Source organism: Eutrigla gurnardus (assembly GCF_963514095.1).
Source record: "Eutrigla gurnardus genome assembly, chromosome: 21".
Lineage (NCBI taxonomy): Eukaryota > Metazoa > Chordata > Actinopteri > Perciformes > Triglidae > Eutrigla > Eutrigla gurnardus.
The window spans coordinates 14,264,563-14,536,935 of NC_139932.1; the positions used below are offsets into that span (position 1 = coordinate 14,264,563).

The 272,373-nt window shown below is 42.9% G+C and overlaps 16 protein-coding genes across 34 annotated transcripts; 7 read left to right on the top strand and 9 right to left on the bottom strand.

The window, feature by feature from the left end:
* The first annotated feature begins 19,927 nt into the window (after positions 1 to 19,927).
* cald1a (caldesmon 1a) lies at positions 19,928 to 67,764 on the top strand. 7 transcript variants are annotated; one of them, XR_014599179.1, is made up of 15 exons: positions 19,928 to 20,048; positions 42,203 to 42,288; positions 50,496 to 50,633; positions 52,665 to 53,106; positions 54,653 to 54,759; positions 55,556 to 55,823; positions 57,009 to 57,143; positions 59,755 to 59,798; positions 60,039 to 60,117; positions 60,637 to 60,780; positions 60,935 to 61,030; positions 62,821 to 62,889; positions 63,149 to 63,200; positions 64,303 to 64,336; positions 66,060 to 67,764. XR_014599179.1 is itself a non-coding variant. In XM_084039118.1 (14 exons), exons 2-14 carry the CDS (start codon positions 42,212 to 42,214, stop codon positions 66,071 to 66,073), a joined length of 1,647 nt encoding a protein of 548 aa, XP_083895244.1. In that variant the 5' UTR covers positions 19,930 to 20,048; positions 42,203 to 42,211; the 3' UTR covers positions 66,074 to 67,764. The 7 variants fall into 7 exon arrangements, 6 of the variants coding, with proteins under 6 accessions (XP_083895244.1, XP_083895248.1, XP_083895247.1 ...); XM_084039118.1 differs by lacking the exon at positions 63,149 to 63,200 and having other exon boundaries at positions 19,930 to 20,048; XM_084039122.1 differs by lacking the exon at positions 63,149 to 63,200 and having other exon boundaries at positions 19,930 to 20,048; positions 60,640 to 60,780.
* A 747-nt stretch (positions 67,765 to 68,511) lies between these two features.
* On the top strand, positions 68,512 to 90,837 carry tnnt2e (troponin T2e, cardiac). Of its 3 annotated transcripts, XM_084038798.1 has the most exons (16): positions 68,512 to 68,700; positions 69,259 to 69,317; positions 71,548 to 71,598; positions 72,998 to 73,036; positions 73,798 to 73,830; positions 74,480 to 74,497; positions 74,647 to 74,667; positions 75,061 to 75,082; positions 75,163 to 75,223; positions 75,519 to 75,635; positions 75,752 to 75,829; positions 76,353 to 76,466; positions 76,726 to 76,838; positions 76,994 to 77,084; positions 77,889 to 77,929; positions 90,697 to 90,837. In XM_084038798.1, exons 6-16 carry the CDS (start codon positions 74,488 to 74,490, stop codon positions 90,734 to 90,736), a joined length of 708 nt encoding a protein of 235 aa, XP_083894924.1. In that variant the 5' UTR covers positions 68,512 to 68,700; positions 69,259 to 69,317; positions 71,548 to 71,598; positions 72,998 to 73,036; positions 73,798 to 73,830; positions 74,480 to 74,487; the 3' UTR covers positions 90,737 to 90,837. The 3 variants fall into 3 exon arrangements, with proteins under 3 accessions (XP_083894924.1, XP_083894923.1, XP_083894925.1); XM_084038797.1 differs by lacking the exon at positions 68,512 to 68,700 and having other exon boundaries at positions 69,248 to 69,317; XM_084038799.1 differs by lacking the exons at positions 68,512 to 68,700; positions 69,259 to 69,317; positions 71,548 to 71,598 and adding an exon at positions 71,824 to 71,843.
* A 67-nt stretch (positions 90,838 to 90,904) lies between these two features.
* Positions 90,905 to 100,810, bottom strand: LOC311032149 (dynamin-1-like protein). Of its 2 annotated transcripts, XM_084038795.1 has the most exons (19): positions 100,603 to 100,810; positions 100,141 to 100,282; positions 99,633 to 99,679; positions 99,478 to 99,549; positions 98,835 to 98,921; positions 98,275 to 98,437; positions 98,004 to 98,124; positions 97,774 to 97,905; positions 97,314 to 97,520; positions 96,979 to 97,099; positions 96,698 to 96,853; positions 96,533 to 96,622; positions 96,312 to 96,404; positions 94,883 to 94,936; positions 94,506 to 94,586; positions 93,344 to 93,472; positions 93,137 to 93,246; positions 92,009 to 92,168; positions 90,905 to 91,749 (listed from the first exon to the last, which is right to left on the bottom strand). In XM_084038795.1, exons 1-19 carry the CDS (start codon positions 100,702 to 100,704, stop codon positions 91,693 to 91,695), a joined length of 2,124 nt encoding a protein of 707 aa, XP_083894921.1. In that variant the 5' UTR covers positions 100,705 to 100,810; the 3' UTR covers positions 90,905 to 91,692. The 2 variants fall into 2 exon arrangements, with proteins under 2 accessions (XP_083894921.1, XP_083894922.1); XM_084038796.1 differs by lacking the exon at positions 94,506 to 94,586.
* Positions 100,811 to 100,940: 130 nt separating this feature from the next.
* Positions 100,941 to 102,291, top strand: stmp1 (short transmembrane mitochondrial protein 1). Its single transcript, XM_084038905.1, has 3 exons — positions 100,941 to 101,086; positions 101,359 to 101,412; positions 101,695 to 102,291. The coding sequence occupies exons 1-3, from the start codon at positions 101,072 to 101,074 to the stop codon at positions 101,764 to 101,766; spliced, it is 141 nt and encodes a 46-aa protein (XP_083895031.1). The 5' UTR covers positions 100,941 to 101,071; the 3' UTR covers positions 101,767 to 102,291.
* A 173-nt stretch (positions 102,292 to 102,464) lies between these two features.
* smkr1 (small lysine rich protein 1) lies at positions 102,465 to 103,237 on the bottom strand. Its single transcript, XM_084038904.1, has 3 exons — positions 103,063 to 103,237; positions 102,882 to 102,933; positions 102,465 to 102,784 (listed from the first exon to the last, which is right to left on the bottom strand). The coding sequence occupies exons 2-3, from the start codon at positions 102,882 to 102,884 to the stop codon at positions 102,518 to 102,520; spliced, it is 270 nt and encodes an 89-aa protein (XP_083895030.1). The 5' UTR covers positions 102,885 to 102,933; positions 103,063 to 103,237; the 3' UTR covers positions 102,465 to 102,517.
* Positions 103,238 to 103,374: 137 nt separating this feature from the next.
* dhx57 (DEAH (Asp-Glu-Ala-Asp/His) box polypeptide 57) lies at positions 103,375 to 112,009 on the bottom strand. The gene is made up of 22 exons (XM_084038902.1): positions 111,724 to 112,009; positions 111,378 to 111,593; positions 110,361 to 111,262; positions 110,096 to 110,280; positions 109,870 to 109,991; positions 109,278 to 109,473; positions 108,993 to 109,117; positions 108,597 to 108,730; positions 108,448 to 108,502; positions 108,138 to 108,352; positions 107,925 to 108,041; positions 107,718 to 107,814; positions 107,098 to 107,271; positions 106,708 to 106,908; positions 106,172 to 106,448; positions 105,976 to 106,071; positions 105,794 to 105,877; positions 105,578 to 105,715; positions 105,337 to 105,411; positions 105,093 to 105,227; positions 104,810 to 105,010; positions 103,375 to 104,314 (listed from the first exon to the last, which is right to left on the bottom strand). Exons 1-22 carry the CDS (start codon positions 111,882 to 111,884, stop codon positions 104,171 to 104,173), a joined length of 4,050 nt encoding a protein of 1,349 aa, XP_083895028.1. The 5' UTR covers positions 111,885 to 112,009; the 3' UTR covers positions 103,375 to 104,170.
* A 1,411-nt stretch (positions 112,010 to 113,420) lies between these two features.
* morn2 (MORN repeat containing 2) lies at positions 113,421 to 114,707 on the top strand. The gene is made up of 6 exons (XM_084038903.1): positions 113,421 to 113,622; positions 113,699 to 113,731; positions 113,809 to 113,859; positions 113,940 to 114,046; positions 114,131 to 114,267; positions 114,568 to 114,707. The coding sequence occupies exons 1-6, from the start codon at positions 113,616 to 113,618 to the stop codon at positions 114,668 to 114,670; spliced, it is 438 nt and encodes a 145-aa protein (XP_083895029.1). The 5' UTR covers positions 113,421 to 113,615; the 3' UTR covers positions 114,671 to 114,707.
* A 440-nt stretch (positions 114,708 to 115,147) lies between these two features.
* On the bottom strand, positions 115,148 to 134,745 carry strip2 (striatin interacting protein 2). 3 transcript variants are annotated; one of them, XM_084039050.1, is made up of 22 exons: positions 134,478 to 134,745; positions 131,228 to 131,297; positions 129,892 to 129,966; positions 127,847 to 127,981; positions 127,493 to 127,613; positions 126,731 to 126,799; positions 125,961 to 126,067; positions 125,676 to 125,803; positions 125,399 to 125,587; positions 124,938 to 124,988; positions 122,654 to 122,886; positions 121,921 to 121,986; positions 121,769 to 121,832; positions 121,443 to 121,514; positions 121,192 to 121,266; positions 120,983 to 121,080; positions 120,391 to 120,517; positions 119,217 to 119,317; positions 118,761 to 118,827; positions 118,552 to 118,656; positions 118,218 to 118,422; positions 115,148 to 117,592 (listed from the first exon to the last, which is right to left on the bottom strand). In XM_084039050.1, the coding sequence occupies exons 1-22, from the start codon at positions 134,580 to 134,582 to the stop codon at positions 117,342 to 117,344; spliced, it is 2,514 nt and encodes an 837-aa protein (XP_083895176.1). In that variant the 5' UTR covers positions 134,583 to 134,745; the 3' UTR covers positions 115,148 to 117,341. The 3 variants fall into 3 exon arrangements, with proteins under 3 accessions (XP_083895176.1, XP_083895178.1, XP_083895177.1); XM_084039052.1 differs by having other exon boundaries at positions 134,562 to 134,744; XM_084039051.1 differs by lacking the exon at positions 124,938 to 124,988 and having other exon boundaries at positions 134,478 to 134,744.
* Positions 134,746 to 136,710: 1,965 nt separating this feature from the next.
* On the bottom strand, positions 136,711 to 171,696 carry ahcyl2b (adenosylhomocysteinase like 2b). Of its 3 annotated transcripts, none has more exons than XM_084038325.1 (17): positions 171,283 to 171,696; positions 149,237 to 149,345; positions 145,281 to 145,424; positions 144,967 to 145,067; positions 144,786 to 144,888; positions 144,568 to 144,662; positions 144,120 to 144,226; positions 143,682 to 143,798; positions 143,465 to 143,528; positions 142,952 to 143,040; positions 142,793 to 142,863; positions 142,107 to 142,201; positions 141,437 to 141,535; positions 140,857 to 140,925; positions 140,607 to 140,685; positions 139,903 to 140,023; positions 136,711 to 139,777 (listed from the first exon to the last, which is right to left on the bottom strand). In XM_084038325.1, the coding sequence occupies exons 1-17, from the start codon at positions 171,616 to 171,618 to the stop codon at positions 139,771 to 139,773; spliced, it is 1,806 nt and encodes a 601-aa protein (XP_083894451.1). In that variant the 5' UTR covers positions 171,619 to 171,696; the 3' UTR covers positions 136,711 to 139,770. The 3 variants fall into 3 exon arrangements, with proteins under 3 accessions (XP_083894451.1, XP_083894452.1, XP_083894453.1); XM_084038326.1 differs by lacking the exon at positions 171,283 to 171,696 and adding an exon at positions 151,117 to 151,193 and having other exon boundaries at positions 149,237 to 149,348; XM_084038327.1 differs by lacking the exon at positions 171,283 to 171,696 and adding an exon at positions 151,117 to 151,141.
* Positions 171,697 to 172,455: 759 nt separating this feature from the next.
* On the bottom strand, positions 172,456 to 177,791 carry tmem209 (transmembrane protein 209). 2 transcript variants are annotated; one of them, XM_084038771.1, is made up of 15 exons: positions 177,754 to 177,791; positions 177,203 to 177,364; positions 176,995 to 177,053; positions 176,713 to 176,844; positions 176,340 to 176,569; positions 176,028 to 176,232; positions 175,657 to 175,832; positions 175,480 to 175,551; positions 175,290 to 175,386; positions 174,780 to 174,905; positions 174,588 to 174,685; positions 174,299 to 174,413; positions 174,053 to 174,150; positions 173,408 to 173,481; positions 172,456 to 173,281 (listed from the first exon to the last, which is right to left on the bottom strand). In XM_084038771.1, the coding sequence occupies exons 2-15, from the start codon at positions 177,340 to 177,342 to the stop codon at positions 173,227 to 173,229; spliced, it is 1,677 nt and encodes a 558-aa protein (XP_083894897.1). In that variant the 5' UTR covers positions 177,343 to 177,364; positions 177,754 to 177,791; the 3' UTR covers positions 172,456 to 173,226. The 2 variants fall into 2 exon arrangements, with proteins under 2 accessions (XP_083894897.1, XP_083894896.1); XM_084038770.1 differs by having other exon boundaries at positions 172,457 to 173,281; positions 175,657 to 175,828; positions 176,024 to 176,232.
* Positions 177,792 to 178,313: 522 nt separating this feature from the next.
* On the bottom strand, positions 178,314 to 183,680 carry prdm4 (PR domain containing 4). 3 transcript variants are annotated; one of them, XM_084038869.1, is made up of 12 exons: positions 183,631 to 183,680; positions 183,239 to 183,341; positions 182,919 to 183,051; positions 182,647 to 182,835; positions 181,788 to 182,558; positions 181,516 to 181,665; positions 181,122 to 181,240; positions 180,949 to 181,034; positions 180,700 to 180,827; positions 180,040 to 180,582; positions 179,634 to 179,802; positions 178,314 to 179,433 (listed from the first exon to the last, which is right to left on the bottom strand). In XM_084038869.1, exons 3-12 carry the CDS (start codon positions 183,031 to 183,033, stop codon positions 179,073 to 179,075), a joined length of 2,631 nt encoding a protein of 876 aa, XP_083894995.1. In that variant the 5' UTR covers positions 183,034 to 183,051; positions 183,239 to 183,341; positions 183,631 to 183,680; the 3' UTR covers positions 178,314 to 179,072. The 3 variants fall into 3 exon arrangements, with proteins under 3 accessions (XP_083894995.1, XP_083894997.1, XP_083894996.1); XM_084038871.1 differs by lacking the exon at positions 183,631 to 183,680 and having other exon boundaries at positions 182,919 to 183,034; positions 183,239 to 183,342; XM_084038870.1 differs by lacking the exon at positions 183,631 to 183,680 and having other exon boundaries at positions 182,919 to 183,046; positions 183,239 to 183,338.
* Positions 183,681 to 184,409: 729 nt separating this feature from the next.
* On the top strand, positions 184,410 to 185,298 carry LOC311032211 (achaete-scute homolog 4-like; the record flags this gene model as incomplete). The annotated part of the gene is made up of 2 exons (XM_084038846.1): positions 184,410 to 184,624; positions 184,703 to 185,298. 2 exons carry the CDS (start codon positions 184,410 to 184,412, stop codon positions 185,229 to 185,231), a joined length of 744 nt encoding a protein of 247 aa, XP_083894972.1. The 3' UTR covers positions 185,232 to 185,298.
* A 2,843-nt stretch (positions 185,299 to 188,141) lies between these two features.
* sapcd1 (suppressor APC domain containing 1) lies at positions 188,142 to 191,031 on the bottom strand. Its single transcript, XM_084039055.1, has 4 exons — positions 190,701 to 191,031; positions 188,700 to 188,864; positions 188,465 to 188,620; positions 188,142 to 188,293 (listed from the first exon to the last, which is right to left on the bottom strand). The coding sequence occupies exons 1-4, from the start codon at positions 190,797 to 190,799 to the stop codon at positions 188,204 to 188,206; spliced, it is 510 nt and encodes a 169-aa protein (XP_083895181.1). The 5' UTR covers positions 190,800 to 191,031; the 3' UTR covers positions 188,142 to 188,203.
* Positions 191,032 to 199,152: 8,121 nt separating this feature from the next.
* cdkn1d (cyclin-dependent kinase inhibitor 1D) lies at positions 199,153 to 204,593 on the top strand. Of its 2 annotated transcripts, none has more exons than XM_084039054.1 (3): positions 199,153 to 199,309; positions 201,593 to 202,059; positions 202,172 to 204,593. In XM_084039054.1, exons 2-3 carry the CDS (start codon positions 201,603 to 201,605, stop codon positions 202,228 to 202,230), a joined length of 516 nt encoding a protein of 171 aa, XP_083895180.1. In that variant the 5' UTR covers positions 199,153 to 199,309; positions 201,593 to 201,602; the 3' UTR covers positions 202,231 to 204,593. The 2 variants fall into 2 exon arrangements, with proteins under 2 accessions (XP_083895180.1, XP_083895179.1); XM_084039053.1 differs by lacking the exon at positions 199,153 to 199,309 and adding an exon at positions 199,646 to 199,811.
* Positions 204,594 to 205,289: 696 nt separating this feature from the next.
* On the bottom strand, positions 205,290 to 213,678 carry slc37a3 (solute carrier family 37 member 3). The gene is made up of 14 exons (XM_084039356.1): positions 213,580 to 213,678; positions 211,019 to 211,197; positions 209,972 to 210,086; positions 209,775 to 209,867; positions 209,613 to 209,696; positions 209,373 to 209,518; positions 208,663 to 208,759; positions 208,481 to 208,565; positions 208,105 to 208,307; positions 207,880 to 208,021; positions 207,564 to 207,665; positions 207,249 to 207,448; positions 207,070 to 207,135; positions 205,290 to 206,925 (listed from the first exon to the last, which is right to left on the bottom strand). The coding sequence occupies exons 2-14, from the start codon at positions 211,093 to 211,095 to the stop codon at positions 206,833 to 206,835; spliced, it is 1,503 nt and encodes a 500-aa protein (XP_083895482.1). The 5' UTR covers positions 211,096 to 211,197; positions 213,580 to 213,678; the 3' UTR covers positions 205,290 to 206,832.
* A 1,132-nt stretch (positions 213,679 to 214,810) lies between these two features.
* On the top strand, positions 214,811 to 223,386 carry LOC311032132 (DENN domain-containing protein 2A-like). 2 transcript variants are annotated; one of them, XM_084038774.1, is made up of 20 exons: positions 214,811 to 215,012; positions 215,702 to 215,773; positions 216,342 to 217,412; positions 217,502 to 217,593; positions 218,180 to 218,271; positions 218,359 to 218,568; positions 218,762 to 218,855; positions 218,940 to 218,990; positions 219,074 to 219,276; positions 219,632 to 219,741; positions 219,969 to 220,038; positions 220,431 to 220,508; positions 220,675 to 220,815; positions 220,954 to 221,102; positions 221,677 to 221,854; positions 221,957 to 221,998; positions 222,090 to 222,198; positions 222,283 to 222,552; positions 222,632 to 222,718; positions 222,815 to 223,386. In XM_084038774.1, exons 1-20 carry the CDS (start codon positions 214,996 to 214,998, stop codon positions 222,844 to 222,846), a joined length of 3,168 nt encoding a protein of 1,055 aa, XP_083894900.1. In that variant the 5' UTR covers positions 214,811 to 214,995; the 3' UTR covers positions 222,847 to 223,386. The 2 variants fall into 2 exon arrangements, with proteins under 2 accessions (XP_083894900.1, XP_083894901.1); XM_084038775.1 differs by having other exon boundaries at positions 218,946 to 218,990.
* Positions 223,387 to 272,373: the final 48,987 nt, after the last annotated feature.

Genomic DNA, 272,373 nt, shown 5'->3' on the forward strand with positions numbered 1-272,373 from the left:
GCTAACTACGATCACAAAGAAACACGGGGAGTTTGAGCTGCCACGTTATTGGTATTCCTGATTGTAATGTTCACATCAAGTTCTAATTGTGGTGATAAGAAATGCAGAACATGAGAATGTGTCCTACATTCATCTCTCCTCTGGGATTAGAAAGCTTTTCTTTCTTTCTTTTTGCTACAACCTGGAAACAACTGTTCCTTGTCGAAATCATGATGTTCATCAAAACCGCACACAGGATCTCCGGGGAGTCGGATGGAAAACAAATCACTGGCCGTGAGTAGGTTAGTCCTGCATTAGGTCAGGATAATTGACCACGGTGATTTACCTCAACCCGTTTAGTTCCTGGCAATGCTGAAATCCTCCTCGTTTGCAAAAATTTCACAGAGACATATTTAATGCTGAGAGGCATCCGGCCTCCCTCTCTCTGCTGCTGCTTCACAGCGGCCGCCCAGCTTAGCAGCTGAGTGGAAGTGTAATTATTGCTCAGACGATGTTCCCAATCTTAGACAAACACCAAAAAACAGATAAAAAAACATCCTGCGAGTTCTTAACTGTAGATGCAGAGCGAACATATAGGGCGCAGTAAGACAGTCAAACTCTAATGTGGCAGCAAAATGTGATATTGAGTGTGCTCAGTAATGACTGTCTTAATGATACAGCCTTGCTTGTTTTTTTCTTCTCCGTTTACACAATTTCCTGTATATGAGCAGGGCCAATTTGTGCTGTCGCTTCAGGTGCAATGACTAATGCTCATAAAAATCCCCCTGGGATGTTCACCTCGGTTTATAAGCATTGTCATTTTTTTTGTATCTGCTAATCGCCTTTACAGTCGGCCCCACGTCTCTGCGATGAATCATCGCTTTCACCGCCGTGCCTCGGATTCGTGTTTACGTCGGAGATTGCATCAAAACACAGGAGCCCCTCATCACAAGTTCGAACGCCGCTCGTCTCCGTGAAGAGGCCTGGGGTATCAGATAGTGAATCACGTTTAATTTTTTCCCGCCTGCCGCATCCAAAACATGGCACCTCGCGTTCAGGGAGGTTGCACGTATCCAAATTTGACATTTTCGTCGTTTGTGCACTCGGTTGCCTTTGTGCTTTTTTGCAGATGTGTGATGTCGGGATAACGACGTCACCAGTTTCGAAGACGCAGCTCCGGAGGTGTCGCGCAGTGCAGGCTTCGCATAACAAATGTGGAAATAAAACCAACGGCATCTGCAAAAAGTCTTTGCAGACTTTATTTTAGGGTGGATTGGGACCCTGTATAATAAAGGCAAGTTTAATAGGCTGCTCTGTCAGAGCCGGAGCTGTAGAATGAAAAGGGGTTCCTGACACCAGCTAAATCCTGAGCTCCAAAGGATTGTGGGGCGGGGGAGCCCGCCCGTAGTCCCAATGATTATCCTGTTCGCGGCGAGCTTCGTGGCATGAGGAGCGTGGAGTTGCTACCTCTCAATTATCATCATCACAACCACACTCGAGGGGGTTCACAAGTGCATGGCTTCAGTGTGTGTCGTTGTGTGAGTGTAGGAGATAACGATGGCCAAGGGTTGTCAAACAGATTTTTCTCCCCCCCCACCATAAAGCCATCATGCTGTGCTTGTGGCCGCCATGTCGCCTCAGCCAATTAAAAATCAATTAATCAGCTCAAAGTCTTTGGGCCTGCTAATGGACCGCGTGTGCTTGGAGTGATAAGGCTCATCCTCTGTGTTGACGCTCTTAAACCTCCATCGCCACTATATTACAACAAAAAAGCTGTATTTTGTTTTAATCTGGCAGATCTGCAGCGAACAGCAATTTGTTCAGGGTCGTAAGTTCATTACCGTGCACCTCCTCCTTTGTTTCCAAATGGAAGGTTTTTAGAAAAACAAAAAAAAAACGTGCTTTATATTTGCTGGAGGCATTTTTCTCACTTACAAAAACTGTAGAAACCCGAATTTGCAGTTTTACTTTTTCGTTAATGGTCGAGGTAAAGAAGGACTGGGACCCAGAGTTTCAACGGGTTGCCCAGCAACAGGCCAAAACAGCATTTTTACACTTAAGTTACACAGACAAGATATTGTGTGTTAATAATGAACTTTAGCGGTGCTGGCAGGTGGATTTTTTTCCTTTTACCTCAGAACCAAACGCTCCTGTTTTCCAGCCTTTATGCTAAGCTACGCTAACCAGCTGCTGCCTGCAGCTTCATATTCAGCGTACAGACATGAGAGTGGTATCAATCTTCAATTATTCCTCTTTTTTAACCATAGATTCTAGAATTACTGCTTGTTTGCTAGTTTGCTACAGAATATTTTTCTATATTATTTCCTCCTCATACGTGTGTCCTCTTGCCCTCCAGCCCAGTCTGAGGCTGCAACTAACAATTATTTCCAATTAATCTGACGATCATTTTCTTGATTAATCGGTTGGTTTTTTGGTCTGTACAATGTCAGAAACTGTTGTCTCAAACATACACTGTTCTTTTATAGAGAGAGAGGGGGGGAGTAAAGACACCAGAGGATATTCAAATTTAGGAAACTTGGATGAATCGGTTATCAAAATAGCTGTCGAAGAATTTTTGACAACTAATCAATTCATCTTTGCAGCTCGAATCCAGGCCGTCATCCTCTGTCCGTGAGCGCTGTCTCCTCCTTATCATGTCATATGAAATTATCTTCCATCAGATGCATCCTTCTCTACCCAACAGCCTATTTTTGCCCCCCATCTATCTACCCTATCCATCAGATTTGTCTATTTCTTCCTGCAGCTCCCGAGTCTCAGTTCCTTGTTGCCTCTGGTCCAGGCCTCCCTTCCTAAGGTCAGGGCTGTGATGGACACGCTGACCGACACTGACAGTGACCCTCAGTGCTTCCAGGCAGCCGCCGTCAATTCCCTTGACAGTACACACGATCTTATCAGTGGCAGGAGAGACGGCTCCTTCTTTCCTGTCCCGCCTGCAGACGATGCCGACTTTGTGGGCGACAACGCCGTGTCACCTGTAGAAAAGGCAAATCGCCAACCTGTTGTCACCTCAAGGACACCGTCTCCCCCTCCCCCACCCCCACCCCTCATCACACACGAGTTGATCAAATATGTCACTGCCACTCACACACACATGCCGATACACAGAGGCCGGAGTACTCACACGCACGCTTGGCAGGTGTGAGTGACGGCAGCATACACCGGGACAACACAGCAGACACGATTGAGTGACGGAGATGTCGCTTTCCAAAACAATGCAATTAAAAGCTACAATAATTGTCTACAAGGAGTGACTGAGGCTATTATGCTGTCGGCAGGTTGAAGGATTTAGGAGGGCATTGTAAAGGCTCCTACTTGACAGTGTAAAAAATCAAAATGTTCACCCCTTCAGTGGTTACAAGAACTCCCCCATTATGCATATTGAAAAAATAATTCACCGTGCTGTGCACTCTGGCATCCCTCGTTTTCATTATCGTCCTCGTCTGATGCGTGTTTACAAGGCCGCTTATTTGAAATCATGGCATCCGTTTACTCTCTCCTCCCTGCAATGCATGTGGGCGCAGCAGAGGACCTCTACCCCCTAGTGGTGAGGATGGCTAATGCACCTTAGATAATACTGTAACAGTGTTTCCATGACAAGAAATACAAGAAACTGGTTGTGCATCGCTGGGCACTTTGACTCATTTTCATATGAATGATTTCTGAACTTTTTTTTTTTACAGCTTTATCAAAACATGTGCTGAGTAATCTGAAATAGGAAAATATCCACACGCAAGGGGGGGGGGGGGGGGGGGGGGGGGGAGCACCTTAATTGCGAACAGTATGTGAAATTGGGTTTATGGGGCTTAAGTCACTGGTGTGTAGTGAATCCCTGCATGTGTTAGGGGAGATTACTTATTGTGGTGCCCGATCATACATATGCAAATGCTCTCCCATGATCCCAGTGCATTGAAAGAATTACAGTGAGCATCCATCACACTGAAAGACTCTATACTGGCCCATATAATCACTCAGTTGAATTGAGGGCAAAGGGGGGGGGGGAAAGGAAGTGTTTTTCTTTTTCTCTCCACATCGCCATTCAAACGCCGGAGAGCTCCGATGTACTCCTGCTCACAGATGCTTTCGAATCTTGTTTCAAAGACCTTTTCTCACCAAACACGCTCCCCATCCCTCTGCACAGTGATCAGGTACAGCTTTTTGGTAAATATTTGATAGTGTGGCCCTGTGTCTTTGAGACACAGAAAGTCCACGAGGAGTTGTTTTTAGGTCAGCATCGAGACCGCTCTTCTTCTTCTTCCTCTAGTTCTTCTTCTTCTTCTCCTCATTGCTCACTCCTGGTGTAAACTGCAGAGGACAGGATGTGATAGGCGGAGGAGATTTGTTTGAAATGTGCCCCAGTTCAGTGTGTGTGTGTGTGTGTGTGTGTGTGTGTGTGTGTGTGTGTGTGTGTGTGTGTGTGTGTGTGTGTGTGTGTGTGGGAGATAACCGAGGAGGCCCCCTGCCTCTCACTTTCCTCCTGCAGTGTACACAACCCATTCAGGGCTTTCATCCATGTTAAACAATACACCACCTTCTGTGAGGGAGCAGGGAAGTGGAGATAACCCCGAGATGACTCGAGAAATGGTGTTTGTCGATTTGTTTGGGGGTTTTTTTTGGAGTAAACATAAAATGCTGTCCAATGATGCGGTGTGGCACCCTGCATGGAACCGTGTGTAACTTGCCATCGTCAGATTTAAGTCCTCATTCGAATATTCTAAATGGTTTCCATGTGTGCATCAGGTTGTGTCACATTTAGCCAAATAAATAGCTGATTAAAGGAACAGCCTCACATTTCTAAGAATTATTTGAAGGTGACTTAAAACTTGTTAACAATATTTTTATGGACTAGTTTCTTTGTGTTGATGGTGCACTCCTGGCGTTGCTAAGTAGTCACACCGCCCACAGACTTCAATGTAATCGCAGTGGATGTGTGTGTGTGGAGGGGGGGACCAGTTGGTGCCATCAGTGAAGGGTCATCGGGGACTCAGTTAATAGGAAATCGTTATGTAAATCTAATCTAATTAAAATTAGAAGCGCCACTAGTCAAGTCCAAGGTATGGATAGGGAGACGGGACATTAAATCATATTATAACTGCGCCTCGTTTGCATAACTGAATTCAACGTCATGCAGCATTTCTCCTCGCACTCGTATCTGGTCGCATCTCTGGGTAAATCCAAAGAAATAACCAAGCCGTGTTATCGGGCTGGGATTTGCTGATGAGATGGAGCTCACCTTGGAGTTCAGAGTTTGCAAGGAAAGTTTGTTTCTTTTAATGCAGAGTATATATTACCCTGATAATATGTGCTATTGTCCCGATGTCTTGAAAACCACAGGGGGATTATCAAAGCGGCATCACGTTGACTGTAAATCATTTCAGGCGGAAGCAGAGACGTGATGGAGGCCTTAGCCGCCGCCATCGCACCCGATCACACGTCAAATCTCCCCTCAAGTTTTACCTCGTAGTCAGGATTAGCCTAATAGCTCGTACGCATGAGAGCTGAGATGCGCGCCTTTAGTTTTAATGCAGCGTGATTGTCGAGTCTCTGTCATCTGATTAGGGGGCTTAACTCCTTCTCTTAGATACGTGGCAAAGCCGAGCCGGCGTGGGCGTAACACTCTGTTTGTGTGCAGACGGGAGAGGGGGACTTTTTAATGTAATCTATATCAGGGTCTCCAGCTCAAATGGGATTACCGTACTGTAACTATGAATGTATTTCTGACTATAATCATTTCTCGTTTATGTATTTGGCATTTTCACCTCTCAGACAGAGACAGGGGAGAGAGGGGGGAACAGTTGTTTTAGCTTTTCTACAGTGTGCGACGTATAACAGAAACAGAAATTAATTGGAAACTAATTCAAACGTTGATTGTGAACAATGTAGACAGTTGATAAAAATCCAATCAATTTTACATTTTGAAATCTCTGAAAACCAGAAGGAAATCTGAGGTCTCCTGAAAACATAGTGTCTGTTTGATTTCTCTCTTTTTAAGATTTCCTGAAGTGAAGAAAGTCATATTTCTATCTGATCACTCTCACAGAGTTGACGTCTGCATGACTAAATCCAGGAAGTGGCTCAAACGGCCTTCTGAAGTGTAGGACCATTTCGGTTTGCTTTGAACTCAGGAACACCTGCAGCGTCGGTGATCTGAAGCGATGGTTCCAGGCTATTTGGACACCTGCGGAAGTGCGTACGTGTGGTTTTACACATCTTTGAAGGCTTCCACTTCAGTCGACGCAACGACGTATAAGCAAGCGAGCACACATGCTTTACAAGAGTGTTGCGAGCATCCCCACAGTCAAAGTCACTCCATGTGGCAGGTTTTTGCCGCTCCATCCAGTAGTTTGGTTGGTTGATGGAGGCTGGGTAGCATCTGAGCTGATGTTGGTCCCCTACTTATGTAGACCACTAGAATGTGTCCAAATTTGGAAGTGCAGTTTCCCTTAATCTACTTTGCAAACGCAGTGGAAACATAAAGTATAAAAATAAATAAACCTGTCTGTGTTGGTCTACTTCTTGTTCAGTGCAGGGTTTTGTTATTTGTGTGACTGGAAATAATTACTGTAGCCATTATCAATGTACTGTATTAGGGTAACAATAATCCTTAATGCTTTAGCCTGAAGCCCTGGTCAGGCTCGGGTCAGGCTCAAGTCAGGCTCGGGTCAGGCTCGTGTCAGGCTCGGGTCCGGCTCGAGTCAGGCTTGGGTCAGGCTCGGGTCAGGCTCAAGTCAGGCTCGGGTCAGGCTCAAGTCAGGCTCGGGTCAGGCTCGGATCAGGCTCGGATCAGGCTTTTGTCAGGCTGGGGTCAGGCTCCAGTCAGGCTTGGGTCAGGCTCGAGTCAGGCTTGGGTCCGGCTCGGGTCTGGCTCGGGTCCGGCTCGAGTCCAGCTTGGGTCAGGCACAAGTCAGGCTTGGGTCAGGCTCGAGTCGGGCTCGGGTCAGGCTCGGATCAGGCTCGGGTCGGGCTTGGGTCAGGCTAACTCACTGTTCTCTGTCACGGTTTTTCAGGCAAGGTCGATCTGCAACCGCTTGACCACAAAGTGACCGGGAACACTGACAAAAACACACAGGTTTATATATATATATATATATATATATACACACAGAATTAATCACAATAACAAGACACAACTGGACTAGGCAGGCGCTGGCATGAGACGGGATAGGTTAACGGTGGAGACAACAAAGGGGAGATGGAACTTTATGAAGATAAAACAGGAAACAAGCAAAACCCAGGAACAGGACCCTCTCGGGGCCGGGTTGGTGTGGACATATACTACATTTGGATACCACAGAGTTTCACGTGTGTGTGTGTGTGTGTGTTGTGTGTGTGTGTGTGTGTGTGTGTGTGTGTGTGTGTGTTCATGCATTCTTTAATTTAATTTTTGTGACTGCCTCGGTGTGTCCGTGACGGTGCGTTCAGGGACTGCCTCACGGGGCCCGCTCAGCTCATGCAGAACAGTGCTGTGGGACAGTATCAGGTTACCTTGCATCACTGGGCGCAGACAGCTGGGGAACGGTTATTTTTTATCACGGAACAAAGCATTGCGTAGATTCCCACCTCAGCATTCTATGTATGTAGGACTGTGTGAGGTGTGGGCGTCTTCTCAAGCCCATCTGCAATTGTGTGTTGTATTTGCAGAGGAACAACATATCCCCAATCCGCTCTGGAGAGAGATTTCACAGCGAGGTCGGTCAGACGGCAAAACAAGCTCCGGATGCACCTAATATCTCCTCCAACGTGTACCAACACCCACCTGTGATCAACTTCACGTAGTGAACCCAACGTGTCATCGTCTGAAACTCGGAGCCTTCAGGCTGCACAGACTCACACAGTGCAGCCTCATAAAATGCACCATTAAACAATTATGAGGCTTTATAACCGCGCCACCCGACTATAAGCACATCCACAGCCAGTGTTGGCTTTGGAGGTCAGCAAAATGTGGGGTTTTCGCTGAGGGATGTGGCGCGGGCTGATTACCTTGCCAAAATGATTGACCCATAATCTCCCTGGTTCCCAGACCTGTTTTTAATGTTGTAGCGGTGAGACACTGAAGGAGCTGGATATTCTCCAAATAAGAACAGCTGGCGTGGTTAGTAGTACATGTCATATTGAGAAAGAAAATAGCAGTGTAGCAGTTTAACCTGCATAAAGCCTTACAAACTAGCATGGTATTCACATTATTGTGGAAAATCACCTTTTATACATTTTTGTTTTTTGTTCCCCCCTCCCCAATGATCCCATGATGATGCAGTTATGTTAGCAACGTTAGCATGTAGCCTGTCTTATATGGAACTATTTTACATTTGACAAAAAAAACAGTTAGCAATGAATGGATATTTGCCACTTCTTCTAAAACTGCAAGTTAGTAATACCCAACCTTTACAAAATATTGGCAGTTAACGTAAAATACAGAAAATATTCCGCCTTAAAACGGTTGTTTTTTGGAAATTATGTTAAAGCTGATTTGGACATTACTAAAGTGGCATATTTACAAAGTTGCTAGTTGTTGCTAAGATTTTCAGAGATCCTGTAAACATAAATTTTTTTTATGAAAAGCGGGTGCAATCCAATCCAGATGATTACATGCAATAAAATTAGCAAATAGTTAACAAAGTTCCCAGGTATTTCCCATTTCCCAAATACAGGTCAGCATCTGCCTCTTAATCAAACATGTAATCTTCCTTTTTCTCTGTAGTCAAGCGTTCAGTTTAACACTTTCTCCTAAACAGAACTCTCAAAAGTAAGTTACGGACTGATGGAGTGGTTTTGTAATAATCAAGGCTGAGTCAGAGTTAACTGCATTGCGTGTTTGCACACAAGACGACGAATACAAGGTCACATGCACTTTGTGCTTGTGTGTGTGTTCTTGTATGTGTGCATGTGTTTGGTGGTAGCAGGCAGCACACTCAGTCCTCCTGGAGGTCACAGCTCATATCCTCCTTCATATTTTAAGTGAGAATTTCTCCCACTAAAGCTGCATTTTATTGGTGTCAGATCATTTGCCTGTAAAATGGTGCATTGACTTCATCCCCCTCCTGTCCTTCTAATTCTTATTCATTTGCAACCTGAGATGTCCTGTGTGTGTGTGTGTGTGTGTGTGTGTGTGTGTGTGTGTGTGTGTGTGTGTGTGTGTGTGTGTGTGTGTGAGTGTTTGTGTGAAAAAGAGAAAAATGAGCTCCTGTCGAGAGACTCTGGGGTAATGTATTGTAACCTTCTAACAAGATGGCCACATCCTCAGCCCGTGACATTGTGACATGCGGGTACACAGCGTGTGTGTGTGTGTGTGTTTGCGACTCGGTGCTTTAGCTCTGGGGAGCTAATAAGGCCACTAAAACCAGCAGAACGATGTGTCACAACGAAGGTCACAAGTTCAATCCCCGCGTGTAATGTCACACTGGTGACATTAAGGCGGACGGCCTCTTTACTCAGCCGCCTCGTGCTGCTCTTTGGTACGGAGGACGCCGTGGCTGAAACGCCGTTGTGTTCCCTAAGCCTCAATTACAGCATGAAATCTTATCTTCTACCGGGTAATGTTCTCCTACAAGACGTCTGAAGGGCGAACTTCCACACGAGTCGAGAAGAAGTTGAGGAAATCTTTCTTTCCTTTTCAAACTTATTCATTTTTTTTTTTTTGTATCGTACACATGATTTCATCCCAGGACCCTATTAACCTGCAGGGTGAACTTTCGTCCCCGTCTCATGTGCCCTCATCTCTGCGTGTGATGAGGGAGACGGGGTCAGCTGTTTTTATCCCAAGCCCAGACCGTGTCCGTCTGGTCCCAGGAGAGGGGAGCCGTAATAGCATTTTTCCGTTAGAAATCGCAGGGACAAGATACAGTCGGGGGGGCGGAGGGGGGGTCAGTGTAGCAGGAGAGGAGACCAGCATGGCCACGGGACTCTAACACAATTACATCCTGATAATCAGCGCCGCCTCAGCCCGTCGCTCCCTCAATCAATGTGATGTATGTTAAATCAGAGCTGCTTGTAACCATTTACGGGTCGAACACGTAATGATGTTGGCTCCCAGCATGTGTGAAGATCAATGCAATGTTAAATAGATGTATTAATGGAGGGGGGGGAAGTAACGTTTATTTAACATATTGGGCCGTTTACATTGCATTACAATAACACGAATATCGAGCCTCTGTTGTTCCCGCAATTAGTTTTATTATTAATCAAAATGCAAATGTTGTCCAACACACAATCTAATAACACATAATCAAATCTCTTGTAATACCTGCCATATGGTGCCCGGCGCGACATGCCACAGCTGTGCATGTAGGCCAGCCACTTGCTTATCGTGTTGGTTCCCTCCATCAGGAAATCTAAACAAGGGCAAACCCGTCTGAGGGGGTGATTGTGTGTGTCGCACCGTCCTGCATCTCAATCAGTCATCCCCTTAATAATGTCCTCGTTATTGATCGCAGTTGGGAAATGATTCGCCCGCTCCATGATGTGTTTGTTTTCGACGTCCTCCCGGCTTTGACACGGGGCATGTAAGAACAATTATTGGTCTTGATTTGCTATTTTTCGCTCCAGCAGATGCTTCTTTTGTCGTCAGCCGGGGTTGCCCGGGCCATTTAATCCCCGAGCACCTTGAATTAAAGAGGCCCGTTTTAATGATTTTTGCATGTGTCTGGGGTTTTGCCTTTGTTTTAATTGGCACACTCGCAACACACCGCCGATAACAACATGAATGTGTTTGTCAGGTTTTTTTTTAAATATTATGAACGTTAAGTAGCAGCAATAACAGCACAGTTTGGCAGCAACCAATAATAGTAATAATAGTAACCACACAGTGTTTTCTTTAATTGACTGTATGATAAATAATCTTAGAAATATTAAATTTAACATGAAATTCTTGAAATAGTAATTTTGCAATAATTTCAACTCAATGTTCAATTAGTAGCTTTTTCTAGCTTTTTCTAGTCAATAAGTTGACCTTGAGTTAAAGCTTCTGTGTGAAATTTTAAATTTTGATCACAATACTGAACAGAGGGTGAAACATATACAGTACATACATTTATATGACATATAAAGCAGTAGCTCACCTTCCTGTATTAATATTCATTTGAAAACATTGCTATCAATGAATTGAACATAAATTAGCTGTTGAATGTTGGTTTTGAGAGTCTGTTGACATTTCTTTATGTAAAACAGAGGCAATGACAGCCTGAAAAGACAATGAGGACAGTAACACACACACACACACACACACACACACACCACTCGATAAGCTAGTTTTGTTTTCTCTTGACCCTCTTGAACCATTTGTTTGGTGTACAGTGGCACGTCCGCTTTAAAAAGCTGATGATGGAACTGTGTGTGTGTGTGTGTGTGTGTGTGTGTGTGTGTGTGTGTGTGTGTGTGTGTGTGTGTGTGTGTGTGTGTGTTAGTGTGTGTCCGTCCCTTGGCAGCAGCTCTGACAGTATCCTCTGACACACTGCCTTCTATTTGGAGGTTTAGGGGATAAAAAGGTCCAAACAGCAGCGAACATCCAGGGGGTTTCTTGCTTGCAATTATCTGCAGTGTTGTGACAGTTCCATGCTGTGAGAAAAAAAAAATACTACTGCTCCAATTCAGATGATGCCTGTTTGTAGTGCTTTATCTGTTCATATCCAAATAACCTGTTCTGGGTTACGTCCCCGCAGGCGGAAGGGTAATCCACTCTGCAGCCTCGGGTATCATGAGTGTGATGCAGGCTTGCGCTCTGGAATCAAAGTGCCAAACGCTGTGCGCTGAGCTGAACTGTCTCCACTATGCACTATAAACTTAATACATGGCTAATCGACATGGCAAGCTGCGAGGAAGAAAAAAAAAGGAAGGAAGGCAGAGGCATTACTGGTTGTTGAGGAGGAAGTCACGATTGCGGAGGCAGTGATAATGAATAAAAAAAAGAGAGAAAATAAGTGCTCTCAACTTTCCTGCTCGGGGACGGCACGTACAGAACAGCTGCAAAGACCAGACGTCCTGCATTTGAAGTGTCCGCCTTTATAAACGACACCAAAAATAGCACGAGTGCATGAAATGAAACCCTTTAAACATGCTATATACGAGATTTCAAATGCTTCGCAGCAACTCTCAACCTAGTGACAGCTAAGCCAGTGGCTAGCAGCAAACAGTGCAAACGTACATGCAAAATTAACGGTGTTAAACTGTCAGTTTAGCTGGCATTATCTGCCAGATATCGTCATTTTTAGGGGACAATCTATGTAATGAAGTTCAAGGTAAAGGTAAGACATACAGTATCTGTGTCCTGTTCTGTGGATTCAGATTCTCCTTCCAATCTATCTTGCGTCACCGTTGTGGTTTCTGTAGCCTATTGTTCTCCGTGGAATACTGCATTAGTTTGTGTGATTTGTCATAGCTGTCGCTCAGCTGTCAAATATTATTTCACACTACCAAGAGCTATTGACAGACTGCCAGGCCGGTTAACTCATTGCAGGCCAATGGATGTATTGTTTGCCTAAGAATGGTTCAAAATTGGCTAATATGCAGACACATTTTTTATGCCGCAACCATTCCCAATGTGTTTCTTCCATTCCGCTGTATATTTTCTTTCTAAAAATCCACTTTAAAAGGCATCCTGCCACCTGTCTAGTTTGACGGCCGAATGACTTTTTTTTTAAAGCCGCAGCTTTTACGATGAATCATTCCTTTCTTTCTTTTTTATTTCCACGTTTTCCCGTTTTGCTGCCGCACTCCGCCGCGCTTTAAAGAGATCTGTTCTCCTCACGGGAGCTCTGTAAGGATTCGCAGGCAAAAGATTGACAGCGAGGATGATGAGCACTGCGATATTGAGGTGGAGGTGTCCAAGAATGAGAAAGAGCTGCTTGTCTTTGTAATGGAAATGAACAGAAGTCTAACTCGTACTTGTACTTTTTACCTGAGATAACCTCCAGCCTCCTTTGAAGATCAAATGCTTTACTCTCATCTTAATCCTCCTTCCAAGATTATATCTATTTTACATCTCAAACCGCAGCAAAGTGAAATTATGATCCTATATGCACCGCCTGAACTCACGGGGGAATCGCAGAGATCGGTTTGAAAAGTCATGCTTCGTGTCAGATTGTATTCTGCAGATGGTGTGATCTGCTCCAAGGGTACGAAATAAAAAGACATTCTGTATGCACGCCATATTTGCCTGCACCGCATCCGTGCCAGATTTTTTGGGAGGCTTGCAGAGGGACATGGCAGAAACAGAAAAATGAAACTATTTTCTTTTTCTCCTGTTACTGACCCTCAGATCCAGTTAGTGATTTTGGAAGGTGTTGAAACAGAACATGAAGCGAGTGAAGCCGTCTGGAGACTGAATTGAAACACCATGGAGACAGATAGAGGAAGTAAGGCCAGAGGCAGTGACTTACTCTACTTTCTCTTTTTCACCGAAGCTATTTTTTTTTTTTTTAGTGTATGAGGGGAGGGATTATTGCTTGGCATTTTAAAGATGGATATGTAATCTTAAAAAAAAACGTTAAATCTTCCATCACATTGAGGAATGTGTTTCATCTTCACGCCAGGTCACTGGACAATTTGAAGGGTGTCATGATGGGCAGCATCGATGTCCTTGTGAGCACCTCCTCACTCACTGTCTGCCATTCTGATAGATGCGTTGCTTAAAATGGAAATGATAGGGAAACAAATGTGTCACTCTCGTGCTTGTATCCCATATATATCCAAGCCTATATATATGCAAAGCCTGCAAAACAATGCAATACAGCGTGCTTTTAAAATCACATTATGGTCTTCTGCAAGGCAATGTTTTTGTCTCAGCAACGGCAATAGTTGGAGTATAAAGAACAATTTCGTCGGTGTAACTAAAAAACAGAGCTCGTAAAAACAGCAAAACCGCGTTCACAGGGGATTAATCACCTTGAAAATTACATCTAAAAATGTGTGCATTAGAGGAACGCCGCCTGAGAATCTGAAGACTGTCTCAGTGCAGAATGATAATGTGAAACGAGGTACTTCAGTAAATTACCAATATTGCATATGGGTCAAGGTTAGCACAGGTTTATGCAATTAACAGTTCTCCTTGTCTCCTCAATAACAAACAAATCTTCCCCGCAATGCCGCTTCAGAATATTTTGCAATTAATTAAAGGGTATGTTGAACTCCATCATGATTTTATAAATTGGTATTTAGCATGACAGAGTGTTTTTTTTAAGATACAAACAATTATGAAAGGTTGATGAAAGGACACGTTTAGGACATTTTCTTTCTTTCGACAGATTGCTAAAAGTTAGTGGTTTATGGTGATTACACACATTACATCACACTTTATTTATTACATAGGCACCTATGTGTGTATGCATGAACCTACATGTATTGGCTATGTTTACCCCATGTAAGTTCAGAAACTGCACTTCCTAGAAAGAGAGAGCATAATGTTGCTGTCAGCCACAACATTGTTGTTGTTTTTTTGTTTTTTTGTTGCCTATATTTGTCTATATTTTGTCAACCAGTAAAAGTATGCTGAATTGACCATTAGCAGTGTAGTGTCTGTACGTAGTGAGACCGCAAAGTACCAGAATACTTTGATTTTGAAAAGCTCTATAGTTATAAAGAGCAAATTTTCTAAGTGGGATTATGGCAAGGCAAGGCAACTTTATTTGTATAGCACATTTCATACACAAGGCAGAGTCAAAGTGCTTCACATCATAACATGTCATACAATAAAGTGAAAAAAATAGAAGAATTAGAAGAAAAAGGCAAAATTAAAATGCATTACAGAAAGACGAGGAGAATAAAAACATAATTGCAATAATACAAAATTGGACATTTATTCATGATGAAAACACTAAATAGAAGAAGACCGTAAAAATATGTGTGTATATTTTACACTGACTGCAAGAATGATATTTGAAAATATCAAAAACAATATGTGAAAATAGAAAATCGGGCTACTTTTTTCCCCGTTGAGAAGCTCTGATTGCCTACTTTTTGTCAGAGTAACCCAGGAACACCGTGTTGACGCCACGCTGATTAATTTTAAATTTTGCAGGAAGAACTAGTTCCCAGTTTTTGACTAGCACAACAACACATCATCAATCTAGACATCTTGAAAAACACTCCGTTCCAGGACAGACGTGGGTGCAAACTGCAGGCGAAGGCATACAACCGTGATTCCAGTTCTCCTACGAGATGGGATTTTTTAGATTCAGCCACGTGATGAAAGAATCTATATTTTATAGACGTGCCCTTAAAGATTTTCACAGTTGGCTGTAGTAGAAGAGCTAGAACATTCCTTTTGTGCCGTCTCTGTATGAGTTCAGTGATCCTTCACCTCTGCGCGACCTCCACATGTTCTTAGTAGATCGGACGCACACACAGCTATCACACTGAGAGGGAATCGCACTGTTAAAGAGTCCAAACCTGCTTCCAGTATGTACCGTTACTGACATGCAGCTCGCTCTGTGCAGTGTGGATACAGTGAGCATGATGCACACGAGAGCCCTTGGGCTATCTGCTGCTGCAGAACATTATGAAACATTCATTTGAAATAAATATATAATATATAGATGGACAGATCTTCTTTTAAAACCTATAGAGGCATATAAATCTGCAGATTATATTGTCCCACAGCCATCGTTTTACATAGGATTGTATCTACTTTGCATTCTGAACTGTTGGTGGCAGTATAGGTCAGACTGCTGACTCCACAACCAGTACTTACATACTTCCAACGTTCACTTTATCATAATCTCCACCAGGGGATGTCCAAGCATCACCCTCCATTCATCCATTCATTCCTCACTGATGATTGGAAAAAGGGGCTAGGAGATCACAACATGGTGTTCGTGTGTGATAATAAAGCCTGAACTGGAGGGATCAGTGCTCTGCTGATGCATTATGTTACATCTTACATTTAGTGAGCAAGTTTCGGTGGATTGTTGAGAAATACATGTTGTGATTGCAGCTGACAGAACACGTCTACATGTGCAGCGTATTCAAAATATACATATGACAAAAAGTACACTTTCCTGATCTCCCATCCTCTTCCTCGTGTCATTTCAGGGTTTTTTTTAAACATTTTTTTTTATGGGGAACAGATGGCCGTGTTGTGATTGGACGCAGATGGGGCTTTTTCATAGCAATATCAAACATCCCACACAATGTCATATTTGCCCCAGCGTTGACTCCCGAGCAGAAATGATTTCAAAGCATTATTGTCTTGCTGCTGTCTTATGCGTGTGTCATCGCAGCTTAGACTGAAACAAGCAAGAAGCAGGCGACGGGAACCCTAATCGCTTGTCTTACTGTTGTGTCAAGCGGCTCGACATGAAATGTCTTTCGGTGGGGCTTGAATTACCTCTCGCGGATCAACCGAAGTCTTGGATGCGAGATCCGTCCTGATCCTGATATTTCTCTTTTTTTGGGGGGTGTTTGTTGATGTGGCGGTGCTGGGATTCAGTGGAGCCTCGGCGAGGTGTCATGGGAGGGATTCAGTTAAACATCTGTGATGGGAGGTGGCCACTTAATAACTCCTCTCTCTCTCTGTCTCTCTGTCTCTCTCTCTCTCTCTCTCTCAAAAACAAGGAAATCGTGATAAACAAGTGATTAAATGAAAAATGAAGGGTAATAGTAATAGGGGGTGCCTGTGGTGGGTTTTTGGTCACTGAAAACTACCCAGCTCATCTCTAGGCAAATGTTGCTGTTTTATAGTGTCTTTTTTTGTAAACTTGGTGTGTTTGACAAGCTTTCACAGTGAGTTTAGATTATTGGTGCAGAAAGCTATGCTAGAACTCTCTTTTCCATTGATTTTTCTTCTTTTTTTTTTAAAAAGTGAGTTTTATCTCCTCTAGAGTAATGACCTAGCTTCATAATGTTTAATGTGCACTTCTTTATCTTCGGGGATTCAGTTCAGAACTACTTTCATGTCATGAAAGGCAACATGAAAGAGGTTTCACCTTTACACCACATTCTTCATGCGAAGGATTTTTTTTTTTTTTTTTAACAAACTTTCACATTTTCCTGACTGGATTCAACATTTGGTTAAAGTCAACAAACGACGGATTCTATGTTTGCTTTAGTTAGACTTATAGCTGGTGTGACGGAGGCCCCCAAGGGCCCGGCCTGGGGCCCCTGAACATGTGAAAGAGTTAGAACTTGAGCCAGGTGTGTCACGACGAGGCTTTTAATCCCTGCCTGAGCCCAAAGGCTACGTGTAATTGATCATTCTTAATCTTTTTTTTTTTCTAATTGTATAAAATGGAAATTAGGTGCGGACGGAGGGTCAGAGGGTTTAGTTTAGGGAAAGGGCTCAAAGCTGTGTTCATCGGGCTCATTAACAGCAGAGGCTCAGATTTCATATGTAACAGTAACTCTCAGAGATCCACAATCCACCTTCATCTAATGCACATTACATGCAGGATATACGTCCTTCCTATGGATGATGTCATCTTCATGACGCACAATCTCTGCATCTAAACGGCCTAATCCACACTTTACTATGAGTAACTGGGTTAGTAGTCAGTATTGAGTCGAGCACCATGCACTCGGGGAATAATCCAGATGTTTTCTAGTGCAGGCGGCGCAGATGTCTCTCCTTTGTTGACATTTTTGTATTTGACAGAATACAATAGAGAGATACAGGAAGTCCTGGACTTTACCCAGGATGCTGCGGGTATTTGGTGTGCCGCGCACCAGCGGAGACGTCCTAGATACCAATCATCCTTCAAACATACACGGCGAGAGAAGGCAGGAGTATGTTTTAATCCCTTTTAAGTAGACGCCAGACATTCATGGCATAATTCCATTCTTAAACAGATGTCCTTTTATATTTAAATGTCCCGCTTCTCCACTGTTGTGAAGGGAAACTTGTTTCATTAAGTCATGCTCGAGCCCGTTGCAGAATCACATTTGGGACTTTCATCATTCATTTCGAGACTTTTCTCCAACTGAATACAACTTTGAAGGCAAATCCCATCTTCACCTCTAATGTCAGTTTGGAACAGGACGGCAAACGCGGCCTTTCATCTGATTTAAAGCAAATGATGAAATGGGAAAAATGTCAAAGGTTTTGTTAAAGCCTTTATAATTGGTTCTGAGGTGTTTCATCTGATGTAACATCGCAAAGGTATATATGTCAGGTAGATTTTGGCAGTTGGGATCTTTCTGGCCCGAGGGCTCCAAAGATCTGTGCATCCTTGACAGCAGCTCCGACGCAGCTCGCAGAAAGCAAAACAGCTAAGAGGTATCATGTTTTCCAGTTGATTTGTGGGTAGTTAAACAATCACCCATATTTCCAGTGCGTCTAGTGGCACTTATATGGTTAACTTACACGGTGTCCACTCAGTTGTAGTAACCCACCCCCCCAATCAGAAAACACACGCGAGGCCACAGCCCTGAGGAGGCCGGGCGTAAACTGCAGTGCGTGGCTGAGGTAAACACCTGAGCTCATGATGTAAATATAGCATCGGCCCTGAGTGTAAGAGCATTACACTTAACTATAAACATGCCCCGGCCAGAGCATCGTTTTTGGCAATCAAATTAGGCCACGGAGTGATTTTGCGTCGAGGTAATGCGCATTTCAGAGCCAAGATGTTGTGTGCAAACAGGACGGCGAGTCTGCGAGATGAAGGATGACAGGTTTATCTCCAAAATCCTCATTTTTCAAAGGATGGAAGATAAGGATAGCCCTCTACCACCCCCACCCCCCCCCCCCCTTGTTTCTCATTCTGTCACACACACACACACACACTTACACACAATCAACAGACCGCATTTATTCCACTTTATCTGAAAGAAACACATGCAAAAGAGCAGCGGCGCATATGGTGCTCATTTCTGCACCAGCGGCCTAATGCTCTTACTGTAAGTTCGCTCTTTGTTGTGAGCATCATTGTTTTAAAGGGGAAGACAAAGCGGCCCAGTGTCCCCGTGCTGCTGTTTCATAGTAGAAACTAGAACACTGCAGCCATTGTGTTTGTCACCTCCTAACTCCCTGCATCCTCGCTGGAAATCGCTGACAGACAAAAGGTCACGAATTACAGGGCTGCAGAACCAAACATGACACCACACTTTTATCAATACCCCTTGTGCTTCAGGTCAGCAACCACTGTGTAATTAAAAATCTATAATGCATGTTCTGCAGGCTTATTCCAGCTAATTTGACTATAAATATTACCATTTGCATTATGTTTGACTCACGGAATGAGCATCGGCTCTCCTGCTTGTTTAACAACATCATGCTGTTCTGAAGGTATTTCCAGAATATTGAAACACTCTTTTGGATTGAAATGTTTCCCGTCTGTTCCACAATGAGAGGATTTTTAACCTGTTCTCCTGTCGCAGCTGTATTTGCAATCCAGATGGCTGGAAATGACACATGTCCTTCCTCTTTTTTTAGCCATGCTCGCTTGTGTCTATTGTTGGATGGTTTGAAATTGTCCCATTCGGGGTGAATTTTGACATATATATATATGGGGGTGTTATTGTGTCGTGGGGCCTACACTTCCTGGAACATTTGAAATTATGCATAAAATGATATCCTCAAGTGGAAAGATATTTATCCATCTAGATTGGTTGTTTTGGTCCAGGTTTTGTAGTTTTGCAAGTAAATGTTGAAATGTAATAACGGGACATTGTATGGCCCAGTGAGCCTGTGAGCACACAGCCCTCTTTTTTTTTTCTTCTTTTTTCTTTTTGTCCCAAGATTAACATTTCATATGATCGCTCCTGACAGATGATTTTCTTTTCAGAGGCCCCCTGAAGGATAACCGAGAAGAGCGCTTTCTCTGCCCAAAGTTCACTTTTCGCCATTAGGAGTTGTGCACGAGTTGCTCTCGCGCGGGTCGACGCTTCTCGTTTTTGGGAGACAGACGCTTTTGTGAGAGTTTTTTTTTAAAGAGCGGGACAACTCGGCCCAGCAGAGTAGATGTGCGCTTATGTCTTAAAGGGAGGGGCTTGAACCAGCATTCACTTTGGGTTTTTTTTTTTTTTTTTAATCACGCCGAGTGTTAGTGGAGGACCGACTGCAGACTGGCTCCCTCTCCTCTCCTCACACTCGACTCAAGAGCTCTACTTTGTCCCGTTCAGATCCACAGGTAAGCGCAAACAAAACACTCCGCACCGGCCGCAAAACGCAACTCTTTTTTTCCACACTTTCACAGAAAGAGAAGCGTGTGACGCGCGGACGCTTTAGCGAATAGAAAAGCGTTATTTGACGACGGGGGAAGATGATCACGTTCTGGGGCTCTGCTGCGCGCGTGGGGCTCGCGGCGCTGATACTTTTCAGGATATCTTTGGCCGCGAGCCGCTCCCTCTTTTGTGCGCGCGGAGCTCGCTAAAGGCGACATGTGATTGTGAGCCGTGGTGAACTTTTTTCCCGTAGGGCCCGAGTGGTGACGCTGTCATGTAAATGTTTTGTTAACCGCGGGACAACACAAAGAAAAGCATAATGTGCACCGCTGTAATGCGCGATGAGTCCTCCAGGGGGGTGTCTCCAAAGTTCCTCATCTCCCCAGCAGCATACATGGCACTAAATACGTTTTATTGTTAATAATAATAGCAGCATCCTCCTAATCTTCTTCACCCAAAGCTGGAGAATGTGGACAAAACCTGTTGAATTGTGGATGGAAAGTGTAGAATGTTTGTGGGCAAAGATGGGGCTCTATTTGGCCCTCAAAGTTCAGATTCCTGCAGAAGATCACGAGCTTTAAACACATCCAGCATCTCCTGCAGACAGGCCAGATCAATCCACCTCGCGTTGTATTCAAGGTATCGCATTCTTCGCCATCCCCAAGGCGAAAAAGGGCTCTCCCCGACTCTCATTGTACTCGAGTTTGGCCAGCTAGTCTTTTGATCTCGGCTTTATTACATAGTATCTGTGAAATGGAAGCATGGAAAATGAGAGAGAGAGGGTGGAAGGGAGGGAGCTGCAGAGGGTAGATCTGTAAGTCCTTTTTTTTTTTTTTTAATGCTTTCGGGCCAGAGACGGCGCAGTAATTATCCATGAAACTGTATCTGATAAGTTGAGCAGTGTTTGGAAAACATGTGCCGAGTGCCCTCCGCTCCTTATAAGGTGCAGGCCCAACCTAGTGACAGGTGATTGGAATAGCCTCTGGAATGCAGTGCACAACAGTCCGCTAGTGCATTTTTTCTCTCTAATGTACCCGTCAGATGAACTGAGGTGCTCCTCCATGGACACCACCCATCACGTTTACTTGGATTGATTTCACACGGTATGTTATTTAATGCTAAGTATTATATAAACGTGGCTAACGGCTTCGTCATACAGCTGAATTAATGATTAAGTTGGTTTCGTCGTGGTTCCATTTGTACTACAAAGAAGCTGGATGTTTCAGCCACTTATCCATTACTTTATCTCAACAGTTTATCCAGAACTTTTAGCTCACTATTTCAACTTGTTTATCCATTATGTTAACTATTTACCACTACTTTAGCTGTTTTACCATTTCAGCAAAACTTTCAGCTAATTAAACCATTTATCATTTACTTTAAAGTACCAGTGTGTAGGATTTAGGAGAATTTACTGGTAAAAATGGACTTTCATATTCAGATCTATGTGTTCATTGGTGTATAATAACCTTTATTACCTTAGAATGAGCACATGATATCCAAATGGAGTCCAACACTGGCCACCATAGTTCTTTGACACACTTGGAAAGGGCGGGGGTAAGCAAAGTTGTAATGGTTGCAATCTGCAACCTCATTGCTAAATCCTACACTGTTCCTTTAAGGTCACTATTGCAACTGTTTATCCGGCACTTCTAACTGATTATCTATTTCATCCATTTATCCATTACTTGAGTTAACTATCTCGTTAACTATTTAGGCTTTTCTGCTCGCTCGTTAACTGCTTTTCCTGCAATCTCTTAATGCAGCATATGGTGTTGAAGTTGACTCCAAGAGAAATCCTGATTTCTATTCAAGTAATCAATGAAAACTCCAATAAAAAGTATATCCTGGCATTCAAGCACCCCAGGTGGGAATCACAATACTAGCAGGTTATTCTTTCCATGTTTGCATGCACGCACACACACACACACACACACACACACACACTTTTATATATACTCTCACACAGCTATGTTTGGACTGAATCTCACACACAAAAGCAAGCTGCAGGCTTTACACTAAAATGCGTGTAGGGCTTTGTAGTGTACTTAAAAGGGGATTTTATAATTGGCACAATATGATATGAGTGCAGAAGAATCTGGAGGTAATTGCACAGAGTGATAACAGGGGTTTGGCAGTGTGGGGCGAGAGCCAGGGCCAGGGTTAGGGCTGGGCGGGCAGGATGTAGGGAACACTGCCATGCATTTCCGGAGTCTGGCTCTGGACTGCACAGTGTGGTGAGGGCTTCTAGTTACTGTATGCTGGCTCGCTCTCCTCCCTCCCTCCCCTCGCACACTTGATTCATGTTGAATGTTGGATTCAGGTAATTACTGTTACTCGTTCGCAACATGCGCTAAAGCACGGGGGCTATTCGCGACTCTATCCCTGTGCAGTTATGTGTTAACATGTGTGTGTGTGTGTGTGTGTGTGGGTGCGTTGCCATAGTTTGAGCCTAGATACTCATAATCCACCACAGTATCAAGTTCCAAAGCAAGAGTCCAGAGTTTCCTTGCAAGGCAACAGTTTCTTACCACCACCGAGCTGAGGCAGCCAACCTAGTGGTAAACTGAATTTGAATAGAATGGAAAACTGGCAGAGGTGACTTTTTAACACAAATGATCAGGCCGTGCTGTTCTCTTGTTATAATAGATGTTTACCTATGCTGTGTGTGGTTGGGTTTTCCAGCGATGTCACGCTGACATGTCGGGCCAAACATACATTGTTCCTGCACAGCAGGTGCCAGAGCTATTTTCTGGTTTCTTCTCATAACAGACTCGAAATGATGTCAAGCTTGTTTCCTGCGTTCCAGCTTAATTTTATGCAGATTTGTTTGTTCTTGGACTACGGTTTTTCCGAATGTGCCGCAGAACCGCAAGCAAAAAGCTTTTCTGTTTTATCAATGGTCGTCAGTTTAGGTTTGTGTCTCCTGGACAACAGCAGAAAAAAGGACAGGGTTCAGCTCATTTTGAAGTGATTGTGATTGACGTGCAGTGAACGCTCATGGGACTCTGGTCCTGGACCGGAGCCCTACAGCATACTCGTTCCGTCCCCCCCGTCCCCCTTTTTGCCTTTGAATTCGATAGCATGTAATTTGAATGCGCTGCATCCAGAACCGCACACTAAGTTGTATAATATGTTGCGCTTGGACCGACGGGCAGATCACAAGCTGGAAAAGGAATCCTTAACTCTTTCGCCGGGTATCCATCGTCAACAAGTGGCAAGCAAGAGAAAAAAAACGGTCCTTAATCGCTCGCGGAGTCACACGAGGGCACGAAACCTTCAAGGGTGTTCATTTTGATCATGGAAAATATGCCGTAAGAGTTTTTGCAGATGTTTGTGATATAAAGTTAAAATTCCTGTCATTTGGATTTAAAAAAGAAAGCAAAACCTCGCTCCTCATAATGCTGCCAAGCTGACATGGAACAGTTCTGTAGGAGAATATCCACCATGCTCTTGGTGGTTCGCTGCACAATTAGACTCTTGGGTGATGGAGAATGCTTACAGTCAGTCCCCCCCCCCAATTCTAGTTGACCAACACCCCGGCCTGTAATAGACTGACCACCACCGATCCAATAAATACACATGCATAAAGAATTTCATAACGAGTCTCCCTTCCAGGATCTGTAACTATACTTCCTTTCTTTTCCAGAACGTTGATTCCACTGACTGAAGCAGTCATGTGGGCACGAAAGACCTGTGTTTGAATTCCTCTGGGCTTTAGTCACACTCTGATGAAGAGGGTTTGTTAGATCAGCCTCTAGCTTGTGTCGTTTTTCTGACTTTAAAGTGCTATCACTCAAGGCCAGATTGCCTAATAGGCAGCATGGCATGTCGGTGTTGGTAATTGGCATATTGGCCCGCCATCTGCTTGTTGCCAGATGCCAAGCTCCGCCAGAAGTTTCATAGCTATAAAAAAAAAAAGGACTATTGTATTTTCCCCTCTCACTAAATTTTTAGTTTTTTACTGGGTGATGATTGAATTCATGAGGCAGCCTCGCTTCATATCTTAAAAGGTAAAAAACCTTCTCTCGTACTCACGTGGACTACATTTCATATGGTTTTCGTGGATGATTGATTGTGTGAGAGTGAGGTCAGCGCTCTAAGCAGCGCTTCTGATGTCATCCTACAAAGATGCATGTTCTCCCCTTCGTTCCCCGAAGCGGGTTATTCGTAGAAGTGCACAACGTTGTTAAGGAGGGAGGGGGGGCGGCGTTTAGCCTTTGGGCTTCTTCTCATCTGATAAAACAAGCACAGGAAATGTCTCTGTTAGCTGATTGGCCTTGTGTTTTCCTTCAGCGTCCTCCCACCGGGACCTCAGACATGCACAGCATGTCCCTGTGGCAGAGAAACCACCTTGCTTGTCTCTTTCCCTCCCAGCAGCTATATTAACTTCCCTTTTTGCCTCTCTCCTCTGCTTTAACACCAATCTACCTCCTGGAGATTTTCTCCCCCAAAAAGAAATTATTACTCCTTCCCACTTCCCCTGACTCCTTCTCTCCTCCAGGTTACCATTCTTTCCTCCCTGTCCTCTCTTCACCTCCCCCTTTCTCTCCCCTCAGCCTCTCGTCTTCCCTCCCATAGCGTCCCCAAACTAAACAAACATGGCTAATCAAGAGCCTGTCAAGTCACCTTTTGAAAGTCCCATATTTTAGGGTAATGGGGGAATTAAGGGAACGTGGAGGTAATAAGGTGATGTAAATCCCAGCGGCGTGTGAAAAATACCATTGAGTGTAAACACATGACCGGTGAGGTCATGTGTTTACACAGTCAGCGAGGCTAACCGCTCTATGGGTCGCACGGTTAGGGGGGGGCAGTCCTCAGGTCAGTTATAGGCCTGCTGGATTAATGCGAGTGGCTGTGGAGGCGATGCGCGTGCTGAAGTGTGTACGGCGAGCGTGAAGGACAGGCTCGGAGAGTCCACGTTGGACGGCCGCCATCATGGGAGTGAGAGCTGGCGAAGGGCGAGCTGGTGCTTGTATGTGGTAATGATGGGAGCGAGGACTTACCTCATGCACATAAAAACAATCGCTGTGTCCTTACATGGCTATTCACATGAGTCAGGCTTCTACTGTAGTTCTGCTTCTCTGGAAGACCTTCAACAGTTGAGAACATGTTTTATTCTAGTCGAGTCCTTGGCGTCAAAGGAGAATTCTATAATGTCAGGTGGTCCCACAACTTATTGATATATTTAGGGAGGCGACTAATAATTATTTTCACCATGGAAGCTACCCATTTTTTTCTTGATTCATAACTAACTAACTTGTTAATTTTCTATACAATGTCACAAGTTCCAAACGTTTTAATCATGGTTTGCTTTGTAAGTGGTTTGGATCTTCATAAACTGTTACTAGGGGCAATAGAAACAAGCTGCAAACGCACATGAATGACATATCATCACCATTTTAGTTGATAAGGAAAATGCATTCACAGGCATTTGGAATTTTATTTCTGGTCACCTGACAAACGTAAGTTCAATATTCCCTCTCTTTCAGGCTCTGTGTTTGGTCTCCACACACTCCTGAAGTTAGCTTAATACTCCACTTTGTTCACTAGCTTTGTTAGCCTGCTGTTTGGTGCTGGTCAGAGTGTACGGTGGGTTCATCCAAATGTTTCTTTGTTGGTAAAAGTTACCTGATGCATCAAAAATGAAAACGATGAGAGCTGTGTGCGAGTGAACTAAAACTGCCAAAACAACAAGCCGAAAGGCGCTAACACGCTCTGCTGCACAGCGATCTGCTGAGCAACACCTTTCACAATACACATCCATTGTTAATATAACAACATTGATTCAACAGCTTTAAGCCATTCACTGACAACCGAAGGTGTGGGTGACTAATTTTACTCCGGTCTGGTACACATTTTTTCGACTTGTTTCAACACCAAATAAAAATTCATAACGTTTCTCAAACCTTTTCTCGGTTCTGGTATCTATTCTACACATGTGGTGGTGGTCCGCCACTATCTTTCTCACCTGAATAAGCCAGTCGGGGCACAGTCTGAGGTCTGTGGGGGGTGGGGGGGTGCAGTCGGGAGCGGCGGTAATTGTTTAAGAGTGGATTTATAGAGTGTACTCTTTGTGCCTCCTAATCAGAAGCATACTCGGGCATTTACATACGAGCCTCGGAGGATTGCTCAGGAATGCATTACACGCCGGGCGAAAAAGGACGGGAGAGTAAGTAAGTTGGCTCTGGTGGGCCACAACGACATTTCTTTCCACTTCACATGTCATTGCCCTGTTGGGAAGGGGTGGGTATATGAAAGTGATTAAGGTTAAAGATAAAAAGTGCAAAGCCTTTCCTCCCTTTACACTAGTAATACATGCAGGGTGTGTGTCTATATTTGTGTCTTTTTGAAATGCAGCTATAGCTAAAAAAAATCCAACGCTCTCCTCTATCTACCGACTGTTATAGATTAGATCTGTTTCTGTGGATTCGTTTCAGTATGCATTAGGTAATTTGTCAATTTTTCTCTGTACTCGGAGTCTGGCAAGGCGACAAGGAGAACAAAAATATGGCCCCCAGAAAACCATTTTAATCAGACAGCGCTCCGCAGGGACGGAGGCTGGCATAGGAGAGCTTTTTACCTCATCAGAGCTCTGCCAGTGGTGATTGGGAGAAACACTCAGTCAGGTTTTTATTGAATAACCCCAGCTCTGTACTGGAGGGGTTTTACTGTAATAGAGCAGCACCACGGCCGCCGAGGTGACAGCCAAATGGTACTTATTAAACTAAGGTTTGATTCATGCTATGTGCCCTACTGCAGTTGAACCTTGTCGGAGGCTTATGGCTTCAATGCCAAAGTCCAGTCACATTTTTTACGACTGAGCTACATATGCGTACGATTAGCGATCATATACAACAACTTCCCCGCATTACATAAAAAAAAAATGAATAGAATTATTTGATATGGAGAATAATTAAATTTAAGTTGCAATATCCTCCTGGACTAAGTGCGCGTTTAAATGACATATTTCACGGCGATGCACGTTAGCACCTCGACACGGATAACAGCTGTGTGGCCCGTTGCCGCCGCTTATTTACCCAGTACACAGCTCTCCGCACAAATTGAGCATGACGTCTAATGGTGTGTGAGCGGGGATTAATTTCCCCCGTATTTAGACTAATGGCTCCTTCTCTTCTGATTAATGATGACACGTATCAAACGAAGACGGGCGCCGCTGAAACGTATGAACGGTTAAAATGAGATATCTGTCACCGGCGTGTTGCGGTGTTCTGGATTATGTCAGGTTTGTTTTCCGTGTTAGGGATGTTATGAGAACCGATACTTTGGTTCTAAGTCGACGCTAAAATTCTGTAAAAAAAAAAAAAATAAGGGATGGAACTCTAGATTATCTGATTCCCGTCGTCCGTCAGTAAAAGCTAGTTTTTTAAGGCGAATTATCAGGGAATTATAATAAATCAACATGTGCATGCCCTCTGGTGGACAAACTATTGAATTGCAACACTGTACATTACCGGAAAAAATATATTGGCTTTTCTGTTTTGCAATATCTATTCACAGGCCAACAAACCGTAATAAGCTAAAACTGGCTTAGGCTGTTCATTGGTCGAGCTCTACTTGCTGCTGGGCTGGTTATATTTAGACTATTGGTGTATTAGAATGGTTTTGACTTTATTTATAACGGGTGTACATAAGCTAGAGCAGAGAGCACTATTAAGCCTTGGGGCTGATTTTGGAAGGATTCGGTTTGAGCAATCGGCTTTAGGTGGATTGTTGATGGATTGATGCATCAGATGTTGAAGAAGGTACAGATTTTTTCCATTGCATACGAGAGATGGGGTGCCAATGCTGGCTGGCCTCATTAAGCCTTCCTTAATGAGAAGCTAAACACCCAGACGCACCCCTAGAACAATGGGTTCTTGTTATCAAAGAGTCTGCGTCCCGTGCATGATGGTGTCTGGCTCGCATCCCGGCAGATTTTTCATGAGACCCGTAGCGCCCGAGTCCGAGCCCCGCAGTGCCAGTCAATTCTGTGACAGCCACCTGGGAGACCACCTTGGAAAATGGGCCCCTATTAGTTCAGGTTAGACTTAATGACTAGTAATGGTACACCGGCCAAGCCAAACTGTGTAAAAGGGCTCCGGGCAGGCCGAAATGAAATACCAGTCACTCAAGCTCTGAACATAAACACAAGGTGGGTGGTGGGTGGGGGGTGAATAGGTATGTCTGTAGGTGCGTGTCTGTGTGTGTGAGAGCAGAGGTGATCCAGATGGAGGAGACAATTTTCGAGCGCAAAGGGGATGGTTGCATAGACATATTATAGCTGGGGTGGGGGCTGTCGTGGTTTTGGATTTATTCCCATTTACCTCTGCTTGTAAACCAAATCTCATTTCCAGTTTTTCCATCAACTTAAAAATAAAAAACATCTTGCAGTTACTTCAATTTAGCAACCATAGAAGTCCCCTCAGAGCACCGCTCAATTATTTACAATTTCATGGTTGTCTGAGATATGTGTTATTCTAATAAATTTAAGAATTAGGAGACTTAAGTACAGCACATATATTAACCTCTAAAGCTGACTTTTTTTCATCCTCTATTTAGTGGTTAATGCCACATCATGCTAATGGCATCCAATGGTTGTCTCCCCCATGGTCTAAATAGTCTGCGGTCTGGAATTAGAGCAGGCATTAAAAGTAAGAAAGTCCTCCTCATAAAATGGTTTGATATGAATCAATAAGCCAGTTGCTTTTTTGCTCCCTAGGAGAACGAGCTGCAGAGCTCCCAGGGCCTGCAAAAAGGCAGACAGAGAAACATAGTGTAATCTTCAATGACAGAGACGGAGGAAGAGAGAGAGCTTTGTTATGTCTCATGAAGCTCTAGGGTTTCCTGGAATTTCTGGCAATGGATTCCAAAGTCACAAAACCACAGAAAGAGAAGAAATGGAGACAGACGGGGGGTAACTCTCCTGAAGGACACAGTTCAAGACGCTCTACTCACAATAGCTGCTCTGCCACTGCAGATGTGAAGCCCTCTAGTGTAAGCAACGGTGGTTATTTTTATCCTTCAGACTGAACGAAACAGTGCAGTGCAAACACACCTTCAGACCTAAAGACCCTGGCTCGGGCCTTTTAACACTAATAATAACATCCAGCAGAGCCACGCACAAAAGTGAAGATCTGGTAAAGCTCGTGGCCGTTAGCTTCCTAGAGCCCTGAAAGGATTTTGAGGTATGAGAGTGGAATGTATTTTTTGGAAGGTGAGGTGAGCTCTCTGTCACTTGGAGAATGTGCATCCGCTGATTCAAAAGCAATGCTAATGCTTTAGTGCTGTAAAATTTGATACTACAGACCGCTGAAAGATAGCGGGAGGGAAAAAAGCGACGTTTTCCACGGGGGGAATGATATCTGTTCAGATTTTCATTTTCATCTCCATGAAAGAGCTTCACATTTGTAGTTCCTGGCATCATATCTGTCAACCAGTGTAAGTGGACTGGGATTAGGACTGGTTTTCTCCACTGGATTTTTGTGCTGACTTCTGCAGTCCTTTGTCAGGAGCAATGCTTTACCTTTTTCGATTACAGTACTTCATATAACTGTAGTTTTTTTTTCTTCCCTGTGCTGGTTGTATGCTCAATAAGTACCAGCTCAGACTTGGAGAGAATTATTACTGTAAAATTCGAGAGAGTATTGAGTTGAAGCTCTTTGTATTATTAAAGCTTGTGTTATTAATGCAATGCAAAACCAATTCCTGCTGACTGAAGAGGTGGTAGGTTGATGCAACTGTGTAGTGCACGCTGGTTTTTAGCACTTGGTGGAGACCAAAACTGATCGAAAAGAACAGTGAATACTAAAGTAACATTTGCCAGGTGGCCAAGACACATGACTCCAAATGAATGCTATTGTTGCTCCACGTCTGCTTGGATGTGTAAAAGGCTAGCTGTTTGCTAACATATTGTGGTCAGGTGGCCAAAAACAAAAATAATTAATTTTAAATATGTAAGGATAGTTGTAACACATTTCAGAAAGAAGCAACAAATCGAATTATAGCTGTTTGTTTACTTTCAAGGCAGCCCAGCGATGATAGAAATGGTATCTGCAAATGTTAACACCAAATTCCTTCCCTCGGTGAGAGTCACGGCCACTAAAGCCCGTTTAGCTATACTGATCAGAGATATCTTGTAGTTTCCACAACTGGCTAAGGAGTCCACAGCACAACCACCATCAAAAGGCTCGGTCCCGCATCAACTCTTGGAGAGCATGTCAGGGCCGCATGAATACCCAGAGAGAGAGGCCAAGTCATAGGACTCAAACAAAACCTCCCTGGCTGTCTGCACTGAAGGCCTTTCTACTGTCATTCTTTTTCTCTGACTTGTGTATATTTTACAAGCTTCTTGTCTGTGCGTTCCCTTCAGAAACCCTCAGATTTCCACCCGTAAGACTGAACTGAAAACACTGCGCTCCACCTCTCCACATCCACTGTGAGTAATAGACCCTCTCGGTCAGGTCAGCTTGCTCGCCCCGCCACCCCACCCCACCCCACAACCCTACCCGCTCCTTAATCTCCTCCTATCTCTCTCCAGGAATGCAGCCCCTTATTTTGAAAAATACCTTGTCATGTAATACCCTTGAAAAGCCGAGCAGCGCACTTCAACAGAAAAAAAAATTGGCATTCCGCTGCTGTTATTTACAGACTCGTGTGTTAAAACAAGGCAAAAAAAGATAAAGATTTATGACATTTCGGTGAGATTTAAATAAGTATGTCCTCTGAGAAAGTGATTTTCTTTGTGATGCATGTGGGGAAAAAAAGGCAAACTTGTGGCGTCAGGGTTTGCACTCAGTTGTCATGTTCTCAACAGGCTGTCAGTATGTGGGGTCAGTGCATCATGCTTTTTAGCGCTCTAACCTCATGTATGTTTCCATGTAAGGTATGATGGGAAGACATTCTCTCTCAGCGTGGTTTGACTCAGCCACATAAATCACTCGGCCGTTTATATTCCCTTTTTTTTCTTTTCATCTCTCCAGTTTTCTCTCCTTCTTTCACCAGAGAGTCATTTCTCTCCGGCCACGGAGAGCCACATGTCCACCACGACAAAAACGTGGCTTTTTATAGGAAGCATGTCACAAATGTTCAGCAGATCCATTTACTTTCCATTTTTTGCCTTAGAGAAACACATCAGGAACCTCTCAAGCTTTATGAGAAATACATTTTTATGTTCCACTTAATGTTTCCAGCATGTCATGTTATTGCCGTTATACCAGAGGCTGTGGGCTGCTGTGGATCATGCTAATCACGTATACTTTTATATTTTAGTCATTGAGCTTTGGCGCATATCCCCAGTGACTTACACTTATTAAAAAAGAACAAGTTCGGGATCTTGCCTGGGGGGTCTTATAGCCAGACACGCTGGCTTTTTGCAGTGATTGAAACTGTGATCTTTCAGTTTCTGGATACTAGAGCTGAACTTTTGCTCACGGAACGGAAAGAAAGCACGGATTTTAAGCGTGGCGGAGGTCATTGGTGCTCTATTCCATCCTGTTTTTATCCTTTTCTATTCGACACCGCTTTATTGCCATCAGCTGGATAAACTGTTCTCTAGCTGCAGTGTCGGGCAGTAGCAGTGCTTAGACTAAAGCCCACCATATATCACCACTCTGGTTCCACTAGTCTCCCTGGTCAGCTCACTAGTAGCAGATTAATGTCCTGTTGAGGAGACACAGACTCCTGCCTGGGCCTCATATACTCTGACAGAAGGCAGGTGTCAAAACGGACTGTCCTAAAGGAGCAAGAGGAGGCTGCTTTTCTTTAGGAATGGATTAGGAATGGATTCACAACAAGTCGTGTTCTTGTGTGCATCTAACTATAAATCCAGGAATCTGACCGTCATACCGCATGTATGTGGGTGTATCCTTTTGTATATCTTTTGGAACCGTTCATCTGATTTAATTCACAGTTGGCGGATGTATTGCTAGTGACCCAAGTGAGCGCCTTGTCGAATTTGGTGCAATTTGGACGTGTGACATATTTAATACTAATGAACTGTTAATAAATAAGCAAACAGCTGGATACACAAACATGACAACCAAACTCTTGCAATCGGACCGCTCTGAAAGGGTGCGGCCCGCTTGGGTAAGCCCCGAATGTGAAAGCTTCGAATGGGAAAGCTCCGAATGGGTACGCCCAGGTTGGGTATGCCACAATTGGTTACACCCCAAATGAGTACACCCCCCATTGGGTACGCCCCCATTGGGTATGCCCCAAATGGGTAGGCCCCAAGGGTGCGCCCTGGTACGGTATGCCCCGATTGGGTACCCCCTGATTGGATACGCCCCAAATGCCCCCCCCCCCCCCCCCTGAATGGGTACTGCATTAATTTTTTTAAATGAGTAAAACTAAAATGTTAAACCTACGTTGCAATAGGTTACCAAGACCATTCAATGAGCTGTTAAGGTGTGTTTTTCTATCAGTGCATTGAGTTTACTATCACCTCCTTTGTCATTGGCTTCGTACAGCGTCTGTCTGTCATTATTTATTTACAATCCCATTTAATAGACTCGAGTCACAGTGCGCCCTCAGGTACTGAGACACTTGATGATGTTGTCCTTGTGTGTTCATCATAACTCTGGTATGTTATGACAGGAAAATGATGTGGGAAAATTGCATGTATTTATTCATTAGTCCTGGTTTGTTTGATACTATTATAGTGTGGGTTTTCATAGTTTTGGCCCTTTTACAGCATGCATGATCCGACATGGCATTTTGGTCCTGAGTGGCAAAAAGATGAAGGTTTTGACTGTAATGTCCTTGTGGAGTTACACAACAGATCACATGTCAAGTGCAGTGTTGCATATTTATTGAGGTTATTTGACATTTTGGATATTTGCACCGGAATATCTGATGTATTTTTTCAAGGGCGATGCTTACATAAGAGGACTGCAGCGCTGAAAACTAAAACCGCCTGGGTCCTGAGCAAGCAGGAGAAGAAAGAGCCGGAATTGCTTTATTCATCGCTGGGCAACAGCACAAAAGATGTTCATTTTCATAAAGTTATGTTGTGCTAAAAAGAGATATTTCTTGCTTTGGCAACACCGGTATGAGAGTGGTATAAATTGTGTCATTTAATTCTTAGTCAGAAGTGTATATCTCAATATGGCTAACTTCTCCTTTAAGTTTGTGAAAAGCGGATTTTCTTGAAAAATATTACCTTTTAACAGTATGTTCACCAAGTATAGCTTAAATTGCTAGGCTGCATCTACTTTACTGTGTTTTGTGTGTCATCAGAGTAGCTCTTTTCAACTGTAAGCTAACCATCTTCTAGCTGTAGCTTCGTATTCTTTTACAAGAATGAGAGCAGTATCAATGTTCTCATCAAACCTCAAGAAAGTGAATAAAATATTTCCAAAATGTAGAACCATTCTGTTTAGATGGACTACAACAAGTTAAGACTTCAGCCTATTTTTCCTCCATTGCAACACATTCTCCAAAAAAATGTCCCAGATAATTTGATAAGATTCTTGTGAAATGACATACCCCGTGGCAGAAGAATGTCAGAGCTGCTCCATATAGTGTAGGGAGGAGCGGGGGGAGATAAACAAACCGTTTCTAACTTAAGCAGAGGACAGTGGCGTTTGAGACGGCTGCTTTTTCACCGAGAGGAATGTTGACTTCCAGTGGGCTCCGAGTCGAAGTGCGCCGCCGAGGCTCCAGTAAAGAGCTCGTATGTGAAAAGCGAAGAAGGCTTTTGTGTGTGTTTTTTAAAAATGAAATGTCAGCGTAGTGAAAGGATTGGTGTGCCTCTCTTTTCATGACTCCTGCGTCGTGCAGATGTGTGTGTGGGTGTGTGTGTGTGTGAGTGCGTGCGGCCAACAGTGTTCGCTGAGATGTCACGGCAGGTCCAACATCACCATCAGTCATGCTGTTTTGAGAGCAAGCCAACTCTGTGGCCACTGTGTAGAGAGTGTGAGAGCTCTATCTCGCTGTGCACACAGCATGCAAGAGAACCTTCCCTTTTTTTTTTCTTTCTTTTTTTTTTTCCTTCTTCCCAGTTTGGTTACGGGAAAAGGCAGCATTTTTTCTTTCCATATTTGGTCATATGGAGCACGGCCAGGGAGCAGTAGCCTTTTGATGCCGTACAAACATCCCTATTTTGTGTGGGATTTGTACTTTTTGGAATGCCTTTTTCTCCAATTCTGCCTGATTGTGGGTGTAGCATCTGAAAAGTGCACTTTTAAAAGGGACACAAACCCTTTAAAAGTCAAAAGAATGGAGTGGAATGGTGCTGGCTCTCGCTGCCGAAGTTGCCTTTTTACAGTATTATTTATGATTTGGCCTGCAAGGATCCAACATCTAATGCAAATGCCCCTCTTAAAACCAACATTTAAAAGTAAAACATTGTTTTATGACCCTTCCTTTTTCGGCCAATTGCTGCATCAGCTCGTCTTGGGCAGTTATTTAATTTAGTAAATTGGATCAGCATCTGACAAATAACACATTTTCATCTCATTTTTCAGTGTTTAACTTACAAGGGCTTCAAGTAAGATTTTTAAAAACTGCTGAAAATTAGATTTTGTTAGATTTAAATGAGAATTAAGTTGGTATTTGTGTTCTGCAGTTTAAATGGAGCATCTGTGTGCTAAAACCTGCCATCAGAAAGATTCAGATGAGGCATACGGCATGTTGAAGTAATGTTTTTATTCCAATTTAAATGTGACTCAGCTTCAGGCGTGTGGTTTAAAGACACATAAACATACCCGTCAACCTGAAGGGGAACTCCTGCTGGTAAAGCTCAGGTGTTTTCAGCTGTCTCTCTCCACGAAAAGGGAAAGGTCGTAATACTTTAAGATCGAATGCAGCCTTAAAGTGTGACGAGCGACGTGAAACCCCCACATCTGCGTGTGGGAAAATATTAAAAGATCAGTGAGTCATAGTGTAAATATACACAACAGATGACAATAAGCTCAAAGTTTAGCGAGGTTATCTAGCTGACAGTGGAAAATCAAACACAGGATTGAAGAATGCTACATGGGGAGTGATTTGTTTTAATCAGGGCAACACAAGAGTTGAGAAAGTATCAAACTACAGCGTCCTTTCCAAAAGCGATTTGTCAGTTTGAAAGATAATTGAAGTGAACGCTATTTATTATCACGAGTGTATCGCAACACGCTGAGAAAGAAAGACAGCGTCACGAGGGCGAGAGCTGACTTCCACGGTTCTTCAAGGGATAATTACGGTTTTTAGGGTCTCGCGTTTTGTAGTTTCGGTCATAGCTTTTATTGGCTGTGATAAGTAATTACTGCGATCTGGGAACATGGAGTCATCACTGCAACAATAGGGCAAGAAAGGCGAGCGGTCTGACGATCAGACTGGTTGTAAACATACCGAGAGTCAAAGCCAGATGATCTGAAACCGCTTTATTTCGGGGCACAAAAACCCCGAGAGCACAGCCAATGTGTTGCTAATGATTTCTCTTTGCATACGGAAACTGTGCGTGTGCACAACTGTGGGTCAACGTTGAAAGACGATGTTAAAGTGAGACGATGTGCCTCTTCGAAAGAAGAAGAAACATCTTCCCAGATTTCTGCATTTAAACTCTTGGTGGCCAAAATTATGAAAATCTGAGCCCTGATGACTCCTCAATGTGCCTTTGATTGTTGTGTAATTACTCAATAAATTCAGTGGCTGATTGATTCCAGCAGCCTTTAGTTACCACCCCGTACAACATAATGCATCCAAGGTATTCCATTGAGATTTCCTTGGCTGTGTGCGAGTGAACAGATAACCTCAGTCAGCCTGTCTCGGTGTGTATGATTCACAGGGCACAGAGAGGTGTTATGGAATGTGAACCATTGTCTGGGAATGCAGGAGTCTGCTTTTTCTTCGCCAAGGGGAAACTTTACATCTTTAAACTACACTGATGTGAAATTTCCCCCCCCTCGCCCGGGTCGTCTTCCGTCTGAAAAGCTGTAAAGTCAGCACGGAGGAGATCCGAGGGGTGGATTGTGTCTGAATCGCCGCTAGTCACTGATGACAAATATGTCCGAGGCATTCGGGGATGCCACCCGACCCTCATTTCACTTGCCACAGTGGCACTAGCTTCTCAGGTTTGCCTCTTTTTTTTTTAATACCGTCCGTTCACGCTCAGTGAAATTTTTCCCCATTCGAGCCGACGCCACACTTTTTTAAACAATTTGTTTTGGAGGAGATAGAGTTTTAGTGGAAAGCAGATGGTTTTGAGATTGGGCTGAGGGCTGATGCAAGTTGGCCACTTCATGTGTTGCCTTCGAAATGTATAATCGCAGCAGAAGACCTCGGCTTTGACAACAGAAGTTATTGCGGTTGATATTCACACTGCGGCATGAAATGCAGACGCAGACGAATGCAGAAAGCTGCTTAGCTGCTTGGACAAGGATAAACCAATTACAAAAAACTGAGCAACCCAGAGTCTCCTCGTATTGTTGCTGAACACAGAGGCTGCAGCTGTTGGCCGAAGATGCTGCATCATAGCGCAAAGAGGTGAGAAAACGGAGAAAATGAGACTAAATTGCATGGACAAAGACAGTATAGGTGATGGATTTTTGAGGCTGATATTAATATTATACTGTTAAGGATTCTTTAAATTTGGTTATTGAGATGTGTGCTGAAAGGGACATAAAGTAACACTTCAATGTACATTTGGGACGATCAAATTTCTGATTAAAAGTCACAGCCCGTGTTATATAAAACACCAGCCAACCAATCGTAGAGGTCAGGCTCTAAAGGTCAGGCAGAAAAAGAAACTCTGGATGACGGATGAAGCTGCGAGCAGAGATGGAAATAAAGTTAGAGAAATCCTTGGCCCCGGCGTGCACCAAAAAACCTCCAGTGGATTCATGAATGCTCATCCGCAGCCGCGTTGCATCCTGGGACCGTAAAACGCGTCGATGCTGCCGAGGCCTGGGCGTGCGATCGGAGACGCGTAGCGCAGAGGACCACAACCGCAAGGCCAGCTTTCCAAACACAGCGCCGTAGGTGGTGATGGATATCACACATGTACACACAATCGCCCGTACCATAAACACACGCATGCTGCTCTTGCAGTGTCTGTACATATTTGCAGCATTGCACTTGGCGAAAAACACACACTTACGTTCTCACACTTATTCAAAGTGGACAAACGACTGACTGCTAAGCTTGCGGTTAGGTGTGCACTTTCTCTGTACAAACACACAACCCATTTATAAATGTAAATACAGTTTATCGTGATGCGCACACCCTCGTACACGGGCTGCACATATTTTAACCGCCCTGTCAGTCGGATCCCAGGGGACTCCTTACCCCTGCAGAAACCGTTAGATTTACCCAACTCAAACTGTCCCCAGAGCCTCAGCCAAAACAGCTGTTGGTTTGCACTACCTACAGGCAATGCAGTATCTCTCCCTTTATTCCTCTCCGCCACCCCTGTTTTACTGCAAAAGCTTTATCTGTGCGATAAAACAATCATAAAATGATCATTCTTACTTTGCCAAAATACGTAACGATATATCTTCACTCGGACTGAACCGATAGACCTCTGCCTCTCTCGTTTAAGAGCAAGTGTGTTCAGCTGCTGTCAAGGGAGCATCCAAGAACCGTCAGACAAACAACCATAAATGGACAATTTACATTTTAGCTACATGCAAATGGAGGAGCGTGTCAGCGTTAGCGGTTAAATTCCCACAGTGTCATTTAACTCCCAACGTACTCACACTTGAAAAAAGTCTGTGTTCTCTAATTATGTGTTTTAGTGCAATACTATATCTCTGAGTGGGAGGGGGAATGTGCAGCGTTGCCGTTCTCTGGTGGAACAAATTGTTTCCAGCATTAAATGTTTGACCACTAGGGGGTGATGTGGAGCAATACAGTGACGAAAGACAGGCAAGAAAAATGCTAGCTAGACAATGTGAAGGCAAATGATGCAACGGAACAAAAATCTGCTTCACAAATGTTTTATGAGTCAGGAAATGCGTGAAGTTGGGTAAACAAAACTATTGTTTTTCTCCAAGAAAACAGCATCTTAAAGCGAAGGTGACTATTAGCAGAGAAAGAGACTGTGGACCGAGGATGGTGGTATTTTCGTCTTCTTCAACTTTTGACTAGAAGCTCTACATTTCTTGTCTGGCTCACTAAATGTTGTTTGATTAAGACACTTGATGTCAAAATCCTGAAACCTTGCAGCTCTCCTTTCATAGTCAAGGAGCCTTATCCTCCGATATACCACAATATATCGCATATATTATTATCTCAGTAACATATTGTTAATTATAATAGTCGGAGCATATTTCACTATTGCATTTGAATCTGAGATCTTGTCTCCAAGGTCGTTTGAAAAACCAAATGCCGTGTGGCTGGTAAAAGAGTAGAAGCGATTCATGAGTTCTCCAACATACCGGCCGCTGCAGCAGGTGGGACGAAATATTTTCTTCCATTGATGCAAAGTCTAGAAAGACGGGGCTTTGTGCCAGTCACATTCCAGATTGCTGGAATACCTCTTTTCACCTGGACACCTGCACAGCTGGTGCTCTCTCCCGGGAACAGTGTCGTTCCCTGGAGGTCAAGAGGTGACGGGCAGCACATGTAGCATGACGTGTTTGCTTCAATGCTACTATGTTAACTTGAAGAATGCTCCATTCATTTCTTTTAGAGTATGTCAGCAGATGTGTTAACTGCAGACTGTGGTTTTTGTTGGCCCCGACTTTTTCACTTTTTTAATTTAGATGGAAATGAGAAGGTACGTCAAACAGAATTTCAATTTCCGATACTATTGTTTATGAGAAAATACCCAGGGAAGTTGTGCTAATTAGCAAATGTTAGCATGCTAATGAGGTAAAATAACATTGTTAACATTAAACCTGCCAAACATTAGCATTGGTATTGTGAGCATGTTAGCTTAAAGGTGTTAGCTCACAGGCAAAGCCTTGCACATCTGCTAGCATTGCTGTAGACCCAATTTATTTATTTATTTTAACTGTCATCATTTTTATTTTTTCATACCTAACACTGTACGTGATTTGTGACTAAGCCTCGTAACCGCTAGCTTGCAAAAAGCCTCCATTGTTCCTTTATTTGCCAATCTCACAGCTTGCAGGCACACATTTTTGTTCTTGTTTATCTTCACATTAATGCTCTTTATTCAAGAACCAAAACAGTCACTGCACACACAAGAAAAGATCCAGAGGAGGAGCTGTCTGTAACTGGCATGTGAATGAGTAATTTGAAGGCTCTTTCAAGTCCCCTCTGCTAAAATCGGAGGCCAAATAGGAGCATTCCTTGCATAGCTCCATCGCCATGATGTGGAGATTAATGTGTTTGTCTAAAGTTTTGCGAGGGGGATTGTTGCTCCGAGTATCACAGTAACGAATCTGACCGAAAAGCTGCAGTCTTCTCCTCTCAAAGAATGCTAGGCCAGTGTTAAGAGCTCTTCAACCAAAGCCGAAAATAGACGTGCGGCTGGCCCATACTTATTCTCCAGCCCGACTCTCAGACTGTCGCTTGATCTGCTCCGTGCCTCGCTCGGCCGATAGGGGCCCATTGTTTTGGTGCTTTTAACGCAAGACTTCGTGAGAAGATAGAGGCATTAGAAGGTGGTGTAATCCCAGTGGCTGTCGGGATAATATCAACTTGGCTTTTAAGGCTTTTTAAGAGGCTGGCACTTAGACACTGGATTGTGTGCCAGGGTCTGGCAGTCTCGACAGGTAGTAATTTGACTGGTAAATGTGTCATTACAGCCATTGTGGAAGGCTGGGGCAGACGGAAAGAGAAAGGAGGAGGGGGGAGGGAGGGAGGACAGAAACGGAAGGAGGCCGGGATGTTTGGATGCAGGTTTTTTTTTTAGATAAACGGTCGAATAAATTGACAGATGCAGCGAAGGAAGGAAGGAGAGTGTTAACAGTAGACAGGCTAAGACAGGCTGAACTTGTAAAAAAAAAAAAGTCTGCAAATGTCACAAACTTGTGACTTCAGGTTGTTCAACTTTATGGAATGCTGTCTTGCCTCCGCTGCTTTCGCAAAGTGTGGGTGGTCCTCCCGATGATATACACAACGGTTACATTTTCTACGTCTTACTGAGGGCCTTGTCTGCGAGCCACAGGCTTCCTCTTCTGCCCGACGCCTGGTCTGTTCTCCCATGCAGAGACGAGACAATGCGAATGTGCTGCACTCGGTCTCGCATTTGTTGGACTGGCCCTTTTGTACATCATACATCGGCTTGAAAAACAAAATGACTGCAGGTTAATTATTAATATAAGATCTTGTAACTACAGTCCACTTTGTTGTCATTCAGTTACTTAACTAAAACATATAACTGTGAATTCATATGCTGCCGTGCTTGTGTTACCAATAATAATAATAAGTTTGTTTCCCTTGGCGTCGCTGCTTCTAGGAAGTATGAGATTAGACTGGTTATGTTTGGAAGCCTTGTCAGTTTTCGTTATTGCCCTCATTTTGTCTTAATTACGGTTGTATGAATAACCCCTCATGCCCCCCTTCCTCGCCTCACAAATGACACTAAGAGCGCATCTAAACGCAGAGAGTTGATTCCTGCGGTATTTAAAATATCTCTCTCTCCTCCGAGGCTTTTACAGCGTAATAGCGGGGGGGGAGACGAGGCTGTGTTTCCTGTACAGACTCACGGGGGAGAGGGGGTGAGTGGGGAGGGCGAGGGAGAAAACCCTCGGAGTCATGGTTTTCTTTTAGCACGTCTCTTCCCGTTTCCGTGCGTTTCCTGTCCATGTGTACATCTGTGCATGCTCACGCTCGGGCGTAAACGCATGCACACTCAAACCGCCGTCATGTTGCACCTGCGCGCTTGTGTGCATGAATACTCATATACAGATGTATAAAAGAGGCTCTCTTTGACCCCGTCTGTGTGCAATTGGGGATGAAAGGAGTAAGGACGCCGACACAGGAAGCCCGAGTCGCGTCTTTGAACCGAGTTTAGCCAAGCTCTGACATGTATGTGGGTAAACAACACAGGAAAAGTTAGCAGTAAAGATAGGGAGAGGGGAGGGAGGGAGAGAAGGAAGGAGGTCACTGAGGGATGGAGGGAGGGACAACTAGCGGGGAGGGGAAGGAAACAGGCATTTGCCTTTTTCTGTCAGCTGAGGCCCGGCTGTGAGGAGGCGATTACTAAAAGTTGCACATCTGTTTGGAGGGAGTATTGTGAAAAGCTGGCATGGTGTGAAGGATAACACATTGTTCACAGACTAATTCAAGGTATGGCAGTCAAAGCTCTTCTTTTGTCACTTTTTTTCACTTTTATTTTCTGCCACAGTTCCCTCTCCTCACGTTGTCTCACCACAAAGTGTTAGAATACGACTTTATTCAGTTTCTGTTTATTCTGTGAACACGTCTTTTGTGCTCAACCAGCGTGTTTACTCTGCGCCAGCGTGTAGAAGATGTCGCCGGTGGTTGTGTGATGGGAGGCTCGGCAGCTCCTGGGTGGTCTCGGCCCTCACTGTCACGTATGCTAGTGGGGGTATTTTTAGTGAGATTTGCTCCTCGCTGATTGAGTTAACATCCTGTGCCGGCTTCTCCCTCCTTGTATCTCTGCTCCTTTTTTTTTTTCTCTTTCATTTTCCCAGTTTGTGGGCCAGCCAGGCGGTTGTCACCTGAGGGTTTGAGGATTTCATACATAAATATATGGCTACACGCGTCTTATCGCAAAGTTGGATGCAAAGTTGTGATCCTTATGATTTTAAACCTGGTTGATATGGCGACCACAGTGTTTACAGCGAGTTTAACAGCATTTTTTACACGACAGCGAGTATTCTCGTTCCTTGCACTGCATTGTTTCCTGTGGCTGCTTCACAATAAAAGCCACCCCTCTTAATGCTTTTAGTGTGAAGCAGCAGCAGGAGGATGTTCTGTTTGCGTCAGCAGTAATATAATACAGCTGTGATACAGCTGTAACGGTTATTTCCTGTGAATTCCCCATGCATGTGAAGGCAATTTGAATCCAGGGTTTAATTTCATGAAAATCTCCAGGATTACATAACTTTAAACACAGTACTTGTTTGACTGTTCAACACGTATGTTTTGCCCCCCCCCCAGGTTACTTTAAAGCATGTTTTTGTCTTTTTCTTTTCCTCTCCGGCTTCCTGAAATTGAATAAATGAACACGTCTGTGTTTGATGATGTCATCCTTCAGGGCAAAATCATGGAGGAAATGGACTTTGAGCGGCGCCGGGAGCTGAGGAGGCAGAAGCGGGAGGAGATGCGCCTGGAGGCCGAACGGTAAGAACCCCAATCGTTTGTCTGTCACTCGCGTCTCGCAGATTAGCACTCTGGGATTTTTCTAAACTAATTATCTCACAGGAGCAGAGAGTGTTTTAAAAAGTCAGTTCTCCACAATGGATTAATTTGTAATTGCGGCCACATAACTTGTCACTGACGATCTCACTACTTTGTGCTGTGTGAAGCCCAAAGAGCGGCGTGTTGTGTAATGAGGCTCCGGCTGTCAATGCACAGTGCACGTCCTCTGATGTCCGTGCCAAGTTGGAACAGGAGGGAGCCAGCTTTAATGGCTTAGACCCTCCTCTCGGTCTTTAAAAACATCGCTCAGCAAATATTGGCTTCCCCCGACTGAGGCTAAAAGAAAGAAAGGTTGATAAGAAAGCTGATAAGCAATGAGATGACCTTTTAGCGGGAATGTTCAATCACGCCCCGGCCTCCCAATTTTCAATTTTCTCTCCTATACAGCCTTATGAACTCTCTTTGATTCAGTGGAAGAAATTGATTAAGCGAAAGTTCATTTCAACAAATTGATTGAGCGGTTACACGGCGGGCGCAGTAATCAAAAAAAAGGTTTTATTGTGAGGAATTGATAGTGTGGAAAGGAGGCGTTTTATAGAGCCTTTTCACCAAAGTCTCCCTTCCAATTAAGGGGGAGGCCGATGCGGATGCAGATACCGGCCAAGGTCACTCGCCTCCTTGATGTATCTGTGAGGAGAGTTTTGTCCCGAGCCGGTTACTCCATCACCGATGAAAAACAAGCTGACCACTGCTGAATCCATAGATGCTTCTCCCTGATAATTATGTTTTTTATGACACAAAGAATATGTTTGCAGCCGTTTCCCCTTTAGTGATGAACAAGGCCCTTTGCTCAAGGTAATAGCATTTTTCGTGCACAAAGGAGAAACTGCAAAAACAAGGCATCCACAACACGACGGAGGTTTATTAGGTGATAAAACATGAGGTTAAGTCATCCATCCAGACATTGATAAAATGAAGTGCCAGCTTGTGGTCATGCCTTGTCTTGTTTTAGTTTAGTTTTGGTTTCCAACTAGTCCCGAGGGAAATATCCGTCCCCTCAGCCGCTAAATGCTATTCTACATTCGCCGGCGAGAGACTAACTTTGTCTGTCGGTTATTCCAAAGTAGCGTCGAGTGGGTTTATCGGAGCTGAAAATAGCTGCCTGCTAGAAGACGTTCAAAAGCTTTGCTGAGCTAAAAATAATTTTGCTTAGTGCAGCTTTACAGTAATAATGAAATTTAAGAGGAGCCTTTAAAAATATATGACCAGCTTAATCGTACACACACACTGCTTTGATATAACATGCATCTACAGCCTTTGTAACCTCCACTTTACTGTAAAGATCCTCTACATTCGGATTTTGTGTTTCACTTCTTCTTTTTTTAGCATCTTCTCATATTCACTTCTTTTTTTGGCATTTTCTGCCTCATTTCCCCAGATGCACTCTCAATAGATGATTGAAGTGAAGGTTAATGCCGTTGTTATGTTTCATGGCTTAAAACCCCCCCCTCCAACATAAATCCCCTGCTGCTAGAATTATTTATGCAGTTTTGGAATGTTTATATTACACGGAGAAGATGGAATTTGGCAGGAAACGTAGACTCAGAAGAGCCTACAGAGGTGAGCGTCGGCGGACTGACTGATTGACTGGAAGAGAAATGGACCGTGAGTGAAAAAGAGTCGAGGGTTGTAAGCGCCTTCGACATTTGAATTTTCAGCTCAGCGGGAGTTTGCTCGGGACTGTTTATTTGGTCCGGGCAGCAATAATTTCAACTGGCAGGCGACACGCCGCTCCTGTTATTGATAAAGAGATTACATCGCTACACTGTTTCCATTCCTGCCAATATATTGAAACAATCAATATTTACATGCCCCTCTTGGTCGGACTAGTCAGAACCACATGTTGTCTCATTGGCCTGCCTCCATTCAACCATCACCGAGCGCGCTGCGAGGAGACGGGACGGGGAGAGAGTGCGGGGCCGCGTAATAACGGCTGCAGGAATGCCAAATTCCTGGCTATTATAAGTGTTTACTGGCCGGGGCTCCACGAGCTGTTTCCTACACGCAGGGACAGGGAGATGGTCTGTGTGCGAGAGAGAGAGAGAGCGTGCACGTGTCCCAAAACCCGTGCACGTGGTCTATTCATGCACACGTCTGTGTGTGTGTGTGTGTGTGTGCACGCATTCAGTTAACCGTGCGAGCGTCCGCTTTCGTGTGTTTGGATCAGAATCAGGTGATGACGGTTTGACAAGCTCCATTCACTTTTCTGAACCCCAGCTGTGTGTGTGTGTGTGTGTGTGTGTGTGTGTGTGTGTGTGTGTGTGTGTGTGCATGTGTGTGTGCATGTGAGTGCGTGCACGTGTGGAGGGATAACAGCCAAGGTTTCCCTGTCCTGTCTTACATCAGCCTCAGTTATAGTTGAAAATGATTGTTTACATAGAGGTGCGCGATGGGTTTCTATTCGCATCTAGTTCAGCGAAGCCACACACACACACCCACACACACACACACACACACGGTTTCCTGCCCTGCCGATGTTTCTCACACTCTCTCTCATGCTCTTCAGCTCCCCTGCTCATCGAGTACATTTCTGTTCAATGAAACACACAGGAATGTCTCTTCTTTTTTTCCAAAGAGAACACATGGATGTGGAATTTTCCCAGTCAATCAGTTACCAAACGGTATCTGCTTCCACAAGAAATAGTCCCCTTTTGTGATACACAGTACACACATAGTTTTACTGTTGTTACTCCCTGCAGCTGGAGCAGTTCATCGTCTTTATATTGACACATCGCACAAACCGCAGTGGTGAATCATCTCTGTTGCATGTTGGACAGTTAAAATGAACGGTTTGGCGTTTTTGGGGAAAATGTTTTTTGTTCGCTGTCTTGGATAAGATTAATGCCACTCTGGTCGCCACGCCCACCCAAGTACAACAGTCCCTTTAGCAGTTATGCTAAGCTGAGCTAACCGTCTTTAATGTCATTTATTTAAGACTGATAAATATACAATGTTTATTTTTGAAAGACTTCACACTTGTTCTTTGATGTCCTTATTAGGAAGTGTCTATCGTTGCCACTTCCCTCTGTCTCCTCCTCCTGTCGTACTCACTCTCCTCCTCTCATTCCTTATGCAGCCCCTCTATCCTCCTCTTCTCCCCTGGGTGTCACTGCCTTTCTTCTCCTTCTCCTGCTTCCTCCCTCCCATCCTCCCCCTGCCTCACCCTTCTCCTCATCTTCTTCCACTTTAATGTTTCCTTATTCTTCTCCTCTTTTTTCCTCACTTTCTTCCCTTCCTCTTGTTCATCCACTTTCAAATCCGCATCCTTCTCCACCCTTCCATCACTTGATCTCAGTCTTCCCTTCTTTCCCCCCCTCTTCCCACCATCCTCCTCTTCCTCCTCTTCATTCTCTACATCCGTGCTGTCCCCCCCCCCCCTCCCCACCGAGAGACCAGGAAGGGCCGAGGAAATAACACCCATCCTCCGTGAATGAGCCGTGCCAAACAATCCCCGCCCAAGGGTGAATGGACCGCTCCAGACGTGACCCGGTCCTGCGTCGTAAACCTGTCGGCCCCGTCAGGAAGAGAGAGAGAGAGAGAGGGAGATACAGATACAGCAATAGAGATGAGGGAGAGGTCGGGCCACGTATGTCGATGTCTTACTCACAACGTCAACTTGGCAAGGATTTACGCTATCATGGCCTGTTTTTCCGGGGGGGCCTAATCCGACTCTCTTACTCCCCACGAGGAGTGCAAAATGTTACATTTCTGTTTTTACACGAAGCCTCATTCATCTGTGAGTGCGAATAAATGTAGTGGAGGGGAATTCTCGACATTGTGTGTCCTTGGAGCCGGCCCAGCGGAGCGCAGGGTGGGGAGGAGAGACAGACGGGGTGCGCTGTGGTTCTCTGGGCCGGCAGTAGGAAGGGAAATAGCCCAGAGAGGCCAGCGTGGGAATGGGTCAGCGTTTCTGACAGCGTAAGCAGAGCCCCCACCCTCTCTCCCTCTCCCTCTCTCCATCCCTCACTTCTCTCCCCTCCCCTTTTGTTCACAGCAGCTTTTCTTTTTCGATCTTCCTCTCCGCTTCTCCCCCCTCCGTCCCTCTCCTCTCAAGGAGGAGGAGGAGGGGGGTGAAGAAGTCTTTTCTCATGGGCTTTTCCCAAATTGTTTTCACTGACATTTCTGAGATATTTTGCTGCAAAGAAAATATTTGGACATATTTCTCCCTATTAGACTCGCTGATGGCGATGTTTTGTCCACGCAGACGCTTGCTTTGCAGAATCCTGCTTGAATCGGCGTTCCTGTCCTACGCAGCAAAAAAAAAAAATGTATGCACGTGTGTGACAAAACGTTTAATTTCCTTTTCAGCCGTGACAAAAGCAGCAGCGTGCATATTAGCTGTCAAGACAATGGTGTGCAGTTTGCCTCGCTTACATACTGTACTTGGCCACCCAAGAAAAGGGCATCTGTTGCATACGATACTCTGACACACATACCTGAAGTTGAGAGCTGCGGCTGCACATCATTCGGTGCAGGAAAAGATGTCGTCTATGATTAAATATGTAGATTACCCCTTTTTCCATTATCGTGCACGCCCTTTCCTCTCTCGTTTTTCATTTCCCACTTCTCCTCTTTATCCTCGCTCTCCATTTCACTGGCTCTTTTTTTCTCTCTCCTTTTTCTTTCCCTATCCCCAATTCCACCTCTACCCATATTTCTGTGTCAGTATGCTGATAGAGTTTGGGGCCTAGGTAAGGAAAAGGGGATATTAAATCAGGGCTTTGGTTGTGTACGCGTCTCTAGCCAGGGCTGTGATTGACAGGAATGCTAATTCAGCTTTTAGGAGTTAGTTCTTCTTTTCGTACCGAGGAATCTTTAACCCCGAGTTCGTCGCCGTCGCCCGCCGCCGAGGACTCTTTTGTTCCATTTTTAGCTGTTGTCTTTTCCTCGTTCTCATGACATTTGGTGCTGTGTCTTGGATGGCGCAGTCCTCTGGGAGTTAAGGCACTTTGCTTTCGTAACTTTCCTTTCTCACAGAATCAACATGTCACTCTAATGCGGTTTTCTACTTTCACGGGAATTGAAGTTGGTGGAATATGAATGTAATTAAGTGGGAAAAAGTAAGAAGTAAAGTAAAGAGTATTTAAGTGAGAATATGTAACTTAAAAAAAAATTACAATTTTGAATTCTTAAGAGATAAAACACTCCTCGTGCTGCAGCTTGGTCTCGTATGACTGACCAGTAGCTTAATGTGGCTAATGTTCACTAATTAAGTTCCACAATGGATGTGTGGATGATTATAAGGTTAAAACTAAGATGAATCAGCTTTCTACCCTTCAAGATGCAGAATTATCAAAACCAAGCACATGTCTAAATCACTGGCTGACGTCACCGATGTCCAGCTTTGGGCGTTTACAGATTAATCTCTGTTATGACAACGTCCCTCATCTGAGAGACGGAAGGAACGGCCGAAGGGAAGGAAAGGAATAAAGGAAACCGTTCACAAGCTGTAAAAACCTCACATAAACCAAAGCGGCTTTAGCTCGGCTCACCACACATGTTGCAATTAACATGCGATGGCACGCCTCGCTAGTTGACCTCAAAGGCGGCGCTGTGATGTCAGGTAGCTAAGCATGTGGTTAGCAGTGGGAGTGTAAAGGTCAGCCGGGGCGGCGCAGATCAAGCATGGAGGCGAGTTCATCGAGGTCAGGTGACCAGAAACACAACTTTGGGAACTGATTTGATTCTTTGGAATAAAAGGGAAATTCTGTCTCTAGTATTACAGTTTATGCTGCTTTTATTTATAATACAATATCAAATATATGGAACTTTTTTTGGCTGTAGCACCCTTTAACTTCCATTTCCGTTTGATATTAATTTCCCAGAGTGACTTTGGAAAAGGCCTCGTTGTGGCTTTCAATCAAATTTAAGCACATAAATACACAGTCGCTCGCTAGCCAGCTAGACTGTGAACAATGGAGTCGTGTTGATGATCGTACGCAGCCGCACCCTTCCACTTAAACCACAGCATTTAATAAAGACATGCATGAGCCGCTGCATGTCTGCTTTAGATTTTCTATGAAGGATATGGGTGGTTTGTTTTAACCAGGGTTTATCCCTGTTAACGGCCGAGAGACTAGGAAGGATCAGTTCTCACATGTTGAGCGTCTAATGGAAAACAAACAAGACTTTTGCCCATGATGTTTTAGACGTGACCCGGCGTGACCTTGCTCCATCGACTGTATGCTTGACCAGTAATTTATGGTGTTAAAAACAACCAGAGGGGAAACATAGTGTCATAGTGTCAAATCATAAAAGGGTGACATCTTCTTCTAATTATTGACATGGATGCATTCTTGGGTTGTGACAGAAATTTACTGGGAAAATTATATTTGTGTTGCAAAACTTTGTTTGTTTCTTCTCTTTAAAGGAAAACACCACCGCATTTCCATACTGAACTATGTTCTGCTCTGATCTTAGATGAGGTGATACATACCTCCCTCTCCTCTGTGCGTGCACTCAATGGCTCTTGCGCGCACTCCATGCAGCGCTAATTTGCTAGCATGTAGCTTGGCCCTGTATATTCCTTAGGATCCAAAGGGGGGTGAAGTTAGAAGTGACCAAGCACTTCCACGTTGTCCCTATTTAAATACGGTTACGTGAGTAGTTACACGACCCAAGTTTGGTTACACAAAATGAAACATGCCAATTTTTCTAAGCGGATAACAAGGATAACTATATAGTATGGCGGAATAACAACTGGAAGCACTTCGACGTCGGTGCAGTAATATCATCACTCCGCTCCCCCTCTTACTTCCGTCAATAGAACCTACGTGACCTGCACGCCGTCGCCTGCACTACCTGTAGTAGTTTGTGCACAGTTGAGGAAGCATCAGGTTGTAGTAAGATAGTTTGTGAACAATCAAACATCATGGTTATAACGTGCATCGTACAGGGTTGTGAAAACAAGCAGAAGGTATATAGTCCCGTCATGTTTTGAGTGATGATATTACTGCGCCGACGTCGAAGTGCTTCCAGTTGTTATTCCGCCATACTATATAGTTATCCTTGTTATCCGCTTAGAAAAATTGGCATGTTTCATTTTGTGTAACCAAACTTGGGTCGTGTAACTACTCACGTAACCGTATTTAAATAGGGACAACGTGGAAGTGCTTGGTCGCTTCTAACTTCAGCCCCCTTTGGATCCTAAGGACAAGCTACATGCTAGCAAATTAGCGCTGCGCGGAGTGCACGCAAGAGCCATTGAGTGCACGCACAGAGGAGAGGGAGGTATGTATCACCTCGTCTAAGATCAGAGCAGAACATAGTTCAGTATGGAAATGCGGTGGTGTTTTCCTTTAAGGAAAAAGTCAACATTTTAGTCAACAATTTTGCTCTCTTGCATATCTGTCTGTTAAATACACAGCAACACAGCCAACTTTACAAAATAGATCTGAGGTCTAAACGTTGGGATTTAAGTGAAATTCCTCATTTTAGAGATGCTGGTCGGCAGATTTGATTTTGACTAGGTGTTTCCCCCTTGCTCCCAGTCTCAGTGCTAAGCTAAGCTAAGCTAAGCTAGCTCCCTGTGGCTTCCCATGAAGCGTACGCATATGAGAGTTGTATCAAACTTGTCACAAGTACATTTCCAAAAATGTCAAACTATTCCTTTTAACTGGGAAGGTGCTGAAATGGGTGTCTCAGCAAATACCTCAAATATTAAAACATGTGTCAGTATCGTTAAAACAAAATAAAAATGTGATTTCCAGATACAGTATGAAATTCCTCGTAGAAGTATAAGGCTAGTGGTTGTTTTGCAGTGAAGAACACTGAACACTGACCAGACCGGTACAAGCTGTGGGCCCAGAAGCACTGTTTCTCTGGCTCCGTTTCATCCTCCGCCAAGCCAAGTCTCTACACCGGAGTTTTTATCAGCTTGTGAAAACTGCAGCTGCGATAAGAAGTATTGGTTGTTACACAGCTGACAGGTCAGCTTGATAGGAAGGAAAAAAAAGAAGAAGGAAAGAAAGGTCCTTTAGGTTTGGTCACTGCGATGATTACAGTCCAATTTAAAGAATAGTTGGCTTTGAAGCTTCTCATCGTGTAGCTAAATTGAGGAAAGGGGGTGATGGAGGTGACGGGTTAGGAGTTTGTGTCCTCACAGTTTCTCTCTCTCTCGCCTCCCTCAGGTTGGCGAGGAATGACGATGACGAGGAGGAGGCGGCCCGCGAGAGGAGGCGCAGGGCACGCCAGGAGAGGATGAAGACCAGGGACGGCGAGGAGACCAGCGGACAGCCGGACACCGTGGTCATGACCAACAGCCACAGGTGAGCACATGTATCAAACACAGGCTGAATATAAAGAAAGAGTAAAAACTGTAATGTCATCATTCCCAGTTAAACTATTTCACAACCTCTGTTTTAAAAGCATTACAGTGTGTTGTAGGTTTGGAGAGTATTTGAAGACCTCTGGGACGGGTCAATTATTTTATTCTTTCATAAAACAATTGGATGAGCTCTCTGCTACTGTTATGCATGTCGACATTTCCCTTCTTCCACAGCACATGATGGTAGATTTACCATTCCTAATTAATGCACATTTTATTTGCAACAGTGGGTTCTTGATTTCAGATAAAATTAGATAAAAATTGTCTTATAATTTCTAGCAGGCAGCTGTCAATTCTTCTTTCTGATCCAACAGCTGACTTTTTATCTTGTAGAAGTCAGATTGTTATTTTGTCTTTGAGTTTTCACTTTAAATTTTTCATAAATAGGCTTTTAGGGTGATGACTAACCAATGAGTTTGGCAAATAATATGTCAAGTATCCCAGGTAACCTTAGATGTGGTTGCAGGAGTTTAAACTCTTCTGGTAGCATCCATGAACAACTACAGTGGATGTAGCAGTCGTATTTTTATTTATTTTTTAACCTTAGAAGCATTGGAAGTATCACCTGGTCACTGTAGTAAGCTTATTAGCCATCCATGTTAATAATAATAATACTACTTTACATGTAAATAAATAAAATAACCTAAAAACAACAGTAGATATCCCATTCAAACACAGTTTAACTAACTCTTCCTGCAGCTGCGTGGACGCTGCCACGTCAGCATGTGGACGAATCCACAGATTGACAGGCGTGCTTGTGGAGTTGGCAGTCAACGTATTGTAACATCGCTACGCATTTAATACATTTATGTCAACCGATTGCAAGCATCCTTCTCCACTCTTCTACCCCAGCTGTCAACACAACGCGCAACTCCTGAGCTCACGCCTATCAATCAGAGAGACCGCCACGGGAGCGAAGAGGGGGCTAAATCGTCGTTTCATGCCATTTTTGAGGCGATGAGCTCAATCGTCTTGGCCACGGTGGAAGTGGTGGGCCGCTCCGACGATCCGGCAGCACAGACAGCGCTTTGTGGACATGAATGTTTCCTCTCTATGAGCTCAGAGAGACATCCTGGGCCGGTGGAACAACGCGGGGATTGTGATCTTGAGGCAGGACGTGGTGTGAACTAGCCATTGTCGATTGTGTGGATTCAGGGATAATGTTTGCCAGACTTTTAGGTCACAATATGATGAGTCATGCTGTTTGGAATGAGGTGGATGGACGTACCGTTGGAGATAATAAATACATCGTTTTTAAGCCAAGCTGTCGGTCAGTTCTACAGCTTTGGTCCAGACTCAAATATTGCAACAGCGATATGATGAATTAGCGTGAAACGCAGATTTTCACGATTCCCAGAGGATGCATCACACCGACTTCACTAAATCCTTGACATTTCCTCTCGTGTTTACAAAAGAACTATTGAGGAAGGTTAAACCATTATCTCCGGATCTGGAATCCAGGAACGAAATCACTCATCTTCTGTTTATTTTAAGGACTGACCGATAGTTTATTTGTAAGAACATCTGTGGTGAAGACCTGTCAATGCAGTTAGTCGTCAACATTCTCCACATCTTGGCTAAAGGGCCTGACTGGGGCAGCCTCTCTCTGTAAACTTTGATTTCCTTATACAGGAAGTCTTTTTAGTGGCAAGTCGCGGCCATGGAGTTGATCGAGCAAACGCTTTTGTTTTGGGAATTCTATGTAAGTTGCATTGTTCTGCTCTTGTGCTGTTTGGTTGTGTCATCGTCAAATCATCATTTATGCTCATTCAGCTTCACCTGCACATTAGTTACTCATGTTTAAACCCCACAGCAATCTGTGTTTGGGGGTTCTAGACCTTGATCAAGGGCATCTCAGTGGTAACAGGAGCAAATATTTAGCATTCCATTTAACGGCTGACATTTGCTGCTCTGACCTCAAGGTTTCTTCCTCATTAACACTGAAACGTTTGTCTCCTTTGTCTCCTCCCAGCGTGACAGAGACGGTGTCTGTGAGCAGCTCCTCTGGAGGAGGAGGCGGCGGCGGCGACGACGAGGACCAAGCCCTGCTGGATCGCATGTCCAAACGCGAGGAGCGACGGCAGAGGCGCATGAAGGAGGCGCTGGACAGACAGAAGGAGCTGGACGGCGCCACCGACCCCGACGACGCCGTCGCCACGGAGAAGACCGACGCAGAAGAGGAGAGGCCATCCTCCGGCCGTAGGGGTCGTTACCGCGACAACGAGGAGGACGAGGAGAAGACGGAGGCGTACGGCTCGGTGAGAGGGGAGAGGAAGCGAGAGGAGCCGAGGGAGGAGGAAGAAGAGGCTGCTCCCGAGGGTGGAGAGGATGAAGATGAGGGTGTGGTTGAAGAAGAGGAGCAGAAGGTGGAGGTAGTGGAGGACAAGCCGAGGAGGTCCTACATGAGCGAACAGGTGAGTCACATTAAATTATCCCATAAACTTTATTTTTTTCTTTAAAGTGACTTTAAAGTCCCTGCATATGTTTCTGTAGGAATCAACTGAAGAAGCTAGCATGCAAAACAAGGTATGCTCATCAATAATTCTGAATGCACATCCTCAAGGAAATCACCTTTTAATTTGATCAAAGTACTATAAACCCTTTTAATAGGAGCTCACCGAAGAAGCAACAAATTCAGTAGTCAGTGAGATTTCAAACCAGGCCTCTTCAGAGGCTGAGGAGGATGCAGTAGCATCTGAGGAGGCTGAGGAGGATGCAGTAGCATCAGAGGAGGTACCCGAGGATGATAATGTAGATTACTCCTCAGAGAACAAGTCTATGACTCTCAGACATGACTCTGAAGAGGACAATGAGATATCTAAGATACCACGTTCAGAGGATAATGAGGTATCATTCCCGTGGTAAGCTTTGCACTAGAGGTGTGGTGATGCACGGCACAGAAAAAAAAATCTCCCTCTGGCTAACTTCAGTGTCCATATTGAATATGTAAATAAGAGATGGTTCCAGATTAAACCGCGAGAGGATTCTCTCAACGAGACCGTCCTTGTTGACTTTGTGATTTACGTCGGAGCCAGACGCTGAAATTAACCAGACACCCCGTGTTGTCACAGTGTGGCTTGCACCATTTGCAAACTGCTGGTAACCGAGCCCACGTTTTAGCGGTCACAGTGTGTGTTTTTTTCTGCATGTCTTCCATCTCAGCGTTATGAGAGCAGCAACACTTTATTACACTGACTCCACTCCAGAAAAAACTGAACTGCAGCCGCGGAGCATAATGTAATTTAAAATAATAAAGTGTGTTTACTGGAAGGGGGGACATTATAAGGAGATCATTGAGACACCGTGTGTACACTACCAGTCACATTCTGTAAACCAGGCTATGATTCCCCCACACTTTGATTACCCTTCTCTTACATTGACAAGCAGGGCGCCCGTGTGAATGAAGCATTTTCATTTTGCAGTCAGTCGACGTCGGTCTGACCTCTTTTGATGAGTTTCTAGATGCCTTTGATAATGTAAACAACGATGCTCAAAGACACTTCATGTTCCGTATCACTTAGCCTGCTGAGATACATTCCTCGTGGCATTTCTTATTCCTCCGAGTCATAATAATGGGATTTATCTTTTTTTGAGCTGACATGTGCCGGCTTAATCTCATATTGTCGCAAAGACCTGATTACATATTAATGGTGAAGTGTGTCTTAAAGAGACAGCTCAGCCTAGAACAGCTTTATACTATATGGTACTTTAAAAGCTTGACTGGGAGTGTACATATCGGGCTTGGACACAAAATGATTATATTTCATAAAACATGGTAGATAGATGGAGATCCCGTCTCAGTAGTCATTCTGGAGTGGATGCTCTGTTTTGTGATGTTCTGCGTTGTTTTGTTTGGGGTGTGCTCCAGTTCTCTTTCTCATTGGACGTCCCGAGATGTCACGTGCCGTTTTCATTCCTTCACCTTTGCTCACTGTCCCCGCTGGTTGTTTTCCCGTGCAGGCGAGCGAGCTAGGGGGCGCCAGCGAGGAGCCGAGGAGGCAGAACGGAGGGCTGCACGAGGAGGAGGCGGCTCCCAAACAGCACAGGAAACCCGAGAGGACCTTCAGGTACGCAGACGCAGCAACACACATCCTGGTCTCCGACGAGGCCAGATCGGGGTTAGCCTGATGAATTATTCAACAAAACCCGTGCATTTCCAATTCGGGTCATGTCCCAATTTATTTCCCAGTTAATATGCCTGAAAAAAGGAAAAATAATTACCTGAATGTGATTAGACTTTGCATAATTGCTCTTTTATTTACTGGGGATGAACCAATATGGATGATTTAAGTCAATGTCCCAAATGCATTTTCAATACTTTATATAGATGAAAAACTATTTTTCAGTCCTGCTTAAAATATTTATATTTTTTAGTTTGTTCAAGAGCATCCTGATGGTTTTATTTTGAAATTAACTTATATTGAAACACGGTGGAGAACACTTCAGTATTCTGAACAGGGGTCCAGTTTAATCAGGAGGGAACGTATTGATGATGCAATATTGTGTGACTGCTATGAAAAGCACGGAGGTGTTGCCTGAGGCATCCGAGGAATAATTGAAAAGCGTGACGGAATCAGAATTTCAAGCAAACAAGCGGCTTGTGCTTGAGACGCGGGTCACCTGCAGTTAATCCCCGGGTGAAACTGGAGATGCGCTGTAACGTTATCTCTGCGAAGGTGATTGTTGGTGTGTGTACGTTGTGTGCTTTTGTGTGTGTGTGTGTTTGCTTGTCCATGAAAGAGACTTGAAGAGTGTTTAAATAGTCAGTTTGTGTCACATGTCAAGTGTCAACCAGCTCGGCGTCCCACCTCCACAGGTTTTCCTTCCTGTTTTTGACCCGTGTTTTTTGCGTGTCCGTTCCAGCCGCGGCAGCGTGCGTTCCCCCGAGGCGTCGGCGGGCGACGACCAGGACGACGCCGCTCGCCTGGAGGCCGAGCGCAAGCTGGAGGAGCTGAAGCGCCGCCGCGACGACGCGGAGAGCGAGGAGTTCGAGAGGATGAGGCAGAAGCAGCAGGAGGCCGAGGTGGAGCTGGAGGAGCTGAAGAGGAAGAGGGAGGACAGGAGGAAGGTGCTGGAGGAGGAGGAGAGGCAGAAGAAGCAGGAGGAGGGCGAGAGAAAAGCCAGAGAGGAGGTAGGGAAGAGAGAATCACTTTCATGATGATTTATCCTCCGCACTTTTTGCATTGTGAAATATAAACTGTATTGATGCTGCAGGTATTTTGCACAAGGACTGCGTTCATGTTGATTTAGCATTTCCACCTGTGTGAGCTGAAACCCATGCATCACACTCACACAAGCCCCCCCCCCCCCTCCACGGTGACGTTATCTCGCCATACTTCACCGTTATCATGACTCCAGCTATTCGGGTCCCTAACTCATAACTCATGCATGGCGTTTCTTCCTCCTCTCCTTATGGCGACCTCATCATTATGTATCTCCGACGCGATAACCTCCTCCCCTTTCTTATGTTCTCACATCTGCATTCATCTTCGTCGTCCGTTTTTTTCCCTTCTCCGAGGCTGCGCGTTCTCGCCGCTACCTGACCGGCTCTCCTTTTGTTGATCTCGGTTCTGAATGCGCCGGCTCGTCTCGCTATCTGCCCCCGTTCTTCTCCTCTTGTGTGATGTTAATGAGGCCTTTTGGTTTGTAATTAAAAGATGGCCCAAAGATACAGGGAGACTAATTAACCAAGACAAGGCTGCTGGAGAGGGCTGATACGCTGCCAAGCGCCAGCCCTCTTCTGAATACACTACAAACGGTTCATACATTAATTGTTTTAAAACAAACTGTTGATAGTCTGCATGTGTCAAGCTTTCCAAAATGTTGTTTTTTCCCCCCCCTGAGGCAGGCGATCATTGCAAATAAGAAATTTGCTCAGAGTAATTGAATTTGTTCCTGAGCTGCTTCATTAGATGAAGTAAATCAATAGCACATAGCTGTCGTTGCGTTCCTCGTCGTTAGCCGTCTAGCATGTTGGTGGCTTCGATATAATAACACATAAAACCATGTGAAAGCCATTCCAGCTCATATCCAGCCCCTTGCATGGTTCTGCATCCGCTGCTCTAAACACCCTCGGTCTGTTAGTTCGTTCTCAGGGAAAAATCCACTTGTGCACAGGAAGTGTACTTTGGGTTTCCAGCAGCAACAGCGGTTTGTTTGGAGTAAATACAAGAGAGATGTTCACATGAGCTGCAATATCCTGCACCGCTGTGGCTGGACGGAGCAGAGCGCCACCTACATGTACAACTCCGTCGATGCTGCAAACTTGATTTCTCTCCAATATCGCCGCCGTGACTTTAAATGCATCTGTTCTCAGGAGGAGAAGAGGAAGATGAAGGAGGAGATTGAAAGGAGGAGAGCGGAGGCAGCTGAGAAGAGACAGAAGGAAGACGTTATGGACGGGGAGGGCACACCCTTTAAGTGTGTCAGCCCTCGAGGCTCCTCTCTGAAGGTCAGTCTGTCGTTTTTTACCCCCCCACCAACAGGAGAGTGCTGTTTTATTTGCCAATTGAACGTTAACGAACCCCCCGTGCCTCATCGTTATCGTGATGGATGCATATGTTCTCATGACGTTTATAATGATAACAGTGGCAGAGAGGGTTTTTACCACCTATAATCATTAGTAACTCCCTGATTTGATTGACTCTTCGTGGCTCCTGCATGCTATCATGCTAAAAGGCTAACGCTACATGTTCCAGGCAACAAAAGGTCACCACCCTCACCGTTAGAGATCTATGTAGACTGAAAAAGAGTGATTGATGATCTGATTTTGTTTTGATTTAACCCCTGTTTGACTGCTAAACTTCCCCAAATTAAATAAAGATTAACAGACACTACACTCTTATTAAAGCAGCTTTTATAAAGTAGGGAAATACTGAACAGTGGATGTGAAATATCCTCTGCCTTTTTTATGATAACCCAGAAACTGGAATTGCAATTAGCTTAGTAAAAGCGAATTAATTAACCGATTATATTCGACTTGGCTTTGGAAGTAACATTCCGATATCTTTCCCTTTTTGCAGCCTGTTTTTTCTGTATTTGCTTCCCATCCGGCACAGTTGTCAGCATGATGGAGTCAATGTAATAGTTCTCCAAAACCTGCAAATCCCACTCATCCGGCAGGGCAGCTAAGCTCGAGCTAAACATTCAAAATATTTGGAGAGATTAAGCGGCCAGATGACCCGCATCGGCCCTTCTCACCTCTATTAGCTCGCTGCGTGAAGTGTTATCTGACTCAGATGAAGGTGTTCAGGAAAAAGAAAAGGGCCCTCGGTGAAGTAGGAGTAGAATGTGAAAAGAGATCAGCTGCTTCACTTTGAAATCCTGCTGACATGTGAACCTGCGCTCAAACCCCCCCTCCTCCTCCACGCCACCCGAAGATAAATGTTTGTCACGGCGAAGGAACGTTTAATCAACTCAAATGTGAATAAATGTTTCCAGTGTTGCCAAAAGCCAACTCCCACACGCTGGAAATCGAGGGGGATTTTCAGCCAGTGGAGAAAATCTAATTAGTGACAGTTAGCAGTAATATCCATCTGGCCCGTCCCGGTGAGACTCCAGACTCCGGGCTGAAAACAGGCCAGAGCAACAAAAAAAAACTCTTATGCTGCAGAAGTAACTTTATGAAAAGCTCAACACGGTGGAGAGGTTAAAACGCTGTTTATCTGGATAGCACTCGATGGAGGAGTGGTTTGAAGTGCTTCAACGGAGTTGATTACAAAACGTACCACTCAAGTGTTTAAAGGCTACAGTGTGAACAAAATTTATTTGAAAAAAAAATATCACAAAGGAGGAGTTGGTGAAAACACCAGCATGGAAGACTTGGCTATTTTTAATCACTTTTTATTTAATTTTTTTTGCCAGATTAGATCACTTTAAACGTATTATGGGTGAATTAAGCTCTGATTGTTCTTTTATTTTGTGGTCAAAATAATGTTGAACTGTAATTCCTCACCCTGCTGCACTCGCCTCACAGACACGGCTTTACTTCGTGGTGATGTTCACTGTACGTAGCCAACAATGTGTGTGTGTGTGTGTGTGTGTGTGTGTGTGTGTGTGTGTGTGTGTGTGTGTGTGTGTGTGTGTGTGTGTGTGTGTGTGTGTGTGTGTGTGAATATGTTGCTTTGCAGTGTAAAACCTTTCTGCTTTGTTCACGTGACACTGTACCACCACTGCATAATGCAGCTGCATTGTATATTGTCTTCCAACCCGGCTTCATGCATGCCATTGAAAACGATCATCGTTTGTCGTTGTGTGTTTTATTTTTTTCACCCGACGGCTGCCATACTACGGCTCTCGTTACACTGAAGCGTAGTGAAACGCGTCTCGCTATCAGCAATCGCCTCCCAGTGGAACACACTGTCCCCGGGGGGGCCGGCGTACGCGTTATCAGCAGTGAACGAGCGTAGCCCTGCTCCGTGGATAAAGCTCACTGTTCTCTTTGAGAAGGGCAGAGGCACAGAATGAAGGACAGGCTGCCGGGATGCAGGAAAGCGATTAGGGTTAACAGGATTACTGTAACTGGGTTCGGATGGCCACGGCTCTTTAAAACGCGTCTGAGAATGGGGAATTTCCTGTCGGGGTGTATTTTGGGAACTCCCACATTTGGTAGCAGCAGAGCAATGGGTTTTTTTTTTTTTTTTATGGTGGGGGAAGAGAGCTCTTTCTGCTGCTTCTTTTGTCCATTTAAAGTTTTTCTTTTTAGTGAGCATCTATGGAACGCATGTGTTGCTCCCTCTTTTATTTTCGTATAGCATAAACAATCCTCTGAGATTCCCACAGTGCTACAGTGTGTGTGTGTGTGTGTGTGTGTGTGTGTGTGTGTGTGTGTGTGTGTGTGTGTGTGTGTGTGTGCATGTATTTCAGAGCATTTTGCACATAGTGTGTTGCTGGTGAGGAGAATCCAGCTTATTGAGTGTATAAAGAAAATAAAGAAAACTAAATATCCACCATTAAAACGTTAACCGTGTGTGTTTCTACACATTGACTGAAGTGTTTTGCAACGATGCACGCACGTGTGGAACACCACTGCAATATTTATTCACCTCAAACTTTCTCAACAGATCGGGGAGAGGGCAGAGTTCCTGAACAAGTCAGCACAGAAGAGGTAAAAGCATACGTATCATCCAATAGATTTTTTTTCCCGGACTCTCACAGCTTTTAGTGCTGCATGTAAGCCTCGCATTCTTGTTCTGCTGAATAGGAAAAATAACGGAGCCCAGAGTTTAATTCCCTCTTGGGGTTTGCAAGTGTTTTCTTCTCTAGTCACAGGAGACGGTTGACCACACTGTGTTTCATATCCTAAGTGGTCCCGTGCTGAGTATGCTAACTATTTGCTTCTGCCCAGCAGCACAGTGAAGGCGTCTCATTCTCCTGTGGTGTCCAAGATAGACAACAGGCTGGAGCAGTACACCTCCGCTGCCCAGGTTAGTGTTTCATCGACTGAATAACTGCAAAGATTATATATCATCTATAATATATTATAATGCATATTTATAATAACGCATAAGTGTATTTATAAGTGCTTCTATACCAAATAGAAGATTAAAAACCAAGGCTAAGAGCCTGGTATCCTAATAAAAGACTTTCTCTCCACTCTATATTTTATCCATGTAAGTGGCCAACTTGTGCATCTTCCATGTTTTTTATTACCTCACTAAAGGTATTGCATAGTTTCCGTGCAAATACACAGTATAAAACACAATCCAATAGGGTTAAGGCATCAATATCACATTTAACATAGCAGATAACACACAATATTAATTGAATCTGATATGAGCAACGTTACCGAGTCAAATCTATAGAATCTCAAATTTTATATCCACGTGGGAGCGCCAGAATTCAATTTCCTGAGCCGATTCCGTTCTTGGTATGCAGACGTCTCATTATGGCTGCTATTCCGGGCCCTTAAAGTTGCACACTGTTGCACACTGTTGTTGTCTCAGCAGCGGGAGAACAAGGAGTCTCGATCCCCTCGCTCTGGAGCGGTGGACCTCCCCATGGCAACCGACAGCATTCGAAACATCAAGAGCATGTGGGAGAAAGGCAACGTGTTCGGCTCACCTGGCAGCGGCGGCAGCCCGTTCAAGGTGAGGTGGCGAGGTGGCGGAGGATGTGAGAGGGTGTGTGTGTGTGTGTGTGTGGAGACAGAGAGGAAAGGGCCCGATTTACTGGCACTTCCTGTTCAGCCTTATTGCAGACGACGGAGCAGGCTTTGCTGACCTTTGACCCCTATCCAAACAGGAAGCAGCTGTGATGAAGACAGGCGTGGCAGGTCGCATTAATGACTGGCTGAATAAAACCCCGGAGGGGGGCAAAACGCCAGGAGGAAGGCCAACGGTAAGTCGTTGCTGTAGCAACCCCCCCGTGTCCCTGCTGCTCGGAAGTACAGTGCGATGCTACAGAAATGCTACCTAGCAGATGCAGCTGTGTTGATTGACCTGAATTATGGTTATTTATACATGCATAGATGTGTATCAGTATGTATTCACCTGCAGAAGAGCGTTAAAATGCTTTACTCAGTGTCTTTTTTTGAAGAATGCTCTGATTTTTTTTGTGCCGGGTGGGACTCGTCACCCCTGGCAACCAAGGAAACGGAGGAGAAGCTTGTCCCACAGATCGTGTCGTGCACCCACATCTCTAAAGCTGTCGGATTGAGCGATGACAAGCTCATCCATACGGAGCGTGAGGGCGAGCGTCTGGTTGGTGCTCATGGAGAAAAACAAAACAAACACATCCCCAGATAGATAATAAAAAGCAACGGGGCGATGCTAATCTATCATACAACGGGGGTTAGAGCGGCGATGTGTTGGTCAGAATATTGTTGTCATAGAAACCAAATCCACGTGCAGCAGAGCTGGGGAGCGCTTCGTCCCAGCGCCTCTAGCTTTCCTGCCAGAGAAAAACGCTGTATGGACTCCCACCCTCGCTCTTCTTCTTCTTCTTTTTTTTTTTTCTGTGCTCCTCTCACTGGTTGGAAGTGGGTGGGACTCGGTTTAGACAATGGAATGTCATATGTGGTTAAATCACGACCGCAAAGTTCCAAAGAAGCATATTATCTGAGTCTTACTTAGCAATAATACTTTCAAAAGTATTTTATTTATTATTAGCTTATTTAATCATGGATGTTACATGTTTCAGAGGGAAATACTTGAGGTTTTTCGGGGCTTTTTCGGGGAGTTAAGACAGAACTTGACACTGTAATGCAACATTTACTTTCTTTAAAACTTTTAAAAGCTCACTATTATTATTATAATTTTATAAGAATTCAGTTGTGCATAATAAGATGCAGTAATCTCACTTCTATACCAGCCCTGCAGTGTTATTATTATGTTTATTTAGTCATATTTAAATAAGTGAACTATTAGGTCACAATTACTGTTCTGTCATGCAAAAGATGATTTGTAATCATTTTTCAAATGATACAGGTTGAGCTACTATCTGTCTGCCGCCACCTGGTGGCCACAAAGAAAACTAACTCATGACGTGTGTGTGATCTTGTTAAATTCCCCTCTTACATCTGTCATAACATACATATTCAGTACATGTGGATGTTGTAGACTCGGCGTTAGTTTGATATACAGTGTCACTTAAGCATTTTATCTTCAGCTTATCATAAGCTTTTGCAAGAAGAGTGTTGTTTTTCAGTCCCGCTCTTATGCGTGGCTTCATTATCAACATATCGTGCCTCTCTTCACTCTTACCCATATTTCATCCAAATATTTATGTTGGAGCTTTCCGATGTCGCCGATTATGGCGGGGTAACGCACAGCAGGAGAGACTCCAGGATGTGAAAGGAAACTTTGAATTCAAATATTTCTAGAAGCGAGTGTCCAACAAGTGAATATTTCCAATCCGAATTCAAAGGCTATTTTTTTGCCAAAGCTAATATTTGAATATATATAGTGTCTTCCAGAAGCCTCACGCTCACAGCGAGACGGCTGTATCCCACTTCCTCCAGACGAGCACCTCTCTGCTTGACGGCGTCTGTCAACCTTTCCTCTCATTCCTCAATCTCTGTCCTCCTACATCTCAGATACTATTTTCCAAATTGACCTACAAATGCTCCGAGCGCCAGCTGATACGACGCTCTGTCGTCCGCCTCTTTGTCTTCTGTCTCTCTCCGGCAGGACCTGAAGCCCGTTGACGTCACCAACAAGAGGAGTCTATGGGAAAACAAAGGTGCCTCTCCAACCAAGGTAGTTATCGCTCCAGCTATTCGCCGCGTCACGATGAGGAATTTGTTGGGCCGGCGATCAAAGTTGGGGGTTAATTTCCGAGCGAGCATCCACGATGAAGTTTTAACGATGCCAATTTGGGTTTTGCGGTGCCGAAAGGATTTTCCCCCGTGGTTTTCTCAAAGTTTTCCCAAATGTCAATCAGGAGAAACGTTTTGGTTAAAGAGATGGTGTGGGAATCTTTAAAATAACCTCACGTATGTTTGTTTTTGTTTTAAAGAACTCTCATAGCTAGTTGACCTCACCGTTAAATCTGGAATAAGCCTGGAGAGGTAAAAAAAAAGTGTCATTTTTTTCCCTCAAAGCACTTAATTCTTTCACTCTCCATGATTTGCTCTCTGTTCTGCTGTGCTTAGACGCTGCTGCTTGTTTTTAATCCAAATGATAATATCTAAGAGTTTCAGCCCACAGTTCGATATTTATGATTTGACAAATGTTCCATACGTTCTGGGATACTCTCTCTCTCTCAAGTAACATCTTTTAAAGTTGCTTTTATAGTGTAAAGTGTGTTGTTAAATAAAAGGAACAAGGACAACATATCAATGAAGCCAAATTTAAAGCATTGGCTCCATTATCACCCATAACTTCTTAATAAAGCTGACTCAACAAAAATCAGTTCAGTGTAAAATGCCGCGTCATAAAAAAAAAATAATAATAATAATAATAAACTTTAACAGTGCGGCTGTTGTCCGACTGCGGGCGGAATGCTTTTCACAAATGGCTGCATCACATCACCGCTCCTTCTTCTGGCAACCACAAATCACAAGTCCGACTTCACTCGCCTTCATAAAGCCTTTAATGGAGAAACTGTTTACAGCGAGACGCCGCGCTGAACGGCAGTTTGACATCATTGAATCACTGTTATCACCTCACATAAGGCCGACTGCTCTTGACGTGATTATGTCGCGTTATCCGTAACTAAAGCTGTGTTTTTAGAGCCGCTTAGTGGAAGTTGAAAAAGACAGAGACCTGGTTTGCTTTAGCAGGAGAAACCTTCCTTCCTTCCTACCCCGGTAGTGCCGCTGCAGCCAACAGCTGCAGTGCAGACCGGAGGCTGTGGTCCGCCACAGTGAGCAGTTGGGTTGGAGGGCACCAGGCGGTGGTCTGCGCTGACGTAGAAAGGGCCCTGGACAGGAAAGGTAGCGGTTGGCGACCTTGTCATTAGCTAACCGTGCTATGCTGTGATGTCAGGGGAGGCAAGATGAGCAGGATAACGATCTGGATGGGTTTAACAGTCTGGATAGGTGGAAGGGTTCTCAGCACTCGCCTGCTTTGACTTGGAGGCTTTTGCAGATGTGTTTAGCTCACTTTTTTTGTTTGCATCTGTCTTCACCTCTGCTGCCCTGTTACCTTCCTGTTCTTCATGTGTTGCAGGTGGCAGGCAGAGAGACCAAATCAGTCACCAACGGTGAGTTTTTTTTCTCTCCAGGCACCACAGGTGTCGGCGTGTAACTGCATACTGCAGCTGTAGGGTGAACCGGTGGCCCCAAAATGTCAACTTTTCAGGGCCTCTGAAATACCACATTGTTCTCAGTGAGGCCGCGGTGCATTTTTACAGTTTTCTAATTGCTTTCAGAAACCAAAAGACCACGGATATGATTTTTTTTCTCAAACCTTGTAGAGGGGAGCTTGAATTAAAAACAAGGAAATGACCAAAATGAGTTGCAAGTTTTAACCAGAAAGTAACAATGTGCTTTTATAAGCATGCATGCAACCTATTTGCTGACAATACACAAGTTTAAAGGGACAGTCTGAGAATAAAGAAGACAACAACTTCTCTCTCTTGAAACTGTCCTCGGCCAGCTCTTTCTTGATCCAGCACAAAGCTACACAATGTGCATAGAAATTCAAGGTATTCCTCCAAGAGGCCACTAACATCCATTCAGTCTCAACCCACTAGTATAAAAAAAAACATGCTCCCTCACTGGCTTCCCACCAGCAAACCTTTCCAATTGTGCTCGTAGGGAGAAATGTCCGAGCACTTTTGCCAGATGGTAATTCTTTCGGAGGTGTGACCTTCTCGTTAAGTGTCTAATCTCATCACTGGCTCTTCTGATTTATACATCACCATGTGTTACAGAACCAATAACTGACCTTATAATAGCCGTCCCTGCAGTCTTTTTCAGTTTGGCCCGTTTGGCCTTTCGCACCGCAGCGTTTTAAGGATGCCACTTAAACATCGCTTGCTATTTAAAAAAAAAATTCAGATGCGAGTGCAGCTCCTCCTTTTGTTCCCCTCGGTGGGCAGAAGAGAGGGGGTTGTGGCCTTGGAGGGATTCTGTACATGTCTGCATAACGCCCCCCCCCCTCCCACTCAACGACCATCTTGACACCACTTACAGCTTTTAGCCTTTTTTTTTTTCGCGTGTGCAGCTCAGATCACAGTCCAGCCTCTTGTGTTAGAGGCAGCGTGTTCCTGCCAGTCCGGCTTGTCACATTAGTAGCTGGTGTGTCGGAGATTAGCACACCATCACACTGGGACTCAGAGCACGACACGGGGCTTTGTGTAGGTTTTTGTGTTTCTTGCTCGTGGTCGGCTGCAGAACCTCACGGGCGTTTGGCACCACAAGCTAGTTAGGCCTCGAACTCTCCACATGCTCTAATGGAGTACTTCCAAAATAACATGAACCAGTTTGGAATGCCTCTTCTTCCAAATTCATATTTATTTTAGTTTAGTCTACCAGCACAGATTAAAAAAACATACATATAGTGTTTGACGTCAGCTACAGATTGCAGAAAAAATATTTACACCTCAGATTTTTCCTATTTGTGGGTGAATTTTGAGTGGAGTCTGGTTGAGAGCTGAAGTGGGGCAAGCAAGCAGCAATCAACACGTCTAGTAGATCTGTCAATCACAAACACGCCTAAAAATAGCCCCCTCAAAGCTGTTGTCTTGTTATGAAAATAGCAATGTTAATAAATTCGACCCAGAAACAAAAGCAGTCAAAATGATTATGATTACTTGTTATTCTTGTTATAAAATAAGAGCCGTGGGTTAAGTTTGGTACAATCAAAAGCATCAAGCGGCCTTTAGTCCGCACGCTAACTGCACGCCGTGTTTGCTCGCAAGGTCAGAGTCATCAATCGTCGCCGTAAACCCGCTGATGGACTCGTTTTGTGTCTTTCACCAGGTATGGGACACTAATGTCTTAAAGGAGCCACTGCAGCTGGGGGGACCACGACAATCCAAGACTCTTCCTTTGACTTTGTCTTAAGAACCAAATAATGATCACAAGAGGGGACCCCAAGAAAAAAAAACGGAGGGACAGGAGAGACGCTGTCCAAGCACTGTACTGAAACAGCATCACACTTCTTTTGTACGGTCGCCAACGTATAGTGCCTTTGCACAATGATTTTTTTTTTTTTTTTTTTTTTTTGCTTTCTAAAAGAAACTAAAAATGCTGTGAAATTTGGACATTTTGTAATTATTATAACTAATTACTTTATACAATCCAGCCAGGAAGAGAAAAAAAAAAACGATTTGAATTTAGATTTATAGACGGAGTAGGAGTTAAAAGTGTCCACATCGCAAAGAGATGGGTGAAATCTCCCTCATACAGTACATTTTCCATCTCTTTTTTTTTTTATTTATATTTAAAGCAAAAGCTTCACACATTGCTATTTTATTCAATGTTCACCAGTTCAGGATAGAAATACAAGCACTTCTAGAATTTAGCTGATTTCACTTTTATTATGTCTTACCAATAGTGCAGCGATGGTCTGAGTAATATATGTTAGCACATGTGATGTTTTGAATATGACCTATCATACTGTATCTTATATAACATCTTTATACTCATTACAAAAAGGTATTTTTTTTGCTTTTTTTTTGTATCCAGAACCCATTCACCAATAGGCAGTTAATTTCAGTGGTGACAGGAGTGTTGAATATTCAAAAGGCCATTATGACTTTTATTATCCTCTGTGTCATTTTATTTATGTTTTAATGTGTTTTTTTTTTTTGTCCTTTTTCTATTTCTAGCTGTTTTTGTAGCTTTTGTACCTGTTTGATCACTTTAAAATCTTCAGACATTCCTCTTCGCAAGCAGGTGCACAAAGTGCCTTCGCTGTCGGTTTTACAATTTAGGAAATTGGCGAACCAACTCAAGAAATCTACCTTAATTTCTGCTAACTACTAATTTCTTTATTGCCTCTATGCACACTCTTACGCTCAGCGATCATTTTTCCAATTTGAGGGCATGCAAAGTCAAATCAGGGCGCCGAAGCTTATAGCAAGATACGAGTACAATGCGAGGATATTTACCACTATGTAAGTCTTCTGGCCTTATGATTGCAATGAAAACATTTACGACAGCTGAGGTGGAGTAAAAGCAACTCAGCATGATATTAAAGACTTGTGATTTTCATGTTTATTATTCACCAACATGGACTTAGTAGCACGCTCCCTTTCATAGTTTTGCGCGGCACATGCTTTGATAATATTAACCGTTTGCCGGGGCATTAAATTGATCAGTGTTTCTGCTCAAAAGTCTGACAATCACATTCCATGGTTCCTGATAAAAGAGCGGGGGAGCTTGACCAAAACATTTTGATTGAATGTGACATTTATGTTGTTGTTTTTTTTTTTATGCAAGGGTGTCATAATGCTGTTTTTTTATTACAACCTTGTGTCCATTTTATGTTGTTTTTTTTTAAGTTCTTCCATGTTTAACCTGACACTTGTTTGTGTAGCGCAAAGCCTATGCAAAACACAACTATCTTTAGCCTCTCTAAACACTCCCAATGTCATACAAGTGGGCAGTTACCAACTGGATGAATGTTTTAAACATTGTACGCTTTACTCAACAACAGCAATAAAGACATTGAGGTATTCCACAGTGTAAAGTTTCCTTCTGTAACTCCCGCATTCTGCTATAGACCACATTGTGTAATGTATACCCATTGTAGCATCTACTGTTGAAATGCTTGTCTTATTAAGGAGATGATGTAGACAGAATGTAGTTTTAAAAAGTGTATTAAACAAGCTTTATAGCTTTTATTTAACCGGCAATCAATATATAGACATATAACACTTTTAATCCCACCAAAAATGTGATATATATATATTTTTTTCAATCCTGTTTTCCCCATGCAACATTTATTTTTCCTCTCCAGATTTCTAATTTCCTCAGAAAACGATGGTAACAAAGCGCCAACTAGTGGAAGCAGAAACAAAGTGTTGTAGTTGTACTGAGTTATATAGAAATTAATACAATGCTGGATTAATGCTTCCGTCATGTATCTGTTCTACTATTTCATTCTGTAAAATAGTGCGTGTGATCTACTTGCCACAAGAGGGCGCTGCACGCATGCGCCTTCGAGGCCTCGTTGGCCTGAGGTCGAGCGAACAACACTACGCATGCGCAACGTCTTCGGGGAAGCGGGGAAACAACGCTGCCTGAAATTTGGTTGGCTATTTTTGGCAGGTGGCGTTGTCGCTAGCTGTAATTTTCAGACCACTTCCGGTAGTAACTGCGGTGGTGACGAACAACAATGTGGATTGTCTTCCGCAAATGTCAAACGAAAACTTCGGGACACACTAGCTGTGTTGTAAATATGTTGTATCAACAAAATGACGTGTAAAATAACGTTTACTTGAAGTGTTTTTTCCGGAAAACAAATGGCTAATAACTTGCTAGCTTGTCAAGACAGGTTCTCGCTTCCGGTGTTACAGTGGATGGCATCACGGATGTATTGAGAGACCGATACCTGGCTAAAAACAACAACGTCTCGCTTACAAACGGAGGGGATTTAGCATCAAATGCCACTGAGGTCAGCTAGCTAACCTCACGTTGAACGTATCTGTTTACGTTTCGTGTGTGATGATTTTAGAAAGTATGAGTTACTTAATCAGAAATATAATCAACAAAGTGATCCGTAATAACAACAATAGCCAGTTGCAGACATGTCATATCAAGAAAGATATTTAAAAGGACAAACTGAGGACTCGGGTCATTGTCAAGTCCTCTGCTGCCTTCAAGTGCTGTCGGAAATATTGCAATAATGACTTTTGAATGAAGGATTTTCACATAACTGGGTTACTTGCCTTTTTTTTCTAATCTACATACTCTGAATGGAAACAGCAGTGGAACAGATCTTGACAAGATCTGTTTCATCTCCAGCCAAATAATACTAAATGATAAATCAATTTCTGCTCTTGAATGTTGCAAATTACAAGTGGCACTTGAAGGCAGCATTCCTCCACAGGTGACACTCATCTTCAGCCTCCAACAATAGAACTGACAACCTAACCAATAATAGAAGAGATATGTGGCCACATGATGGACAGGGGCTGTGTTAAGTGTGCTTTTTGATTGGTTGGGGGTCTAGATGTGTATCAGACCTGCATTCGCTGCTAATCCCATTTCTTCCTCTGGGATATACAGGAGGTAAGATCTCATGACCTCTGCATGCATGACATCCAGTTTTGAATAAAACTGCAAACTTGATACAAAAACTGAAGTGAAGTCTGACGACTGAAATGCATAAACCTCCCTCAGCGTGATCTAACATCTAGCTGCTACTCACACAGGGTCGTGAATGCTGAATTAAATTGGCTTAGACGTGGCCTAAGTAGACTGTTAAAGATTTTATGATGACTTCACTTTGATGCGTTGTGATCGAGCGGTGCGTATATGCTGGGGAAGAAGGTGCTAAGCTCGCCCCTGAGACCGCTGTCGGGAGCACGGTCCAGGCTTTGACTAATGCTGTCTAATGCCGAAACCAGCACCCGCAACATTCCTGCCGCTGTCAGACTGTGTGTTATTTCACAGTTCCAGCCAGACTGCGACTGACCGCATGCATTAAAGCAAATACAGGTTTAATACCCCAGCCACGACAACCCCTCATACACCGAATTCTTTCTGGGTTTTTCCCCTCAACCAGATGGTATTCTTCTCCTTCTCCTGTTCTTTGCTCTTTCCTCGTCCCTTTGACGCCAGCTGCTCGGTCTGGTGACACGAGTTAACAGCCACGCAGGGACTCACAATGTTTGAGTTTGAGCTGATATGTAACAGAAGGTAAACGGAGGCGTGACTTTGGACAGTAACCATATAGTGAAGGTGTAAATACGGCACGCAGGGATTGAATGCGCGGCTGATCCTTTGAAACAACTTGGAAAGAAAGGACGGGACTGTAGCCAGACAGGAGGAGGAGGTAGGGAGTGGGGATGTGAAGCAAAAATTCTTTATTCCAACATCACCCACTCAACATTGTGTATCAAATAAGCCACTATTTCTTTAATAATCTAGCATAAACTTGTTTTTAGTATGAGGAATATGTTAAAATTAAATGTTCGCCAACCAGCAGCTGACCAAAACCGCAATGACAAAAATAATGCTTGATTTACTGTGAGGACGGTGAGGTGAGCCAAACCCATTGTCTGGAGGAGTCGCTCCACACCTGTTCAAAAGCATACTTTTATTATTCTTAAAAATAGATCCTCACTCTTCCCCCCCCCCCCGCTGTTCAGCCTGCAGACAACGGTTTTTATGATGTGGAGATTTACAAGCCTGTGGAAAAAAAACAAACGTGGTCCAAACACTGACATGTAACTGATATTTATATTTAATTGGGGACAAAATGTTATTGAATCCATCCCTGTGACCTTGAACCCAAATACACAACTGTTGTTGTTGTTTTGGCTACTTTTTTGGTCTTACATTGTTGATTTTCTTGATTTATGTGTCCTTTTTTTGATATTCAAGGGCTACTCCGGTGATTTAAATAGTTGAATAGTTCACTTATTCTGTTTCTCTCTGAGATTTTGATGAGAAAATAGACGCCACTCTATCTCAGTCTGTTGAATATGAACGTATAGCCAGGAATCAGCAGCTTCCCCGATCTTTCATAAACCTCATCAGGGTTATGTTTTCTCATTTTAAAATAATAAGCCACGAGCATCAGATTAAATCAACTTCAAAGCCTTTTGAGCACCTGGTAAATAGTTTGAGTCAACACATCTGAGCACATATGACATGCGTCCCTTTAGATGCCCGAGTCGGTCCCTGAAGGACTCGTGCAGTCCTGTTAGTTTCAGTGCTGCTCAGACTCTCGTCGACCGCCTGCAGCCTTGATCACTGCCAAGAGGAAATGGCTGAGGATTAGGCCCGGAGCTCTTTAAAGCCCTGCGCCTCTGCTTTCAGTACCCATGGTGGAATCATTTCAAATTCTACATTTGCTCCAATCTCTCAGCATGTAGCCAAGGTTGATTTGGGGCTTTTTTTTTTCTTTTTTTTTTTATAGTAGGTTTTGGTTTAGTCTTTTTGCACAAATAATAGAAGCATTGAAAGGAGAAGAAAAGAATGGAAATACGAACCATCTGTCTGAGGAAAAGAAATCTGGAGGGTTTGTGAAAACATTAGTCGATAAGACAAAGAGGAAAAATATCAAGGGGATGCCCAACAACACAAATCACAGTGAGAAAAACATTAAAATACAAAAACAAATATAACCATCCCTAATTATGTTCAGCCCAAGAGAATTAAGTCTCTCTGTGTGTGAGTTTGACAGCTGCATTGAAACTTCCTTTCTCATCTCAAAAGAGGAAATTCATTAAAAATGAATCTCGTCTTCAAGTGGTGATTCTTGATGTTTTGGCACCGTTCCTCTTTTATGCAGGTAAACAGAATCCAAGATGTCCGGAGAAGAGGAAGTAGTTGAAGAGATGCTGTGAGTACCTTTTTTTCTTCTTCTTTTTTTGAGCATCTCTACTGTTTTAAGTCAAATCAACAGATCTGAGCTGATTTTGAGCGGTCGCTCCAATAGTTCACCACCTTCGCTTCTTTTCATTTTCAGGGAGGAAGGTAAGGAAGGCATTCGCTGTGTTTTTGAAAGCAAAATGTCACTTTTCAAGCTTCTGTTGCGTAGCTGACCTTATTATGTCTGCTCAGAGGAAGAAACCCAACAAGAGCAAGGTAAAGGCTTCTGCATGGCGGCATGTGTGCATCGCCTTGTTTCCTGCTGTTAAGGCTCTGCTGTCGGTGATGAAAACCACAGCGAGCTGGCTGGGTGTGTTTTTTATTTTTTATTGCCACCATATAAAAAAACAAAAAGGGTTAATTGGTTAACGGTGAACAGGATGGAAAAACAATTTGACGATCGATCGTTACAGTGAAGGTTTGGAGGTTTATTGAGTTCATCAGATGTTAGATATATTGTGGTGGTGTCCGTGTGGGGTGATAATTTTATACAGAGCATCAGGACTAAAATACGTTTTTAAGAGTTCTGTGGTTTGATTTTTTTCATGGAAATGGAGTGAATTAGTCGGTTATTTCCAGTGTGCGTGTGTTTTCTGTTTGAATCTTAACACTTAACACACGGTTTGAATCTGGCAACATTGTTAACACCATAAGCACTGTAGATTTAATTCCCCCTCCATCCTATTTTAGCTTGATTTTTGATTTTCTGGTTTTCTGAAGTGACGAAGTTAAGAGTTGACTCATTCTGATCTGTATCCATGTGTTTAAATATGATTTATTTACATGTATTTTTATTTAATTTTTGTTTTTAATGCGTGACATGAAAGTGCATCTCCTCACATGTGTCTTGGGACTTAGCTGATTAAACATCTGGACTTTGACTCAAGTAGGATTTTCAGTTTGACTATACTGATGTGTTGCTACTTATACTTAAGTAAAAGATCTGCATACTTCTTTCACCACTGATTAACATTGGATTAAACAAAGTGAACAGAAATGATGAAACATTGTTGTTCCATTATGTTTCCTTTGATTTCTGACATGGTACCGCTCACCGACTCACTTCGTGATCCCAGATCATGTTAGCTTTGGTCAGAATGTCAGACATCATCTGTGGTTTCAGTTCGTCCCAGGAGACAATATCTCAGAGGTTGACCAAATCCCAGCCTCCAGCTATTTACCAGTCTTATTGATCCTCAAATCCATATTTTGTTCGCTCAGTCATGGAGACACTGAGACTTTCTGTGTGAACTCTTCTTGTCAGTGAATATTTAATGTGTGTGTCATGTCTTCTCTTGTCATGTTTTTTTTTGGGGGGGGCAACACTAACAGAATTTGGCTTTATTCATTCTCGTTATGTTCTTGTTTAGACGTTGAAGTTGAAGTTGAAGCTGCACCTGAAGAAGAAGGTAAATAGTTTTGTGCACCTTTTCTTTTAGTTCCATCTATATTTTTATAAAACATAATTATATGTTGTGAGGTCACGAGAGGTTGTGTCCTGGAGGGGAGCTATATTCCCCACAGATGGCTCCAATCTCTGACTGCTATGGCTCCACCTGGTGGAGGAGTTCGGAACTCCACACCAACACACCTGAGGCTCAGGGACTAATTGACTGCAGGGCTTTTGAGGGTTGGAGACGCAGGGAGTGTGTGTGTGTGTGTGTGTGTGTGTGTGTGTGTGTGTGTGTGTGTGTGTGTGTGTGTGTGTGTGTGTTGGTGGAGACTGGCTCCACGCTGAATGCTCTGGAGGGTACCAGCCAGACCACCAGTGTGACCTGTGGGGAATTTATCGTTTGAATGACTTACCGGGACCTGGAATACCTGCATGAAGACGGTTTATTGAGCGGATCTGTACCTGAGTTTGGATTTTCACAGTAGAGAAGAGACATAATTTGACCACGGGAGAGCAGCCGCAACCTCAGTTATAGTTTGAGTTTCAAAACCATTTCTGTTAATTCCCCAAAAGCATTATTAAATCCTTGATTATACCCTAACTTGTGTCCTTGCACTGCTCGAGTTGTCCCACTGAGAGCCGTGTACCCTCTCATGACATCACAATGTATATAGAAAAAGCTCAGTCATGGAGACACTGAAAGAAGGTTTGTGTGACTTCTTGTCAGTAAATATTTAATGTGCGTGTGTCATTCATGGTTATGTTCTTTTCATTTAGAAGTTGAAGTTGAAGCTGCACCAGAAGAAAAAGGTAAATATTATGCAGTATTATAATTCCATCTATGTTTTTATAGAGAAAGGCTAAGATTGAATGTTTGTAAGTGCTGCTTTTACCATCATAAATATTACATACATACCCATTTTATTTAAATAACACACCGACTCTCTCAAGGCTCTTATGCTTTCCACCTGCACGTTGCACTAGAAAGTAAATCATCTTATTTGTCCTCTCATTTACCTCTGCATCATTAATTTCCCTATATCAATATTAGCTTCTTTTTTTTTTACATTCAATATTCACTAATCACTGTTATGTTTGGCTGCCAAAGAGCCGCCAACTGAGTGGGTATTTGAACTCATTCCAAAAAATGATTTACGAAAATTGTGACATCTACTCAGAGAAAATGACTGTTTGCATTCCAGTAAAACAGAGCGCTGATGATTGTTGAGATCGATTTTTCTCTTATTTACTGACAGAATATTGACATTTTAGTGGTGTGCATTTATTTTAATGCGACATTTAAGTGTCATTCATTTAAAAGAAAAATCATACTGCATGTTGTTTGATTTATGATCGCAAAAAAAAAAACATGTATAATGACCAGCATTTACTTGGACAGTAATGTTGTTTGACAATGTGACATATCTAATCATATTTTAATTATTTCCGGCCACCTTAGACCCTCCTATGGCAGAAGGTAATGACCTATTTTATTATATTGTATTAAAGTCTTTCATATCACAATATTAAATAGTCTATATCTGACCTGAGTGAAAAATAATAAAGTCAATGAATTTGCATTCTGGCAGCTGATGCTCTAACATGTCCTTGTGTCGTTTGCCACAGAGTCTCCAGCTGCGGATGAAGGTAATGTATCTTACTGATTTCTATGTGATCATTACTGTTTAACATGAGTGTCCTCTGGAGAACTGCACTGTGCAACACATGCTCACAGACCGGCTGCCAAAATAAAGAATACGTTGTTTTTCAAATACGGCTTTTGGTTGATGAGTTTCTTGTGCATAAAATGGCAACAGATAGTTCATAATAATATTTTTTTGTAACAGAAATAACTACAGTTTGATAGAATATTGACTTCACAGTATGAACAGAAATCAAGATTTCTTGTGCTTCTCCACTTTTTTCAGTGTGTGTGTTTGAGCACTGTTGTGAATTTTAAACTACAAATATATTGGCATTTTAAGATTCATATTTAGGTCTGGGTTTTATTAACTGTTATTACTCCTTTTATTCTAACAGATGACTCCAAAGCCAAACCAAAGTAAGTATTTTTTCATGTGATTGAATCTGTATACATCAACCAACGAGTGATCATTTAAAGTTGTTGTTGTTGTTTTTTAGGGCATTTGCTCCACCTTTAACCGTGCCGAAGATACCAGAGGGAGACAAAGTCGACTTTGATGTAAGTGATTGATTCCATGTTAAGTGACATAGAAATATAAATGCAATTCAATGTCATAATGTCTTTGTTTTGTTGTTGTTGTCTATATTGTATGTGTATCTGTAAGTTTGTCTGCATGCATGAATGTTAGTCTGTCTAGAATCTCCATCCTCATGATCCTCTATGAGGACCAAATGTCTACTGAGGTAGTTTAGGGTCAATACCTTGTTTGTACGGACACACTTAAAGAGGACATTCAGTGACTTCATTTCCACTGAGCAAAAGTGCAAAATACAATGTCTCTCCGTAACTGCAGGACATCCACAGGAAGCGCCTGGAGAAGGATCTGACCGAGCTGCAGTCGCTGATCGAGGCCCACTTCATTCAGAGGAAGAACGACGAGGAGGAGCTCATCGCTCTCGTTAACAGGATCGTAAGTCTTCCTGGGAAAGCGTGCCAGAGTGCCGTAACAATGCTGCGCCTGGCAAACAATTACAGTGTGTGTCTCTGTTGTGTGTGTGTTTGTGTTGTGCTCGTGTGGATGAGCAGGAGAAGCGCCGCGCTGAGAGGGCTGAACAGCAGAGGGTCCGTGCTGAGCTGGAGAAGGAGAGGCAGGCTCGTGTTGCTGTGAGTGTCTTCTTCAGGACATCATGACCCTATATATCATAAATGAAGTGTCCTATAACAAATAAGCGACCCACTGTAGTTCCACCTTGCTTCCAAAACACAATTACAGTGTCGGGCGTGTGTGTATCTTGCTGGAGAAAGCCAATCATCGTTCCTTAAACTTTCCTCTTAACTTTCCCATTTCTTTGACATATATAAATACTGGCCTATGGTGCTTTTTTACGAGTGTACTCTCATATGTGATTTATGTGTGAAATTAAATTACCGCTTAAATGAAACAGATTTTGATCAACTTGAAATCTTTGCGGGACCGTTTTCTGTGACAAATATTTCAGCATGACATTGTTTTTTGCTATAATCAACATTTTTTATAATAACAATGGATTAAATTACTTTTTGACGTGAAGGGAGTCGCTCACAGTCATGAACAGAGAATTACAACCCAAATCTGCAGCTCTACTTGTCTTCATGGCATATTTTAGCTAATTGTTTTGGTGGTTTATTCTTGTGGCTCTCATGGCAGGAAGAGAAGGAGAGGAAGGAGTTGGAGGACGCACGTAAAAAGCATGATGATGATGCCAAGAAGAAGAAGGCCCTGACAAACATGACTCAGCAGCATGCTGGTTTCCAACAGAGGGTCAGTCAACACACACACACACACACACACACACACACACACACACACACACACACACACACACACACACACACAGGACAACTGTGTTTCTCAGAGTTTACGACATGCAAACCATCATCACAGACATCAATGACAGAAGACAAAGAGTTACTTGAATTGATAAGATGAGAGATTCAGACTTTGTGGCCTCTAAGTTATTTATTCTTTCTTTGTATTTTGTATTTATTCAACATCTACTTGCATCATTCTCCATATCCAGCAAGACGGAAAGAAGGGAGCGAAAAAGCAGACGGAGAGAGAGAAGAAAAAGAAGATCCTGGCCGATAGGAGGAAGCCTCTCAACATTGACCATCTTGGTGAAGACAAAGTCAAGTACGTGCTTTTGCAAGTAGTCAGTTATCTTATTTACAGTCAGATTCGGGTGATTTCTTTGTGAATAAACTTCCCATTCTTTGTACATTAGAGTTTTACAGTTTTGATATGGCCTTTTTTAGTTTTCCGTTACTGAAATCCTCCCTTCTTTATAGAGAGAAGGCCAGTGAGTTGTGGCAGTGGCTGATGACGCTGGAAGATGAGAAGTTTGACCTCAGCGAGAAAATGAAGAGACAGAAATATCAGGTAAGTGCTTTGCCTTGGGGTGTTCATGTGCCAGTTGCTGGAAGAACTTAGCTGCTTTTATGACAGTGTTGGTATCGAAGTGAAATCAATCTGGAGAGGAAAGTAAAGAAATGGTTTTAAAGGATTACTTTTATTACATATGGCGATTGATAGTAGGAAGCTGCAGCCAGCCAAAACTGGAAAGTGGAGCTTTCAGTAGCTGTTTGCCTGTTTCATGTCTTTATGCTGAACTAACAGGCTGGCATCAGCTAAATATTTATTTTCAGACAATTACACATTTTTAGATCTTTTAATAACCAATTTAAATAATGGGTGATTGATATACAACTCTTTTTACCCTGCTTTTTTGCAGTATTGTTCTATATATGTTACTTTAAGTGTGTATCCTTTTCCATCCTTTTAAATGCATTTCTTGTTTTTATTTTGTTCTGATGATTTTTTTGGCACCTCAGCCTGGGACTACATATGAAAAATAGCATTTTGTATAACATATTTGTTCACTTCCACTATCCCTTCTCTTAAAGGAACTTAACCAGCTGACATGAGTGGTGTATATCCTCTTTTCTAACTTTTGTCATTGTGTATTTCAAGGAAAATTAGAGTATTCTATGATGTAGCTTGGTCTAACGCCACAGACTACCTAGGATAAAACGGTAGTGACAAACATTGTACCTTGATATTACACAACCTACACACTTGAAATAGTCACACAATACGAAAGCTGAAACGGTATGTACTGTGCCTTTTTAACTGCAAGGCTGTCCAGAGAGCGCCTATCTAAAATGAATGTGGCTTGACTTCCAGATCAATGTACTCCAGTCCCGAATCACTGAGCAGCAGAAGTTGTGAGTAACTGTTAATGAGCAGTGTGAGCCTCTTGGTTGTTGTATTGTTTTGCTGTGGGGGTATTGAAGGGCCACAAACCGAGCCTCGGACCAAAGCTGGATGACCACCGAGTCACAAACAGGTGAAACTAAAAAGTCAGCTGGTCAGTTTTTCTTAAATGAAGAACCCAATCAGGAAGACTAGAGGTGAGTCCCCGTCTGCAGATAAAAAAATGTGGGGTGTCGGGTGAACATATTTCACCCTGCTGAGCTCTTCTTCAGGACCAAGTGGTCCAGGACCCCACAGATCAATCAGCTCCAGGATCGCATTCAAGACCAGCAGCATAAGCATACACTCAGCTCAAATCGGCGCTGACATTACCTCATGTTTAGCTTAAGAGCTACTGATTGGGGTGGATTTGGTCCTTGTTTAAAGAGCCTTGGGAAATAATGAGATGTTTAATATGTCAAAATATCTCATACAGCCCAAAGCCGTTTAACTGTTATACTACTTGATAAAAAGAGGGAAACATTTGACACAAACCTTTAATTTTCCCAAGCCTGCAAACAAGTAAAATATAGATTGTGAGTTTTACCTGTTTGCTTTACCATAGCATAAGTATAGTATGTTGAAAGAAAGTAATACTATAGTATGTCGATGAAAATCCTGAAACTATAACTAACTCATAAAAGACACCGTATTGTATGTCAAGCAATGTCTGAGAGTGGTAAGTCCAAAACAGTCATAAAAAGCCAGTCATACTATAGCATGACGAAAATTCATGAAAAAGTCAGTCAAAATAATAAAAGCATTATACTCATAATAACATCCTATGAATCCAATATTGCTAATGATTACAGATTTGTTTGACGAAATAAAACCAGGCAGTCAAAATAAATTCATAAAAAATATTAAAAAGTCGTAAAAATCGCTCGTATCGCTTGTCGCGCTAAGTCTGAGTGTAGTGAGTCCAAAACAGGCATAAAAAGCCATGGTCAAAATTTTTTTTTTAGTTAAAAAAAATGTCGAAAAAAAAGTGAAAAATCAACAAAATTCATAAAATCTTGTAAAAATGATTTAAAAGGCATAACACATGCTTGTACATCGCGTGTCAATCAAAGTCTGAGTGTAGTGAGTGCAAAATAGTCATAAAAAGGCTTTGTCATATCCCCCCCCCCCCCCCCCAAAAAAAAGTCATACTATAGCATGTCGAGAAAAAAAAGTGAAAAATCTACAAAATTCATAAAATGTTGTAAAAATGATTTAAAAGGCATAACATATGCTTGTATATCGCGTGTCAATCAAAGTCTGAGTGTGGTGAGTGCAAAATAGTCATAAAAAGGCTTTGTCATATCCCCCCCCCCCCCAAAAAAAGTCATACTATAGCATGTCGAAAAAAAAGGGAAAAATCGACAAATTTCATAAAATGTTGTAAAAATGATTTAAAAGGCATAACATATGCTTGTATATCACGTGTCAATCAAAGTCTGAGTGTGGTGAGTGCAAAATAGTCATAAAAAGGCTTTGTCATATCCCCCCCCCCCCAAAAAAAGTCATACTATAGCATGTCGAAAAAAAAGGGAAAAATCGACAAATTTCATAAAATGTTGTAAAAATGATTTAAAAGGCATAACATATGCTTGTATATCACGTGTCAATCAAAGTCTGAGTGTAGTGAGTGCAAAATAGTCATAAAAATGCTTTGTCATACCCCCCCCCCCCCCAAAAAAAAGTCATACTATAGCATGTCGAAAAAAAAGTGAAAAATCGACAAAATTCATAAAATGTTGTAAAAATGATTTAAAAGGCATAACATATGCTTGTACATTGCGTGTCAATCGAAGTCTGAGTGCAGTGACTGCAAAATAGTCATAAAAAGGCAGTCATACTATAGCATGTCGAAAATTCCCGAAAAAGTCAGTCAAAATAAATTCATAAAAAATATTAAAAAGTCGTAAAAATCCCTCATATCGCTTGTCGCGCTAAGTCTGAGTGTAGTGAGTCCAAAACAGGCATAAAAAGCCATGGTCAAATAAAAATTAAAAAATGTAAAAAAAATCATACTATAGCAAGTAACATATGCTTGTATATCGCATGTCAATCAAAGTCTAAGTGTGGTGAGTGCAAAATAGTCATAAAAAGGCTTTGTCATACCCCCCCCCCCCCCCCCAAAAAAAAGTCATACTATAGCATGTCGAAAAAAAAGTGAAAAATCGTCAAAATTCATAAAATGTTGTAAAAATGATTTAAAAGGCCTAACATATGCTTGTATATCGCGTGTCAATCAAAGTCTGAGTGTGGTGAGTGCAAAATAGTCATAAAAAGGCTTTGTCATATCCCACCCCCCCCCCAAAAAAAAGTCATACTATAGCATGTCGAAAAAAAAGTGAAAAATCTACAAAATTCATAAAATGTTGTAAAAATGATTTAAAAGGCATAACATATGCTTGTATATCGCGTGTCAATCAAAGTCTGAGTGTGGTGAGTGCAAAATAGTCATAAAAAGGCTTTGTCATATCCCCCCCCCCCCCCCAAAAAAAAAGTAATACTATAGCATGTCAAAAAAAAAGTCAAAAATCGACAAAATTCATAAAATGTTGTAAAATGATTTAAAAGGCATAACATATGCTTGTATATCGCGTGTCAATCAAAGTCTGAGTGTAGTGAGTGCAAAATAGTCATAAAAAAGGCTTTGTCATATCCCCCCACCCCCCCCAAAAAAAGTCATACTATAGCATGTCGAAAAAAAAGTGAAAAATCGACAAAATTCATAAAATGTTGTAAAAAATGATTTAAAAGGCATAACATATGCTTGTATATCGCGTGTCAATCAAAGTCTGAGTGTAGTGAGTGCAAAATAGTCATAAAAAGGCTTTGTCATATCCCCCCCCCCCCAAAAAAAGTCATACTATAGCATGTCGAAAAAAAAAGGGAAAAATCGACAAATTCATAAAATGTTGTAAAATGATTTAAAAGGGCATAACATATGCTTGTATATCACGTGTCAATCAAAGTCTGAGTGTAGTGAGTGCAAAATAGTCATAAAAAATGCTTTGTCATACCCCCCCCCCCCCAAAAAAAAAGTCTTACGATAGCATGTCGAAAAAAAAAGTGAAAAATCGACAAAATTCATAAAATGTTGTAAAAATGATTTAAAAGGCATAACATATGCTTGTACATTGCGTGTCAATCGAAGTCTGAGTGCAGTGACTGCAAAATAGTCATAAAAAGGCAGTCATACTATAGCATGTCGAAAATTCACGAAAAAAGTCAGTCAAAATAAATTCATAAAAATATTAAAAAGTCGTAAAAATCCTCTCATATCGCTTGTCGCGCTAAGTCTGAGTGTAGTGAGTCCAAAACAGGCATAAAAAGCATGGTCAAATAAAAATTAAAAATGTAAAAAAAATCATACTATAGCAAGTAACATATGCTTGTATATCGCATGTCAATCAAAGTCTAAGTGTGGTGAGTGCAAAATAGTCATAAAAAGCTTTGTCATACCCCCCCCCCCCCCCCCAAAAAAAAGTCATACTATAGCATGTCGAAAAAAAGTGAAAAATCGTCAAAATTCATAAAATGTTGTAAAAATGATTTAAAAGGCCTAACATATGCTTGTATATCGCGTGTCAATCAAAGTCTGAGTGTGGTGAGTGCAAAATAGTCATAAAAAGGCTTTGTCATATCCCCCCCCCCCCCCCCCCCAAAAAAAAAGTCATACTATAGCATGTCGAAAAAAAAGTGAAAAATCGACAATTCAAAAAAATGTTGTAAAAATGATTTAAAAGGCATAACATATGCTTGTATATCGCGTGTCAATCAAAGTCTAACTGTGGTGACTGCAAAATAGTCATAAAAAGGCTTTGTCATATCCCACCCCCCCCCAAAAAAAAGTCATACTATAGCATGTCGAAAAAAAAGTGAAAAATCTACAAAATTCATAAAATGTTGTAAAAATGATTTAAAAGGCATAAAACATATGCTTGTATATCGCGTGTCAATCAAAGTCTGAGTGTGGTGAGTGCAAAATAGTCATAAAAAGCTTTGTCATATCCCCCCCCCCCCCAAAAAAAAGTAATACTATAGCATGTCAAAAAAAAGTCAAAAATCGACAAATTCATAAAATGTTGTAAAAATGATTTAAAAGGCATAACATATGCTTGTATATCGCGTGTCAATCAAAGTCTGAGTGTAGTGAGTGCAAAATAGTCATAAAAAGGCTTTGTCATATCCCCCCCCCCCCCAAAAAAAAGTCATACTATAGCATGTCGAAAAAAAAGTGAAAAATCGACAAAATTCATAAAATGTTGTTAAAAATGATTTAAAAGCCTAACATATGCTTGTATATCGCGTGTCAATCAAAGTCTAAGTGTGGTGACTGCAAAAATAGTCATAAAAAGCCTTTGTCATATCCCCCCCCCCAAAAAAAAAAGTCATACTATAGCATGTTGAAAAAAAAGTGAAAAATCGACAAAATTCATAAAATGTTGTAAAATGATTTAAAAGGCCTAACATATGCTTGTATATCGCGTGTCAATCAAAGTCTGAGTGTAGTGAGTGCAAAATAGTCATAAAAAGGCTTTGTCATATCCCCCCCCCCCAAAAAAAAAGTCATACTATAGCATGTCGAAAAAAAAGTGAAAAATCGACAAAATTCATAAAATGTTGTTAAAAATGATTTAAAAGGCCTAACATATGCTTGTATATCGCGTGTCAATCAAAGTCTGAGTGTAGTGAGTGCAAAATAGTCATAAAAAGGCTTTGTCATATCCCCCCCCCCCCCCAAAAAAAAGTCATACTATAGCATGTCGAAAAAAAAGTGAAAAATCGACAAAAATTCATAAAATGTTGTAAAAATGATTTTAAAAGGGCGTAACATATGCTTGTATATTCGCATGTCAATCAAAGTTTGAGTGTAGTGAGTGCAAAATAGTCATAAAAAGGCTTGTCATATCCCCCCCCCCAAAAAAAGTCATACTATAGCATGTCGGGAAAACAAAAGTGAAAAATTTACAAAATTCATAAAATGTTGTAAAAATGATTTTAAAAGGCATAACATATGCTTGTATATCGCGTGTCAATCAAAGTCTGAGTGTAGTGAGTGCAAAATAGTCATAAAAAGGCTTTGTCATATCCCCCCCCCCCCCCCCCCAAAAAAAAGTCATACTATAGCATGTCGAAAAAAAAGTGAAAAATCTACAAAAATTCATAAAATGTTGTGTAAAATGATTTAAAAAGCATAACATATGCTTGTATATCGCGTGTCAATCAAAGTCTGAGTGTAGTGAGTGCAAAATAGTCATAAAAAGGCTTTGTCATATCCCCCCCCCCCCCCCCCAAAAAAAAGTCATACTATAGCATGTCGAAAAAAAAAGTGAAAAATTTACAAAATTCATAAAATGTTGTAAAAATTATTTAAAAGGCATAACATATGCTTGTATATCGCGTGTCAATCAAAGTGAGCGCAAAAAAAGTCATAAAAGGGCTTAGTCATATTTTTCAGTCAAAATATATTCTTAAAGTCAGTCAAAATATATTCTTAAAAAAATATTTAAAATGATTAAAACTTCATAAAAATCGCTCATATCGCTTGACGCACCAAGTCTGAGTGTAGTGAGTCCAAAACAGCCATAAAAAGCCATTGTCAATTTTTTCAGGGGAAAGAAAAGTCATACTATAGCATGTCGAAAAAAAAGTGAAAAATGGACAAATTTCATAAAATGTTGTAAAAATGATTTAAAAGTCATAATATATGCTTGTATATCTCGCGTGTCAATCAAAGTCTGAATGAAATTGGTGCAAAAAAGTCATAAAAATAATACTTACTCATATTCCCCCCCACCCCCCAAAAAAGTCATAACTATAGCATGTCGGATAAAAAGGGAAAAATCTACAAATTTCATAAAATGTTGTAAAAAAAATGTATTATTCCCCCTCCCCCCCCCCCCCCCCCAAAAAGTCATACTATAGCATGTCGGAAAAAAGTGAAAAATTTACAAAAATCATAAAATGTTTTAAAATGATTTAAAAAGGCATAAACATATGCTTGTTATCGCGTGTCAATCAAAGTCTGAGTGTAGTGAGTGCAAAATAGTCATAAAAAGGCTTTGTCATATCCCCCCCCCCCCCAAAAAAGTCATACTATAGCATGCTCGAAAAAAAAAGTGAAAAATCGACAAAATTCATAAAATGTTGTAAAAATGATTTAAAAGGCCTAACATATGCTTGTATATCGCGTGTCAATCAAAGTCTGAGTGTAGTGAGTGCAAATAGTCATAAAAAGGCTTGTTCATACCCCCCCCCCCCCCCCAAAAAAAGTCATACTATAGCATGTCGAAAAAAAAGTGAAAAATTTACAAAATTCATAAAATGTTGTAAAAATGATTTAAAAGGCATAACATATGCTTGTATATCGCGTGTCAATCAAAGTGAGCGCAAAAAAGTCATAAAAGGGCTTAGTCATATTTTCAGTCAAAATATATTCTTAAAGTCAGTCAAAAATATATTCTTAAAAAAATATTTAAAATTATTAAAACTTCATAAAAATCGCTCATATCGCTTGACGCACCAAGTCTGAGTGTAGTGAGTCCAAAACAGCCATAAAAAGCCATTGTCAATTTTTTCAGGGGAAAGAAAAGTCATACTATAGCATGTCGAAAAAAAAGTGAAAAATCTACAAAATTCATAAAATGTTGTAAAAATGATTTAAAAGGCATAACATATGCTTGTATATTCGCGTGTCATTCAAAGTCTGAGTGTAGTGAGTGCAAAATAGTCATAAAAAGGCTTTGTCATATCCCCCCCCCCAAAAAAAAGTCATACTATAGCATGTCGAAAAAAAAGTGAAAAATCGACAATTCAAAAAATGTTGTAAAAATGATTTAAAAGGCATAACATATGCTTGTATATCGCGTGTCAATCAAAGTCTAAGTGTGGTGACTGCAAAATAGTCATAAAAAGCCTTTTGTCATATCCCCCCCCCAAAAAAAAAGTCATACTATAGCATGTTGAAAAAAAAGTGAAAAATCTACAAAATTCATAAAATGTTTTAAAATATGATTTAAAAGGCATAACATATGCTTGTATATCGCGTGTCAATCAAAGTCTGAGTGTAGTGAGTGCAAAATAGTCATAAAAAGGCTTTGTCATATCCCCCCCCCCCCCCCCCAAAAAAAGTAATACTATAGCATGTCGAAAAAAAAGTGAAAAATCGACAAAATTCATAAAATGTTGTAAAAATGATTTAAAGGCCTAACATATGCTTGTATATCGCTTGTGTCAATCAAAGTCTGAGTGTAGTGAGTGCAAAATAGTCATAAAAAGGCTTTGTCATATCCCCCCCCCCCCCCCCCAAAAAAAAAGTCATACTATAGCATGTCGAAAAAAAAGTGAAAAATTTACAAATTCATAAAATGTTGTAAAAATGATTTAAAAGGCATAACATATGCTTGTATATCGCGTGTCAATCAAAGTCTGAGTGTAGTGAGTGCAAAATAGTCATAAAAAGGCTTTGTCATATCCCCCCCCCCCCCAAAAAAAGTCATACTATAGCATGTCGAAAAAAAGTGAAAAAATTTACAAAATTCATAAAATGTTGTAAAAATGATTTAAAAGGCATAACATATGCTTGTATATCGCGTGTCAATCAAAGTGAGCGCAAAAAAGTCATAAAAAGGGCTTAGTCATATTTTCAGTCAAAATATATTCTTAAAGTCAGTCAAAATATATCTTAAAAAATATTTAAAATGATTAAAACTTCATAAAAATCGCTCATATCGCTTGACGCACCAAGTCTGAGTGTAGTGAGTCCAAAACAGCCATAAAAAAGCCATTGTCAATTTTTTCAGGGGAAAGAAAAGTCATACTATAGCATGTCGAAAAAAAAGTGAAAAAATGGACAAATTTCATAAAATGTTGTAAAAATGATTTAAAAGTCATAATATATGCTTGTATATCGCGTGTCAATCAAAGTCTGAATGAAATTGGTGCAAAAAAGTCATAAAAATACTTACTCATATTCCCCCCCCCCCCCCAAAAAAGTCATACTATAGCATGTCGGAAAAAAAGGGAAAAATCTACAAATTTCATAAAAATGTTGTAAAAAAAAATGTATTATTCCCCCCCCCCCCCAAAAAGTCATACTATAGCATGTCGAAAAAAAAGTGAAAAAATTGACAAAATTCATAAAATGTTGTAAAAATGATTTAAAAGGCGTAACATATGCTTGTATATCGCATGTCAATCAAAGTTTGAGTGTAGTGAGTGCAAAAATAGTCATAAAAAGGCTTTGTCATATCCCCCCCCCCAAAAAAAGTCATACTATAGACATGTCGGAAAAAAGTGAAAAATTTACAAAATTCATAAAATGTTTTAAAAATGATTTAAAAGGCATAACATATGCTTGTATATCGCGTGTCAATCAAAGTCTGAGTGTAGTGAGTGCAAAATAGTCATAAAAAGGCTTTGTCATATCCCCCCCCCCCCAAAAAAAGTCATACTATAGCATGTCGAAAAAAAAGTGAAAAATTTACAAAATTCATAAAATGTTGTAAAAATGATTTAAAAGGCATAACATATGCTTGTATATCGCGTGTCAATCAAAGTGAGCGCAAAAAAGTCATAAAAGGGCTTAGTCATATTTTCAGTCAAAATATATTCTTAAAGTCAGTCAAAATATATTCTAAAATATTTAAAATTATTAAAACTTCATAAAAATCGCTCATATCGCTTGACGCACCAAGTCTGAGTGTAGTGAGTCCAAAACAGCCATAAAAAGCCATTGTCAATTTTTTCAGGGGAAAGAAAAGTCATACTATATCATGTCGAAAAAAAAGTGAAAAATGGACAAAATTTCATAAAATGTTGTAAAAATGATTTAAAAGTCATAATATATGCTTGTATATCGCGTGTCAATCAAAGTCTGAATGAAATTGGTGCAAAAAAGTCATAAAAATACTTACTCATATTCCCCCCCCCCCCCAAAAAAGTCATACTATAGCATGTCGGAAAAAAAAGGGAAAAATCGACAAATTTCATAAAAATGTTGTAAAATTTTTTATTATTCCCCCCCACCCCCCAAAAAAGTCATACTATAGCATGTCGAAAAAAAAGTGAAAAATCGACAAAATTCATAAATGTTGTAAAAATGATTTAAAAGGCGTAACATATGCTTGTATATCGCATGTCAATCAAAGTCTGAGTGTAGTGAGTGCAAAATAGTCATAAAAAGGCTTTTGTCATATCCCCCCCCCCAAAAAAAAGTCATACTATAGCATGTCGAAAAAAAAGTGAAAAATTTACAAAATTCATAAAATGTTGTAAAAATGATTTAAAAGGCATAACATATGCTTGTATATCGCGTGTCAATCAAAGTCTAAGTGTGGTGAGTCCAAAACAGGCAGAAAAAGCCATCGGCAAATTTTTTGGGAAAAAAAGTCATACTATAGTATGTCGAAAATTCAAGAAAAAGTCTAACGACAAAATTCATCCATTTCTGTAAAAGAATAATTCGAAATTAATTAAAATACCTCATTTATGTCAAACAAAGTCTGTGTAGTGAGTCTAAAACAGTCATCGTATATTATTAGTAATTAAGATTATAAACCAGCTCATAAGATGAAAGGGAGTCAAAATAAAACCACATGTATGTGTTAAATTGTTATTTTATTCACAAGTAATTAATTAAGATAATTAACACAACGAAAACATGAGGCAAACTACATTGGTTGGTGGATGCAGTTCAAAGTAAAGAAATGATATCACAAAAGGACAACTCTCAACTAAGAGCGACACATAACATACTGTGAAAAAAACAAGAATGGATAATTAAACCACACTATCAGACAGTATTAGTTAGCAGAAAACAAAACCACAGTTCAAAACAAAACCCTGAGACATAGTGTCTCTAAACAAAATAATATCTACATGTGTTCTTAATCAGTGATTTAAACTAAGCTTGACACAATTCCCAGGTTGCTAATATTTATCTCAATCATCACAAAATAATTCTCACAGTTATCAAACAGCTCTAACAACTTGTTGGTCTGATGAGATTCAGCCACTTCCTCTGTCAAGTTGGCCAGGCATTTAAACCTTTAGTCCCCAAATTGCAGATCTTTTGGAGAGCTGGACCAGGTGACGGTCCAATCTGGATGCCTGGCTGGTGAAATAGTCCTGTGAGCCACGCCTCAGCTGCATGTAGGGGACAACAAAAATCAAACATGACAAGAAGAATTACCACACATTGGGGATGGTGTCGGCAGTATAATAGGGTGGAAATGTAAATAAAAAGCAACCCAATACCAGACGTATTTGGTAAAAATGTATTTCATCCACAAGGAGATTAGATAATTAACAGAGTCGAAAAAAAGTGAAAGAATTCATGGTATGTCTGTAATAGTATTCATTCATCCATCCGTTTTAGAATCATCAATTTCCCCATCCTGCATGTCTTTGGACTGGGAACCAACCAGGGAATTGAACCCCAGACCCTCTCGCGGTTAGGCGACAGTGCTACCCACTACACCACCATGCAGTTGAAAATAAAAAAAATTTAAATTATTAAAATGTCATAAAAAACACTCGTATCGCTTGTCGCGCCAAGTCTGAGTGTAGTAAGTCCAAAACAAGCATAAAAAGCCATGGTCAAATTTTTCAAAAAAAAAAAAGTCATACTATATCATGTCGAAAAAAAAAGTGAAAAATCGACAAATTTCATAAAATGTTGTAAAAATGATTTAAAAGTCATAACAGAGGCTTGTATATCGCGTGTCAATCAAAGTGAGCGCAAAAAAGTCATAAAAGGGCTTAGTCATATTTTCAGTCAAAATATATTCTTAAAGGAGTCATCACCTGGTTTTATACGTATCCAGCCCCCCTTGGATCGCTTTGGATCAATTCGTAAAACTTATTAGAAAAAAAAAAAAAAAATTTAATCAAACATTGAGCTTGTTCTGACCCTTTTTCGTACCGCGATTTTATCACGCGAGATTACGCGCGAGGTTTTGACTGGTCCGGATGTGCATTGTATAATATGTAATGAGGCGCGCGTTGATTCGCTGCAGGAAGGACAGAGCCGGGGGGGCTTGCCTGCATGCAGACTCCAAAACATAATGGCGGCGCTTCGGCGATTTCAGGTAGCGGACGGGGCGGGGTTGGGTGGTGAAAGAGGGGTGGGCTTATGCAAGTAGCCGCCACGGTGACGTCACCGAAGGCGCAGAATCAAAATCTCGTGCTTTAGGAATGCACACCCTTGTGTGCTATTCCTGTTCGGAAAAAGAGCAGAAGCGAAAAAACGGCGCCACTTTCAAACTCCAGCCTTTCAGGCAAGTTTCAACTGAGGTCAAACACAGATATGCATGTTTTAACAAGAGAAATTGCGATTTCCAGGTGATGACTCCTTTAAAGTCAGTCAAAATATATTCTTAAAAAAATATTTTAAATTATTAAAACTTCATAAAAATCGCTCATATCGCTTGACGCACCAAGTCTGAGTGTAGTGAGTCCAAAACAGCCATAAAAAGCCATTGTCAATTTTTTCAGGGGAAAAAAAAGTCATACTATAGCATGTCGAAAAAAAAGTGAAAAATCGACAAATTTCATAAAATGTTGTAAAAATGATTTAAAAGTCATAATATATGCTTGTATATCGCGTGTCAATCAAAGTCTGAATGAAATGAGTGCAAAAAAGTCATAAAAATACTTACTCATATTCCCCCCCCCCCAAAAAAAGTCATACTATATATAGCATGTCGGAAAAAAAGTGAAAAATGGACAAATTTCATAAAATGTTGTAAAAATGATTTAAAAGTCATAACAGATGATAGCGTGTCAATCGAAATCTGAGTGAAGTGAGCGCAAAAAAGTCATAAAAGGGCTTAGTCATATTTTCAGTCAAAATATATTCTTAAAGTCAGTCAAAATATATTCTTAAAAAAATATTTAAAATTGTTAAAAAGTCATAGTATCATGTAGAAAATTCACAAAAAAGGCAGATGACAAAATTCATAAAATGTTGTAGGTGGCTGGTGGACAATCTGTGACAAATACAATACAATAAATATTGTTAGCTTATCTTTCTCTACTCTCACCCATCTGTCATTTTAACCTCAGTATGACGTATGTTATGTTAGTGACCATTGGGTTGCAGACCGATTACAAGATGAATTGTTGGATGCTTTGAGTCCACTTTGTAGGGTATCATAATTAAAAAAAAAAAAAGTTGAATTACTGTATCGGCAAAAATACAAAAAAAAATGTCATACCTGGTCATTTAAACTATGGATGTATTCGATGTTATGGGCAAAGGTAATCATAAAGAGAACAAGGGTAAAGGTAAGCCTGCTTCTGCTGAGAGGACATAATCATCTGCCGGCTGTGTGAAATTGTGTGGTTTCATGTTTTCTAAGAGCATGATACTTTGTGTTTGAAACTGGATGTAAATGTAAGATCAGTCGATTCCAAATTTAGACAATTTTATCCTCCTTAGTTTCTATCCTGTTAACTTTTAAGGACTTTGGCTACTTTCGTTAGAGGGAAAAAAGGACTGTAGAAAAAAACAAGTACACTTCTTAAAATATTTTTTCCAATGCAATCCTCTTTTCATTTAACAAAACAAGCCAAAGTCCTTAGAGGCCAATTTTTTTTTTAAACCTGCTTTCCAATAATTTTGTCTAAATAAAACATTGTGGAATTAGATATTTAGATTCGAGTAGACCCAAAAGACGATCCTTCAAAATTATGACCATATAAAAAACACTAAAAAATACCACTTTGTTTGATTCCACAGCGCCAAAGGAAGAGGCAAGGCCAAGGGCAGGCTGAAATAGACGGAAACGTCGGCAGGAGCTGTCCAAGGAAGCGTCTGAAAACGAGCAGCATTATTGACTTCAATGACATTAATGTATGCCTAAACTTTAAAAATAATTCTTCAAGTTCTGTAGTGCCGGTTTGTGTAGTTTATGTTTGTGGATATATGAAAAGCAAATGAATCCAAAAACATTTGATTGGCAATAAAATACCTGTCTTTATTCTTGTGGGACCCATACACAGTTATTAATTTAACATGTAGGCAGCGATATGTAAACATAATTAAGCATCTTACGACAATAGTGCATGACATTTTCCACACATTTAAATACCATTAATAAATAAAAATTCTGATGGCAATACAGTGCAAAAAATAATCATACAGGCAAGAGGACTAACATTTGCTGCAACTCGTGTATTTACATTGAGTGAACCAATCCCTGCTCTGTTGTTACACTATGCTTTCTGAAATGTCATGGATTCTGACACATGACAGCTACTCCTAAGTGAAACGGTTACAGATGAGGAGATGCATAATGTTTCGGGGGGTTTCTTTCTAACCTAGCGCCCCAACATTAGGACATTGCTTTGTGGAGCTGCCAAAACGGCATCAAACCTTCACACAAAAGGCCATTTCCATATTGGTTAACCACAGTCAGAAAATGAAAAGTAGCTCGCCTTTGGCTGCACTCTCAATTCCTCCGGGGGCCATGGGTGGCAACTGCAGTCTCTAAACTCTCATCTTAAACATTAGCCAAAAGTGGCAGTGCATTTTCATGTACTCTACACAACACCGAGCATTTTAAATAAACTATTAACTTAACTTCTTTCAGGTGGCTTGTGAGCCAATACGATACCTACTTTGAGAAGGGATCAGAACAGTGCATTTTCATGGTTGCAAATCCAAACGTCACGTTCGGACATGAGTGCATGGAGTGTCCGTACTTTAGGCATGATGAGACGGATCGGGATCTTTTCACCACAGATGCGTTTCCCTGATCTCGGCGATCACCTGGCTCGCCTTTTGCAACGCCTGCGGACAAAACAAAATAAAACTACAATTACCGCTGTGCCATTTTCCATCCATGTCCATCCAAAAATGTCATCAAATCACATTACAACACATTGTTTTAACCTCTTAGACATTTGTGTGACATTAATAATTAGCATTTTAATTATGGCCCAGACAACCCGAACAACATAATGCCTTGTGCCATAGAGGCATCCAAACAATGAAAAGGCCGATAAAGGAACCTCAGTGAATCATGGAGATCGAGGTGGGAGTCGGTTACCTGTAGCATGTCCGCGGCCTCCTGACGCCGCTGGGCCATGTCCTCCGATTCAGTCAGCAGATCGCTGAGGAGACCGGATTTATACAGCTGGCCAACAAGCTCGCTCTGGAGGCTGTCCTTCACATGGTTGACCAGGAAGTGCATCACTGCCTTAGGCACACTGTGAGAGAGAGAGAGAGGAAACAGACCGAGCAGATGGCTGAGAACAAGGAGGCAAGAAGGCCTGGTGAATGTGGCGTCCCCCAGATGGAGGGGCTGGAGTTTGACCCACCAGGTGGCCATGTCGGTCGAGGTATTGAGCTGTTCAAGTACGAGCTATGAATTAAATTAAACTAATTTATCCCTATTAAGGTATCCAGAGGGCAACAATATGGGGGGAAAAAATCCACTTTGGTAGGATGGAATAGAGGATAATTTTATCAAAGCAGGTAATAAACATTGTTTTCAGCTGTGGTTGTTGACAGTAATTGTTGTTGTGGGGCTCGGTTTAGGCTTACAAGCTACAGCCATACTGTTTTCAAGGGAGGCATTTTAAAAGGATATGGATAGTGATGTTCTATATTTTTCTTATTGCATATAAATTAAATTAAAATAAATAAACAACAATGTTTTAGTTCCTCTCTCAATGCGTATTTAGTGGAGGTTTTAGGCGATATTAGCTCAAAATAAACTAAATCACCTACAAAATAAATATAGGTCATGTCACGACGAGGACTCCAGCTGACATCGACTAGCAGACATCCGACCCAGCTAATAATCGCCAGCGTTTGGAAAGCAAACAAAACAGCCAGTTGATAACTGCAATGTTGTTTAATTTATAATAAAGAAAACATGATTTTGAGGTTTTGCTAACTCATGAATTCAATGAGTACGTGTCAGAGTAAGGATGGTGTTTTTCTTCTTCTAGAGACATGTGTGTTACTGCCATCTGGTGGTTGGAAGTGGTCCTTTTCAAACGCTAGTGGCATTTATTAGCCAGGTTGCCTGCTTTTTAATAATTTTTTATCAACAGAGCTCTATGGTATAGAGGAATAAGCTGCATGAGGGTTTGGCTACATTTATTAGACAATTAATTGTTGGGTTTCATGCAATTTGTTGACAATACCAAACATAGAAAATCGGTCCTACCTGTCCTGGATATTCTTGCGGACGATGAGGAAGTAAGACTTGATGAGGCGCTCGATGACCTCACAGTCCCGCTGCTCACGAGATGACAACTTCCTGGCAACCGGCACGGGCTTGAGGGGAAAAGAGATGTTTTTTATTACCAAACGTTCACTGCAAAATACTGTGCTCTCCATAATGGGGCATGCTGAAAGGCTTATACTTCATTACCACATCGAGCAGGTTGACAACTCCTTTCAGGGGGCTTCCAGGTCCAGAGCCGGGGGCTTCCTCTTTCTTCAGCATCCCCCTCCAGTTTCCTGTGCCATCCTGCTCCCCCCGGGGCCCTTCTGATGGGGCCTGAGGAGCCAGAATATGAGAATAGACAGTTATCATGCCACCCAGGCCACAAAATGATTCAAACAGTACCCTTCTCTTGTCATTAGGGTTCACAGGGAAAAAGGGTGGTTAGGGTTTGTAGCAAAATAACCACGCCAGTTCATATGCAACAGCACAAACACAAGTCAAACAAGCAGGTACAAAAATTTTTTATTGATTATGGAAAATTGGAGCTCAACATTCAAACAGAAATTACACGATTGAATCGTAACATCATCACACAAGCAGGTATTATGTCTATGAACAATCTTAGTTTAGCATGTTCACCTGCTTACATTAGCAATAAACACAAAGTATCAGAATGCTGATGGGAATGTCATTAGTTTTACAGGTATTTGGTTAAAATATTGACGGTAGACGAAGATTATGGGGTTTCAAAGTTATTACAATTCATCCAGAAGGGAACATGAATGGCTGAACGGGAAACCATTCAACTGTTAGGCCATTTCACAAAAAACACACATTTCAGAAGGTGGGGCAGGAGAACAAGGCAGGGGAAGCAGGTAGGTTTTGTCCTCTGGGGACCATGAATGTCTGTACAACATTTCATGGCCAGCCAATCATGTCGAGCTATTTCGGTCCGGACGAAAGAAAATGACCGACCGCTCAGCCGAGCTGCTAGCAGGGCTTAAAAAAAACCATTTGATATTTGTGGGTAGATGATGCACAGGGGAAGAACTTCACTCAACTTCAACAAACATCACGTAAATCCTACGAACTAAGTATAAAGAATAAACAACCAAAGTGTTAAGAGACTGGAAAAGTAAACAGAGGGAGAGGAAAAGCGTTTTCTGCCAGACAGGTGGACACAGACTCTGCAGTAAACACAATGGTTGTTAGTGAAAATCCACACAGGCTGAGGCAGAGCAAAACAAGAGCATGGCATCAACAGACAAAAAAAAATCAGAGTGCATGCCAGCAGCCCATGCTCATCCATCCATCCATGCCCCAGCGGCAGCCCCACACAGAGCCAGCGAGCTGCGTACGTGCCCACCTTGGCACCGTCCATGTCTGCTCCAGACGCAGACGGCTCGCCAGAAGCCCCAGTTGGGCCAGCCGGGCCTTTGCCAACAGACTAGCAGGAATATGAGAGCAGGAATGGGGAGAGAGAAAAAAAAAAAGCACTGAGAAGAAATATGGAAAGACAGGAGAGGAGCCACCGAAAGTCATTCGAGGGGAGGAGAGGAGACGCTGTGAGAGGAGATGGGGGATAAAATTCCTCAATGGAAACTATCCGAGGCATTCACAGATCCTCATCCTGCTATGAGTGATTAACACGGCACAAGTCCCCTTTATTAGACTCAGGATGCTGCAACCAAACATGACAATGAGCTATTGTCTTGTATTATAAGATAAGGCTGTTTATTTTACCTTGTCTCTGGGCACAGCAGAGGGCAGCTCCCTCATCCGGTTTCTCCGTTGCTCCTACAAATACACAAGAACACATATGGGTGTAAAAAAAAGAAGAAGAAGAAGAAAAACACATCCTAGGAAAGAAGGTTAGATCATTCACAGAACAACTCATATTAAAAGAAGTCATCCTACTTCTTAAAGAAGTGTTTTGATTTCTGCTCATTAAAAGTTAACTTTATCATGTCATGTCAAGTATTTTCCATGTGTAATATAAACAAAACCCACCAGCAATTTTGCAACAGATTTTGATAACGGACACACGATTTCCAAAATAACAAAAAAATGCAAACCAAAACAAAGATGACATTAATATGGAAGCAAAGAAAGACCATAATTATTTAAATCTTATGAGAAACTGAATACCCAAAAGAGAATGTTTAATCATCAGGGCGTCATTTCTAGCATTAAAATATTAAATAGTTGAATTAATGTGGTTTAAAATCACCCTTTTAAAAATTTAAGAAGGTAAATTAAATTCAAGTCAACTATTTAAAAAAACTGGAAGTATCATTGCTCAAATTAACTTGCTAATATAATATTAGATATCTAAGTATTATAATTTGAACAATCAGGCTATGATGAACAATAATTTAATCAAACCTCTACCAAGTTATATTTGTCACCTGCTTTAAATTCAAGATGATGAAGTAACTTTGAAGGTACCAGGAGGAGATTGGGAGCATTCTGATGGAGGCTGGTATCTAACAGTACAAACCATGTTGCTGACAGTGTTTACCTGAGGAGGGGGACCCGAGGGTGGGCGCCACGCTTCCGCGAAGAAGCTGTCAGTCGTGACGGGGCATTATCAGCTGAAACCGCCATGAGAGCGGCGGCCATGAGCTAACCAGTGGAGCACGCTCACATGCACGGCCATGCACTAAAAGCCCGGCCAGCCGGCTATGTCAACAGAGCAGGGAGAAGCTTGGAAAACAACACACCGCCACATTACGCCGCTCCATCTTTACACAGCAAACCGTTGTTTGCTGCTATATTAATGCTCTGGATGTCATATATTGCTCTTTTAATAACATGGATGTTCAATTAATCTAAGTAAGTTTTGTTGACTTGAAAGATTATCAGTTCAAGAATAACAAAAATAATTTAAAAGGAGGGAAATGTACCGACATTAATTGAAATAGATGCTTGACAAAGTTTAATAATTTGTTGCAATATTTCAGCTGGGTTTAAAATTCAATATAACTAGGAATTCACTTGATTTTTAGATTAAAAATATTGCAGCTTCTTTTTTAATTAAATAGCGTTCATTACTTTTTACATGCCTAAAAAATATGAATAAATATCATCTTAGGCGCCAGGCTTGCACCTCTTCTCTCTTAATTCTACCAGAATATTATGTATTTTATGGTATTGTATTATGAGTACAGACCTCTATATTGTTGTTCATGACCCCGCAGGCATCTGCAAAGTCTGGATGTTTGGTGTTGATGTAGGCCAGCTCTATTGCAACCAAGTTGTGCACCTGTGACAAGAAGAGAGAACAGCTCCAGTTAGATTCATTTATGGTTCAGATTCAGCTTTTCACGTTAAATATAATGACTGCAGGTGATGAAATGCAAAATGCAATAAAAAAGCTGAATGTGAAGGTACCATATCATTGGTAACGGGCAGCCTCTTCCTCAGGAGGGAGGTGACTACTTCCACAATGGCCTCGTGCAGCTTAGGGAATCTCTGCAGCTCCTGCAGGACAAAACATTATGAATATGAATGCGTGTGAGGGAAAGATCAATACACGTGACGATGCGAGCCGTCTACCTGTGTGCTGTAGTTGCTGCAGTGCTGGATGATCCGCTGCATCTCCTCGTGGACCAGTTCCACGCAGCGCAGGCTGGGCTCCTCCAGGCGTTTCACCTGCTTCTTCACCAACAGCTCGAAGGAAACCTCAGGCACAAACAGGGACGGACGCGGGCCCTGGCATGAGGGATAGAGGGCGCTTCAGGTTAGCAGAATCACCCAGAGGACCTTCCTTTAAGCGAGCAATAAAAGCAACAGAATAGACTGCATCTAAAGCTGTCGAATAATGCAGCAGCACTCACGGTTGCGTTCCTTATGGCCGTTAGGATATCTATGGTGCTGAGTCCTCCCAGAGGATCCACAGACTCCAATGTTCTGCCAAAAGTCTCATGGAATATGTAACAAATTCTGGCTCCACCACACCTGAAAAACAGCAGCGGAGGGATATTAGCTGTGATGTGAACCCCGTGGCCTACGCTCCTGTCAGCTCTTCCTCCACACAGGCTGTGCGTGCCTCAACTTACAAGTCGCATCATATTAAATGATGAAACCAATGCAGTTGTTTTGCTCATTTTCGCCGCACTGGATCAACAGCATCACCTTGTGGGTGAGCGGAGGAGAGGCGGCTGGCACTCACAGTTCTGCCGTCTCGATGTATTTGGCCGTGCCCTCTATCGTGTTGCAGTACTCTTTGGCAAACTTGGTGATGAGCTGGAGCAAGGTGGCACTTTGGTCTTCCACGGGTTCGCCGTAGCTGCTGAGCAGGGACTGATACTGGGCGGCCAGGACGTTGATCCGTGTCTTCAGCTCAGGGAGGCAGTCTCTGATGTGATGCATCAGCAACCTGCCATTATAAAAAGGGCAGAGGGTTCTGTTTGTATGCAGATACGCATAATAGTATGTTGTGGGCAGTGACGTGCAAAATTACACATCTATTGTCTAAATGAAAGACAAATTCTCTGACATGCTGGAATAACCTGTAAATAATAAATTTACAGAAGCAAAATAATGGTGAAAATGCTTTCGTTTACTTTTCTGTTTTGTCCGCAACCCTCCTGCAAAACTCCATGGAGCTTCGCTGTCTGGTTCAGGTTTACCTGTTCAGGGTTCTGGCCAGGTATTTGGTTCCGTTTCTGTTGGCGAGAGACGGATATTTCTTCTGCAGGAACGCATGTTCGTCTCGAATGGCATCAGCGACAGACTTCTTATTATTGATGTCCAGCTGGCTCCTAAATATTTAAATATAATACACCGACAATTGGCACTGGGTAATAAAGAGCATTCAAAATAAATGGGAGGGAGGGAGGGATGGATGGATTTTGCAGACCTGTTGACGACTCCAATGAGGCCTAGTTTGACAGGAATGACTCGGCCCATCAGTACGTCCATAGCATCAGTGCCGGCGTCCATCAGGTCCAGCTTGGTCACCACAGCCAGTGTCCTCCTGCCTGGCGAGTTACAGTCATTCAAAAAGGTCATTATCAATAAAATACATACGAAAACACACCTTCTTTACGTCATCTTCTTATCACTTAGTGTTTTAATCAATTAATTTTAAAACATGTTTTTGGATAACGTCTGCGTTTAGTTGTTTTTACCGTCATGGTCGACCTCCCGAGCCACCTTGAGCGCCTCCGAGGTGGCCATGTCTGTGTTCGCCGCAGAGACAGCCAGGATGATGCAGTTGGGGTTAGAGATGTGCTTCAGGATTAGATCCTTTATCTGAACCTCAATGTCCTGAGGCTGATCCCCCACGGGCACCTAAAGGGAGCAATACCAATTAAAAAAATGTGATTCATTAGAAACTACAGCTGGGGGAATTCTCAAATTAACATGTGTTCAACCAGAGGGGAGGAACTAACAAGGCTGGAATCAAAGCCTGCACGCACTTGGGCTTTGACAGTATGTGGTTTAGAAGATCAAAAACAAATTACAAATTCCCTGCAGTCTACAAATATCAAATACACGAAAACATCGACCAGACGGGCAAATTAACACCAGTGGTCACAGGCATATCTGGTAAATTAGGGGGGTTTTTCCAGGCATTTCTTGCTTAACTTTTGTATCTTTTAAAAAATGATGTATAACACATTTCCCGAGGGGATGGAGCTCATCAAAGCCTTCGGAAGTAGGAAACAGGAAGTACAGCATCCGTTACCTTAGTGATTCCAGGCAGGTCCACCAGAGTGAGGTTGACAACGTTTGGAGAAAATATCTTCAGATGAATGGGGTCATCGCTGATCCCCTGCAGGGGCACGAGAAAAGGATAGACGTGGACGGTGTGTTTAACAGCTCAGCAACGTTTCACAGAACAGGTTAAAAGGGCTGTCGATTCGGATGAATTTTAACCTAATTGGCTGAAGAAAGAAGGAATACATTTACCATGTACCAAACTCCCATCGTTTGCTGCTACATCAGTTAGTAATAACTCGTCGTTAACATGATGTTTATTTATATATGTAGTTTTGAATATGTTCTTATCTTTTGAGATCTTATTACTTCCACCCCCCTTTAAATACACAACATTTACAAATAAAATTCTTCCATCTATCAGGGCAGAACTAGTACTACAACTACTACTACTAAGACTGTTTAATATCACCTGGAACTTTGTATATTTGTTATAGTTTTTTGGAAAATGGGTCGGACTTTGCATAACATATCTTAATGAGCTTTATAATCAAGGTGAATTAACTACTGGACATGTTTATCATGATAACATGCATCATAGTACTTTCCCCCCCCCATCAACAGCTCCTTATTTCACAATACAGAGGTAAGCAACTCCATCCATGTCTCACCTTATTATTTCCCGATATTCTTTCCGTTTCGTTTTCAATTTCTTGCCTGATTTCTTCAAAATCTGTGAAGATCTGCAAAAAAAAAAAAAAGAGAACATAAATAAAAGCAAGGATCAAGAGTATTAATTAAATATTTTCTATCATAACATCCATACCTGATTCTTTGTGTGCAGAAACTTGCCCCACTCTTCAGATTCTCTGCCTGAGAGACATAATAAAATAGTATGGGGGTTAAAGTTATACATACATACATCACTGCGAGCTCAAACACGACTACCATACAGTCACTGGTCTTTTGACTAAAGCTGCTGGAATTACAGATGTGGCTTCGAGGAGGAGGAGGGAGCAGAACTAAGAGGCTAGCCCAGGTTATTCAAAGTGAAGTGACACCTGTACAATGCACCTTTGTGAAGGCTGAATACTTTTTCACTCCCTGGAATCTGTAAATGATTAGCAAAACAGTGACACAACTTTAAAACTGGTATTTCTGTTCACACATTGTTGTTTTTGACACACACAAAAATGGGCCTGCTTCCTACATACGTCTATTATCTTAAATAATTATGATTCATATGGAAGAATCAAGACATCATATGCAAATTATTGATGTAAAATCCAAAGATTTTGTTTAATTATTGTTTGTAAAGGGATTTCGGTCCTTACCGGTGTCTTCATTCTTCCGAGCATCTGCAGGATCTACATGGACCAGCTGGAGGATGAGAGGTCGCCTGGTTACGATGCCGGTCCCCCGGGGCAGCAGGTCCCTGCCCACCAGGCTCTCCAGCACCGAGCTCTTACCACTGCTCTATAGACACAACACAGACACACATTATCACACAGCTAACTGCATCTGTATTATCCTAGAAACCCTGACCTGGTTCTGGCTAACAGCTGGGCGAGGCTCTTAAAATAGTACTGATTGAAGACGATCTAAATAGAAGTCACTCCCACTGCAGGCACTGGGTTTGCAGCACAATATGCATGGTTTGTTTAGCAGCCTGTGTCTACAAAGGCCTACTAGCCTCGAGTCATCCGGTCTCTGCGTTATGTATTATTGCTCAACATGTTAATAACCTTATCACAGGTGCATTGAACAGGGCACGGCTATCAAGCTAGCTAGCTTACCTGAGTCCCCACCACTGCTATCTGCGGCAGCTGTATGATATCCGCGCCCACCGTGTTGAACACATCCTGGAGCTTGTTGATGACGGGGATAAGCGCCTCCATGGTTCACGAACGAAATTAGTACACCGCAACGTTGGCTATTTTCGCGATGGAGCCAAAGTCATTCAATGTCCCACCGATAGCGCCATTGCTTCAACACACACCGGAGTGGACGACGGTTTGGGGTTGGGCGCTGGGAGTTGTAGTTCTCAAACTGGCAACAGCTACGGCCCGGGTGGGGTAAAGGACTACATATATGTGTTCGGAAGATGACGCGAGATTTCCTTGCGCATGCGTATTGCGTATTATTGGAGACTGGCTAGCTTCGGCAGTCAAGTATTGGACGATTTCCTCCCGCTAACCTTTATTTGTCTGACTTTAAGTCAGTAACTAAGATATTCTACTGTCGCCAACCCTTCGTTATTCCACTATGCTCCAGTTCCTGGTGAGTTTAACTGACGTCATCACGCATGACATCTACTAGGACGCTAAAGATGCGAAACTAGCATGGCTAACGTTAACCTGCTAGCATAACTTGCTGTCAAAACTCTTGACGGTGTTGATGGAAAATCTCCACTTTAACGTTTGTAAACAAAGCTGGAAAGTGGGCGTCAGCCCTCGCACGGCTAGCAGTTAAACGTGTAACCTTATAAAAGTCACTCACATTAACATTTACACGAAACCGAGGAGATCTGAAGTTTGTTGTTTTTCTTTCAGGCTGGCTTCACCTTGGGGAACGTAGTCGGGATGTACCTAGCTCAAAACTACGAGGCAAGTATAAAGTATATATCTACAAAGGTTCAGGCTTTTAATTCAATTAATTGTGAAATTAACTGCTTTCCATTCGCTGATCCATCTCTCACTGAGCGTGTCTAGGCCACCCAAAGGTGCTATATTCGCCCTAATGACGTAGTTGCCATTTAATTTGGTACCAAACTATACAGTTGCAACTTATAACCTTCATGTAGGTATACTGTAGGACTGTTGTGTATCCAATAATGTGACAACTGTAAACATCAGATTGTATTGACAGCTTTTATTTTTCCTGTCAAGGTTCCCAACATTGCCAAGAAAATTGACGCCTTTAAGAAAGACGTGGAGGCCAAGAAGAAGCCCCCAGAGTGAGCAAAGCAGGACCATGTCGGAAGCAAGAGCAGATGCTCTCCTGGAGAGAAACTATTTCTTTTACAGGGTGATGCTATACAATGTGTACATTTGATATAAAACATATTAATAATGTAAAATATGTATGAGAAGATTTAACAGTGCCTGGAACCTTATGTTTCTTCCCTTTGTTTAATAGGCGCGCTGCTTTGTAGCCTATCTTTTTATAAGACACATTGTGCAGACTGGATATAAAGAATATTACAAGTTACTGGAGAGATCACTTTAAGTCCAGTATGTCGGCGATGTTGGCTTGCCTTTTCTCGGATGCGCTGTGGTGTTTTAACTTGCACATTATGTTCATCATCTCCACATTAGGTGTATATTAAGTCAATATTAATAGAGCATGCAATTGCTCTCCACAAATACATTGAATTGAATATTTTTTTCCTTAAGTTTCCAGTGTATCGATAACTGCCAAAATTTGACATTGGTACAGACACAACTCTGAATCGTTCAGCTTATAATAAAGGTGTCATTTATGAATTTTGTTTGAGTTTTTCCTCTTAAAAGATTTACTGGCACAATTTTGTATTACTGTAGGATTTTGTGGAAGAATAAAAAAAAACATACCCATTTTGCTGCATTGCATTGGTTCCAGCAGTCGACATTCAGTTGTCACTATGTGTCCACCAGATGGTGCTATTCCCTACTTTTAATGCATCTATCATTTTAACCAAAAGGAGGAAACATTCACTTAAGTTGGCAAAGATTATAATTTATTTTTTTTCTTCCGTTTTCTTCCCTTCTTACTTTTCTTCTTTGTTTTTGAATTTGACGACCCAAAGCCTCTGAACTGCAGACAGTCCACTGCATTGTGTGAAATATAGTAGATATTCTCCATGGCTGCCTGGCTGAGGATGTCCACCTCTGTCTTGGTGGATTTGGCACTCGAGGACCTCTTTTTGGTTGTTTTTGGACTTTCGGTCTTCTTGGCGGGCCTAGAACTGTGGGACCTTGATTTCCTTGATTTGGTCGGCTTTGGAAGAAAATGGAAGTGGTTCACTACATTTGTTTGATTCCTTTACTTACTATATTGAATAGCTTGGATAGCCTATTATGTTCTGTTTACTTACCATGTTAAAAGATGTCCAGGTCACTTCCAATATGATGAGATTATTTTTCCATCTGTAAAATGAGATGAATACACAGAAAAATACTATAACTGATCTGTTTTTTTCCCCAGATACACAAGATAGTTTAATAACCGGATAGTACATATTTACTACAAATTATAAATATATATGTATATCTTACCAGTTCTGGACTTGGCACTGTTGTAAGTGGCAACTGCTTCCACTGGGACTGCGATACCTCATTTGTTTACGTCCTGTTGTCTTAGAGACAGATCAGACTCGCTCATGAATGAAAGGGGTTGTCCTCTCCAAGACCCTAAATTCTTTTGTTGCATGAGAGTCGCAGCTAGGCTTCAGAAACATCACCAAGCTTAACAAGAGACAGAGTACAAAAGACGAGCGCTAAATGGAAAGAGCTGAATTCAAATTAAACCAAACAACCAGCTGTCTTCGCTTCTTTTTTTTTATTTTGAGTGCAGTGGAAATTCATCACTTAAGACAGTAAGCTTTCAAATTCTTTGGCAATTCTCACCAAATGCTCCCGATTTAAAAAGCCCTTGCATTCACAATGTGACAGTACAGTTTTGACATCGCTGTGACATTTGAATACATTCAGTGAATGTAAAACAGCCGAATACCATGCAGAAGCTCTTGGATCTCTCATTCATGCAATACAAATAAATATTCACAACCACAACACGTGTGCAGTCAGAGAGTAGAAGAAGTCCAATATGGACCCAAAACATTTCTCGGTTGTGAACGAGATGCACAACCCCAAAATAAAAACCCACTGTGTATAAATTATCAAATTAACAATTTCAAACTATAATCAGGAACCAACTGTGTGCCAGTTTACTGCATATACAGTAGTAGGATGGCATCAAAAAACAAGCTCGTTTCTGTTGTTGCAAGTTTTTCAAAATAAGACTTGTGGATCACCTGCACAGAGCCGAACATTTTACTTTGAAGGCAGAATCTGGTTTTAAAAGCCTCCAGTGCAGCAACAGAATAATCGCTTTGTTTTCATGTAAACTGATACTTATGATAAAGTATCAGGTGGCGGCAGCAGAACAACCAGACAACCTCACTTCAAGTATAGCATCTGCCCTGCTGATCTGTCTTTGATAGACATAGTTTAACCAGTTTCAGGGTCGTTGACCCCGACGTCCCTAATTAATGTCCCTAATAACATTTTCAAAATGATGCAGGAGCAGACATTTTTACTGAGAGCTGCATGCATTTAAGCCCTTGAGAGTGATAAAAAAAGAGAGTGGCATTAAGTAGCAGAGCTACTGTGTGGAGACGAGGTGGACTATCATGTGGATGATGCGGGAGCCGCGGGGGCAGGTGCACAGGTCCATGCTGGGGCTCCTGATTTTGTCCTCCAGCAGCTGGTCCAACTCCCAGCGCAGCTCCTTCACCAGCTCAGCCACCTGGGTAACATACATGCATATTAAGCCAAACAGTGCGAATATCTGAACCATCAGTGGGGGGGTTCAGCAGCAGCATCGGCAAGTGGAACAGGACTTACAGGCAGACATGATTTTAGACGGAGCCTCATAATGGTAATAGCAAATCACATAAAGGGGCAGAGCACATAAAATAGAGGTTATAGAGCCAAAGAATAGACGTACATACCGGCTACATTTTCTTTTATTGCTCATGAAAGGGTGATTTTTTTCCACCAGCATTAATAATAATTTTGCATAATGTAACTCAACACGCTTGTTAAATATTTTAAGCATATTAAAACAGCTTGTAAACCTGAGGTTTGGGCCACGCTAGTTTTTTTAAAAAGCAGGAAGAAATCAAAATAGTGTTGCGTTTCTAAATTTCAAACTAAAAAAAGCTTTTAGTGTGAAGATATTCCAAACAGCTTTGTGAAGGGATTCTAAACTATTAAACATCTGTTAAATCTCATCTCTGACCTGATGAGAAGCAGCAGCAAATCGGATCCATCCGTCGTCGAGGGAGATGACAAACTCTCCCTTCTGCAGCTCTACGTTGACCTGTCCGCCTCCAAACAGTACCAGCGGGTAGACGGACACCATGCTGCAGTCCCTGATGAAGACGCGGCTCGTCTTCACCTTCTCGTGGTAAACCAGGTAGGGGCTGTTGTAGTGGCGAACCTGGAGCACAAAGAAGATTCTCAGAAGGGGCTTGTCACTCCTAACTAGCCGTATAACACAAGGCCCCCATCTCTTCTCTCACCGTGTAGTTGACAGAAGACGGGTGCACGTGGACGCAGCCGTCGTTCTTGGTCATGAAACGGAGCTCGTTGGCTTTGGGCTGCATCTTCATCGCTCCTTTGCTGGTCATCTTGTAATTCCCCTGAGGAGCTCGCACCTGGAACAGAGGATCAAACACAGGAGTGTGAAGCCAACGGGAGGCAGTTTTATACTTTACACACTGGCTTCAGTTTCTTATTGTGTTGACGGAGAGAAGTAATAGTCACCTGGACCACATTGGGATAGAGGGCAGCACAGAGCATGGCGGACATCAGCCGGATGTTTTCAGAATTCAAGTTAGCCTGGAAAGGAATGAGATTTATTGCAGGATTCTCAATTTGAAAATGTCACATGTGCAGCTTATATAGTTGAAATACATTCTCTATGCCGTCTAAGCTAGATAGATGCTATTTTATACAACTGATAAAAACACTTCCAGCCCTACAATGAGTTGTCTGTGTGCGTTACCTCGGGGCCGGTGGACTCCAGAACACCATCGGTGCCTTTAGAGGACATGCGCTCTATAACCCTGGCCCTCAGTCCCTCCTTGATGAAGCCAATGTCAGACAGCAGTTCGGCAAACTGCCTCTTCAGGCTGGCGATCTCCTGCACAGGAACAGACATTTTTTGAAGAAATGTACGACTGGCGGAGGAATGTTGTTACTTCATACGGCCCTATCTCACCTGTAAGCCTCGCCAAGACAGGAAGTTCTCCCTGCAGTACAGGAAGCCAGCCTGGTGGCCATTCTTTGCAGCACAGCACCATCCCTAGAAGAGGGGGAGAATCCATCACATCTATCTTTTGGAATGCTGTTTGTACGTATAAATTTGCGTAATTGTTCCACAAAGATAAGTCCAGTCTTTACCTTATATGCCTGTAACAAAGCCAGATGGTCACTGCTGGCAATGGCAAAGGCCAGCTTCTTCTCATTGGCTTCGTCCCGCTTATCCCACGGAGATACCTGGAAAACAGACAGAGGATCAAATATAGATTTAGTATTTCTATCGTCATACCAAGGAGTGACACATATGGTCTCTCAAGAGTGGGAAGCGATGACTTACAAATGGTGATTTGAAGGCCAGACTGGCAGCGATGGTGAGTGCTGGATCGAGGCAGCGAAAGATGGCGCCGAACAGCATGAGTTTCCCGATGCGCACGTCGACGGGCAGGCAGGCCAAGTGGTAGCCCAGCGGGGTCAATTTCTCATCCGCAGTCAGAGCTCCGAGGTCCTGCAAGCGCTGCCTGGCTGCATCCAAGCTTTCCATAGCTGGGGGCTCGATGAGTCGAGAGTAGACAGACTCCAGCGTCCGCTCAGCAAACACATCCAGGATCTTAATTCTGTTGGAGAGAAGGGGGGGAAATGGTAAATACTAGCTTTGGGAGGTATTGTTTTGCATATCCTCAAATTCAACATGATGCTACAGGCCCGCCTGGAGAGAAGACACTCTCTCCATTGTCACAGCAATTTTTCTCAGTAATCCATTTCCAAGCATAAATCCCAACTGTCGTGTCATTCATAAACCTCTATTGTTTGCATTTACAGGCAAAAAAAAAAAAACAGGTTGACACTGTGCCAAGAGCAAACAGATGGATCTACCGGAGGCAGAGCTGCTCTAGAGGTACTCGCTGGATCTCAGGCAGTTGTTGCTCAGCCAGCTGGTGTTCGAAGCAGTGGCTGGTGAAGAGGTGGAAGCAGACCCCTGAAGCCACGCGACCCGCTCGACCCCTCCTCTGCAGAGCGTTGGCCCGAGAAACCCAAGAGTCCTCCAGGCTCTCCATGCTTTTAGTTGCATCGTAGCTGAAAACGTCACCAACAAGAAATGTAGATTTTAAAATAAGTTCTCTATCCACGTCAAACCAGATAAATACCCAGATTATTATTAATTGAAATGATAAAACTACTGTATGTTTGACTGTGTATGACATCAAAAATCTGATCGAAAGAATCAACATAAAATCTGTTAACTTTAGCTAAACTTCAGGTTACCGTTTCTCCTTCATCTTGCCGGAGTCGATGACATATACCACGTCGTCAATGGTTACCGACGTCTCTGCGATGTTGGTGGAGATGATAATCTTTGTGACGCCCTCTGGGGGTCTGCTGAAAACCGCCTGCTGCTCCTCATTGGACAAGGTTGAATGGAGTGGGTACACGGCACACCTAACCAGGAGAAAGTAGGTCCACATTAGTGAGCATTTGACCAGTAGAGTGTTTACCCACTTAACTATGACCCTTTGATTCATACTTTTCATACCAATACATTTTGTACAACACTAAAATGATTTCCCACATGCATTTTTTTTTCTTTTTATTAATTTCTAAAAAGTAATAAAAGATTCAATGGAGTCAAAAATCTCCAGTGAATGCGACATGTTTTGTTTTCACATGTCTCAATATTGTATGTGCCAATTAGTAAACAAGTATTTGGAAGAAATCATGTAGTCAGGGTTCGTATGTCTAACAATTTTTGGTTGAAAGGCATCAAGAAATGGAGGTTTGCCCCAGAATGGAGAAAAGATAAACTACCACAGTGCATTCATTTTATACCCTCATAAGCACCAACAATAGCAGGAAGTGAAGTTGCAGCACAAACTTCATACACAAACCTGCTGGCGCCTCTGTTGTTGAACATTCTGTTGGACATGAGCTGCTCGTAGAGCATCTTGATCTCAGCCAAGCCCGGCATAAACACAAGCACTGCACCTGGATACGAAAAAACAAAAGGTTACACCAATATAATCAAAGTTCACACTGAAACTTCCAAAGTCTTGAATTCACTTCGACTACAGTGATTATGCGTTGGTGATTCTGACCTGTAGGGTAGTCGTGTTTTCCATCTACAATCCACTCCAGCAGGCTCTCCACCAGGTCCATGTTGATCTTGTCCAGGTCCATGGCAGAAATAGTCTTGAGTACAGACTTCTTAGTGTCTGCAGCAACAGATTATTTGGATGAGACCAAGGAGGCACAGTATAAGAACCCATTAAACAGAACGGCTGAGTTTATGATACTTGTTCCTAACTCACCTTTGAATCTGACCGTGAGATCCTGCAGGCTGAGTTGCTGGTCTGGGATGGAGTCTTTGACAAAGTCTTTCTTAGCGAAAGACATGAAGTTCCACATGTCGTCACCCAAGTCATCCACCATGTCCCTTGGCTCTTGTTTGCTTCCTCGTCCACTTGTGGAAGACGAATTCTGTTTCCCTGAGCGCATATAAGGACTGCCATCCTCGATGACATAGCTGGGAAAATGCAAGAAACAAAAAATAAACTACACACAATAACTGATATATATATGTGCTTAAATATTTGTTGGAGTGAAGGATGATTGACTTACCGGGTTTTAGCGATGGCATCTTCAAGGAAAAACTGGTCGACAGGAAAAGTACGACCTGAAATGAGAGAAATTTGCTGAGTGGGGAAAAAAAAAAAAAACATGTAATATGCATGCCGTGTGTAAAGCAGATAACACAAGTTGCTCATTACCTGGTATGTGGACAGTGGGACAGTTGTAATAATATTCAGAGAAGAGGTTAGCGTTGAGTGTGGCACTCATTAGAATGATCTTCAGGTCTGGCCTCTGCATAATCAGGTCTTTCAATACCAACAGCAGGAAGTCACTGACAAAGAGAAGATGAAATAGAGACAGACGGTGACTAAGAAACCAGTTACATAGAAGAAAATAGTGACAGCTCAAAACACATGAAGAAGAGAGCACACAGACATTTTTGCATTGTTTTCTTGATTTTATTATTTTTTTCCCCCTTTTTCTTTTTACTGGCAATATTGTCTTTGGTAAACTCATTCCAATAAAGCGTGATTAATTCAAAATGTAATGCACATTTTCTGTAACGCATTGAGTGATATAATCCATAATCTCACCTCTCCTCCGTTCGCTCGTGCACCTCATCCACAATGACATGGGTGACGCCTTTGAGGTCCGCCTCGCTCTCCAGTCTCCTCAGCAACACGCCTGTGGTGACGTACAGCAGTCTGGTGGCGGACGTCTGACAGAACACAGGAGTCGGTGATAAGAGGCAGAAGTCATTATTTATATATTACATTTATAAAGCTTGGCGAAAATACAGTGCATATGATTCAGGTCCTTTGGATCCAGCGACTAAATCCTGCATACTACACACATGTACACGTCAAATGTGGCCGTACCCGAACGCTCTCAAGGCGGATCTGGTAGCCCACGGAGTTGCCGAGGCTCTCTGCCCGCTCCTGTGCCACTCTCTGGGCCACAGAGATGGCAGAGATGCGGCGCGGCTGAGTACAGATGATGTTGACCACCTCCTCTGCCGGACCGTTCAACGAGGCGTCCAGAATGAACTGAGGGATCTGAGTGGTTTTACCACACCTGCAAAGACGTAACAGAAAATAAACATTAAGCAGAAGCCTATCTGTTACAGAGAGGTATGAATAGGGTGAGCTTCTTTATGTCGGACAGATATTTGTTTTGTGCTTTTAATAATATATTTTACCCATTTTTACATGTACTTTATTGATGTGAGAAGAATGCAAGAATAGAATGACTTTGCAACATGGAAGGAAAGTGTTAAATATATGAAAAGAGTCATATTTTAAGACTCTTCATCGCAATTAACTTATTTTTCTTCAGTAACATAAAGGGACTACAACTGCATATTTATTGCAACTCTGTGTTGTACAATAGATGAAACTTATTTTTTAAAAGGACCAGAATGTAGCACAGTCAAGATTTTTCCTGAAACTCTTGTCTATAAGTGTGACTCACCCAGTCATCCCGCTGACAACCAGCACTTGGCACTCGTCTAACAGATCGAGAATGTTTTCTTTTTCTTTCCAAGCCGGTAGTTTCCTTCTCTGCTCCAACATGGACCTGAAACGGCCGGATTGCTAGTAAACAAAAGGACGGGAGAGCAAAACATCTATTAAAATACAAACATCGTGTTGGAGGGGATGTGACGTGAGATCAAATGTAAAGATGAGTCTTCCTTCACCTGTTTCTTCCTAAACTCTCTGCACAGCTTGCCATTTTCTTTCAGTAGGTTGTCTGTCTTCAGGTTATGCTTATTCACCATCTTCTTCCTCAGATTGACATAACTCTCAGTCTCAACCGGCACAGCCTCATCCTCGTCGTTCTCATCCTTCTCATCCAGCTCCTCTGGCTCGTCCCTCTCTTTCACTTCAAACACAGAAAAGTGGGATTTCAACGCATATACTCATAAAACAGATAATAAAAAGTAATTCATCTTGTCCACTCACGATCCATGGGTCTCTGGTTGGTAGGTGGAGCAGTCCTTCTGCTGTTGGTAAGATTACTACTATTGGTACTGCTACTCCTGCTCTCCTCAGAAGCAGTGCTCCTCACACTCTTACTCTTTGTCACGGCAAGAGGGGGTGGAGGAAGCACTACAACAGGCGGTGGTGTGCTATATTTGTGATGACTGACAGCCAGCAGTTCCTGCATGGCAGTTTCATCCTCACATAAGGTGATCAGAGTGTAAACAACGGGCTCGTTGCTCTTTGCAGCGGCTAACGCTTCCCCGAACAATCTCTCCGTCACGCTGAGCCTCCCGGCGGCTCCGAAAGACTCGTCGGTGGTGCTGAAGGCAACTATTGGTGCCTGAAATGGGTAGCGGTTTCCTTTGGGGAATCGGATCTCTAGTTCATACTCGGGAGGAGAATAGCTGCTGAAGCCGGGCTGACTCGGGCCATCCATGTCTGGGGAACCGGCCCCAGATCTCACTTTAGTGGGAAGTTGGTGCTTAAACTTGCATTTGTTCCCAAACCGGCAGCCTTGCCCTTTCAAGTAGAATCGGCAGACATCTCGGATGTGAACGACTTCACTACCGTGACTCGCACCTTGCCTTCCATTCCTGGCGGCGTTGTCGGAGACGAAGGAGATGTCCAGGGTTATTGACCAAACTGTATTGGCAATGCGTTCACTGAAGCGCTCACCATAGATGGCAGTTAGAGCCAGAGCTTCCTCCTGCCTCTGGCTCAAACACTCATCCATAGGCACCCCTTCAAGACCGTGAGGGGAAACTGCTTTCTGGCCGTAGCGCTCACTGAAAACCTGGTGGAGGAGCTGTTCTAAAGTGGCTCCAAATTCCCCTCCACCAGACTCCAATGCTTTCTTGCCACGCTCCCTGTCAAACCCATACCTATACAAAGAAAAATGAGAAAAAAAAATCAAAGGGAAACATTCACCAACCTTGATTTGATATCTGACAGCAAAGGATGCATGTCAACTCCAAAACAAACAAATCTGTACATCACCTGCAGAGTTTTCCTATGGCAAATAAGGAGACGATAGGTTCAGGAGTCTGACGTTCATCTTCATCTTCATAATCGGACTCTCCCTCATAAACGTGGCTCTCTGCCTTCTCCACAGGCTCATCATTAGTGGCCCAAAACTGGCCTTCGCCACGGTGGTCCAACTCATCAAATTCTTCCTCGCCTTCTTCTCCCCCTGAATAATCCGAACCAGATTCACTGATGCAGAGAGGATGATATGAGCTCATGTGGACTTGCAGTGGAAAAACATTACTCCTGGCATTTCATCTTTTTAATCGTGATAAAGGGATGTAGCATACTTGGTGCATATTTAGTAGAATGTACTTACTCATATGCCTCATCAAAGTCCTGGGTCTGTAGATTCCGCAGAAGCTCCTTGAGTTGTTCTTGGTTCTCATTAGTCATGAAGATCCTCTGCATGGGCATGGTGCTCATCTCCGGTCTGATGGCGTCACCACCTGGCTTTGGGCACGTTCGTGTCCTCGCCATGGAAATTGGGAGAGCCCTGCCTCTACTTTTCCCATTGTCTCTGCCATCCCTGTCTCGATCTCTACCTCCCCTTCCTCGACCTCCATCCCTGCCACCACCACCGCCACCGCCACCACCACCACCACCACGACTGCCACGACTACCACGACTGCCGCCGCCTCGTCCTCTGCTAGGTCTGGAGGCAAAGTCAGGTAAACAAAGAGAGAGGGAGGGGGGAGATGAGGGTAAAATAAGAAATCCGCAGGAAACGAGCACACAGTGATGAGTTCAAATCTGATAATTATTTCCTTCACAATAAATGTATACCTGCTGGGACGTGGGGGTCCAAACTCAAGGCTGAAATCGTCACCATCATCCCAGCAACCAGCTCCTGCTTTCCGGCTTCCACCTCCGCCGCCGCCGCCAACTCCTCCTCCACCTCCACCACCACCACCTCTACCTCTACCTCCACCTCCTCTGGGCTTGTTAAACTTCCCCCCTCCTCTGTTGGGCTTCCCACCTTTTCTCTGCGAATTCATGTCTCTGTTAAAACAATACAAGATTTTTAAACACTAGCTTCAATAGTATCAACACCAACACAGCATGTATTGCTTTAAAACACTGGTGTTAAGAGTAAACTCACCTTCAATTAGTGTCCTTGCATAGCAGCAACTAATCTATGAAGAGAAACATAAAAAAAAAAAGCATAGTTTGAATAAATCTCTCTCAGCCCTGGGAGTGTACAATCCTGGATACACCAGAGAGAGGAGCGGGCAGCTACTGTACACCCACCGCAGTGGACACATAGCTGTGGGGGGGCTCGTTGTGGCTCTTCAGTTAAAGTGCGTGCGATGAGACACACGGCTGACACACGGCGCCGGTGGCTACAATTATGCAGTCAACGGAGCGTGCAGTCGGCCAACTCAACCGGAGCGCCCGGCTGGCGGACGATGTGTTTTGTTAGCGAGATACAAAAGGGAACCACGAGCGGACACGGTTGCCTAGTGTCAGCAATAACGTGACGTTTGTGTCGTGTGGAACGTCAGTTAGTAAAGTGGACCAACGCTTAGGGCTAGCTAACGAGCTAACGGCTAGCAAGCTCACTCACTCACTGCTGATTTAACGAGCTAGCGGAGCGGAAGCTTCCTCGTGAGAGGATTAAAAGCTTACCATACATACAGGAATAAACACACCGCGAGCGAAAAAGTACGAAAGTGTCTTGAATAGTTAGCTTAACTTTCATAACAAGTATGGACAAACCTGCGACAGTTGTTCTGACCACCGGTAGCCTGCATCTCTTTCATTGGTTGAAAACTCAAGAGTTCAGAGGTTCTCTTCCGGTTTCCGGGAACGCGATGACTTTTCTTTTTTTTAATCTAAACAATCTGAAGATAGTTTAACTATATATGGCGACACGTATTGAGCTTAACAAAAAAAAAAAACAATCTGAAAATTGTAACGCTATTGAGAAAAACAAAACAACTTTTTATTTCAGCTAAATTAGTTCGGCCTGCACCAAATCTTGTAACCATGGCAACTGCAGTTTGCGTCAAACCGCCTGCAACACGGAGCCGACTGCTTATTTCGGAGTAGACGCTAGCCTGGACTGTTTCTTAGGGTGACAAGTGAACTGATTTAGCACGAAGTTTACTTCTATATTATTTACAATTTTTGGAATCCATAAAATTCGCAGGCAGGCTGAGTTTTCGGTCGGTTCTGACAAACATCTGCCAACTGAGGGGGGGAGCTGTCATGTCTGGTAGGGTGTAATTGGAGGACACACTACTCCTTCTGTCTCAACTATCCACCGTCTAATGTACCATTTTCACTTTCAGACAATAAGGAAAGTGAGGATTTTAAAACTCAAGGTAGGTCCAAGTGTCATACCTGCAAATTGCTGCATATTAATCCTGATAAGGTGGTGAATATGAGTATTCTTTTATAGGGGAAGGGCGTTTAAAGGTATCCTACATTTTCCCAAACGGACAGAAATATGGTGAGCGATACATGCATATGCAGCTTTACACTTTTACGTCCCAGTTGCATGCGTGTCAGCTCCTCCTGTGTTCTCCACAGAGGGGGAGTGCTGCAGGTCTTCATCAGGGGTGATGCTGCGGAGCGGTGCCGGGAAACACACCTCGGCGGATGGCACCGTATACACCGGAGAGTGGCTTGAAGACAAAGTATGCATTTACTCCTTCTGATGTCTGTCACTAAAGACTGTCTGGTTGTATTTGCTCTGCATGCTCTCTCCCTCACAAACACAGTTGAATGGCAGAGGGACCCTGCAGCATCCCTCGGGAGCCCACTATGAAGGAGAATTCAAAGACAACATGTATCACGGCACGGGAACGTACACCTTCCCAGACGGCTCCACTTACAAAGGTCACTTTCGGAATAACAGGTAATTACTATCACATTCATTTAGTGTTTTTTAAAAGAGCCATGTCCTTTCCTGAGTTTCCAAATTATTATAACGTAGATCTGTGTTCTAATAACCAGAATAAAGCATCAAGTTGTACATTCAAAAAAGATGTATGACATTTTATTAGCTAATTGAACCCTCTCCATATATCCTTTAAATTGACTCTTGAGCAGTTTCAAAGTTGGATAAAATATGCAGTCGTAAGAGTAGTTTGTTTACTATTTGGCCGTACATTCATATCAAAGGTAAGATTTTGAACCCCTAACTGCTGTGTTGTAGGTTGGAGAGAGAGGGGGCGTTCACCAACACACAGGGACTGGTTTGGACGGGGGAGTTCCTCGGCAACGCAGCGCCTGGCCTGAAAATGCAACATAACATTTAGGCAAAACAAGCATGATTGTACTGCACTGTATAAAACACTGTATAAAACACTGTATGTGCGTGAAAATTATATTAAAAAAAATAACGCAAATGGTCACAATAGGGTGATTTTTTTTTACCACTTAGAATATAATTTTTGGTAAACCCGTGATTCCATCTGTTTACCACTCAAGTGGAAAAAAATGTGAACAAAATCCCCAGCTATTTCCGTATCTCCCTGGTTATTTTGACTCCATCAGGGTGAAGGATGAATATGGGTCAGTTTTACATCATTAAATCGTTAGCCAATCCCAAAGGGGGATACGCTCACATCACCATCCACCACAGCTGTACCCGAACTGTTGGAACATTGGCCCGAGGAAATGTGTGACGTGGTGTGAGTGCGTGGTCAGTTTGACCTTCAGTGTGTGTGTTCTCCATCCTCTAACCCTGTACGACTCCCTCAGCCAACGGAAAATAACTTCACAAACAATCGCAAACCGTTCAACATTGTTTAATAACCAACTCTGATATTGTACTTTGTCGTTCCATTGAATAATGCCTCTGTGGATCTGTAATTGCACATACCCCCTGAACAAATTCAGTACTGAGCATTTACGTAGACTATTCAGATATTGAAATGCATGTAACAAAAACACATATATACGGTAGTGACACCCATAAAATGCTAAACACCTCTGGTAGAATAACTGTACCAGATACAAGAAACAAGTATTTTTCATTGATTGTACAATTTTCTGGTAGAAAATAACATTTTTTGTATTGCAACCCTTCCATGGTAGTTTGAATGAAAAACATATGATCATGGAGGTGACAACAATGAAATAAAATATAGAAAATGGCACTCAAATTTGGCACAAGATACAAAAAAAATAATACAAATACATCCCATACTTGAAATGTTGTTGACATGAAGACAAACTCAAAATGAGTTATTGTGTTGAGTGAAAATGTACAGCCTTTGCAGTAAATGATTAGTGCTTCAGATGTTATTTTCATATAAGAATCTAATGATAAATGTGTATTCATCACTACAGGTAGTGAGCTAGATGACGGCAAGGAAGCTTGAAAACTTTTGCAATATATTATCTCCATAAACCTGAGAATCTATAAAGTATACAATATTATTTTTTGAAAGATTTCGCCTTCCCCAAGACAAAAGAAAAACACCCACGTAATGCAGAACACTGTAACTTTGAGAGTACACTTCTAATTGTGCTGGAAACGTCATTAGAAACAAAACAAAAAGTCATTCCAAATAAATGTGAAACAAACCGGTGGCCATGCACATTCACATAGAAAAGCAGCAATTATTGTTCTCTGCAGAGCTAATAAATAACGGCTCTTAACCCCCATCGATGCAAGACGATATCATCTGAACCGAACAAGAATGACGTGAAAGAAAAGTGACCAACGTTGTGTTTTCTGTGCTCGTTCGTGTGCTTCAGTTTCAGATGAAACAACTCGTTGCTCTCGACTCTGGAGCCCCCTGCTTTAGGTAGTTGGACGTGAAGGGAACAGATGAGGTAAAGTGAAGACGAATAAGAAAAAAAAAACAGCACCATTTGTTTGTGACAGCTGTGTTCTTCCAAGTGCTCACCAAGGTCGCCAGCGTGGAGCTCAGTGGTTTGTGTGTTGTGCTCTTGGTCAGGCAGTTAAGAGGGGGAGTCAGCGGGGATTCACAATTATTAATCATTCTGATCATCACTGAGGTTAAATTTAACCAGGATAGAAAACCTGAAGTCTTTTCTCCCAACCGCCACAAGGGGCAGCGATGAGCCCATTCCACACTTGGGCAGGAAGGATTTTAAAAGACAAAAAGACGTCGATGATGAAGACTTAAACGGGTATTTTTGCTGGGTTAAAGAGCAGTTCACAGCCACCTCACTGTGCTTTTCTACGAGACCATGACAGGCCTGTGGTTAGCTACGCAAACAGGAACGAATCCTGGATGACATCAGTGATTCCAGATTTGGTTTTCTGATTCCTGGAGTTAAAAGTTCCTTTAATTATTAGAAATGACTCCATATAAAGGTCAAATTTCTATTTTAAAAGAGAACAAGAAGAATACAGTTTCTTTTCAAAGACTTATTGTTTCATTCCTCATATACTGTTTTTTCTTTTCTGCACGCACATACTTTATACGTTCACAAACGAAACCATTCACTTAGAGCTGGTATATTTCTGGTACATTATGTGAGATCTCTATTCCATTACTGAAAATAGCTCCCACGTCTACATACGGGCTATCAAAATGACCCTGTGGTTTTGCTTCCAAAAGGCCTTTTTTTTTTTCTTCTCTTCTACAAAATACATAAGAAAAGCTTTCAAATCCATCACCCAAAAAACTACAACCCAATACCTACAGTAGGCTTTGTGTGTGTGTGTGTAAAAAAAACAAAAAAACAGATGAACTGATAAATAAATTTACATCTTGATAAAAAAAGAAATCCGACACACATCGATACAAATAAATAGGAAGGAGGAGTCCAAAAAAAGCACCAGCATTTTTAAAGGGGGGGCCTATAAATTGACAAAGCAGTGAAGACATTTTTTGGGGGGGGCGGAGTCTCCTGCTACAGCGCTCCATGTGTGTTCAAGTGTGTGATATCTATTTATGCCAAGCTCACAGTAGGAAGCCCCCCCCCCCTGTCTCCTACCCTCCCCCTCCATCACGGGTCCTGCAGCAGCCCCTCCCACTGGATCGGCTGGGAGAAGACCTCCCGCTCCAGCCACATCTCGTAGCTGTAGTGGAAGTCCTCGGGCAGCTCCACCCGCTGGCCCAGCACGCTCTGCAGGCAGTTGTCCACGGGCGCGAAGTCTCCGTTCTTGTTCCTGTCGTAGCGGCGGCTGTTGAACTTCTCGATGCTCTCCCGCAGGGCGCACTCCTCCGCCTGGAAGTCCCAGGGGCGTGCGTCGATATCTGGAATGAGAGGAGGGGATACTCAATCAATCTATAGGACCCTTTGTTCATCATCCAATACCCTTCGTCTTCGTCCTGACACAACAACTCATTTATATTTTCTAATTCGCTCATCATCATCGTCTTCTTCCTCCTATCCATTGTCTCTCTTACACTCATGGCGACGGATCACTTGCTTCCCTACCAGGGACGGTGACCCTGAAAAACCCCCCCTTTTCTCTGTTGCCATGGCAACACCACCATCCGCCAATGGCTGTCGCTGCATCGTATCTCACACACGCACACAGAGCATACAAACAGGTAACATAAACACAATATTAAATGCACAAATACACGTTTTAACCTGCATTTAAATTATATTCACATAAATGTAGTCTTCACACTGCAGCCGTTCTATTAATCAGCTACGTGTGAGAGTGAAGGAGGCCTGCTGGGACTAATTATCTCCGCGGTTCATTAATGAAGATCTGGGAGGCCAGCTGAGTTGCGGGTCCAGGAGATCGACACAATACGTTTCCTTTTTTTCTTTTTTAATTAATGCTGCACTTAATACTTTTTTTAATGATATAATAGGCTTAACACCATTAATTATGAACTGAGCATCCCATCCATCATCAACAGTTACCGTTTCCGTAGGCCCAGTCGTCATTGAGCCTGTGGCGGACCTTCTGGTAGATGGCTGACATGGTCTTCATGTTGCTCTTCCTCCACTGGCGGCCCAGGTACTTGGTCTGGATCTTGAGCAGCTTGAGGACGTAGAGCTGCATCATGGCCTGCTTCACCTTCAGAGCTCTCTTCAGGATCGGGGCCGACTTGAACACCACCAGCATCTTTAAAAAAAAAGGGAATAAAACTGAGACTGTGGGAGAATGTCGGAGCATGCTTTTATAAAGAACACGAGATGATTTATCAGTGCATTTTTTACGCAGCGTGAGGCTTCGCAGTGGTTGCAGACTCACCATTGTCCGGGAGTGTTTCCACTTGGTCAGCTTGTTTAATATTCTCAGCAGATTGATGCACGAAAACAGGTTTCTCCAACAGAACTGGTTGCTGTCTCCTGCTTCCTAAAAGACACACACAGTAGACACATGATGATGACACGTGGAAGGTCTGACCTTAGATCCAGTGAGGATCAGTCAGGTGTCGTGCTGACAGTGTTTTGACTCACCAGGCTCTCAGCTGTGAGCTCAGGCATCTCATGGACCACACAGTGGGGAAAGTCCAGGACACATATACTGCAATGAGAACACAGAAGGGCACGCTGATTACTTTCCAGATCTACCAATCACGTTATATACTGGAGAATCGTCTTGGGCTGCAAAAGCAATACTGTACTTTTCTACGGTATTGCACCTGAGCTAAAACAGTCACCTGCTGAGAATGACTCTGGCCCCCTAATTTGTGGCTTAATGTAATTTGTTTTGTTTATTTCACACCTCCATCTTCTGTTATTGCCATTGCTGCTGTGATGCCATCTGTTCTCCCTCACGAAAGCCTGCTGATTCATGCAGGATCGCCGTCATGACAGTAATTCGCCAACAACCCTGTTTCTTTTGTTTTCGACAGCAAATTGAGACGTGCAATGGTTCCCGTGAGGGTAGGAAGTAAGAGGAAAGGACCCTACCTGTTTTTGGCACTGATATAGGACATGATGTTCTGATTGAAGAACTTGAGGATGAGTGGGATACAGTTGGCAAACACCAGGTGTTGGGAGACGATCTCGAACTGCGGGAACAGAGGAGGCGACAGAGGGGAATAGTTTGTTTGACATTCTGGAAAATCTTTTCATTTGAATGGAATAACACCACAGAAGGTTTACACGTCTATTTCTCCGTTTGGATTTGTTTTTGTGGTTATTGTGGGTGAGATAAAGGACATTTTCTGATTATGATGTTGACAAATCCCAGAAGGGAAAATCCATATCTTAAGAAAAATAATAATCCTGCATCATTGATGAGTTTTCTGCGTGGGGGAAAAAGGTCAGGAGCCTGGATTTCAATTGTCATGCAGCATCTAAACAAATCCATCACCTCATCCGAGAAGCTTTGCTCAGATTAAAAACAGGCAATTCTGCGGCAGAATCATATAATATTTCATTGACTGTGGTTGTTTAAAAATGTGCTTTATTTTGCCTTGTTTTCTTTATGCGATGCTTCCTGTACTGATGTAATTAATGCATCATTCAAATCTTATCATACAGTGTTTGTGTAAATAATGTTCAACACTGATTGATTTGACTTCCCACTGCATTCTGTTAATGTGTCTATGTGTAATCTGGTTTTGTGTCAGCAGAGGGCGCTACCACTATAACTCCACAGAGCAGCCATGAAGACTATATGAAGGAATGTCCCTTCCTAGCAACAAAGTATCCCCATCACGTCCCTGTCGCTCTGAAACTCTGCACAGCTGATCAATTAAACAAGAAACGAGCAAAAAAAAAAAAAAATCCTCTTTTAAAAACGGCAGATTTTAGACCACATGCCGTCTTTGTATCTGTTTTCTGTCTTCGTTGAGATGAATAGACCAGCTGTGAGGCTGATGCAGGAGGTTATCAGGAGTGAGGGGTCAAAAGGTGGTGGAGAGGAGGATGGAAGGAGGGAAATAATGGCATTCTGGGCCGGATAATCAGGTGGTAGGTTAGTGAAGGTAGCAGTAGGGGGGAGGTGCATGGATACTAGTATATGTGTGTAGTGGGGGAGGGCAAGATGGAGAAAAGAGAAGAATAATGTGCAGGGAGGGTACGAAGGTAATGCCAGGTCCCTGCAGGAGGGCGGCCGGGAGGCGTGCGAGTGTGTAACCTGATAAATGTGGTTGAGCTTGAAGTGTTTGAGGAGCAGCAGCAGCAGAGCAGAGATGGCCTTGACGATGATTTCCTTGTGCCGGTTCACGTCGATTCCCAGCTTCATGCTCTGGAGGACGGTGATACTGGAGGACGCACACAAACACAAACACACTGTAAGGCCTTCAGGTCTCTAATTATAATCACTTTGTCTGAAAAGCATCGCATTTAAAGGGACAGAGTGTTCGTGCTTTGGAAACAATAAGATATCGTATTGAGTCTGTCGATTATAATTCTGAGGTTTCTCAACAAGGACAGTGGGCGAGCGTCAGCTCGTCTAAAACTAGGTGAAAAAAAACAGAAAAGTGTCGGAAAAAGTCACATTTTCTTGCTGATAAAAAAAAAGCCTGATAATCTCAAAATTTTAGGAATTATGTGAAAATGTGCATGTCGACAAGCTATAAATTGCGGTGATATTTGACAACATACATGTGTCTTTTAACCTCAACCGCCTCGGAACGATGCTATAGATGCGTGCTGACGCATTAAAAAAAAAAAAACAGCAGAATTAGAAAAGAAAGAAGGTTCTCATCATTAAACACGGTACTTACGGCATCTCCTCAGGCAGCACGTCAGCCAAGATGTTGATGGAGTCCGTTTTGGCTTTGGAGGTCGGAGCTGCAGCCAGCAGCAGCTTCAGCAGGGCAATCTGACACAGGTCACAATGCACAGATCTAGATTTTTGTTTCCAACAATATGACTTGTTTATTGTCACTCACTGGGAGATACTGTCTGTTTACAGTGTTTCTAAAAGACTCACCACGTACTGGGAGAGGTTAGGAAGCATGCCAAGGTAAAGCATCTCCGTCGGCGTCTCCTCCACCTCCTCCTCGCCCTGAACACACATGAAATTATTCATGAATTCACATCCACAAAACACTCACATTTCAGGAACAAAGGCTCGTCTCTGTCTTGGTTAAATATTCACCGCATTAAATATTCACGATAAAAGTCACGATTTCTAAAAAAAGAAATTCTTGTAGAAAAAAATGTCACAGTGACATTACCGACCAGAGTCATTGGACACTGTTGGAGCTCGTCCTCCTTTTTGATCTGGACTTCAGCGATGGACACATATTTGTGCTGGAGAAGACAAGAAAACCATAATAAATATAACACAAGATATTTATATATTGAGGTGTTAGAAGAAGTTAATTGGCGCTGCTACCCGACACCCTCAGTTTGTTAGAGTAGCAGTATGGATTTCTAACTGGGGTGTCAATGCAGAAAGAGGGTATTGATTAAGAAACTCTCCGCTCATAATGAGCCAAAGAAAAGGAGGGGAAAGAAGATTTGGAAATGTGAACCTGATGCATTAGTGATGCTCCAGAACTCACCTGTTTGAGAGTCTTGACGCTCTCATGGATGGGTCTGGGCAAGCCCACCAGGGTATCCGTGTCACTACAAAAACACAACACACAGCTGCACCAGACTGCAACGACACAAATATTAAAATGATCATTTTAACCGTCTCAAATTAAACACCTACTTCCCCAGAGTGAACCCGATGAACTTGTTTCTGCTGGTCTCCAGGAAGTGCTCGATGTCTTTCTCCCTGTGAACACACAGACGTGCAGCAGTTTTACATCTTTTTTTTTTGTGTTTTTTGCTCCAGGAACACCTGCTGCAACCCAACGTGCACGCCCACACACACAAACGAGCACAAGAGCGACGCTGCGTTAGCTTCCTCAAATCTAATCAGTCACACTGCTGCTCTCGGCGAGCCTCCTACTCGATCAGCAGCGACTCCAAAGACGAAGGGAACGCACTTAATGAACCACGGAGAAGATGAGACGGAATATAGGTTTTCTGATAATGGTTTCATCCTCTCTCAGATGCATAAATCATGTGTCCCAAAGCAGAGGTGGCACCCTGGGAAGACGCCACACGGAGAGCGTTTCACTGAACCATAGCAAGGAGGGAAAACGGAGAGAGGAGAGATTTTTTCCCTCTAATTTTGTTTTAACTTAAGTAAGATGTTTTTTTTAAGTCGTGGCTTTAGGAGGGAACTTATCTCTACTCTTTGGTGGTCAAAATGCCAACATTTAGAGAATAAGAGCTTTTGAACTAACGAGGAAATCCATCAGGGATCCTTTTAGCAGCTACAGCAATTACTCAGTATTATTTATAATAGAGAGATCTCACTTTATGACCCAGTTTATCCCGAAGTAAGGCTGTTTATTCAACACTCCTAAGTGTAGAAGGATAACTTTGCAATTAACCTGACTTTGGGGGCCCAGGGAAGGCCCTTGGGGAAGTTGACCCTTTCTGTGGAAGGTCTGAGGGGCGGCGGCGGCGGCGGGGGCTGGAGGATGACGTCGCGGTCCAAGGGGTCCACCTCGCCCTCGATGCCGCTGTCCGTGTCCTCGGGGTCCTCCTCCTCGTCCCGGGCGTCGTCGTTCTTGAAGGGGTCCCGCTCGTTGTAGGTGTCCAGGCTGTCCTGCTTGACCAGGGGCTGGGAGGGAAAAGGGCACAGGGGGGTCAACGGCATCATATAGATAGATAGAGAATGTATACTGCGTGACAGAAAATTATTATTGTAACCCTATTTAGGGAATCCAAATTCAGCCATATGTGTTGCAGCGTGAATGTATCCCAAAGGATCGGCACAACAATATCATCTTTGTTCCCACATTTTGGGAAACATTCTTATTCTCTTTGTTGCAGAGAGCGAAAAATAGCATATTTGTGTGAGATATTAAGCCGCAGCCTGGGAAAACGGTTAGTTTAGCTTAGCATTTTTGGATTTAACTTACCATTACATCTGCACTTCAAAAAGATATAGAAAAAAAATGCAAGCAATGAGGCTAAGAATGATATTGAGCTCGTACCTACAGACAAAGTCATTTCAGTTCAACACACAATCATTCACATACACACACACACACACACACAAGTATCGCAGGTCGAACAGGTTTTTCCGACAAATGACAGAGTGGCAACAGTGACAAGCATCAGGCATGAGTCAGCGTTCTGGACATTAGTGGAGCCGGTGCAGTCGATGTATGGTGGTGCGCCAGTGGTAGCACTAAAGGCTTGGGACTAAGTGAGGAGGAGTGTATGGTGGGGAGGAGGGAGGAAGAGGAAGTGAAACCATTCTCTATGGAGAAGCCATTCTCTGCTACGTGGCGGGGGAAAAGCCACCACAGTGTTTTTTTTGTTTTCTGTCAGGGTTAGGGGACAACCGCTTCCAATGACATCCATGTGAGAGAGAGGTCAACTGAAACCCAAATACACCTGCGGAGGAGGAAGTTCGTGGCGATCTCAATTCACCTCCTTCCATGAATGCATTTTCAGGACATTGACCCCTAGTCCAGAGGCTACAGTGCGAGGTGATTTTTTTTTTTTTTTGCGGACAAACCTGGCAGCGATGGGATGAAAAGTACAGGAGGAGAGATGCTGCTACAGTCGATGTCTGGGGTGACTTTACAGTAGGACAGTGTGATAGTGACCGCTCCAGCGCCAATGATAACAGCCAGCAAGTCAGGCCCCCCCCCCCCTCACCCTCACCCTCCCTCCCCTACCCAAACTGAGCAGGCCAAAGTGGAGGAGCAGAAGGAGAGAGGAGGGATTATTAGGGCGAGTAGAAGAGGGGAGGGGCAGGATGAGGTGATGGAGTGGAAGGAGATGAAAGTGGTGGAATAAGCATGGGAAGGAGAAGGAGAAGGAGGATAAAAGCAAGAAAAGAAGAAAAATATAAGGACGAAAAGAAAAAAAGAGCATACAAGAGGAAAACATTCAGAAGAATTTAGTACATAAGTAGGATGGATTTTTTATTTATATATATATTTTTATTTAGATAATGATGATGGGAGGATAAGCAGAAGGAAAAGGAAGAGAAAAATAGTGGCGATCAGAGGAAAGGAGAAAAAGCTAAATGGATGAAAACATGCAGGTGGCGATGATTAAATTAAAGAAATAGTTTGAAATTTTGGGGGAAAAGTGATTATTCGCTTTCTTCCGGAGAGAGTTAGATGAGAAGATCTCATGGCTGTCGTTATTGTGGCGTTGCCAAGCGACCAGCTGTGACTTAACGAAATGTTTTTTTTTTTATCTAAATATGAAGTTGTTTTTCCCAAATATCAAACTCTTCCTTTAAGTATTGGAGTAGGATTGCACTGAAAGCACTTGGAGCATTAACATTTAGGCTTCTGGATCCATTTAATCATTAAACACTATATTTGTCTAATAGTGTCAATATGCTTTATTTACAATATAATTCAACTTCCTTTGTCAGAATAATTTTAGTGTGAAAAGGGTCAAATTTCTGACACATTAAATATCGCTTGCTCAGTTTTCGGTGCATCCTGATATGAGTGGATGAGGGTTACATGACAGGAGGGGAGAGCAGAAGAGAAGGAGGAAAGAAAGGGGAAAAGAGGGCAGAACAAAGAGAGAGAGATTAAAGAAAGGAGGTGTGGATGTGGGAGGGGGAGTGCAAAGAAGTCCAGCTCGATGCAGGGAGAAAAATGCAGAAGGAAAAAGAGGGAATTTGTGGGTAAAGACCTGCTTCTTGGGAAAGGGACTGTCTCCTTCCAAGCTATCAACAAAGGCACTCTGTGGGAACACAAGGAAGAGGGGCAATGAGAAACCAGAGCCGGGTCCGGTCTACCGGCTCCACCGGAGAACAAAGCAGCCGCAGCACCAACAACACGTCTGGTCGTCGCCGACTCACGACAGAGGACCAGGGATGTTGGCGCTGAAGAACTTTTCCAAAAGCCTGACCCGGAAAATATGTTAAGAGGACGAAGAAAATGGGGATTCAACAATAAATGGAAACAAATTAGTCGTACAATGTCATATTAGTAAATATCGTTAATTTACTGGAGGGTTAGAAGGTACCAAACACACTGTCTGTGGCTACAAACGCTCAAAATCTGCACTTCTTGCATATTAAAACGTTGCATTTCCCCTTGTCTAAATGTGTTGAGGTTACAGTAGTAGGGGGGATGGGGGGGGGTCTGTACCCTGCGGCTGCGGCGGCCTCTCTTCTGCTGCTGCTGCTGCTCGATGAGCTCCATGGCAGAGGCCGGCGGTGAGGCTGCTCTCATGGCCCGGACCACCTTGATGCTGTCCTCCGGCAGCGGGGGCAGGCTCAGACGCTCCCGACCCCGCACCTTCATCTCCTGGAGTTCCTCGAAGCCCCCCAAGGTGAACTGGAAGGATGAGGACGGACAGACCACAGTTCATGCAACGGAAATGTTAAAAAAGCTCATGATGTGTCAACGGCTCTACTTCACCGACCAGTATGGTCTTCCAGAGCAGCAGCAGCACTTTCTTCATGGGGAAGTGCGGCGCGTTCATGCTGCAGAACTTGGTCACCATGGTGAAGAGGAGCAGGGCGAAGGGCTCCCCGTTGTACAGAGGCGCACCTGAGGGATCAAAAGGTCAACTTACATTTCTTATATACACATATGAAAGCACCCGTTCAGACTTTCCTGTGCTTTTCAAGATCCTAAATGATGACTCAGCGTTTTCCTCCAAGCATATAAATAGACTGCAGGAGTGTATTTATACACTTATACACACCGAGCTCAATCTTGAAGGCTTCTCTCGCCGCTCGCCACTCCGGCCTGTCGTCCTCCGTTTGAACTCGGATGGTCTCCACGATCAGGTACATGATGCTCAGAAGCACTCTGCAGGGGGAAAGCAACACGTGACCATGTGAGAGTGAGTGTAGGTGTTTAACTTGTGCCGAGGACAGCGAGGAACGTGCCTGAAAGGTCTACAAGTACAAGAGGCGGAGGAAATGATGAGTAGCGATGAAAGTGTGAGCGGTAACGATTTGTATTCTCTGCGGGGTAATGCACCATCCATTCACAATAACCCACGATGTAAGTTGAACGCATTAAAGCGCTTTTGTTCGCTCGACAAAGCCCCTCGGTTCAAAATAACTATAATGGCTTTCAATTTTGCAGCAGCAATTAGGCGTAAATCTGCTCCTCCAGCCTGTAATTAATTTGTAAGTGTGCGACTGGGGAATGCACAGTGTGTGTGTGTGTGTGTAGAGGAGTGTTCAGACTATTGTCTGCAAAAATCAATGCAGAAGCAGATCATGAACGTGAGGGAAAGAGACAATAATATGATTAAATGTTGATAATAAGGTGTGTGTGTGTGTGTGTGTAAACTAAAAGGTACGCATGAGAAATGCTGAATGATAAAATTTTGATTAAAAAAGCAAGACAGGCAGAACTAAAACACCAAATAATAAAGCTATTCTTGTATTTATTGGCTTCCCTTGCTGTGTGAAGTGAGCTGAGTGTGGAGTTGGCAGTGAGTCATGTGGTTATATTACTTACCTGAGCTCCGTGCTGTCAGCGAGAGAGATGGCGGGCTTCCTCACGGCGCTGCTGCACGCCTGATTATTACTGCACAAAAAAACGCAAGGAAACATTGGCATCATTTTTAGTGGTTTGATTTGAAAAAAGACGAGGCAAAGCGACTTTATTCAAGTACTTTACATGAAACATTAAAAGCATTGGAAAGAAAACACACAAACAAATTAAAAAATAAAGAAAAACAAGAATATCAAAGGAATAGACTTGAATAGATTTGCAGCTTATGTAACAACAAAGAAGCAGCCGGACCCCGACTGAGGGGCCGACACCAGCAGCAACAAAGCGGACTTGAAGGGTTTGAAATCACAGACGCCAGTTCTCTGTATTCCTGCGTTTCAGCCTCTCTCTTGTAAGCGAGACTTTGACTCTTTCAGGGCTTCAGCCTATCGCCTTTCACTAACAAGACAACCACCAGGCCACACTATGAAACACCTCCAGATTTCAGCACAGATATCTCCTCCATCTGAGCCTTCAGGGGGGGGAAATACAATTAGAAAAGCTGTTTTGCTGTCTCTGGCTTACTTGCCCTTCACGTCGCCTTCTTTTACCCTCTGTTGTAAACAGCCGAGCAGCAGCGACTCTGTAATCTTATCTCATCACGCAGATTCAAGGTGAAAGCCACTGAGGTGGTGAACACTAGACTCATGCATCCCCAGCATATTCCTTGTGTGTGTGTGTGTGTGTGTGTGTGTGTGTGTGTGTGTGTGTGTGTGTCCTACTCACTCGATCTCCATGCTGAGCAGCTCCAGCAGTGCCGTGAAGATGCCCATGTCATAGAGGAGGAAGACATTGTGTCTGGACCAGTGGAGCACATCTGCCTCTGTGTCGCACTCGTCAAACACTCCTGGAGAGAAAAACAAAAAAAACAGTGCACAAGCGTCGTGTTTTGTGTGCCATTTTCATTCAGAGTTTGGGCTTTTTCAGCTGATTTACTGACTGAATGATTTTGAATAATACAGATTTGTTCTGGTGTTCTGTATAAATCACACTACATGGGACGTATCATATTGAGCAATGCTGTGTTTCACATAGATGCCTTTTAGCAGCTGCTGATATTCTAAATACTGGCCTACGCACCCTGAGCCAAGTAGAGGATGGCCCTGGCCACCTTCAGCCTCTTGTCTCTGTCCGTCACCTCCAGCGCGTCCAGCAGCCTCATCACATACGTCCTCTGCTCCTCCACCAGCAGTTCGATCCACCTCCTGTCCCGAGCTGCAGGCGGGACACGGCACAGTGAGCAACGTTACCATCAAAACTATTGGGCCTGATTTAATCTGCTGCCTTGAACTTGAAATAATTATTGCTCTGCTGCGACAACACTCTCCTCTGTCAAGTACTTTCAAATATTCTGATGACACAGCGATACTCGCCCTCCTCAGTCATAGGCAACCGCGTCACTCAGTACAGTGGAGGATGGAGTCACCTCCTCCTCGACGTCATGGAGACGAAGGAGCCCCCACTCTCTTTAAGTTGAACCTGTATCTCCAATTTCACAATCCTCAGCCTCACCAGTACAAACGACCTCCTGAAAATCACCATATCCTCTAAAAGTCTTCTATTCTCAGACTCATCATTTGATTACGCAGACAGTAAAAGGCATTAAAGCAGCGTAGCATCACCGTGATCAGTGGAGCTCAGTGCTTCTTCTCATTTTCTCTGCATACTCGAGTCAGGGAAACAAAAAACACTTTCTAATTTCTGTCCTTCCTGTTCTTCATGGAGTTTAAATTAGACATGATTTAGGTGAGTGACTGACTGGGAATTTATGATTAGTTGTGAAAAACATTGATTTGCACACACATACACAAAGAAGTCAAAGAGGAAGAACCACCCACTGACACACACTAAAAAAAAAGACCATAATCAGAAGAGACAGCTCCGTGCTCTATTTCTGTAAAACAGCAGGCGGAGAAGCTCTCATCTAATCCTGCTATTCATTACCGCTCGGCTCGGAGAGGAGGTGACAGATGAAGACCAAATGGAAAGAGATATACCACAATAACTTCAGAGTGATATTTGTGTGTGTCGTGATCATCAGCCCATAAATGCCTCCGTTCCAACCGAATGCACCGTATAGAAAACAATGATTCTCTCTTTGCTCTTTTATTTTGAAGGGGGGGAATATTTGACTTGTGTCATTTCTACACAAGATGTTATGATTAAACATTGGATTCGAGCATCATCTTTTGTCAGAGGGTAAATGATGTTGGGAAAGCTGCTTGGTTCCCTTGGTAACCAAGTATCGATCACATGTTCAGGATGGGATGTCTATCCGTGGGGACATCCGTTCTTTGAACGGCTTAAAAAGAGCAGAGCTTTGATGTGGCTGGTCACCCTCAACCTCACAGGTCGGCTCAAAGAGACCACTCACAGGATTTGGCTAAAATAATTGCTATTCACGACATTATCCCGATAATCATCCAAATATGCTTAAACCTCTTAAAATGGCACTCAAACATCCCTTTACATTTTGTGAAGAAAAACACATATTTCTATTGCATTACAGATAAGATGCATCTTTTTTTGTGAACATCCTTTTTAGTGGGGAAAAAAAGAAATCTTAAATATCATCATAAATGCATAAATACAGGATAAATCCATGTTTTTAAAATTATTATTGTATACTGTATTTTTAAAACCAGGCTCTATTTGTCACCTCTCAATTGAAATAGACAGCTTCTTTAAATCACCTCTGAGGATATTTATGATCATCCCGATAATTCACCATAATCATCTTATTGTGAGTCCCGTCCCTTAAAGCAACGCTGGCTTCTCCTTCACCTCAGAGGTGAGAAAACGGAGCTGAACTGAGCTTTACACATCGCTTTCACTGCTTTTAGTGTGAAGCAGTGAAACGCCATCACGATCACAGTTGTGACAACGTCAAATTTGCTGTACCAAGTGACTGCTGCATCTATTTCTTCATTTCACTCATTCATGTTATCTTGTGTGCACCGTGTCGTTGAGCTAACCTTCACCATCTCACGTATGGACGCTGTTATCGCTAAACTGGGGCCATTCAGAGCCACACAAAAGGGACGTCAGGAGCCACCAAGGTCTGGGAGATAAACAACAGTACTGGCTGGGGAAGTAGAACATGTACATGTACACACACGCAGTACCATGGCTCCTGAAGTCCTCCTCAAAGTAGTCCCTGTTCAGGGCAAACTCTGGCTCCTCCGTGTAACTGTAGAGCTCTGTGGACACAATCAGAAACACTTCTGTCATTTCATAAAGCAAAAAAAGTAAGTCATCAAACACAATGATCAACAGATGAATCAATACTGGATATAATAGAAAGAGAGCGAACTGTGCCGGCATGCAAAACTGACAACAGACGAGCTGCTGTCTCCTCCGCGGTGATCTCATCCACACAGATGTAATGATTCATGGCGACCGCCACGCTTCTCCTCCTGTTCGGAGAGCGAGGCGTCACTACGCGACCCGGAGGAGCCGTCGCCGGAGAGCCGCCGTGACGGGTCTGTCGGCTCGTGTGTGTTTGCCAATGAGACTAACGCTCAGCTGCCGCTCGCCATCTACGAGAGAGACGATCCTTCTCGAGCCAAAATATAAAGTAGGAATCACAAACGCCTATGGATGCTGTTCTTCTGTCCTTTATACCTCTTTTATGTTTCCAGCACCAAATCACACAGCTGTCAGCTGATGCTTTAACATAAACTATACTCAGACTGTGCTGGACTTACGATACGATGGGTATTAATTACTTTTTAAACCGATTTTTACAACATTCTATGAATTTTTACGACGATTTTTTGTAAAAATTCAACACATTTTTTGTTACTTTTTATCACTGTTTTTGACTTATTATCCTCAGGCTTTGACATGCATATGATATGATGGGTATTTATTATATTAGTTATACAATGTGTCAAATGTCTTGGAAAACAGGTTTTACGCTTCAACGCTGTGACATAAAACAACTCAAGAAAAGCCGAGGAATGAAGATGCAGAACGATATTTTTCCATTAAACAAACACATCATTGTTTCTATGCTAAGTAGAAACACAAATATCACAGCAGGAAACCTGGCAATCATCATCATTTTAAGTTGGATGTGAAAATTGAATCGGATAAAGCTTTGGAAAGTAAGCAGACCAGACGTGTGCATGAAGCTACATAACGAGGCGAGAACAAGTCTAAATTTAGCAGATATTTGGTCAGACATTAAAAGTCATCAAGAGTCAGGGCATCATCAAGCCCAATGGGATTCATCCTCTGTGGATCATGAACGCCTTTACAAGATTCTACAGCCATGTTGCACGCACGAAAACGAGATTTAGTTAAACAATATATAGCAGACATGCTAGAAGTATCAAACATACTTCTTCTTGGACTACATGCATTTATTCAACCACATTCTTACACATTTTTGTTGCAATTGAGGCTCATTTTCTCATCATACTGCAGGAAAGTCTGGTGTTTAGCAGCTGGTCTTACCTGAAAGCTCGGCGGTCAGAACGTCCGTGTCTCCGTACTCAAACTCCAGGTTGGGAGACTCCATGGAGCTCTGTGGAGAAACACACACACACGTTTGCATACACACACTAGAGTGCGACACCCGATTTCAGCTCAAAAATCACAGATGTCCCGACACCCACGCGCGCTCAAAACATACTGCAGGCTATTCACATTTTTACTGTACCCACTACTCTACTCCATTTGCGGTCACACACTTAAACTCCACACACACACACACACACACACACACACACACACACACACACACACACACACACACACACACACACACACACACACACACACTCTCCAGCCTCAGATTTAAATTGCTGCATGCATTTGAGTTTTGATTGGCTGTTGAATATCCATGCAGCGTTGATTGGACTATTTTTCTCACAATTACAGATCCAGCTTTGAGCACGCTGCTTGAACAGTGACTCTCTCCCTAAAACAGATGCTTTGGGTCAAGAAATAAACTGCAGTAAAGAAAGGGAGGGAAGGGGGGAGTCAACGCCCCCCAGTTTCAGAGAAGATTAGCTCCTGCGTGCAGCCGAAGGGTCTCTCCTGGCTCCGACTTCAGCCTCACCCTGTGATTAGCACGAGACAGACTGCACACGTTACCTTTCTATAAAAACAACGGCTGCATGCAATCGCACAAACACTTTGCCGCAACCTTGGACGTCCAAGATATCAACTGCCCTGTTTTTAGCTCCGTGACAAAGCTACATTTAATGCATACGAGCTGTGAAAGGAATTCTCGCCCACATGTGGGACAAATAGAGGATAGGTGTAAGGGAATAAGCCTTGTGGCTGGAACAGTCTTGTTGTTTTATTTGATCCCTATGTCGTTTTTTTGGGTAGAGGATGTAACCGGATGTAAAACCACTGGGAGGCCCTCGAGCTGTGAGTGTTGGATGAGTTTAACCCTGTCAAAGCTGCCCCGGGACCAGGATGTAAACAAAGGATGTGCTGAGTCAGCTCTCCTGGTTGAAGTAACCCCGCGTGCCGACACGTGACCGTCTCCTGCAAAATACCTGCAGCGACCGACTCGGCATGAAATGAAAACATGAAGGGACGTCAGCTGATGAAATATCATTAATGCACTTGCAGACCAGGAAACGGAGCGCAGATGATTGGACAAAATCACCAACAAGTCAGAATGAGGGTGAAGGAAACCTGTTTTTACGATCTGCAACAAGTTCTGAAAATCCCCATAAAATCTACTTGCTTTGTATATTTTTGCACTTTTTCCCTCAATCCCTGAACATCCAGTGCATTTAGATGATGAGAGTATTGGGTGGTCTGGTAGTTCAAAGCACCATCACACTTATGAATGTATCATCTTCAATCTCCTCTTCACACACTACACATAATATATCCACAAGGTCATGCATAAGGTCATATGTTATATATGTTCACTCTACAGCATAACAAAATAATAAAATCATTATTTTTGTATTCATTGATAAACCATTTATTCTATTAAGTGATCATTTTGTGCAACCAGCAGCAGTTCCTCACATTGGAGCAGCTGGGACCAGAGAATGTTTGACAATCTTGCTTGATAAATGACCCTAAACGTTTATCGATGATTGGCTAATCCAATACAAGCAAACCTCATCCGCCATCCATCTGCTGAAGAGCACAGAGTCGGGGCCCGGGGGGGGGACTAGTTCCTGAAACTGGTCGCTCCTTCTGAACCCAGCAGAGATGACTCTTTAATTCCCGTGAGCATCTCCCTCTCTGTGCTTCTAGTCTCCCCCCTCCAGCCTCCCCTACTCTGCCGCCAGCCGATAACGACAAAGCCCCGACTCCAAACTGGCACCACTTCTGACCCCCCTTCCACACTCCACACCACATCAGTGTGCAAACACCGGGCACAGAGTCAAGCCCCCCCCCCCTCGACCAACATATGTCACACAGACGAGAGTCGACTGCCCAGCGATACATACATGAATGAATCTCCGATTAGAGGTTAACTCCACAGACAGGAGCCCAGTGGCCATGCAGGCAGTATCAGCATCAACGTGTGGCTTTGACGTTAAGTGCTTTCAACATCCATAACCCCCCCCCCCCACTCAAACACAATCACCAAGCCCTCGACCCAGAATCCATCTGCGAGATGAATATGCTCTAATTCCCTCAAAACCATTCAATGTGCTCAAACAACAACACACACACCAGGGGGCACCGGGGTTGTTGGTTTTTTTTGACTTGCTTAACTTCTCCGATGTATCCGGACTAAACAACCCAGGAGGGAAAACACATCTTCTTCTCATTGTTTTTCCACAAGGGGATGAATTATCGCTGCACGGCACACAAAAAAACCCCATCAGACTGAACATGAGCCATGTTGCTTTAATGTTTCCAGAAGCAGAGACTTAATGGTGAATGTTTCCATCGTCAAACCTTGCATTTTCATTCATCAATCTAGCTTTTCCTCCTAAATTTTGAACGCCTCAGTCATTTTTCAAGCAAGAAATGTCAAACAAATGATGGTTCCAAAGTCCTCAATTGTGATGAGCTGATTTTCTTTGTCAGATATTAAATTCATATCTTTTTTCACTATTTATTATCATGTTAAAATGACTAGTTGATGAATGGAGAAAGTAGTTTGTTAGTTGTTGCCTTAAATTTAATCACAAGAAGTGTTTTTTTCCCCTACAAAATCATGCTCTTGTCACTTAATTTGACCAGCAAACCCCCTAATAATAATACTAATATTGTGAAGCAATAACTATTTTGTTAAGTTTAACATTTATCAGGTGACTTGAATGTTTTTAGTCAACCAATCAATGAAGCCAGTGACTATGAAGGATAGGCATATCCTAATTAATGGACTAAATCACCGCAAGAGATAAAAAGCCATCAATAATAAATGACTACCATGCTCACATATGCTTAGTGGTGGTGGTGGTGGTGGTTTTGTGCAACATTTCCCCACCTGCATTCCCCACGCTGAGCACCACTGTAGGATTACTGCGGGGTTATTTATAGGAGCCGTTCGCCAAAATAACACATCGGTGTCTGCCTGCCTGCCTGCCTGTCTGCATGCTTCCCAGCCAAGACGTCGACTCACTGCATGGAAAGGACATGTAGCAGGTCGGAAAGCTCCCCAGCAACAACACACACACACACACGCGCGCACACACACACACACACACGCGCACACAGCTCCTATACCATAAGCTGTAGTAGCCGACTGTACACAAACGCCTCTCCGATTTACCTCCGACTCCTTCTGCTGCTCCTTGAACACATCTCTCGGCCTCTGCCTGTCGCCGTTATCGTTAAGGTTATTAATGATAGGTACCTCCATGTCCTCCGCCTGCATCGTCCTCGGTCCTCGCTCACTTCCCCCTCCGCGGACAGTGCATGGCGGGCCGGCGGCGAGCTGTGTGTGACTGCAGCACCACGCCAGGAGGAGTACCGGCTCCTGAACCCAAGTTGAGGATCTCCTCCTCCTCCTCCTTCTTCTGCTGCTGCTGCTGGTGCTGCTGCTGCTACTCCCCCCTGTCTGTTTGGTTCGCTGTCCCTGCGCGCCCCGAGAGGGCGGGGCTAGTGAGCGCGTGAAGGTAAAACGAGGTGGTGTCGCGCTCATTAAAGCTGATGGTTAGGCTAGAGGTGAGCACACGTCATGTCAAAATAAGAGCCCGGGTTGGCGATACGTAGAAAGATGTAAAGGGCTGTAAAACATAGATGAAAAAATACTTTACATTAAAATTACAAATGCAACGTTTCATGTGAATCCCTTCTATTGGTGAAGGCAACTTGAATGGCAAAGAGTTAATTAAATAATGTGAATAATTATTGATAAAAATAAAAAAAACAGAACATTTTAAAAAAGTATTATTGAAAAAATAGTACTAAAACTACACTTACAGTGTACTAAAATAAAGTAATTAAAAAACAGTAATGAACTGGTTACTTGTGTGTTTTCCAGCCTGGCCTCAATACAACCAAGCTGATATGGAGAATTTAAGTATAAAAATAATATTAAACTCACCACCTGTTAAAATAAATAGATATTATAAGTGTTCTTACCAATTCTCCATTAAAATGACATTTATTCATTAACTGTAAATTAGCTTTAGTTAAGGCTGTATCACCACCTAGCCGTTCATAGCCACGGAGCAGTCACTGCCATTTGGTTATAACTGGTTTTGTCACTCTTGTTGTCGTAACTCATCTTTGACCAGTTATGTGTTTTGACTTGTGCAGCACAGTTGAATTCCTGCTGCTGATGCCAGTAGAAAAATACCAATCAACCAAATTTTCCAGCTTTTGCCTGATGGATGAAGTTTTCCCACCAGCTGTGTCAAACCGTATTAACATAAAAGATGATTTTTCTCTTTGGTAATAAATAATCTGCTGTCAGGGATTTCGACCGTTTCACATGTCTATTGAATTCCTGTGACTCCTCCAGTTTAAAGGTTAGATGGAGGTGGAAGTGGAGCCACTTCACCTCCCGTCGTCCTCCCTTCAGAGGAGCCAGTGAATTATTGATATGTGGAGGTTGGGGTTTAGTGCACATAAGTTGCCAAACACACCACCTCACACACACGACCCGCTGTGAAAAAAACACTTAAGATGACGTGATTGGATTGGACAGTTTAATGACGGCGTGACCAGACAGCAGGGGAACGCGTCATAATTAAGTAATTATTCACTGCTGATTGAATCAATTTAGACTCAAGCCTGACATAAAAGCACAGATACTTGGTATACTAATTAAAGAGGGGGGAAAGTTGTATTTCATGGAAGAACTGTGTTTTTTTTTGGTGATTTTTCAGATACGCTACAGCAGTGATTTATGATGCACTTTCAAAAAAATGGGGCTCAAAATCAAATTGGCAAGATATCCTTAAGTTTATTCAAGCTCTAAAAAAAATGCCAGATCCTACAATTCCCATAATGCCTGCAGCTTTTCCGATGCTTTTCCGTTACAAATTTGTAATCTCCAAGCCCTGAAGTAACCCTGGTGACATCATCAAGGTTATTTCCTCAGACGCAACATAGCTCCTCCTGATCCACACAAGACATTACACAATTAGTTTCACAGGCTCAGAATTGATGAACAAATGTTTTCCTTAAACCCAGCTTTTACAATTCTACATCTTTTCACAAACTTTAGATCTCAAAATGATTTCTTCGTCCATTAAAAACAAAGTTTTTAAAGGGGAAGAAACAGTTGCGAGAGTAAGTGCTGAACCCTAGTTTGGATCTTATTCTATATGCGTCGAACCATCTCTCTCCTCAAGACTAAATAAAGGATCCCAGCCAGCTGCTGATGGCAGAGACGTCCCTGTCTGTTGGCTGCTGGCTCAGATGAGATCACTGTGGATCTCTGACAGACCTCAGCAGCTGCACACGAGCTTCCCTCCCCCCAACACACACAAACACAACTAGTGAGAAACGCTACAAACTACAACGTCCAATCAAGGAGACGCACACAAAGCGGGTACAACTTTTTACATCTTTATTCATTGAGATGACAGAATGTTTTAAATTATTGCTCATCATCTACCGTTATCACTTGCAATATTTGAACATAGGGTTTTTTTTTTCTTTTTTCCTTTATTAGACAACTTAAAACATGTTTGAGAATTTCACCAGTTTGCACTGAATGAGGATTTACAACAATAAATACAGGAGTGGATTCTTCTTGTTACCTTCCTATACTTTTAAAGGTTGTCATATCTGTATATAGTGTGTATATATACGTATACGATGCTGGTGTCTTCCCCCCACCCATCTGTTTGTCGGTCAGCTTACGGCTGACAAAACAAAAACGACAACAAAAGTTTTCTCCCCCTAACGCATAGGCTAGGATCCTGAGGCAGCTGTTATCGAAGCAACCATGGCAAACACAAAAAAGGATGTGAACAAACACAGAGAGACATTTTACCACACACACACACACACACACACACCATCATCTATAATCACCTCGGCTTTCACACTTACAAAAAAAGGGAAAAATAAGACTCAGGACGACACAAGACGAGAGAAATGCACAAACACCTGCGGGGAACAAAGTGGTATTGAGGTCGTGTGGGCCGTGTCTCGTCGTGACGTGGCGGCATGAGGACTACTTTATCTGAGAGGTTCCTACGCACCTTTAAAAAAATGTCTTTAGACTTTAATTAGCTTTTACCAAAATTTAAAGATAAAGTTTGACATCTTGCCTAAGTATCCCGCTCATGCGTGCATGCTGAATACGTAAGCAGACGCCAGACACCGGTTAGCTTAGCTTAGCTTAGCATAAAGACTGGAAGCAGGGGGAAACAGCTAGCCTGGCTCCATCCAAAGGTAACAAAATTCCTCTTCCAGCACATTTATCGCTTAGGGTTTTGTACTCATGAAAACAAAATAGACAATTAAGAAGCTTTTCGAGGCGCTGGTAGTTGGATTTTGTTATCTTGACGCTAGCATAAGCTAACCGGTTGCTGGCTCCAGAAATATTTTATCATCGAAACATGAGATTGGTATATATTTTCTCAACTCTCGGCAAGAAAGCGAATTAAGATATTTCCCCGAATCTCAAAATATTCCTTCAAAAGACTTTTGGTATTATGCCATGATATTACTCAGATCAGAACAAAAATTGCGCATTTTCAATAAGCAATTATTGAATATTTATTTATTTATTTAACCGGAATACAAAAGCTTTTTGTGCCATTTCCTCCCGTTCAAAAAAATCTGTAAAATGACCGGTTTTCCACAGTACGGGACATTTTCAGACCTGGATGATGAGCTGTATGTGTGTGTGTTTAAGCATTTCATCCCTCTCTGTGAAAGTGGAGCTGGCAGCGTCTCCCAGCAGGTTAGCAGAGGATCTGATTGGTTCAGGTGCAGAGCCGGTGCAGCTGTCAGGTGAAATGACCGTCAGGACTTTCTAATTTCCACGGGTCGGGTCAGCTGGGGTTTCGAGCTGCCGAGGATGGAGCTCGTTATAGACGCCGAGTTTGGAGAAAGGTTAAAAAAAAAAATCCCTTTACAGGCAAATATGCTGAGAAGTTAAATGTGCTTCTTGGATGGAAAGAAAATATATCATGATGGAATTCAGATCACAGATTTTATTTCATTAAAACTGAACCCCCTTGACTACACCTGTGAGTACCGTGGAGTTGTAGTGTGTATGGTAAGTACAGTAAATCTTAACAGCACCATACTTTTCAGCGAGGACCTGATTGAAGAGATCTGTTCAGTACCGGCCAGGTAGCAACTTGCTGCTCATTTGGTATCTCTACGTATTTTTGTCACAGTATTTAAAGTGAGGGTTAAGTACATTTATTACACTTATCATTAGAACATTTAATTGCTTATCTTTATGACATATGTTGATTTTTTTTTTCTTCCAAAAGTCATGATATTAGACGGCGCAGGAGAGAAAAAGATAGAACAAATCTTAATTTCAATATAAATATCTAAATATACAGTAAACCCCTTGTGATGATCTGACAACCTGTCATGCTTCTAATATAGTATAGTCATTGTTGGTAAAGGAGGAGACGAAATGAAAGAAGGATGAGCTCTCACAGGCTTGAAATACTTGTGATGACTTCAACACTGGTGGCGTGTGAGCAGCTGGAAGCAGAGAGAGAAGCAGCCAATGAGATGGTTTCACTGTGGCTTTGAGTGACAGGTGGGAAGAACCGGTCACCATCCAGTCCGACTAAGTTATGACTACAAACTACAGGCTGATCCGAAGGGACAGAACACGTAAAAAAAAAAAAAAAGTTTAAAAACAGACACAATGGTGAATCTCGACAAAACGGTCAAATAAAAGACATGATATGATTGGACCCTGAGACCCCACCTAACCCCCTCCCACTAGGTCTAGCCCCGCCCTCGCAATAATACACAAGAGAAAAAAAACAAAACATGATCACAGGTAGAAAAGAAAAGACAACAAAAAAAGGACAGGAGATCTCCGTCACTAAATCTTCATTCACACAGATTGTTTTTGTTTTTAAATCAAGTTTTTTTTCTTCTTTTTTTATTTTTAATATATAGTATATATCTTTTTTTTTTTATCATCAATAATTTCATCTTTAATAGTTAAACAATAAAAGATCTGGTGATGGGAAGGTAGGATGGAAGGATTTACATACAAGTCGACACACAAATGAGCGTCTAAAGAGGAAGAGATAATGACGGTGAAGCGACGAGTGGAAGGGAAGTAGAGCATCTTCCAGGAGAAGATGTCGGGGAGCTAGCTAGTGGCGAATGGCAGGAGCAGCTCCACGGAGTTAGAGTGAATGTTATTATTGTTGTCGAGCGTGAATAAATAAAAACGGCTGCCATAAGCGCAGCAAAAGCCACGTCCCTCCGCACCCCCCCCACCCCAGGCTCGGTCTGAGCTCCTCCCCCTCCCCCAGAATATAAAGCAGGTGATTTGACCGTTCTGTCCATCCGTCCTTCCTTCTGCTCCTCCTCCAATGCCTCCTCTCCTTCTATGAGTCTGTGCCATTCATGGAGTATTTGTATTTCTTCAGTCCAACCCCCCCGACACTGGTTTAATACCTTAACGAGGAAAAATAAAGGAAGCAAGTTAGAGTGATATAAATATAAAGATGTTGCTGCGACCTGAAGACAAATCCGAACCTCCCTGTTAAAGTAAGAATGTTGATATGGAAGGGTTTCCATACCTATAGTAGTTTGGCTTGAAGGGTCCGTTCTTGTTCAAGCCCAGATACTTGGCCTGCTCGTCACTCAGCTCTGTAAGATGTGCATCAAACGTAGGGAGATGTAGGCTGGCCACATACTCATCTGGAGGGAAAGAGAGAGGAGGAGCGTGTTGATTAAGCATTCAAAAAGGCACCGGGAGGCTCTAGGATTAAACATCTCTCCTCTTTTTCCCCTCTTTCTCCATCTCAGCCCTTTCCTGTCACTACCTCCTTCTTTCTCTCCGTCATCTTTCCTGTCAGTGGGTGCTGTGCTGCTGGCAGCAGCCGTCACGGAAGGGGTGACCTATATCCAACTCCCTGTTTTTACTTACTATGCATGTGCTCGGCTCTAACCCACCGGGGCGACGCTGCAGACATGCTATGGGCTGTATGCACGCAAGCATACATACATCCATGCAGAGAGGATTCATTCTACTGTGAATAAAAGGTCAGTCTGGACATACGAGACTGTGGTCTAGAGATAAATGGCTCTTTGCCGGGGTAAAAACCAACTCTCTGTAATCACTTCCTGCTTAGTGGCTACTTAAGTACCAAACAAGGTTATTTTTGCATCCGAGGCTCGATATCTTGCGTTGTTTGTGTACTCCAATAGGCATTTATCTTCTTTCTTTTCTGCATTTTTGGATTCTTGCATTCAGCAATCTCTCTCAAGTTTAAAATCTTACCCATCTTCTTGGGCAGCAGGTAAACATCCTGTTTGTAGCGTCCCTCCGGGGCATTGTACAGCTCTATCAAAGCCAGCGCCTGGGAAGAGACACACAAGTGTTACTCACACACACACACACACACCTACACAGCCAAACAACTTCTTCTGTCGATTTATCCAGCACTGACAAACAGAAACAATTTGAGAGCGATGCAAAAAAAAAGATGTAAAACACAAAACTAAATCATGCACAAGAATGTAAATGAGACCTGGGTGGTGGCGGTGATGGAGAGCACGAAGGTGGGCACGGTGGAGCAGCTGAGGTTCAGCAGGCGACCCTGCAGAGGAAGACAAAGCAGATACAAGGTTAGAATAACGAGGTTCTTCTTTGCAGCTGAAAGGAAAATGTGTGAGAATGCACAATCCAGGTGAGAAATCCATGTCATATAAACCTTTCTGAAATCGTACCTGCAACTGTTTATTTCATCTTAATTCTGAAATTCACTGCTGAGCAACTTTTATTAGGAAAGATAATGTTTCGTTTTGCCCACAAATGCTGAACTGTTGCTGGTGTCTGAGATGCTGCATTGCAGTGAGTGAATATGAGTGTAGCAGAAAACAAACTGAAACTCTGCAGCCAGAGAGGGGAAATAAAGCATAATTAAAACCGTTAATAAGGTTTTAATTCTCAGTGCAAGTGATCCAACCTGTAATTATTCCCAACACTGCCTAGGATGACTTGTGTTTTTAATTTAAGAAGCAGCTTTGGTTTCTTTATTTTGCTATCGTGTTTATTTGTGTGTGTGTGTGTGTGTGTGTGTGTGTGTGTCATTTGGCCCCAACATGTACCTCAGCCAGCAGCACTATCCGTTTGCCATCAGGCCAGATGACGTGGTCCACCTGAGAGCGCACTCTCTCCCAGGTCAGCTCAGGAGTCCGCAGACTTGCCTGCAGGATGAGCACAAACATCACGAGCAATTATTTCCCTCTCGTCTTCCTCCACGGCTTATTTCTGGTGGGCTGAGCTGTCACACATCTATCATCTCGGGCCAGAAGTTGACTCAGTGTGTTTGGTCTTTTTTCCAGGGCTGGAAGGACTATAAGAAGTGAGTCACAACTTCCTCTCGTGTCTGAACTACTTCCTTGATTGCCGTTTTTAAAAAACAAAAACCCTGCTCTTGAATTCCTCTCATATTTTTCTATTCCTAGCACATCTCACTGTTTTATGGTCAGGAGAACACAATCTTGTTTACTGCAGAACTACACTTTTCTAACAATGACATGAAGCAGTGACCTTTCATTGGGGGATTGTGAAAGGTCAAAGTGGTAAAAGGGGAAAACGTGCATCTTTGTTCTATTGTTATCATTTGTTGTCTAAAGGAAGTCTACTAGCCTAATTCTGACCACTACAGCATTTAAGTGTCTGTCAAGAACGGCGTTTTTGATCACATTTTATCTTCCATCAACTCTCTTTGTTTATCGTAGTTACTTCACAAGTTCATACGAGCTTGAAACTGACCACATCGATCTCGGTGTTGGAGTGCCCCATGTTGCAGACGATGCAGCCGTTCTTCATGCGGTCCAGGTACTCTCTCACCACCACGTTCTTATTGCCTGATGGCAGGAGGAGGATGAGAAAAAGGAGAAAGTAACGGGAGGATAAATGCATGTGAGAAAGAAAATGGAACATTGACTCAAAAACCTGTATCCATTTCTGCCAAAGTAGGTTTTAATGACTTCTTCCCACAATTTTTAATCAACTACTTTTCAATTAATGTGTGTATTGGGTAAACTTTTGCAACATGGTAACATTCTGGTGATGATTTCTGATTTGTAATCAACATTACAAGGACCGTATTAAAGCTAATGCTAGCCCTTTTTGCTTATTTTACACCACATTGTAATTTTATCGGTGAAAATCTCGCACGAAATTATCTTTTCTGTTCGATTGCAGCCGCCCTTAAGGGAGCCCTCTGCTGAAGGCCTGCCAGCAACATGAGGTAATGAAGCAGCGAGACAAGTAATTCTCTGCTCCAATTAAGTGTCCGGGACAACTCCCCGGCTGCTGAGCTGAGCAGTTGATGAGTGACTGTTAGACACTGATGATAATGAATATCTGTCCAGTCATCCTGAACGGACACTGACAGAACGGTTTTATTTCCCAACTACGCCAGCCTCCCTCCATCTCCCGCCGGCTGAACCAACCTGTGCAGGTGATGACGATGTCCACTTGTCTGATGACTTCATTCAGTTTCACCAGCCTGAAGCCGTCCATGCTGCGTTCAGGGGGAAAGACAATAGAGAGCGTGAGACTAATGAGATGTCAAACCCTGGTGGTGAGGCGTAAACAAGCAAGAGTCTTACCAGGCCTGCAAGGCACAGATCGGGTCAATCTCTGTGACATAGACGATGGAGCCCATTGCTTTGAGGGCGGCACAGCAGCCTTTTCCCACCTGACGGATAAAGAGATGGGAGATTATTATAGGTTTTAAACATTCATCCATCATTTTTAGCAATGGTGTACTTCCCTGCTTGCTTTGCTAGTTTAAATGCACTCTTAATCACTGCAGCGGGCGATGTTAAATTAAAAATTGGTGGGAGTTACTGGTTATTATTTGTTTACTTTAGTCTTTATCTTCCCTTTAAAAATGACAAAAAGTGTTATTTTGTTTTCAAAGTCGATGAATTATTCCACAATCTTCCAGATAATACTGAAAGTATTTTTCACAGAGGCACAGACATCTAACAGAGGATGTCAACAGCAGGTAGCCTCTACTACCTGCGTGCTTTGGTGCCTTTAAAAGGGCAGACATATAATATTGTTCCGTCAGTGAACAAGTATTTGTGTTCGAGACTGTATGAAAATGTCCGCCTCACCTCTCCATATCCACACACCACCACCTGTTTGCCTCCAAACATGACATCAGTGGTCCTCTTCAGGCTGAGGGCAGAAACACAATTATACTGGCAGCCTAATATTTATTCAGTCTGTTTGGAGTCTAGGGGAGGTCGGTGTAATTCCTCCGCAACACTAACTACTCAAAAAAACAAACATGTTCTGTTTAATAAGGTTAAAAGGGAGACCGGTTCATACCCGTCCAAGATGGACTCCCTGCAGCAGTAAAGGTTGTCAAACTTCTGCTTGGTCACAGAGTCGTTGACGTTCATGGCTGGAACACAAAGCTTTCCTGCCTTGGACAGCTGGTACAACCTACAGGAGTTAAATCACCCAGGAGTAGTTTTATCAGATTAATGTCATCATTATTTATCATTAAATGCTACTACTAACAGTTTACAGCAGCGCCCCCATTGTTGGTCACAGTGCATTGTTATTGTTCACCACTAGATGGCGATGTTGCACCAGAAACAGCTTCGGTGTGTCAGTGAAGTCTGTTTTTAATGTGAGTTTGTGTAACAATTAACTAGAATATTCGCTCATTTTAAAATGAAGAGAACTGGTTTTATGTGAGACTGTAATATTTTACCAAAAACACCGACAGAGGTTCAGGATGTGTGCATGTTTGAAACCCACCTGTGCACACCGGTAACACTCTCCTCTACAATGCCCTTGATCTTCTTGAACATGTTGGGGTATTTCTTATAGATCCAGTGAGTCAAGTCTCCACCGTCATCCAAGATCTGACGGGATGAAGAGAAAGGGAGAGAAACATTGAGATAAGTGTTTTTTTCTTTCACATTCAAGAGAAGGAAATTAACCACTAATCTATTTTTATAATAATTCGACAAACTTATTTGAATAACTTATTTCTGCAGGTCCTTCATTGACGTCTAACAAACGTCATGGCTGAAAAAAATAAATGCACATTTTTCTTTCTACCCAGTGTAAAAATAGATTTATTCCATTTAAAAATATCTGGTTGTCTGGTGAAAATAGCAGCACAACCAATGGGGGACTGTGGGATGCAAAGAACAAGAAAAAGATGCCTAAATAAGAGTGATTTAGAATGTAGGTGTGCTACCATGTTGGGCTGCCAGCCTTCCACGTTGACACAGCGATCGATGCACCACCAGAAGTCGTCCTCTGACTCACCCTTCCATGCAAACACACTGAAACCTAGAGAGAGATGGGAAGCATTTCATATTGGGGAGACAGAAAGAGGGCATCTGGACATTTCAGGAAGTGAAAGACAGCGGACGGACGAAGGAAGGTGTCAAAGAGAGGAACTCTCAGTCTCACCTCCCTCCGCCAGGGCAGCTGCCACTTCATTCTGGGTGGAGTAGATGTTGCAGGCGGCCCATCTGCACTGAGCCCCCAATGCTGACAAAGTCTCCATCAGCACCTGAAGAGAAGAACGTCATGTTGCAGGAAAATGGTCTCATGTTTGGACTCTGGACTCTTGTTTTGCAATCCTACTCACAGCAGTCTGGGCAGTGATGTGGGTGCAGCCCACCACCTTGGCACCAGCCAGGGGTTTCTCCCCCTGGGCTCGCTTCCTCAGAGCCATCAGGGCTGGCATCTCTGCGGAAGCAAATGAACACGAGTGGATAATGGAATGGATGGTTATGGAACCCCCATCATTAAATCCTCCTAATACTTCATCACTAATCCATCGACTCATCCAGCTGAAGGAGTCACCGATGCAAAGGGTGTGTGTGTGTGTGTGTGTGTGTGAGAGAAACACTCTTTGAATGTAGTAGGCCCTCGTGTCTGTATTACTGCGGTTATGGCTACCTTGCTCTGCGATCTCGATCTCTCTGCGGCCGAAGTCGGCCTGTTTGATGTTCTTGATGCAGAAATCCCCGTTGCCCTTGGAGTTCTTCTGCTGTTTGTCCCGAGGAGACGTCTCATCGTCGGAGCTGTCCGTGTACGACGCCGCTACAAAAGGAAAATACGCACATCGTCAGTATGTCACACACGCACTTATGAAAAGAGGTACAATATTGACAGAAAAGTCAAGCAAACAATCTAAACAGCCCGCCTGTTGTTCTCCACATCAACCTCGACATTACAGCAGGAAAACAGGTCTGAACCGTTAGTAAATCTCCATGAGTGGAAGTGATACGTTTGGACATGGAGTATTATGAAGAGTGTCATCCAACAGAAAAAAGGCAAACAAGTCTCAGGAGTGCTAAAGCAGGCTTTCACTGAGCTGTTATGCTGTTTGTTAGTTGACCACTTCCAACTCCGGTCCAAAGAGGGATCAAGGGGTTCAGCAGACTCTCGGGACTCAACACATGGCTCAGCAGAACCTGCGGCCTGAAAGGGACGACTTACATTCATAACTTAAATCTGTTCTGGGGGAGAGGGCATGTTTTCAGGGCAGTTTAAAAGTACTGATGGACCATTTGTGGTTCAGTCTGCAACACCCGTCAACTAGGCCTACGGTGCCTACAGCGCCACACAGACTGAACGTTGCAGTTTATGGATCAATCTCCTCGATCCTCCCAACATTACTCTCCTTGACTGAAGAAATGGAAGCACTGGTTAACACTGGCATCAACTTTTCTAAAATGAGAGATTAAGGAACTGGATGTGATGTTAATGGATCCATTAATATGCACATATCTCAAAGCGACGCCATTCAAAATCAACAATCCCGTCTGTCTCTAGGACAGGGACAGGTCCTTGTCCCACTTCTACTTCCCCCAATATGCCTCTTCTTTCTCCTGCTGGAACATTGGAAGTCTCCTCTAACTCTCAGTTCTTCTATATCAGAACTTAAAACCTTTCCGTTCTTCAGCGTTGTTGCTGTTTTTCCATATCTTGCACTTCACTGTAATATCAATTCTAAAGTTTAATCCGACTTATCCTATATCACCATATGTTAATCTTCTGTTTTACTTTGTTTTAATCCCTTTAAATCCCATTTGTGCCTCTATTTATATTGCCTTATATTTTGTTCTAGATCATGTCTTGATGTGTATATAAGTCATCTTAAGTACATTGAATAAGGCAAGACAATATTATTTGTATGCACCTTGCAACAACAAGGCAATGAGCTTTAAAGTTCAGAACAAACAGAATGGGCCTTTGGCTTCTTCACTGTGGATGAAGCCTGTATTTATCCTAAACTAGCAATTTGACTCTGGTAGGCCACAGATTCTTCACAGCACCAAGTGTACCTGATTATAAAAGCGGCCTGCTAAACTCTCTGCAAAAACACTCGTCTTTTTCCAATGTACGGGTTGTGTTTTAACACTAATCCTGTCATAGAGGGGTATAAGTGCACCTCTGGAAGGAACCGTAGTGCCCACAGTGTAGCAGCATGCTTGGTAACGATATGCCTTCACGTCTGGCTGACTCACGATACAAGTACAGTCCCTTCTTGTGTGGAGACGGCACACAATGCCAATACCGCTCCTACCACCCTTTTCGAAAATGACCATGGACCTGTACCAGATAATACTGGGTACCTCGCCAGCACTGTAACAATGCTGAAGTTCAAGAACATGCTGTACTGTGCCAGGAGGGGAAAGGCTTTAAAAAGGAAAAAAATAAGGTAATAATCCATGAGTCTACCACTTTCTTTTGAATTCTCCCATCCGTTCTGACAGGAGGAAAGGGTGGGGGAGGTCTTGAGCTGAGGAGATCTTAGGGGTCATGAGGGTGGATGTACAGATACTTAGAAAAGGATACTGGGACAAAGCCAAAGAAAGAGAAAGTCTTCCACATTCACACAGAAGGCTTTTAGATACCACCATAACGAGAAGATACTCAACCCATCCCACAACTCGGACCTAATGGTCTCATTTTAAAGTATCAGCCGATACTAAGCCGGTTATTACAGATACACTTCTTTTAAATTGAAGTCTAAAATGTGTTGTGCATTAAAAGAACTCCATTGATTTTGCATTGCATTCCTTTAACATTATCGCACTCATGATGGACAGTTCTTTTTTTTTTTAAAAAAGGGATAAAAATCAATGCAGCATTATTAGAGATATACGGTAATTTTTATTTCACACGTGACTGCACTTTGACCGTTTGGAGATATGCAGTCTGATTTACAGACTTGGACCACTAACTTTAGAGGAACCCTTACTGAACAAACAGCGTCCTTGGGAAATGTAGTTCAAGTGTGTTCAGCGTGTCCTCTGCACTGTGGGAACCATCAAAGAAATAAGAGGCACTCTGATGAGGGAATTATGGGAGACGACATGGAATCAGCAGATAGGGGAAGGTAAAAAAAAGAGCTTATAACAGTGTTCAAACGGGGAGATAATAAGGCTGCACAAAATAACCTGAATATTTTCAGCTCGACATATTTCAGACAATTTACAAACACCGTTGTTAAGATGTTAAGATAGGAATCCAACAGCACAGGTGAAAATGAGCTTGTCAAATCATAAAAAATAAAAAGACGTGATCTGACAGCTTCGGGCTGGGGGAGAAGGTTCATGGGAGGCCGAGTGTTTTAATGAGTCCTGATCTGGTTGCTGGAGGGAGGTGAATAGGATTAGAATAGAGAAGCAAATAGAAAGACGGAAGAAAGGAGAACACGGATTCTGCAGTACGGGGGAACTGGAAACAAATCCAATCCTCATCTTAGAAAGATACCCTACATCCAGTGTGCCAACTTTGACAGAGCTGAATTTAAAAATCGAATTAATTACATTTTGAAAATTACAGTAAATGTTTTTGTCATTACATCAGTGGAGCTTTATTAGTACTGTTATGAATACAAACAGGCTAATTGTAACATAACATTTTAAAATATATCACCCCATGCCTATTATTATTATATATTTGTCACTATGGCTTGGCATGACTACTTCACCAACTATAGAAACTTTTGCCTGATTTTTTATGTCTTTGGAGAAAGAAACACATGCATGTATTTTTCCCAGCTGACCCTGGTTGGTGACACTCGCCTACAAAAACATGTCCCCACCTGCAAAAAGTGCTGGTGGGGAAGTCACAGGACCAAAATGTTCCATCCTCTCTAAATAGAAGTACTGAATATTCACTAGAAGCTCCCCCTGACCTGATGGGCCCATTACAGTCATCCACTAATACTGACTGAAAGTCCATTTGCCCATCCGCCGCCCATCTGCTTGTCCATCAGATTCTTCCACTGTGAGGGACGCTGTCCAAGCCGGACAGATTAATTCATCATTTTAATGGCAACGGGAAAGATCTGTGGCCAGTGAATGACCCCGACACACAGCAGGAACTCTAAAGGCAGCGCTTTATGAAATTATCATAACTGCTTAAGCTGCTTCAAGTTTGAAGGCTCTTTGAGTTGTGATGTGAACAGGAGAGAGCAGAGAGAGAGATTTGCTGACTATTTGGGATGCTGAATTTGCTGTCCTGTTTTCACCACTGTTTAACATTTTCCTCACACCACCACCGTCATGAATGGAAGTGGAAATTCAGTTTCAGCCACACCCAATACTTCCCACATCTCTCTCTCTCAGACCATCAACAGCTAATCCTCCAACTCCGAGACCCCAGTTTCACATGAACCGCTGTGTCAAAATGTGACAGAGCCGGAGAGACAAGGACATTGGGGAGATGAGCAGAAAGTACAATCAAAGTCTGCCTACTTCTCTTCAAGCTGAAACACTTTCTATAACCTCGGTGTCATAAGAAACATATTCACAAAGCTACAAGGCACTGTGGTGTTTTAGGACATGCCCGTCCTCGCCCTTATTCTCTATAGAAAGGGTGGGTTTGTGTGCGTCTACCTGAGCTGTAGCTGTCTGTGGACGACTGGGAGATGGAGCGGGACAGGGAGCGCCGGCCGATCTTTGAGGGACGCTTGTTGAACTCCTGTTTCTGGTCCGCAAACTGGATCTGCTGGTTGGACAGAGAGCAGACGGGGACAGAGATCAGAACTCAATACAGATGTTACAATTGCATCTATATGAAGTAGATCAAAATGAACGACACATATAAAAAGGTATATTTTGCTTTTTGCATGAGGACATGCAGTAAATGGGGTGTCCAGTGATGTTTGAATTATGCAAGGACGGAGATATAAGATAATAAGGCTGATAATAGAAAGAAAAGACGGAACAAGTGCACCGCCGTCTGCAGGGAATCCAGCATTAAGTTCACTCTGACTTTAAAAAGATAAAAGGAGACAATGAGGTTATAATCAACCGGCAACAAGGCCACACAGCTGACGAAGGTACAACAGTTCATTCAGGGTCTGTGGAATAGATAGGAGGTGTTTGGCTATTAAATAAAGTCCGGCCACAAACTGACCGCGATTCTCTTCGTCAATCTTTCCATTATTACAGAGTCATTAACTTGTTGCATTATAATCCGTGTACTGATAATATTAAGAGTATGAATAGCTGACTTATTCCTACCATAAAACCACAGAACAAAACAATGCTTGTGGGGGCGTGCGCTGTGAAGCATGCGACAACAACGCTTTTTCATCTCTGACTCAGAAAAGTTGTTGAATGACGCCCGTAAATCAGTGCGAATCATTGTGTCAAGAAAGGCATTGGGAAGAGAGTGATTCAGTGGATGCCACAGTCCTCTGACGGAGGTGGTGAAACGCTTTTATGATTTGATAATAGAAGAGCAGAACGAGCGCCGTTCCTCAATCATTTTCCATTCTTTATCACTCTCCTTGTTGAAAAAAGGTCGACCTTGAGTACAAAACAAGCAAATGTTTTCAGGTTTTTAAAATCGGAGAGAAATAATAAAATGTCTGACATTCAAACATATTCTCTCATATTGTGTGTGTGTGTGTGTGTGTGTCTTCATTCACAGTTGTGGTCGAAGTATGAAAATGTGGAAAAAGTACTTTAAGTATCAAAAGTACTAAATGGAAGAAAATGGCCTCCCTTTGACTGTTATACAATTATCATAGCATTAATTACCATTACTTATCCACTTATCATAGTATTAATTTCCATCACTTATGCACTTATCATTAATTACCAATATTTATGCACTCAACAGAAAAAAAGATGCAGTTTCTGCTGCACTTGTATAAGCAGTTTGCAGAAAAAAGCTAATTTATAATAAAGAAAGGAACGTGTATTTTATTTTAAAAAAGGACAATATTTGTCTGAAATGTAGTCGAGTAGAAATAGAAAGTGCCAGAAAGACTATGTGTACAGGTGATTTAAGTTTGCACACAAGTACTTGAGTGAATAGTACTTAGTTACAACACTGCTGATTGATATAAACAAGGTCCAGATGTTCAGGAGTCAACATAACCAGAGGTTAACACATGAGAAAAATGTTCATACTGTTGATGACTTCATTTCTGAAGATTGCCTTTTCTTTCAGTTCAGTGATCACTGAGCGACTTCATAAATAGTACCCAATGGCTAGAATGCAGCCTGGAGCATCAACACCTTTCCAAACAGGCATGGAGAGGCCCATAATGAAACATAATAGCTCCCGAAGAACAAGATACTCAACCATATCACAGAGAGACAAGCCAGGAAATCATTTCCACAAAAAATGGTTCAAATCAAATTAGAAATAATAAACCAGGAGCCATTCCAGCTTCATCCAGAACCTGATATTCTACACCTCCAAAGGCTGGAGTCAGGGCATCGCCTCACCCCAGACCAGTCTGTTTCCACTCTGTCCTTACCTTTTTCACACAGGGCTCACTGCTGGCCCCGTCCTTTTTCTTCTTCAGCATTATCACACATGTGTTGGGGTGCGCGGTCAAGTTGCAAGTGCGGTCTGCATCAGATTCAATGCTTTCTGCATTGAGGGGGACCTTCGCACCTTCGCCTTTCAAGGGCTGGTCATTAGGCTTCCCCCCTCTGCCTCTTTTTAGCCTTTCGCTTTTTCTGCAATCCAGCCCAAACTGGTCAAACCATGTGCCAGCAAACACAATGCAATGAATTGTTTCCACTTCCTTTCATTCTTTTCACCTCCCTCTCTCCTACCTCTGTATTCCCATTTAATTGTCGATTGTTCAACAGATTGGGGTCCCTGAAAACCGAAGCTACAATTAGCCTCTGCCAACCAAAGATGTTTGTTGGTTGATGGAACACTAAATGTACTGCTCAAACCCCCAGAACGGGACTCTATGGAATCATCCAAACGTATCCCAAATTGGAGCAAGAAGAAGAAACATGTTATCTAATCAACTTCCTATCCAAAGCTTCCATATCACTGAACAGAACACACAACGACGCAAATGAATCAGGCCATAACGCGCAAAAGGGAGCAGTAAACCTAATAAACAGATAAGCGTAGCTGTAGTAACACTAGCAGCGCTGTGAGGTTGTAGTTTTACTACATGCAAGTAAGATCATCATCTCCTAAACTGATGCAATTTCATTCTGCTGCAGTTGAGCCAAAGGTGCTAATAACGCTGATCCCTATTACAGGCATTAATACGGCTATTGGTCTCTCCGGGTTTATTGGATGGAGGTGAGATGAGGGGGCCTTAAGAGCTCAGAGTTGCAGGGAAGGATTGAGGGCCATTTTTGGGAGCTCGGGTGGAGGGGTGATGGGGTTTATGGCACATTTTTTGGGGACAAGATTATCACAGGTTAGCCTCAGAACAGGGGGTACTGCCAGAGTTAAACAGTGGTTTGCTTATGGCTCTCAATCTCAGAAAACAAATCTGGGTGACCTGAACAACATTACAAAAATGAGTTCATACAGGTGTAACCTTACATGAAAGAGCACAGACTTCTACTACTCATGATGTGGAGTTCAATAAATCTGTCTAAAAATGAGAGAGCAGCTGGGAGGAGAAATATCATTTTGACAAACAAAAACATCCTAATGTTTACAACGTAACTGGGTCAGATTTTATTTCATCTCTTATTTTGTTTTGAAAACTCTGGAGGCAAACACTCCCAACAGACAATACACATATTGGGCTGAACAAACAGTTTTGTGTCAAATCAACTGCAAGATGAAAACTAGTCTCTTCTCTGTCTGTCTCTTTCCCGCATCCTTTTTTTCCACGTCTGCGACGTTAATAACCTCCCGTCGTCTCTCAGCCTCTCAAACCTCGCGGCGCGCTCCTTCACATCACGGACGGCGGCTAATTGGGAAATTAATGACATGTGAATAATGAATGTTAATTCAATACTGGGACACATGGGAGTTCGCCCCAAAGTCTACCACCTTCCACAATTAAACTGGACTGCAGGGAAAACAAGAGGTAGTGTTGCTAATACTTGTTGTTTCTTTTAACTGGGTGGAAAACACAGTAGCAGAGGGGATGTGGGATCCTGGGCGTGGAGCCAGGTGAAGGCAATCCCACCGAGGTGGACTGTGATGGTTGGCAAGCACGACTTGGACAGCATGTTCACACTTGTTTTTCCACTCTTGTTGTCCCGTACAAATGCATGTGCACAACGCAGATAATAGTTCCTAATGTTGCTAGGCAACTACTATAAATCAGTTTCAAACACTGTGCTATTCCGCCACACACTAGCACTGTGACGTGGTAAAAACAAAAATAAGAAACCTCCCAGTCTTGCATTTACTTTTCCTGTGTATTCATTCACAAATTCATATTTATAAAAGGTAAAAAAAATCCACACAATGAGATTCCTCAAAGAAATTAGGAGCCAAGGGGCTAAATTTGGATTAAAAGGAACTATCTTGCCAAGATGTTTAAGGTGCGAGAAGCCCGAAAGCAGAACCCATGCAAGAGCAAATACATCTGATCTCAAGAGATCGTACAGACAGGCTTTGTTCCATCTGCTTATCCAAGTACTGATCCTACACGGTGATATCCTAAATATTATACTAGATGATCTAAATCTTGGCCTCTGCCATAATAACCAGCGTGGGCTTCCCGTCTCCCAGAAGGGTATGGATTGTTCCAATTCTCTGGCAGGGGGATCTCTAGCCCAACACAATCAACAAGCTAGCTGAACGCCTGCGGACCGGCGGTGCAGGTCTGGCCCAGTGAAACACAGCAGAAACCCCTCTGGGGGAGAGACATGGAAAACAAACAGGCGCGGACGTACTGTAGCAGCAAATGTGATGAGATATGATACGGTCCTTTAGTGCAGATTCAGCACCTCCTGCTGATAAACGGCAACTTCCTCGAATTTCGTTCAACAATTCCTAGTTCTCCAATTAAGCCATATTTTAATTATTACCACTGTGTTTTATTATATCGTTAATAATGTGTACTGGACCATAACATTAGAGAGAATTATCTCCTTAGAAAAGGCAGATCTACTCCCTTTAACACATTTGGTAAAAACTGAAATAAAAAACTGCATTAGCCATGTATTAAATTGAACACTACATAACATCCAGCATTCCCTGTGTCCAACAACAGCATTACCTTGATTTGCTTAGATTCTCTGCTCCTCTCCATCATCCTGGGATGCAAACACTTCAACGGCAACATATGGCAGAAAAAGAAAAGTTCCCCCTGCTTGTTCAGACTGCACCCTCACAAAGAGGTGGAACAAAATATTAACTACGGACACCGTTGCAAAAACAATGCTAGTGGATTTGGTTACAGCTGGGGTGGTGTTTGTGTATGAAACTTGAATCTTGTGTGGCAGAGAGGTGGCACGCAGACTTTTGTAAGATGATTACTTAAAATCTACGTGAAAATCAGCAGAGTGGGTTGTTAAGTAAAGACAAATATGCCAACTTGAGAAATGAACAACTACAATCGGCTGAGGCCAACTTCAGGTTTAAAGCTTGGATTTCATTGCTACGGTTGTAATGTTAGTTACCGTTCTCTCCTTCAAAGCAGCTTGTTTAAATCATTCTTTATTTCCCCCTCCAATCAAAACAATCATTTAGAACAATGCACATTTTAAGTGCAAAATGCCAAGCTGCGTCAGCATTACAGCTGCACTCAATAAGCCTTTGGCATGACTCCAAGAGGCCAAAAATGTATGTTTAGTTAAAATGTATGCAAGCAAAAAAAACCTTGGGAAGATTAGTTTGAGGTTTGGCCGAACATCAGCAGGGGGTGACGTCTTAAAGTCGCCCAACAGGACCTCAGATATCATAACTTTGAGTTAACAGGACCACCACTGTAGTGGAGCTCTGGGTTTTTGACGTCATCCGTGAGATCACTGATTGACGAGCCGACTCCTATCAAAACACATTTTTAACTAAATGCACACAAGCCTTTCTACTCTTTTCCCAGCAAAAGGGTTGTTTTTTATTCTAGGGTTGAGAATAAAGGAATAAAGTTAAATATATATTACCCCTAAATAGGATAATAGGGAATGGATTATTAATGAAATGTGCACTAATGATTTTTGTCTTCCCCGTGTTGGGATTCTTGCTGGAAAACATGCTCCTTCCTCCCGCAATAGATGCCATCAGCCAAATGTTTTACATATAAAGAAGGCTTCATCGTGAGATTGAAATTTGTTTTGACACAACGCTGCATGTGTGCCATGTGTGTACTCAGCTGTACGAGCTCGTATGCGATACCAAATACATACAGCAACGTCTTCACAGCTGTATTGTCTGCAGGGCGTCCACACATGTCCCATGTATAAATTCCCTCCTGCAAGTTTCTGCAGAGGATCTGAACATTTTGCTTTCTCAAAATAAAGTACCTAACTCTTGAAAAAAAACACATTCACATCGCTGTATGAGCTTTTCCTGTGCTTACACAGCTTTCTTTTTTAGCTCGATCCATAGCAGAAGAGATTCATCTTCTGTATGTTTCCACACCTGTGTGAGAAGGAACCCGATCCTAATCAAACACAGTGGGGTCACGGGATGAAGACCCCTGCAGCAAATCAACACTGGGCTTCCTGCGCTGTCAAGCTGGGTCCGAGGTCTTATCTCAGGTCTTGCACATGGAAACATGTCACTGCTTGGATTTGGCTGCAAAACTATAATGAAAGCACCACAATAATTTGCAACAAACTCTGATGATTTAATTCCCATTTCGTCGTTTAGTGGTCAAGGGGCATCAACGATCAAAGATTTCTCCCATTTTAGCAGCCAGCTATGACAGTTGGTCATCAAATTACTGCTAACCTCAAAACTGCATTCAAATTGGATGAACTTATCATGCTATTTGAAAATAAAATTCATCATAACCTGCAAGAATATTCAACAGGGCTTGGGGCAGGGAGCTAGTTAGAGAATCACTCAGAGGAGGTTCCTGCATGTGAAGCGGTAATGTACTAGAAAGAAAATTGAAATATGATGTTCATTAAGAGAGCTTGCTTGCTTTGGATTCATTTGCTGCGATGATTACAGACAGAAAAAACGTGCGCGCTGCCTTGAAGTGTTAAACTCCCCACAATCCAGCATCACCTTCAACTGGTAGACAAGGTCGCCAGCTCAGTTCAGTTTTCCTGCACGTTTCCGATTAATGAATTTTTTTCCGTTTATGCTCATTTCTATTAATTTCATCCAAACTCGAGGTTGAGGCTTTGTGCTTGCATGACTATACAGCGCAGGGCCTGAAAAGAAATGATCCTTCCCATCTCACAGGAGACTCATTTGTCAGCTCTTCCATCTGGTGTCATTATATAAACCAGGGTATCTGCAGGTTTCAGCAAGTCAAATTTAAGACTTTTTAAGACCTTTTTAATACCACCTTGAATGAAATTTAAGACCTAAAACCCGCAATGGTGGGGGGGATCCCGCTGTATTACAACCCAAGCATAGCATGTGTGTCACTCAATGAGACTCCAGCCAACCTCGGAAACGGACGTCTTCCAGCCAACTGACGTTGAATTTGCACTTACCCATTGTCGCAGACTAGCTAGCAAGCGCGCAGACATCCGTTTATATACGCAGCTAGCAAGAAAGTAGCCTCTCTACATCTCCTTCCCGAAAAGTCCCGCGAGAAAAATAAAATAGTCCTGCCCCGACAAATTTAAGACCTCTGAGTTATTTATTTAAGACAAACATGTGACATTTTGGACGAATTTAAGACTTTTTAAGGCCTTAAATTTAGAAAAATTAATTTAAGACTTTTTAAGACTTTTTAAGACTCCGCGGACACCCTGTAAACAGACCTCACAGAGCCCTTTCACTGACATACAGATATTTGTATGCCTACTCTACAGCAGTTTGAGTTTTTGAGTGATTGATTCCCCCGCATCCCGCATAACAGGAATGACAGAGGAACGTCTCCGGTGAACTGAGGACAACAGAGACGAGTGAGCGAGTGAGGAAGCAGAGTGTCGATATAATCAACAAAAAGAAAATCAGCCCCATCTCTCACCACCATCATATTTCAAAACATTCCCTTAAGCCTCTACATTGTTGGCCGCCTTTCAAGCTGCAGGACATACACAATTACTGCCCAAAATGATAGAAAATCACCAACAATTTCGAGACATCCAACTCAAAGAGCCGCCACAGATGATGGACAGCCACGAAGGCCCCCACCACAAACCCCTATCTAAGAGCTATTGTCCCCGGAGATGAGACTGAATGTGAGAAACCTTGTGCGTGTCTTTGTGTCGGAGACACTGAGAACCCATGTGCAGTGAAACGAAGACTCGTCTGACAGACATCTGATTGTGTTTCCACAATTGAAATAAATCCATTTTTCCTGTTGAACTCACTACGAACGAACGAGGAAATCTAGCAGAGGAAAAAAATAAGAGCGTTGTTTGTTGTTTTCAACTTCCGTCCAACTGTGCAAGCTTTCTGCAAGGTCATAATAAGACACTATGTAAAGTGAGGTTGATTTGGATGCTGATATTCATTCTTCAGAGTTAGGTAAGCACCTCGACACATTTAAAAAGCTATTGACATTTAACATTCAGTAGGAATTACAGGCCCTAGGGCGCTACTCACTACTAAGGATTTATGTTTCTTGGCTTTGTGGCTCCCAAAAGTAGTTTTTAATTAGTTGTACAACAGTAGCACCCGGTAGACATTTTAGATGACATCATTTGGTGAGTAATCACTTCAGTCAACAGTAGCCTGTAGGTCTGTCTGAATCAGGAAAGTGATGCACTCAAGGCAAACTAGGCTGGGCCAGCAGGGAGCTGTTGCACGGTCCTTTGTGAGGAAACCCAAAGGGATGAGATGGAAAAGGAAGTGTTCTCCATCAGGCCCATTGGGAAGTTGGCTGTTTATGCCATCTCACTGCTGCTCCCCTCTGGGGGACCACAGCCTCCGTCACTGGCAACGCAACCTGAGCTCCAGTCCAAGAACACACAGGACTGAGCATGGAAAAACAACAGAACAGTTCATCATTCTAGTGTTTCTTTCTATACCCAAGAAGCCAATTTGTATTCTCGGCAGAAAGTTCAGCGTGATGTTTCAGCAAATTTCAACCATATGACCACAGAGCAGATGGCAGCAGAGAATGGCCGATGTATTTGGGTGCCTATCATAAAGATAGATAGCTTGCTACTTAGCAAAGAGAGTAATTACTGTGAAATGACGGCCACATCTTTGGCATAACATTAATACTCAAGCATAATTTGGTTATATTAAGGCACAACGTTTTTGTTAAATCAGATTTCACAGGTGCATTGGCCCCAAAACACAATGCACGAGTGAATTGAATTGCTACTACAGTATGTTTTCAGTTAAGTGTTGTGTCAACACCTGCTCCGTGCTGGGAAACTAGCACCGACCAGGAAATCTCATATTACCGGAGTGACACAAAGTCTATATCGGCAATGGGAGGACGACTCAGTCAGGCGTGAGATATGCTTTAATCAGATATAGAGGAAGAAGCCTCATAGTAAAAGAGCATACCATTACTGGCAAATATTTGTTTTCTTTGGTAGCTATGGGGCTCAATGTCTCTCAAAAACGTCCTTGTACTTGTGTCTCCAAGAGCGAAAATGGCATCCCAAAAAATGAGCGCGGAGAATAATAATGGAGGATCGAGGACAGAGCTACCATTACATTTTACAGTGTAGATTTTACGGTGTTTTGGCCGAGTTGGAATGAGGCCGCTGGAGGCTGCTGCTGCTGCTAATGGGAGGATATTGCCGGCGGGGACCCTCCAGACTCCCAGTTGCACAGAGCACTGAACTCTGACTGTTGGAGCATTTGCTCAAATAACCCTCCAATGCCAACAGAAACTAAATCATTCTGCTGTAATGAATGTCAGTGTGGGCAGTTTTTGTTTACTGAATGCTGTCGCCAACGACTACCCAGAAAGAGAACCACGTGTTCCTTACTACACATGGATGTTTTTGCTCCTCCTCACTCACATCCTCAGATTTTTGACATATATATTTTCTAATTTGAAGTAGTGAGCCAACAGTGGGAGAAAAAGTGGCATATTTTCACATCTGAATTAGGGATTTATTTCAACCAAACCAGAGTTTACGGAAACTAAGACATGTTATAGTTCGATGTAAGATGATGCTGGGTATATCAGGCCAAGTGTCATGATAGGAGTAGAGAAGCTGATGATGACTAAACAAAGTTTAAAAAGGAGACAGAGAACATGAAACAGGCTAAGTGCAAGGAGGGGTACTCTCAAAGTGCCAATGGGCTTTTAATAGCTTTATGTTTTGAGTTCATCTACCAAAGGGCCTGGAGAAGTCAGTGATGGCATGAAAAAAAAAAAAAGACTGTCCTGTTAACGGCTTAACGCCGCAGACAAATGTCTGGAAATATCCTCCAAGATAAATCCTAAAAGTGCTTCTGCCAGGCTGTCCCAAATCTGGAACTATTTATTTTCAGAATCAGCTTTATTTGCCAAGTATGTGTGTGCAGAAGACAGAGAATTTGACTCTCACTTTGTACTTGAATAGAAACAAAAGCGAGGGACAAACACAACAAAGCTGGACAGATAAAAAGGTAAAGAATAGACAGGACTGTTATGTATACAGAAGAGGAAGTGGGTAAAATACAGGACCAAGTACTCGAGCAAGTATTTTGATAGAGAGAAAAAGAAAAGAGGCCTGTGTGTCAAGAAGTGTAAAAACAAATTGACCATGCACATAAAATATGCTACATCCAATGTTCCAAATCGATTAGGATGCAACTTTTTCTAAAAGTCTCCAAGAACGGGTGCGGGCCTTTAAAAGCCCTGCATAGTTTATCTATTTGCTACTTGTTGAAAGGGGCATTCAGTGCAGACTCTTGCGTGGGTCAAGTTCCAAAAACACTGGATCCTACATTACCCATAACGCAACTTGTTTCCTTCATTCGGCACTAATGCAAAACTTTTACATTAAAAAAAAAAGGTGGCAGGCTTTATTCTTTGTACGAACAATATATTGTATTGTAATATAACTCCTTTCACGTCCATGCATAAACTAATAGACACCCACACACATAGAGGCTCGTTACAGCAAAGTATTTACTACTGCGGCACAGCAATGCATCATTCCCCTATCGGAAGGGTAGTACAATGAATCCAATGGCAACACAAAGCAGTCCAGTCACCTTGATGGAAAAGCATATTGTTGCACTGCATTCGGCCTCGTCTCTTAAAGCAGCAGAAGTTCTTTTGTATCGCAGTCTTTTAGGCCGATGTGAGAGGCTGCTGGACAAAGCAACGGATGTCTTGCTATTCAGATATCCACCACGCAGCACTCTGTGGAGGACGTGCACTGATTTCTTCTCACTTCATTTGTGTCATTTCGCTCTCTTTACTCCCTCTTTTCCTTCTTTTCAATTTGACAGACTGGAAAGTAGACCAAAGTTATTATGTGCATGTTCTTAGCACGTCGTCGGATGGCACATCAAAAGGAGGTGTTGACTGTGGATGCATTTCTCTACACTTTCAACTGCTATTTCTGGATTACTATTGTACTTGTGTACAAAAAAAATAAATAGACTGTAGCTGAGAGAGCTTGTTTTTCATCTTCTGTCTTTCCCTCTGCGTCCTTTCTACCACTATGCTACCAACTTCCCTGCCTCCCTAATTGAAGCTAGATCAAACACAATCCCAGCTAGCCCGGGATGCACTGCCCTCTGATTCAACTCGCACAGCATCGATGTCCAAAATAAATAAATAAAAGTACAGCCTGTACTGTACACTGCTTTCTAATGTGCAGTGGCAACAAGGAAAAGAAAACAGTTTTTTCTTCTTCCTTTTAATCTCGTTTTTGATTGCCACCCTTTCACAGCAAGGTCAAAATACAGGGCAGCTTCCAGACATTTAACTGACACCTTCACAATGTGTTGTGACATTGTCTCAGCTCGCCGTGACAGAGCTGACAGGTTTCCTGGTCTTGCACAGCACATTGTGATTGATCGCAATCGGTCACACACAATCCATTGCTGTCGAGTACAGGACAGTCCGACACACCCAAGGCCATGTTGCCCCTGTATGACTAACATCTTCAGTTAGACACAAGGCCAGCAGGTTTTGATTCCTTCTTTTAGAACCAAGTTGTATTAGTAGTAGTCAAGCTTTTTAATGTGTTACCACCAAAGGAAACGGGAGGAGAGATGCAGCGTTCTCTTCATTAATGTCGGTGATATTCATGAAACAAGCCCTTTATGAGCATCAGCATGAATTGTGGCACCAGGATTCAATCAAAAATTAATGCATTGAGCATTTCACGGTGTTCACTCTAGGCACAGATTTTATTTTCCTGATCATTTGTGTTACATAAAGTGTTGAGAACTGAGCACTGCTTTATAGTTTTGAATAATTACTGCCTTCGGGAATGAATTCTATTCAACTTTATAAATTATATTGTTAATTTATCCACATACTGGACAGTCAGAGACCCGTGACTACAATTTCAGTTTCAATATAGCCCTTGTGCAGCAGGTTATCATTTAACAATTCCTCACAGTCCATTAAACCAAACTGGCCAGCAGGGGGGCAATGTCCACTTTCTGAGTCACGAGTCTTTCTAACGCGTTACAAAACACAGACGCAGTAGAGTTACCTTGTTTTGCTGCTCTGTCAGACTCAAATTTGAAGCAACAACAGCAAGAAACCCATTGCCTCTGCACCGACACAGCACTGAGAAAGTGTGTGTTAAGATTCCAGATTTTGGGTGGAAACGACGGCTCCTGGAAAAAGCCAGCGGCAGAGACCACGTCCTCAAGTCAAACAGCAGGAAGGACGAGACACTTTGCTGGACAGATGAGAAAACAGGCGTACAACTCTGGCAGAGAGGCCTGGCTTTCCGTGAAAGGTCTGCATAGATGTTGAGCTCTGGTAGCCATGCAGACGGAAGGGGGTGGGGGTGCTCGGGCTACCACAGAGAAGAAACAAGAAACACAGACATTCACATGTGCATGCACTCTTTATTAATGTAAGCCCATCAGGTTGTGTCTGTGCAATGTCCACAGGATGGGAGATGGGAGCCAGCTGTTATGACCTTGACATACCATTTCCATACTAGGGTCAATATGGTGGTTTGTCCCACTACAAGACTACTCATGCATGCAATTATCTATAGGACAGTGTTTAACACAACACATGATACATAACAGGCTGTGAGAGACTCATAGAGAGGCAGGGAAACATAAAAAAAAAAAGAAAGGTAGAGCACTGGTGGCTGCTCCGATCGTTGTTCAATTACCCTCCACTTATCTAACAGTAGACTTTATGACCAGCCCTCCCAATAGACGGAGGAAAAGGAAGGAGGAAGCAGCTAGTATGAGGTGGCGTGTGCGAATCAGAGCACAGCATGCTGTCCCGAGGGTGGCTGTGATGCAAGACTGGGTCCAGATGATTTATACACACAGACAAGTGCTTATAATGGCCCGATACACACGTGAAGGCGTCACACACAACCATTACCAAGCATACACTCGGCAGTTACCGAGCCCACACGCTATTAGCAGTGGCCTAACACGTGCCCTGACACACACACACACAACATATACATCGCCTGAGGCTTAGTGCACACACGGGGCTTCACTACACTCAGTGCAGCCACGTCACCAGCTGCACACCACCACGTCATCCATTGCATCCATGACTCTGAACCCTATACATGGTCAGCATACAATGTGAAATAATATGCATGGACAGGGATTTTTTTTTTTTACAGTGTAGATTTGACAGTGTTTTTTGGCCGTATTCAGCTGGAATGAGTCTGCCATGGGCTGCAGCTGCTGACGGGAGGATATGGCCGACGGGCACCCTCCAGAATCCGAGCTGCAGACAGCAAACACCAGCCAGTAGAGCCTCTGCTCAAATTGTCCTCTGATGCCAACCGAAACAAAATCATTGTGCTGTAATGAATGTCAGCATGGGTAGTTGTCTGTGAATGCTCAGAGAGAGTGCTGTACTACGCATGAAAGTTTCCTCACTGGGACGGGCGTGCTGGAGCCCTTCTTCAGGACCACGAAGATGAACTGAGAAAGACAACCAAGACCAACAGGGTTACTTTGAGATTAGGTTTAAATGCCGACTACAGGCCTGAATAATCACAGTGCTGCTATAAATTACAGAAACTATGCAGGGCCATCTACACTGAGCACTGCCCACGAGAACAATCCTTGTCCTTCTGATATGGTCCGATAGTCACCGTCAAAAGCCAGGGACACTGATACTAGAGGAGAGTAGGCAATGAATGATGGGGCTTAGTGACAGATTAAACCCTACCTGCTTCTTAACAGAGAGGCTTTCTCTAACTTTGGTATTCTCGTCTCATTCACATGCCTTTCCCTTCATATCTGCCAGAGTATGGAGGAAGAGTGCCAAGATGGCAGGCTTCAAATGTCAATAAAGGACAGATTAACCATTGATTAACTGGGCTATTCAACATCATTTCCCCCTAAAAATGGAAATAAAAATCCTAATTATTGTATTATCCTCATCTAATCTAACTGTGGCGTATATCTCCTTAGTCAGCACACTTCAGTTGTGTAACAGGGTCTTGCCGCCCATGTAGACCAATCTAGGACACAGTTTGGAGCCACAAGGCTTAGTAAAAGCATGACTATTGATCAGGTTGTTTAAAAAGATATCCCTTCAGACTATATGGCTCTCAAATCTGAGAGAAATCAATTAAAAAGGCATAGAGTAGATGATGATATTTGATCCTGTGGCGGCTCAACAATGCCAAGGCTTTTACGTGGATTAAACAGCAAGCTGTATGTATCCATATTCATCCACTTGTTTTATTTACCAATGCAAATATCCATCTCCATCAGTGCTTTTCGTCATATCCGTAACTTTTCTTTTAATACACTCCAGCAAAATGAATAACAAAGGAGTGTAAATGTCGACAATCTAGGTTTAATTAGGAGCATGAAGCAATTCACCAGTTATTAGGCTGGATTTGGATTTTTTTTTTTTAATCCTCTTTACCACTGGATGCTGGCAAAAAAAAGTGCAATGTGAGGATATGCACTGTTCAGAGCAAATCCTACTTATATTAATTATATCATAAAATCAAACAACAACATGTATGTGAAAGCAGTCATTCATCAAAATGGATGAACTGCTTTGATTCCCTGTAAAACTCTTAGCATCATTTCCAGAAGCAGCAGGTTTTCTGCAGGAAAAGCTCTACTAAACCCAGTGTATGCTATTTTCCCAGCACCAGACAGAGATAGCAACTAGCTAGTAAAATAGTGGTGTATCCAAAAAGAGCTCAATATTTTTTTGGAAGGATACCAAAAGCAGAAATGACCAAAAACAACTTAAAATTAATGATAATGTTGCCTCACGTTTGCTGGATGTAAATATATACACACAAAACTGAAATATATAATCATTTCTGAGCCCTACGATTTTTCAGGCCTGAACAGCCATCCCCTCTGTCTGCCAGGAGTGGGTGGTTTGGCCTGACTAATAGGAAGTAGGGCAGACGGATGGGTGTGTGGGGGTTCATTTCAGGCTTTGTGAGGCAGCACTTTTTTTGAACACAATGTTGTGCCTTTGTTCGCATGCAGTGCTTGGAGTACGGAGCTGCATTCCTCGTCATGCTGCCTAGCCAGTTTGGTGTTAATGTGCACTACTGTCCAACTGATCCTCATGAAAACACAATGCTGTTGGCTAGTGGACGCACACACGGCCGGTGCTCACTTACTTATTCAACAGTAACCAAAGCAAGGAGTTTAAAATGTCACACTATATGGAGTGTTGTGGACACGTAGGTTCCCCCCCTTCATTCTGTTCACTTCGCTGTTCCAAGAATCCAAGCCTTGTAAAAGGCATTTGATGGAAAGATGTGTAACTCAATGAGCTGTCGACTCTCCCTGATAGCAAATTGCGATGATGGGGCAGGAAATGAATGTCAACCAGGGAGTCACAGATGCATGTGTGGGTGGTACGCGCAGGAACAGGGAAGCACTGACAAAAAGGGGCTGCCGATACAACGGAGCACCCGCATCAGAGAGACCAAAATAAGGTGCCAACGTAACAGAAACATTAAAGGTAAAGCAAACATGCAGTGTAATGAATGGCAGAAACTGAGACTGCTACAGTACATGTTTATTTTCTCAAAAATGGGACAGCTCGCTCCACCACCTTAATGCCAAGGTAACTAATTAACTATTGTTTTGAAATGTCACAAAAATGCTCTGAAAAGAGCAAGTGGCCAAGAGAGAAATGTCTGACATTTAGGGAATGAAATTAACATTTGAACATGGGTTATTTCAATACAATGATTTGGAGCCAAAATAATAGTTTTGCTTGATATTGGCTTGACTTTGCATCTCAGCTAAGCCATACATGTTGTTCATGCATGTACAGTACGACTACATAAATAACATGCTTGTACTAGTAGTATAATAGAATAGCATACCCATTAAAAAAAAATGTTGTGAGATCAAGAGGAGGCTGCGATCTCAAATCCAACCACATGAATATCGCTACTAGAACATCCCGTCTGGACAGTGATGACAAGATCACTATCTGGCACCCTGGGGGTGAGAGAAACTCAAACTGGTGTAAAGTACCAAGAGTCGGTTTCCTCAGTTGGCCTCTGTGGCACGGATGAAGATGGTTAGGAAGGTGTGATCGCACCATGTCTGGTGTTGAGATTCACAGAACGCACAGCACTGAACACAATGAGAGTGTGAGAAAGACGGACAGGGGCTCAATAATAACACAATAAAAAGGGAGGCGGGTGTAGTTTACAACTTAAGAGTTTTGGTTTATTTTAAGCAGACTGTCGTTCCACTTGCCCCATGGGGTGAAGAAGCAGAAATAAAAGTGTTGTGACGTGGTAATTTGAGGATGAGGAGAGTGAAAGTGCCAGAGAAAGATCAGATAAATCAGGATTTCACTCATAGGTCATTAAAAAAAAACTGCAATAAACCTTGGCTAAGTGCACTGAGGGCAAAGCTGATCAAATATATAAAAATATACACCCACTTCCATGAGTGCCAGAGGCACCACTGACTTCCTATCAGAATATATTTTCAGACACGTCTTATTCTACTGCCTGATAAGAGTTTCACAGTAGTCCAATACAGTTGTCCATTAGGCTTGGGCCGGTTTAAACATTATCAAACCGGTCTGATACTAAGCCAAAGACCAGACCAAACCGGTTATACCGACCTTTCCCAAGAAGCATCGCACTTATAGCAGACCCACCAGAGTCATACATTCAGTTTTTTACACGGATGATTATGCCGTAATCACGGAAAGGAGAGTCAGAAATCTGTGCAATCGTAAAGTTTATAAATAACTTTGTTTTGCGGCGTAATGTAAAAATGTTGATGTAAACAAACACAAGGTATTGCACGCGCACATCTCCGTCATGCCCGCCTCAGCTTTTACGCACCGGCCGACTCGGACACTCGCCGATCCGTTTATAAATAATCACAATATTATTTGAATCACTTGTCATTATTGCTGCTTATTACTATTGAAAGACACGTTGGATTTAGTGCTGTGACGCCGTCGGCACAGGTCGCTGAAGTTTTTAATTTCCTAGAACTTGTCATAAAAAGGACAAATTCTGGTTCAACCGGTTTGTGCATAAATTAAACCGGTTTAGCCCGTACACCGAAATCGGTGAAACCAGACATCGGCCCAACCCTAGTATAGATACCATTAAAATGCTAAACTCCATGTGAGAATACAGAATGAAACACTTAAAAACAAGAATAAAAGGCCACTGAATACTATAGACATGTAAATACCTAATGTAATGCATCCACACCCTGAGGAACAAGATTCCCCCTGCATGATACTCCACCAACCCATCTTTAATCCAGTCCCTATAACACTGAATATGTATGTTATAGGGATGCATTGTTTCAGAAATGTATTAAATCCATCATAAACTGTGTCACAATGGTTTATATAATCCGTGATTGTTAGATGACACATCACAGGACAGGTATCTGCTAAAGACAAAGGAAGCCAACTTGGAATCTTGAATGATCATCAATAAATCATTAACATCCAAGGTATGCACTCAAACAAACCTCCATCCCGCTCCCAGGCCCCATTTCTCAGTACAGCCCTAACAGAGTGTCATGAGCAAGTGGCTCACATATAGGCCTGGCTTCAGGTCTTATGATTGTTTTTTCCCCCTTCCTCGGTCCCATCTGATCAGGCCAGGGGGCTCCACACCACATCCCATCTCTATTGTGTCATTCACACCGCCTCGCTCACCGTCCGTCCCTCAGTCTCCCAGTGTCCCCCGGCGACCCTGCCAGTGACCTCTGACAATGGTCGAACTTACTTGCTGTCCCTCCAACAGCCAATGAAAAGTCCTGTCAGCACAATAACCAGCACACTGCCATGTTTAATCTATGACAGAGATAGCAAGAGCAAACTCCTGTCACACACAGTTTCCACAACAATATTAATGTTACTCTTATAGAAGGAAGGCCCTACTAACTGGCTGTGATTCTGCAATGTAAGTTGACATAAAACCATAAATTAATTTGACTGATAAGAGTAATTCAAATGATAATAGTATTATATTTGAGAGGAACTTTAAATGGGTCAGGTCAATGTACTTCATACCCATCAGAAATAAATAGTTTTGAAAGGTGACATGATAGTGGGAAACCTACTGTCAGGTTTGTCCGAGAACAAAGTGGATATATATGACGTGGCAACTGTAATGCTTTCAGCAAAAACCCTGTGATCTCCACAAGTTAGGGATCGGATTAGATGATCTAACAGTCACACAAAAACCGGGCAGTCCCGTAAGCTTAACATCAACGGAACCAGGGGAGGAAGACTGGAGGGGCAGATGGATTTGGATCCAGTGCAAATTCTTCTCTCTCCTTCGCTCTCTCTCACAACATATCTCAGACTTTCTCACACCAGGGTTCCACATTTCCTGTGTAAACATGCAGCAAAGTGATGCGTGCATGCGTGTTTTAATGCCTTAAAAGAGACACCAACTGTCTAACGTTGTAGTGTGTGTTGCACTCCAAATGAAATGATGTTTGTTTTTCTATGTTACTGCCAAATGCTTCTGCACTCACTGTGACTCTACATGTGAATTTTATTTTATGCCATGTGTGCCTTTTTTGTACCTCTGAAACAATTGAATAAAATGCTACACTTGACTTGATAGTGTGGACAGGGGAACAGATCTTTTCTACAAGTATAACATGTGTCAACCTCTTCCAAACGACTCTGTTGGTCTCTGTCGGTCTCTGTCTGGTTCTTAACAAATACAGCCCATCATACTGCTGAAACTAGAAAAGGCCACAGTTACACAAGTAGTGTACAGTCTAAGAGGGGACTGATTTCCTTCAGGTGATTTCAGTACATAATTAAAGTAGATATACTTGAAAGCATTAAAGAATAATGTAGGATTGGGTTAAAATCACATTTTCATTTCAATATAAGAAGACAGGATCATCTGGGAAAAAGCATGCGATTACCACTATGCATTCAGACAATGCTGACAATCCAATGAGCAGTGACTTCTAATCCTTTTGTAGTCATAAAAATATGAATGCAACTGATGAGCAAACCGGCTACAGAGCCACCTCCACCCTGTGACCTCCTGTTAGCTTAATCAATTTCTGCATTAACCATTTACCCGTTGCTCCAATAGATTCATTAAAGCACAGTTGGTGGAATTGATGCAAATGTATAACACGTCACGTGTCATTTTTGAATGCATAGCCTCTTGTTCCATACGGTTTCCTCCCCCAGTAGAGCAGCCACAGGTCACTGTAAGCCTGTTTACCAGTGAGCTCTACCTGGAACACCAGCTTAGTAGGTGTCATAACATTACATCAGAGAAATGCCCTCTTTCAAAAATATCACTGCATGCTTTCCTAAACACCTATACATTTCGTCAAGTTTGACTGTGTAAGCCATCTTCTTTCTACAAGGCCTTAATAGAGCTTTGCATGCAGGTGACCCTACTGACCTAATATTAGCCTAAAACAAAGCTTGATGCAGAATTAGCCACAGCAACTAGCAACTATGCCTGCAGAACCAGTTGCAGGTATTCATCCAGCTCTTCCCAAAAGCTGGACATATTCACGCCATGCACCGAGGCGTTACAATGAAACTCATCGCTGGACTCAAAGAGCTTAAATCTGGGTCCACCTACAACAGAGCTGGCCTTTTAATCCCCTCATGTGACGACACGATCGAGCATGGATTAAAAGATAGACAGTCATCAACCAGTCAGTCAGTCAACACTGCTGCCCTGCCTGCACACTCGCATCAGCCCCGCACTGCTTCACTTACCCTTTGCTGCACTGGCCAAGCAGAAGTCCGCAGATGCGCAAGGCCAGGCTGTGGTCATATATCTATAATGCAGTGAGCGTACCATAAGACCCACTATGCGTTGATCTATAAATAGGCTGGAGGCTGAACATTACTGTCCCAGTGGATATACGCTAAAGTGTTAATCAGACAAATGCAGTGACAACACAGCCTTTAAATTAATATAATGGACGGATATCCACCCCAGTGTATTTAGTGTGTCTGTTATGCATTAATCAGGCTTACTTGTCTGTGCATTACATGAATGAAGCAACCTTTGACCCTTAAAATTCACAGATGCCCTGTCTTAGGTTAAAATGATCCCTGTTGTGCAGTTTCTCTTTACATTTAAATTGATTACACAAAAAGAACATCCTGCACATCACTCTTATTCATTTATTAAATATAAAGAGGGTGACTGCATTGGGTCCCAAATAGAGCCTTCAATAAAGCTTCTTCCAACTCAAACCACAAGTTCTATTCCAACATAAAATACTTTTCATTTGTTAGACATTAAACCTAATTCTAATCATGTTTGTTTTTTTGATAAATAAAATGAAGCTATAGTATTTGGGAAATTCACTTTTTGTACCATGGTCCTGTATGAGAAACTGGCCAGTTCAATAATCCAGATGTGGCTGTTGCCGTCCGGTCCATCCAGTTTTGGGCTGTCCCCCAAATATGGATGAGCCTGTGGGGCCGGTGCTCGCGACTGCAGCTTTACTTCCATATGCCTGCTTGCTGTGACAGGCTGAGGTGCGTACAGCAATCTGCTCCGAGCTGCTGTCCATGTGCAGTGCCTTCCCACACTGCAATATCCAGCTCTCCTCCTAAGGGGCTTCTATTGGGGTCCCCTTAGGGGGTTGCATAACAGGTTAGGGTCATTGTCAACGCGTAGTAGTGGGTGTGGGGGGGCCGAGTGAATCCTGTCCGACTTGTACTGTTCCCATTGTTTTTCCAATCTCAAAAGGTGCATAAAAACACAGTAACAACTAGTTTACATTGATGTCACAGGGGGAGAACAAACTGGCCCATTCAAGACCATTTTTAGGACTGCATATCTACAATAAATTCCTGAATCTGGCCATCACTGATAAAGTGCACTGGAGTAACAACAGGCTATAAATGACTGCCAACTGTTAATAACTCTGATCAAAGACACAGAGCTACAAGCTTCCTCAAAAGGACTCCTTATCAAAGTGTTCTTTCCTTGAACGTTGCCCTTCTTGTCCACTCGTGTCCTAATCAAATCTTTGCGAGACACAAAAAAAAAAAGGACAGATAAGATGCATTTAGGTCACAACCACCAGCCGGGCAGTGTTGTGCATCCTCGCTCACGGTGGAAAAAACACATGCCAGGTCAGTCCGACCTCTGCATTGTTATAAGGACAGGAACTCCCTTCACTGGAGTGTAGGTGCTCAGAAGGCTTTAAAGGAAAACTAGGTGACATGAGTGCTCTGGGGTCAAGGATTACCGACTACTGTTATGTCTGAGTTAGATCAGATCACACCTCTTGCCTTGCCATTGCATGATCAATCCGAGATTACCATAGCATTTATTTAAAGCAGGTATCTGTGATGCTCATTATACTAACCTGGAGGTCAGGCAAGGGACAAGGATTATTTGAGCTGTACCTTTTGACTTCACTGTACTTAAAAAAGCATCTAAATAAAGATAACTAAAGTGCAGAAAAAAAATCAACCATGTCATGTGATGACAACGTGCAAAAAGGTGCCCACGTGCCCAAAATACTGGAAGTTACTGACGTGTTGTTGTGGCAAAAAAAAAAGAAGAAAAAAAAAAGATTTATTATTAAAGCAAATTAGCTATGACAGCAACTTCTATTGAAGCCTCATTTGAACTAGCATCATATTCTGTATTAATTTTACTGTTCTAGTAAGTAAGGTTTTTTTTTTTAAAAAAAAGGAGGAATATCAGCACCAAGTCACCACAAAACTTAAAGAGCAGTTGAATACTTCCATCCAGCTACTGAGTTCGTTTCCTAAATAGCCGTGTCAGCCTAAATCAAACCAGTAAAGCTATTTATAAAACAGTGCCTGGCTCCCTTGAGACCAGTGTGGTTAGCAATCGTGGACCGTTATTAGTTATTAAAAGCATTAACTGAATCAGCGCTGGGACCAGCTAGCCTGTTAGCATCGTCACACAATGCGAGATTGCCCAACGCGAGCTTTCATTGCGGCGAGCTGCTCGGCGGCGCTCCGATAACACCCGAGGGTTTTAACGTTAGCTGGCTACGGAGGAAAAACGTTTGTGTCACTCGCCTTTTTCATGCGCGGAGCCTCGGCAACGGTACCGTCACGGTTGACGAAAGCCTCTCCGCCGTTCTGCTGCGGGTCCGTCCGCTTCATAGACGACGCCTGCGGCATCTTCGCGGGGTTAGGGGTGAGCAAACCCAGGCTGCCTTCCCCGGCTTTCGCGGAGGGTTCCGCTGTAGGGGACGCGGCAGCGGAGGAACCGGCCTCGTGCGGGTCGTTTTTGGCGAGGGTCTTGCCCTCCGAGGTCGGTGTCATCGGGGAGCCGGCCGGTAAGTCTTTGCCGGTGGGGACGTCTTTGAGTTCGACCTCTGCCATTTTCGCTGCCACAACCTGAACTGACATCGCTGCAGTTTCACAAAGTCCCTTTTTTTTCCAACACAAATAGCGAGTCGAGCGGATGTGAGCGGAGGAGCGACTGTGTCCAAGTGCATTGTGGTCCTTGTAGTTCATCTCGGTATCTCACGTCCCTCACAGGCCACCCCCAGTTCCACTGAGAGACAGACATCGGATGTTTTACAAAACGTTACACAACATGGGCAGAAACTACACAACCATTGACATGTGGATTTTATTGAGTTGAAAAGGAGCTCTAATCGATAAAGTGACTACATCTCCCAGCAGGAAAAGCTACACTGCGAATTGCTTTATGGGAAATGACGTTTGTAATTATAAGGACGACACTAAACTACAAAACAAACGCGTTTTATGACAGATAAAGCTGTTTGCTCACAGGAGAATTACTTAGGTCATTTCTACGTTTTCTTAAATTAGGCATTCATTCTCAGTTTCACACGTTAGGCTCAATGACATCAATATTTCCCAGCAATACCGTTTTTCCTTAAACAATGTTGGCACCTAATTATTTCAATAATTGAAATTGCCAGTCAGCATTGTTCTCCCGCCTCGAGTCATTCACTTGACATTGCTGCACAAGATACTGCATCACATAAAGATGCTCTGGCGGTGAATGTTATGCAGTATGTCATGAGGAAAGGGGAACCAGGAGTAAGGTCAAATCTTTTACTAAATGAACATTGCCACCAAGTGGATGCCTATGATAATAAAAAATATATATCATGAGGATGAGGGAAATGAGCACACTTCAACTGTTTTTTTTTAATATCTAAATTTTATTTTCAAGTCTTGTGACAAATGTAAAATGGCCTTACCGAAAACAAGCAAACATGTAAAAGATTTTATATTTAACAAATGGCTTTTGTAAAAGTCATTTTAATTCAGAAAAAAAAAGACTTTGGTGATTCAAAGGCTTTTTCATTTGTTCTCCGTCACATATCAAAAATAATTAACACTGTACATAGTTATGTGTTGCATTGCAGCCTTGTGCTATCGGAAGCTTCGCTACTACAGAATAGGTCAATACGTTTTGTGTATCACTCCCGTTTTCACAAGTTCCCAATTTCTGTAGGTGACTTCAAGTATGTAAGGAGCATCCTTAGTACACCGGACAATCATTCAACTACAGGAATCAAACAACAGCATACCTTTTTTGCAGCAGGTTATTGAAGCTAAAAAACAAACAACTCCACACACACTGTATTTACATTCATGCTAAATGGCTCAGAGCCATTTACACGTCACCAGAAGAATCTGAGGTATGTTATTTACAAGGCTGCCATGCTCATACATTCTCAAAATACAAAACCAGAAAGCCAGACAACGTAAGAAAAATACAGCTCTGTGGTGTTTCATTAGCACACTGGGGTGCAACATAAATGTGTCCTTAAAATGACAATACAGAATGTTACACATTTGCTCACCAAATTGAAAAAAATGTCCAAAAATATGCAGTTATTTGTCTTTCAAAGTGAAGTGCCACGGTTTCAGTGTGCTGCTGAAAAAGAGCAGTCCTTAACATGAGGTCCTAGCCACACAGCAGTGTGGGGGGAAAATACACTTGATGCTTTTTGTTGCTTGGTAAATGATGAGACATTAGTTCTCAAATATCCACAGGATGTTCACACCAGAGAGGCCGAGATTTACTCTCCTGAAGGAAGTATGAAAAACAATGTAATTATCAGACGGAAAATAAATCATTATACTCTGAAATAGCATGCATATACAATACAAGCTAGCCAGGCTTTTATGGCATTTTAGTAGCAGAAGTACTCACCCCAGCATCCCTGACTCCTTAGTCTTAATGACATAGAGGAACATGAGGATTGTGTGGAACAGGTTGTTCCTGCCCTGTAATAGAAATCAAGAAGGGTTCATGTTATTGCAATCAAAGCTTTCGGTAAAGGATGACATCCTGATTAGTTTATGAATGAGATGTCTCCTCTGGTGCTCTGAGTTTCTTGGCTTTTCTCAGAGATATTTTTGTCATATGTGGGGATTACTGGACCAAGACACAAAGCTCTCTCTCTCTCTCTCTCTCTCAAGACCAAATCCAGTGCACCTGTTAAAATGTAAGATTCTCTCATTAAAAATTAACTCCTCATCGAAAGGAGGAGTTAAAAGATGACATGGGACCCAGGCTTACAAGCAAATGAGTGCTGCATTTTTCCGCGTTATTTTGGTGTGCTCCATTATTCTGCATTGTATTAGTACGCAGCAAGTTTAATCCTTAAGGGAGTCAGTAAATATGATATGAGCATGTTTGATTTATGGCGCCACCACAGGGAAACCTATAAATAGCACAACTTCAAAAACTGACTTCTTTTGGGATTTTACTTTAAGCCAGTAATGGCAAAATAAGAACACAAGCTGTTATTATTTTTGAAAATAGACTGAGAAAACGGGCTGTCTTTGCTGTCACCTTGGGTAAACTGTAGATATGTCCCTGGTAGATGAGCTGGTAGTGAGGCGGAGTGGTGCTGCTTTGGTGGACGCAGAAGAGGCTCTCCTTGGTAACATCTGTGAAAGTTAATGCAAAAACGGGACAACTGAAACAGCATGAAGAAGTAAAGACAGACAGTAGAAGATGCATTTCAAGAATGAGAAGCATACTATTGATCTTTCCTGTTTGGCCAGTGTGTGTGTGTGTTTGTGTGGGCGCACTTACCAGGTTTGTCTGGGGTGTGGGTGAAATGCTGTGCAGTGAAAGTCTTCCCGTCTGGGTACTTTGGGTGTGGGGGCAGTCTGGTGTCCAAGTATGTACAAAACATATGCATGAGGATCTAGAGGGACAAACAAAGCCATAAGCAGAGGTATTTGACGAGTGATCCCCCACTGATGAGGAAAGACACACAAACTGCTACTGAATCACGAATGAACCGAATGATTAATTGATTACTCAGGAAAATATCTGGTTGCATCACTAGCTTGGTGACCGTATGTGTGTGCAGACTCACAGCACAGTCAGTAGGGAGGTCCGTGTCCCACTTCCTGTTCTTCAGATCACCACCGCCATTCCAGCGAAAGGAGCTCATGCAGCCGCTGTGGGCCAGCTCTGACAGGAAAGAATACAAAAAGCACATGATAAACACACACATGTCCCAAGAAATTAAAAAAGTCTTCCACAGCAATAATATTGTTGAACTTACCCTTTACACGGTCCACTAGATACTCCTGGTTGGGAGTGATGTCCAGATACTGAACAATAGAGTTCAGAGTGGGGATGGATGAGGCTTTCATCACTGCTGCCTGTTTCAGGCTGCTTATGCTGGCCTCTGGTGGAAGAAAGAGTGAAAACTAGCTGTCAAACATACTAGTTCTGCCCAAAATCAATAGAAGAATACATCAAAATCACAGTAACGACAAAAGTAGTTTCCATATTTCTGAATATTTTTTTTCATTGTCTGTGTCTGGCATATATTAATTTAAAAATGAATCTGTCCAGTACTATTCATTATCATTTTTGTCTAATAAACATATAAGACATTTCTAAAAAGGTATAGTTCTAACTATTGTTGTGTAATAAGCAGCAAATTTCAAATTTATTAAATACATTTTAAACATTGTCAAATTTTCATTCAGTGGCATTAATATAATATTATTTACACACATGTAATATTTCTAAGAGGGGTTTATATTCTTTGCTCCTCCCAGTTTACCTCCTATCTGGAGCTCAGGGCAGCCCATCCTCCTGAGCTGGCTGTTGACGGAATCGGTTTCCTTGACCAGAGGGACCAAGATGGTATCGCTGATCCACTGCAAAAGACACAAATAGATTTGGATCCAGATGTATTTTCTCACAGAAACTTTTCCTGGTATTTTGTTCTGTAAATATGTTTAAATGCTCACATTTCTAAGCTTGGCAGTCCAGCTATCAATGCGGTCCACTACAGGACGACTGGTTGTGATTCTGGCCCACACCTACATAACAAAAGGGAGAAAATATTTTAGAATAAATTATACATTTTACCCCGACACTCATTTTGAAAATCTATTTTGACACAAAAACGATGCTGATTTACAGACCTCCTCTGCAGCCTGTTTGGAGCCCAGGTCAGTCTCATCCTTGTGGGCGGACGGGGCCTGTGAACGGCAGGCCGGCTGGTACAGGAACTTCCTCAGGCTTTGGGCATAATCTCCCACTGAACGGTTGTAGTTCCAAAATGTTGGGCTGTGGCTTGGAGACACAGACTCTGGACTCCCTATACGGAGCATCAAATCACTGTATGATCACATGCTTCTAGATGTTTTTCCACATTAAGACGGAGATAATTACTAAATCATCTTCAAAACTGACTGGCAAAAGCTTGCAAAAACAAATTATTTTTTGATATCTGTCCGTATCACCAGGTGAATAAAGTTGTGCTGACAATTAATTTTCTACAACACTGACATACCTAACTGGCTGCGGTGACTTCTCTCCTCCTCTGTGCGGAGGAACCTCTCCAGGCTTTTCAGATCCTCCATGTAGTCCTCCTTGCTTCCGGGGGAGTTAAACACAGAGGGGGATGTGCGATATCGAGCCCTCAAGCTGGAGCCTTCTGCTGGTCCAATGCTGCTGGGGTAGGGAGAGGAGCCAGGGGAGGGACTGTAGTTCAACACCTAAGAAAGGAAGAACATAATGCTCTTAGTGTGAAGAAGAAGAAAAGTCAACTGGCCTACTGATCATCTCCAGACTCTGCCAGATAACAGGGATGTGATGGACATACCTTTCCAAAGGCCACTGAGGGGGAAAAGGGCCCCCCTGCACTGCTTGGGGTGGATGGGCTGCTGAGAGGAGGGCTATACCCAGGTACACAGCTGGAGGAGAACTTTGGGCTGGTGGTGGCCGGCCGTGAGGGGCTAAAACTCAGCACACTTTGGCCCTGCAGCGGAGACGACTGGGCAGGGACTGGGGTCTCCTTTTTTTCTGGCTTTTGAGGTGGAGAGGCATGAATACCTGCAAGGGCACAGACAACAACCAACATCCTAATTAAGTCCCATACTCAAAAACAAAGAACCAAAGTGTGTTATACAGATCAAACAAAATAAGTGAAGAACACACATTCTGCATGCAAAAAAACAACAACAACAGAGCCTCACTTGTGTTTCTCAGACCCAGAAGCTGATGCTGACCAGGGGATACAGCAATGGTGGAGGGCGCCATTGTGTATTTGAAATATTTCCAGAAGTCAAAAAGGGCATTGAGGCTAAATAGAGAGGCAAACACCAGTTCTGTATACGATGACAGAAGAGAAGGACAGAATTAGCATACAGGGTCTTCCAAAATGGCAAGTTATTCATAATATAATTTAATTGAATACATTGTATGACTCCTTTAATTCAAAAGACATCATTAAATAAATGAGAGTAATGTGGTCTCACCGATGTACCAGATAGGCCAGTAGGTGATGTTGTAGTATCGGCTCAGCAATTTCCCTGACCTTAAAAAAGAAGTAAAAATACACTCAGATATCACTGGAAGAGCAGGGATGGCACAGATTGAATCAATGCTACATTACAAATTATTTCTAATGCTTGCGAGACAGCACATTGCTGAACTTGGGGGGGGACAAACAGAAAAAAAACTTACATTTCAGTGTATATCATGCCAGCTAGAGACACATTGAGCACAGCCCAGGCCAGGACCACCTGGCGAGCCTGTTCCTCCCTCCTCATCCTCAGCGCCCTGTCTATCATACTGGGCATCCCGTCCTTCGCTGGGGTCAACATGATGTTATCTCTTCTGTTCAGGCTGAGACAAGGAAAGCAAAGCAAAACACTATGAGACAAAGCGAGCATGCAGTGGGTTCATTGTGAGCAGCGAGTTACATTCAAGAAGTAGTTTTTATCCTTAAGTTACTACAACTACGTAGCATGTCTTACTGAGCAAGTTAAGATAGCAAATAACATAAGCCGGCATGACAACTGAAGCTACATGACCAACGGAACTTAGCCGACCTGCTAGCTAAACGGCTAGCTAAAGTTAGCTAGCGCTCGGATATAACACTAAACAATGTAGTTTGCAAGAAAAGTATGGTTTCAGTGTAGATTACAACAACAGCCGATCATACAGAATGTTATACCAAACGCGAAACAAGCCAAATACATACAGAACGTGTAGGGAATATAAATAATTCATACCACGCTAAGGTGTATGACAACTGCGGCGCTGCATATTTTGTATTTTAGCCGGAAGCTGCAGCGCGTACTTCCGGTTACTGTACGGTCCCAATTACATTATTTATTTTCTTTCTTTTTTTATATATATTAAAATTAAGTGGATGGGGCTGTAGTATGCACTACAGCACAGCCAATCATTTTAATTTTTAAAAATAAAATAACTCATTGAATATACCAACGGCAGAGTATGACATTTTGAGGTTTCTCATAATATACTGCTTGCGTATTTCCCCCGGAATCTTTGCTCAGATAGTGAAGTCGTTGTGAGAGAACATGATGTAATAGCATATAATAATTACTTTGATGATGATCTGCTTTAAGTCTAAAATAATTCCGAAGTGAGATGACCAGATGGGGGCGCTGTCTCTATTTTATCCATATGGTTTTGCACTGGGCATGCATGACCTGCAATTATTATGAATAAAACCCAATAGTAAGAAAAAAATCATGCAGTCATTAAAGTAGTAATGCTTTATGCATTCAACACTATCGTGTATATACCAGTCAACCACATGTAACAGCCGAAAATGTCCATTTATTAAAACATTATGCAACACATAGGATGGAGCTATGATATAAATAATATAATTTCAACATTATGTCAACATTCACACAATGAGGAATATCACAGTAATGCCAAGATTCCTGTTCTCGAGAAGCTCACTTCCAATCACACAGACAATTTAAATAAAAAAAGAATACAAAATCCTTCTTTTAATAAATAAACAATGGCCCAGGCCATTTAAGAATTACATATCAGGACTAATATGCAAGAATATGGCACCAGAAAAAAATAATTGGCATTATTGTGCAACTACAAATGAATATCTACCATTTATCCCATGTTATTGAGTGAGCAAAAATAGAAAGAAATTAATGACTAACAATGAATTAAAGATAGCTTATATGAATCCCCTCAACCAATATCAGACAGGCCTGAGTTTAATGAAAACGGAGAGAGAGCTTTCTAGAAATACAGTCAGAAATGTAGGTCTTACAGTGTAACAAAGATTAATTTAAATGCAATGATATCCTTGGGACTTAACACATACTGATTGTAAAATTCTGATCATGTATATGTACTAATTGTGTAATACAATGAATCACCACTTTAATGTGGTGGAGAAAGAGCAGGAAGAGATAATGGAATGGATGTTTATGTAAGATGTTGCAATTTAAATTTGACTAATTAACTGATATTTGGTAAAAACTAGAGGTGAACAATATTATTATACTAACGTATATAAAATAAAAAAAACGTCTCAAAAGGCACAGTGTTGTCAATGAGGGGGCGACAGGGACTTTTCAGAGTTATATCCTCCAACATCTAAACCACAGTCTTCATTGCTGGCCGAGTCCACGAGTCTCTCTCCTCCTCGTCCCCTGCCATCGTCGTCGTCCTCCTCTTCCTCATCTTCTTCTTCGTCCTCATCCAAATCCTGATCCTTACGGGACGCTCTTTCCGTCTTGGGCCCTTTGCATATCTTGAGGTGACGTGTGAGGTGGTATTTGGTGAGGAAAGCTTTGTGGCATTTCTCACAGACAAAGTCTCTTCGGCCCTCGTGAGAGTTCATGTGCTTCTTCAGATGGTTGGTCTTGAGGAAATGTTTGTTGCACTTCGGGCACTGTATCCGGCGCTCACTGTGTGGGGAAAAGAGATAACAGCATGAAGACAATGCAACATATACGCTTTATTCCAGCAGGTAATCTCATTGGGATAAAGATCTCTTTTGCAGTTGGTACAGAAAGAAAAACTGCAATCGCTGCAAAACAAAACGCAGTCCTTAAGCCTGGTGACTGTTTAAATCTACAGCTCTATCTAGGAAGCAAAAGTTACATACTGTGTGTGCGAGAACATGTGTTGTTTCAGGTCGTGTTTCCTGATGAATGCTCGATCACAGAGGTCACACTTGAGCTTCTCTGCGCCGGTGTGGATGAGCATATGCGACGCCACGTGGGATTTCTGGGTAAACAATTTCTCGCAAACTGTGCATCTGTAGTTCTTCTGACCTGTTAGTGGGAAGAAAGGTTTCAGAGGTTGAACATGTTTTAAAGCGGCATTCACTTCTTGTTTAAATCTACTCAAAAGTGTTAAAGGGAGCATCAAATTGTCATTTTCTTTTTATGCGTCACTCTGTTGCAAAATCTCCATATATATACTGTACATACTTGATTTTTTTTCTTATTTAGCCATAGATGTCGCCCAAAAATCAAACCCGCTTACACTTGAGTTATCCCCGTACACACCTGTGTGAATCTTGAGGTGCATCCTGAGGTTGCTGGGATCGCTGAAGGCCTTGCTGCAGTATTCACACTTGTGAGGTTTCATCCCCACGTGCCCCATGAAGTGCACGTTGAGCTTCGTGGACGTGAGGAAAGCCCGGGAACACATGCTGCACTTGAATTTCTTCTCCCGTACATGACCCTGCCCTTTTGGCCTGGAGGTAACATTATTAGAGTTTCTATTACTGCCGACCCTGCTGCTGGTGTTTTCACCGTTTGTTTGTCCTGCAGCGTGGGTGTGGCAGGCCCATGGGGAAGAGGAGGAGCTCGAGGTACCATTAGTCAGCTTCTCTTCCTGGTGAGCGTGTTGCTCTTGTTGCTGCTGCTGCTGCTGCTGCTGCTGAGATTGTTGCTGAGAGTGGTCCTGCTGCGAAGGGCTGTGGCCGTGCGGAGGTTGGTTATGGCTGTGGTTACTGTTATGGCTACCGAGATGAGACTTGAGCTCAGAGAAGGAGGAGCACTCTTTGCCACATTGGCAGATCTGGCCCTCAGGCACCTGCGGAACACCTGTGAAGACATACAAATGGTGGAATGGTAACATTCTTACATCAATCGATGAATGAGCGGATCAGTGAGGCTTCAATAACATAAAAACTATGCATGATAAATAATCTGTCATCTTACCCATCAGCCTGCAGTAGTCTCTGCTGTAATAGAAGAGCAGCTCCTGGTCTGGGTGGATCTCTGTAGTTGTACAGAAGAATAGTTTACCGTTGGCAGGGTACGCCACCAGGTTCTGTTCCTCACGGGTTCTAAACACACACAGACAAACACATCAAATAGGATTTATTAACATATTGGTTAGACTGAAACAACATGGCAAAAGCGAAAAACGCTGATCACAACCAGACAATTGGGAGTGCACTTTCTTACCTTGCTTTGCGGACAAACATCATCCAGTTGCACTCATTCTCATGCGTCGTCACGATGTAGAATTCCAGCACATTGTTGTGGTACATCTGAAATAGAGAAATGGGTTCATCTTCTTATAATAGTTTTGGACGGACTCTGTCAACCGACGGTCCAACCAAAGTCTCTGCACTGACCTTCCATATTTGTGGCGTGTCCTTTTCTGGCCAATCAGAGAGGTCCACGTTGCTACAGTGCTGGCCCACCATTGGTCCAAAGCAGGTCCTTTGAGGAATTACGTCCCGTGCAAAAACTCCTGTAAGAGACATGGACACATTTTGTCAGTAATCTCATTAATGTTTTTTTTTTTTATACCTATGTACTACCCTTTAAAAACAATTTATAGTAAGGCATAATAACTTCTAACAGTGCTTCTAATTATTATTACTCTCATAAAGTGTCTGTGTGAATAAAATTGTGTCTGTTCCATAAATAAGTGAACAAGCAGATGCAAAAATTAAGGAGACGTTAAGGAGAATTTATGCATTTCACAATTTTATCTATGAATCCGAAGTGGGTTTTTTCTCTTACCTAGCGGTTCGTCAGCTACTGAGATGCGCAGGCACAGCGGACGCGGCAGAGAGAGGCGAGCCCGGCTTTGGATAGGCGTGTCAGGGATGAAGGTGACTGGGCCGTGCTCTGGGCAGTCTGACGTATAAGAGCGTTCACACAGTGTGCACCCTGGAAGACGACAAAGTAGTAGACAGATCCCAATGCTTTTGTCAGCTCTGGAAAACATGATTTTCAAATACATCAAATGCAGTTTTTAATGTCTGAAGAAACTGTTGCAAATACACACTCACAGATGGTGTAGGCAGTGACCATGTTCTCCTTGTTGGACGTAGAATCCTCGAGCTGCAGGGTGGAGTTTACCAGCACCAGGTTGTTTTCGGGCCCGAGCGACACTTCTGCAGTGATGGGGGAAACATTCACTGCCTCCAGCCCCATCCCAGAGTGTCCATGGAGCGACACCGCCTCCAGCTGGCCCTGGCTGGTCATGGAGCCAGTGAGCACCACACTGACAACGCCAGAGTTCAGCTCTCCATTTGTGTGGAGCTGCTCCCCAAGTCCTCCTGCGCCCCCACCGCCAGCGTTCCCCACTCGGCCCCCCATATGATCCGGCTCCATCACCACCGGTAGTTCAAGAACAGTGGGTCCATGGAGGGGCATCACTCCACCGGATGAGTCCACCCCAGTCAATCCCTCATGCGGCTGAGGCTGCCTCCCCCCTCCGAGCTGCTGCTGGTTGTCGGACACCACCACCACCCCGACTCCATCCATGGTGGCGAGCTCCTCTCCCATCCGGTCCGGAGACATGGGGCTGCTGACACGTGACTCCATGGCCAATCCTGTAGAGTCCAGCTCATGAGCACCGGTCTGGTGGAGGTCTCCCTGACCACTGACCTGTCTGGAGTCCATGGGCACCAGGCCCTGCTCCAGTGGGCCTCCAGGGCCACTGTAGGGATCCAGACCGGAGGGATTGTTGCTGGCCACCGACAGGGTCCCATCCATGTTAAGGCTGCTGGGATGAATGTATTGAGGTGGTGGACGGTCTGCCAGATAGGACAGGATACCTATAGCAGGGAAGAACTTGATCAGTGCTGAAACTAAAATCTCAAACAGAGTACCATATGATTCATTAACGCACAAACAGCACCCCACCTGGCAGTATGTGTCGGAAGTAGCTGCTCTCCAGGTGTGGGTACGGAGGCGGCGGCAAAGAGTAGTTCCTCTCTGGCAGGCCGCACATCACGCCTCTGTCGCTCAGCGGACCCATGGGGAGCATCAGCGACAGGGCAGAAGGAAGGGAGCCCAGGGAAGGACCCAGACTGGGGATGGTCACCGACATGCCTGAACCATAAGAAAGAGTCAAGAGCATATAAATATATATAATTACTCTTGGTCCAGTGTTTTGCTTGTAATGTCTTCGTTACCTGGAGTAGGGATGGGGTTGTGTGTCGGGGAGTTGGGCAGACCCAGGTGACCGGCGCTCACTGAGGGCACGCTGAGCTGGTCCATGCCCACAGGACTCAGATTCATGTCATTCATCCTGGACAAACAGCTGCACTGTTGAACCGGTAAAGTGCAATGAGTCACCAGAGCCAGATGTTTAGACACAGTTAGCAACAGTACGACATTCATTTAGGCTCAATTATCTCGTTATTCGTGAAAACGTATCCATTAAGTCAGCCCTCATATGTAATTCTAGACACAAAGGCGACGCAAGTGTGCAGTGTGAGCTACGTCATCTTACCTGAATTCACCAACTGACGTCCATCAGTCACCGTGTACCGTTGAATGGGGCTTTTACACGTATCTCCGTTTGATAAGAACACCTGGTATGAACACAACCTAACCTTAAACGACATGCAGGTCACAATTATTACACGAGTCCCGATTTAAACCGCTCAAAACAGTAGTTAGCATGCAATTCACAAGCATTTGTCTGCAACTATTTAGCAGCGTTGTAACACTGCTAACGTTAGCCATGCTAACTTCCATCTACATACATCGTAAAAACCGACAAATGTCAATATATTTAGTGTGCTAAACGTAGACAAATGCCTGCCACGACCGGACGTGACGCTTCATTAGAAAAATACTGATTATACGTGAAAGGAAGATGCCTTGAAAACAACAACATACCAGCACAATACCTCCCTGAACGGGGCCATGACGGGCACACTGCCTCTGGCGCGCATGCGCTCTTGCGCTGCAAAGGCGGAGGAGTACTTGGCTGATCGTAGGTCAGTTCTTCTGTTGTCTGCAGATTCAAATGAAGCGGCGGTGAGGGGGGATAGCTTTTAGTATTGAGTATTTTTTTACATATTTGTTTTTTGGTAAAAAAGGCTGTAGGCTATATATAAATTATGATGTTTGCTATGAAAAAAATAATAAATAACTGAAATAACTTACAAATGGCCCCCAAAGTACTTAAATATATGCACCTGTCAACTTATGCACTTTTATTTCGGAGGAAAACATTGTAATATTACATTTATCTGACAGAGAAATGTTAATTAGATTAAAATATGATGCATCATAATTAATTAATTATTTCACTCTTCATTTGAGGTAAAACATTGAATGCAGGACTTTTAGTGCAGCATGATAGTTTTACTTAATTACTAAAACATTTGAAATCTTCTACAAATGTTCCCAGTTAAAGAGAAAGTGAAAGGTAAAGACAGTCTTCTCCTCTGCATCATCGTTTCATCATTCTTTCAAAACACACATTTGTATACAAGACATAAACTGACAACAGACTGATATTTTTATTTATTTTTCATCCCCAAAATAAATGTCTCCACCTAAACATGCCGGTTATTTAAAGCCCTTACACATGTTGACGCTCCTACCTACTCACGATGAGAGCGGAAGGAAGAAAACGTTATGTAAACAGTTTTTATCTTGATGAGAAAGTCATGGCTGCATCTCCGCCCCGGATCACACCCACCATAAACGCAGCCTCGAAAACCCCAACAAACAAGTTGTCACACAGACCGACAGAGTTCAGATCGAGAAGTTGCCCTCTTGGTATAAAAAAGATCCCGGAGGAGATAATTCATCACAGAGCGGCACGATTTAAACGGCAACTCTCGCTGCAAACCCCGGATGACTGTGAGGAGACTCTGACAGGGTAAGTTGCATCGATGGTGCAGAAAAAAATGATTGCATGTTTTACATCTGTTTATAGGATTGTGTCTTTGATTCTTAGGGAGACGTCTTATCCCAGTAAGGATTTAATGGAGCATCCTTACGTCCCTCCACTGGCTGTCCACGGCTTCTCCATGGACACCGGTGGAGCGCACTACAAGGATGCGCTTCGGCTCGGACTGCCCTTCCACCTGGACGCTGCGTACCTGGACCCCGTGCGCGGCCAGAGGTTCCCCTACGGACGCTTATCATACTTCCCCTTCCACGTGCCCCTCGGCGCGTGCGATTACTCCTTTGAGCCTGCGTTCATCCGGAAGAGGAACGAGCGGGAGCGCCACCGGGTGCGATGCGTAAACGAGGGTTACGCGCGGCTCAGGGAGCATCTGCCGCGCGAGTTTGAGGACAAGCGGCTCAGCAAAGTGGAGACGCTGCGGGCGGCTATTGACTACATCAAACACCTGCAGAGCCTGCTGGACTTGAACGCGTCCGGGATGATGCAGACGTCACTTGGACACGAGCAGAGGACAGACTGCAACAGTGATGGGGAATCCCAAACAGGCCTCAGCGACAGTGGGGAACTAGTTTACTAGGTCTCTCTCTCTCTCTTTCTCTCTCTCTCTCATGCTGTACATTAATTAAATTGTAAAGAAAGTAAAATATCACAATTGCCACATGTCTGATTTTATTCCACAGTCTGTATATTGAGCACAAGTGTCATTTTCACATGGCTATAGATGCGCAATCATAATTAATTAATTCAGTTTTAAGAGTTTTAAGCTTATTTTGTTGCAGCTAAAATGTTAAGGTTGATATATAGTGGTTATGTGCCCTAAGACAACCAGACAACAACCAGACGTTGACAGTATTTATTAATGTGTGGGACATTGTAAACACTTGAGAATGAAAAAAAAATCACTGATATTATAATGGGTGTGTGGTAAAAATAGGCTATTGTCACTTATTGTGGGACAATTGTACAATTGCACTTAATTTATTTACATAATATTTTAAATTGCACCATCACTTTGGATATTTCTAGACAAATGATTGTTTGCGTGAAATTAAATTATTGTGAATCGTTTTCAAAGCTAAAGGATGGATGTAACAATTCAAGGCCATGCAGCAACCAGACGCTTTGAATTGAACGGACAACACTGTCACAGCAAAAGAAGCAAGTTTATAACATTAATTAGCCATTTGCAGCCATTTAATCATGTTTTTAATCACAGCCGTGATTTATGACGGTAAAACGCCATTGATGAACAAGGCTTAATCTGTGTGAGACTTATATATTATATTCTCCTGTCCTGTTTTGGCCAAGTGAACGTTACATGACTAATCCAGGCTTAACAGACATGACACCACAAGTGTCTAATCAGAAGCGTTACCTGAGTGCTCTTCAAAGACCACCTACTTAACTGCACTATAGATCAGGGTTCTCAGGAAGTCTTTCCTCCCTTAATAGCTTCAGGAATGCATTTATCAGGGAGCCCTATTTGTGTGTTTATACTCCCCACCTCCGCCGACCTGCACGGAAACAGCTCACAATTTCCGATTTTTCCGAAATACCAAAACCACAAATTGCAGGAGGGGGTGGTTGCGGTGAGGTGAGTAAACATGATATTGTATACAAGCAAAAAGGGGTTTTGGAGAGACCAGCAGAGTGCAGTCCAAGTGAACCGTGCTGGTATGGAAGAATGGCACTGACAGTCACCATGGCGTGACATCCCCATAACAAAAAGGTGCTTGGCTGTTGCAGCAGCGTGTGATTTAGACCCAGTAATTAGCCAAGTGCTGGTACCCTGGGCCTGATGGTTCAGTGGCACTCTGAAGATAGAGAAGGCGAAGCTACTTTAATGAAAGCCTCTGCCATAATGGATGTTTTTCTCCTCTGATGAGGCTGATAGTAATCAGATTCCAGCACAGATTCCTTGCAGGCTGTTTTACTGGAAGGGTTGTTGCCAATGCATGGATGGGATTTAACACAGGAGAAACATATCAGATAGATCATTTCAATTTAGATTTCCTCAGATATTTGGAATTTTGTGACTCTGCCATTGTCTTAAACCAACAACATGCCCTTATACTGCTCAAATCTATTTACCCTCTATCATGATGAAACTTATCTATAACAACAACATCTCCTCCACACAGACAGGCAATGTCACAATTAACCTCGGATTGGACACATACATAATTACTTGGTGGAGATGAGCATGCAAAATAGGAGTCTGATGAAGGATATGAAGCATAAAACAAGTCAAAGGGATAATAATATCTATATGTTAAGCCTGCAAATAGTGCCTTCTGTGTTTGAGGCTGCAGACTTGTGCTGTGCAAGAGAGAAAATACCTGCAAACATGCACGATGACTTGGACAGATAACGTTTATCAGCTGAAGCAAGATCAGGCGGGACCACCGGGATAGGTTGCGGCGACATGTCGAGACAGTGAGCCCACATCCAGAGACGGAAACTGAACAACTGGGAGTAACCGGACACACAACGCCGAAGGGTTGTCCCCCTGCAGAAGAAAACACTGATGCACTTCTGATGAAAAACGTAATGCTTTTTTTTTGTTTTCTTACTATAGTTTTCATTTTGCAACTCAGCATTGCTAAAATATACAATACATTATAGATTAACTGCAAAATGATGTAAGAAATATTTAAGTCAGAATGAAAATGCCAATTTCTAACCATTTGAAAATGAAAACCACATTTGACATTTAATTTTCAAAGACTTAACCTGCTGGATCATATTCAACAGCATCCCTCGGTCTATTTAATGTATATTTACATGTCATCACAGGGGGTCAAACTCCAGGTCTGAAGACATCACAGATGTGCCATACATGAATGGCCATCAGGGGGCGACTCCCCCGATTGTGTATAGAGGTTAATGACAAAATGACCCTATTTCTCACTTGATGAAGTATCTCAGTGAACATTGTAAACATGAGTTTATGGTCTCAATCGCTTCAAGTCTTCTTGGTTACAGCATGATGCTCATTTAGTAAATCACGGTCCCATTTAGAGTCAAATAAATGATAAATCAGGGTACGCCTTGGCTTAGGGCATGGCTGCCTTGTAAATGAAGGGTTGCTAACACGGCATTTTCTGGGAGTTGTCCTTGTTTTATTTTACAACTTTAACTCTTTCACAGTGTGTTTTCCATTTGAGGAAGTTAATTATTATTTTGGTCGCCTAAAAATGTTTGTTATTCAGTGTTTGGTTGTAAAAAGCCAAGTGTTATTGCAAAATAACTTCATATTTACAACTTAACATTATTATTTTAATAAAGTCCCTGTGTGCCTCCATAGACTTCCCGTTAACATCATGTCATGGTGCATAATGACAGCAGGGCTTGGCCATAATAAAGCCAGTTATTTACTCATTAAAGCAAATATTAAAATGCCAGTGAAGTTATTCAATGCATCAGCAAAACTGGTTTGTAAAAAGAACACACAGAAGCAAAGGATGCATCCTTTACTTTCATTTATTAATTTAAATACATATTTACAAGTATTTGAAAGTTTGCTCTACAGCTCGTGTGTGCTGGTAATCAGTGGGCCTGCAGGTCGACAAGCTTTTCGAGGAGAGCGTCTTTTTCCAACTCTAACATGGAGATCTGATGGTTCTTGTCACTCACCGCCTGTCAAAGGCAGAGAATAAAGCCTTATCATTTAGACGCTTAAAGCATAACTATAAAAAAAAAAGATCAGGATGAAAAACACTGATTATGTTCAAAGAAATGAATACAAAACAGTCACAGAAACTTAATTTACCACACCTTCTTGAACATGGAAAAACATGCTCTCCTTACCTGAGTCAGTACCGTGTTGTGCCACCGGAGGTCACCGTCTGCCACCGCGTCATGCAGAGAAGAGTTGCTTCCTCTGGTGACATTGGGCTCCGTCATCACAGAGCCCAGGGAGCCGTTCACCCGCTGCATCCGAGACCTGAGGAGGCAAGACCGAGCCTGCAGAGGTGCAGACATGGGCGAGCGTCAGTAAAGTCAACGAGGCCCTGAGCCCCGAACCCTGAACCCAGACCGGTACCTCCGCTGCACCTTCCCAGCCGACCCCACGTTTGGCCTCGATGTTGTCCTGCTTGGCTCTGTTCTCATCCAGCCGCTGGAGGTACCAGAGGCGGGTCTTCTCCAGAATCTCCAGACCAGACCACAGGGCGTCCTTCTCCTTCTCTAGATCCTTCAGACGCTTAACCTGAGGGAACACGGCTCAGTCAGGTTCACATGAAGATAAAGTCTCATAAGCTGAAACTGAAATTCTCCTTCACGGCCCTCATCCAGGAACAGGATACCAACAAAATGAATAAATGTTGGACCATCCTCGTGAAATGCTGACCATGTACTCTCATAAATGTTTGACAATACAGGCCGTTTGGTCAGGCATGTGTGTGTTGATGGCACCATGGGGGACCGACTAACAAGCTTGACCACACACACAAAAAAAACCTGATGGAAAGCACGTGTGATCGGCACAGCGCTGCCTGTTGTCTTCCAGAGGCCCCAAGGCTTTGTTTATATCAGCAGAGCCAATCTACAGAGCAGCAGGAGGCCTTTAGTCCCATTGTCTGCCCTCGTTGGATTACATACAGTTTTAAATGGGCTCACGCTGAGAGCTCACAATGCTACAACATGCAGGAAATCGTAAAATATGGTGGTGGGTAATGCAACTCTGGGTAATGGTCAGGTGGTCACAGTCATTTTCTCAGTTTAAAGGCAATCAAGAATGGCATTTAGCAGCTCATGACTAGTGAATGATTCATTTCAGCTCCGTTTCATTAATCAAATATTCAAGTCGTGCAGAAAACAGTTCCCTTTTATTTACAATGAGATAAGATAGAGCTAACAGCCGTAGGCCTGCCATAATCTCTGATCTATTAGCGTTAACTCCTCTTAAAATAACAGATTTACAGTGAGTGGAAAATGTGGTTATATTGAGCCTTTAGCAGGAAGCTGTGAAGGGCAGACTTGACATGTGGGAATGTGTCACTGGAATGACTGCAGCCATGTTATCTTCAAAACACTTCAAGACATGAAGCAAAGACAGAGAAACGGACTGAAAAGTGACCCGTTGTATTTACATGAATCATTCCGTTGATGATTACAGTCATTTTATACCCAATTTATTCTAATTTGATTTGCAAAACAAATAAATGAACTGAATTTCCCCACAAGAGACATATTCTTTGTCGTGAGGAGAAGGCTTTGAAACATAACATATCTATTAAATATTTAAATAATTAATCAGAATTTCAGAATGTCTCTTGGAGTGGTGTGTTGCATTATTTTCCAAAATTCATGGCTTCATCTTTGCATCTCTGCTGACACTCCTTCCATATAATTAAAATTCATAATAAATGTAAATGTTATTTATGGAGCACTTTTTGCAATAGACATTTTACAGCTGGTCATGAATTAAAATGCTACACCTACAGTTGATTACAATCTAATCCAAAGTCTACTTCTATGATGCCTATAATGTGCAGTTGTTTTAGTTTTTCTCACGTTATAGAGGTGTGTAATTACATTATATATGTATTATTGAGGTCAGGACATAGATAGTAGTCGTGCTGTACTAGACTGTATTATATGCATGATGTGCTGCTTTGATCAAGTCTAAATTAACCCTAAACATAAAGAAAATCAGTTTTTGTTGTAATTTCACTTCAAATAAAGCTTGACCTTGAACTTGATCTTTAACAAAGTGACTTAAATAACTAATTTGAATAATGTCTTCCACATTCCAGAGGGAAAGAAAAGGTCACGTGACCGTACCTCGGCCAAACGTACCAAACTGGTGACGAGTATATAGCATTAACTTTGACTCAAGAATCACATCTTTACCTTTAAAACCTACATGCATCAGGCCTCGACAGTGTACTCCAGTCATTCTGCCTATTATGCAGAAAAACCTGTGCTCAGGAGTCATACACACACACACACACACACACACACAAACACACACACACACACACACACACACACACACACACACACACACACACACACACACACACACACTCTCCCTCCTCACCCATAGGTAGAAGCGGAGTGCGTCCAGGCTGCAGAGGCTGGTCCTGAGCGGGATGATGACCACGGTGTAGGAGCCAGAGCCGGGGGGACGACAGGCCATGGAGAGGAGATCCGTCACTGACAGCTGCTACTACCGCTGCCCCATACAGGCTGGATGAATAACAAACAACAAACCCCAGCTCGCCACCGGCTGACTCAGAATAATAACACAGAGGAAGAGAGAGAGAGAGAATGAGAGTGAGTGTGAGAGAGAGACAGAGAGAGAGAGAGAGAGACAGAGAGTATAGGCAGGGGTGAGGAAAAAATAAAAAAGCAGCAGGATACACAGGCACAGGCAGCGTGGTGCCCCTCGGGCGAGGTAATGAAAAATTCCACATGTCACTGACATGACTGGTTAATCGACATACAGTGACAGTGTGAGAGAGAGAGAGAGAGAGAGAGAGAGAGAGAGAGAGAGAGAGAGAGAGAGAGAGAGAGAGATCCATATGACTGTTTATTGTGTATTATTAACTTAATATTGGACAAATGATATGAATGTTGATGCTTTGGCAACATTGTTACTGAAACTTTCATGCCAATAATTCCCCTTTGAATTTGAGAGTGAGAGAGAGAGAGAGAGGGAGAGAGAGAGAGAGAGAGAAGGTGAAACGACAAGAGGGAGAGGCAGGAAATATGAGAGTGGGGCTGTGGATGGGGGATTTGAGAGGAGAGCCGGCTTTAATCTCATCTTCACGAGAAGGATGGGAGGGAAAAAAAAGAGCCTTCTGGAGCTTTCTCCACTCAAGGGCAGAACGTCCCCAAGGACTCATGTCATCCCATGGGACCATGACATTCCTCTGTTGAGTGGAAAAGAGAGTGCATGAGCACATGCATTTTCTGTTGGGTTTCAGGTGAGCCTCCCTGTCCCGACACGTTCCCTGGAATGTGACATCACCCGGGGACGGGGAGTTGCGTGCCAGCGCGGACCTTCTAGCAACGGCGTTCAGCAGTCAAACAAACAGAACACAGTCAAGTGCAGCTTGTAGAGCAGAGGCGTGGGCCGACGAGGGTGGAGCGCTCATGGATTGTTTGAGCCACGTTGCGTTGACATTAACTTCATGACTATCAGCTGGTTAGTGCCAGTGCAGAAAATAGTACAAGCTTTTTTTCCCTCCTCTTCTTTATTTTTGCTGCCTCAGGCCAAACTGATTGAATCCACAGCAACACTGCTAGAAAGATTTTAGCCTGATGAGATTTATGAGGGAAGATTATTAAGATTCAGCCCAAGAATTGTGATAATAATAAAAAAAAACTTTAGAATTCCTATAAACAAAAAGTACATGAATTAACAAGCAGGGAGTTTAATGAGGAGACTATATTACGTTGCCTTAAATAGGATTTCAAATGGAGCCATACAAGGGACTAAAACTGGAACCTCGGTGACCGTTTCCTTAAGTTATGAGGAGCTGAATTGGAAAAGAACTCTGTTCACACTGGGTTTTGTTGATTACATTAAATAAATGTAATTAGATTCCCAGTTTAAAGCTGCAGTCCTACTCTATCACCAGCAGATGGAGCTCGAAGCGCACACAACTGGATGGGGGGTTCAGACTCACATTCAGAGCTGACATTTTGTGACTCTTTATGATATTCTCATTGAGGCACGAAGCCGTAGCTTGAACACAACACCAGGTGGCGCAACACAAAGGAGATGTAGAGGCATGTCGACTTTCAACCCATGTTAAGACATTTCTACACACTTTGGGAAAAACGACTCAAACTTCATCTGAATCAGGTCACCTTTACATCCATCCATTCCTACATTCCTGTGATTTTTTCATGTCAGGTCAGACGCTTAAGACCCATCAACCTGGAGACATGAGGACCAGCAGTTGGATCAAAACATGGGATTAAGCTGCTGCGGAGGAATGAGACTCCCGATGCTCCAGCATCCCTGAGACAGAGCCTGCAGTAAGCCCATTATGTCATGTGACGCATGATTCCCACCAGAATGAAGCTCTACACGTGAGCTCATGATAACATGAAATAAATACACTTCTGAGACCTTTTTGTTGTTATCTCAGATCACGATGAGTTGTATTCATGTTGGTGTGTTCAAATACACCCAAATGCGCACACACACACACACACTGCAGTGACCCGTTTCCCCCCTAAACAGACTCTTTTTAGTCACTTCTACTACTTTGTGGCTCAGAGTGGGCCCCTAGTTGCTTCCTGTCTCACGACACACACACACACACACACACACACACACACACACACACACACACACACACTCACACACACACACACACACACACACGCACACACACAACTCTCTCTCTGTCACCTTCACCACATAGAATGACACGTGGCCTCACATACAAAAGCAGCTTGAGCGCTACACAAATACATCTTTTTAAAATAACAAGCTGGCCTCAGCCAGGCAGAATAGAGACATTACTCTGGACCATAGAGGCCGGGCTCTCCCTCTTTGCCCCTCCAGCCCACGCCAGCGCCCGGGCCGCTGAGGGCTCACTGTTCCAGATCATAGTTCCAAGGAATCTGATCCAGATATGTAACCAACCGTACGCGCCCACTTCAATCAGGAATGAAAGAACTTTGTCTCTCTGGTCTCTCGAAGGGGGAATCATTACAGACCGAAACTCAACTCCCCGTCCTGAGGAATCTAAAGCAATGGATCTCATCAGCAGGAATAAGACCAAGCAAGACGGTTTCATATCAGTTGGAAATGGACCAACACACTGAACTGAGACACAGATTTGCTTAATTTGCCCAATGAAACTTCTGTTTAGATGTGGACGATGGAGCAGACGTGTCAACAGGTGTTCATTTTAAATTATGGAGGAATTTCACCCGCAAAATTGCCAAATATGTTTGATGATGCATATCAATTTTAGACATTTCCCCGATGACACATCAAGATTTATATTTGAGGAAGTAGTGCAGGTGTGATGAACACGATGATGTAAACACCGTAGACAGTAGCTTTGAAACAGTCCAGACGTGTGAAATAACAGTATTTTTTCAACCTTAAAGAGCCACTCAACTGATTTCACATTACACATCCATTAAGTTCAGGGACTCACAAGAGACACATTAAAGAAAGAACAGCCCGTCACGCTCCAAAAACACATGTCCCATAATGCAACTCAATAGGGCCTTTGATTCCGCCTGCCTCCTAAATGGCATTTTTTTCAAAAAACAACAACTCACATTTAATATAATTCTGGCTTTCTGTTAAAAAAGCTGACTACTACTACTACTAAAATAAAAAGAAAAATGTAAATAAAATATTCTTTTAATAGAGAGCAAAAGGGCCAGGAATCATGATCGGACACTATCAAAATAAAAGCCCCAGATGGTGGATTTAAGGAGCTCAAGTATGAGGTGTGACATCAAATCACAACAGCTATACATAAGTGAAACTTCTACGTCTTCTCTACCATTCTCTCTCTTTCTACCTCGGGTTTCCGTGTTTACTGCAGTCAGACGAAGCCCTGCTGGCCCTGGTGCCATATATAATAATAATAATAAATAATAAATAAACAATAATACGAGCCCCCAACACAGGGGCTCCAAATACCCACAAGCAACTTTACGAGTATTGGTTTGCAAGGTAACACAATCCCCCACGTCACTCTCCTCTGTCACACACAAACACACACACACACACACACACACACATTGTCACGCTCACACAGCCGTTGCTACAAGGCCGAGGGGCCAGATGCAAACCAGATGTTCCCCAGATGTAGATAAGGGTCGAAAACACATCAGCTGAAGCGCAGCACCTTTTCACCTCAGCTGAATGGAGCAGAAACAGATGCGGGGGGCGAACGTGAACCTCCTGTTGGTTATGAATGACAGATACAGTATGTTTCTCAGCGTTATACGGTCATTAAGAGTCAACTGGTGTTGTTGCTCGCTGTTGAAAATAAGCATTTTTTAAAATCAGGGGAGTGGGTTTAATTTCAAAGCAGCATTGTATTTTTTTTTTTATTGGTTCAAATTAACATATTAATGTTCTGTTTCACAGAACAGACGTCCCTTTGTCTCGCTGGGGCTTTCTGTCTCGTTTTGATATTTTTATGAGTCTCAAAGTCACTCTAGTGAGACCAGATCAAGTCCCTCTCGGACACATGTGCAGGGACAAAACAAAGCATCGATTAACACCTGCCTCCTCCTCCCCCCGCACCCACAAACACACACTGCAAAAACAGTATTCCAGAGATCACGATGTTATGGCCTCAAAGCACAGGAGAACAAGAAGGGCTTTACATTCACAGATCAATACGCAACGGTTACGATCTGTACGTCACACCGCTCCCCCCACCACTGGGACCCCCGAGGACCCAGAAAAACCAAACAGAGGGTCTCCTCGGGCACATTTCATCTTAAACCCGCTCACCCCGACACACAAGCTCCCCCGGTGAACCCGCTGACAATATCCAGCTGCCAGCGAGCCGCCTTGCTCTCCCTGCACCCCGAATCTTGGCCGACCCTAGAAAGCACACATGAAATCAGAGTACTCAGCCCCTCCCTCCCCCCAAAAAACCCACCTGTGGCCTCCACAGCTGGGCGAATACTCCCATGGAAACTCCTCAAACTTACACACGGAGTACTTGTACCTTTTTTAATCCTCAGAAGAAGAATTAGAAAGGAGTTTATTGCCAAGTATGTTTTCATATACAAGGAACTTGCCTTGATTATCAAAGAATTTACAATAAACAATAAAGGAAAAGCACTGCAGTTAAGAACATAAAAAATATAATATATTTACAATTCCCCCCTCACAAAATATAACATCCAGACTTTAATTAAAACCCCACAGACCAATCAGATAAATGACTCCATGGCAACGCTGTTGTTTCAGTGTGTAGTTTGGTTGTGCTTCACATTTAAAACTGAGGACCGTTTTAGCTCAGAGGCACAACGGTCGCGTACATCTCGCGATGTATTTGTGCATAAGCGTGTCGGCCTATAAGGATGAGCTGCTCGGAGACAATAAGTGGTTTTTAAATCGTGGGTCAGCAGACAGCGCTGAAGGCTGGCCCAAATGATGATACACACACTTGTGTTTTGTTGCTGTGAATCACATTTTGTCATTTCTAAACGAAGCCTCCCTTCTTCTTCTCCTGACTCGTATTTTGTTGTGAGGCGTCGGTCAGACGTAAACAGTCTACGGTGAGGCCCTTCTCTGTGTTTAAAAGGCAACCGAAAGGCAGGAGGATGTGGAAACCCCCATGGTGCACCTGTGAACCAACTACTTCCTCCCCTCTGTTGCGTCTCTCCATCACAGTTCCCCCCCCCCCCCCCCCCCCCATCCACCACAGACACTTCCTACTGAAACGATACACAACGTGCATCCTCTCCGAGGTTTCGCAAAGAGCATCTTCAGCACAAAACTCTCAGTTTCAAGGTTCAGTGACCTTTGACCTGCAGCTTTCTGAAACCTCCGTCTCATCCGCACTGAAAGCCAACAGTGTTTTGTTTCGAAACAACAGATATTAAGGTGGATGCAGCTGTATAGTCCGACTGCACATTACATGAATTAAAACCACAATTTGTTGTTTTAACTCTTCGGTTGTCGTGTGGATTAAACAACATGAGGTTTGAAGTGTTCATTTGTGAACTTCAGAGGTCAGACCTTCTGATTCCAGCCTTTATTTTAAGATGGTATTGATCTCCTCCAACTTCATATTGATTACATCTACCTTTAGTAAGTCATTAAATCATTTCCCACAAGCTTTCCTTATATTCTGTGCAGCACTTTTCCACAAGCTATATTTCAAATGATTCTCTCTCCTATCTGATCAATGATTCTCCAAAAAAAACCATCACGTCATGTGTCGTTTCCTGCTGATTAGCACGCAGAGTTCAAACATTAGGGAAACGCCGCCCCCAGCGGTCGGATCCGAGCATGCCCGGCCCCGTTAACGGCCCTCTCTCTGTCGCGTCCTTTGTTTGCTTTACGACCCTCGGTGAATCAGCAGCATTCACACGAGAAACCTGTGAACTGGTTTTAACTCGGGAACACAATCACATTGTCTTCTGACCCGAGTCACACTGCACTGTGTGTGACTGTCGGTTCACAACCTAATGTATTCAAACGCCACTGACCGTGGAGGGGAGACAATGGGCTTAATGACTAACAAACTGTAACATACAGCACGGGATAAAGGGTGGGAAGAGGAGGGGGGGGCACACCAAAACACACACAGCACTGTAGACAACAAGAAGGGGATTAGGAACTTCATGTCGAAACAATAAGATGACTGTAAATACAGGTCAGAGAGCTGACAAAACGGTGTGGGATCATGCTGCCGAGGCCTCATTGTCTGCTGACGGATCCACAAATATGACGGCGTATAAAGGCCACTCCACACAGATTAGTAGGGAATTAGGGATCTGGGCCACAGCCCTTATTGACTATTATGCATCACGATGGGAGAGACCTTAAAATGACTCAGCATGGAGGAAAACAACAGGAGTTTGTTCCTGGAGAGGAGCAGCTCACCCATCAACACATCTTCCTGCAAATGTATGCATTATATCCTTTTATATTTATATCCGTATCTTCATATCTATACAAAAATGCTGCTGTGATTAAACCTTTTTGTTCTTTTGTACATTTTATACTTTTAGTATAAATTTGTATTCTTTACTAGTATTTTCTAGTGTGAACTATGTTTCTACTGTGTGTATGACAATAAAAAATCTTGGCCTTGATCTCTACAGAAATTATTTGGTTACCGGTATGTTTTTAATCATAATCTTGTTGAACATCAAATATTTATTTCCACAAAAAAAAAAAAAAATGCCCTGGACCATGCAGGTCATATGCAGAGGCTTATTTTCCATTTGGCAACTACAGCAGGGCATAATATATGACAGTGAACATAGTATCACCATGAATAGACTGTTCCCCACCCTTCTCCGAGTGTTTCTTATTGTTACCGTGGCAACAAGCAGGGCCATTTTAACGGAAATCGCGCCGTTTTTCCCCACACCAAGTCGTTTCTGTGACAAAACCTGACCCACACCTAAATCCCTAAATCCTGTGGTTTGTAACGACTCTGGAAGGATGAAGTCATCCTGCTGACCGGCGGTTAAATCTGTCCTTTGTGTCGTAACATAGGCCATGTTGTTTGATTCGGTTGAAATATTGATTAATTTCTAGAAAAGCTCCCCCCCCCCCCCCCCTCCTCCTCCCTACGATAACTTTCATCCAGTAAAACTAATTAAGTGAAGATTGAGATTTATGGTTTCTCATAAACACACTTGGGTGCATTTGCAAACAAGTTCTTGTTTGTTTTGAGCGTTGTGCTCCAGCGCCTTGACCTTTTGATAAGAGCGTGACCCCCAGGAAACATTCCTGGGGGGGTGACGTATAGCTCCTTCTAGGTACTACACCTCCACCATCGCTGCTACCTGCTTATTAAAGCAGAGCATCTCGTCTGCATGGCCGTGTCTGAGTAGGGAAAGAGGAAAACATTAGTCGTGCGAGGCGGTCCAGACTTCGAATAATGTGTAAAAATAGCAAGGTCGGGTGCTGGCCCGGCTAGAAGGACTCTCACACGACTTCTACTGTGCGTCAGTGAAAACATGCAACAAGCAGCTGATGTAACACACAGAGAGGATATGTAATAATCAGAAAAAGGAGAATCTATCTCTAGACAAGAGAGTATTTCATAAGAAAAGCAAGAAATGTGTCATAAGGTGTTACTATTATGGGAAACAAAGCTGATGTAATACGGAAAGTGACTCATTCATTTCATTGTGATGAAAACCTGTTTTTACACATAGCAAAAGTCAATTAATTCTCTCTTGTCACTTTATATTTTGATTATCTATGAATTTGCAGATTTGTTTTTTTAATTGACAAATCAGTGAAAGTCTAAATAACTTTAAAATGCCTTTTTGTGTCTGACTAAAGAGACCAAAACCCCAAATAAAACATTTAAGATTCAAATTTCTGAGGATTTGAGTGGGAAAAGTTTGGTATTCTTTGCTTAAAAATTACTTTTATTTTAAATTGTTATCTATAATAGTCAAAAACTAATATGATTTCACATCCCTTGATCCTGTCTGAGTATTTTACTTAGTTTTAGTATTTGTCCAGCATCTCATGCAAAGTGTCCTTAAGTATCCAAAAGGTGACATAAGTCCTATGCATTATTATTATTACTATTTATCATTTTCAAATAATGATTATAAATGAATGATTCTTCTTCTTCTTCACTTCTAAAGAGAGAGAAGGAATGTCCCCCCGTTGCCTGCTGTTAATCCCCCTCTCCTCCACCTCACCGGACCATGTCTCACAAACCGGCGGGAAGAGGAGAAGTCAAAATGGAGAAGTTTTCCCTGCTCGAAACGGTCACGTTGCAGCTCAACGTGACTGGAAAAGTGAGGGCGGGATGCCAAAATCACAATGTGACGCAAGCACTACACGAGAATGTGTGTCACATTCGAGGGCGAAGGGGAAATGGCCGCCCGCTGCCAAGATGTTTGACCTACTTCTGGTTCGCTGTGGAGGGAAAAAGGGCGGAGAGTGCAGCGGCTCGAAAAAGGAGCGGGAGACTCAACGGTTAGCAGCAAGACAGAAAGGTAAGAACATATTAAAATAAATTAAAATATAAAAATAAAATATATAGAAATTACTTTTAACACTTTTATAAGCTCAACTCACACTGAAGCAGATTTAAACACGTCTTTTTGTGCGTAATTGCTTTTACGCACTTTATGGGAATAAAGACTGCGGCTCATTTTGCTCTAAATTGTCTCTTTATCACCTTTATTCGCGGTGTTTACCTCTCGGCTGCGCCTCAACAATGACATGTTTTGATGGAAACCACGTGACCGCCTCCTCCAGTAGGACGTCCCCGCTGTCTTTCTTTTTTTTTCTGAGTCCTTTACAAACAAGGCTTAAGGGATAAGGGATAAGGGGGGCAGCACGACCCTCCCGTGGGTAGTGGAGACCAGAAAGCCTTCATCGTGACACTTGTTAGTTTCTGCTGTCAGGGACGCGTCTCACACTGGCTGCGTGAACTGTGCGCACAGACGAGAAACCTCAAAACTTTTTGACTTATTTCACACATTGACGCTGATGGTAAGAGGACATTTATTTAATTTATAATTTTTCCTCCATTCTCGTTGGGGTTGATGTACAGATTCGGTGTGGATGAATGTAAAGTAAAAGTTGATGCGCTTTTTCTGCGCGTTTTTACCGCTTTTACGCATAAAAACGAGCCAACAGCTCTTCATACTATTAGTTGTTGATGTATTACATGTATTACCATGTGGCCGCTGCTGTTTGTGTGTGTAATATGAGCGTTAATTGCCCTGACAAGCCACGGACCGTTTTGTGTGTCGCATCTCATTGACACACATCCGCAGCAGCAGCAGCGAGGATCTGAGTGCGTCACAAGTTTTGCTGCACAAACTCTCCCGGCGTGGATGTGCGCGTGTATGTGTTGCGCGTGCAGAGAGAGTTCGTGCATTAATTTAAGTTAAGATATTGGAGGTTTTTCTCGGGTGTTTTTCTGCATGTGGGACACCGAGCGCTGGTAACCCGATCCGCAAACCGCGCCCACTTCTTTTTCGACGCAAACAACTTTCACTGAGAGAGAGAGAGAGAGAGAGAGAGAGAGAGAGAGAGAGAGAGAGAGAGAGAGAGAGAATGACATGTTTATATTTTTATATATTATATATTAATATCAGTCAATGTTCATATTACTGTTTATTGTGTACTGTCCGATTATTTGAACTAAATATATTTTGATGCTTTGGCAGAGAGAGAGAGAGAGAGAGAGAGTTATGTGGTGCATTCAATATAAATTCAACTCATAATGTATTATGTAAGTGTCTGAATAAGCAACGTATAGTTGACAGGCGGCTTGGTGGGTGAAAGCGCTCTCCCTCTCTAAACATTCTATAGGTGACAGTTAAGCAACTCTTTGCCCCCCTTCCTCCCCCCTTCCTCCCCCCTTTGGCCCCTTGGAGAGTGTTTTTCTGTCTTCGAGCTGATCTTCAAGAGCTGATATGAAGACGTTTCTAAAAGTCACCACACGTTTGTCCCCTCTGTGTTTTAACTATTACAATAATAGAACAAATACGACAATATTTTGTGTTAAAAATTGGTATTTATAGGCCACCCCCCCCCCCCTTTATTTTAAGTTATATAATATGCTCGACTTTAGGGCCCTTACCTAATATTGTCTGTGAAGCCTCTGGGGAAGCCTGAGTGGATGTGACCTACTGTCCCATGATTGTAATCCAGCGGTATGTTGGCTATAAGGTCTATGGGAGGGGCAACAAATCCGTACTGTACGAGATGACAGCCAAACTTGGCAGAGGCAAACATTTGAGCTCTTATCTCGTATCGGCAGCAGAAGCACACAACCCTCTGTAGTTACTGCCCATCCCAGAAAACACACACAGGCCTTTTTCACTGCCGTCACACATCTGATGAACCTGATCCACCTATAGTTTATGCTGATTCCGTATAATGTGAGAATCCTTACGTGGTTTTCCTTCCTCCGTCACCTGCTGACCTCAACTTGGCGATCTTTGACCCGCAGACACCAGAGCAGGTGGAAAACTCCAGCTTCACTCTGACAGGGCAGGGCAGTGGATTTCGCCGGGAGATTTATTTGGTGTTGGCCTTAGTTACCTGTTGCTGCAGTAATTACTCAGCAGGTTAGGGCACATGTGTATTTGATCACATAAAACACAGAAAGGCACCCAGGAGGGCAGATATGAGCTGGTGGGGGAATTGGGCACTTAATAGCTCAGTAATATACGCCTGTAAAAAAAAGAATCACACCTCAATGAAACTCCGAACACTCAACCTCCGACCTTTCCTCTAACACGTAGTTTGTTCTCCAACAGGGACGTGACTATGGCTCCTCCATCAACATCAACAGCGCGATCGGCTACAGAGCTCTCGCACCTGGGGGGCATTGAGGCCCTGAAACTGAAGGTGGGGCCGGTGCGGAGGAACCTCTTCGGGCCCGTGGACCACCAGCAGCTGGAGAAGGACTTCCAGCGGCTGCTCTGCATGAACGCGGAGGTGGCCAAGCAGCGCTGGAACTTCGACTTCCAGAGCGAAACGCCAGGGGACGGCGGCGACGTGGCGTGGGAGGCGCTCGGGTTCCAGGACGTGCCGGCGTTTTACCGCGGCTGCACGGTCAGGCAGGCGCCGCGGAGAACGGCCAAAAGTTGGTCGTCGACGTCGGGCGAATGTTCCTCGGGGTACAACAGCTCGTCCGGATCCGGGGACGAGTACCTGGAGCTGACCACAAGGGGGTGCTACTCCATTCAACGGCAAGGAAAGCGCAAACAGGCTTCCATCACAGGTCAGTCCACCAAACGGCAAACTGTAATCATAATTCTGCAGCCCAAATGTGGTGAAACAATAGAACCGGAGGTTTGTTTCCTGACTTTGCATCGTCTTCTCTCTCCCTCCAGACTTCTTCAAGGTGAAGAAGAGGAGGAGATTGCATTACAAAGCAACTTCTCGGCAGTAGAAAACGCCGGGATCACCGAATGGTGGAAATCACCTCATGCAGATATGTGTCATATCATATATATATATAAATATATATGAAGCTACTTTGTTCCTTGTTAATCAAGCTCAGCTTTTAGCAACGGTTCTTGTTGATAGTTATAAATATTATACATGTTCTACGTACGTTTTCCTCAGCTTTCGACTATACTGTGAAATGATTTTTGAATGCACTCTTAATAACAGAAAAAAACCCCCGGCTCCAGTTACTTTATTAACGGGCCTCGGATCGTATTCGACCTCACTCTTCAACTCTTTTTTTTTTTTTTTTTCACTCCCTATTGCTAAAAAGTCTTTGAGAGGCTTTGATTAGATGAGTTACTATTCCTGGCCTCGCCTCACACTTAGCCTTTGGTCTCACCCCGGGGCTCCGATAGCACGAGTCAAGCCAGGGGTCAAGATCTCACCCGGGGCTCAGAATTTTGGCAGCGCGACTGTGATTAGCTGCAGGGCAAAAGGTCAACGGTGGAGGTTTCGGCAACGAGGTCACGTGGCCGTGCTTGTAAAACAGTGACTTAAAAGCCTACGCCACCTATTCATTCATTATTCACGATGTCAGATCGTCGGCGAAATAATACATACAAAATAAAATTCTATTTTTTTTATAGAATGTAAAAAAAAAACGAGGTGTTTGTGGAAACCTGTGCCATTTCCCCTAAATTGTGCCTTTGACTATGAGTCATTATGGGTCATTCACACTCCACCTTTAATTAAAATATTGGCCATGCATATTTATCATCACTTTAAAAATATATACACAAATGGCAAATTATAATCCCTTTTCCCATCACATTATGTGCATAATGGGAAAAAAATCTATATATTTTTTGGCAACAGACCAGGACATACCTTATTAGGTTGTATGTTTTGTCAGCTGTATGCTTATAATAATGTAGCATCCCCCCCCCCCTCCCCACTCTGTCTTCCCTGAAGTCCACCTTGTAGGTGTTAAATACGCTATTTTTCTCCATGAAGGAAATGTAGTGTTAAACCAGAAGGAATCCAAACCTCATGGTTCCAATTTTGGTTATATATATTTTGTTTCTGAAGAGTCAAGCTGCTTCATTTCTTATTTTGTTTTCCGTTTCCGTTCTATACGTGTTTGTGTCCATATAAGTGTTAGTGTATGAATGTGATTCTCTACGAGTGGCGGCAGCTGAGACCGTCGAACCAAAGAGAAACTGCTGTGCCGTATATATTATTATATATATATGTAAACACGCCACAACTGTTCAACTCAAATAGGATGTGCCTACTTCTTTTTCCACACCTCCAGTTGTTCGTATTTGTATATGGATGAAAAGCCATAACTCCGATCAATCCACTCACTCTCTACCTCATCAAGTCATTTCAGTAAAACAAACATGTTACGTAGATATATGCATAAAAACAATGGAGCTCAGGTTGTTTTTGCATCTTCAGGCGAAAGAGAGACGGAGAGACAAAAACAAGGGGGGAAGGGGGCGGTCCTTATCATTTTGTTGTGGTAAAAGCTGTCGAGGTTCAGCACTCAGTGTAGAGTTTCACATGAGGCAAAATAGTCCGTGTGTCAGAGAGGGGCCCCCAGCTCAGAGGAAACTCGGGTCCCTCGGGGGGGAGGCACAAGGGGGAGGCAACTTTTGTTGTTTTTCTGCCTCACTTTGCTCCGAGCAGAGGAATATAGTTTTAGGAGAAGAAAAAAAAAAAAGGGAGAAACTTTAATAAGGGAACCCTTTACCAGAAAACGCCTCAGACCCCATCTGGATCACAAAGTGGACTGGGATTCGGACCCGCTTTGGTCTGCTTAAGTCTCTCCGTCTCTCTTTCATGAACTGAGCAAACAGCGTGACGGCAGTTTTTCATAATCATGCTTTTTCATGGTCGACACAAGGCAATATTTCACTGATCCAAAAATAGTAAACATGGCTATTCAGGGTTTTTTACACGACAAATGTGGTCATCTGTGTGTGTGTGTGTGTGTGTGTGTGTGTGTGTGTGTGTGTGTGTGTGTGTGTGTGTGTGTGTGTGTGTGTGTGTGTGTGTGTGTGTGTGTGTGTGTGTGTGTGTGTGTGTGTGTGTGTGTGTGTGTGTGTGTGTGTGAGAGAGAGAGAGAAATGTTTGTGTGCACCTATCCTCTCAGACGAAACTTTCAAAGTCTATATTAACTTATTTTGAGTTTGTACCATTTGTTATGTAGGGAAATGATTAGAAAGTCCCTATGCTTCTTTTTGGTATAACTGACTAATTGTGTTATTCCCGAAACTATATCTTTGCACTACTTTAAACATTGTTGACAAGAGAACTATTTTTTAAGGAAATCTTTAAAAAAAAAAGAAAAAACAACAACATACATACTCACGGAGAAACTGAGGCACGGATTAGATATTTCTTGATATTTTTATTTTTTTGTTTTCCTTTAGGTGGACCAAAACAAATAAAGGAAAGCTAAAATGATAAATATAAAGATTATCAGTGTCTCACTACAATCTCTGCTTTCCTAAAATCACAGTCGCAGCCGTATCGAAGTGTAGAACAACATTTGTTGTAACTTTGTTTATGCATGAATGTATGATAATCTTTGTACAACATTTGTAAAAATGTAATTGTAATTTAATGCTGGTTAATGTATCCTTGCAACATGTAAGAAGTGTACGAATTTGTATGGGGATCAGAATCATATTCTTTTTTTTTTTAATAATATTTTTAAAGAAAATATATTTCGGGGTTGTTGGCGTGTTGCCTTCGTATTGTTGATTTTTTCTGGCGTGCTCAAAATAATAAAAAGAATGAATGAGATTCATACAAACTACAAAATACTGGTGTGAAGTTTTGTTTCTCCGTTTTTTCTTCCTGATTTGTTGCGCCCTCTGGTGGTTTTAACATAACATTGCACACAATCATTTGGCAATAATGTGTCTTCCTGCAGCTTGGAAGCTTCTATAAAGTAAAGTTCAGAAAGGAAACACTAATCACAAGACCTGATCGTTAAATAAACTCCATAACTGTCTTATCTGAAATATTATTTAGACAACTCACAATTAGCAAAAAGTGATTTGCATTTATTTAAAATTAAAAGTTGCATTTACATTAGTTAAAACCCGAAAAAGGACATTTAAAAAAAAAATAAAGATAAAGAAAATACACCACAGATAGTGTTACACATCCCACATAAATGTCAGATTTAAATTCTATTACACAAGTTCAGAGACATTAGAGGTGCAAGTCTTGTTTTAAGCTCCTGTGCTCTGCTTAGCAAAAGGAACTCATGTCATACCGATGATGATTATCATAATACAACAAAAAAAGCCCAGGTGTCACACTTCCCAGATGTTTAAAGTACTTTAAATGCTCTACATGCAACGGAGCAAACTTGTGTCTATTAGCTGCAGAAAATCACTAATTCTAGTGTCTTTTTATTGATTTTAACCAAAAGTCTTGATGGCTGGTGATCTCGTCAAACATTAACTAGCACATGACAGGCATGATACGATTTTTTTTTTTTAAATCGTAAAACTACTTGGCCTTTAAAAACATAATAACAAATCTGTTCACATACAGATTTGCAGTCAAACGATCGTGCAAAATTTCCAGAGCATATCTCTTCTGCAATGTCGGCCTGCAGCTCACACTTTAATGTACATAAGGCGTGCTACACTGTAAACTAAATGTGTGAGACAAGACGTGTCAAGAGTCTTCACAGTAAATGCTTGTGACTTAAGACAGTAAAAGTTGAAAAAGGAATGAGCACGTAGCAATCAGCGTCCGGCAGATATACAGAATGGAGAGAACCAGTCCCCCGTATACAGTATAGCTTCTAACCCCCACAAAAGCATACACAAGAGAATTCAAGTGGCTGTGATGTGAAAGCATCCCAAAAACAGCTAAGATCCAAGTGGTTCACTAAAATGCGCTTTAAAAATAAAAAACCTTAAATAAGCTAAATTATTGAACAACAGTGCAATATTCATGATCTTGACCCCAAAAAAGCAACAACAATATCATACATATCTACAAAAGCTGATGATGCATTTCTACATTACAATGATCATTCACATTCTTTAGGCGACCCCCCAAAATATCCCAAGGAAGAACCCCCTGATTTAAAAGGCATCATTAGCTCGACGTAAGAACATCTACATTTTAAAAAGATTTTTTTTTTTTAAATCCATTTAAATCATAAAATATATACAGAGGTACATTCTGCGATGGCCCCGCGGGGCCGGGGTTCACAGACTGGACAGCGAGGTCCCTTGAAAAGCCTTTTTTTTTTGGTCAGGCACTTCAACTCAACCGCTAAAACACAAGTGTGCATTTACATTTTTAGGCTTCTTAGTGAGTGGATAAGACTTCAGTATTGTGCTCAAATACTCTCTGCTCACATGGGTGTTAAAAGACAAACACCTGGTGGTTGTGGGGATTAAACTGGTGGCTCTATAACTCCATCGTGGCTGTGTCAAACGCCATCCCATGAATCTTTACATCTCCCAAAACTCACCTAAAAAAAAGCAGCCATTTGAGCGAGCAGCCCTGCTGCGTTGCCACTGATAAGAGGTTGAATATTATGGCTAGCAGATGTTCGACGCCCTCACAGCTGGCGTCGCCGAGCTAGTCTGTCCCTCCACATGGCCCGCACCTCTTTGAGGAGCAACGGCGTGATGAACACAATGCTGCCCCCTGTCTGTGGGATTAAAACACAACAAGCAAAGTGAAATTGTGAGGAGGGAGGACATCAAAATATGACGTTATCAGATGAAAATGGAAATAAACTTACGACACAAATTGATAATGGATCATAATCGGCAACCATGATTTAGCTCCTTACCATGACGACGAAGAAGTAGAACACACACATCCAGCCCAGCTTGCTCTCAATCAGCGACACCAAGTACTAGAGGAGGAGAGATATGTAAACACACGAGTCAGATGTTGCATTTCATAAAGCGGGGATGCATTAAGCGACACATGGGTATAATAAAGGCAAGGTGATCAACTGTTGTTCACCTGTCCCCCAGCAGCTCCTATACTTCCAGTTCCGTCCACTATGCCAGTGACAGTCGCCAGAGCCGCCCGACTGCCCCTCAGAGCCTCCTGTCTGCCCAGGTCAGCGGATATGGCGGAGCTGATCATGTTCGATGGACCGCCGATGAAGAAGCCAGTGGTGGCCAACAGAGCTGCGTTTATCACCTGGTCGTTAGGCGAGTCTGAGAAGGATGGAGAGAGAGACAGAGGAGCAGTATGAATGTAGTTGTCGGTCAGTTGATGCCGATTGATTCTCTGTTGATTGGTTAACCAACAGATTGTCAACTCCATACTCACGGCTGTATCCCACCAGGGCTCCCATCGCCAGCGCTAGGCTGATGGCCAGCACTGGGGCTCTATTTCCCATCAAGTCAGAAATCAAACCCTGAACGGTCCCTCCTGACACAAAGACACAAAATGACGGAGGCCCAATGAGAAAAAGGGAAAAAAGGTCATGTATAAACATTTTGTTCACCTGTACAATTATGAATAAGGCTGGCAGTATATTAGCCACTGTGGTTGGGAGTCAGCTTAGATAATAAACCTTAAATTTCCATAATGCCATGATTAAATAAAGGCGAGAAGAAAATGCATGAATTTGCCTGCGGCTCACCGATGATGCCTCCGACGTCGTACCACACAGACAGGCGGTCGGCCTCAGCCTCCTTCCAGCCGTAGTTGTTGTTCAGGTAGAAAGGAAGCCAGAAGAAGAAGGAATAGTTGACCAGCTTCAGACACGCATAAGCCAAGGAATACTGCAAACAAAGTCCACATACATGAATTGTGTTAATTTAATCTCTATTTGTTTAAAAGCCCTTTGTGAATGTGTTGGACTCACAGGTAGCACTCCAGGCAGACAGAACGCCTGGCAGAACCCAACTGCTCTCGGAGGCTCGGCCAGAGGGTCGTCCGGCTGCTGAACTGACGGGCATCGCGCGACGTACGCCTCCACCTCATCCTCCTCGTCGCTCATCAAAGGCCTGTGGCTGTCTGCGTCCCTCTCCACCGGACTCAGCCCCGTCTCCGACTCCCAGCTCAAACCTGACTCGCACAAACACACATTCCAGCTGTGAAGATTCAATCAATTTGTGGCGATCAAGACATTAAACGCTTTCTATTTCAGGCAGGAGTTCAACTTAAAAAAAAAGGGCTTTGTGTGGGAACGAGGTCACTTTAAAGTGAACGTTGTCTAGCATGTTCCTTGGGGTCCTTACCGAGTTCTTTTGGGGAGGTAACCAGGCCGAAGAACACCACCACCCCGCCGGCAAACTGGACCACCGAGGTCACCAGGAAGGCATACTACACACAGCAGCGTAAGGTTAGCATCTAGCTGAGAATGTAACTAAATTAACATGAGAAAGGGGCATCAATAAATGCATGTGCGTATATTTCTTACCTCATATCCATACTTGAGCATGCTAGAAGCCAGGAAGGCCCCCAGGATGTTGCCTACAGAGGCACAAGCACTCCACAGGCCAAAGACAAAGCCACGGCTGGAGGACAACATCAGGAATTCAATTAGAAAAGCGTATAACTATGTAGGCCTTGCTATATTTTCTCAAAAAAACACTTATAAAACTTAAAATGTTCTCCTAAACACAATATCCCAGACAGCTCAATGACCTACTACATTTATATTCAGACAAATTATGTTCACAAGTCCTGCCACGGAGGAAAAACTGAGTCTAAATAGCGTCTATGTTTTGGCCCGTGAATGGATGTCATTGTGCGAGTGTGTGAGTGTGTGTTTCCGTGTGTGTGATGGGTGCGTTTCATAAAGCGCCGTTTCACAGACAGGAACTCAGTGAAATATTTCTTGCCTGGATGGCGGTGTGGCAGATTTAATACCTGAAATGATAAATAGATAAGATGATTGTTACCTATAGCACTCAGATCGTAGCACTGTTGCTCTTGAAGTACTACTTTACTCAGATGAGGACCTAACACTTGTTCTATTTTTAGCTCTTACTGCATCGGCAATGATACGTCGTGGTTTCTTTGTTTCCTTCTTTTGACAAATGTACTTATTGTAAGTCGCTTTGGACAAAAGCGTCTGCTAAATGACCTAAATGTAAATGTAAATGTATTGCAAACTGATAAACGCACCCGGCCTTGCCGAACCAGTTTCCCATGACGGCGACCACGCAGGGCCAGACAGCCGACTGCAGCAGGCCGTTCACCACCCACAGGCCACAGTACAGATAGATGTTGTAGATTTTGAGCCATTCGGTGAGCGTGCCGAACAAAAACTCCTGCAAATACAGCAGACGTTAACGAATGCTAAATGTGCAACGTGACGCCAACGAAAGCAAGCCGTCGAGGTGCACACAGGGTCTGTGTACTCACCACTGCAGCAGAGCCACACAGGCCGATGCACAGCACGTAGCGCAGGTTCACTCTGTCCCCGATCACGCCGCTGAAATACAGACCCTGTGTGGAGGGGACCAACGGTGAGACAGACGACAACGAAGATGACCGCCAACACAGAAAACAATGCACGCTTCTCACCACTGCGTATGAGAAGAGGAAGATGGAGTCCAGAGCTCCCAGGAACAGAGTGGCCTGCTCTTTATTTTCAAACAGATTATTGTCCTCCCATGTCTGCGGCAGACGGAGAAAACGCGGTTAATCACATGCGGTTTATCTGCAACAAGGTGTAAAGGTCACCGCCTGTCGTGCTGCGCTGCTGGGCCGGCGCTCGCTACCTCGCCGGGGGAGAAAGCTGGTGTGCTGCCATTCTCCACAGATGGCGTCCACTGTGCCGAGATGCTGACTTTCACATTGCTGAACGTCTTCCTGGATGCGTGTAGAAACACATAGCTGCAGGGGCAAGAACATTGTTTTACTTGGCAAGTAAAGGCAACCGGAGTTTGATAGAGGTGAATCCAACCCATCCGTGGAGAGCGAACAGGTCGGCATTGACATTTCAGCGGGAGGGGGTGTTTGACATTTAGACATAAGGTCAAATTAGACACGCAGAAGATGACATTCCAAATTAATAGCAGTTCAGTTCTGCAGGAAACACTAGAATGAAGCACGCGAGCCCAAATAACACCATTAGTGCGCTGCTACCTGCTGTAGACGGCACTTTGCTCCTGAGACGTGATATAGTACCACGTCGTCGTCTACTGTAAGTAAAGATTAACAGAACAGACTGGAATAAGTAAATAAGCACATGGCTTATTTACTGTGTTTATATCCTCCTCTGTGTAACGTTGCTACATGTTCTCCATGTTTTATTTATTTATTACTGTGCAAATACCTCTAAAAACAAGATTATTTCCCCAAATATTACGGGAAATATCACAATTCACATTTAAATACCTTTGTAGCAATCATTGGAAATCACTCCTTATTGTTCATGTTATCTTGACCTCGTCTGACCTGGGTTTAGGTTAACCTTGCCCTATAAACCTTTCACCTAAATGTACAGCTCACGCCCATTCACACGCATACAAACAATGTGTTTCTGCATTCATGGCATCCTCTTATTCAACTCCACATTCTTGTGCCTCAGTGGAGGCTGGTTGGGAGATTTTTGTTTCAAAACTGCTGGTTGGAAATCTAATTTTTCCACCACAACAAGCTAATTAAACAACAATACAAAAAGCCTTAGAAAGTCATACCAGTCGAGCCCTCACTGGGTTTCCAGCTACTCTACGTTACATGTCTGGTATCACGGGGTCATCTAGAAACTAACATTTACAATGCAAGGCAGGTTTGAGGAAGACTTTTATGATGACCTAAATTACCTAAAGAAGGTGAGGAGGAAGGCAACCAGATGATGATGAGTGTACTGTGACAGGCAGCCACAGCTGGTGGGAGGCATCACAGGGGTGGCCGGAGGGAGGAGGTGGAGGGGGGAAGACGAGGAAGGAGGTGGTGTGGAGGTCTTCAACTATAGTGTCCCACTATGCCAGATGGGACATCACTAGGGGGAAGAGAAGGAATTGGAAAGCAAAGCTAGAATGCTCAACTGCACTAATGATTATAGGACAACACCTTATACAAAAAGGCTAATTAGAGAAATATATTGAGTGAGAACACAGAACAGCAATACTGTTTATGTATGGAGGAGAGAAAATTTAAAAAGGACATACATGCCACATAAATAGAAACCCTTGGTCCCACTACAACCCACAAAGTTTAAGTGTGCAGTGTTTGAGTGCACCCAAGATTGTGTCGACAGTGTGGTGAATCTTATTTTATTTAACTGACCTGGACGAATCTTGTACTACAACAGGCCATACTAGCTTGTAGAAAGCATTCCTTTTTGGGGTAAGAGACTGGTATGAATAGATGCATCTGGTCTGAATGCTGGGGTGTGTACTGGCATCTACAGGTATCAATGGGCCCAGTGTGTAGCTAAAACCATCACACCTCCGCCTCCAGCCTGTTCAGCTGTAAGTATGCATCTACACATGCTGTGTGCACAGGACTCTACTTTTAGTATCTGATGATACCAAGTACTGGGGCCCGTTCCAGGAAGCAGGCTCAACCAACTCTGAACCTAACCCTGAACTCTGAATTGACCAACTCGGAGATGGGCAACTCTGAGTTTTCGGTTCCAGAACAGCAGTTCTGAATTAGTTCAATCAACAGTGAGTATGTTAACTCTGAGTTAGGCGCGTGCCTGCCGACTCTACAAAGCCATCATCAATGGAGCTCCGATACTACGATTCACCACGGCAACCGGGAGAGTTATTAGATATTACTGAGTGTTTATGTCGAAAACGAGCTAATCCTGTAAATGCATCAAAGTAGGGACAGTTAGCGTGTCAGACATTTACGGCCCGACTTAATGCGTATAACTGAATGAAACAGTAGATTGATCTAAATCTGCGACACTGTGGTGTGACGGTTAGCAACGTTGCCTAAGGTGCAGGCGACCGGGGTTCAACTCCTGTGGTTCAAAGCAGCGGAATGAGCAAATAATGATTTGCTTATAGGTGTTACTCCCCCCCAGGCACAAAAAGAAAGTGGCTTCAGCTGAAAAGTAAGCATAAGAGTATTGCACAAATACGTAGACTAAGGCATATGATTTTAATCATATTTCACATATTAAACAGTAAATATAAGTGGCTATTTTAACAAAGAAATGTCCTTTTTCAGTATATGTTACTATGGTAACTGACCTAAAGGTCAAGTTACCCATCTTTCCTGATCTGATACCAGACAAGACAAGAGTCTTTCCACAAAATGTTTAATCTGTATATGTTACAGATTTCACCCATGAAATACTGGGTGTTATTTAGGCTGCTGGCAGGGGAAAGAAAGTAAAAAGCACATACACATATGTAGAAAAGGTGTCCCAACTTCACTGGGACAGAGACTGCATTGGGAATGTTACTTAAGTAAAAGTATGCATCTGGAAAATGTACTAAAATTATTCAGAATTATTCAAAATAAAAAGTACTCAGTTCTGAAATGCCCCTTTAAACAATTATTGGAGAAAATAATAAAAATTCTGAAAAACGAGCTCTAATTAACGATTATTTTCATTGTCATTTGTGGGATGTTTTCAGTGAAAAACAGTGAAAAGGACTCATCAAAAATAGTTGCCAGTTAATTTTCTGTAAATAATTTCAGGTGCACTTGTAAAATAGATTTTAATATTTACTTATTTGATATCCTACTTCTATGTTCTGTATACAAAAAGCTGTCATTCAATATTCCCCCAATCTTTTTGAAAATAAAAAACAGCCTCTTATGAATTCAAACATTCTGACTGCTGGCCTTCATAGCTGAATTTCCCCGTAGGGCACCTGCAAACATAGACAACTCCCAGAGTGTAAACAGTATTTCTCCATGATTTAGTGTATGGTGACAATTCAATCCACTGCAAACACAGTAACCGACAGGTGTGGACCTTCTGTTCACACAGCACACCCAAAAACGGGGAAAACGTGAGCAGGACGTCCCGTTCAATGGACGACATCAAGTTTCTGTAGATAACGGCTTCTATTGGTCACTATAATAATCATGTCATGTCATGACATCTGTCATAAAGTAACGATGTTATGTTTTATTCTCGATACTCCACACGCCCCGTGAATACTCGGTAATTTTAACACATTTTCGCCATTTTGTTGTTGTTAGGATGGAGGTTACGGCCACATATCGGTCTGTGTACATCTCTGCCTCGGGGGTGACAACGCACCCAACGTTAGCTAGTGGGGGACAGGAGTCCTCGCTACCTTACACGGCCGGTTCCCGGTCACTTCTCGCCCACAAGTCACAACAAACGTCCGCGACCAAACAGTCGGCGGCTTCAAATCTCTTAATAAACACGTAGACCAGAGCGTTTTCTTACCTTTTCTGCTCATAAAACCGTCAACTGTCTCGCTCTCGGCACGGCGACAATCTGTGTTTCTGTTTACTGTGAGTACTCCTTCTTCTTCTTCTACTTTCGTTTACGGCAGTTGGCGTCTGCGACGCTGCGTTTACCGTCACGCAGCGGAGTCCTGACGAAGCTGCGCGCAGAGCTCGGCTGCGCTCTGCTGCCCCCAGCAGGACAGGCGTGGAATAACAGGAGTGACAGCTGTTGGGCTGTCACCTGTCACTGTGCCACTTGTGGGGTAAAGCCGGCCCTATCGTGAGCTGCAGGCGGGTTTATACGTAGTTTAAAAAACCCTCCACTTCACTGCCCGACACTGCAGCAGGGATCCAGCATTGAACGTGGCCAGCAAGTCAATTGTGGTATGTCTTTAACATTAATTTCCTCAGTAGGCTCTGTGTGTGTGTTTAAACTGTGTGTACATGTTTTCTATTTGTTAGACATGGTTCCAAACTTCCATTTTTGGTTTAATTTAGCACAAGGCACCATATAATATCAACAACAATATTACAAAATTAATGGATACACATTTGTTCAAGTAAATGGGATGTGAAGTGCAATGTAGTACACAGCTAAATTTGTGCTAATAGACTGGTATGATAAATAAGGATTAAGAAATGAAAATATTAGGATTATCATTTAAAAAATAAATATGGAAAAAGTGTACATAAGTGCAAAAAGTATATCCTTGCATGCTTATGCTGTTTTGTTAAACTCCTCCTGTGAGTTTATTTATATCATGACAGACTTTTGTTATTTATTTATTTTTATTTTCCCATGTGGCCTTTCTTACTAATTTCTATGTAAGTGAATATACACCCTGGGGCAATGGGGGGTGGACTCATACAAGCTGATATGCTACAGCTGCATGAGCAACTGTAGCTCCGAAGCAGTTGTGATGTTCCAACGAACTTCAGATTTGGAGGGAAATAATGGAATGCAATGTGATCCGTCTCATGTGTCAGTCGTTCAGGCAAGATTATGGTATTAAAGTAGTTAGTTGAATTAAAGTAGTCAGCATTACGACTCATTCATTCATTCTACGTAGCTTGTGTGAATATGCCAGCTATGAGAAGGACAGCCAGTACTTAGGGACATATGAAAGAGAGAGAGAGTTAGAGAGAGAGAGAGGGGGGGGGGGGGGGGGGGGGGGGGAGAGGAAGTCTTAGCCAGTGTGGGTAGAGGAAGAGTGAATGAAAGTTGAAGATTGGGGAAGAGACAGGGAGGGAAGTTTACAGTCTCTATTCTCGCCGACTTCAAGGCTTGGATCGAGTTAGAGCTCCTACTGCAGACGTGCAGCACAGCACGGTGGTTTGGAGGTTATACCAATGGATACTCTTATAGCAGCATCACTTGTACTTTGCTCCCGTTTCATGGACGAACACATGGAAAATGTACGACAGAAGGGGGTAAGGATGGCAGATTTAATTCCGGCTGCGTTGTCTCATATTTTCACTCAGTGATGAAGAACAATGTGATTTAATTCTGTATTTTAATTGAGTTATACATGTTCTGTTTACTCACCTTAATAATTGTAAAAAAAAAATGGGCATATGCATTTTGCAAAATCAACCTTGAGGATAATAGATCTGCCACAACTTCAATCATCCGCCTCTGAATGGCTTGCTCTCTTTATCACACAGTGTATCTATCCAAATCTGTTTCCAAGCTAATTAGCCACATCTTTCAGGGTGACAATCCCTCTGCTCGCGCACATTGTCATTTGGATCGCACAAAAGCCGCAGAGCTGGGAAATGACACGCCGCTATCTCAGGGGCCACTGAACTTTGAGACGTTGGCCTGTGAGATGAGAAACTGTGAGAGTCAAGAAAAGGGGAGCCGGGCAAAGGTCGGATAGAATGAGGGGCATTAAAAGGAAGGGAAAGGCGGAGAGGAGTGATTCAATCAGGCTCCCTAATGACGGTTGAAATGTTGGTGTCTGTGATGAACTGCTCTAGGGGGTTGAGTCCCCTGGCTGTCATGGTGTTTCCTTGAGTCTGCCCAGCTGGCCCCTAAATAATGTACAATGTCTACATCCTGAATGCCAATGCAATGTAGAGATAAATCAATCGGCTAAAGGTGCTTTCCTCTGTCTCAGGTGCACAGTGATCATGGCGGACGCTTTGAAAATGAAAATCAGGCCGGACTGCATCTACTCCACTGTCAACAGGTCTGTATCACAATAGGTTTAACAGTCTATTGGAAACGGACACTTTCCTAACAAATCCCTCCACTGGAATAACTAACACGTTTTGGGTTTTGCCCATTTTACTCATCACACCCATTAAGGAGAAGTCTGAAAAAAAAGGGCTTCCCATTTCCTCCTGTTTATTTATTAAAACATAACAGTTTGATGAAATTGGCCCAGGTCCAAGTGGGCTGTTTATTTAGCGAGGCTGATGAGAAGAAGATGCTCGGTCATAGCCTTGTCCTCTGGCATTTAATCTCAGGCTGGATTTTCCCACTGTCGCCAGAAAAAGACCAAGTGACCATACTGGGAGGTTCAGGGATCTCTGGAAGCGGTCAGTTGCTCAGCCTCGGATTCAGGAAATCATTGATACAGTTATTATTTGGAAAAATGTGTTTTACTGAAGAATTCTGTGACTTTTTTGGTTTTCTGCCGTAGGCCACCCCCCAGATGAGCTCAAGAACCCATCAACAAATGCCATTTCATTGGATTTTAAAGCAGTAGTTTGAAGTGACCACCCAGTCAAAGTGTCTTTTCTTTGTGCGATCAGGGTAACGAAGGGCTGTGCTGGTGAGAGAAGCGATTTCCACGTTTCTTCAGGGGACCACAAGAGAGCCGGGCAAAAAAGAGAGGGGGCACCGAAACTCCCCTTCACTCCATTAGACAACCTGAGCAACCAGAGGGAGGAATCCCCCATGATGGCTCACAGGAGGCCGGGTTTGGACCCTCACAGCAACAATGAGAACAATCTCAACAAGCTCCCCAGATCCAATGGAGGCAACATCAAGGACAAGATTTCTCTGTGGGAAGGGAAGGAGCCCACTCACTCACCCATTACCTCGGGCTCTTTGGGCCAGTGCGCGGGCATAAAGAGGACAGACTCCCTGACAAAAAACAGCAAAGCCTCTGAAGAGCCGAGTGAAGAGGGTTGCAGGAGAGTAGCGCACAAGGAAAAGGAAAGTCCCGGGAAAGAGAACGAAGGAAAACCTGGGGTTTCTAGGCCTTGTTCGCCCGTTGGAACAGGGAAACAGCAAAGGGGGATGCTCAAGAGCAACAAGCCCAGCGAGAACCACAAAGGGGAGGATTGTCCCCGAGTTGTCCAGAAGGAAAAACAAGATCAGGAGAAAGAGAATGTAGGGGAGCGTGGGGGTTCGAGGCCTTGTTCACCCTCGGTCGCAGTGCAGCAGCAGCAGGTGGGGACGTTGAGGAGAAGCAATGACAGGAGGACGGCAGAACAATCCAGCCAGGAGAAGAGAGCCGTGTTCACCCTTTTTAAAAACCTGGAGGCTTTAGGGGAGAACCACGGCAAAACTCCTCCCGAGCTCGGAAACTACTTCAGCCCGCCAACCAAGGACAAACAGGTGGGTCAAAGCGGTCCAGTGAAAGGGAATCGGGACCAGGACAATGTGTACACGGAGCCAGGGGAGCCCCCCATCAACCCGGTCCCCAAACCCCGACGTACCTTTGAGCACCCGTCTTCCGCCCCCGTTGGGAAGAGTCAAAGGAAGGGGAGGGAGCAGAGGAACCTCCCTCCGTTGCCCTCCATCTCTACTTCCTCAAAACCCCCCTCCGGTGTCTACGGGAGACCCCGCGGTGAGAGAGTCAGAGACAACGTCAACAGGTATAGAACAACAAAAATACAATATATAGTTAGCTGCATGACTTGGATTACATCTACAATCATTTGCACTTTTCTGTTCACCGTGACAGGAAATCCTTTGAATTTGAAGACCTCGCAGGCTCAACTAGCCAGCTCTTCTCACGCTCGCTGTCTCAGGAACATCACTATGAAGATATTCCAGGTCATGAATTATCCATTGCTGATTTCCCTTCTTTAAAATAAAGAGTTTGACAGTTTGGCAAATATGCTTTATTCACTTTCTTGCCAAGAGTTAGATGAGGAGATTATCGTAGCATAAAGACCTGAAACAGGGATAGTCAGCTTGCCAAATTTGTGATTTTAAGGAGGTGTTTGACTATTTCTTGGCTGGGAGTAGTGCTTTTCTGCAGTCTTTCGTGATTGGCAGATTTTCTTTTCTTTTACCTTTCGACAGTGCCAGGCGAGCTAATTCCAATCTTGCTAGGCTAAGCTAGCTGACTCTTGGCTGTTGCCTCATTTATATCGGCCAGATATCTTGGGAATAAGACTATTTCCTCAATTTGCATTTCCTTACATCCAACTATGAACTGTTCAACGGGGTGGCAGCTCATGAATAATCCCTGTTAAGTGTGTTGTATGACGATGAGGTCAAATCTACATATATTGGATGTTACTACTGACAGCTTTGGCCCAGAAATATCAGAATAGCCATATTGTTTGAACCTCGAGACTTCTGAAAAATGCCTATAAACACGTGTTGAACATTGCCATCTTTGGTCTCCCTGCAGACTCCAAGGAGAACCCATATGAGGACATTGAGTTGGAGAGTCAATGCTCCCAGCAGTCTTTGCCTTCCTCTCCTGGCGCCGATACCACCAAGGTTTCCTCCGACACAAGCCAAGCATAATACCTTTACCGTGACACGCCACTTCTTATTGAAATGAATCATCTTTTTTTTTGTCTGTAGATCTCGAGGCCCGGCTTCTTCAGGCAGAACTCAGGTAGGAGCTTTAAGCTACTGGACCTGCGGAGAACCAACCAGTCGCCCCACAGCACCAGCAGTGGGGGGGTTTCGTCTCCCCCCCAGCTCAGCCCTCCCTCAACTCCCACTGGATCCGAACACACTTCCTGGCTGCCCGGGGATCCCTACAGCCGCACCTGCCGCAGGATACCAACGGTGTGCATATTTCATACACAAATATTTATCTTCTTATGCAGAATCCCCGATCTAGAGGAGACATTTTATCCTACAACACAAATTCCTACCGTAATCCCAACAGATTAAGATCAGCTTTCAGTGTGGCTGCCAGGTTTCACTGTATAAGTGCCAGAACTGATGTTTTGAAAGATATCATGCTTCTTCCCAAAAGGTCGTACTAAGGATCAACAGCATCTTTGAGGCCCGGATTGGGAAGAAACACCTGCGACGGATCTATCATTATGCTGAGGCGAGCTCGGGGAGAGGTGACGATGTTGAAATTAAACTTTATTCTATTCATCTTATAAAGTCTTTGATGTTTTGGCTTAAGATATTACTTTTTTTCACAGTAACAGATGAGAACAGTGACTCTGAGAGCGAAGTTGAAGAAAGAGCGAAAGGTAGATTACAATAGAATACTTCTTTTTCTTCCAACATCTTGGGTTTATAATAATGCTGTATCTTACTTCCCTTCCTTTTCCAGCTCATCGTCAGCGCCTCGTGTCAGTCCAGTCCATCCTGAGTCAGCCGAGCCGGTCCCACTACAACGGCACCAACACCAGAAAGAGCTCAGAACAGGAGCTCCACCAGCGTCTTCTCTTTGAATATTTTCTCGTCGTGTCGCTGCAGAAGTCCAAATCAGGCGGCCACTATCTGCCGGAGGTCACACAGCAGTTCCCCCCAAAGGTCAGGAGCAGAGGGAGGCTTCAATCTTTTGCTTCCTATTTAAAAAAAATGGACAAACCACAGATTTTACACGTCTGAGCTTCTGTCTTTGGAATTAGGGACCGTTCTTTAAAAAGAAAAAAAATCCCTTTTGAGATTACAAACTTAGAAGTGCAATACTAAAATCCCTGAGGTACACCGTTATCTTTTGAGACCAAGCCAGTTCCCCAACCAGAAAATAGTCAAACTGATTCAAAATATGTTTCTTGATCCCAAGTCTACCAGACGAGCCGAAAATAGTGAAATAGTCTGTCTTTTCCTGTTGTTTATGGGTAAACATAAAAGCAGCAAATATGAACTATCCGTTATGTTGCAGCTGGAGCGGAGCTTCAAGTTTATGAGGGAGACGGAGGACCAGCTGAGGATCATTCCTCAGTTCTGTTTCCCTGATGCTAAAGACTGGGAGCCGGTGGAGAGCCACCCAAGGTGAGAGTGCAAATATGACCCGCATTGAAAAAAAAGAGTGCATTTTTATTGGAGAATCAATAGTAGATCAAGCAGGATATTGTTTTATCAGCGTGTATATGAAATTCCACATAACAACATAATAATATATATTATATATATAATTGCCTATGTGTGTTTCTCATAGTACAATCTAAATATGCTGATTACATGTTTATTTGTGTCTTTGTGGTGCTCGTCCCTCACAGTGAGATGTTCTCCTTTGTTTTGACCGGAGAGGACGGGAGCAGGAGGTTCGGATACTGCCGGCGTTTGCTGGTAAATACAAATGAGTAGAATAAATAAGTGCGCCGCTCCTCAACAGGAAGTAGCCACATACCACGATGACGGCTGAGTAAATAACCGTGCCAAAGTCGGCGGGCTTGTGGGAAAATAGTCCATCTGAGAGTCTGGGAGGAAGTGTGTGAGAGTGTGTGTGTGTGTGTGTGTGTGTGCATTTGTATGTTTCTATGTATTGCTACAGTATGTGTGTGTGTGTTTCAGTGCTGTGGTTGTGTGGTTTTTATATGACAAAGGCCATTTAATATGGCCTCTGTCATGTGAAAAACATTCTTCATTGTTTAAATATTATAATACATAATTCTATGATAATGTTTTGGAGATTTTTACACAACAGCAGCAGCGAGTTAACGTCCACCTTTTCTTTTCAGCCCAGCGGGAAAGGAAAGCGTTTACCAGAGGTCTACTGTATCGTCAGTCACCTTGGCTGTTTCAACTTGTTCTCTAAGGTAAGACACTCCCACGGGTGCCCTCGGGTGACATTATTGACTTTAAGCAATGTCAATAAGTAATTAAGCAAATTCACAAAGTGTTGTGTGTGTGTGTGTGTGTGTGTGTGTGTGTGTGTGTGTGTGTGTGTGTGTGTGTGTGTGTGTGTGTGTGTTTGTGCTGCAGGTGCTAGATGAGGTGGAGAGGCGGAGGGCTTTGTCTCCAGCCCTGGTGCAGCCTTTTATGAGAGCCATCATGGAGGCTCAGTTTCCAGCTCCAGGCCGAACCATCACTGTTAAAACGTTCCTCCCCGGCTCAGGCACTGAGGCGAGTCACACTGAAACACTTAAATTAAGACATTAAAAATATGTGTGTGATTTTTGGAACGTTTAAGTTTATTTAATGTTTGATGAAGGTCAATCTCATGGTGTTCTATAATAATAGACGTATCCATCTCATTCGCAGGTGATGGAGCTCTGTCGACCATCTGACTCGCGCCTGGAGCACGTGGACTTTGAGTGTCTGTTCTCCTGTCTGAGTCTGCGTCTGCTCCTCAGGGTGCTGGGCTCTCTGCTGCTGGAGCGGAGGGTCATCTTCACCGCCGATAAACTCAGGTTGGTCCCCCTCGAGCGGAGCAACTTGCAGGCAACGTACTGGACGCCGCATCTTCCCTCTCGTTGGATGGGCTCCTAAAATATGAACGTCATCCTCCCGTTGTTTATTTAATCATGGAGTCTCTAGATATCAGATTCAAGCTTTGTGGATGTTTACGAAGTTATAAGGAACACGGGTGGTCCGGGGCCTCATTTTAAAACACATTTTTAAGGCTCCGGTTTTATTCAGGGAGAGATATTTTGAGGCCAGCCTGTTGCTGGAGTTGTGCTGGGGGCCGGTTTGTTTGTTCTGCAGGAGAAAGCCAGTGGGAGTCAGAGAGAGCGGTCACAGTAGTGGAATGTGAAGTTGAGTGACGTAAATGAAAGAAGTATGTATCATTGCTTTTCCTCTCTGGGAAATGTTGCTGGAGGGAACATTCACAGCCTCCAGACTGTATTTTTAGACCACGGCGCCCTCGTGTGGTGAGAACGAGTTGTGTCTTTCTCTGCCTCTGCAAAAATCTATTACACAGGCTTTAAACATGCAAAGACTTATACTATATCTAAAGACGTCATTGCCCTCCATCTCTTCCAGTACTCTGTCCCAGTGCTGCCATGCCGTCGTGGCGCTGCTTTACCCGTTCGTTTGGCAGCACACCTACATCCCCGTGCTGCCGTCGGCCATGCTCGACATCGTCTGCACTCCGACCCCGTTCCTCGTCGGCCTGCTGTCCAGCTCCCTGCCCCAGCTCACTGAGCTGCCCCTGGAGGAGGTCAGACAATTTGCAATTTGCATTAATGTATCATCATCATTACCTCAATGTACAACCAAAAAAAATTTGTATATGACAATAATTTAGGCTTTCTGTGCACAGGTTCTGGTTGTGGATCTCGGAAACAGTCGATTTCTCAGACAGGTAGGCCATGCGTTGATTCATGTTTATGGCTCTGCATGGCGAAACAAATTGTTTCATCCTTCACTCAACCGTAAGTTCATTTTTCCTTCAGTTGGACGATGAGGACTCCATCCTGCCGTCAAAGCTCCAATCAGCCCTGGAGAATGTTCTGGAGAGGAGACGAGAGCTCGCCAACGAGAGAGGAGGAGACGCATCCAGTGGTGAGACATTAACAAGGACTGAATGTGAGATCTAGCCATTAAAAGCAAGCTCACGTTCCAACGTTTAATTCTCCTCCCTTTCAGATTCGGGCCACCTTAGTACCGTCGTGTCCGAGGCCTTCGTCCGTTTCTTCGTGGAGCTGGTGGGCCACTACCCCCTCTTCATCACCGGCGAACGGGAAGACGGCTACTCCTCCTCTTCTTCCTCCCCGGGCCACTGCTCCTTCCAGCGCGAGGGTTTCCGCAAAGGGATCCCGTCGAAGACCGTGCGTCGCTTCCTGGAGGTCTTCATGGAGACCCAGATGTTCGGCTGGTTCATCCAGGAGAGGGAGCTCCACAGGCAGGCACTTAGAGGTAAAGAGCTGTGGTGAAGAGAGGAGGTTCAGCCGCCGAGAGCCGATCCGGTGATTCACCATTCTTTGTCATTCACCAGGACTGTTTGAAGTGAGGGTGCAGGAGTATCTCGACTCCATCCATGAGAATGAACACCGGAGGGTTAACAGGTTTCTCAAAGGCTTGGGTAAGGTTGTTTCTGAGTCATTCCTTCTTCGTTACACTGAAACAACAAACTGAAGCTCATCCTCAACCTTAAATTGCTTCTTTCCCTTTGATCCAGGAAACAAAATGAAATTTCTTTCTAAGAAATAAAAGAAGAAGCACTGAAACAAGGGAAGATTCACGGACTGCAGAAATCCAAGGACTCATAATGGAAGCTGTGGTGAATTACAAATTGTTCCCACCAAACGATAATCCTGCTGTATTTCACAGGATGTAGACTCACAGAAACATTTCACAGGTTCCTGGATGGTTTGTTTCTTTAAATTGTATTTTTTAGGTGATGACACCCTGGTCTTGGGTATATTGCTCTAAGATAGCCTGCATATGTCTGACAAATTAAAGGAAAAACCTGAATAAATTAGCATGCAATGTGAATGCTTCCATAGAGGGCACAAGGGGCCACTGAAGGGTTTCGGTGAGTTTAAAAAATGAGGTAGTGTGTCAGTCAACCTTCGTATGCACTGTAACTTGACTTAAAAGTTCATGGTAATTCTATTCTTTGAATCCACTAGGGGGCAGTAGTATATTTTCTCTGATTCGATGACTGTCAATGACTGAGCAGAAAATGACAGAGACCTGCTTTCCCACTCTTTAATGCATATTTTTTCCTTTTAGTCACAACAGTGACAACACCACAAGTAAATAAAGAAAATTAAACAACGTTTCTCCGTTTGCTTTTTTGAGGTGGCGGGTGTTCGTCTTGATTGCAGTCCATTGAAACAAATGTCTCATATAACCATTGCATCATATGTTTAAGGTTTGAAATCATAAACTTTGTAAATCTCTTCCTCCACCATTGATGGATGAGATTCATTTATGCTAAGGAAATGCTATATCTAATGACATCGTGCACATTTTCGAAATACAAGTTTTGTTACGCACTGGAAAATTCCGGAGCAGAACTGTTCACTCAGCATTTGTGTGCCAGTTTTGCACAGTGAGTAATCCTCATACCACCCGTTTGCTAACCATTCACTGCTGTGTTTGTGTGTTCAACGTTATTTGGCTTCTTTTTTTTTTTTTTTTTTTTTACTACCGAGAGCCTCGGTTCAGAGTTGGTGGCAGCTTTACTATTTTAGTCTCTGAGTCATGGAAACAAAGCAGATCTTTTAGCCCACGAAGAGGAAAGCACATCTTTGTCAGCAAGAAAACATAACACAGGTGCAGAGCGGAGCACAGTAGTGTATTGTCCGAGGACTAGTGGGCTCCGTTTGTGCTTGCCGTGCAAGCCTGAGGGCCCCGGGGCCTCGAACAGCACCTAACCTGTCACCTTGTTAGTGGCGAGCTCACACACACCTGCTGACACAGATGTTGATGCATACACACACATGCACAGCGATGACAAACACATATAGGACAGATACAGGCATACACACACACACACACACACACACACACACACACACACACACACACACACACACACACACACACACACACACACACACACACACACACACATTCAATGATGACTAACCAGACTTGTACCTCTGCTGTTGCCAGGGGTTACAGTGAATGACTGTGGAGTATAGCAAACACTTCATTAAAAGTAATGAATTAGCTAAAATATTAAATCAGTTATTAATACTCACCTATAAGTATTTGCTTAATGTTATCATAAAGTGAAGAAACAACTGAACAAAATGTAGCTAAAAACTGTTGGAATAGTAAATAGTAAATTAGATTGTTAAAGGTAATGGGTAAATAGGTGAAATAGATAGCTAAAAGTAATGTTTTAAATAGCTAGGTCTATAAGTAACGCTAATGTTTATAATTGTAAGCTAGCAGATAATAAAAGTATTGGTTAAATATGTTCCATTAGAAGTATTGGATCTCTTACGTTAATATGGATTGACAGTTGGAATAGTTAGCTAAAAGTATAACAGTTGAAACAGTCAAAAGTACTGGATAGCTAATAGGGGAATCAGTGATATTGGTGACAAGAGGTGCCTGCGAATAGCTCAAATTATATCTAAAAGTAGTGGATAAAACAGTTGAATTAGCTAATTAAAGGGTTAAGACATCCACCTTCTGCGGCCGCATGCAGTAATGAATAGTTTAAATTCAATTTAAATAAACACATCTGGAACATGGTGGTTTAAGTCGCTGAAGGGTAGCTGAGCTCATTTGACGGGGCTGTGGGGGCCACATCAGTCCCAAAAGGTCGGGGAACCGCTGCTCTAAAACACGCATACTCGTCGAAGCTGTCACAGAGTAACAAATGTGAAAGTCACACCGCGGCTTCCGATCCGGCCCCCAAGGTGGGGAAGCCGCGGCGCTGTTGGACAGGAGGCGTCCCGGCGGAAGATGGATGGATGCGGTAAGAGAAGAGCACCGAGATGTTTGCTCACTCGCTTGGAGTTCAATTGCGGCGTATGTTTTGCGTGCATGTGTGCAGACGGGTGAGCACCAAACCCAAATTGTCACATTCTGTTTCCTGCTAAACACCTGGCCGCGGCTCAAGGCGGCTGGCTCGTTAGTGCGGAGGTAATTATGGTTTCAGTTAATTCCAGCCAGCAGGGGTTGACCCCCGAAAGCCTCACATCCTGCGCTGGTGTATTTCCACAGCAAACCTCCTTGTGGAACATCCCTCACTACTACACACACACACACTTCACGGGTTGCAGATCGGGCAGAGAGAAAGAGCTCTTATCTGCCACTTAGAAACAACAATAGCTTGTTGAAAAGCTAATCTTCCCCACAAAGTGCCTTTCATGCGTTCCCTATTACCTGACCGGATTCCACCTTCGAGAGCTGCAGCGCAGTGATACCACACGATGCCGGTAATTGAAAACATCTACCTTTGCAAGTGAGAACCTGCTGCGAGACCCGGGCGATGCAAACGTACGCGTGAAGTTATGCCCATTGTTCTCGGCGAGAAGTAAAATCATGCAAACATCACGGCCCATTAGGACCAACCACCAATTCAATTAAAAAGTCTCTCCGGAGATTTATTGACCTCATTTCAAGGCTTGCAAACCTGCATTTAGAAGCTCTCTGGAGGTTGCCTCTGCTAATTACATGATTTATGGCGTAATTTATGGAGGCAGGGAGGTGCGGCGACTAAGCAGCGCTGGCCATCAATCAAAACGGAGCGTAATGTCATTTTACGTCATTCGTTTTCATATTCTTTTATACCTTCTCTCACACAGTCCTCAATCAAAAAGGCTGTTTTTAGCCCAGTTTAATTTGCTAAAAAAGCTTGGGGTCATGGTAATAACTTCCAGGGTGCCATATGCAATTTTGCACCAATTATCCTAGTGGGCTGTGGGTATTTTTTGTCACTGCGACACAAATACAGTACCTAAAGCCTCACGTAGATTCCTTTCATGCCTGAATAACAAAGGAGAACAAAGTAGGGAGGTAAAAAAAAAAAAAAGGCGGGAAACAGAGAGGAAGGGTGCATGAGAAAAACTTGACTGTGCACATGCTAAAAAATCCACACACACACACATGCATTGAAAAGGTTCACGTACATGCACCCGTAGGCTTGTTTTTTTCGTAGAGATGCAGGTGCAGTGTCCGGCTGCAGCCCCTGCCATGCATGCCAGCAGCCTGAATCATTTCCCCCCTTTGAGAGGAGGAGCCATCAAAGCATACGGAGAACACAACAGCCAAGGCGGGAGGAGGAGGAGGAGGAGGAGGTGGGAGAGGAGAACGGAGGAGAAGGCCAGGAGAGGAAACGAGAAGTGAATTTGACAGGGAAGAAGTGAAGCGATGCAGCGAAGAGAGAGAGAAAAAAAAAGGAGAGGGGGGTTCGTAATGCGGGATTACATTGGCTACGCCGCGTTACAGCAAAGCCTCAAAAAAATTGTGGACACAGACCAGAAGCTAGCAAAGAGGGTGGAGGAAGTGGAGGGGGAAAAGGAGGGTGCTGGACATGCAAAGTAAGGAGTAATGTGAGGAGAGCAAAATCATTGTGGGCTGTGAGTTTTTTTCCTTTCTTCGTGGCCTCTGTTTCTCGCTCTTTAATCTCAGTATTTGAAAGAAAGAAAAAGGGCGAGAAAAGCTCAGAAAAAAAGGGTTTAAAAAGAGAAAGAGTGAGACAGGGGTGGGGTGGGCGAGAGTGTGTGTGTGTGTATGTGTGTGTGTGAGGCCACACACATAGATTTCCAAGCTGGAGGGTGTGTCAGTCAGGCCTGTGGTCTTCTGTATGTGTCCAAGTTTATCCACAGCACTATTACACCGCCATAAGTCATGGCATCTGACGACAAGGGCTAATATCCTCCTCGTTGTCTTTGTCTCTCATTCACCTCAAAAGGACCTTCTAAAATGTTTTATTTTCTTCACATTTTCCTATCTCGTCTTACATCGCCTGACTTTGTGTGGAGGCCGAGGAGTGGACACACAAAGGCGCACGCTCATGCAAAGGGATTCTTTGTTTCCAGGGTGGTCTGGTCTGTAAGTGTCAGAGCAGCAGACTCATCTCTCTTCATGTGGTTAAGTATGACGATGCAACTTTGTGTGTGTCCCTGAAACTCACGGCATATGTGTGATTCGGACTTGGTGCGCAACGCAGTTAACAATTTGATTGTTTGTTTCACGAGGATTTAACTGGAATATCTGCAGCTCCGGAAAAAATGCGGTTGCATCAGAAACAAGACCAAGGGGCCGAAATCGCTGTGTATTTACTACGTACTGCACTATGTTTACGCTCTGGGCGTTAAACACATTCTCACTCCAAACTCATCAAATACAGATGCTTAATCACTGGCTAATCTTCACACTATGACACTCGAGGTGCCGTCAGGTTCATGCCCTTTCAAAATAAACTTCCATTTTCACATAAGCTAGCTCTATGCAGATTAATCACATACGCTTACAATGAGAACGCTTCCTGGCTGTTTGACAGACAGTGCACAATCCTTTTTTTTTTTTTTTTTGGCGCTCTCTCCTTGACCTTTGACCTCACCTCTCAGTGTCCCACTAGAGGGTCCAACGTTAACAATGCGGCTGCCAATCAGAGCGCACAACAATCCTAATATCTTTTCCTGTGGAGTCTAACCATCTGCTAGAAACATACTCTATGAAACGCGATCCTCCCGTACCTGCGATGGCGCTCACTCCGGCACACTTGTAGTTTTTACGGTGGCCAGCGTGACATAAAACAGCTTGACTGACAATTACCGCTTCGCTATAAAGGGGGGAGCTCATACCGTAACGCGTGGTTTTCACATTAACATGAGGCTTCGGTGCGTGTGTGCGGTTTATGTGAGGTTTTTTGTGTGTGTGTGTGTGTAAGAAATCAAGCATTATTTCACTCGTGCTGATATGTATGACTATAATTTCATCTATTGGGCGTTTTTTAAAAACAGGGCTAATGTGCAGGCATGCAGAGCATACTGAGTGTGTTGAGAGAGTCGTGCTATTTGCAGAGAAAGAGAGGGAGAGAAAAAATGCCTGACAACTGTACTCGCTTGCCTGTGAGTAATGTTGCCATGAGGAAGTACGCCCATACAAATAGGCTCTGTCTTTAAGCTGTCACTCAGCCATTCATCACCCTGCGTATTTATTCCCGAGGATTAGACATGCTTATCTCTTGGTGGTCATGTTTATTTTCCTCCAGAGCTGTCACAAGAGTGCTTTTAGCCGCTGTCCGGGATGATCTACACCTCCACTCAGGTGTAGGATTTTTAATTAATTGCCTTACATTGCTTTTCTGCGTGCTTTAAATCTTTTTTCCCCTCTGTGATTTTGGATGATAATGACCTGGAAAAAGGCCACAATTCAACATGTATTTGACTTGCGTCTTTTTGGACATGCAACGCTGTACATTTTGTTCAAGCGCCCTCGAAACTTTTCCACAGGCTTCTCGTACGTCTTGCCAAGATACTATCAACCCTCTGAAGATACGCAGTATATTGCTTTCCTCCAAATGTATCTTCACTGAAACACTTTGGCCCGTGCTGCTTTCCACTTAGGGTGACATACTATGATGAGAAAAAGGGTTTCTTTTGGTTCTCCACTTCAGCCAGTCTTCACGGTGATTTGAGCTCCTACAGGTTTTTTGAAATCTGGAAAGTTCTGGAAAAGGTTATAGGGAACCTTTTTACTCCCAATGGTGCAGATCGTTGATGAATCGGTTATTGTGGGTCAAAGAAACGTTTTTTTTTTTTTTTTTACAACCCCATAGTGATGTGATTCAGACCACTGCTTTAAATACTGAAAATCCATTATTATAAAAATTAAGTACTGAAATATATGCGACATGTATTCACTTGAGATGATTTGACAAGTTCAGAAAAGAGAGAGGGAGGAGCAGTAAACGTTTGGCAAGGAGCTCCCACGCATATGGCAAATACATTGGAGTACAGTATTAAAGAGTGTGTGTGTGTGTGTGTGTGTGTGTGTGTAGTCTCATGGCAGTTCATGAACTAGTCACGAAATTGAAATCCAGTTCATGGACATGAACACGACTTTTTTCTCTCCCTCTCTCGTGTCACTCAGCATGAAAGCGATGCCAATGGAAAGTCAGTGAGGATTATTTTTCGTGTGGATGTCGATCGGTCAAACAAACATTGGACTGTCGACCGCGAGGCCGGCGTTTAAGGCGTTAAGTGACGTTTGTGGCGGTTTCCCTCAGCCTGGCGCAATGGTGTTGTTGCCTAAACCTAACTATGTAGTAATTTGAAGCCTTTGCATGGAGTATGATTTGTATTTTTTTTCTGTCTCTAAAAAAACATTTACAGGTGATGTGATAAAGAAATCAAAAATTCACAAAATTCACAACCCTAATGATACAACACAGATACTTGGTCAGTGGTCCGAAGCTACAAACTATGTATATATCTTATCTCTTTAGCATGTTAGCACATCTTTTGGATGTATCAGGATGACGCGTTCCTCTTCTTACACAGAGCGTCTTCTCAAAACAAGCTTCTGTCTTTACAGGAAGTTAGGTTTAAGCGACAAAACCACTTGGAGCAGGGTTCGTCAACGGAATATTAATAAATCAAGTGAGAAGAAGGGTCATCTTGTTTTTGCAACCAGAGGAGTCGCCCCCTAATGGCTATTAGAAAGAATGCACGGTCAACACCTGCATTAGCTTCACTTTTCAGAGGCTATGTCCCATTTCTTTTATACAGGATGAGACCTGCTCAACTATATATAAATGCCTTGGGTGTCTGTATGGTCACGCCTCCAGTCTGCATGCAAAGTCCCTTACAGAGATGAGAGATTGCATGATATTGATATGAAAATTTGACATGAAGTCATTCAAATTTCCACTTACTGTGGCTTGAAAAACATTTTGTGTGTATTTATATATAGATATGTTTATATATCTTTTAATCTTTACCCTCTCCTTTTGGCATTACTGGAACCCCAAAGATACAAATCATGTGTGTGTAACAGGAAGTACCTCAGCACCCACAGACAAACAACATCTTGGTCTACCATTCTCAGAAAAAGAGAGAAACCATTAAGGGACAGGATTCATACCACTACTACCACTAATACTTTCTGTGAGTGGAAAGTTCACAATATCAATAAGACTTTGACAGGTTCTGGGTGTCTGGACAAATATCACTGTAGGGAAATTAATTTGGGCTCATTCCTCCTGTAAAACATCTTTGGAACACAATATTATGTTCTTAAGATTTTGGCTATTTCTAGAATATGCATCAATAATAATAATAGTGCTTTTCAAAGTTCTCAAGGGTGCTTTATATACTTTTGGATAAAATAGGGAAGCAGTTAACTCTGTAATATAATTAATAATAATGAAATAAAAGATACAACATGATTTCGCCTTTTTTAATGATGGTAATGTTGGGCCGTTTTGTGGAAAACTTTTATTAAGATATATGAATTCTAGACTAAAAGAAGACAATTTTCCAGTTAAACACATGTGGCAATGTGTCAAGGTTGTTTGTGCAAGCCGTGGACTGAGATCACCTTTTGTGCTCTGCAGCAGTTGCAACATGTCACATGCTCCCCGTCTTATAGATACCACCATTTTTGGACCGTGACAGGCACCGCGATAGACATGCTGTATGTACAGTTCACATGAGGTAGCTGGAGCTCATTTTGATAAATGTGGGAAAAGGGGAAGTGGCTGAGGCCGCGTGTTATCTTATCTGTGTACCGTCCAAGCCCCTGACTGCGCTGTGTCCTGGGAGTGACAAGCACAGTTGGGTGTGTGGTAGTTGGCAGCAGCCTCAGGGGCCTGTCTCGCTCTACTACAGGGCGAGTCCGAGAGACGGTGCAGACTCAGAGGTTTTTAACTTAATGCTCCCCAGGATGTTCCACATGCTCGGTGAGTTGATACGTACAAAACGGCCCCGGAGAGAAAAAAGTTTAAAAAGAAAAGTTCAACGCAATTGCACTCAGCTCATAAGCCTCCTATTTGGCTGAAGAACAAACCAAAGGCATTTTAATGACTACGGGCCAGAGACATTTAATGAAATCCTCAAAATGACATATGGGTCAATTTGGCTGCAATAACCCCTTGAACGTTTTTGTTTCCAACATGAGATTATTGGAAAAAGGTGAAACACTGTCTTGCCAAACAGCACACACAATGAAAAAGAGAAAAAACACCCATTGACAAAACACTTCTCCATGTTGGATTCTTTTTTTTATTTTAGAAACAGTGATTAATGACCTTTCCCAAAAGTCTTTTCCCCCCGCTCTGAAACAAACGTGTTGTATCTCGGAAGTGGAGCATTTTCTGCTGCTGCAAAAAAGGTAACGTTTCCACTCCGGCTGAAACTTCTCCACGTTAGACTTTAGTTTGAACAAGTTGATTGATTGACTCTGGCCAGTGTCCTCAGTTGAACCGTCTGAATCAGAGAGGCCTCCGCTGTGGTGGGAGATAAAGTCGGCTCTCTCCAAAACCGCAGCAGGTGGCCCATGTTCGGGTCGTACACTAGCTCAGTGTCAAGTTACCTCCTTATACACATGTTATCAATTAGTATAGATCCTCCGTGTGGCTGAGCCAACTGCTCATAGCCTTCTGTCTTCTCTCTTCCAAAAACCCAAAGATTATGAAGGGAGCAACAACAAGAACCTGGCCAGACCTGCAAAAATGCAGTTTACATTTCTGCAGATTTTATAATCAATTAGCTGTTTAGATTTTAAATAAGCCTGGGAGCGGGGGTGGTCTAGCTGTTGGAGCTTCATTGGCTGCATCCCTAGCAACCATCATAGATGTCCGTTAGTGATGGATCGACTGTGCACGGATGTTTGCACCATCCAGACAAGGGGGACTGTAGGAAATAATGCAAGGCCACAGGTGTAGAACAGTAGTGCCTGCAGATGAATTCCTGAGGAGTGAGGCAGGCGTCTGAAGAGCCTGGAATCCGACTGGACCCTTCAGAGAGGAAAAAGTTGTGTTTCCCAAAATCGTCCGTCACTTAGTCTCATTCAGAAATATGTCTGGGACCAAGTCCTACATGAAACACTTGTACAAACACACTCTGTCCTTTTATACGTCTTGGCTGTCGGTGACTCAGAGAGCTGCCTCCGGGGAAGGGTCTCCTTCCCAGTCAGTTTCCATTCACAGGGAACCAGAATACATCCTGACCTGGCTTCGGAGACCGTGGCATTTCAGAGCATGAGTGTGTGTGTGTGTGTCTGCAAGTAAGAGAGACGGACGCACAAGCAGAGAACCAATGTGGAGGCCTAATGCAAAAGCAGGCGGGAGCGATGGGCATCGATACCTGCCTGAGGAATGAAATAGTGACTAGTGTTTTAACCTCAAACAACTTCTGTGTTGTGTGACTGACCGATCAGAAAGCCCCGCCCCCCTTTAGTTACTGTTGCAAGGTCGGACAAGCTTGCCAAACGAATGCAAATAGTAGTCAGGAAAAGGGAAAGTTGACCATGATTCTGTTTGCTCAACAGTTATTAGAGCAGAGCCACAAGGGGCAGGATTTAGGAAGGGTCAGTTAAGATCTTCATGATCACGTGGTATAAATTCTGGCACATTTTTTCATTCTCGTGTCCCAACTCATTATTGGGCCTGAACTCATACATGGTAAAGACAAGTCAACTGGCCAAGTTGGCAACACCTGAAGTCTCATCTGACTGTATTGGAAAGCATCCTCTCATTTCAGTGTAATCTGCCAACAGTCCAACAAATTACAAAGTGGCTTTGATTCAGCGTATTTGTAATACATCAAATCCCAGAGAAAATATGTTCCCTTAAAAAACGTAATTGAAAATGCCGTTTTGTACACAGGGATAATCCATTTCAGGAGGCAGTGAAACAGAAGTATGCAGTGACTACATTGGAAAAGTTGCATTTTAATGAAAAGCATAGAGCAAAAAATATATATTTTTATTGGAATAATTAATTAACTTAATAATGAAAAAATATTCATAATAAAAATGTCACTTCACATACCTTCTGTGGTATTTCATGTGTATAATATTTGGAAACTCCCGCAGAAGATAAATGAAGCAACTGCACATGACAGAATATTTTTGGAGTTCAATTTGCTGATAAAATAATTATCTGGATTGGCCAAAACCTAAAAACGGGCGTAAATAGCAGCCAGAGAAAAAATGTGTTTTATTGCCATTATATCCAGATGTGAGGTTATGGGAGCATTCGGGGTAACAGGTAAGGCCTGTAGCCTTGTCAGGAACTCTCGAAATCCCCCGGCTCTCGGCGCTGGTCCTGATACAGCTCATTAAACCGTGATTATGTTGCTCCCAAGGGTTTGGGCCCAGGACCAGCTCATTATAAGAGCAACATAAAACAGAGCTTGCAGAATGAATCGTAATAACGCCTTCCAATCACTATCACCTGCTAAGCTAGTTTGTCTTGAAACAAAAAAAAAGCTACAGATTGAATCTTACGAAGTATGCAAGCTTACCGTGTAACGTTTAACAGGAAACAGAAGCTTTGCCAGAATGTGCCATAGGGTGCTACAGGCTATTACCATCAGAATTAGCGGCTGGCTGACCCCACGCACCCTCCCAACCGCTCTGCTTCCGAGCTAATGGCGTGCTCCACCTCTCGCATATTGCAGGAAGTTACAGGGGGATCTGGTACACATGGTCAGATAAACCTGACCTTACCGGGAACGGATTTTAAACACAGGTGTTTTAAGACTAAACGCCAGAGAGATCCAGGTCTCACGTAAGTCTTTTTAATCGCTTCACCACTTCTTGGTAAAAAATTACACTCAAAAGGTGGTTATTAAAGTAATTTTGTACAAAGCTGCCATCTTACCCATGATAATTTTATATAATTATATCATGAGTGATAAAGTAGCCAGTGAAGGGTTTTAAAAAAAAATTATGATACCTACATAATGACCTTGTAAAAATGAGTTTACTCTAAAGTGCTAGTTTTCGACGGTTGTATCAAATATGGTTGTACTGTGACTAGTACACTTTCTTGCTGATACCACTAAGTGCCCAATACCAAAAATGTTGACAGCAACTAAACCCACAAAATTAATGCAGAACAAAATGTGACAGCAAACACAATCAGTCTGTTAAAAGACTGAAAGAAATACGTGAGATATAAAAAAAGGTTACGGAAGTCGCTCGAACACCTGATAACTCAGGCTACGAGTTGCACCGAAACCCACTTCGCTGCCATTAATCATCATCATTTCAACAATCTCTCTCTCTCTGTACCTCCGTTCACCTACTTCTGTTTGGGGTATTCAAAGCAGGCAAAGATTAGAAGTGGTGTCAAGTATCCTGCTCCACGTCTGGCAACGTAGCCTTCCTCCCGTGTTCTGACAATCATTAACGAGTGCAGATAATGCAATGACGGAAAGTGTTGAAGCCTCTTACGGAGAGCTCATCCAAAATGTTTGCCAGAACAGGCATTCTTTGTGAAGAGAGGACAGGATGTTGCTGAAATACCTTTGACCGGTGCCAGACGGTAGGGGATTGGCCTTGATGATAGCTGAGTGCGGTAGATGCCAGGCTGAATACCAAGACGGTGAATTTTCCAGATAAGGAAACAATGGCTTTTACAGACATCAATAATAACACTAATTTAAAAAAAGCCCTGGTTTCAATAGAGATAACACGCTACATTAGAAATGTAATTAAACCAAGTCAGTCATATTTGTTTAAAAACAAAAAAAGCCAACAACTGACGTTTTCACCTAGTGCCATCATCAGTTCAAAAGCTTTATATTAGCTTTATGTTATGCTAATAAGCTAATCTAACGTGCTACGCTAAGATGATGAACATGGTCATTATTATTTTTGCCTAGCGTGATAGTCTGCTGACATTAGCATTTAGCTTAACATTTAGCCTCACGGAACTGCTAGCATGACTCTAGGGGCTAAGTCTTGTTCAAAGTGACAACAATGATTAAACATTAAAAAAGTATTGAATTAATTTACTCTAGTCTCAGCAAGAAAGTTATATGTATACAATAAATGAATGTAAATAAGCTAACGGGCTACACAAAGGTGATGAACGTGGTCCTTATTTGCCCAGCCTGATAGCATTGTCACTGCGATCACGTTAGCATGCTGACATTAGCTTTTAGCTTAACATTTAGCCTCACGGAGCTGCTAGCATGACTCTAGGGGACTCTAAGTCTTGTTCAAAGTGACAAAAATTTCAAAAAAAACATTTCAAATACACTCAACAAAAATATAAACGCAACACTTTTGTTTTTGCTCCCATTTTTCACGAGATGGACATAAAGATCTAAAATTCATTCCAGATACACAATATTACCATTTCTCTCAAACATTGTTCACAAATCTGTCTAAATGTGTGATAGTGAGCACTTCTGCTTTGTTGAGATAATCCATCCCACCTCACAGGTGTGCCACATCAAGATGCTGATCTGACATCATGATTAGTGCACAGGTGTACCTTATACTGCCCACAATAAAAGGCCACTCTGAAATGTGCAGTTTTGTCTCACAGCAAAATGCCACAGATGCCACAAGCATTGAGGGAGCGTGCAATTGGCATGCTGACAGCAGGAATGTCAACCAGATCTGTTGCTCGTGCATTGAATGTTCATTTCTCCACCATAAGCCGTCTCCAAAGGCGTTTCAGAGAATATGGCAGTACATCCAACCGGCCTCACAACCGCAGACCACGTGTAACCACACCAGCCCAGGACCTCCACATCCAGCAGGTTCACCTCCAAGATCGTCTGAGACCAGCCACTCAGACAGCTGCTGAAACAATTGGTTTGCATAACCAAACAATTTCTGCACAAACTGTCAGAAACCGTCTCAGGGAAGCTCAACTGCATGCTCGTCGTCCTCATCGGGGTCTTGACCTGACTCCAGCTCGTCGCCGTAACAGACTTGAGTGGGCAAATGCTCACATTCGATGGCGTCTGGCACGTTGGAGAGGTGTTCTCTTCACGGATGAATCTCGGCTACATTGTTCAGGGCAGATGGCAGACAGCGTGTGTGGCGTCGTGTGGGTGAGCGCTTTGCTGATGTCAATGTTGTGGATCGAGTGGCCCATGGTGGTGGTGGGGTTATGGTATGGGCAGGCATCTGTTATGGACGAAGAACACAGGTGCATTTTATTGATGGCATTTTGAATGCACAGAGATACCGTGATGAGATCCTGAGGCCCATTGTTGTGCCATACATCCATGAACATCACCTCATGTTTCAGCAAGATAATGCACGGCCCCATGTTGCAAGGATCTGTACACAATTCTTGGAAGCTGAAAATGTCCCAGTTCTTGCATGGCCAGCATACTCACCGGACATGTCACCCATTGAGCATGTTTGGGATGTGCTTGACCGGCGTACGACAGCGTGTACCAGTTCCCACTAATATCCTGCAACTTCGCACAGCCATTGAAGAGGAGTGGACCAACATTCCACAGGCCACAATTGACAAACTGATAAACTCTATGCGAAGAAGATGTGTGGCACTGCATGAGGCAAATGGTGGTCACACCAGATACTGACTGGTTCTGAGTCCCCAGACCCCCAATAAAGCAAAATAAATGCACATTTCAGGGTGGCCTTTTATTGTGGACAGTCTAAGGCACACCTGTGCACTAATCATGATGTCAGATCAGCATCTTGATGTGGCACACCTGTGAGGTGGGATGGATTATCTCAGCAAAGCAGAAGTGCTCACTATCACACATTTAGACAGATTTGTGAACAATGTTTGAGAGAAATGGTAATATTGTGTATCTGGAATGAATTTTAGATCTTTAAGTCCATCTCATGAAAAATGGGAGCAAAAACAAAAGTGTTGCGTTTATATTTTTGTTGAGTGTATATTCTCTCTCGTCTCACCCAGAAAGTTTTATTGAAAAACAAACCAAAATCCTTCTAGTTGATCGACAGGTCTGCGGAGTATTTTTTATGACTGTTTTCCAAAGCGAGGAGAAAATGGAGGGGCATGACACGGGCCAGATTTAAATAACACACAGTGCTGTGGTCACATACCACACATGCCAGCCTGCTGGAGTAACCAGGACACCGGGGGCCTTAAAAAATGAAGCTCTTTAACCCGAGACAGAGTGAAATACCGTAGCGCCGAGATGCAGGACAGAAGCAGCACTCCGCCTCGTTCTGGGGAGAGCTCATGTGTCATGTTGTCTGGGCTCCGGCTCAAGTGTTATACAGGGCTGGATGTACACCATGAAAGGGTGGTAACCGTCGTCCTTGTTAACAGAACCAAGTCTGTGCACCGGATGTGTTTATTTTAAAATCTCCAGTAATTACTTAACTATGCCTTAAAGATATGCTCGACAGAAGAAAGAATGCCGTGTGTATATTTAGAGTAAATGCTGGGATAGTTACAGTCAAAACACTATATAGCAGCGCTAATACACCACTGACATTAAAATGAACAGCTTCCTGGCACTAATGTGCTGGAAAGTCATCCGAGGGAGACCTCGGCACTCATTTTCTATTAACGTTACGCAGAGCATTTTCAAATCTGCGCCGTTGAGGGCCGGGATCGGTGTGCCAATCGGCGGAGCTTTCAAACAATGGACAGAAGGGGTTTCCGTTGGTTTATGATGAAGAACCTGAGACGTGGCCGCCTTCCATCCGTGCGTTGCTCGCAGTTAAGAGGAAAGGAGCTGGCAGCCAAACGCAGTAAGGCGAGGGCATGCGCTCCGATGCGAGGGTGCACACGTCGCTTTGATCTTCAAAGCGGTTTGATGTTCTCGGTGAAAAGACAGTATAATCTGGTCCCGTGGTGTGGTTTATCCATTACAGGCCAGGCCAGGGAGATGAGTTTAACAGTGAAGATGGCTACAAAGGCACAAAGAAGAAGAAGAAAGAATGCTCGCTGCAGTAAATCATTAATTAATCAATCTTTATTCAAAAAAAGGAAATCTCAGTGACAAACCTAAAAGCTTAAAATTTCTTTTGAAACTTGTGGTGAGACTCTTGAAATGACAAGTTCAACTCAGTCAAGTGGTTTCAGTGCAGCTCCTCCCCTCCCCCCCTCACTCTCTCACACGATCACACTTGAGGGAAGCTTGTTTTTTTGCAATATTGTGACTGACTTATCACGGGAGGTCCAGACTTCTGCCATATGCCGAGTCTGCAGGTGCAGGAAGCTGACAGCTCTAAACACTGGGCACATTCGGGTTCGTAGCGCCGCCGTTTGAAACTTGACCCAACGTGTGTGTTGACTTAAAAGGTCTGTTGTATTGTCTGGGAAGTTTTTTCTTTTAAACATTAAAGCATTCAAATCGAGCGGTAGCCAATTACTTTCCACCAGCCAAATGTCTGAGTAACGGCACCACGGGTCAAGGGGTTTAGAGTCTTCACTATATGCACTGCAAAATATACTTCTTGGCACATTCATTTCACATCTTTTTGCACCGCAGACTGGCCAAGCATAGCGTTGCAATGGCCAGCACCAACCAGAGTATGACAACTATATGGCGCTGCCCCATAATTCTCATGCAATCGTTTCTGATTTTCTTCATTTTCTGGCTTGTTTTGTGGATTTGAAGCTAGCCATGTTTACACGTTTTAATAGCGACACTTGTTACCTGGAGATAGGAGATGTGGCACTATGGGTAATACTGTAGACACTTCTAGAATTTAGACAATATTCATTCAGGGAGTGCAGTTAGTGGCAGTGGGAGTGCAGTTAGTGGCAGTGTGGGCTCCATGGTAGCTCAGGGTCAATTGAAAAACACTTGATAAATACAGATGACTATTATATTGTGTCTGAGTTGCAATGAAAGCAAGTGAATGTTTTTCCATCCAGCATGTTTTTCAGAAAAGTACGAATTTATAACTGGGCGAGATGTAAATTTTTTTTTAGTGCGGTCCATAATTGCTCTCAAATCCAGTTGCTTACATCTTCCCTCTCCGCTGCGGCTGACATGCGAAGTGGAAACTCTTCCAAGTCAACGTCTCCGAGAGCATTGAAAGAAAATTATTCGAACCACATGATGCGAAAAATTAATACACGTTTTTTCACTCTCTGTGCAGCTGTGCGTGCTGAACACTTTTTTTTGGTACCCTTTGAACATTTTTAGAGTGATTAAAAACATGAAACTGGAATCTTAGGTTAAATCTGAAACCCTATCCCAGAAAGAAAGAAGAAGAAGAAAAAACCGGAGGCTACAGAAACAGTGAAGGTTTGAAATAAGGCTACTCCGACAAATATTGTCTTTGGAGGGCGGCCAGATTCTTGTGCCGATGACGCTGTGCCAGAGGCAAAATTCATCCAAGCCCAGAGTACTCTCAAGTGGGCCTGAGTGTTGTTTTGGAGTTTGAGGCAAAAGAGGATAGGCCAATGGCTCCCTGTGAGATAAACTATTATAATCCACTCAACGTAAAAAAAAAAAATACAGAACTGCCCGAATCTGTGTTTCTTTAAAAATGTACGCCGAACACACACAAGACAGATCGGGCTTTTGTTGAATCTCGATAGGCCGTAAATGAGTAGTTACTTGTGTTACGGTCCACATGCAGGTAATCCTACTTCAGCCCAAACTCATCTAGCTGGGCTTAGTCATTCATGTACTGTGTGCTTCCCCATTGTTGCACTATATCCTGGCCTTTGTGTGCGCTTCAACTTTCACCAGAAGGGACTTTTTGGGTACTTTACATGTGTGTGTGTGTGTGTGTGTGTGTGTGTGTGTGTGTGTGTGTGTGTGTGTGTGTTTCATTCCGCGCATAGTTGTGTTTGGAAAGTTTGCAAAGTTCCATGCTCATACCAATGCATGCATACTTTTTTGCATATCCTTTAAATGCAAAGTAAAGCTATCAGAATTCAGATTTTTGGCATGTTGTCTAAAATATTCTATTCTTATTACAAATCATTGTTTATGACAAATTACAAAAGCACTTCAGGGACATGCAAACTAAGAATTTAACATGTTTTTTCTCGTTTCCTTTGAACTTCATGAATAGTTCTGAAAGTGATGCGAATGCATTAATGAGATTTCCATCAGATTATATAAAAGGAACATTTTGGCAGTTTGGGAAATTAAGCGATTATTCACTTTCTTGCCGAGTTCCGGATGAGTTCAACAGTGTGAAGATTGATGCATCTGTGCTAAAAATGTAGCTGGATGCCAGCAGTCCATTAGCTTAGCTTAGCATAAAAAGTTAAAACTGGGGTAACTGCTAGTCTGGGTTTGTGGTTTACATGCATTTACATTTTGGTCGGGGGCAGTGATTTCCTGGAGTCTCAGCTGGTTGCAGCCTCATGTTGATGACAAGACTCCAGGCAAGTATAGAACGTGTTTATTAGTGAGCTTTGGATTTGTTACCCTTGGAACGAGCCAGGGTGGCTGTTTCCCACTGTTTGCAGTCTTTGCGCAAAGCTAAGCTATTCAGCTGCTGGCTGTAGCTTCATATTTAATTTGAATTTATTTGTACAGACATGAGAATGGTATTGCTCATCTCATCTATCTCTTGGCAAAAAAAACAAAAAAACTCCCAAAATGTCAAATTGTACCATTGTCAAACTTCAGTAATGTGACTAACTGAACCCATCATAGTAACATGGCCTGTGTGTGTGTGTGTGTGTGTGTGTGTGTGTGTGTGGTACAGCCCGAGGCCTCTGTATTCTTTCCCATGCCCCACTGTCACACGCGAGCACACAGTCACGTCTCAAGCTTAGGTATTTCCTCTGTCATTATTATCATTATTAATAATATTTCTTTTCATAGCAACCTGGCGAGGACCCCTGTGCTTGGCTGCATAGCTAGCATTTTTACGCACAAGTTGTTTATACAGCTGCGTCTCCCTTCGGAGCCTCGCTTGGGCCCAGTTGGGTAACGCAGATGTTTGGGTTCTGCCCGGTGCCATCTGGTAGCTCTGGCTCCCAAGCAGAACTCAGCTGGATGTGGATTTCACGGTTTTGAGGGTGAAGGAGGGGGAGGGTGGTAGATACGGTGTTGGAGAGACAAGGGGGGGTGGGGGGTGCTCATTGTGGGAAATGCCAGAAGAGGAACGGGGCGAAAAAAAGGAGAAGGAAATAGGACAGGAGAGCGATGAGAGAGAGCAGAGAGCTGAGAAAATGAAAGGGGGCATTAGCGAAGGAGTGATGGAAGAGGGGGTTAAAGTGGTGAGAGAAGAGGGATTTAGGTGTGTAAGGAGTCAGTAAGTGGATATAGGGCAGCGGCGGCAGTAGCGTGGAGGGAAGGGAAAGTGGTAGTAGGGGGAGAGAGAGACGGAGGGGTGCATGGTGGGAACTTAGCGTGTGAACGTGGGCATTAGGAAACAGCAGGTCGAGGTGGACGCAAGTGTTGCACTTGGTGTTCTGGTGACAATGAAACTAACTAAGATCTCATGTTGGATTAAAACCCTCGAAAATATGCAGGCTATAACTTCCAGAATGCAACCAAAGAACAGTAACAAAGTTATCAATATTCACATCATTATGACCAAATTCCGGACACGTTCCTGTTCCACTTTAGTTTGAAATCGATTACAACACTACTCTGCAGCCATGCTAGCAGCTCACTGAGCAAGCTGCTAACGTTAGCGTGCTAACATGGGCTGACCATATGCACGTTTTTGCTTTGATCCAACCCCTGACAAGAGCTGGTTTCCACGGAATAAAATCTATTTACAAAAATAAAGAAGTCATACGCAACAAAGCAGATGGATTGCTAAACTGTGTGGTTTGGCAAACCGCGGCCGTGGACTCAAATTCATGACCTAAGTTTAAAGATCGTAATCTACGAGACATGCAAAATTACTTTCAAAACTTACGTCTATGTGGTTGCAGGAAAAGTTTTGTCTCGAAAACAAATTTTTTTGAAATAATGTAATTTGTGCTTTAAGCCACACACGTTGCTTGTGCGTTGAAGCGATTAGAGACTAAAATTGAATTCATACTGAAATCTGATAAAGTTGTGCGTTGATTTCATGCACACTGTAACAAAAAAATTGCCAAAAACAAACGTTTCAAGTCTTTTTGAAATATAAAAAAAACATAACTTCTTTAACTGCTCTTGACTTATGAGCCTTTACATCAGTGAAAAAAAAAAAAAAAGAATCGCAAGAAACATCACTGATCTGAGAACTGGTCACCATATTGGAAAGATTACACGTTTTGATTGCAAACATATTCCCAGCAGGTTTTTGTTGAGTGAATTAGTCAGTCAATCAGCAAGGCTGTACACAGCTGTATCATGTTGAAAGAGGGTCAAAAACTACGAAACATCTGGACAATTACTTCTCTCCAGGCTTTTGAACAGCAATCATGTGACTTTGGCACAGCGAGGTCTGTGCCATCGGACTTGTCATACTTGTCTGAGGCTTCCATCTGGACAATAAAATTACAGGAAAAAACACGATTGTGCTGCACACGGCCCTTACGAGTTTCTGATACAAAAAAAATCCCTCAAAAAATATTTTTTTGGGGATTGCGTGAGATTATTTTCTATATTATCACTCATATGTTTGTCATAATCAAACCCATACAGGGGATCCCTATCGCAGCACATACCAACTCTTGTCCTTGAACTTTTTTTTTTTTTTTTAAATGAGTTTGATTTCCTTCCAGACGACAACCGGCCCACATGAGGAAATGGAGGTTGCCGCGACAGACACGTTTAAAAAAGCCATGTCGGCCCGCTCCATTTTAAAGTCCACGAAGCGTCTGCCTCTCGTAGCCTTGGGCCATGTCGGTCCCTCCCTCCTCGCTGCCTTTTCCTGTCTATGCCCCTGCCACCCTTTGATTCAGCTCAGCTGTAATAACAATAAATCAGAGGTTTACAGGTTGTTTAGGGTGGAGGGGGAAGGGGGGGAGGAGTGGAAGGAAAGGGGAGGGGGGGAGTAGAACTTTATTTCATTAAACCTTCGTTTTGCTCTCCTTTTAAACAGATCAATATGGTGAAAAAAGAATTCAACAAACGTGGGTTTAAAGACGAGCACAAATCTTCCGAACGTAATTTTTTTTTTTTTACATAAATGAAAAGCAGAGTTAAGGGAAGGGCAGAGCGTCTGGAATAAGGAGCGTGAGCGGGAAGTCAGGGGACGGATCCTCCCAGACGAGGGTGCGGTTTTATTAGAGGAGAATGACACACTTAATAGGAGCTTATCCTGTAGAAACCTCCTTAAGAGTTTTTACAGCCCCACAGGAAAGAAGTGGCCATAATATAACCTGCAAGGTGTTGAAAGGGTTGCTGATCGATGCCAGTGACTCCACTATTGTGTTGGCATGAGTCGACGTCCGCGGCTTTGAAAGGTCACGCTCCAGGTTTGGGTTGAAATGCATCCGCTGGACTTAAAACTACAGATGGACCAAGGGAGGCTCTGGTTGGCCTCGTGCAATTGGGTGCTACCATCATGTCCAGGAGAGGGGGAATCAGATGTGGTGTACTTATTTGCACCCAAGCAGATGTGAAAGATTCTGCAGACCTGAGGTCTAATCAGGTCCTGAATGTTATGATGATCAGAGGTGAAAATGTCCTCCTTTGTCCCTTTTTTCCACATCTTCATTTCCTTTCATGTTCACAATGTCACATCAGGTAGAGACAAATAAATATAGACCATGTCTCACTTTGCATGTTGTGCAAGCGATTGCTGCCGCTGGCAGATCTTTCTGTGTTTATTTTGCTGTTACTGATTACCAAAGATGTGTACCATGCAAATTGTTTTGGCTCCACATATCCTCTTTAATCCTCTGGTCGGCGCTCCCACTAGGGGGCAGTACATTCAAGTCGTCTGCCGAGGTGCACAGTTACTGAGGTCAAGTGAAAAGGCCACCACTTACTATTTGAAGAAAAAAGTGACATAACATCTATTCCGAAACACACGAGGACAGCATGGGACGAGCTGTTTTATGTATTTATAGCCATGATGAGGATCGAATTGATGTATTTATGGGTTGTAAATGCTGCAGCCAGATTGGTCTATTTATCTAACCAGAGATTTGTGAAGATTGCATCAAACTGTGAAGACTCAGAGACACCGGGTCGTCTCTGTGCAAACAGAAGTCCCGGGCTGAACCGAACCTTATTCATAATGCAACGCTGAATTTAAATGACCCCTCCTAACCGAGAGTCATGTTTGGGTGGAACACTCCAATGGAAATGTGTTTGCAAAAGCCGTCTGAGAATCTCCAGAAAAAAACATCAAAGTTGCTCTCTTTTTTTACGACAGTTTTACATCTCAATGCGTATTAAAAAAAAAAGAAAAAAAAGAAGAAAGACAGCCCATAACTTTGAGCTTGGACCTGTTTTTCATGTCACAACAGAAATATTGCAGGATCAAAACATCTCTTTCTCTCTCTCTCCCACTCCGTCTTACCACAGACAGTTAAAGTTTTACTCCTTCTCTTCTCACAGAATCCCAAAACAAATCACCTCATAAAATCCAGACTCAGTTTGCCATATGTGAAAATGTATGGCTCCCACGGGTGCCCTGAAGGAAAAATACTGGCCGCAAGACAGCGATAGAAGATCCTTGTTTTCTTGCTTTCCTCTTTGGAAACAAAAAAACAAAAAAAAAAGAATATGTGCTCGGTGGGACTGGATGTAGGTTTTGATGTGGCTGGGGTGTGCTAGTCAGACCTCATTATCCACAGTGTCCTTCAGTCGGTAAACCTGTCAGAACAGGCCGGCGTCAGGCCGTTCCTGCCAATCGTGACTACATCTCTATAAGGAAATTATGTTTTAAAACGCTTCTTTTTTTCAAACTGGGAAGTGGTTTTCTTGAGAGGATTTAGAAGACACAAACTCCTTTTGACACTTTACATTATTCAGTATTTCCCTCAGGGGGGGGGGGGATCGTACGGTTAAGTAGAAAACTTCATTGGAACTAAACATCCATCAGTTTCGTTCTCTTGGTTACATTAGGGGATGGAGGGGAAACATCGCAAACGCCGCATGAAAAAGACGTTTAAGTGTCTAAATCCCCTTTATTGTAAACACCGCCGCGGTGGCTGCGTGCCAATTGGCAGCACTTGTCAAAACGTACGTACGTGACATGTGTATAATATGTTTGTGATAGCCCCGCTTGTTTATTTTCAATCTGTGACCGTGGCGGCTTTCCGTCGAAGCTGGTTGTCTGTGTTTGGCCTACGTTGTCATTATTTGAGACAGTTTCCCGTCATATATTAAATAATCTTCTTTACTGATGACTCAGCATTATGTGATACGTTTTAGCGCTGTTAGCTGCCTCGTGCTATTTTAGAAGCTCTGTCGCTGTTCTCATTGCAAGGCCTCTTTTCCTTCAGAGCCACTTGCATCACATTACAGGCGTAATGTCCATACGTATGACAAGTATTCATCTCCAGTATTCATTTCGTCTGTGCTCCAACCAGTAACACCAGTAACACCAGTAACCCCGGTCTTCTGAATCATCTCAGCCGGTACGCTGGAAGCACAAAAAGAGTCACTTCCTCTTAGTGAGTTCGAGGAAACGGTCATTTTAATTTCACACTAAGTCGTGAGTGAAACCATACTGTGACGAACGTAAAAGTGCGGTTTTCTTCGTCAAAAAAGAGAGCAGAAGTCTCGTCGCTATTAACTGTAACCTGATTCAACACTTTTTTTTTTTTTTTTAAGGTTGTTATCTTGCCATTTCTTTCCCACAACAATGTCATGGAAATGTAAAATAAAAAAAAGCCCACAATCTGAATAGAAAACAGAACGTATGCACTCGAGTGGGGCCAAGGTCAGTCGGTCGGAGGTGGTGGGTGTAGATTGCAAATACCGGTAGTCCTTTGTCTGTCTGATGACGTTTGAGCAGCGTGACTCACAGGACGCCGGACCTTGTTTCATCACCGGTGACGAGGATGTGTCAATACTGTACTGTACATTTACTACAATTTAATTATTGGGATAGAAACATGTTTTCAATGCAGAATCGGCCATACCTGCCAGTTGTGTACATGTACAACTGGAGTGTGTATATGTTAAAGTATATGTTAGAAGGTTCCTCAACATCGTGACGGCTGAGCCGGCGGCTAGCAGCCAACAGCTTGAACAGTGCAGACAACAAATAGTCGTTTGCTGCTGTATAATGCTCTGAATATGGATTAAATATAAGTTAGCACCTTTAATTATAGGCATTATCTTTTATAATAATGGACTTAATGGCGACTTAAGTATTTTGGGGGTTTTTCATTATGGCTCTTTTGTACAGCTCATTTGAAAACAATGTCCTCGCACCGCAGCTGCAAAATCTCAGGCTTCGATTTGGTCCTCTAGTGGAAAACGTGAATGTTTGAAATGATGGGAAACTGTTGGTGCAACAACATGTAAACTTTGAAGGAACTAATTGTGTGTCATTATGCCTGCTACACTGCTCTGTTACTCCTCCGTGTTTATTTAACTGAAAGCGAACCCAAAAAGCTCGACTCTAATTGTGCGGATGGTTTGTTTTATTTGTGTAGAGCAGCGCCGTGATCCTCCGAGCTGCGGATCACGTTCTGTGATATCTCCCGACGCAAATGCATGGACTTGCATTGTATTTTTATGTTTCCTTTTAAGCCCAACAAAGCCCTCTCCTGCTATAAAGTCCTGGATCTGAGAGGAGGTAATGCACGCTGCCACGTTTATGTTTATAATATACGTCGGCCCATATTGCCTTTTTGAAAATCTGCCAAGCGCTTCAAGTTGTTCAACCGGCTTTGTTGTGACCGAGCTGAACCATGAAAAGGAAATGGTCCGTGTATCAACAAGTGGGGCTCAAAAGCATGCAGGCCTGCACACATCACCTGTTTTCTGTCCTGCAGGGGGACTGACAGAACAGCAGAGAATGGGTTTGGGCCGATGTGTGTCTTATCTAACCAAGAGAAGGGGGGGGGGGGGGGGGGGCGATGTGGCAAACCAGGATTTCATAAGCCCCCCTCCCTTCCAACTCCTCTGACTCAGACCGTTAGCGGTGTGGTAAGGCTGCATGTCTGTCGGGAAGAGACAGAAAGAGTGGTGATCCTGTGGTGTGACCAGTCGGCGGAGCGTGGAGGAACCCGTTGACCTCGGTATCCCTCCTCTCCTTACTCGCTCCTGCCATTTATTTCACCGCACGTCTATCATGCACCTACTTTTAATAATAGCCCTCAGCATGTGAGTCATGTGTCATGAGGCATGCAGGATGTGTGTGGAGTGAGTGTGTGTGTGTGTGTGTGTGCAGTATTGATCTGATGTAGAAAGGGCTGGTCAGGACAAGTCGAATGATGCAACCGCTCCACACGCTTCTGTCTCGTTTTTTTTTTTTTTTAGCTCTGAACTTTTTTTTTTAAAAAAGACACTTTTCTGTCGCTGACTTTGCACAAACGGGCTGACATCACCGTCGTCTAATAAATCTACATGGTGCTGCGAAGGGGACTCTACCTCAAACTGACTGGTGACATATTTTACATGTTCCACGCTGGTTCAGGTTTTACAGTTTTGGATGTGTGTGTGTGTGTGTGTGTATGTTGAGTGGGGGGGTTGAACTTGACAGTTATAGTTCCTCATTATTCAGACCTCAGCAGTGGTTTCACAGCCCTGTGTGGTTTGCTACGCCAGACAGCAGTTATCAACAGTCTATCGCCCTGCGTGTCACACACAGCACCTCCCAGCTCTGTCACCCATCCGGGGTGAAAACAAGTGTTATCATGGATAATTATGAATTTTGTGCGAAAATGTTTTTTTGTCGTTTAATATAGAGAACTATTGGTTTAGCCGATGCTTTAAATGAAGAAGCAGGCCACAGAAAGCAGCGTAAAAACAGCAAAATTTCAAATGTTTAAGTTCAAACAAAATGGTAATCAGTTCATTTTGAAACATGACTTATTTTCTTCATAAATCTGTCATAGCTGTGCTTTGTCACTCTGTCTCCGTCATGTGTGAAACTTATTAAATGCCTGTCTTTGATCAGGACTCAATGTGCAAATATATATTCTATATATATAAATATATCTAATCTGTTTCTGCAGCCAGCATACATGAAATGAATGCACTTTGCTCTTTTTGCTCTGTATAAGGAAATGATAAAACACTTTGATCCGACTGCAACACTGGAGAGCTACTGCCAATTTTAAAAAGTTTGGAAACTTATCAGTGCACCAAACCAAAACCAAAGATGCAATAACATATTTTTCGTTTTCCAAGATCTTCCCGGAGCTGTCTCACCGCCGTCTTAATTATTTACAGATGCTGTGGGTTTTTGGGGTTTTTTTTCTTTTTCATTTTTGTTGTGCATTGCATTTTGGAACAATAGCGTTCATCAACAAGCACATTAAAAAAAATAAAAATAAAGTGAGTTCACTTTACTGACATCTTTGTAGGTGGAGTTTTCTTGTAAAAACAATAAAAGTTATGTTTCTATTCAGTATTTCGTACCAAAACGCTGAGATAGAATGCATTTCCTTCCTCATAAAATCTTTGTGCGGCCCTTTAAAAAAATTATTCTAATTCTGTGTTGTTTACATCCGTGTTTGCATGCTAGCAGTTTGTCTTCTTCACTTCCTTTACTGGCACATGGCTGCACTTCTTTGCGAGTTCTCTGTCGATTAGTGGAACAGCATGAAACCGCTGCGAGGTGGAAGTCGTGTCACAAGATACAAACAAAACAGAAGCCGCTTGTAAAAAACATAGTGCTCCACAGCACCCCTAGTGGCCAAAAACTCCACACGGCGCCCTTGAGTACACTTCCACAGTTGTTTATACAGTTTACACATAAGCAGGCGATCCGAGCTTCTTGAGAGGCCGACGGCTTGATTTTAAACATACTCTTTGTATCAAACAAAGACAGAAACAACACAAACAATCACTGACATTAGTCGGGGGGGGCATTTTGTGACTTGACCGAGGACAGCGGCAACTGCGCTCAGATGTGCAATGAAAGGCCTGGCAGCGTTTAAACTCTGTAGCTTTGCATCACGTCTCACGAGAGATGAGAGGATGCAGAGCCCGGCCAGGGGGGTCAAAGGTCGGCATCGCGCTCTCTCTGAGCCGCCGATCGAATTACAGACATCTGAACCCGCTGACACATCGGCGTGTGATGAAAGGCTTCGCTGACTCATTTGAAACCCCAAGGAGGGGTTATTTATTTGTCAATGTCAGGCTTTTAAAATTAGAACAAAGCGAAGGAGAAGAAGAAGAAGAAGAAGGAGGAAGACGGACATCAGTGAGGCTCGCGTTTGCTCGTGAGTCATGCGAGCAGTTGTGGAAACGGCATGTTGGTGTCCCTCTGTTTTCTTGTGGTTGATAGCAGAAGTCTATGATACAATATTTCCATGAAGCACCGCACGCATTTTAATTCGTTTTTAGTTTACAGTAACATTGGTGGCATATTTAAAACCTCAGGCAGCCATCTTTTTTTTCCCCCTGCATCGGCATTCAACATCATCAAAGTAACAGAAAACACGCGTGCAATATGAGATGAGATTAGTGAGCTGCTTGATATTTGGCCCCGTCGAGAACTGTCACTTTCATCTGCCTCCATCCGTCCACACTTCGGAGATAAACCTTTCATTGCTACAGATCCTCCCATTGTCTGTGACTGCCGTTTGTCATGTACATCACACCTGACCCCGACGCCCTTTGACCCCGCCGCTCTTTTTGAAAGAGACACGCCAGTGACAGATGGATGGATGTTTTTCTGTTTTGTTGTTCGGTCGCTACAGCTGGCTGATAACCCCACTGGGCCCAACAAAAAAAAAAACGACTGACGGCGAGCATTCTTCACATTCCTGCTGCAGGAATGTTCCATTTTCAGACTTTAGGGGATCTGGTGACATCATAATGCATCATATCCTGGTGGCAGACAGAAAGTCGCCTCCTTAAGGGTCTTTTGAAGTCCAAAAAAAAAAAAAGCAGGAAGTTCCTGAGCAAAAGGTCACTGTGATGATGCATCGCAACCGAGCACACTTTGAATTAACTCGCTGATGTATGTATTGGTTTTCTAGGGGCCCCTTATCTGAAACCAGTTTAACTGGGCTTTGAAGTAAAAAAAAAAAAAATTCTGTTGTAAATTGACCGTTCCACAACAGCGATTGCCCAATCATAGCGTAGCAACTGTTGCTAGGCTCAGCGGGCCCTGTCAAGCTTTGAATTTCTCCACCTGCTGAGGCGGGGAGGTTGTACAGTGTAGAGCGTGGCTCCTTTATTTAAACTTCCTCAAGCCAAAATCACAAAAAAATGTGAGGAAAGGATTAAACAGCATGGTTGTCTGTGCTAAAAGGCCACGTTAGCATTCCCAGCTCACTAGGATGGATGGAAATTTGCAAGCTAAGCAGGTGACGTTAGGACAGTCTTTTTCTTTAGCTTACTAAATTAATACGAGGAACAATTAGCTAGCGCTTCACTCCAATACAACAAAAGATACTTTTTTTTCCAGAGACATATTGCATTTAGCCATTATGTGCATATTTAAGACCGCTTTAAAAAGATTCCCTTTTTGGGAAAAACGCCATCTCTTGGGAACGAGATGGTGTTTTCAACCAGCTCGCGGTGCTAACGTTAGCTTAATTAGCTAGCTAACTACACCCTATAAAAATGGGAAGCTGCTTTTTTGTGCCTCTGTTCAAAAAGTCAAAGAAGCCGAGGGGTTTCAAAAATAACTCAACTGAATTTTAAGTGGACAGTCTGCTGCCATTTTCAATGTAAGAATGAGAAGCTTTGACGGGCACAGCGACAGTTAGCTGAGGGGGCGGCGGCTTCGTGGTTAACTGAGACACGACATTTGCACAAATTTACACACATGGAAAAATGGTAAACAACAATTTAAAAAGAAAGCATTTATTTTTTGTTATTTTTAGGGGGGGTAAAAATGTCATATTGTGTTTTAAAGCAATGGCGTGACATAACCGGACACAAAGCTCATACATTTAAACACAGTAATATAATCTAATCCCTAAATCCCCTTTAATTCAATGGCTCACGCACGTCAAACCCAGACGTGGGTTTTGTTACAATGCAATTCTTTAGAAGGCGACGGTGTGTGTTTTTCTCACTCTGAGCTGATCGAGTGATAAGATGATGAAAGGTTGAAAAAGAGGACGTTTTTTTTCCCCCGACACCTGAGTGCAAAGAGAACGCCTGCAGTGATGATTTAAATGTAAGAGACAAATGTTTCTGTATCAGGATGATCTCACCACCTCACCTACGTGCAATCAAGTAAAACACTGTCATTCAGATCATAATTCAATCAGCGAAGGGTGTTTTTATGACAAAGACAGACACTTTGAGCAGAGGCTCCGTGGTGGCAGGTTCAGACACATAAAGCAAAATACTAATTGCCAGTTAAAGGGAGGGGGGTGGGGGGGTTAGGGTGTGGTGGGGAGAGACTGGCTGAGACACGGGATGTCTGTCTAAAATCCTTGAAGCAAATATCTCTCTGCTCGCCGACTCCCTGTTTTATGTCTGGACCGTCTGGCTCATCTGTCCTGCCTTTCACTCTCGCCCTATTTCCTATGTCTGGGTTTCTCTGATGATGAATCAACTGTGTGTGAGTTTAAGTTTTACTTTTGTTTTGTCCTGTAGACACAACACAGACGCCCTTTTTTTTTTTTGCTGTGTCAATGCAACATTTACCAAAAAAAAATTAGGAAGAAGCTCTTTTTTTGCGGCTTTTAAAATGAGATTATAGACAAACTTGACACCATCAACGACCACAATGACACCTTCCCCATTTTCCACCGCCTCCTGCTTCTGCACCAAACTTTGAACTTGGCCTTCATTTTGATCTCAACACCTAGACGCCAAATTGGGCTACAGGAGTGACATGTAAAATCTGTCAACAGACATATAGACATATTACTTAAAACCTTGTCTGTGTCTCCGGGACCACATTCCAGACGAACAAGGTGAAAACAAGACCGGTCACATGCTGTCGCGGCTGCCGTGTCAACATATTCTAGTAAGTTCTACATACAGTATATGTTAAAAAGGTTTATAAAAACAATGGCCTTCTGTCTTTGTGTTTATTTGAGAGTTCAACATTATTTCTGATTTTCTAACCACTTCAATCCAACTAACTTTGTTTTAGCTCCGAGTGCCGATCACATGACAGCGCCACGTTCACCGTCTCATTTCTGCATGTCGCAGACGATTAGTCATTCAACGGGGCAATTCAGCAGTTAATTAGAAACACAATCAGTCAGCAGCGAGGGAGCTGCGAGGGAGCGACGAGGTCTGTCGGCAACATTTAATGTTCCTAACATCCCTTTTGATTAGGTTTCCATTTTCACCTTGCCTCTCGCCATATTAAATCATTTTGCAGCTGCAATTTGAGTCTGAAAACTCACATAAAGCTGTTTTATCACTGACAAAACCGGTGATTGACTTAAGGTTCCTGCGAGGCGTTTCTGTCACCTGTCGAAGCTCCCTAAAATTTGATATCCGTTTAAAAAAAAAAACTGCATCTTTCCTCACAGAATGACTGCTGGGATTAATATTATTGTGTAACATATATACTGTGGAGAATAAAACGCTTTAAACTCTAAGGGATGCCGTCATCCGCACAGTGGAAGCGTTCAACACGTGGTGACAATGTGCATGCGAAACAGATGTACAGTGTGTTGCAGCGGAGCCCTTCACGCCGACTTGTCCAGCAGCCAGCCAGGCACTCAGTCCGTCAGTTCTCCATCCCCAGTCCTCGGCCCCCCCTCCTCTCTGGGGGGGGACGGTGGCTGGCAGGACGCCCTGTGTTTTTGTCTCAGACACGCTATGCCTGTCTGCCACTCGCGGGTTTCTTCCTGGCGGCCCCCTCGGCCAATCACGGCGCGGCTCAGGTCGCCACGGAGGCCAGACAGGGCGGTGTCCTCTCTCTCTCTCTCCCAGCGTATGCAGACTGGAGAGGAGCTCACGTGAGACCTTGTTTATTTGTCAGAGGGAGAGACGGAGAGCGTAAAAAAAAGAGAGAGAGAGAGAGTGCCTGTGAAATGAAGTTGAGAAAATTTCAGTTGGCGGGAAAGCAAGGGAGGGGAGGAGGGGGAAGGGAGGGGGAGTGAAGGGAGGAGGAGGAGGAGGAGGAGGGAGGCAACACACTGGACTCCGCTTTCATGCTATAGATATTTCCACTCATCAGCTGTTAGTCATTGCTTTTGGCTCACGAGCTGCACACGTTGCTCTACGTGACCAATTACTTTACCCAACCAGGGACTTTATTTGATTATGCTGGTAGGCCTTGTCTGACTTTTTAGAGGAAAATCTGGTGATTCGATTACATTGTTCAGTTTTCCAAAAAGGTGAAGCAGTTGGTGTACCTTCTGGAGGAGGAGGAGGAGGAGGAGGAGGAGGAGGAGGAGGAGGAGGGATCAAGCGGAGTAACATCTAGTAAAAAAAAAAAAGTACTGTTTTTACTGTCTATCTTGAGCCCTTGGACTCGCCTCAAGACAAATACAGTCATGAGTCTTAAGGTATGTGTCCATTAGTTTCTGTCACTTTACTTTTCAGTTTTGTCTAAGGAGGCAGTTGTAGGGACAGTTTAGGAAAATATTGACAAGACTTAATGCTTATTTGTGAGCCTGACCGGCAGAGATGAAACTGATAATCTTCCACGCTCCACCTGTCTTTGTTTCCCTTTTTGGACACGCCTCTTAAAAACCACATAAACACGTAGGAGGAGCTTTTTGGAAGAACAATTTCACAGTCAGATTAGTAAAAAAAAATTGTCTTTGTGAATTACTTTTCATTCCCTTCAAAGTGGAAAGAGACAGAATTTCAAGTAAAAAAATAATAATTTGAAATTGCATGCCAGAAAGCGTCCAAGCAGCCCTGAAAACCCTGAAAGATAACGCTTGCCAAGCCCCATTGCTATTATAAATGAGTCCCAGCATACATGTCCTGTGTGGATAATATCCCAACTGTCTGCGCAGCAGCTCCCCTGCCTCTGTTTTCTCTGCTAAGAGTTTTGGTCGACCTCCAACTAAAGCACGGGCCCCCTTTCACTGGCTGCCTTCACGTTTCCATCACTATCACTCCACCATTCGAATCGTTGCGTGGGCCTCATTTCTCCCTGTCCCATCCAAGAGGTCACTATGTGGTCATGCAGCAATAATTGAAACGATGTGGGATGAAATTAAGGCAGAGCATCTAAATATTGTGAAAACAAAGAAGGGGGGGGGCTTCTATTGAGGACAAATTGACCATCTGAGCCTTATTTTTGTGCTCAAATTGTAAAACAAAGAAATTATGTTGTCCCCCCCCCTCCTTTTTTTTAAATAAAGCAGTCGAACTCTTCTCAGTTATTGCATCAGCTGCATAGTGTAATTGGCATTACTTCACTTGCTTTGAAGGTCTCCGTGAGCCGACGTGGACTCACACAAGAGAGAAAAAAAATTGTTCTCTTCACCCGTCGGTGACCCAGGTCTGATGTCTTTTCCATGTTTAGCCTTTAATATACAGATCACATACAGCTCATTACTGCTCCCGTAGAAGAATCCAGACATAAAGGCACGGCACAGTCATTTCCATCGACTTCCATTGATTCAATTAACCATCAGTGTTGGTGGTTTGCTGACAGAGGCCTGGTCTCTAAGTGCCCCCCTTTGATGAGCTGGCAGACTCCTAATTACTGATTTACTGTCTAACTCAATCGTTTATGCTCGGATCCCTCCATCTCCGCTGTAGTGTGCCGTGACGACAAGCAGAAGTGGAATATGTCATTCATTGTATCCTCGGGAACCTCGAGTTACTGTCGGGAAATTTTAACTGGTTGTGAAACCGTCTCAATTTAATACGGAGGCCCCAAGCCAAGATGGACTCGACCGGCATGAGTAAAGGGACCATGAGTGAAAAGATTGGCTGTTTTTAGTTATTCTTAATGCTTGTCATCGAGCGCCATTCCCCTCGGACCTGCAGTTGGAGCTCTGGCGCCTAGCGGCACTTCCTACTGGTCCCCACTGGTTCCCACTGGGAGCCAACAAGGACACCACACTGCTGGAGGGCCAGACAGTATAGCTAGACCCGCTGGAGGGAAGGGAGGCAGACGTAGAACCAGGACTGTGGGGAGCAGACTAAAAAGCAGTCTAATAAGGGACTATGGTGCTCAGAAGCACTACCACTTTTGTCCACAGGTTCCGCCAAAATCAACACAACATGAAAGTTTCCTTCCCAAAGCTATTGTTGTGATTTCAACCAAGAGGTTGGACCCAAAATGCAGACAAAGACAAACTCTTTTTATGAAACAGTAAGTGATTTATTTTTTGACGAAGCACATTGTTGTTTGGGGGTTTTGGGGAGTCCAGGGAAGACGTAAGAGGCTGGAATTGAGGAGACAGGTGAGTGAGGAGGCTGGAGGGGAGTTCGGCGGTCAGGCAGACAGGATCTGGAGACGAAAGAGCCAGATAGTTTGCACTGCACCGCGGAACAATCTAGTAAAGAGTGATTGCAGGAACCGGAGTTTATAAGCTGGCACTGATGAGGCTGATGAGCTGCAGGTGCGTCTCGTTAGGCGCCGAAACAGGAGAGGGAGGGAGAGAGGCCACGCCCACAAGGCCGACAGCAAGGAGAGCAGACGGGAAGGAGGGGAAAAACAACTGGCCTCTGTCATAACGGATCGTAACCGCTTTAAAGGACCGTTCACCATTATCAACTTCTATCTACTCCTCCGTTTAAACATAATAGGTGCAAGGACTGCTGGGACACACCCAATTAATCCTTTGATAAGCCCCGCCCTCAAACACAGACTGGCCAATCCTAGTGTAGCATCTGCCAGCTTTGAACAAAATGAAAGTCATTTTGGCCCAGTGGCCTTTTGAACCATCCAGCATCCTCGACTGCTACTGATAAAACAGCCGCTGGGCTTATCATATTATCTTGTTACATCATAATAGTAACATCGCCAAGGATGTACCATAACAGTGTGATAAACCAATCACATTCCTTTGCAGTGATAAAGTTGTGACATTCACATCCTCTTCAGGAAGACATGAAGTCTACTCTGCATATCAATTCAGATTTATAATTTGACACAGACGTCACTCCGCCGCAATACAAATTGAACTGATCCCTATCTCCTGATCTGGGTGACGCCTTGCAAAACAACAGGTTGCAGCAACGCCGGTGCGTGTTGACGTCCCGTCAAACAGGAATCTCGTTGAACACATGTTTAATCCCACAAAAAAAGCCTCTTATGAGTATTCAAAATGTTTGCTCATGCAATCATAGAAGTACCAGAATATATATTTTTCCAGTTGCGTGCAGCCAGCGTTGGAAAAGTCTCCAAGTGGAGTTATATTAGCCACCTGTTCCTGATCCGGAGGCATTAATGGACGAGTGGAAGTCGCGTGTGCTGCCTGCGGTTCAGACGTGGTAAAAGCCATAGACGGAGACGTATACGGGTCTCTCTCCTCGGGCACATAAAAACAGAGGCGGGTTTAGGCACGTTAGAGAGGGAGGGAGGATGTGTGTGTGATGGCTATGAAGTAGAAGAATTCAGAAAAAAATAACTATAGACGATGAAAGGTGGAGGGAGGAAGTAGAGTAACATTCCCTCACATCCCTTCCTCCTCACCGCGAGTTATGATGCGTTAGCGTGTGGTCAAGTCATTCCTTTCCTTCCGTCTCCCTTCGTCTCCCTTTTTTCTGACTGAACGCTAATTTTTTTTTTTTTTAGCATTTCCATATTTAGATTAAGGTGCTGGATATATTTTTTAAAAGTTGTTTACCAAAGATCACCGCAAGACGAGCTATGAATGGTATTAAGAGTTGCCTTACCTTTATGATAAAGCTGATTTTATTCTATATTTTCCTAAAAAAAATGCCATTAAAGACTAAAATGAACAATAAATGAATTTGCATTATGTTCATTCTTTCCCCAAAGTTCCCCAAATAGCTGGGCTTTGTAGTTTCTTTTAGCAAACATGACTCAAACAAGAGTAAATAATGAATTCTGGGCTATTTTTAGCTGCGGATTAATACACATTTGATGCCTAAGTGAGTATCCACAACAGCAGAATGATGGTTTGTGGGATTGACTTAAAAAAACAATAAACTACGATGCTTATTGTAATGATTGAATATGAATCCAGCTCCACAGTGTTGCTCACTGATGTGCATTTAACAGTTTTGGGACAAGAAGAAAGAATAAATAATATATCACCAGACAAATCCTTTTATCCTAGTTGATACATGCAAATACAGTTCTTGTGTATCGTGCAATTCAAAGCCATTTTCAAGGCGGTTCCAGCAACACTATAGCCACAAAAAAATATCCTCCCTTCTTCATTGTGCTTTCGCATCTCTGTTTATTTGCTTTTCGATCAAATAACTGAACAGGCTCTCGGTTAAAAACCTCTGGCACCCCACCCTGTAGATTATACGGCCAAGAAGCCACGGACGGGTCCAATAACAGATGAGAGGCCTCGTCCAAAATGGCTTCCTCAGTTCCTCTCCACTGTGTCATGATCTGGACTCAGATTAAGACCTTTATATATATTTTTGTGACGCAAAAGTTCTATAGTATGTCTTGTGTCGTGTGTCTTTATTTCTTGTACTATGTTTCTGTAGGCGTGGCTCCTTTCTTTGTCTGTGTAGGCTTTGTGGCTTTAGCTGCTAACTTCCCACTTCCTCCTCGTTTTATGCCAAACAAACCACTGTGGCGACCTGAGTACCACGTTTCAGGAAAAACCGACCTGACACCAGAAACAACTGCACTTTAAAACTACAATCCTTTGCTCCAAATATATAATAAAACAAGGGAAGACACATGAGCACTGCTGAGGTATCATTCAAAGTTTCTTTTATCTGATGACCTCACCGCATGAGGGCAAAGATCTGCATGTGTGTGTGTTTGTGTGTGTGTGTGCTCATGACTCGGCAGTGTTTGCTCGCGGTTCTTTCTTCAAGCGGAGTTTCGGTGACATCATCCATCAAACAGGACTCTTGCTTGCTCAGACTGCAGGACTCAGACTGTTTGGTTTGTATTCGTCTGCTGGTTGATGTTGGCGACGGGAGGAGTTCGCTTCCTATCATAAGCCGAATGCTTCAGGCAACAGACTGGAGACTCATGACTTGCTTATTGTGTGTGTGTGTGTGTGTGTGTGTGTGTGTGTGTGTGTGTGTGTGTGTGTGTGTGTGTGTGTGTGTGTGTGTGTGTGTGTGTGTGTGTGTTCAGCTGTCCTATAGTTAGGGTTACCTTCCCGGTTTTCAGGGACTTTTGCAGTAGATGATTCAGATTTGTCTGAACTGTCCAATAAACTAAAAAAACGGCAATGCTAAATTTTATATATATATATATATATATATATATATATTTTTTTTTTTTTTTTTTTTTAATATATGGCGTACACTTTTAGGCCATTGTAAACAATGATCAATGATGAAATCATTATCCTCATAATGAATTAAATAGCTGTTGAACAGTATACACAACAGGAGAGTTATGTTCTGCAGCCTCGGGCTCTAGAAGTGAGCTAATTTGAATTTGACACAGACTACAGATTGCAGCCCAGATGCCGTGCACACTGGGATGTACAAACACTGCAATTATCTGTTATCACACGAGTCCATCAGTGGGTCGACACGGCCAATAATATTGGCTCCTTTGATCCCCTTAAACAATAGTGTACTCTCCACCCTCAAAGGTTTGTTAATGGAGGAGATATTTACAGTTTCATCTGCAGCGCTAAAGATTTTAACAATTTAATGATCCATAGAATAGTTATCATTTCAGTTTGAAATAATGTTGTACTTTAATCAAATAAAAGTAAAAATAAGGTGTAGTGCTTTTCAGATTGTCTTTTTAACTTGTCATAATTCTAGATAATTTTAAAACGTATAAAAACATTTTATATGATATATATAACCAAAACATTTATCTGGATAGGCATGATTCTGCTACTACATTCTGCTTTTCCCTTTGAGAATAAACAATGATATGTTTTATCTGCACATGTTTTAAAAACTAAAGTGTTTATCGACATAAAAACAGAAAAAATAAACAAAAAACATGTGGAAATCAGTTTTGATTCCAGTGTAAACATGAGTTACTGCAGGTTTTGCGTATTTTGCAACACGAGCCGCCTCTTCAAAAACACGCGTGCTGCAAATCAGCTGCAAAAAAAATACACCAGCATTTCCCAAAACAATTTTGGGAAAACCAGTTGCATGTGCAACAGTGGAAAAGCAAAACCTCATTTAAGACTTTATAGAATTTCCTCTTTCTGTTGACTGACATGCGGCGTGCTGCAGGTGTTGGGCAGCATGTGCGGCCACCCATGGCTGCAGAATACCCGGTGCAAAAGTGAGAACTCTCTCTCATCGAGGGGGAAAAGGGCCGCTGCACATCCGCGGATGTCGTGCGAGAGCCTCTGAGCCTGTGCGTGCGTGTGCAATGAGTGATTGAGTACATAAGCCCGCTCACACGCCACGGCTCAACCGAGCCCCGCATGCATACATGTGTGAGAGACGCAATTCATCCCGACTGAGTAACTGGTAGAAAACCAAACAATGCAGCCCTGCTCGCACCCTATTAAGCTGTCACACTGCGACCATTGAACTTACCCTATAATCTTTACCATAATGGGAGTCTTTTGTAGAGTAATTGGTGTGCTGCTAACACACACAATCACACACACACACACAAACACGCACGGAGCGAGCAAACAGTATAAAGCATTTCCATACAGATACAATAAGTAAATAACACACGCACACTCTCCGCATACAAACAGCGACACTCTACACAATGCCATCCACATTATGCCCACGTGCGCCGTTCCTTTTCTCGCGACCTCAGCCCGCGAGTTCATTCTTCCCCTCCGCACATATGGAGGCCTGGCACGGCCTCGGCTCTTCGGCTGCTGCGCCGCTACTATCAGCACATTTTTAATTGCCTGGCTTGAGAATATACCAGCCAATGTGATGACAGCGCTGCTTGTTTATTTTTATATGCAACCATAAAGGTCCCAATGGCCTCGGAACCGTAATTAGCGAGGGGGAAATGGATCTTATGTAAGGTGGCAAATCGGATTTCTAATCGTATATACATGCAATGTCCTCTCGCTGTCTGAGGTTGTTCCTGTTTCCATAGAAGCACATCTTCACATCCACTTACTGTATATCAGACAGTGTGATCTACCAGCTGCACACCCCACTGTATTACAAAACCACACGAGTCTCATAAGGAGCAATAAGGACCTCGCCCTATTTTGTTCCATTGTAGTAAATTGATTGTCGATGATGTCGCCACTCCTCGTAAAATCAGCTGTCATGCTGCATATGCAAATAAACTAGACGAACCTGCATCGCCTTTAAGACGTATTGTGCAGTGCTGAGTAATGTTACAAACAGCAAACAAATTGCCAGCATGGTCCATGCAAATAGCAAAGGTTACAGAGAGTAAAAAAAAAAATAGTAGATTGGCACTGAACATTGGTTTTATACTTAAATCCTACAATTCCTGCAGATACTAGGCTGCTTTGCTTTTCCTTATATGTTATGATATTCACACTCAAGTTTCCGTGGTGATATTAACATTATAATGATTAAGTAGCTCACTACTCTGGCAAGAAATGGAACGTGCTCGTTGCTATGGCAGCCGAGAGGTGTGGACAGTAGAGGGTGAATAACAGCCATCACACCTTTTTCGACAAAGAAAAAGCTTTTTTAATTACACTTGAACCATGTGGCTCTGGTCTTGCTCTGGTCTATTCTGTGAGAATAACTCAAAAGGGAATCAATATCAACAAAAATATTTTTTCCATCAAAGCACAAACGGATATTTTTTTTCCACAACACAGTGCTGCAAGAAGTTCAAGAAGTATTAATAATGTTTGTTAACGCTGAAAGGTGGGAAAGTCCCTTGGCAAGCAGCATTATGACAAATAAGAGATCATTGTAGGAACTCATCTCGGTTATTTCTGTTCACACTGCACCGGGCCAAGATCTGTAGCCAAAGGGTAATGTGAGCAAAGTCGCTCTTGTTTCTAACTTGTTGCGGTGGCAAGCAAAGCGCCCCGAGCTCTTAGGTAATCTTTGACCATTATCTAACGTGTGTTTACAAGTTTACCCGGCGTCGTATCGAACTACAGAGTCAGTCGAACCTCGCTGTTGGTGCAAAGTGAAGTTATGAGTATTCTTCATGCAAACAAGAACCGGTTAAGATGGCCACGTAACACCTGGAGAAATGAAACCTGTTCAGGGCTGCTGACGTCGAAAAAAGGGCGTGGCCCGTCCCAGAGGCTTGTCAGAGGGCGTGTGTCACCATCAGCTGATGGCGTTTTAAAAAGAAAACATGCCGCCACGCCCTTTCTGACAAAGAAAGCTTTGGCTGCACCCGTCAGTTTCCCTTTAATCGTACCGATCGTTTGTGATGAACTTGGAAGGCGTGCAGGCAACTGTTTCTACGATACGATATGATGTAAACACGAGGGTGGAAGTCGGGAAAATCACCACATAACCCAACACATATCTCTGCATTTGTGTTGAAATAAGGTTATACTCTCTACATGGGCTCTTTTAGATTGGACTCTGCAGCAATGGGTTTCCAAACTGGTTGAAAAAGTCTTCTATGACAAATGTTGCAGCCGAAGATAATGGAGGCACATGCCACTGCTGATAAATCATTCAGGGAAGAGCCTTTTGGAATGAGCGTTACACAGTCATGGCTTCAACATCCCCACACCACCCATGACACAGTTTTATCACGGAGGTGGCGACAAGCTGTCTCCTCGGCGCACGAAACTCATTGAGCTGTGATAGCTTGGGTAACGCTGTTTGTTTTATATTTAGGGATAGTGTGGACTTAGTGGTAGAAGTGACTCACTACCACCCATTAGCACTGTGGCGGGGTCAGGGAATCCTACTGTCATGTCACTGGCCACCATGTAAAAACGGTGTCGGTTGAAATAGCAACTTTTTCCTCTGCATTTATATAAATTAAATACATAATATGAGGCACGGTGAAAACTGAGTCATAGGGGTGGGGGGAAACTTTAGAAATACACCTTTTATAAAAGAAATTCAACCTCCATATTTAGCTTGCTAACAGGTGATTATATTTATTATTATAACAAAAAAAAAATGTTTTCCTATTCTGCATCCATTAGATGCATGATGTGGAGTTTTAGTGATGCCATCCTGCGTCTAAAATACCTCGAGGCCGAAGCCACACCACAAAATAGACAGTTTGGGAGCAGTCGAGGGATGGTCCACTGGCTAAATGACAGGCAATTTTCATCGTCACACTAAACTTTCGGCCTTCTGTTGACTTGACAAATCATGCTGGACTTCATAACCACCGCTCACGCATGAAGAGAGAGAAAGGGAGTGAGGGAAGGATAGAGAGAGAGTGGGGTGCGACGTGAAGAGCGCTCCCTATACTTAGTGAACTTCTGGCGTTTTAATGGGCCTGACGTAGTTCCATGCTGCGGTCTGAGGTCTCTCCACCAGCATCTATTTTCCCTCCGAAACTAAGAGTTGGAAAAAAGCACGGAGCATTTAAGCAGGCTAAAAATGTATCTGATGGCAACCACCGTTGGCTGAAAATAGCCCTAGAAGGGTATTATTATCATTAATGAGGGATAAATTTGTCGGCTGACTTACCCCGGAGTCATGAGCACTTAAAATTATTCTGGAGTTTGCCCTTTTTTTTGGCCGTTTTGGCAACGCTCAGCTATCGAGTCTGTCTGAGGAATGGATGGTCTCCTGCTGATTTATGCTCATAAAGTCAGCTTCCCCCCGTCGAGCAGAAAAGATCTTGCTGAGTAAAGTTCAACTATAGCTCCTCTTGGATTCAGCTGACACAGAACGAGAGGCTGAGAGCGTGTTGCTTTAATGACGGCCGCATGTTTTAGCCCGTTAACTTGAAATCACCTATGTTTCGACTTTTCTGCTGACCTATTTTCCGAGGCCAACGCTGTGTTGTAGATTGGCTTCCAATGTTTTCAGTGTGAAGGGATGGTACAACTGGTTTGTGGGAAAACTTCTTCAAGACTTCTTTGTGGGTTTGTTTAAGGGCAATGTGACATCGGTGCACAAATGTTCTTTCTTCTTTCATAAGTCTGGCGGACTTTCTGCCTGATGGAATTACCTACAATTCATAGCGTTGTGAGATTAAACACGGGGTTACCAGGGGAAGCCCAGAGGTGTAAAAATTTTAAAAAAGCAAAAAATAAAAAAAGATGAATCAATGTGGACGACCTCGGGTGTTCAGACTACCGTTTCATATTTTGACAGAATTAACAATAAGAAGATGAAAACACATGAACTCTTTATTACACACTAGGTTTATTCATCAACCAGATATTTCAATTTAACATATTGAAGCTGTTTTCCCTCTTAAGCCTGGATGACATTCAAATCAGTAAAGAAAACAACACACACATTGTTTATAAGATGTTTCCAAGTTGTCATCAAAATTCTGTCACACATAACCACAAGGCTTAAGGCCCTAGAAGGGATGTTGGGATTGGGCCAAACTTTTTTTTTTTTTTACCATGTTAACAATTTTAATGCAGTGCATTAGAATGCTGATTTTTGCCATAAAAGTACAGCTGATGTTCTTGATTAAGGTCATTAATTTTGCATCAACCAAAGTAATGGACACATTTGCAGATCATAAATACCTTTATATATATTTATAATTGTATTTTGTCAGACAAATCAACACGTCTGCTGTTGTTGCATTGCTGTGTGTGCACATGATTCAGGGGTGAAATTAGGTTGGATTAAAAAAAAGAAGATAGTGAAGCTGTTGCATCTGTTCCTCAAACTAACCCCTCTGGACATATGTGGCTTCCAAAACCAACACCCATGGTTTCCATGACACTCTGACACATGGCCAACAAACAAACAAAACAAAACAAAAAAAGAGTCTCTTCCTTTTTTTAGCCTTTCTTATTTTAGAAGTTTTCCAACCCAGTGGTCCTCCATGCAACCCAAACTGTTGGAGGACAAATCATCAAGGTGGACCTTGTTCATTCACAGCAAGTAAAGTTTCCAATCTTACATCATAATCTTGACTACTATTGCAAATATTAATGTTAGAATACACTAACACACCTTTATTCTGCATGGTTGGTCCACGTTGGTGCTCTCCTTAAACGAGGCCGCGGGGTTCACGCGTTGACCCCGTATGAACCGTAGCGAGGGAAATAAAGGAGGTGTGACGAGAGAGTAAGAACAGAAAGAACGGAGATAAAGTCGAAGTACAGTATGATGAGGTATGGTGTTTCTGACGTCCAGGCGGGGAGTACTGAACTACTTTTCATTTTCAGCGATGAAGGGTGTGTGTAATGTGTGTAATGTGTGTGTGTGGGGGAGTTACAGTAGATGGCAGTTGGGTGAGGCATATAGAGAGAACGGGGGAGGAAGGCAGAGTAAAGTGCAGAGGAGCATGGGAGGACAGACAGAGAGTGTGAGGGGGTAATCTTATCTCGGCTTGTGTATCACAGTGGCCAGCTATCGTGCACATGCGGGGGGAGGGGAGGGTTCTTTATCGTAAGCCATGAATAGTCAACTCCTGACTCCTATACTGTGTTTAGGTTGAAGTAAATTAAAAGCTTTTCTGTAGAATTTGGTGTTTGCATGACATGACTTTAAACTGTGGAGGAAATTTGACCTCGCTATGAACGCTGAAGTCTCAATGAGAAGCTTTTTTTTTGGGCCGCTCGGAGGCCAAAAACGTGACTTTGACATATCATCACTTCATAAAGTTGTTGGGGGGCTAAAACGTAGGAAAAGCTTTCTGTTCTACACATCCAGCAGACACAGAGCATCAGTAGTGTTCACTCATTGTCGCCATGTTTCTGGGATTAAATATGAAATCTCCTTTTTAGCTCGGGTTTGGTCTCCACCAACTCCTGAGAGAAAAGATCATTTAGCAGCTCAGCTAGTTGAGAATTTTGTCCGGCTGGAAATAACCCTAATGAGAGCAGTGAAAGTGAACTAAAACAAGAAGCTAAAAGACGTTAAAACTTTAAAAGTTTAAATTAAATGTAGACATTTGATTCATTTATATAAAAATACCGATTGGTGCGGCTTTACATACAGAAACAAATTCATTGTAATGTCAAACTGACATAACGTCCATCTACACTGAAAGGTAGTTCACCCACATTTACATGAACACTAAAGGGAAGTCATGCTTATTAACAACACACAGCAATAGCATTATAATAGCAGATCAACCTCTGACCAGCACGTCCACACGACTAATAAATAAAGTAATAAGGAAATACGTGTCCTTGATATCTCTGCTGACACAGGAACATTCCTACGCAGGCCTGCACACACCCCCACAGTTTATTGAGCATAATGCAGATTTAATCACCGCCCGCATGGCATGATTTATGGGTAATACTGTAAACTTTACACCTCTCGTCTGCACGCACAGGAATAATACATTTATCAGCTTAGTCGCGAGCTTTAAGCACACAAATGACATACACTTACAAATGAGCAAATACTCTAAATGCACAGGCACGCCCCCCCCTTACCAATAGATGCATGTTGACCTTTACACACACTTGTGCATACACACTCCCGACTCCTGTTGAGTGGATGAAGCTTTTTATTGATGTATATTCCTGTTTGCAACACATCAGGGCTTTAATGAAAATCCCGAGGCGCTGTTTTTCATTACTGCCTCTCTGCTACAACTTCTCTATAACATACATCTTCTCGAGGAATGTCAGGAGAGAGAAAAAAACGCCGGCACAGATTCCACTAGTGGTTCACCCTCCCGGACAGGCTTTACTGTTTGGGTTTGGAAAAGCACCTCGGTTGTGAAATGCCCCCCCGGCCTGCAGAGCGGAGCGGGCAACGTGCCAACGCCCTCTGCACCTGCGTGTCCACGCCCGGCAGTTTTGGAGGGAAAATAGTTCCAGTGGAGTCTCCGGTTGGACCAGTTTGGACGGTAGCGCTAGTACCACAACTAGTGTGTTTGTGTGCGTTTTCTCTCAGTTTAAGTCCTGATATTCTTGTATTTTACATATGCAAACACTTCTTATGACTATTAGGCCTTATTTGGTTAGCAAAGGGGACAAAAACCAAATTAGCAGTTTGAATAATCCACTTAAACGGCTGTTTTTGTAGTCAGAAATGCAAAACCAGAAAAAAAAAGGCATACATTCTTGAGCAAAGACACAAATATAACCCCATAATAATATCAATTTACATTCATACCATATATTTAAATTACATAAATTGACAAAGATTATTTGTGAAGTGGGACTAAGTATGTTTAAACTTCTTCCTACTCGTTTTCAGATTTTGTTTTGCTTGATTTAATTTATTTAACTTGTTTTTTTTCCATGTCTGATATAAATTCTCATTCATTCATTTAAATTGTTATAATGCTTCGGTTCAGAGAAGCAGGAAACTATTTGAACCAGTGACTTATGACTTACTGTTGATGCCACAGAGGTTATTAATCATTACGCGGTTAATTGTGAAATTATTATTGTTTTCCCTCAGCTGCCATCTCCCACACAGAAGGAAGAGGAGGCCAAAAAAACAGGATCTGCAATAGCGAGTTCCACATTTTCATGACGAGAGCGGCGTGCGCATGTGTGGTGGAGCTGAAGCCTGGCCACACCCGTGTCGTAGTAAAATCTCACACATCACACGAGCCAAACAAAACCCAACCGCTGCAGCGGTGGCACGACAACGTGTGCTACATTATCAGCCCTTAACATCTTGTCAAGCCTCTAACCGAGAACAAGTTGACTACTGTTACCTTCCGAAGCCAGTTTGGGGCCGTTTGTCATACTTTCTGTCACATGGTAATGTAATAGCTGACACGGTTTAAATTCAGTGGAGGGCTTTTATTTTAAGCTGGTGCTTCTCGCATCGCAGCCGAATCCACCACTAATCGTTGTGCTCGTGCACTCACACGTAAACTGTCGAGCTGTGATGCATTTGAGATGAGGGATCCAAATTGGGTTTTAGCATTTTTCAATTTTCCATAATGGATTTAAGGTGGGGAGTAACGTTTACTCTGTTTATAAGGTATGAGGGTGATGCTGCGGGCCACTCAAACAGTCAAATAGGGCCTTTTAAAAGGCTGTCATTATGTTATTTGTGTTAATATTTTGAATAAATAGAATTAGTTCAAAATAGTACACATTTTTCTCCTAATTTTAGAAACTTCACCCCTAGCATTTCCCTATGCCTAGTTCCAGCTCTGGGTTATGGGTTATAAAAAGACAGCGAGAGTGATCGAGAGAATGTTGAACATAGTGTATACATGTGGAGCGTATGCGAGCGCCAGCGCGGTCTCCATTATTAATCAGCCATATGTGGCTGCGCAGGATGGAAAACGTTCTGGCGTTTGTATGTTATTTTGGCGGGAAATCAACGACCTCGCATGTCTATCATATGTAAAAAAAATAAAATAAAATCGACTCTATACTGCCTATCCAAAGAGAAATTTAAAACCCTGTTAATCCATTTAATTTGTAATCTCTGGTTGATATGTGCGTCTCATCTTGCATGTTGTCTCACCTCCTATCTGCAGGATCTCAGTGTGCGATCACCTCAAATGACTTTTATGGCTGCACCTTTGGGAGACCTGGAGAGATCCGCTGCTTCAGACAGCTGTCCGAGATAAAATCTTGTCCTCGTGCCTATTTTCTAAACCACAGTCCTCCACCCCCCTCACCCCTCCCCCTCTATTTTCTGGCTTTTTCTTCACATGAGGCTCCACTTGATCTCTTTAAGCAGGCCGTAATTAGATTAGTGGATTTTATTAGTTACCAAAAACAGCGAGGAAAGGTAGATGGACAAATATAAAGAGAGAGAACAACCATGTCGTCGCTCTTTGATCTCGGTCTTTGCCTGTGAAATACGCTCCTTGTCCCCTCCAAATGCCCTTCATCACCCAACATTTACTCACTGACACACACACACACACACACACACACACACAAGCCCTCAGGGATCAGTGTGGTGAACACGCAAACCAGCGCCTGTCTTTCATTTTGCCTTTTTTTTCCAAAAGCAAACGAGAGGAGGCGGAGGCCAAGAGAGACAGAGAGAAATTACGAGACGCGCTCCCGACATTCCTTCCAATTTAATGGCCGCCGTAGTATGTCCTGTTTTGACAAGGAATGAATTTGGGCCCCGATACTCTCCGCGATTTCCTTCCATCGGATGACTTACGGCACGGCGGTTGGAGCACACGAGGGGCTCGCTTCCAAAAATGTTAGGGTGTCAGTTTGGGGGTTTGAAACATTACCTGAAGCTCATCATCAGTCATCTCTAGATGTTCTGACCAGCCGAAGCTCATTTTCTCCATCCATCATCAACATGTGGTAAATTAGTTTCAACTCTTCAAATGATGATTAACATTTTTAAACTCTATGTACTGTATATATATAAGATGATTTGAATCCCATCACGGGTCGACAAACAGCTCCAGTTAAGGTCCAGAAAGAGGTGAGAAAAAACGAAAATTCATGTTTATTCAGTGTTTGTTCATGTAGCGCACGGCTGGTTCCATCTGGTGTTTTTCATTTTTCCTTGTTTGACCCCTGGATGAATATTATGGTCAGCTTAGGATAGACGCCTTGTTTGTGTTTCACGTCCATGTTTTCTGCATTTGCTCAACTAAAAAAAAAAAGAAAAAAAAAGACCTGAATAAAAAGCATATGGTGCATAACAAACATAGGGGGAAACATGTGGATTTAGCGAGGAAGGTCAAGGTAAGATTAATGGATTCATGACAACATCTGCATGGCCGGTGAGACGTAGATACTGCAAGTTATCGGATTCATTTGACCTAAAGCAGCTACGATCCACAGTTTCATAAAACTATAAAACCAAGTGACGATGATAAAGAGGGAAAGCGATTCCTGCAGTTCCCCTCAACTCTGTAGACCTCCATCTTGAAACGTTACGGTTTTGGTTCACTCTAACCGCTCTCATAGTGTTGTTTTCACCACAAAAAGCTCCAAAAAGCCACTACAAAGACTCACTCGGTACTCTCTAGTCCATTTAAAACAGATTACAACATAAGCCTACACACATAGCTATAATATTGATTGTGTATTCCCTTGTTTTTTGTCATGTGAATGTCTAGATTTAGTTTCCCCTTTATGTGCACAGCCCCTGATAAGATCTCCACCCATCTCTCCCTCCATCCACCTTCTCTACGGCCCACTGACTCCCGACGGCAGGAAGACAAACAGTTTGATCGCTGACCTTGCACTACTCCAATACCTTTGAAGTGAACCAGTAACCTGCCCGGAGGTTTTTTTTTTTAACAACAGTGGACATTAGCGAGGGCAGTAATAAAACCCCACTCCATCCTTTTATGGATCGACCTAGATGAGGAGAAAATGGCTTCTTTCAGGGGCTAATAACACGATGAAAAAAAAAAAAAAGGTGGTTTAAAGCGGAATGTCCCAGACGACTGACCGTCGGATACCTAAAGGCAAATTTGTGGTCTTGCATCCTGGAACGTTTGTGGCTTATTTCAGGAAGATCGCATAGTACATTTCAAATACACCTTCCAAAGTATTACTGGAAATAAAATGAAGCCTTATGGCCAGTCTCTGGGGTAAATGGCAGTTAATTATTCACCATTATATTGGGCAATTGACACACAGGCCTACATCAGGTGACTGATTAGATGTTTCCAGTCAGGATGCACGTCCTAATGTCACCTGTTCTTTGTGTTTTATGGCTTGACATGTATTAATCACCTGCATTACCGTCCTCTACAGTTAGCAGGAGTATCATGTCATCCACATGCTAGTCACATGCTCCCAAAATTACTAAACAAATGCAAAAATTACATAGCCATACAACTGAACTGCATTCTCAAGTACGGTTCATGTTACAAATTCTTATTTTATTTCAATATTTCTGGCTACCTGACAAATATTCATTGTGCTTTTTGCTCTATTTTTGTTCTCCACCACCTTCTGGGGGTCATATCTGGCTCTTTAGCGCCACTGTTTTCACTAACTTTGCCTGTAGAGTCAGCTTTTGAAACAGCTACCTGCTGCGGCTGGAAACCAGGTTGATGAAAGCGGTAATAAAACCAAAACCATGATAATTATCTGTGGGTTTCGTCACTACTTTCACTTTAGATATTAGCATTTAGAGGTTATGCAATAACGAAACATGCAGGTAAAGACAATTTACAGAAAACAAAGGCTATGCATAAACACTGTAAGACGAACTATGATCATTTGTTCTCAGTATTTTAGGTACGAGCACAGTGTGGTTGAGGGTTCAGAGTGTGGTGTCGGCTTTTATCCGCATTTTCATGAAGAGGGGTGTGGCCACTGTGTAAATCTGTGTGTGTGTGTGTGTGTGTGTGTGTGTGTGTGTGTGTGTGTGTGTGTGTGTGTGCTGCTGCTCTGGTGAAAATGATAATGGTAGCTTCACAGTTTGATTAAAATCCAGAGAGTGTGTGTAAATGTGAGATTACCACGTGAGGCACAGAAACGCCAGTAGTGGAGCGCGAGATAGGAGAGCTGACACCGATAACAGTGAAAAAATCAAATTCATGGTTTCCTTGCAGCGGTTTCCCCTTCGCTGTATAGCTCGTGTTTGATTTAGAGGATGCCGCTGCCAAACACGCCGGTCCACCCCTCTTTTTTCTCCCCGAAAGCCAAGACATTCCTGCAGTTGTGTGGTAGGATTTCTCTATTTCTTTCGCTTTGCCTTTTATTTTCTGCCTCCGTCCAACTCCTCTCCATTTATCTCCCTTTCTCTGTCAGACCGGTGAAAAGCTTCGGCTATCTGCTTCTCTCTCAGCTCTCCTCCTTTCTTTGCTTTTCCTTCCTTCTATCCACTTATGGGCCAAAGAGAAAAACGGTGTGTGTGTCTGTGTGTTTGTGTTTGTGTGTGTGTGTGTGTGTGTGTCCTTGTGATGTGACTCAGTGTGCAATCTAAGACAGCCCCCTATCATAATGACTGCTCATTACCTACCATGCTCTCATATAAAGATATATTTATACACCCGAGGACATAACCTCATCGCTCATCTACATAACAATTATGGCCCGTTTTATAGGCCTCTTTGGAGCCAGAGAGGAAGCTCAGAATTCACTCAGTTTGCAGAAATGGCCCGGGTGACGGACAGGTTGGGAAATTGACAAAAGCCACCAGTCATATTCTGGTCAAATTGTTGCTGCGGTCAGTAAGTTTCAGCAACGATCTCTTTGGCAGATAGATGCGTGGAATCGGTCTCTGGTCCTATTGTGTTCAGGGTTATTTGCTCGTAAAATAGTGGAAGTGGCAGTAAAACTTTAAGATTCACCAACCACCGTGGCCTGTAGACAAAACAGTTTCTTGCTATCGTCTCCAATAATGAAAAATGAAGTTCAGTGACAAAGACATTTAGATCATAACCATAACCTAAATACGAGAGGTTTGATGGCTACAACAGTGTGTCTCCATTAACAGCCACTGTCGAATGGTCACAACACTGAACTCACACTGTAGCAACCCTAACACTAACTCTATAGATTCAGGACCAAAGAGATTATTAAACACAAATTATACATATTTAAAGCCCCTTGGTTTCAAAAAGCTAGCTTCCTCAATAGCAAAAAACATAAATACAGAAATCCAGCATGTGAAACGACCAAAATAGTTCCGACTTTGACAGAAAAACCAATGACAATCAAGAGATTTCTTTTCCACGTCACTGTAGTGGAAACAAGCTCGTCATGTATCCATCACTGACTGGCCAACATTCTGCTGAAATTAAAGATTTAGACTGTAGTGAGTTTGTACTTTGGATGTTTGCAGCTCATGGGTTTGTTTGTCTTGTTTCTCCAGTGTTGCCATGTTTGCAGATGATGCACTATACTTTGTTTCCTGCCATAAACCTCCATTGTTGTCCAAAAGCAATTAAAAAGACATCAAACAGCCACACTCTTGCAGTGGCATCGCACATGTTTCTTTCACTGCCATGAACATGGGCACTGCAGTTTATATTCAGAGTCCGCCGCCTCAATACTCACTCGCTCAAATTTTTTGGCTGAAAATAGTCCCTCAAAAAAAATTCACTATTTTGTCTTTTTTGATTAATGTCTTCTACAAACAAGCCAGTTGCCAGGAAAAATGTTATTGAAGAGCTGAATGTTGATGTTTCTGAACCAAAAATACATGCAGATGTTCATAACAGCCTCATAAGTTTGCAAAAAAAATAGAATGCACGATGCCACGAGATATTATATCACCACGAGTGGATCGGTCAGGTTTAGGAAATAAAACTACTCGGTTAAAGTTAGAAAAAACCCCCATGAGGGTTTTTCTTAAAATAAGATAACTAGCTTAAATAATAATGACCTTAACTTAAGGGTTAGGCCGTAAAACAGCGGCCTCCTGGGTGTGTTTTCTTTTTTTACCCACCGTCTGT

Bases quoted from the DNA above. Each gene is read 5' to 3' on its own strand.
- strip2 (XM_084039050.1), bottom strand. From the start codon at position 134,582: ATGCAGGCGGAGGACATGGAGGTACCTATCATTAATAACCTTAACGAT. The intron at 129,967-131,227 runs GTAAGACCAGCT...TTGTGTCCACAG, and splicing joins TCTGACCGCCGAGCTTTCAG to AGCTCTACAGTTACACGGAG. The intron at 125,588-125,675 runs GTCGGTGAAGTA...TCATCCTTCCAG, and splicing joins TGCTCTGGAAGACCATACTG to TTCACCTTGGGGGGCTTCGA.
- ahcyl2b (XM_084038325.1), bottom strand. From the start codon at position 171,618: ATGTCAGTTCAGGTTGTGGCAGCGAAAATGGCAGAGGTCGAACTCAAA. The intron at 144,889-144,966 runs GTGAGTAGGATT...TCTTCTCTTCAG, and splicing joins ACATCACTGCCCAGACTGCT to GTGCTGATGGAGACTTTGTC. The intron at 142,202-142,792 runs GTTGGTTCAGCC...TCCTGCCATCAG, and splicing joins CATCGTCATCACCTGCACAG to GCAATAAGAACGTGGTGGTG.
- morn2 (XM_084038903.1), top strand. The intron at 113,732-113,808 runs GTAGGTCCAAGT...ATTCTTTTATAG, and splicing joins TGAGGATTTTAAAACTCAAG to GGGAAGGGCGTTTAAAGGTA. The intron at 114,047-114,130 runs GTATGCATTTAC...TCACAAACACAG, and splicing joins GAGAGTGGCTTGAAGACAAA to TTGAATGGCAGAGGGACCCT.
- LOC311032132 (XM_084038774.1), top strand. The intron at 221,999-222,089 runs GTAGGCCATGCG...TTTTTCCTTCAG, and splicing joins ACAGTCGATTTCTCAGACAG to TTGGACGATGAGGACTCCAT. The intron at 222,553-222,631 runs GTAAAGAGCTGT...GTCATTCACCAG, and splicing joins CCACAGGCAGGCACTTAGAG to GACTGTTTGAAGTGAGGGTG.
- slc37a3 (XM_084039356.1), bottom strand. From the start codon at position 211,095: ATGCCTCCCACCAGCTGTGGCTGCCTGTCACAGTACACTCATCATCAT. The intron at 209,868-209,971 runs GTAGCGAGCGCC...CGTCTGCCGCAG, and splicing joins CAGCTTTCTCCCCCGGCGAG to ACATGGGAGGACAATAATCT. The intron at 208,022-208,104 runs GTGAGTCCAACA...CTTTGTTTGCAG, and splicing joins GTCTGCCTGGAGTGCTACCT to TATTCCTTGGCTTATGCGTG.
- LOC311032149 (XM_084038795.1), bottom strand. From the start codon at position 100,704: ATGGAGGCGCTTATCCCCGTCATCAACAAGCTCCAGGATGTGTTCAAC. The intron at 100,283-100,602 runs GTAAGCTAGCTA...TTGTGTCTATAG, and splicing joins TAGCAGTGGTGGGGACTCAG to AGCAGTGGTAAGAGCTCGGT. The intron at 96,623-96,697 runs GTAGACGGCTCG...TTTGTCCTGCAG, and splicing joins GCAGCAACTACAGCACACAG to GAGCTGCAGAGATTCCCTAA.
- sapcd1 (XM_084039055.1), bottom strand. From the start codon at position 190,799: ATGGCCTGTCGTCCCCCCGGCTCTGGCTCCTACACCGTGGTCATCATC. The intron at 188,865-190,700 runs GTGAGGAGGGAG...GTGTTCCCTCAG, and splicing joins CACTCCGCTTCTACCTATGG to GTTAAGCGTCTGAAGGATCT. The intron at 188,294-188,464 runs GTAAGGAGAGCA...TGCCTTTGACAG, and splicing joins ACAACACGGTACTGACTCAG to GCGGTGAGTGACAAGAACCA.
- cald1a (XM_084039118.1), top strand. From the start codon at position 42,212: ATGGAGGAAATGGACTTTGAGCGGCGCCGGGAGCTGAGGAGGCAGAAG. The intron at 57,144-59,754 runs GTCAGTCTGTCG...CTTTCTCAACAG, and splicing joins CTCGAGGCTCCTCTCTGAAG to ATCGGGGAGAGGGCAGAGTT. The intron at 60,781-60,934 runs GTGAGGTGGCGA...CTATCCAAACAG, and splicing joins GCGGCGGCAGCCCGTTCAAG to GAAGCAGCTGTGATGAAGAC.
- dhx57 (XM_084038902.1), bottom strand. From the start codon at position 111,884: ATGGCGAGGACACGAACGTGCCCAAAGCCAGGTGGTGACGCCATCAGA. The intron at 108,731-108,992 runs GTGAGATTATGG...TCTCTTTGTCAG, and splicing joins CACGAGCGAACGGAGGAGAG to TGACTTCCTGCTGTTGGTAT. The intron at 108,042-108,137 runs GTGAGTTAGGAA...CTGTTGCTGCAG, and splicing joins TCTCACGGTCAGATTCAAAG to ACACTAAGAAGTCTGTACTC.
- prdm4 (XM_084038869.1), bottom strand. From the start codon at position 183,033: ATGAATGACATGAATCTGAGTCCTGTGGGCATGGACCAGCTCAGCGTG. The intron at 182,836-182,918 runs GTAACGAAGACA...CTTATGGTTCAG, and splicing joins CAACCCCATCCCTACTCCAG to GCATGTCGGTGACCATCCCC. The intron at 180,828-180,948 runs GTAAGAAAGTGC...GTGTGTGTTTAG, and splicing joins ATGTTTGTCCGCAAAGCAAG to AACCCGTGAGGAACAGAACC.
- tnnt2e (XM_084038798.1), top strand. The intron at 74,668-75,060 runs GTAATGTATCTT...TTATTCTAACAG, and splicing joins GTCTCCAGCTGCGGATGAAG to ATGACTCCAAAGCCAAACCA. The intron at 75,830-76,352 runs GTGAGTGTCTTC...CTCTCATGGCAG, and splicing joins AGAGGCAGGCTCGTGTTGCT to GAAGAGAAGGAGAGGAAGGA.
- cdkn1d (XM_084039054.1), top strand. From the start codon at position 201,603: ATGGCTCCTCCATCAACATCAACAGCGCGATCGGCTACAGAGCTCTCG. The intron at 202,060-202,171 runs GTCAGTCCACCA...CTCTCCCTCCAG, and splicing joins CAAACAGGCTTCCATCACAG to ACTTCTTCAAGGTGAAGAAG.
- stmp1 (XM_084038905.1), top strand. The intron at 101,413-101,694 runs GCAAGTATAAAG...TTTCCTGTCAAG, and splicing joins ACCTAGCTCAAAACTACGAG to GTTCCCAACATTGCCAAGAA.
- tmem209 (XM_084038771.1), bottom strand. From the start codon at position 177,342: ATGTTGACCCCAGCGAAGGACGGGATGCCCAGTATGATAGACAGGGCG. The intron at 177,054-177,202 runs GTAAGTTTTTTT...TTCTTTTTTAAG, and splicing joins GGCATGATATACACTGAAAT to GTCAGGGAAATTGCTGAGCC. The intron at 174,906-175,289 runs GTAAACTGGGAG...TTCTTCCACCAG, and splicing joins CCCTGAGCTCCAGATAGGAG to AGGCCAGCATAAGCAGCCTG.